Here is a 280,425-nt window from a genome sequence, read left to right as displayed (position 1 = left end):
ATAAACACAGCAGAATTAAAATAACTTTCAATGTAATGTGAGGTATTTGGAGCACAATTCACTTTACTTTATGCCACAAGTAGACTTTACATCATCCATTGCGGCCAATTAGAGGCTCCAGCGTTCCATGTATTAATGAATGTTATTCACATCTACATTAAAAAGGCCCCTATACTATAACAGTGCAGGCGTTTTAGTGCCATCATTCTAGCCTTTCTCTCCACAGCCAGTGTGATGTTCCTCAAAAGAAGCTACCGAGTGCCACATATATAATTAACCTGGAAAGATTAAGAAAATACCATGGAGTCCTTTTCTTTTCTTCTCTAGAAGTCTGAACTTTCAGTTTGAGTTTTATATATGTATATATTTTAAGAAGCTTTTACTATTTTAGGTTTCGATGCACTACTTTTAATGGCTCTTTGTTTTAGCTGTCCTACCCATACTCCCTCTTTGTTCCCTCCACCCTCCACCCTGCTTGATCCTCCCATTCCAGTACCCCTTCATCCATTCATAATTATCTGTTATATTTTCCCTTTCTAGGGAGATCTATCACCAACCCTAGCTCCTTACTCTATACCTAAACTCTGTGGTTCTACAGATTGTAGCTTGCTTATTACTGATGTAACAGGTAATATCAACATATATGCTGATACATACTATATTTGTCTTTCTGGGTCTAGGCTACCTCAATCAGGTTGATTTTTTTTTTGTTGTTGTTTTTTCGAGACAGGGTTTCTCTGTGGTTTTGGAGCCTGTCCTGGAGCTAGCTCTTGTAGACCAGGCTGGTCTCGAACTCACATAGATCCGCCTGCCTCTGCCTCCCAAGTGCTGGAATTAAAGGCGTGCGCCACCACCGCCTGGCTAATCAAGTTGACTTTTTTCTCTAGTTCTATCCACTTATTGAGAACTTTGTTTTTTTAATGGCTGAGTAATATTCTATTGTGTAAAGGTACCACAAAAACCACAAAAATTTTCTTTATCCAGTCATCTGTTAACAGACATCTAGTTTGTTTCCAGTTTCTGGCTGTTATAAACAGAGCAGTAATGAGCATGGTTGATGGAGTATTTCCAGTAGGATTGAGCATCCTTTGGGTAAATGCTGAGAGTGGTACAGCTGGATCTTGACAGAGATCGATTCCCAGCATTCTGAGGAACGGCTACAGTGATTTCCATGATGTCCGTGCAAGTTTGCGCTCCCACCAGCAATGCATGAGTGTTCCCCTTATCCACATCCTCTCCAGCATGAGCTGTCATTTGTTTCATTTGTCTTAGACATTCTGACAGGTGTAAGAGGAATCTCCAAGTAGTTTTGTTTTGCATTAACCTGCTTACTAGGGATGTTGAACATTTCTTTGGGTTCTTCTCAGCTATCTAGGGATGTTGAATGTTTCTCTGGTTCTTCTCAGCTATTTGAGTTACCTCTTATGAGAATTTTTGTTTAGATTTGTACCCCATTTTTTAAGTTTGGTCGTTTATTTTCTTGATATGTAGGATTTTAGTCCTCTACAGGGTGAGTAGTTGGTAAGAATCTGTTCCTGTCCTCTGTGCTACAACTTTGTTCATATGATGATGTCCTTGACATGCAGAAGCTTTTCAGTTTCATGAGGTCCAGTTTACTAATTGTTGATCTTCCTGCCTGTGCTATAAATGCAGTCAAGACTACACCTCACGTTTTCTATCAGATTCGGTGATCTGGGTTTTGTTTGTTTGTTTACGAGGTTTCTCTGTGTAATAGTCCTGGCTATCCTGGAACTTGCTTTGTAGACCAGGCTGGCCTAGAACTCACTGGGATTTGCCTGCCTCTGCCTCCCAAGTGCTGGAATTAAAGGTGTGCACCACCACCACCTAGCCTTAACGTTTTTTTGGAGTGATCTGGTTTTATGTTGAGGTCTTTGATCCACTTGGAATTGAGTTTTGTGCAGGGTGATAGGTATGGATCTATTTGGATTCTCCTACATGCAGCCGTCTGGTTTATCAGCACTATTTGCTGGAGATGCTGTTGTCTTTTCAGTGTCTATTTCTAGATTATTAAAAATTGGGTGTCCAAAGATGTGTGGATTTATGTCTGGGTCTTCAATTCGATTTCATTGATCAGCATGTCTGTTTTGATAATTTGGATCTTCTATTATTTGCCTTTTAGTTATTTCAGCTAAGTGTTTAACAATCTTATTTTCTTAAAGAACCAACTCTTTGTTGTAATGATTCTTTGTATTTTTATTTTTATTTTTTTGTTCTTGTTGTATTGACTTAAACCCTGAGTTTGATTATTTCTTACCATCTACTCCTTTGGGATGTTATTTTTTCTCTTTGCTCTAGAGGTTTCAGGTGTGCTGTTAAGTTACTAGTATGAGATCTCTCTCATTTTTTAATTTAGGCACTCAGTGCCATGAACTCTTAGAAGTACCTCATTGTGTCCCATAAATTTGGGTATGTTTTCATTCAACTGTAGAAAATCTTTAATTTCTTTCTTAATTTTTGTCTTGACACATTTTTCATTCAGTAGTGAGTTGTTCAGTTCCTATTAGTTTGTAATCTTTCTGATGTTGATATCCAGCTTTAATCTATGATGGTCAAATAGGATGAGATTGGAACTAAGTGGAGTGTGGAGTCTGAGGATTCTTGGAGACAGGACCTTGTCCTTTGGTCTGAAGATTTGGTAGTGGTAAAAGGTGTCTCTAGTGGCTTGCTACTTTGCTTTTCTGATCTTCAGCTTGAACCCCAATATCTGTCTCTGGGTTTTTATTATTCATGCTACAATAGGGATTCTTGGCAATAGCCTTAAACCAGATGACACATAGCTAAAGGCAATCTTCTTGCTTCTGCCATCTGAGTATTGGAATTAATTACATATGTGAACTATCAGTTCCAGCTGACAAATGTTTGGGGTTTTGTTTGAGACAAGGTCTCAGGCACTCTAGACTGTCCTCCATCTCACTGTGTAGCTGACAGTGACTTGGACTCTCAGTCCATCTGTTTCTACCTCTATTACAGTTGCTCTTCCAACAATATTTCTCTGTGACGAATTCCCATGACTTAATTTACAGTAGAACTTTAATTGTGTGAAGTCTTTACTGACATTTTTTCCTTTATGTCTTTGTACTTCTTTTCCATCCTTAAAGGTATTTATGCACATTCAAAGTTAAAATACTGCATTTCAGATGTGGGACTGAGCCAGGCAGTGATGCACATCTTTAATGCCAGCGCTCAGGAAGCAGAGGCAGCTGGATCTGAGTTCGAGGCCAGCCTGGTCACAGAGTTCCCTGACAGCCAAGGCTACACAGAGAAACCCTGTCTCAAAAAAAGAAACAAAACAAACAAAAGCCCCAACAAAACAAAACCCCAGGAGTTAAAGGTATAAACAGCAGTGGCTCTGCAGTGTTCACCTCTGTGGAGATGACTTCCACCTTTCTACTCTTCTTTTAGATTGCTGTGAAGACTGAAAATGTGAGCCTATTTCCATGTTGACCAAAAGTCATAGAGTTGGAACTTGGGTCTATGTCCTCCAAGGTTCTCAAGCTTCTACCTCAAAACAAAGGTCCCACCTAGTTGTTTTTGTTTGTTTGTTTATTTTTTTTGGTTTACCGAGACCCCACCTAGTTGTTGACCAGAGAGTTCTGCTCTCTCAAGGTTGTTGTCAACAGGTGTGGTTACTTGCCAGACCTTGTGCTCCATGAATAGAGAAGTAGATCTGTTCTTACCTCAAACAAAAGTCTAAGGATCCAACTAAGTTCCAGTTCCCTTTATAGAAATAACTTTATTCTCTCCCGATTCGATCCTATTTTTCTTCGTTTTATTATTTTCATTTGCATGTTCATATCCTTACTATATTTCTAATTCCCATGCTGCTGCCCTGGAGAAAGGTATTTTTGTAGAGGCTGGTCACCGACAGATGGCTACTTATATTTCTCCATCCCAAGCTCCCTTCTTCTCAGCTTCCCCTTTTCTCAATTAGCTATGCATGATGCTCTGATTTTGCTACAAATGCAATACAAAGATTAACCCTGTAAACTTTATTCTCAGATGTCTGATTTCTTCCCTTTATTATTCTCCTTTGTCTACATCATTAACTTGTTTTTGGAATAGCTTAATAACCATTCCATCTCACATGTCAATCCAGACTAATCTTTTTAAACATTATTTTTTATGGTAGTGGTAGCGCTCACACCTTTAATCCTAGCAAGGTCTTTTTCACACATTCCACATTACTTATATTACCACAGAATCTGTAGTAATGAACCCTTACTGGAATAACAGTGTAGCATGTGCTCTGTTGATCTACACCATAAAACTCTAAAAAGCATGTTATTATATATATATATATATATATATATATATATATATATATATACATATATATATATAAATTCCCAGAAACAAGATTTGCATGTGGCAACTCTGGAGATAATTTTTGCTAGATAGCCTTTTTAGACTGATAAACTAAGTCCCAAATAAATGTAGACAATATAATAAATCTTTTAAACAAACAGTAAACAATACTTCATAAAGGTGATACATCTGAACCAAGTTTCACTTATTTTAAAGAAAAAAATGTACTCTGTATATCAAAGATTAAGCTTAATAGCATTGATAATCAAGAATCTACACTTTCTAGCAAACATCTTGGAGAAAACGTTACTCAAGGCTGTTGTTCAAGCTCCGCGGTGGAACTAGGTCTAATAGAGTGGGTGGGAGAGAGCAGCTGACAGTGATGGTCTCCTGGAAACCAAATACATGAAGAGAATATTGCAAACATCCCACCTGCCAGTCTGTCAACAAAGAATACGATGAACTGAACTGCACACGTGCATTTAATGGCTTAGCCCTTTTAAAAATTACAACATTCCACTATTCACCAATGTGACAGTACGTGAGTTTTCTTTTTCGTTTTATGGTTTTCGGAGACAGGGTTTCTCTATATAACAGTTCTGGTTGTCCTGGAACTTTGTAGACCAGGTTGGCCTCGAACTCCCAGAGATCCGCCTGCCTCTACCTCCAGAGTGCTGGGATTAAAGGCGTGCGCCACTATGCCCGACTGTGAGTTTTATTATATATATTTTTAATAATGCAACTTCTGTAATGAACCTGGCACTAGTTAGTTATAACCACCCCGGGAGGCATATATCCGAGTTGCTTAAGATAGTCCAATATATTGGATCTGACTATTGGCTCCTCGTTACCGAGGAGAGCCACTTTTCTGAAAGTTTCCTTTCTTCCTCATAAACGAGAGCAGGGAGCTCTGATCTGAACGCTGTTAGTTATAAAAATCCCTCCTCCGGTCACACACACAGGGATCTGCTTCCCCGTGTCCCATTCGGAGCTCCTGTCACTCAGTGCCCTAATTCCGACAGCTGAGGAAAGAGGAAAACGAAGTTCCGTGGTAGCGACCAGAGCTCCTCCGCCACGTGGCCCTCGGCGGCTCTTCTGCCCACACAGCCTGCACAGGGCCAGCGAGCTCCCCTAGGGCCTGACCGCGGAAACGCCGGGCGGGAGCTGCGGGCTGAGAGCCCCGGGAGCATCGCCGTCCCGCCTCCCGCCGTTCCGCCTCCCGGGGGCCTCGTGGGGCAGGGCGGGGAGCACACCCGGAAATCCGTGGAGGAGGGAGGGTGGGACCTGGGGAGAGAGACTTCCGGTGGCGCAAAGCGTGCTGGGACCAGCTTGCGGCAAGCCTCCCTCCCGGCCTGCAGCGAGACCACCGTTAGCGCCGCTCGGCTTCCGCCCCTGCTCTCGCCTCGGCGGCGGCGGAGGCCGCGGCTCCGGCTGTGCTCGGCCCCGTTCGCCTTGCTTCCCCGGCGGCCTCGGCAGACATGTTGTGAGGCGGCCGCGCGGGTGCCCGAAGGATGGTTTGGCCGAGGCGGCGGCAACCGCTGCTGGTGGCGGCGGCCGCGGGGGCTCCGGCTCTGTAGAGCCGGGCTTGTGGGTGTCCGCCCGGGCCTGCGGCCGGCGGGGCTCCCGTGCCGTCCGGGTCCCCGGAGCCCTCGGCACCCCGACCTTCCCTTCAGACGCGCACTAGGAGTTCCCACACTGGGCGTTCTCGGCCCGCCAACCCACCTCTCCCTCCTCTCCGAGCTCCCCCGACCCCGACGCCCCTGCCCGGGGGCAGCCTGAAATCTTCGCGAAGTGGTGGACCAGAGTCGAGGAGTTTAAAAGTTGGGGCCTGAAAGGCAGGAAGGTACGATGGCTTCCTCGTCTGGCAACGATGATGACCTCACTATCCCCAGAGCTGCTATAAATAAGATGATCAAAGAGACTCTCCCTAACGTCCGGGTGGCCAACGACGCCCGAGAGCTGGTCGTGAACTGCTGCACTGAATTCATTCACCTTATATCTTCGGAAGCCAATGAGATTTGCAACAAGTCGGAAAAGAAGACGATTTCCCCAGAGCACGTCATACAAGGTATGGAACTTGTTGAAATGACGGTCCAGGGGAAAAGTCTTGCTGACAGATAGCATAACCGCTTCGTGTCACTAGTAAGTCCTGTAATGAAGAAGTCACAAAGGCCTAGAGACAGCTTGCATCTTAATAGCTATGTAGCATTCTTCGGACATTTTTCATCCAGCTAATGCAAATAAGAAGTGCAAACATTAGGGTCAGCAAACATCCTCAATACCTAACTAGTACAGTTTGCAGTCGGGTCTTAAAGCAACAAGAATTGACTGCCTGCAGTTTAACTTGGATAATAACAGGTGAGAAAGGAGCTTAAAGATTCTCTCAGGGAAAGTTAAATTTTAGACAGAACGTCAAGCATGCGTTGAGTCACAGAATACCTCTTCCTCACCTGACCCTTTTTACCAGTGTAGAGGAAAAGATTCATGTTGAACACACGAACAGAAAACACACTTGGACTGTGGATGTAGGTCAGTGTTGTATCGTGTGCCTGGCGTGCACGGGTCCTGGGTTTGATTACCAGTACGGAATTATTTATATATATAAAACTTGAGTGTTCAGTGTTGTAAAGTTTATTGCTTTCCAAAAAGGGAGCCTGTTTTTGCTTTAAAAATTGATAAAAAACAATCATCACCATGTTACCAAAGCTCTCTGTAAGAAAAAGGCAAATGACACATTTTTTTTTTCTTTTTGACTTCCTCCAACTTTTGATTGTTTTATTCTTAGAAAATGTTGAAAAGCTTGTACCGAAAGCTATGCAAAAAGTGACAAGGGCACCCACACCTCTTCCAGTACTGGGCCTTGAACTGGGTCTGACACGCTAGCAGGCTCTCTGTCCTTTCCTTGTGCTGTTACCATTGTGTGTGTGTGTTTAAGGTTTTATGGAAAGCATTTCTAAACATCTCAACAGTTTCTTCCTTATCTTGGAAAATATTTTTAGTAGGGATTTGGGAGACTGCGTTTTTGATGGTCGCAGGGAAGGGAGACAGCACGTTTGGGGGGAAATACTCTCTGTGGCTTTTCATGAACTTTTAGGAGAAAGTTGCATTCAGTCTGAAGGAATAACTTATATTTTTCCACTATCAGGATTGAAAAAAGATAAAGTGACTCCTTTGAGCCTTTACCCTGTGCTGAAGGTAGCTGTAAAGCACACCCTGCTGTGACGATATTGTGTGTGTGTAAATAAGTATATTACATACGCATGTACTCTGCCATTTCAGTTCACAGTAGATAACCCCTAAGGGAAAAAAAACACTTGCTGTAACCACCATTCCCTGCTGCTTATTTGATTTTTTTTTCCTTTTTTCAAGATGGGGTTTCTCTGTGTAACAGTTCTAGCTGTCAGGGAACTAGTTCTCTAGACCAGGCTGGCCTGGAACTCACAGAGACCTGCCTGCCTCTGCCTCCTGAGTGCTGGGATTAAAGGCGTGCGCCACCACTGCCGAGCATTTATTTGATGCGTGCGTGCGTGCGTGCGTGCGTGCGTGCGTGTGTGTGTGTGTGTGTGTGTGTGTGTGTGTGTGTTGAATTCAGGGCCTTACATGTGCTAGGCAAGCATTGTCCTACAGAGCTATTTTCCCAACCTACCTATTTGATTCTTGAAACTAGTTTTTTGGTTTTTTTTTTAAACTGCTGGTTTGATTTGCCGAGTGGTAAGAAAATGGAAGCCAAGTTGTCTGTGTTTTATTTTTATGTTATATGTGATTGTTTTCCTAAGTCTTTGAACAATTACCTGACAAATAACCAAAATTGTCTTTGACTCCTCTTAAAGCATCAGTTTTTTAATGAAAACTGCAGAGGATTTCAATAGGAGGTGCCTACACATTTGTTTGTACCAGGAAAATGAGATTGTTCTAAGAATCTAATAACGCAATCTGTCTTCTTGGGGAAAGGTTCATTTTTTTTTTTTTAGAATATATTTAGAATTCTGATTGACAAGATGATTGAATAAAAGTGCAGCCATAGCAAGCAGTATGCTAAATAGTTCAACTTTGGAATACGCTAACTTCGTTCGGTTTAATGCATGACTCAGAAAGTTACAGTGAAAAACTATTTTCTGTGATGATGGCAATCTACTGATGTTAAAAAAAACCTGTGAATCGACCTGTTGACACTCATAAATTTACCTTTTTTCTTGTAATGTTGCCAATAAGTATATAAGAGGGGCTGGAGAGATGGCTCGCGGTTAAGAGCACTGATTGCTTTTCCAGAGGACTTGGGTTCAACTCCCAGCACCTGCGCAGTGGCTCAACTGTCTGCAACTCCAGTTCTAAGGGACCCCTCACACAGACACGTATGCAGCTAAAACACCAATACAGCCAGGTGGTGGTGGTTTTCATCTTGAGGCAGGTGGATCTCTGTGTAGCCAGCCTGGTCTGCAAGAGCTAGTTCCAGGACAGCTAGGGCTGTTACACAGAGAAACCCTGTCTTGAAAAACCAAAAAAAAAAAAGTATGTGAGAATAGCTGTAGTCTTGCTCCAGTTAGTGTACTGTGATTGCCTTAAGGTTTTTGTTTGTTTGGTTGGTTTTTCAAGACTGGGCGGCCTTGAACTCAGAGATCAGCACGCCTCTGCCTCCTCTGCTGGGGTTAAAGGCGTGCACCAGCACTGCACATTGGAGAAATTTTTTTGTGTTCTAGGTGTTTGAAATGTATCCTTCCTGAGGAACTCTGGAAAGCTGGTAGAATTATGATAGATACAACCTTTTCAGATTGTTTTTCTGTGAGAGGCAAAAGCAAGTGAGTTCCAGGCCAGTCACAAAGTGAATGCTGTCAGCATTGATTATTTAGGAACAGAAGATACATACATACAATATACATTTTTTTCTCTCTCTTTCTCTCTTTCTCTCTCTCTGAAGATACATACGTATAATATACATTCTCTCTCTCTGTGTTTTATTTATTTTTATTTTATGTGTGTTGGTGTTTTGCCTACAGTTATGTCTGTGTGAGGGTGTCAGAGCCCCTGAAACTGGAGTTACAGACAGTTGTAAGCTGCCATGTGGGTGCTGGGAATTGAATCCCCGGTCCTCTGGAAGAGTAACCAGTATTCTTACCCACTGAGTCATCTCTCCAGCCCCTGTTTTGTTTTTTGTTTTTTTGGGTTTTTTTGGTTTTTCGAGACAAGGTTTCTCTGTGGTTTTGGAGCCTGTCCTGGAACTAGCTCTTGAAGACCAGGCTGATCTCGAACCCACAGAGATCCGCCTGCCTCTGCCTCCCAAGTGCTGGGATTAAAGGCGTGTGCCACCACCGCCTGTTTTTTGTTAATACACGTTTTAAAAAGACTTTCATGTTGAAGTTAGAGTTTTTATAATAGTTAATTAACTGTACCTTACTTCAGGCCATTTTACTCACTCAGTTGCTACCTGGGTTTATCTTATTAGAATAAATTAAACATTCTGATGCACTTTTGTAAAGTATAGTTAGGAACTGAAATAATTTTATCACCAAATAAATATATAAAATATCATAATTTAGTTAGCTTAACTATTTTCATCCTACTTTCTGTAACTTAATGAATATATGTTCCTAGCCTATTTTTTAATGGGACAAACTGTGTCATTAACCAGTAAATTCTAAATAATTTGCCTTTTTTTATATTCTTTAATAAACAGACAGACTTAATGATGCTTGACTATTATAAGTGACATAGGAAAGATATTTTTCTTACTCAAACCACATGTTTTTGTAAGAAATTTTAAAAGTTAAAGAGGGAAAAATAAAAACCTGTGCCTTGAAATGTTCCATTAGCTTTTAACCAGTCTCTAGCCAAATCTTAAGGAAGTAGGTAAATATGGGACTAGAGAGATAGCTCAAAGGTTAAGAGCACGGTGCTGTTCTTGCAGAGGACTTGGGTTTTCACACACTCATAAGATGCCCTTAACTCCAGCTCCTGGGGAGTACTGTGCCCTCACCTGGCCTCTATGGGCACTACACTCACGCGTACAAATCACACACACACAATTAAGAACAAAAAACTTGAAGGCTAATGGTTGATAAAAATATTTTGTCTTAGTTAACCAAACAGTTGCTAAATAACTGTCTCTCAACAGGAAACTAACACAAAAAGGTAAATGTTACATGAATGAGGGAAAGCTATATTTTTCACCTTTCATGCTTTTATTTCCGCAGCACTAGAAAGTTTGGGCTTCGGCTCTTACATCAGTGAAGTTAAAGAAGTCTTACAAGAGTGCAAGACGGTGGCGCTAAAAAGAAGAAAGGCCAGTTCTCGCTTGGAGAACCTCGGCATTCCTGAGGAAGAGCTGCTGAGACAGCAACAGGAATTGTTTGCAAAGGTAAGTCGTGTGCTTTACATTATTTTCATTGGAAATTTACCAAATTCAAGGGGTTTTTGAAAATCACTTCATAAATCAACGTATCTAGAGGATTCTTTCTCTAGCTCATTGCTTATTACTGAGACTGATGTTTAGAACTTGGCCAGTTTGACTCTAGTTCATGTAATAATTGCAACAACCGGTTTTCTTTCCTTTTTCTCTTTTTATCGTTGTTTTGTTTTTGTTTTTCCAGACAGGGTTTCTCTGTGTAGCCCTGACTGTGCTGGATCTCAATCTGTTAGACCAGGCTGCCCTCAAACTTAGAGATTCACCTGCCTCTGCCTCCCATATGCTGGGATTAAAGACCACTACCACCACTGCCTGACTGCTACTAGATTTTATTATGAGTGGATACAAGGAAAGTCTAACATTTTCTGTTAGCAAGGCATTGATCTGTCCCAAGCTGGTTTTAGAGTTCTCCTGACTCAGTCCCTCAAGTACTGAGGTAATAGAAATTGTACCATCAAACCTCACTGCTTTTGAGCCTTAAACTTTATCAGGCACAAGATACAAGTGTCGTTTATTAGAGTAGGCAAGAAAGAGTTTTGGTTAAGAATGCATACTATTCCAGAGGACCTGAGTTTGGATCCCAATACTCACATTGGGAGGCTCCAAGGAGATCCAACACCTTTGGCCTTTGAGAGTACCGATACTCATGTACATATCCCCTGCAGACACACACACATACATAATTAAAATAATAAATCTTAAAAAATAAACTACTAAGCCGGGCGGTGGTGGCACACCCCTTTAATCCCAGCAGAGGCAGGTGGATCTCTGTAAGTTCAAGGCCAATCTGGTCTATAAGAGCTAGTTCCAGGACAAGTGTACATTGCCTGCAGAGGCCAGAAGAGGATGTTGGATCCTTTAACAGATAGTTGTTATCTGCCATGTAGGTGCTAAGAAACCCAGATCCTCTGGAAGAGCAACCAGTGCTTTTAACTGTTGAGCCATCTCTCCAGTCCCTTTTCAATTTCTTCAGTTGAACTAAAAATATTAAGAGTTCTTGTTTTCTAGGTATGTCATAATTACATAGTACTTGGAAAATATCTATATACATTTGTTGAGTAAGTCTGTTAGTTACTTTAATTTACACTTAACCAAAATGTGTACACTTTTATGTTTTTAATTCTTAGGCTAGACAGCAACAAGCAGAATTAGCCCAACAGGAATGGCTTCAAATGCAGCAAGCCGCCCAACAAGCCCAGCTTGCTGCAGCCTCAGCCAGCGCATCCAATCAGGCAGGGTCTTCTCAAGATGAAGATGATGATGATGATATCTGAAATTCACCATCTCGGCTTCTGTGTCCTCTATAAAGAAAAACAGTGGAAGAAATGCTTATCTGTAATTGTGTATGCATCTTGGTGGACTTACCGTTGGTATTCTAGAGATGTCTGCTGTCAGATTTCAACTGCTGTGCTGTACATGTAAAACTGTCTCTTTCAACATTGAAAATTTAAGGTTCAATATAACATCAGCTTTGAATTTGTAATGGTGTTTCTGGAATCTATGAGCAGTGTGAACCCTTTATTTGGTCTATAAACAGTATTACAGAAAATGTCAGGTTTATAAAAATACAGTGAAATTTACACAGATGTCTTAATTTGTATTTGCATTTTCTCTGCCCTTTTAACCGAACTAAAATTGAGAGTTTTATATTGAGATGGGGCATGGTGTGATGCAGAATACGTTGAATCAGGTCGGCGGAAAAAATTCAGTTCTATATAGTATCTAAATTTTTTTTTTTTTGTCTTTTAAAGTGAGTATATATGCAGGCAACAATTATATATGCTCAGATAAATATACTTGCTAAGAGAAAAACTCAAATAAGACATTCAAAAACTAGAAAGGAAATGTATTCACTAATAGCTGTATAAATTTGGTGAGTTACGTTTTTGATTTTGTTATTGTTTTGTGTAACAGTAAAAACTAGTTTTATTATAGTATAATTTATCCTGAGCTACACTATGCCATTTCAGAAACTGGCTAATCTTGAAGATTGTTGTGATTCGCACTGTTTCACTCCAGTTTGGTAATTGTTCATAGTATTACTTGCTTAGTTCTTGTTTATATCATTTGCATATAGAGGTAAGACTTATGCAACTGTTGCTTGGGTTCCGTTGGTTTAACTGAGGCTCATGGATATTCAGACTTGCTAGGGGAAATAAATGAAAACTAATGAACATGTTTGCTATGAGAGAGGGCTTTAAAAATATTATTTAACATGTAGTTTACATATTGTTTGGTTTTAGCATAACATTTGCATTTTCTTGACTAGGTGACCTTAAGAGTCCAGTGCTAATTCTTGATATGACATCGTCCCCCTAATAATTGAGTGATGGCTTTAAAGTTTTGCGTTTGATTAAAAAGTGTCATAACTGACCAGCCCTATATGAAGTGTTAACTTGCTTGTTAAAGGAAGCAGCTTGAATTTGGTTTCAGTGACTAAAGTGTGATAGTGTTTGTGAGAGGGACCCAGTGTATTTGGAGAAGTGGTGTATTGCTTGTTTGGAAACAAAAAATAAAAATGCCATCTAAGGAAGTCATTAAGTTCCTATGTCTGTTGCCAAGTCATTTAAATTTCTGTATTCACCAAGCCCCAGAAGAGATTCTAGATGCCAGGATTTTAATTTTAATTGGAGAGCTAAGTAGAGTTTATAAGTATTAGATTTCTTAATATTCATATTTTGCAGTTTTAGAAAAAGGGAAATATTGTTATGCATTTATCAGATAGATATACTTCCCCAGTATAACAGAAAAGGTAGTAAAAGGATAGTAATTTTGCTGAATGCTTTATGCTGAAGTTATTTTAAGGTGTTTGATGGATATGCCTATGAAGTGTTTGGAAACTGTTCTCTCAAAAAGGTTAAGTACCAAAGGTAGGTAGTTTAGTCTACAACAATAAGTTAGTCACTGCTGCCTATTCTAATTTGTACTGTAACATTCTTTTACTTTGTTTTAAGTGTATGTTTCTCAAACAACTTAGATATTTTTCCATACTTTTTTTTCTGATGCAGTCTTCAGGTTAATTAATATTTTACTGCATCTGATAATGTATTATATGTTTGAGGCCTAGTGACTTTTCATTTTGATGTTCTTGTGATTTCATATGCTGTATTCTTCAAGCAATAAAATTCTGATGTGTTTTATAAATTGTTTTTGTAATTAATGATTATGGCAATTTCTGTTACGATTTTCAGCACTTTTGAGAATGACTAGTATGAAAGACATGGGTTATTTGGTATGTAGTGCCCCCTTTCCTCATTAGTTTACTGCTATTTCAGAAAACATAGTTTTTCTTCTTTTTGTAAATGTCCAGATACGGGCAGAGCAAAGCTCATTAAGCAGTACCTTGTTTTTAACATTTTTTTAATAATTTATTTTTATTATGTATATGGTGTTCTGCCTGTATGTATCACTGTAGGTCAGAAGAGGGCACCAAATCTCATTACAGATGATTGTGAGCCACTATGTGGTTGCTGGGAATTGAACTCAGGACCTTTGGAATAACAAGTAAAGCTCTTAGCCACTGAGCCATCTCTCCAGCCCTGTTTTTAACATTTAAAAGTCATAATTATTTGTTGCTATAGTCATTAGAATGATTTAGTCTAAACAAAATCTCTAGTTTTTGAGAAATATACTTAGCAAATATTTTCCCATCTGAATCTATATTTTTCCAGCAGATTGTAAGGTTGCTAAAGTGTAATTTTTTAAAAAAAGACAGTATCTTGCTCTGCAGGCTAATTTTTCTTTTTCCCTGTGCATGTATGTATGTATGTATGCATGCATGTACTAATGTATTGTGTGTTCAGGTAGGCGTGGGTGCATTTGTGTGTACACTTGCCTGTGGAAGCCCAATGTTGGTGCCAGGAATCTTTCTTGTTATTTTAGTTTGTTCATTCTCGGTCAAACCCAGAGGTCACCTATAAAGATAATCTTCTAAGTTAGCTCACTCCAGGGATTCCCTGTTTCTGCTGACTAAGGCTGGAAATTTTATTGGTGAGCTACCACACCCTTGTAGCAGGCTTTCTTGGACCGATAACCCCCAAGTCATGACACAGAGACTTACCAATTATGAACTTGCCTTAGGTTAGGCTTGTTTCTAACTAGCTTTTTTTTTTTTTTTTTTTTTTAACTTAACCCATTTCTATTCATCTGAGTGCTGCCCTGAGGTTTGTTTACCTCATCTCTTTTCTGTCCTCCCAGGTTTCCTGCTTCCTCCAAGTCTTGCTGCCTAGCTGTCTCCCCTTTTCTCTGCCTACCAGCCCTGCCTATCCCTCCTCTGCCTGGCTATTGGCCGTTCAGCTTTTTTTTTTTTTTTCCCCCGAGACAGGGTTTCTCTGTGGCTTTGGAGCCTGTCCTGGAACTAGCTCTGTAGACCAGGCTGGTCTCGAACTCTCAGCTTTTTATTAGATGCTGCGCACAACGCTTGTCTGCGCTCTATGCACTACCATACAGTTTGTGAGCTTCGGACAGGGGGCTAGAGGTTGAAACATACAAAGACACACAGACAGGGAAACAGAGACACGGACCTCTAGTCACTGGTAAGAAGCCCTTTATTCAATAGCACCATGGACGCTTATATACCCAACAGTCAAGTGGGCCAACAGGTGAAAACCTTTCCTCTGATCCTCAAGGCCAAGGCAGCACGTGCTCATGAAGCAGAGCTGGTAAACAACTTTGACATAGCTTTTAGTAACTCAAATCAAAAGGAAAGTAAAGATCTCTAGTAGGGAAGAGCATCTGGAGGCCAGGACTCCAAACGGTCCCAACAATTAGACAATCAGGTGTCTTAGGCAGGCAAGGTAAAACAGTAACACATCTTTACAAAAGTAACAAATCTTAACATAGTTAAAGTATTCCACAACATAGCCACCTAACATTTATGTGGATTCTGGTAATCTGAACCTCTGGTCCTCTTTCTTGCTTGGCAACTTTAACAATTCAGCCCTCTTCCCTCATGTTTCTTCCAGTAACCTTCTAATTATCTTTTCTATTAAGTAGTGGAGGATGACCTGGAGTTTCTGTTCCTTCTGCCTCCACTTCCTGAAGTGTTGCCTGGTTTATGTAGTACTGGGGAATGAGTCCAGGATTTTGTGTATACTAGGCAAACACTCATCTTCAGCCCACAAGACAATGGTACATCTCACAATTCTGAGCATTTTGTGAGACCAATTGAGTGAAATTCTTTTTTAAGAATTATTTTATTTTGTATGTACGTGTTTTATCTCCATGGATGTATGTGCACCATGTGTGTGCTTGGTGACTGGGAGTCCGAAGAGGACATTGGTTCCTCTGGAATAAAGTTAGAGATGGTTGTGAACCACTATTTGGTTGCTGGTAATTTTAACCCAGGTCTTCCGCAAGAGCAACAAGTGTTCTTAACTGAGCTCTCTCCAGCCCAATTGAATATACGTAAAATATTGTTTGGAAGGTGAAATATGTTCAGGATGACTCATTTGCATGTTTTAGTGGACATTTTCAGGTGAGTTCTTAGCTAGGGTAGTCAGTTGTAGCACCTTGATTTTCAATGTGGATGGACTTCCTATAGCATGGAAGGATATGTTTGTTTGGTTTTGGTTTTTCGAGAGGATTTTTCTGTGTAGCCTTGGCTGTCTTGGAACTTGCTCTGTAGATGAAGCTGGCCTTAGACTCACAGAAATCTTCCTCCAGAGTGCTACATTAAAGACATATGCCACTGCTTGCCTGACTTCAAAACCCATGGAGGGATTCCAAGAAAGCATCTCAAGAACATTCTCCACGAAAGGAAATGGAAATTGCCAGTCATCTGAAGTTTTGAGATAATAAGTCCCAGAAAGTCTTCTATCACATTCTATTGGTCAGAGCAATTATGGTGTCATCCTACATTCAAATGAACAGAATATAAGCATACATGAACAGCACACATCTTGGTAGACGTTTTAAAAGACTAGCTATCAATAAAACTGTCTTTGCATATGTTTCTTCCATGCACTGGAATGTTCTTTCTAAAAAAAAAAAATGTTCATTCTGCAAGAGCCAGGTTTTATTACAGTCCTTCTCTGATACTTCCAGTACACAGTAAATCTTTTCTCTGTATAAACTGTACATATATATATATATATATATCAGTCTTTTTGTGTATGTCATTCATTGAAATGCATTTGCATGCACATTGTATTGTCAGTGTCTAGGAACAGCTTGTTATCACTAGGGCTGTCATGGTAAAGCTTTTATGGTTCCATTTGGGTTTTTTTTTTAGATTTATTTATTTATTTATTATGAATACAATGTTGTGTCTGCGTGTATGTCTGCAGTCCAGAAGAGGGCACTAGATCTCATTACAGATGGTTGTGAGCCACCACGTGGTTGCTGGGAATTGAACTCAGGACCTCTGGAAGAACAGCCAGTGCTCTTAACCTCTGAGCCATCTCTCCAGCCCTATGGTTCCATTTGTATCTGCTTCTAGCCAGTACCAACTTTGTATGGGGTTTTAGAAAATGTTCCTAGAACTTCAACACCAGAGATACTAAGTGAATATTCGGTCATGATAATTAAAAGAAAATGATCCATTTCAAGGATTCTATTCAGGAAGAAAAATAACACATCTTAAACATTTAATATAAAATTTCAGGAAATCTGGTGTTTTGGTGTTGAAAAGTTTAAACTTACCTGAAAATCTGATTTTCCGTGCCTGCACATTCTCTGGTTCTATGAAGGTGAGATAATATTATAAGTTATCAAGAAAACGGAAGCCACCTGTGTTCATAATAGTCACAAATAACATAAAATATCTTGGAGTAACTCTAACCAAACAAGTGGGAGACCTGTATGCCAAGAACTTTACATCTTTGAAGAAAGAAATTGAAGAAGACACCAGAAAATGGAAAGATCTCTTAGGTAAATAGAATTAACATAGTAAAAATGGCAATCTTGCCAAAAGCAATTTACGGATTCAATACAATGCCCATCAAAACCCCAGCAAAATTTTTCACAGACCTCGAAAGAACGGTACTTAACTTTATATGGAAAAGCAAAAAAAAACCCAGGATAGCCATAACAATCCTCTACTATAAAAGAACTTCTGGAGGCATCACAATCCCTGACTTCAAACTCTACTACAAAGCTACAGTACTGAAAACAGCCTAATATTGACATAAAAACCAGATGGGAGGACCAATGGAACTGAGTCAAAGATCCAGATATTAATCCACACACCTTTGAACACCTGATTTTTGACAAAGAAGCAAAGATATAAAATGGAAAAAAAGGAAGCATATTTAACAAGTGGTGCTGGCATAACTGGATATCAACATGTAGAAAAATGAAAATAGATCCTTATCTATCAGCATGCACAAAACTCAAGTTCAAATGGATCAAAGACCTCAACATAGGGGCTGGAGAGATGGCTCAGCGGTTAAGAGCATTGCCTGCTCTTCAAAAGGTCCTGAGTTCAATTTCCAGCAACCACATGGTGGCTCACAACTATCTGTAATGAGGTCTGGTGCCCTCTTCTGGCCTGCAGGCATACATACTGACAGAATATTGTCATACATAATAAATAAATAAAAAAAAAAAAGACCTCAACATAAAGCCAGACACACTGAACCTCATAGAAGAGAAAGTGGGAAGTACACTTGATTACATTGGCACAGGGAACCACTTCCTAAATATAACCCCAGTAGCACAGACACTGAGAGAAACAATTAATAAATGGGACCTCCTGGAACTGAAAAGCTTCCATAAAGCAAAGGACACGGTCAACAAGACAAAACGGCAGCCTTCAGAATGGAAAAGATCTTCACCAACCCCACATCAGACAGAGGTCTGATCTCCTAAATATATAAACAACTCAAGAAATTGGTCATCAAATGAACAAATAATCCAATAAAAAATGGAGTACAGACTTAAACAGAGAACTCTCAACAGAGGAATCTAAAATGGCTTAAGGACACTTAAGGAAATGCTCAATATTTTAGCCATCAGAGAAATGCAAATCAAAACAACTCTGAGATTCCATCTTACACCTGTAAGAATGGCCAAGATCAAAAACACTGATGACAACGTATGCTGGAGAGGCTATGGGATAAAGGGAACACTCCTGCATTGCTTGCGGGAACGCAAGCTGGTACAACCCCTTTGAATGTCAGTGTGGCGATTTCTCAGAAAATTAGGAAACAACCTTCCTCAAGACCCAGTAATTTGCTTATATGTCCAAAGGATGCTCAATCGTACCACAAGGACATGTGTTCAACTATGTTCATAGCAGCATTATTTGTCAAAGCCAGAACCTGGAAACAACCTAAATGCCCCTCAACCAAAGAATGGATAAGGAAAATGTGGTATATTTACACAATGGAGTACTACACAGTGGAAAGAAATAATGACATCTTAAAATTTGCAGGCAAATAGATGGATCTAGAAAACATCATATTGAGTGAGGTAACACAGATCCAGAAAGACAAATATCATATGTACTCACAAGTGGCTTTTAGACGTAAAGCAAAGAAAAACCAGCCTACAAATCACAATCCCAGAGAACCTAGACAACAGAGAGGACCCTAAGAGAGATATACATGGATCTAATCCATATGGGAAGTTGAAAAAAAATCTCCTGGCCGGGCAATGGTGGTGCACGCCTTTAATCCCAGCACTCAGGAGGCAGAGGCAGGCGGAACTCTGTGAGTTCGAGGCCAGCCTGGTCTACAGAGCTAGTTCCAGGACAGGCTCCAAAGCCACAGAGAAACCCTGTCTCGGGAAAAAAAAAAAAAAAAGAATCTCCTGAGTAAATTGGGAGCATGGGGATCATGGAAGAGGGTAGAAGGGGAGGGGAGAGGAAGAGAGAGGGGCAGAGAAAAGTATATAGCTCAATAAAAACAATTTAAAAAGAATGTCCCCCCTAGGCGCATATATTTAAATGTTTGATTATTGGGGAGAGGGACTACTTGAGAGGATTAGGAGTGTAGCCTTATTGGAGCGGTACATTACTGAGGTCGGGATGTGAGGTTTCAAAAACCCAAGCCAGGTCAAGTGTCTCTTCCTGTTGCCTGATGATCCAGATGAAAAACTCTCAGCACCCTGTCCTTGTCCTTCTCCAGCACCATGCCTGCCTGCATGCCACCATGCCCCACATGACGACAAAGGGCTAGACCTCTGAAACTATAATCAAGTCTCAATTAAATGCTTTTTTTTTTTTTTTGGTAAGAGTTGCCATGGTCATAGTGTCTCTTTACAGCAACAGAACAGTGGCTAAGACATTCATCCTTACAGAAAAAAATTCATGAAAACAAAAGCTACAGTTTCACCACCATGGAACATTAGACACCAGAGTATCACAAGGCTAAGAAACAAGCAGAAAAATAAAGAGTGGGAGTAGTCAGGAATAGAAGTCAAAGAATTTAAGTGCCCAAATCTGTTATAAAACAAAACAAAACAATTGGATAACAACCAAACTGCACATCCATGGACCATCCTGAGCAACCAACAAAAACAGATCCTGCAAAGCGAAACAAATGGAGACTCCACTGCTGAACTCTACAAAGAGTAGTCTGGAAATGGAATAAACTGACTTAAAACACAATCTTCTAAGTACCTTTCCTGTGGCGTATGATTTGCAATGTCCAAGATGAAATCTTTCTAGATGTAAGGAACTGAACAATGTGTTTCCTAGGTTTGTGTTAGGGGAGGGGGTGGTTCTTAAACCAAATACTGCAAGGAACAGACAAGAAGTTAAGCAACCTAAACTGTCTTCAAGTACTTAAAGGTAGAAAAATGAAAGAGGAAGATCCATCAAATAGAAACCAGAAGAAAACATCTGCTTTACTGATGCGTGTTAGTGATTGGTAAAATTTAGAAAACATCTATTGTCCTACAAGTTCCATTTTTTTCCCCAAAGAGAAACAGGCTGTGAAACTGGTGGGGCGATTTGGAAACAATTTAATACACAATTTAATATATGGACCTGCAGAAGAAAAGAAAAAATAGAACACAAAACATGTTTAGAAACAATGATTAAAACCTTCCCAATTTTTGTGAAGGACAATTTTAAAATAGTTAATGACCTGTAATTAACATAGAAAGAAAGAACAGTACTCATGGCTATTTGAAAGAAAAACAGAAAAAAATAAATTGTGATGTCTGGTCACCTGTAATGGAATGATAAGCTATGATTAACAAGAGACGAGCAGGACTGACGTAGAGCCTTTGCTTTATTGTGCTTTAATGATACAATCAATGCTGGTTAGCTAGAGGTGAGAAATTAGTGCTGATTAAAAAGGGACGGGCAGTCAGGCAGTGGTGGCTTACGCCTTAGTCCCAGCACTTGGGAGGCAAAGGCAAGCAGATCTCTGTGAATTCAAGGCCAGTGTGGACTACAGAGCTACTTCCAGGACAGCCAGGGTTACACAGAGAAACTCTATCTCGAAAAACAAGAAAACAAAAACAACAATGATCAACAAAAAATGAGAGAGAGAGGGAGGGGGGAAGGGACCAGTATCATCGAGGCTGCCTCTCATGTTGGCAGCCAGACTTGACAATGTGTGCAACTCTATCAAATGGTGTCAGTCTTGAAGGCATGACGAAGTCATGAAGAGCCGCTGAGTTGTGTGGTTGTGTGGCAGGGATGAAGTCCCCGAGGAAAGACCATTGTTGAGGGCGCAACATCAGCTGCTGTGGGAGAGACACTAATCGGTGCCTTGAGACAACCACCTCAAACAGAAGCAGGTCTGGAGGAGAGCCAGCCTGAGTCTACAGGACATGCTGTGTGTGCTAGGAAAGGCAGAGCTGAAGAAATCGAGCTTTTAGAGCTCAGCAGACTGTGAATTCAAGATATCAGATATTGAGATACTTTTGGACTTGGGTTTTGCTTTGATTTTATTGGGACCTTTTATTGATTCTTTATTCTTGGAGTAAGAAAGTATATAACTTTATTTTGATTTTACAAAAGTTCACTGTTGAGAGACTTTGGATTCTTTTTAATCAGGGTCGCTTAACCTGCAGGCTTGCCCCAGAAATAGCCCTTGAGACCCTTCAGGAAACCGGGGCAGTAACACCGGGTGGAGGTGAGGTGCGCCTAATACACGTGAAAACCAGCAGCTAAAAACCTGCGTGGACGACGGCGGTGCCAGATGCGCTTGGCTCAAGGGTGGAAGGCGTGAAGCTTGCAATCCTGAGTGGCTGTGGCACTGGAAACCTGGCTTCAGAGAACTCTCAGGGCTTTTTGGGCTACAATCAGGCGAGCCGACACCGATTCTCCCGGTAGGATCGCTCCGAGGGCCGGTCGGTAGGAAGTCATCAGAGAGCGACCGCCGGCGCGTTGACGTATTTCCGGTGCGCTGGCGCGGAGAGGCGCGCCGGAAGGCGACTCTGACAGCCGGGGAGTTGCTGCTGCTTACCGGTCCCGCACTCCTTGAAGCTCCGGGGAGTTTCAGGCCACCTCGGCCTAGCGACTGCGCAGTATGCGGCTGGGCTCCGGGGCCTTCGCTGCCTGCTGCGTCGCGATCGAGGTGGTCGGGGTCGCGATATTTATTCGGGGATTCTTCCCTGCTCCGGTTCGTTCTTCTGCCAGACCAGAGCACGGTGTAGAAACCCCGGCGCCCGAGCCTGTAGCAGGTATGGATCCCCTTCCCGGTGGTCCTCGCTTTCATTCTGCCCCTCCCCGGAACAGTTTGCACTGTGTAGGTTGTTTCTGTGTCATACAACTTGAAGGTAATCGCAGCCGGCCTCTGTGATATCAGTGTAAGCCACGAGTGACTCCGGCTCGGCTTCTCGTTTGCAGCTATGCACTGATCCCTGTCTCTTTTCCTGATAATCCTCTCAATCACTCCCAATTTAGGTTTCCAGTTCTGAGCAATAGGTTTAAAGAGGTAATATTTCTTCAGACCCCTCCAATTTCCTGCTACTCTCCAGCACACCTCCCCATTCCATGGTTAAGAGTGCATTAGAACCCTGGACTGTCCTCCACAGAAACACACACCAGACGAAGACTGATGCTTGAAACAGGTCCACACAATCCAGACACTGGACGTGTAAGCCATTTCTAAACCCACCGGTTTACTACCTGGTAGGCTATGTTTTAGGCGTGGGCACAGATCCCAACTGTAGGTCTTTTTCGGAGAGGCATCCCTGCTCTAGACTCCTCCCAGTGCTAAGATCAATTCACCACGTATTACTGGGTACCTGCTGGTTGTTAACATAGCCTAGCCCAGAACACATCCTGCTCGGTAGTCTGACATCTGTGGGCTAGTGATAACCCTTGAAAGAGCCTTGTCTTTCAGGGTTGCCTTGTCTGGTCTCAGAAAATTAACACTGGCTACCAAAAATGGGCTTTCTTTCGGGTCGAACTAGATATGATATGTGTTAGAAGAACAAGCAAAAAGACATTAAAGGCAGTTGAGTACTAAATAAAATCTAAAGTTTATTTTTCCCATTTATTTATTTATTTATTTTTAATTTCCCCTTTTCTAAACACTTTTAGGAGCCAGTTCCAACTGGACCAAGCTGCCATCTCCTCTCTTCAGTAAAGTTGTTATTGTGCTGATAGATGCCTTAAGAGATGATTTTGTGTTTGGGTCCAAAGGCGTGAAGTACATGCCCTACACAACTTACCTGGTGGAAAAGGGAGCATCTCATAGTTTTGTGGCCGAGGCAAAGCCACCTACAGTTACCATGCCTCGAATCAAGGTAAATTTAGCATGATGTTTAATGAATTTTTTTTTTTTTTTTTTGGTTTTTTGAGACAGGGTTTCTCTGTGGTTTTGGAGCCTGTCCTGGAACTAGCTCTTGTAGACCAGGCTGGTCTCGAACTCACAGAGATCCGCCTGCCTCTGCCTCCCAAGTGCTGGGATTAAAGGCGTGCGCCACCACCGCCCGGCTGTTTTATGAATCTTGATTTGACTATTTTGAACGTTTAGAGAGATTATCTAATCTACTTGGAGACCCTGTTTTAATAAAATGGAAAATATTTTGATGCTGTCAGTTTTACTGGGGGAGTGGGATGCTGAAGGAACCCCATAATAAGAGCGAGCCATCTTTTTACCGCTTGTGAAGTAGCCAGAGTTCATACTTCATGGAAAGAAGGAAAGATTTAGAACCAGATTTTCCAGGCCACTGTAAACCAAGAGATCCCTTCCTCTTTGGTGGCCTGCTGTGTTCCAGAGTCATCAGGCTTGAGGGAACCTTTAGAGATATTCAGACTGTTTCATAACCTGTATATATAAGGAAACAAACTCAGTTAAATTAAATTGCTTGTTGAAATTATATTACACAAAATGATCAAACAAGTATGAACTGGCCTTAACAACTGTTACTTCTACATAATTAAGTGTTCACTTTGGTGAGGGTAGTTTTGAAGTGCATAGTGGTTTGCCCAAGAATCATGGCTAAATTTAAAAAAAAAAAAATGAAGCTTTTTTTGTAGATTGGCTTGAAGGCTACTTACTGAGCAAGTAGTAGGTATTGATAGTGTAATGGGTATACATTTAGGGGGAACAGTACCTCTACTTTCAAAGGCTATTAGTCTCTATGTTCATACGTAGCCATTAAACAAGTGAGCTTTCAAGTAAACATAATTATCTTGTGATGACTGCCTGATGGAAGAGACCCGCATGTAATACTGAGTTTGGAGGGATAGAGATGCAGTTGAGGTTACGGAGTCAGATGAACCCGTCTGAGGAAATCACACTAAATCCTATCAGGACGAGTAGGAAGAGTGCTGGTAGAAAGGGCAAGGGAGCTTGAAAATCTGGGCCTGTACTGCATTTTTTAAAAAATGATTTCATTGTATTTGTTTGAGCATTTTGTCTGCATGCATGTATGTGTACTACATATGTGCGTGGTGCCCGCAGAGGGCAGACGAGAGTGTTGTGTCCCCGGGACTGCAGTTACAGGTGATTGTGCGCTGTCCTATGCATGCTGGGCACTGATGCTGAGCACTGATGCTGGGCTGCCTGCAGGTGCCAAGTACTCTTAACCACTGAGCAACCTAACAAGACCCTAGATTATTTTAAGTTCTTGTTTTTAAACCACTCTTCCATTGTGCTTCACTGGTCCAGTGTGGTTTAGGGCCAGCCAGTTACTGCGAAGGTTGTGTTTGAGCTTATCCCATATCAAGACACCTACCTGAGGCTCATGTGTGCAGGGACACCTTACTGACCTTTCACTGTTTGAACAAGAACTCCTTCTCAGCCAGAAGAACTAGGAATTTTGGCTATTTCTAAGTTTCCAGATTCCAAAAATACGTGGATACTTTAAAACTTATCCGTAGTTGTCGTCTTTCCCAGAGCCCCCTTTCAGATTTTAAGTAGGTGTCTTGTTTGTCACAGCCAGTTGCAATGGAGCCATTATCAGATTAGGTGATAGGAAAACCACAGGTACAGTGTTTCCTTGGCTAATGCCTGCACAACTTACTGCATAATTTTGGTGACTATTTAAGTTTCAAAGTAATTGCTTTTGATAGTTTTGTTGGTTTTCCTTTGCTTTTGGGCAGGGGGTGGGGTGGAGGGATTTGCCAAGCTCCTCATTCTGTCGCTCTGGAGTCTGGTTGATTATATTTACTTACTTGGCTGGTGGTAAAACTCAGCAGTAGAGCACTTGTCTAGCATGTGTATAGCACTGAGTCCAAGACCTAGAGCCAAAAACTGAAGTTTGTGTTTATTTGCCATTGAAGAAATTTTGTTAGAATTCTGTAGTCATTACAAAGATTTCTGTTCCTTTTTATCACAAATCTATGGCTGTTGTATTAAATGGTAGTATAACTCCAAATCATGGAGATTTATTGTTATTTCTGTGGCCTGGTAGGGTCTGTGGTAAAAGTGGGTGGAGTATTGATTTCTCTGTATCAGAAAGACAGGATATTTCAAGGCCACCATCTGTTGCCTGGTGCAACACTGTGGGTGGGGTCTGATGTCCCACTAACAGTCCTGGCCCACTTCACTTTGAGAACTCTATATTGGCAGTTTTTTTTTAAAAAAAAAAAACAACTTAAGAGACAGATGTTCGATTTACTGGATTGTTAGGGCTTGTTTGTTAGAGTTAATGAGCTTGCTTGTCACATAGAGCGTGTTAAATCTTACTTGGAACCCTGACAAAGGGTCTGAATATATAGGTTCATGTTTTCAATGTATATACATATGTATTAGCATTAACTGTCATTAACCCAGAGCTTCTGTGATTGGCACTATGTCTAACTGTTATTGTCTCCTCCTCTCCTGTCTTACCCATGAAAGGATTGCCTGAACCATGTTCATTAAATAATCAAATCTTCATTATCTGTGTCCTGTCTCCCCACTGCACTGGCTATTGCTGTCCTAGCTTTCATGACCAGTATAGGGTCCACTGTAGGTGTGTAGCCGTCTGCCACCGAGGCTGCACTTTTGGATCTGTTGTTTAAGTCTCGAATGTTTCTTCCTGCAGGCGTTGATGACAGGGAGTATCCCTGGCTTTGTTGATGTCATCAGGAACCTCAATTCTCCTGTGCTCCTAGAAGATAATGTGATAAGACAGGCCAAAGCTGCTGGGAAAAGAATGATCTTTTACGGAGATGAAACATGGCTTAAATTATTCCCAAAGCATTTTGTGGAGTATGATGGGACAGCATCATTCTTTGTGTCAGATTATATAGAGGTCAGCTTCCTGCCCTCGCCCCTCCCCAATTACAAGGTCTCACGTAGCCTGGGTAGGCTGGAACTTGATATATATCAGTGGCCAACCTTGAACTTTTTGTATTTGTGCCTCCACCTCCAGAGTGCTGGGATTACAGCCGTGCACTCCCACACCCATTTCCGAGGTCGGATTGGGATTACAGCCATGCACTCCCACACCCATTTCCGAGGTCAGATTGGGATTACAGCCGTGCACTCCCACACCCATTTCCGAGGTCGGTTTCTTAAAAAGAGCAGCATATGCCTGAAGTCAAGTCGAGCCTGGTACTACCATTTTTCACTCAGGCGATGCTATTTCCTGTGTGGTATTTATTAATTAATGGAGTGGTGTGGCAAGATTATAAAAATCATTCATTTCCATCATCACTTGTAAGTAGAGGCATAAACCCTGTTAAAAGTGTGAACCAAGGTGTGTAGGCCCCCAAATAAAAACAGTTGTACAGATGTTATAGGCTTAGAAGATCAGGAAAGGTGCCACAGCCGAGGAGCTGCATCACTGAATGAGTGAGGACCCTGTCTGGGCATACGGGAGACAAGCAATGATCCCCTGGGGGAGGGGTGAATACCAGAATAGCCTTTCTCCTTTAAATTATCTGTGTATGTGTCTTGTTCACAAACTAGAGGCAGTATAAAGAACAGGCATAAGCTTAGTCTAATACTCATGTCCATTTACCTTTTTAAATGACTTCAAGGCTTTGGATGCACTATTTATACGTACTTCCTCTTTCCCCGCCCCTTGAAGGTGGATAATAATGTCACAAGACATCTGGATAAAGTATTGAAGAGAGGAGACTGGGATGTGTTGATCCTTCACTATCTAGGGCTGGATCACATTGGCCACATTTCTGGGCCCAACAGCCCCCTGATTGGTCACAAGCTCAGCGAAATGGACAGTATCCTGATGAAGATTCACACTTCACTGTTGTCAAAGGTGAGGCTTACTGTGGTCCATTGCATGGTGGTGGGATTTCATGTTGCTAATATTTTCTAGAATGAATAGAAATGACTGAGAGAGCATTGCCTATTGTCAGCCAACCAACCATGCTTCTGCCGTGGGCACCGACTACATCGCTGTTCCTTGAGTGCAGCTATTTAGAGAGTTCCACTCTGGCCAGGAAGGAAGCATGAGAAATAACAGTAAATAATATAAATGTGCCAAAAAGTAGTTGCTGTCTCAGGAAAACACAGGCAGCAGGAGCCAGCACCCCTGTACTAAGGAGAGGCTATAATTTCAAATAGTGTATTCAGGACACTCTTCTTGGAAGAGTGTTCTATGTGAAGAGACTTGGCAGGAGGAAGGGACAGATTCATACTATCTGTGTATTGTGTGTCAGGTAAAGAAGAAGCACTCAGTATCACTGGAACAGGTAAGGTCTAATGGCCGGAGCTCTGGGCGAGAAGCCCGTGACCTGCCCAGCGTCCCCTCTGGATGCTTCTGCAAAATAAGTGGTGGGAAACTGAGGCAAGAGGAGCCGGGTGCCCACAGCTTGGAAATGGCGGGCTCCCTGCTGCGGGCTCCCTGCTGCCGGAGGTCACAACCACAGCTTGGAAATGGCAGGCTCCCTGCTGCCGGAGGTCATAACCACAGCTTGGAAATGGCAGGCTCCCTGCTGTCGGATGCCCACAGCTTGGAAATGGCAGGCTCCCTGCTGCCGGAGGTCATAACCACAACCCTTGTATGCTCTGAGCTCCGCACGGTTCTCTCTTCACCTGTAGCATGATTGCCTCTGACCGTTTGATCTGACTCAAAGCTTATCGGAAGAGATTTAATGCACTAAGGAGAAGGTTCTGTTGATGAACTAAAGTGAAGTTATACAGTTGTTTCCTTTGCAAGACCATAAATGTTCTTGTCAGACAAGTACAGTTGACAGGCTCTCCTTTACCTTACAGGAGAGAGAGACTCCCTTACCCAGTTTGCTGGCTCTCTGTGGTGACCATGGGATGTCTGAGACGGGGAGCCATGGGGCCTCTTCCACAGAGGAAGTGAGCACACCTCTGATCTTAGTCAGCTCTGCATTTGAAAGGAAACCTGGTGAGAATTAGGAACAATTAACGTTTAAAACTGGTATAAGTTATCCTAAACAATGTGAAATAAAAATTAAAGGGGAGACGGGAAGTCAGGATTTATAATTTAAATTCTTTGCTCTGATTCTCAAAATATAAGTACTTTTTGTAAGAATTCAGTTTTAGAAATATTACTAGCTAGCTATGGAACACCTCAAAATTTGTCTTGGGCTAGTGAGATGTCTCAGTCGGCAGGGGCCCTGTGGTCGGGTACGGCTCTCACAGCTGCCCTCTGGTGGCAGCCGTGTGCCCACCATGCACACACACACAATAAATGAGGGAGTCCGCAAATAAAGACAATTCTCTGTGTGACCCTGGCTGTCCTGGAACTCATTCTGTAGACCAGGCTGACTTCGAACTCGAGATTCACCTAAGGTGTGAGCCACCACTGCCTGGGTCCAAATATCTTAAACTGAGAAAAATGCCAGCAGCTACTATTCAGACATCTTTAGAAGTGCTCGCTATTTCAGACATCTTTAGAAGTGCTCGCTATTTTAGACTGTCTGGTGACAGCAGGCACAGGGTCAGAGAGCACAGTGGACTAGCTGAGGCCCCGTTCCTAGGCCTGGCTTGTCTCTCTCCCCACCCCCCAGCTGCATGCCCTTCTGCCCCCACAAGACTAAAGCAAAGCTGACACCTGCAGCTACTCTCTGGTTCTGGTCCTGTAGCCTGATGCATTGGGATTGCATCTTGGTGAGTTTAAAGCCAAAGCAAGTGCAGCCAGGACTGAAAGAGTGGAGAAAGATGTGCCTGCAGCTGGCAAGACCATGAGAGTCATTTCCAAAACAATGTTTTCTTGGACAGAAACAGGGATTTTAGTTAGGGGACCTATTCGTATTCATTTAGAGAGGTTAGTCTCCTTCTAAACATCCTTAATTAAAAAGTACATTTCTGAGCGTGCTTAGTTTAATGTCACAATTTAACAAGAAAAAAACAGTAGACACGTTTTGGACTATGCTTAGTTTAAAGTCTTGAAATCGTAGAAAAGATTAAAGTGATGGGCAGAAATGCCTCTGGGCATGCTCAGCCATATCCATAAGGTTTGTAAAATCAAACTTTTAAATTAAAATTGCCTAATTCCTCCCCTCCCTTTCTTCCCTCCAGTCCCTTCCATGTACCCTCATTTGTTCCCCCTTAAAATAAATCATGGTTTCTTTTCATTGTTTTACACACAAAAAAAGAGAAAGAAAGAAGGAAAGAAAGAAACAAAGGAAAAATGTGGTTTCCTTAAATATACAAATACAGCCGGGCGGTGGTGGCGCACGCCTTTAATCCCAGCACTTGGGAGGCAGAGGCAGGCGGATCTCTGTGAGTTTGAGACCAGCCTGGTCTACAAGAGCTAGTTCCAGGACAGGCTCCAAAACCACAGAGAAACCCTGTCTTGAAAAACCAAAAATAAATAAATATATATATATATATATATATATATATATACACACACACACACAAATACAACCTGATTAGAAGAAGAAAGAAAGAACGAAAGAAAGCAAAGGAAAAGAAAGTGTTCTCGTATACTTTGTATTTCCCAGTGATATTTTTTGCATAAGAGAGACAAAATGTATTGTTTTTTCCCACACACCAGTTTCAAATCAATTAATGACTCATTATTATTATTCAAGTGTGGCCAATTAAACTTGCTCAGTTTTTAGTAATATTGGGTTTAAGCATATTGATTTGTTTCTATTCATTATAACTACTATTCTTTATTTTCCGATATCTTTGGTCAGTGGGAACATCTTCATATTAATTCCCAAGTCCTTTAGGCAAGACCTCAGTGGTCTCTGACCCCTCTCTTGCCCTCTGAGCAGTATTCCTAACTGCCACGCCTGTGTCTTTCTCAGGGCTCAGTTAGCTTCCCCAGGTGCCCTGTTCCTTCAAGTAGAACTGGTAGACTATACTGTGTCAGAGCTGGAAGTGTGAATTTATGCTGGGTCTTAAGAGGTTTCTAGACAGAACAAGGAAACCTTTGTTGTTGTGTTTTGTTTTTTGAGACAGGGTTTCTTTGTGTAGACCTTTCTGTCCTGGAACACACTCTGTAGACCAGGCTGGCCTCAAACTCTACCTCCCAAGTGCTGGGATTGAAAGTGTGTGCCACCACTGCCCGGTGGAAATCTTTTTTATATATACTTTTTGAAAAATGGTTTATTTAACTTTATTTTATGTGCATTGGTGTGAAGGTGTCAGATCCCCTGCAACTGGATCTTCAGACAGTTGTGAGCTGCCATGTGGGTGCTGGGAATTGAACCTGGGTCCTCTGGAAGAGCAGCCAGTGCTCTTAACCACTGAGCCATCACTCCAGCCCCCCCCCCCCGGTGGAAATCTTTTAAGATAAGGTAATCTTGAGTTTGAATTGATACTTTCAGTTCACATTCAGAACTATGAAATCACCTCTTTAGATCTGGCCTCTGTTTTCTCTGCCTGAGCCTAGAGTTCTAGTTATTAGTGTTTGGTAAAGTTAGAGCATCACATGGATACGCTTACGTCACCCCACAGTAGACGTGCATCGGCCTTAGAATAGTGTCTGATTAAATGAAGTGAATTTGTCACCCCACAGTAGACGTGCTTCGGCCTTAGAATAGTGTCTGATTAAATGAAGTGAATTTGTGTTGTTTTTGCTTTTGTTTCATGCTTTTTTTTTTTTTTTCGAGACAGGGTTTCTCTGTAGCTTTGGAGCCTGTCCTGGCACTAGCTCTTGTAGACCAGGCTGGCCTAGAACTCACAGTCATGCTTGTTTTTTTCAGCTCAAAACAATGTAAGAAAATAGTAGCAGAAATTACTGGAAGATAATAAGCAATAATATTAAAGTAGAAAGTTTGTCTAGAAAATAAATTTGACCAAGTGAAAAGTCTGTACAACAAAAAATTACTGCAATTAAAGTAAAATCTCCACACATTCCCACTTGTGTGTCTAAGCTCTGAGCAGGGCTGTCCAGGAAGACTTTCCTGGTGACTCAGCCAGCCCTGTAAACCTGTTCTGGTGCTTCTGGGGTGGAGGTAGGGTGGGGCTAGGGGTAACATTCTTTGCCGCTGAGAAGTCTCTGCTAGGGTACTTTTCATCCAAGGTTGTTTGGTCTACAGGGCCCTGAGCCTGACGTCTGAATCCACAGCCATTCTTCTCCTAAGGAGCTGGTTGTGCAGACCACTACTGCAAGCTTGAGAAGGTTATGTGGATAGGCAGAGTCTTACTTCTTACTTGTCCTCACTGTCCTAGTCAGTGGCCTGTGCCGCTGACTGAACCTATCCCTGCGTTCCTAGGAAAAGATCCCGTTACAGTTCGGGAACCACTGCTGATCCTAACTCATGTTGACTTGACATCACCCAAGTGGCCATTCCTTGGCCTCTGCTTGGCGACTTGTCACTTCCATGCCCAATGCTACAGTTACCATAACTGTATTTTTAAAATTAGACTTCATCCAGTATATTATAAGCTACTTAAGGGAAGTTAGCACTTGATAAATTTCTGTGTGATTGTGTAGTTGAGTGGTTTGAAGACATGGTGGCTTTGATTTATATTAACTGTAGTTGCTTAAATTCAAGAATAACTACCGTTTTCTGTCTTTTATAAACCTATTGTTTAAAATGTTTTCTTTTTTCCAGGGGATATCCGACACCCAAAGCATGTCCAGCAGACTGACTTGGCTGCCACCCTAGCGATTGGACTTGGTTTGCCAATTCCTAAAGACAGTGTAGGGAGCCTCTTATTTCCAGTCATAGAAGGAAAACCCATGCGAGAACAACTGAGATTCTTACACTTAAACACATTACAGCTTAGCAGACTATTGCAAGAAAATGTGCCATCGTATGAGAAAGGTAAGGTAATTGTAGTTCTAACTTCGGTAAGGTCGTCGTGATCCCATGGGCCTTACGTTTTCCAGATGTTTTCTGCTGTACAGTTTGTAGTGGAATACTTGGTAGTTGTCACTCTGTAATTATGAATACTACGTTCCTGTTTTCTTAGGCCCTTAACTGTCACTGTTAGTAACACCCACAAATATAGTTAAGCTATTTGAAATCTATACATTTATTAATTCAAGAAATATTTACCAAGTTTTTGTTTATGGACAAGGGACACCATGTTAGGAGTACTGGTGACACCAGATCTCTGTCCTCACAGAATCTTTCAGCATGAGGAAAACAAAAGTACTGTGAAGACGCCAGGTAGTTACCAGAACCCTAGGAAAAGATAGCTCATGGGAGCATAGGTGGGCTGGTCTCCATAGAGAAGCCTAATCTTAGAGTTAAGAGGGAGCTCTATGGACTGAGGGTCATAGGTTCAGGAGATGAGTTCAGCGATGTCATCAGAAGGCTGTGAGGCATTAGATGAGCTTTCGGTTTTGTCGAGGTGAAGGAGGATACGGCAGAGTTTTCTGCATTTGCAGAGGTTCTTCCGGGTCCCCTCTGGGAGTTCTGCCTTGTACTGTAGCAGAGCAAGCAAGGAACAGCTGTAGTGTTTTAGTGAGCCCTGCGTGGTGATGGAAATTAGAAGTGGTTACAAAATAGTATTTGCTGGTACAATGGGGTTGAATAAGGGGCAAGAAGACCCAAGGCCAAAGGAACAGCTCCAGTTTTTCAGCTGAACAGTGAAAGAATAGGTGAGCATGCAGTAAGGTGGTCAGGACCTACTTTGCAAGGCAGGTGTCTTTGTTAGTTTTCTGTTTCTGTGTTAAGACATCATGACCAAGGCAATGTACAGAAGAAAGTTCATTTGGGACTTAGAGTTCATGACCATCATGGCAGAGGACATGGCATCAGGCAGCCAGGATGCTAGAGCAGTAACTCAGAGCTTACATCATGATCTACAAGCTTGAGGAAGAGAAAGCTAACTGGGGATGGTGAGGACCCTTGAAACCTCACAGCCACCCCCAGTGACACCTCCTTCAACAAAGCCATATCTTCTCATAATTTTCAAACATTTCTACCAGCTGGGGACCAACTATTCAGAGAATTTCAGTAAGGAGAACGTAAGCCACTGTATTGATGCTGTAAAACAAAGGGGAATTGAGAGCTAACTATTGGTTCTGAGGATGTGGAGCCGTCAGTGATTGCTGGAGCAGCTCCTGTGTTGGGAGAGAGGCTGGTCGAATAGGTACAGGTAAGGGCAGTTGAGGATGAGAAAGGCAGACTGTGGTCCAAGCAGATCTTTGTCTTTTAGCTGGAGATACCAGGGGTGATTTCTGTGCCAATAGGAATGATCCCAGGAGAAGTGTAAGCCTCTATGAGGCCCTTTATAGATCATCCAAATACATTTCCAGTTGATTTACTCTGGTATGTCCAGCAGATCACAGACGAGCACATCTGTCCCTGGTGCCCCTTCTCAAGTCTAGAGGAGGCACTTGTGTTTGAGGCAAGTTTTCAGTTGTGGTGTACAGCCAGTACAGTGAGTACCATGAGTGTTACCTGTGGAAGACAGACCGTGTCTGACAGCTAGGAAATGACTGGGAGCCATGTACAAGGGGCAGGAAGACTTCCTGAACAAGTACTCAATCCAGTAGTCCAGGTGAGAGTTAGGGGTGAGGCGTGGCTTCGATGCACATAACTGTTATTCTTGCTTTTTTTCCCCACCTTAAATAACTGAAAGACTTGTAAGATTTTTTTGGTTGTTTTTTGTTTGTTTGTTTGTTTGAGGGGTAGAAAAGTGTTGGTGTTTGGTTTTTGTTTTTTTCTTGTTTTAGGTATGGTGATGTTTTATTGTTTTTATTTCGGTGTGTATATGTGGTAAAGGTTTTTTTTGGTGGTTTTGTTTGTTCATTTGATTGGCTTTGTTTTTTATTTATATTTTTTATTTTGGTGTGTATATGTGGTGAAGGTTTTTTTTTTTGGTGGTTTTGTTTGTTCATTTGGTTGGCTTTGGTTTTTATTTGTATTTTTGGTTGTGGTGGTAGTTGGTTTTACAGTACTGGGAATTGAACTCTAACCCTTGCACTTGATAGGCAAATACTTTAGCTCTAAACTACATCTCTGTCCTTGAATTCTGTAGCTTAGGTTGACCTTCAGTTTGTGATCTTCCTGACTCAGCCTCTTGAGTACCTGAGATTATTGGCATTAGCCACTAGGTTAGCCAGTTTTTTCATATTTTGTTGTTCTTAGAAAATTTCTAATCTAGTAAAAATTGCCAACAAAAAACAGCTACTAAGAATTATTTGCTTTTTCAGAAATGTTAGGATAAAAAAAATTAGGAATGGAAACAAGTCTACAGGGATTAGGAGACATTGGGGGGGGGCTTCACTCCTGCGAGGCCTACCTATGTCTACACCATCGTTACATTCTAAATCCCACAGCAAGGCCAACAGAATCTTCCACAACATCTAGCCAAATCTGATGCTTCTTGCCCCCTGTCTTTCACTCTTTCAGTTCTAGTGGGAACCACCTTTTTTTTTTTTTTTTTGCTTCAGGAATTTTGAACAATATGTTCATAGTGACTGGATGTTCCTTCCTAGTTCCTCATCTGGTTAATTCCTGGGCTTCCTTTACAGTCAGGTTATCAGACTATCCTTGCCCTGTATTCCACTTCCAATCTAAAATCAATTGTTCTCTGTTACCAGAAATCTCTCCTATTCCCTCTTTTCCTTTATAGCATACTTTGTGACTAAAAATAATTTCTTTTGTGTGTTTTGCCCTAATGTATGTCTATGTGTGTGTGCATGCATTTCAGAAGCCAGAAGAAAAGGATGTTGGGTCACCTGGAACTGGAGTTCTATATGGTTGTGAGCTGCCACCTGGGTCCTGGGACTCAAATCTGGATCCACTGAAAGAGCAGCCAGAGCTCTTAACCACTGAGCCATCTCTCCAGCTTCCATTCCTCACAAATTGTTACCACAGGTGTCGATACCTACAACATAGTGCTTTGTTTACATTTATTTGTGTTTGTGTGTTGTAAGGGAGAGGGCCCCTTGTTTGTCCTGGCCACCCGACTAGCTTACACCCGAAATAGCCACACAGAAACTGTATTAATTAAAACACTACTTGGCCATTAGCTCTAGCTTCTTATTGGCTAACTCTTCCATATTAATTTAACCCATTTCCATTAATCTGTGTATCGCCACGTGGCAGTGACTTACCAGAGATTCTAACCAGTGTCCATCTCAGATTGAGGATTCGTGGCTTCTCTCCACACATTCAGTTCTGTCTTCTCCGCTTAAGTTCTGCCCTATCAGGCCCAAATCAGTTTCTTTATTCATTAGCCAATGAAAGTAACACATGAACAGAAGAACCTTCCATACCATTTGTGCCTTCTGAATCAGAACGTAAGCAGACAGGAATTGTCTTGTTTATTCACCATTGTCTGTCTGTCTGTCTTTCTTTCTTTCTTTCTTTCTTTCTTTCTTTCTTTCTTTCTTTCTTTCTTTTAATTTGCAATCCATTGTGTTTCTTATTCAGGATGTGATAGCTAGGGACACAGTCCATGCTTAGGAAGTATTCATGTAGCTGCATTAACAAGAACCCCAGGTTTCTATAACTCATTTTATAGCGGCTATAAGATATAACACAAATACCCTGTGTCTCTGTGGTTCATTTGTAGAGATGTGTAAACCTGTTGCATATACACAGATAGATCATAGTATACATAGACAGGTCTTTGTGGCTTACTTATGGAGGCTGTGGGTTATAGACACAGGTGCCCTATGTCTTTATGAGTCTTATGGAGGTTATGGGGTATAGGTATAGGTACCACCAGTCTTCTATAGTTCACTTATAGATACTGTGGGGTATAGGCATAGGTGGCCAAGTCTCTGTGACTCCCTGGAAGAGAGACTGTATTATGAATAACAGGTCACTGTGGAGGCTTGGGGTATAAACATAGATACCCCTATTTTCCTGTGGCATGCCCGTGAGGGCACCAGCCGTGAACTTCCTATCAGAGTTTAGAATAAAGCTTTCTGTCACTTTGTGACCTGAGCAAATGCCTTAATTCTAGCTCCATTTCTCATCTGGAGAACAGGCACAGTTGTCTCATCCGTCCCTCGTGGGCCATTGCGGAAGTGCGCAAGCTGCTTAGGGTGATGCTGGCCAGTAACTTGTGACACCCAGCAGTAAGGAGAGGTGCCACCTGAAATGCTGAGGTTCACATTAAAATTGTGTCGTTGAACCCTTGTTCTCAGCAAGAGAATGCCTGCAGGGGTCCTTTTGCTGCTTTAAAGGTGAAGCATGAGTTGCATTCACAGATCACTGCGCAGCAAGCACTGTAGGGAACGACAGCATGTGTGGCCCTGCTGGTGTATGAGGTGCATTTTAAAGAACAGAACATCTCAGGAGGAAAAGTCTTGTTCTTTAGACTCATATAGTCACAAGCAAGCACAACATAGTAAAGAGTAATAACCAGATCTGGAAAGAGGATTGTCAGCTCCTTGCCTCCAGCAGCACGCCTTGAGCCTGGAGCACTGTAAGGAAGTGCGGCTAATGAAGGAAGCCAGTGTGAAGGCACAAGAATCAGCCTGTGCAGTATATGGGCAGGGTTCCTCACCGCACTGTCGAGATGAGAAGGGCTCTGTGAAGCCAGAGCTGTTGTGCGTACACTTCAGAATTGTTTTTATATTTCACAGAAAGAAAGAAGAGAGGAGAGGTAAGATCACATGAGCAATGTAGAAAAAGTGTCTGGACCAAGCAGTGGGTGCTTATTTCTGCCTATACTGTGTGTACTGAGTACCCAAGCCCTGGCTGTGTTGGCTTGGGTGTATTACATCATCAGCTGTCACAGTATTACCGAAGTGTTGCTGACTCTTCCTGCCTAGGAACAGATTGCCTTCCTTAGGTATCAGTTCTAAAGACTATGCCAGGAATAAACGAATGCACTAAAATTATAAGTGTGTATAATCCTTTTGTCTGATAGATCCTGGATTTGAGCAGTTTAAAATGGCAGAAAGGTTGCATGGAAATTGGGTCAAGCTACACTTGGAAGAAAACCATTCAGACGTCCTGCTTGGCCTGGGGACCAAAGTCCTCAGGCAGTACCTGGGTGCCCTGAAGACCCTGAGCCTGTCTCTGAGCACACAGGTGGCTCACTATGACATCTACTCCATGGCAGTCGGGACTGTCGTGGTTTTGGAGGTACAGACACTTGTATTGTCATGGTTTGTGTGTTAAATTGATTTCACAACTCAGCTAAAACACAATGGTTTTAAATGTATGTATCATTACTTCTAAGCATGGTAGTGTTATATCTTTAATCCTAGAATTCAGGCTACTAAGACAGAAGGGAAGTCATGCCAGCCTGGGCTACAAGACCCTGTGTCTAAAAAGAACATTGATATACCCATGGAAAATAGGAATGTTCTATGTTCTTCCAGAGATGAAACTATAAATCAAGCTATGTAGTTTTAGTAAAAAACTAAAATTAATTTTCCCTTGGGTCTTTTTGTTGTTGTTGTTATAAGCGGAACAGGATGGGCTTATTTGACGATGCCTGACCTTCCATAGATACCCTTGATCTTCTTCTGTTTCAGGTTCTCATCCTGTTCCTCCTTAGCACCCCACATGTGCTGTGCAGGAAGGATGAGCTGGATGTCCCCCTGTTGTCTCCTGTGTCTTCGCTGCTCTTTTATTTGTTATTTCTGGTTCTCTCGGCCATTCATGTCCTGGTGTGCACCTCGTCTGAGAGCTCGTGCTACCTCTGCAGCCTCCCGTGGCTGGCGGCAGGGGGTGTGATGGTGCTGGTGGCTGCACTGCTCTGTGTGATCCTGTCTGCTCTCATCAGGATGGTCGTCGACGGCACTCTGCTGAAGAAGGTAGGGCTGTGGTCCTTGTGGGTGGGCTTTTGTTGTGTTTTCCAGCTAATCTTTCATTAATAAGAAATTGGCTGAAAATCTTGTGTCTACTAGTCTTCCAGTGCTGGAGATGCCTTGGAAAGACCACACACCAAGTGAGCTGTAGGAGAAAGAGCTAAGCAGCCCTTCCCAGGCTTCTGAGCGCGTTGGCCCATGATACTCTCTCTGTTGGGTAGTCAGGTCACAGGCTTTTATTCTCAGCTGGAAAGAGCTGGACTGGAGCAGAGTTATAATGGGGTTTCTGGGTGTGGAAGAGAGGGAACACGTGTACTGTAGTCTTAGGAAAGGTTTATGGACGGTGAACAGTGGGACATGCAGGAGGCTTCTGAGGAAGCTTGGTCCCCTGTTGGTCTGTTCTGCCTCACAGAACTTTCTTTTCAAGTCTTATATTTTCCTGTGAAATTCTTGGGTTTTGGTATGACGCCTTTATTAGGTAGGTGATAGTAACAGAGCAGTGTGAAAGAGATACGTGGGCATGGTAGAGTCCACGGTATCCAGGCACGTGGGTGTGGTAGAGTCCACGGTATCCAGGCACGTGGGCGTGGTAGAGTCCACGGTATCCAGGCACGTGGGTGTGGTAGAGTCCACGGTATCCAGGCACGTGGGCGTGGTAGAGTCCACGGTACCCAGGCACGTGGGCGTGGTAGAGTCCACGGTATCCAGGCACGTGGGCGTGGTAGAGTCCACGGTATCCAGGTACGTGGGCATGGTAGAGTCCACGGTATCCAGGCACGTGGGCGTGGTAGAGTCCAGGGTACCCAGGTACGTGGGCGTGGTAGAGTCCACGGTACCCAGGCACGTGGGTGTGGTAGAGTTCACGGTATCCAGGCACGTGGGCGTGGTAGAGTCCAGAGTACCCAGGTACGTGGGCGTGGTAGAGTCCAGAGTACCCAGGTACGTGGGCGTGGTAGAGTCCACGGTACCCAGGCACGTGGGTGTGGTAGAGTCCACGGTACCCAGGCACCTGGGTGTGGTAGCGTCCACAGTACCCAGGCATCTGGGCGTGGTAGAGTCCACAGTATCCAGAGCCTGGAATTGAGAAGCTATGCAGTAACTCCAGCTCTCGTCCAGTATACTCTGTCCTCTCTTCTTCCCAGCACAGGGCTTTCAAGGGTCTCCTGCTGTGTATCTGGGTCTAGGCACAGTCTCCGTGTATGTTTGCATCTTTAGGGCCTGTTTGGATTCGTGGTGTTTCTCTGGGTGCCTTACTATACATAGTTATGAGCTATCAGAACGATAAGTAACAACAAGAACTTCATTGAACTGGGGTGTATGTGTGTGTGCGTGCGCGTGCACATACGCCACGGTGCACGTGTGGGGTCAGAGGACAGCTTGTGAGAGTCAGTTCTCTCCTCCCACATATGGGTCCTGAGGATAGGACTCAGGTCATTAGTCCTGGCGGCAAGTGCCTATACCTGCTGACCCTCATCAGCCCTCGACTGTTGTTAAGTTACTAATTTGTGTTGGTCAGTCTTTCATCACGGTGACAAGATATCTGAGATCAACAATTTAAGGGAGGAAAGATTTACAGCTCATTTCAACAGTGTCAGCCCGTATCTGGCTGGCTCCATTACTGTGGGCCTGTGTTGGGATGGAAACATCACACGGGAAAGGCTTGGCTGGAAAGAGCTGTTTACTCATGGCAGCTAAGAAGCGGAGAGAGGAAAGAAGGGAGAATGGAGTTAGTTCCTTCTCGTTCTAATCACCTTTGTGAACCCCCCTTTGGTGAGGGGAGTACTTCATATCTAAATCATAATGTAATTGAAGAGATAGTATTCTGTTGCCATTCCAGCCGAAGTAACCATTATAGTGGAAACTATGTAATCTTGGGAAATTGATGGCATGCAGGGAACATGACAGCTGGGCCAAGATCTTCTGGGCAATTCTTTGGACACAGTCACTGTGTTGAGGGCCTGCTTTCAGTCTCTGACACCGAGCTTGGGACTTAGAGTCCAGGACTGACATGGTATGTCCATGTCCTCGTGGACCTCCTCTGGGCTGCACTGCAGGAGAGGGCCTGGTGCTTCCCATGCAGGGGCTTCCTTCCAAAGTAGGCGGTCTGGGTTAGATGGGAAGACAGCAAGTGTTTGTCACGAGGCCTTTTCACTGTGGGCCAGGGACTGTGCAGGGTGATGGCTATAATTTCCAGATTATCCTTCAGAAACTGTATTTCCTTCTGACAGAGTGCATCTCATCCCAGCTCAGGATGGTCAGAGGTGGACCTCCTCCTTCTTCTGGGCACAGTGGGCCACGTCCTGAGCCTGGGAGCCAGCAGCTTTGTGGAGGAAGAACATCAGACCTGGTACTTCCTTGTTAACACTCTGTGCCTGGCTCTGAGTCAGGAAACCTGTAGGAGTTACTTTCTGGGAGATGACTGTGAACCTCAGCATCGCTTCCATGTTGAACAAGAGTGTGTGGACGTACTTGCTTGTACCCGGAAGGACAGCACAAGCTATAGTACCTCTGAGCCTGACAGAAAGGGTAAAGGGGTCTCCCTTTCTGAAACAAAAGGAAGCAGCAAATGGTGGGCAGTGCTGGCAAGTCCCTGGCTGGTGCTGATTTGCTGCCGGCTGCTGAGGTCCTTGAACCAGACAGGGGTGCAGGGAGCCCACCGGCCTGACTTCAGCCACTGGCTTACCAGGTGAGCATGACCGATGGACTGAAACTATCTGCAGCTGAATGGCCTTCCTTTCCTGCATTGTGTCCTTTTAAAGATAAAGACTAAGATAATACTTGAGATATAAAGAAATAGAAAATATACCTCATGAAGTTAAAAAGAGGCTCGCTTAATAGGTTTGATTTATTAATGTGGAATCAGAGTAATTGTTAATGATTGAGACCCTGTGAGTTTTGAAACGATCATTGTGCTAAAGATGTAATTCTGGGGTCAAGTCCATGGTGGTTCATTCTACACTGCTGCCCATGGACAAGAGGACAAGGTCAGTAGGCAGAAGGCTGTGGTCTCTGGAGCATCTTTGCCTTCTGTTCTCCCTTCTCATCAGTCATGCCTCTCTCTCTCCACCCTTAGAAGGAAAAGTATATAGCATAGCAGGTCTCTCAATATCTCCCGAGTCTTCTGCTGAGGCTGCAGAGCCAGGAAGAGATGTAGATGGGATAGATGGAGGGTCTCAAGAAGAGACTTGAAGTAAAAGGAAGGATCTGAGTCTGACAAAGTCAAGACCAGACTGTCTTGATTTTTAATTGTCTGGCAACAAAGATTCAAGCTGAAGTAAAAGAACAGCAAATGAGAATGTTCAAAGGAACAAGCAGTTTCAGGACTGCATAACATTGTAGTGTAGAGTGTCAGAGGTGCTCCTGCTAGTGCTTGGGAAGTCTCAGGTGGATACTATGGCGGGACTTTGTATCTGCATGGAGGAGAAACAGGCAAATGGTGTTCCCAAGACCTTACAAGTTCACATTCAACCTGGAATGAAAGAGCATCAAAGAACAGTGACTCAGAGAATTCCCCTTAGTATTAGCTAAGTTATCAGACTTTCATAATCTCACAGTTACAACTGGCATCTTTGTAGACTCAGCCATTTGCCTGCACAACAGCCCTGGAGAAACAGCACAGTGTGGTCCTCACTTTGCAGTTCAGGAAGGAAAGAGGGCACAGGACCTGGTAATAGGCTGATGGAGGAAGGTCATTGGTTAAAAAATAAAGAAACTGCTTGGCCCTCATAGGTTAGAACATAGGTGGGTGGAGTAAGCAGAACAGAATGCTGGGAGGAAGAGGAAGTGAGCTTAGATGCCATGCAGCTGTTCCCCAGGGCAGATGCGATGAAGCTCCCACCCAGGATGGACATAGGCTAGAATCTTCCCGGTAAGCGCACCTTGGGGTGCTACACACATTATTAGAAATGGGCTAGTCCAGGTGCGAGAGTTAGCCGAGAAGAGGCTAGATATAATGGGCCAAGCAGTGTTTAAAAGAATACAGTTTGTGTGTTGTTATTTCGGGGCATAAGCTAGCCAGGCTACCAGGAGCTGGGGCAGCAGGAACACAGCCCGCAGCTCCCCACAACAATAGGCCATATCTCCTCAGCCTGGGTATATGAAGTGGTTGATATGTTAAGGAGTTCCAGGTCTTAGAAGAACACAATGGACTCTGTTTTGTTTTTCTGGAAAATTGAAGCATTTGGTTCATGTGTGTCCTGCATGCCTTCTCAATTGTACTGCTTCCTGCACCCTGTTTTTTTTTTTTTTTCTTTCTTGAATTCCTGGGCCACAGAGAGACATTTTATAAAGCCCTATTAGCTGTCCACTCCAAAGCTGTTTTAATACCATTTTCTGTGGTGATGTACAGCCCTCTAGTGGGATATCTAGGGTGTTCAGTGTAGGGCACAGCAGAGACCTCCAGGGTGGGACCTCCTCCAGGGTGGGACCTCCTCCAGTGTGGGACCTCCTCCGGGGTGGGACCTCCTCCAGGGTGGGACCTCCTCCAGGGTGGGACCTCCTCCAGGGTGGGACCTCCTCCACGGTGGGACCTCCTCTGGGGTGAGGCCTCTGGTTTTAAATCGTCTCTCCCTGTCCTGACAGTCACAACTGTCTCATGTCATTTTCTGGTTTGTTTGTTTTTCTTTTTCTTTTTTCTTTCTTTTTTTGTTGTTATTGTTGTTCTCCCTTCCCCTCCCCCCGCCGTGCGTGTGTGTTTTGAAACAAAGTCTTGCCCTGTATCCCCAAGCCTGACCTCAGACTTGTGATCTCATTTGTCAAGACTACAGATGTAATCACCATGCCCAGTTTCATTCACATTTTCTAAAATCTTTTCTCATTTCTATGTATATCTTTCCAGAATATGTATTTAACAACTGTTAGCTATCGAAGCTTTATGAGCATAGCTGTAAATAACATAAGGGAGCCAGCCTTGCCAGAATTCTGTTACACGTAGCACCTGTGCACCTCCGCTCAGCGGGACAGCACCTGTCAGAAGCTAGGGCCGAGAGACTTGAGGTCATGAGAGAGCAGTAGAGCCAGGATGAGCACGAAGCAAGTCAAGGACTGGAGGACAGAGCTGTTTGTACCTAATGCCAGCATCTGACCATCTTGAGAGTAAGAAGTGAGTGAGATCTCAGCATGGTCGTCTTTGTGACATTTAAGAACTCGTTTTGTTTTCTGGCTTTCTAGAAAAATCATCTGATTGTAATTCTTTAAAAACCCTTCAATACCCACAATTCTCTTGGTGTAATTTGGACATCTTCTGTCTTATTTCAGCTCTGATCACAAAGCTCAACTCTCAGGCCTGGCTGCCCTTTCTCTGGTTGTGATCTTCATGTTGGTTCAAAAGGAATGCTCCCTTATATCCAAGGCAGCCTTAGCACTAGGGCTGCTGGGTGTCTTCTGCTACAGGGCAGCCACTGGGATTGTCCTGTTTCCATGGCAGCCAGACAACAAAAGCATTTCAAAGTAAGTGAACTAGAGACCAAAGTTTGCTTTTATATATTTCAGTGTTTTCTGTACTAAAAAAAATGCCATGCTAATCTTTACGATAGTGGGGTTTATTTTTTTAAGTAATTTATTATTTTATGTGCATTGGTGTTTCGCATGTAGTTATGTCCATGTGAGAAAGCCACATCCCCTAGAATGGAGTTACAGATAGTTGTGAGCTGCCTTGTGGGTGCTCTTAACCATAAGCCATCTCTCCAGACCCTGGAGTGTAGTTTTTATTAATAGTGATTTCATTTGCAACTATTGTATCCTGGCCAAGAAAACCGTAGTGAACCACTTTGTTAGCACTCTTGGGAGAAAAATAATTTAGAAGTAAGCTCATTGTACTTATTTTTAATTAATAAATAAATTAAGGCCTAGCACTGATGAATGAAGTTATAAATGACTTAACAGCAACCTTCATTTACTAGGATTTAGTCTTGCTAAGTTGAGCTGTGACTTACATAGCAAGGACAGTAATAGTGTGGCTACTCCCAGCATCTGGGAAAGGAGGCTAGCTTCCCTATGTTGCTCCTGTAAGGCCAAGGAACTCCTGTTGTGCAGATCAAGAGGGCTAACCATGAGTCTGGTGTCCGTGATAGAACTGCAGGTGACTGGACAGGGCTGCAGAGCATGGCTAGCCTTCTTGGTGTGTTTACATCTGTTCTCAAAAGTACCGAGAATACAGCAGAGGGGCCATCGGAAATAAGATACCCTCATGTTCTTTGAAGCATCATCTGCAGTTGAAGGAATAAATAATTTATCGTTGTCCAGCAGTAGTGGGACAACCCTCACAGACATGTTGAAGCCTGTGGTGGGATCTTGTAACCAAGTTTTCATAGAGCACAGAGGGGTGTGGTAAAGCAGTAGGCAAACTCTTACATGAGTCCAACTTACCAAACTTTTTTTGTATATGACTTAAGTTGATTAAATATTGTCATATTTAGGAGCCAAGATCATATATAGGTTGTGGCCTTCCTTTTTACTCACTTGAGTACCTCACAGAATCTAGGGTTAACAAAGCCAGAAGCTTAGGGGCGTACCAGGAAACATCTCGGTTTCTGCAGCAGGGGCCAGCAGGGCGGTGGCCTTCAGTGGGGCAGAAAGCCACGGGGAACATGAAGAAGATGGTGGTTGAGACTGGGAACATTTTGTAGAGACAAAGTCTGTTCTTGCTTTGGAGTCTGGAACTTTGGGCAAATGGTTGCATATTACATTTGGGGCTTTTGTTTAATCTCCAAGTGCAGTGTGTGAATGCATTTCTTGTTTTCGCCCATGTCCATCCTTGATTTCTGCATTATTCATCTCAAGACTATGATCCCCTTACTTTCTTCTCTGCTTATGAGCAGCTTGGCTTTTATAGACGATTAGAAGAAAGCCAGTGTCTTTCCTCTCAGCATGCTCTGTCTTTCTGTAAAATGCATCCATCCCTCACCCTGTCTATCTTGATTTTTAAAAATGCACTGGTTTCAGATCCACCTGGTTCCTAAACTGCTCAAATTCTAAATTCATCTTGGACCCTGACCTATCTGGTTCTGCATTTACTGTGAGTCAATATTCACCAAGTAGTCAAGACCCTTCCTCTTGACCCTTCCTTTCTTCCCTGTCTGAAGGCCAAGCATGTCTAGGATTGAAAGTCAAAGTTCTAGGAATGAGAAGCACTGACTGGTGAGGTCTGGGGACTCATTTTGATGCTCTTTCTGTTACTCTTTCCTCTCTAGTGGCCTGGGATTATCTGCTGGGAGAGGGCTTCTTCTGTGAAACACTCTGATGGCCATTTGTTTGCTGCATTCTGTCCTATAAAGAGACCTGTCGTTAGCCTTTATATCGGGACCATATACCCCTTTATATGGTCAGGGGTGTACTGGGTACTTGGCTTCAGCTCCTCAGCTAGGCCACACTGCCCCACATGTAACACACAGTGTCAATACTGCATTAAAATGATCATAATAAATGGGGATTTTTTATAGTACACTAAGTGTTGTATGACAGCGTGATACAGGAAATCCATTTTAAAAACAGATATACTGCTGTTGCTATTTTATTTAAAATTCATTGTCTGTGCATCATGTATGTGAAGAAGGCGTTGAATCCCCAAAACTGGAGTTACAGTTGTGAACCTCCATGTGGGTGCTGGGAAATCAAACCTGTTTTGTTTTGTTGTTTTGTTTGTTTTAAACAGGATCTCAATATGTAGCCTGGGCCTGGAACGCACTATGTAGATCAGGCTGGCCTCAAACTCACAGACTGTCTGTCTCTGTCTTTACCTCCTGACTGCTGCAATTAAAAGTATTCCACCATTAATCTTAAAGTATATAAATACACCATTTATAAAATATTTTGAAAATACCATGTATTAGGAATATATATTAAAGAAGATGAAATTATTAGACATAGTCTTATAAACTTAAATTAAGTGAAAGATACTTAGTTCATAACAGTATTTAATATTACTACTACTACTTAATATTACTAAGCATTACTGTGTGCCAAATCCTTCATGTCTATTTTTTTTACACATATATAATTCCTAGGATAACCTTGTGATGTGTAGGAACCACTTTCTGTTTCACACACAGTGAAGTTGTCAGAGCATTAATTGTTCAAACAGCAGAACTTGTGAGCCACAGAGACCACTGCATGCTGACATTGCCCATCTTATGCATGTCAACCTGCAAGTTCTTTTTAAATCCATTTATTTGCAATTGAACATGCTGAATTGCAGTTAGCATTTTGAACTTAGGAAATTTCCGATACTCAGGTCTTGGACTGCCACAGTGGTTTTTCATTTAACTGTGCAAAGTGGATTAGTGATTTTCTTGGCATGTTACAAGGGCATAGCTCTGGTCTTGCAGTTGGGTGATCCTTGGACCATATAAGCAAGTTTTCCCCAAAACTTCATCAGGACAGTGCATTCCAGCACATGCCTGTTGGCCTAACTGACTGTTCCTTAAAGACACACGGGTAGAACTCGATATGCCTTTTGTTTGTTTAAAGTAGTCACAGCTTGTCTAGCTGTACTGGCACATTCAGGCATTCTCTAATTAGCTACATGTTTTAAATGGAAAAATATGTACTTGAATTTTTTTAGATAGTACAAATGAATCTAACATGTTTTGCTTTTTTTTTTTTTTTTTTTTTTTAGGGGCATTATTGAAGCTCGTTTTGTTTATGTATTTGTCCTTGGCATTCTGTTCACGGGTACCAAAGATTTACTTAAAGCACAAGTCATTGCAACAGACTTCAAAACCAGGACTATAGGTTTGTGGGAGATACATAGTGGATTAGTTCTTCTGGCAGCTTTGCTCTTGAGACCACATAATCTTCCAGTGTTAGCGTTTAGCCTCTTGATTCAGACTATAATGACTAAGTTCATCTGGAAACACCTGAGACATGATGCAGCCAAGATCACTGTAATGCATTATTGGTTTGGTCAAGCATTCTTCTATTTTCAGGTAGGTTTTTGTTATTATCATGGATAGAGGGCTGGTAACTTTTTATGTCACGTATCTTTAGCTTTTCTTTCTGAAAATGTAAGATGGAAAGTTGTATCTGTTCACTGAAAGAACTGAAAATGTATGGAAAATATATTTAAATCTTATGTGGATTTTATTAGATAGAGTACAGTTTGTCATTTAAAAAAAGGCATGCTTGACCAGGTGTAGTGGTACATGCCTTTAATTCTAGCATTGGGGAGGCAGAGGCAGGGAGATCTGTGAGTTGGAGGCCAGCTAGAAGTACAGAGTGAGACCTGTCTCAAAAAAAAACCCGAAAAAGACATGCCCTATGTAGATGCATCTAGATATCTATAAGACAATGGGTTGTTGCTTTGCAGGGAGGATTAGGTAGGAATTGATTTATTACAAATGGTAAAGGAAATACATTAAGTCTTTTGTGTGTTCTGTTTGGGGAATGTGCAAAGGTACTTCCCGTACCTTTGTCCCTGGTCTCAAGGCTGACCACACTGGGAACCACTGAGTGTCTCCACAGTTAGTCCTCTAAGGCCTGGAGGATCACAGGACTTCTTCCTTGTATTTAAAAATCCATCATAAGAAACCCAAGCCTGTTTTGTTTTGTAGAAAGGTATTTGGGCAGATAGTGGGCCTTAGAAGGCAACCCCAGGGAGGTGTTTATCACCTTAGATTCCTTCACAGCTCTGCTTTACCTCCTCTGTGTACACTGACTGCTTTTCTTTATCTGTCTTGTCCTGATAGGTCCATCTCCTCCCTGTGTTCCATTTTGCTCTTGGCTTCATATGTCTCCAGCCTTACCCGTGAGTCAGGTCTAGGTTGTATGACTTGTCCTTTGTCCTCTTGTCACCAAAGGCCAAGAGTGTTTGGATTCAGTTACAGGAATCTATAATTCCTTAAGTACTATGACCAGCCCAAGACCAGTTCTGGGCTGTTTGCTGTGGTGATCTGGCCCTCCTGACTCTACTCTGGTCTCCCCCATGAACCAGCAGAACTCGCCTATAATAGACTCAATACCAGTGAATAGCTTGGGCACACGGATATAATTAGTAGGATATAGGGAGTCATCAGCCTGTATACTCTGTGGCATGGATCCCCATGTCTTATGTTGCATTTCAGCAGGATTGGGCTATAGCTAACCTTTTGGCTGCTGTAGAAAAGTGGGTATTCAGTGAGCAATTACCAGTATGGCAGTATCCAGGATGTGTCCTGTGGGCCTCTGAGGACCACATGCACCATCCTCAAGCAGAGGTCCTGAAGGAAAGGTCCATGCACTTGTCCTGAGAGCAGTTGATATGTCTGGAGGAAGGTGTGAGATTTCTGTGATCAGTCAAATTGAAGCATGCCAAATTCTTCAAAAGATTCATCTGTATAGGTTATTTTCTACCCCTTCTCGGGTCTGGAGAGCCAGCCTAGTGATGACTGGCTGTGATCAGTGCCCTTGCTCCTCTGGGCATGTATCCATGCTCACATGTGGAAAGAGCAACCTTGTTCTTCTGTGTTCCAGGGTAACTCAAACAACATTGCCACCATTGACATTTCAGCAGGCTTTGTGGGCTTAGACACTTACATGGAAATTCCAGCCACATTCCTCACGGTGTTTGGGACCTACGTGGGGCCTGTGCTCTGGGCCAGCCACCTCGTGCACTTCCTGAGCTCAGAAACAAACAAGTAAGGCACTTACTCTGTCTCTCAGAACAAATGTGATTGCAGATTGTCGGGTTTTAAGAATAATAACATTGTTTTATTTACAAGGCACTTGAACTCAAAAAGTTAGAGGATCTTTTTTATTGATTTTCTTTTCCTTAAATAAGAAATGTAGTTCATGGATCAAAGGCCTCAGTCAGGTCTGAAGGACTCTAATGATGGGGTCTCAGTTTTTCTCTTCAAACCACACAAGAAGAAAAATACCATAAAGAAAGCCATGTAGCAAGACCAGATGAGGAGCAAAGCCAGATACCACTGGCAAAGGCAAGAGATGTGCAGTCTGGAGATCACTGAGGTCAGCAGAAGGAGATGTCCCATGGCAAGAGACACTCTTGTAACCACAGCCAGGAAATGGGAATGGGACGGAGATTCCACACTCAGCTCTGAGCCCGTTCTGAGGGCAAGGAGACAAAAGACATGGACTCTCGTTCTCCAAAAAACCCTTTTGGCGATCCAGAAGGAATACGCTAGGCATAGTTGCTGGCTGTACAGGTTCTGAGTCAGTCAGTCACCATCTGCCTGAGCCAGTGTAGGCTCTTGTGCGCCCCAGCAGCTTGGAGGCCCTTCCCAGGATCCGGCTTGCTCAGGTTGGGGTATATATAGCTCTTCGGGCTTATGCAGCGTGCTCCAGCCTGCCCTGCCTGTTTTCTCTACGGTGTCCTCCTATCTTATCTCTGCTTCAGTTGTTGGTTTGTGTGTTGTTCCTCTCTGGAAAAAGGCTTCATCAGAGGCTTAGAGTTGTCTAGAGGTTCACAGCCACTGCTAGTAGCCGTACGTTCTTGGATCCAGCTGTGCATGTGTATTCTCAGTGTGCCTGAATCATAGAAAGCTAGCCTCTTTCTGTGACACTGGACCAGCCTCTCACACACTGAATGGGCGTGGTTCTACCAGCCAGAACCTCTTCTGTTTTACTGTGATTGGAGGTCCCAGTCTTTTCATGCCCCGTATCCCAGGCTTAGAGATGAAGTTGAGGCTTTCATATTTCCATTCCCTCTTCCCGGTTGTGATTAGAAGAATGGCTCTTGTGGTGACTGTAGGGGTGACTCCTCTTGGGGTGACTCCTCTCGGGGTATCTCCAGGCTCTTGTGGTGGCTGTCAGGGGTGACTCCTCTCGGGGTGTCTCCAGGCTCTTGTGGTGACTGTAGGGGTGACTCCTCTCGGGGTGTCTCCAGGCTCTTGTGGTGACTGTAGGGGTGACTCCTCTCGGGGTGTCTCCAGGCTCTTGTGGTGACTGTAGGGGTGACTCCTCTCGGGGTGTCTCCAGGCTCTTGTGGTGACTGTAGGGGTGACTCCTCTCGGGGTGTCTCCAGGCTTCCTTGCTTTACTCAGTGGCCTGTAGGCCCTGTTCCTGCTAGTGTTGTCTGCGGTTCTGCTTCTCCTCTGGCTTCATCCTTGGCTTCTTTCATGGGTTTGTCCTCAGTCCACCCTGTCTGCTTACTTCCTAGACTAGCTCTGAGATCTCCAAGTTCATGTCCGTAGCCCAGGCTCCCTTCTCGGCTCTTGACTCATATCTAACCTCCTATTGGCACCTCCATGGAGGGACCCAGATAGCACCGAACTCAGCAGGTTCAAACTAGAATGGCCCACTGGTTCACTGGTGCTGCATTTCCCTCAGGTAGAGGTGCTCAAGCCCTGGTTATTAGCTCAAATGTCATTACAGAAAGCTCTCAAAAGCTGGACAAGAAACTGTGGTGGTCTCGGCCAAAAGAGAAACATCCTCCTATGCAAACCACATTTGGGTTATGAAAAAAAAACAAAGCAAACTGATACTCTGCTTTTCAGGGGAGAAAACTGTAAATTCTCTGTGGATGTTCTATGTCTGCACTTGGATGCAGCCTATCGAAAGTTCATCTTAAATTATATAACCCACACATGAGGCTTGAGGTCAGAATCTGGTAGTGGTGGTTGCTGTAAACTGCCTGCTTGCAGTAATGCTGAAATCCTGATTGATATGGGAGCAATATGCATAATATTCTACATGGATAATTCTAAAAACTGCTCCACATGGCAGCGCCACGTGGACACCCACTGTACCGTGTGCTTACATGTCGGGTAAGGAAAACTCCATTGGTAGAGCATTGCCTCAGCACAGACACCCTGTTTACACTCCCTAGACAGGGCAGCCAGAGCCCTTTATCCACAAGGCTTATGCCGAGTCCTTACTTTTTGGTACACTGGTACACTGTTCATGAGGCATTTGCAGTCACTTGGGTTGTGACAAGTAGGAGCCAGCAGTTCAAGCCTGAGGAGTACAACAAAGTGCCAGGGATACCTATATGGAGGGGGTCAAGTCTGGTGTAACCATTGGGGAACTAAACAGGAGAAAATGTGCCACGACCGAGATGAGAAGCCAGTGAAAGCTAAGGTGGTGTTGAAGAGAGGTTAGCTCAAGCCATCCACTGGCAACACCGTTTGAGAAGGCAAGGGGTCCGGTGCTCAGAACCAGGTTTGTCTTTTGGCCATTGAGTAGCTGTTGGTGCCCAACACCGGATAATGAGCATGGAAACAAGTGTTTAGGAGGCTGTCCTAAAATGGCGTCTTGCAGATCAGCAGGACAGAACACGCCTTACAGAACACACCCAAGTGCACAAATGCACAGACAGCCATGTGCACAAACTTGCCACTCTGCCTCTAAATACCCCAGCAAGGCATGACTTGGCACTCATGGACTACATTCAGGAACATCATTCCCCAGTAGGAACCACTCCTTTTGCTTTTACACCATCAATACAAGCATTACATAACTATATTTTATTCTCATGAATCTGCGATAGCTCCAGATTTGTAAATCCCATGGTCCCAGCTTCCTCATCCCATCCATAGCCTCATTGTGGAAGGCCTTGTGTGCTTCCCAGACTTGACCACCAGCTCCAGCTTTGCTGCCTCACCTCACACCCAGTTCTGAGCTATAGCTTGTCTGCCTGTGACCTTCCTGACATGTTCACTTCACATCGCTGCCTAGTTTTTCTGTAGCATGGCCCCCACTGGTCACAAGGCAACTTGCAGTGTACACACACTCAAGTGATCCCCATAGAATACAAAGAGAGATGAGAACCTCTGACATAAGAGGCAATGGTTTTTAATAGTACAGTGTGGTAACTAACACACCTCCACAGGAAGGGGACTCCTGTGGTCTAGAAGTGTTTAGAAGAGCTCGAGGGGCAGATGTTGCCCTTCTCATTAAATTTGCTGTTTTGTTCTTTACAGAAATGCTTGTTTGCTGTATTTTATGTATTTATTAGGCTTTTACCTTTCCTTTTTAAAAGAAGGATTTCTCGTCTTCATTTTTATTACATTGACTTATTTGGGGTGTGTGTGTGTGTGTGTGTGTGCCCTCGCGCGCGTGTGTGTGTACATGTGTGTATGTGACACATATAGGTCAGAAGACAACTTGTAAGTCTTCTACCATACGGGTCCAGGATTGCACTCGGATTGTCAGACGTAGCAGCAAGGCCGCTTGCCCACCACCGCCTCTCACCAGTCTCGCTTTTCCTTATAGCACCTGGAGCACAGCTGTCGTTGTGTCCAGTGACCCGGCAGGTTCTCAGAAGAGAACTTACGGGTGCTCTAGTCCAGAAGCAAGATGGTTCGTTGTTATTTTCTAAGTAGAAACATGAAGTGCCCTGTGACGTGCTCTGACGTGTTTTTGTCTTGCCAACAGCGGTTCAGCACTGAGCCGGGCTTGCTTCTGCTATGCACTGATTGGCTCTGTTCCAGTTGCCGCGTACATCGTCCTGGTGACGTCTCTGCGCTATCACTTGTTCATATGGAGTGTGTTTTCCCCAAAGCTTCTCTATGAAGGGATGCACCTGCTCATCACGGCTGCCCTCTGTGCGGTATTCACCGCCACAAACCAGACTCGCCACACAAGGGCTTAGGTGGAGACAGACTCTTGGAGCCGATGTGCTTTTTAGTCACTGTTTATATCATGGATTTGAACATTGAAACTGCCTCCATTCAAGATTATTCTGAGGGGGAAAAATATGTGAAGCCGACATTAGTGAATAACTTAATTTTACTTGGATTGAAATTAAATAGCAGATTAATAAAAGATCACTTTAAATACTTAAGTATCAAATTTTCCCTATTTACAGTGACTCTGAGATTTTAATTTCCTTTGGGTGAGTTGTGACTATATATGTTTAAACTGATGGAAGCAAAGATTCTGACTTTATCAGTATGTGTGTTAATCTCAGAGAGCCTAGGGAAGAGGTGTGCCTGCTGCAGGGGCCGACAACAAAGATCTCACACTCCTAAGAGCTCTTAAATCAGAGGCCCCCAAGATGTTTCAGCTTATGTGGATTATATTTATCAATATTGATAGCATTTGAAATGAAGACTAAAACATTTAAAAATATTATTCATTTAAAAATAATCTGCTGGTGGACAAAGTGGAACATAGTTGCATAATACCAGTACTCAAGAAGGAAAAAATCAAGAATATTATGATTTTCAGACTGCTTGGGCTACACAGCATCCCTGTCTCAACTCCCACCCCCACCCCTAAAAGCTGCTGTATATTAATATAACAAAATAACTATATTTCCCAAAAAAATTTAATAAGAAAAATAGAATTGTTTTTATGTTTTTGCATTTTTGCAGATGTCTAAAATGACCCACTCAATTGAAAATAGTTGGAATCTACATTTGATCTATTGTAATTTATGTTTGAAAAATAGGAAAAGCAGGCTCACTCAGACCTGTGGTTGGAAATGTGTGAAGTATACTACCTCTTCTCTGTCAGCTTAAATATTGTGCTTTGATACCAAAACAAAAATTGGCAAGTGGTATATAGGCTTTTATTGTTGTTATTTGAGACAGGATCTCTGTAGCCTAAGTTGGTCTCAAATTTTTGACCCTGCCTCAGTCTCCCAAGTGTTAGGATTACTGTGCCTGGTTTCAGATGTTAGCTCTTCCAAGTTAGTAGGACTGAAATGGGGGAAGGAAGGTTGTCTGTGTATGCAGACTGAACTGATGATCTGGTTAGGGACACAAAACTGGCCTTCCAGGCCAGATGCCTCCAATAAGGAGAGGCGTGAATGTTGCGGTAGTAACCAACACTTTACGATTGGATTTGAAGCCTCTTCTGCATCATGCCAGAGGGGTCGTAAGCTCTAAGACAAAACTCACTACTGTTTTACACAGTGGACATGCTATCACTCTATCTTTTAAATATTTATGTTTGTATGCAGAGATTAGGGCTGCTCACAACCTTGGTCAGAGAAGCTTCAATTTTTGCAGTGGGCAGTGATTAATGCAGAGACTTATAACTGCTCAAAATGTGGAGGATAATTGATTATTGAATGTTCAGTCCTAAATGGACCATCTGTAGCACACACACACACACACACACACACACACACACACACCAATCAAGTGACGTTGTTGAAGAACAAAGAATGCAAGGGCTGAGAATAGGGAGGGGGTGTGAGACTCTTTCTTCTGGAGATCATGAACCATAGCAGTTGTGGTTACCTACCCAAGACCTGCACAAGACTGAGCTCCTTGACATTCTAATGTGGATGGGGAGGGGCACTTGAGGTACCAAGTGAGGAGCTGTTGTCGCTAATGGATGCTGGAGGAGTCGTTTTCTTCAGAGAGATAGCTATTAAGAAGTTGCCCATGATCTGATAAATAACCACATATATACATACATACATACATATACATATACATATATATATATGCAACACTAATTAAACTATATTACTAGCTGGGGAAAAAAGACATGAACAGAGGATGTGTTGGGAAAAAGAGTTCCAGAGAAAGTAGGGGAGTATGATAAAGGGGGGCAGGGGATAAAAATGATCAAAGTACGTTATATAGATGCATGAAATTATTAAAGACTAAATGCAGTATCTTAAAAGGGTACATTGGGGTAAGTCTGTTTATACTAAGGTATATATAATATAGCTTGTAAGTATAAAGGGGAAAAGAAAATCCACAGTATATTTGTTTTTATAAAAAAATTTATTATAGTTTCACTATTTTCTAGAGGAAACAAATGATAATGATTTTTGTTGTTGATTAGACATTAAAATGTCATAGATACTTCAATAAAGAGGCTGCATAACCCATGACATTCACTTTCGTCTCTTTTTCTTTTGGCAGTGTTAAGGGTCAAACTCTAGACCTTGCCCACACTAAGTTAGCAGCAAGCCCTGAAGCCAGGCCTTTATGGCCAAGACCTCCAAGAACAATGGGATAACTGGGAAATTGGAGAAGGCTTTGTCCAATTTGCCTCGGTCAAGCATAGCTCTTTTGACATGCTCAGTGTCTAAACCCACTTCTTAATTGTTAGGTCCTTCAAGGTCAGCCTTCCTAAAAGATCCATGTATTCAACTAACTTCTTTAAGTTTTCCTATACCCTGGTATTTTAGCAAGGATAGGGCATGGATATCTCCTTGTGGGCCCGATACAGTCCTCTCTTTCCAACCCAACCTCCTTCTTTTCCTGACATTTCTGCTCTTTTCATCACTTTACTAACCCATTGCTTTTGTGAATAGTAGCAGAGAAGTTCATTTTTAGGTAGAAGAGGTGAAAAAATACAAAGAGTTTTGTTTTTTTCTAATTCTTTCAGTGAAGTTGCCCACTCGTTTTCAATCTTGTGAACAGTGATACATAAAATAATTCTAAAGCTGGTGATGCATGTCTGTAATACCAGCGCTTGAGCCTTTGAGGTAGAGATTTTCTTTGCTTTTAAGATATTTTATTGTTTTTAAAATTATATGTAGCTGTGTGTCTGCTTTGGGTTTGTGCGTGAGAGGGCAGGTGCCTGGAGAGGCCAGATGGGGTTGAGTCCCTTGGAGCTGGGCTTACAGAAGGTTTTGAACCACCTGGTACGGGTGCTGGGAATTGAACTCAGGTCCTCTGAACCGTCTCTCCAGCCCTGATAAAAAATTTTCTTCTCTTTTTTGAGGCAAGGTCTCTCTATGTGGCCTTGGCTCACCTGGGACTTGCTATGTAGACTAGGCTGACCTCAAACTCCTAGAAATCCCGGTCAGAAGCTCCTCATTACTATTACAACTGAAGGAAACTAGATATTATTAACTGTTTGTGATAAGGGGTAGTGGTGGCATGGGGGGAGGTGCAGAATTAGACCCATTTGTCATGAAATTTGCTATAAACTAGGCCTTTTTCTAACTCGTGAATCCAAATAGATAAAATACAAAATTTAGAGAGAATTCAGTATTTAACCTTTAAACTTTACCTTCATAATACAGTTTATTTTTAATTACTTTCTAGCATAGAAGATAATGGTTCCCACTAGGACATTTCTATAGAGGGATAGCATTGTGCTCCCTCATATCCGTCCCTTCCCCTCTCTTGATGGTTCATTTCCTTATCCCAAAATAATCATTCTTCTCTGATGAACTAAAATAACTTAAAAGTACAGGCCTTAACAAATGGGGTCCCACTGACCTTTCCCAACGTAACAGGCTGTTGCCGTTGCTCTTGGTCATCCCTTAGACTTGACGGTAAGATCCCAGTGTGGATGACACCATGTACTTGAGTCACAAGCACTGGCCTGAAGGCTTCATCCCTGCTGACTGACTTTCGGCATGCATTTCCTCAGTCTCCCCAGCTGTGAACCCTGAAAGCTGCAATAATGACTACTGGGGGTAGATAGGCTCCCAGGTGGTAGACAGCCTGCTGAGGATGCCATCCAGGATTGATCTCTGACTTCTACTTCCTGAACACGTGTCTGTATGCACCCGGGCCACAGGAACACACGCGCACGCACACACATTGATAGGATTCCCAGGCTCTACTGAAGCTCACTTTGTAGACCATGCCAGCCTCAGATTCAGGGATTGGCTTGCCCCTGTCTCCCCAGTGCTGCGATCAAAGGGTGTGCCACCATGCTCAGCTCAATAACAACATCATGTTCAATTAACAACAATCATCATAAAATTCAGCAAGCTAAAGGCAGAAGAAACTTACTTAATTTGTTTTAAAGTGTCTACTGAGAATCCCAGCGAAACTATTGTGATCACTAACCTCAGAGGCCTTGGGCCTGCACCCCCTTACCTTCTCTGCTCTGGTGTGTGTGTAGATCCTAGCAAGAGCAGTGAGATCAGAAACACTGAGGGTTTGGAAGGCATGAAAACTGTCACTACTCATAAGTGATAGGGAAATAGATTAGTAAAAGGAAACTTAAATAAGGCTGCTTACAAAATCAGCACATCAGGTCATCAAAATTCTTCAAACCAGCACCAAAGAAATATAAAATGTAAACAGTGACCTTAGTAACTGCAGATGGACCCATGGAGAGATGGGAATTTGAATTGTCCAAAAGGCAGTCTGCCCACAGTACTTAAAACCCTTTCAGCTGCAGATGGACCCATGGAGAGATGGGAATTTGAATTGTCCAAAAGGCAGTCTGCCCACAGTACTTAAAACCCTTTCAGCTCCAGGCTGTTCAGGCTCTCGAGCACCATGAAGTATAAGACAGTCTCATCTACATAGAGATGTGCCAGGAGCAATGAGAACGTTTGAAAGTAGAATAATATTGGATTCCATCAGCAGAAAGTATGGCATGAACATGGAAAATGATGCCATGAACAACTTAGAAATCGTATTTTGTAATAAAGGTAGTAAGGTCACAAATGTCACAATTTTATCTATAGATGAAGATATGTGTTGTGGGATATTTTAAGGTATGTTACATTTGTTTATGCTGTGAAACATTTGTTTTAATGATGCAAAGATGTGTTACATTATTTTATGTTGCATTTATTTAACACTATGAAGCTCTGTTACTGTGCCTGCCTAAAATGCCTGATTGGTCTAATAAAGAGCTGAACGACCAATAGCAAGGCAGGAGAAAGGATAGGTGGAACTAGTAGGCAGAGACAGTAAATAAAAGGAGAAAATTGGGAAGCAAGAGAGGTCAAGTAGCAAGAAAAGAAAGGGCCAGCCACCCAGCCAGCCATGAAGTAAGTGTGAAAGTGAAGTAAGAAAAGGAAAAAGCCCAAAGGCAAAAGCTAAATGGGATAATTTATGTTAAGGAGAGGTGGCAAGAAACAAGCCAAGCTAAGGGTGCTCATTATAAATAATAACAAGCCTCCATGTATTTATTTGGGGGCTGGTTCGCAGGCTCCCACAAGAGCCAAAAGGGTAAAAATAACCAACAACACACGCATAGGTATATAATAGTGAAGGGTAAGATGAGAGGTGTGCTCACATTGTAAACAAAAATAAATTCCTAAGTGGATTGAAGCCCTAAAGACAAAAAAAGAGAGCCGGGCGGTGGTGGCGCACACCTTTAATCCAGCACTCGGGAGGCAGAGGCAGGCGGATCTCTGAGTTCGAGGCCAGCCTGGACTACAAGAGCTAGTTCCAGGACAGGCTCCAAAGCTACAGAGAAACCCTGTCTCGAAAAACCAAAAAAAAAAAAAAAAAGACAAAAAAAGAGGACAAAACAACAGCAAAAACTGAGTTTCACAAGAAAGGAAACTTCAAGATCAAGAGGATTTCTTAGGAACAAAACAGAAAGCACAGTTTTTAAAGAAAAGATTAACAATTGTGATTCGTTTTTGCCAAATAAAGACAGTTGAAACTGAGACAAAATCTCAGCAAACCCCAGGCTAATGCTGGGTGTCCGAGTGCAGACGTGTCGGAGGAGGAGTGCGTTGTTAAGAGGGGATGCAGTCATGAGACCTAATCTTATCCCTCAGCCTTCATTTCAGGAATGAGTTGTTGGGATCGATGATCACAGCATGGATTAGTTCTTTCAGATGGGCTAGTTATTGCAAGGGTGGGTAATTGTAAGACATGGTTTTTACTTACTATAGAATGTGAGTTAATTACGACGGGGCATGGGATATTACAGAATTAGTTTTAGGATAAGTGGTTGTTGTGGGGTAGGTTAGTTCTTGCAGGAATGAGTTGCTGATAACAGCAAACTGGCCTCTTGTTGGATTCCCTCTCTTCCTTCTATCCTATCATGGATGAAACAGCATGAAGACCTCTCCAGTACCTTGATATGGGATTTTCCAGGCTCCAGAACCATGGGTTAATTGATCTATAAAGTGCCCCACCCCAAGTATTCCATTACAGTTACAGGAAATAGACTGACAAGTGGTATCCAGAATGTGCAGTGAACCTGTGGTGGTTTGGATGATAAATGCCCCATGGGCTCACATATTTAAATACTTGGAAGTGTATGGAACCTTTAGAAGGTGGAGCCTTTCTGGAGGTAACATATCACTGAAGGCCAGCTTTGAGGATCTCCCCCTCCCTCCCCGCCTTCCCATCCCCCTCCTCTTCTCCCTCTCTCCTTCCTGTGTTCATATCCTATGTGATCAGCCAGCTATCTATCTCACCATCACACCATGCTTCCTTGCCAATATGGACTTTTGCCCCCTGGTACTGTAAGTCAAAAATAAACTCTTCCTTAAGCTGTTTTGGGTTGTGATTTTTTTTTTTTTTTAGTTGCAGCAACAAAAAAGATGTAACTAATACAGCAAGCAAACCCTGTAACTAATACAGAAGTCTTTTTTTTTTTTTCTTTTTTTTGGTTTTTTCGAGACAGGGTTTCTCTGTAGCTTTGGTGCCCGTCCTGGAACTAGCTCTTGTAGACCAGGCTGGCCTTGAACTTCTAGAGATCCGCCTGCCTCTGCCTCCCGAGTGCTGGGATTAAAGGCGTGCGCCACCACCGCCCGGCTTAATACAGAAGTCTTATTTGTCAAGTGGAAAGCTAGGAAAAGAGCATAAAATACACTGGATGCTTAGTAAAGACACTTCAATAATTACAGAATGAAAGTGAGAACAAAATACCACTTCACAGCATCCAAAAAATGACAAAATTGATGAGATCAGGAACACCAGCTGCTGAGAGAAGTAGGAAAAACCCTTCTCCACGTCTTTCTGTAGAAGCGTCACTGTGCAGTGGTGGAGCCGAAACCTACACACCCTGACCCTCAACCCAGACGTGACCCCAAAGAAAGCTTGATTATAAGCAAGACCATCAACAGGTATCTTGGTGCTCCCTGTTGCTATGGCAGAATACCTAAGACTGGCTATTTTATACAGGAAAATGGTTTATTTGCTCACAAGTTTGCAGACCCAAGAGCATGGTACTAACATCGTCTAGCCTCTGATAAGGACTTCATGACTGCATCATAATGTGTCAGATGGCATCACGGTGAGTGGACATGAGAAGAAGCGGTTCCATGGTAAAATAACATCTCTCTGTGGCAGACCAACATCCCTTCCAAGCGTAGGAAACCCCCTAATGATTGTGCACCAGCCTCCTTTCTTAAAAGTCATGCCACCTCAGCCTCACCACACGAAGGACCAGGCTTCTAACACAGAAAGCCCTGAAGGACACTCCAAACAATCCAAACCAGACTGATTATCTGCAGCTTCACTTTATCTTCTTACTGAGTTCCTTACGGTTATTTTGAATGCCTTTTGAGCAATTTAATAAATTTCTATGTATTGGGAGTTAGTCACCCAAAAATTAATGCATTGCTTTCATATGTCAGCCAATATTTTATTAAGAATTTTTACATTGGGGCTGGGAAGATGGCTCAGTGGCAGAATCTCTTGCCAAAAAGCAAGAGGACCAGAGTTCAGTTTCCATAACCCATGTAAATGCCAGGTGGGTATGGCAGTCTGCAGGCAATTCCATCCTTGTATGGAGACAGGAACTCTCTGAAACAAACTGTCTAGTAAGACCCTACCTCAAAGTACAGGGTAGAAGAGTGAGTGAAAAAAATTCCCAACATCAGCTTCAGGTTTCCACATGTGTATGTGCATACGTGTACCCACACAAGAAAATGTGCATGTATATGCACACATATGACTCACATACACATGTAAAAGAAGAGTTTTGTGTTCATGTTTATGAGTTATACAGGTGTGCAATCTTTCTTTCTTGTGACGTCTTTGTCATGCTCTGTTCTCCAGGTAGTTAGGTGGTGGTCCCCATTCTGAGATGCAGAAGAAAATCAAGCTTGGTTTCTCTCACAATACACAATGCTTCTGTGAACTCTAGATGTATGGAGAATTTTGCACACCCCAGAAAGCAATCGCAGAGTGTAGAACCTCAGTAGAGTGTGCTCTGATTCAGCTCAACTCTGACACTATCTACTTGGAGACCATCAGATCCCACAGGTCGAGGGCTCAGTCCCAAATATAATCCCACTTCCGCTACAAATGCGAAGCCCTAGTCTATTTTACCAGGGTTTCCAACAGACCAGCTGTAGACCAGCTGTATTAGTCTTTTTTTTTTTCTGCTATGATCAAATACCAGGACTCAAGAGATGACTCAGTAATTAAGAGCACTTAACAGCTCTTGTAAAGAACTTAGGTTCAATTCTCAACATCCATATTAGTTGGCTCACAACGGCCTACAACTCAGTTCAGGAAATCTGACACTCTCTTCTGGGGGCATGCAAGTAGTATATGCAGGCACACTCATATACACATACAATTTAAAAGACCTTTAAATTGTAGGCACTTTACAAAGAAAAATCATGGGAGTTCAAGGGCGTGGTGCCAGCTTCTGCTCCGCTTTCGTGAGGTCCTCCTAGCAGATGGCCTCACAATGCAGGAGTGCAGACAGGAGGCAGCAGAGAGGAACCACTTTTGCTCTTTAACGATAGCTCACTCTGTGGGAACTAATTCACTCTGCAAGACCAGCATTAATCCTTTCAAAGGGCAACATCTCAATGGCCTCTTTATCCTGCAATAAACATGCCTCTTAAAAGTTTCGCCACCACTTAGTGCTGCTATTTTGGGGACAAGGCCTCTAACACATGAACCTTCAGAGGATGCACTCAAGCTCCACCCAAACCACAGCAGCAAATAAATGAGCTTTTCCCGCACCGCTAACTACGATGGTAAGAGAGAAATGTGCACACTGCGGTAGAGGAACAGTCAATGGGCTGTCGCTCACCTACGATGAAATAAAGTGTCAGGAAAAGTGAGCCAGACTTAACGTGTCATCACAAAGTAATGTGTTGCACACAAACATGATGTGCACACACAAAAACATATTCATAAACACTTCAAGAAGATGATGGGCTTTGAAGAGGCTCCTCATGGAGTTTGTAGCCATTTGGGCAAGAAACTGCTCTTGCCTGGACTGCTTGACTGGACTTGGAGGACCCACAGAGAAATGGCTGCTGAGCTGCCTAAAGGTGAGACAGTCCTTCAGGGCTCCTGCTTCATGAAAGAGTCTGCCAGACATTCTGCAGGACACAGAAAAAGCAACTTATGAACTTTGCCAATACAATGCATAAGAGATCTTCAAATTTCCTGCCGGATACTATGGACCCATAGGCTGAAGATTACAGCCCCAATGTTACAAAAGAAATTTGAGTGACTGTCGAGGCAGCAAGATGTCTCTGTCATTTCTAGAGTTTTGAAAGTGGCTTATAATGCACTTTCTGTTTATTTAGGTAATACTATATCCTTCTGGAGTCTTTGATGGAGTTGAAGAATGGATAGTTATAGTTTTCCTTAGTTATGATAAATGATAAAGTAGATATAAATTGATTCTTACTTGATACATGTTTTGTTATATGTAATCTTACTATGTTAAAGTTAAAACCTTTTTATTTAAACAGAGAAGGGAAAATGGTGTGGAAAGTACTTCTGTATATGTGTTGCTTTTATTGGTTAATAAAGAAGCTGCTTTTGGCCAATGGCTTAACAGAATATAGCCAGTCTGGAAGAGATAATATATAGAGAGAGTAGGCGGAGTTAGTGAGAAGCCATGTAGCCACCTGCAGGAGACAGATGCACTGGAACCTTGCTGGTAAACCACAGCCATGTGGTGATACACAGATTAATAGAAATGGGTTAATTTAAGATATAAGAGCTTGCTAGAAATACACTTAAGCTATTGACCAAACAGTATTGCAATTAATACAGATTTCTGTATAATTATTTTGGGAGTCTGGGCAGCTGGGAAACAAACAAGGAATCTTGCTCAACAAATGGTGCCATCAGGGACAACTACATTCACATAAAACCTGAGTGAGCTTGGGAAGTAATTCTAGAAACAAAAGAACTGAGTTAAGCATGGCTTCTTGGTAGCAGCATTTTCTCAGGTGGGCTCTGTTTGCTAGAGGCAAGCATGGCTCATTTAAGAGAGGCTTCCTGACTCAACTTTAGCTGTAAAAACCTTGCAGCTCTTTTAAGAGGCCCCGCCACCAAACACTTAAATGGTGTTTATGAATAGCAGACCTCATGCTTCCTGGTGGTGGCAGGGAACTTGAAACTCCATAGGGTTGTGGCAATAAACATGGCTCCCACCAGTACCTCTGCTTTGAGGCTAGACTCTCAGAAAGCTAAGGAACAGGGTGGATCCAGCTGTCAAAGCCATGGCTTTAATCCTAGCCATATTGTTTATCATTATTTAGAGTGCTGGTTACAAATTGTTATGGATAATGGTCTGGAAAAAAAACTAAACAAAGGAGATTAAATTCAGAGCTCTTGTTTTGGAAAAAAAAAAAAAGGGAGGGAAGTGCTGTGGGACAATGGTCTTGTACCCTGTAAGATTTGTCTCTTGTACTGGTTTAATAAAATGCTGATTGGACAGTAGCCAGGCAGGAAGTAGAGGCAGGGCAACCAGAATAGGAGAATTCTGGGAAGAGGAAAGGCTCAGTCTACAATAGTCACCTAGACACAGAGGAAGCAAGATGAAAATGCCTCACTGATAAAAGGTACCAAGCCATGTGGCTAACACAGGCAAAAATTATGGGTTAATTTAAGATGTAAGAGTTAGTTAATAAGAAAGCCTGATCTCATAGGCCAACCAGTTAATAATTAATGTAGATCTCTGTGTGTTTCTTTGGAACTGAACAGCTGTGGGACCAGGTGGGAGAGAAACCTCTGTCAACAAAATGTAGTATGCTTATGTAAAAATTTTAAGTGTACAAAAGACGACAATATATTGTGTAAGGAGACACATACATATGCATTACCTAAAAACATGCTTAGGGGTTGTTTTAGTCACTGTTCTATTGCTGTGAAGCAGCACTATGACCAGGCAACCCTTATGAATGAAGCATTTAATTGGGGGCTTACTTACAGTTTAGAGGCTTAGTCCATTATTATTACAGCAGAAAGCATGGCAGCAGGCATGGTGGGCATGGTGCTGGAGTGTAGCTAAGAGTTGCATCCTGATCTGCAGGCAAAGCAAGAACCTGGACGTGGCATAGGCTTTTGTAACCTCAAAGCCCACTCCTACAAGTGATACACTTCCTCCTACAAGGCCACACCTCTTATTCCTCTCAAAGAGTTCCACTCCCTGGTAACTAATCATTTAAATATACGAGCCTACAGGAGCCGTTCTCATTCAAACCACCACAATGGTAGATTTACATGTTTGAATACTTGGTCACCAGTTGGTGGAACTGTTTGGGAAGGATTAAGAGGTGTGGCCTTGGAGGAGGTGTGTCACTAGAGATCTGCTTTGAGGTTTCAAAAGCCTTCACCATTCCTTGCTAGCCCTCTCTGCTTCATTTTTTTTTTTTTTTTTTTTTGGTTTTTCGAGACAGGGTTTCTCTGTGGTTTTGGAGCTTGTCCTGGAACTAGCTCTTGTAGACCAGGCTGGTCTCGAACTCACAGAGATCTGCCTGCCTCTGCCTCCCGAGTGCTGGGATTAAAGGCGTGCGCCACCACCGCCCGGCTCTGCTTCATTCTTGTAGATGAGACGTGAACTCTCAGCTACTGCTCCTGTGCCATGCATGCCTGCTCCCATGATGGTTATGGGCTTACCCTCTGAAGCTGTAAGCCCCCAGGAACATTCTTCTTTAAGTTGCCTTAGTGTTGTTGTATCTTCACAGCAATAGAAAGGTAACTAAGACAGAGATGACCCACCAGCTTCAGATAATTGACATCGTGGAGGATCAGAGGGAAAAATTAGGGGAAAGCTCTGGATATTCCTGTAATTTTATATAAGAATAAAATTAACAAATAGGTGCTGGAGAGATGGCTCAGAGGTTAAGAGCATTGCCTGCTCTACCAAAGGTCCTGAGTTCAATTCCCAGCAACCACATGGTGGCTCACAACCATCTGTAATGGGGTCTGGTGCCCTTTTCTGGCCAGCAGGCATACACACAGACAGAATATTGTATACATAATAAATAAATATTTTTTTAAAAAGAATAAAATTAACAAATAATAACCAATAGAATAAAGAAAAGTGTATTGACTAGGGGTAAGAAATTTAAAACTAAATTTAATTTTTCTTCTCCATTATTTTTAGTTTAAAAATCTCATGCCATAATTTTTATGGCAATGTAAATAGGTCTCAAATGGTAGATATATATGTGGTATTATATGCTCCAGTTCATTCTAATTCTCAGTATAAGAAGCAGGTAGAAAGAAATTGTTCTAAGCTAAGAGGCTGGATAGCTGACACTGCTCTACAGGCCCTGAGAGGTTGAAATGTGGTTTGTCTAGGCTGAGGTGTGTTTAAGATGCAAAACACAACCGGGTTCTTTGAAATCTCTTTATCCTACATTTCTCCCAAAGAGTGGAACACAGACTTGGATTAGGGTGCGGTAATTGCAGGGATAGATAGTATCCAGCAGGCACCCAAGACACACAGACTCGGATTAGGGTGCGGCAATTGCAGAGATAGCAACCAACAGGCACCCAAGACACCTAGCAGTGCTAGAGCTGGCTGACAATTGCTAGTGAAGAGAGAATGAGCTCAATCAGAAGTGTACTACAGGGGTGGCAGGCTCCCTGGGAGGGGTTTGAGGGCTGGGTGAGCTCCTCATTGGAAGAGAGGAGGTATGTAATTTGAGAGAAGGGCACATTTAGAACCTTGCGAGATCTTGAACAAGCGATGAGCAGACAACTGAGCATCTGTATTCAAGAACAGTCAAGGCTATCCCACTGTTGACCTGCAGTCTGGGCTGCGAAACTCCCACGCATGCCGTACGGAGACAAGCTTGAGTTCTACCTTGTCCCAAGCCCCAGGAAGACCACTGGCTCCCCATGCCTTCTGAAAAGAGCAGACAGCTCCGATCTGAATTTAGAAGTCTTCTAAGGCTCCTCTTCCCACCTGAAAGTGACTGTGTTCGAGATAAAGAGCTGTTCACACGCCCCCACGTATGCACTCAGGATCAATTAGCCCTGATTACCTAATGCAAGGCATCAGTTAGATCCTCAGCTTGATCAGAGAGTAACAAAGGGCCTGGCCACTTGGGCCTAGACATGCTCTGGCCTCCAGAGAACCCTGAGGTGGTTCCGGGGGGAACACTCTGAGTTTGCGACATCCCGCAGCAGTGTGAGTAGGAGGCTGCACAGTAGCAGCTGAGCTTCAGTGTGGGAGAGGCAAAGTCACGCATTTAAGGAAAAAATAACCTGAATTACACTTTAAAAAGCAGGAGGGGCTGTCATGGGTGGGCCCCCGCAGACCCTCCTCCAGGGCAGTTCCTGTTCCCTTGGAGGGGCGGGGTGGAGTGCAGTAGGGGAAATTGAGGATGTGGGAATTCAGAGACCTCTGTTGGGAAGGGACGTTGGGTAAGCAGGAGAGATAACCTCCCAAGGTCCTAAATGGAACAGTCTGGGAGGTGAGGTTCTGAAGGTCCTGGCAGAGCAAGAAGAGGGACATAAGAAATGTAGGTGCCACCTCTTCCATAGATTCTCTAGGGCCCCAGGCCACTGAGAACAAGTCTCTCATCCAGACTGGGAGCCCTTTGAAGGTCATGTAGGACAGTCCTTCTAGAAAGAAGGGTGATACACACCAGCCTGAGCTGTAAAAGTACTCAGATATTTGTGGCTGTCTTAAAAAAAAAACAAAAAACAAAAAAAACACTTGCAAATAAGACAAATGTAAGATATTAAATCCTTTCCCCCTTCTGCAGTTACTTTTACTGTTTTCTGTTTTTCTTCATCTGACATGTCTTCTCAGATATGTGAACACACATGGCCTACTGTGTGTGTGCTTGGCCTCACTGCCCAAGGATGGGACTCTTTCCTTCCTGTCTGTGCCTGACTGAGATGGTAGAGACTGGCTGGTTCTCCTACTGGAGGGAAAGAATGTTTTCCATGGAGACCCTTGGCCCAGAGCCACAGAGATGAAAGCAGACATCTATTTCCTGTGCTGACTTTGGTCATCTCTGCACTCCCATGCAAACACTGAATCTGCACACAGTAAGTACCCCCATGGATGCCTTCCACTAACGAATACAAGTGGATGCTGCCAGCAACAGAAGTCCCTAAGTCCACTAAACACTTGAGAGTATCACAAAATCCATTCCTTCTCAGTGTTTGTCCACTGGCCCCACCCATTCCTCCAGCCAACACCCACATCCTACTGTTCATCCTACTGTTGAGGAATATTTGTTTAACTATGCAAAGATGCATTGTATCTGTTTAACTATGTAAAAATGCATTGTATTTGTTTAACTCTGTAAAGATTTGTTGCTCTTTTACCTTGCCTACTTAAGGCACCTGACTGGTCTAATAAAAAGCTGAATGGCCAATAGCAAGGGAGACGATATAGGTTTTACTTCTGGACAGGGAGAGTAAGAAGAAGGAGCAATTTAGGCTTGGAGGAGAAGGGAGACACCAGGGGCCCAGCTGGTCAGACACAGAGTAAATAGGAAAGTGGGGCATACAGAATGAAAGAAAGGTTAAAAAAAAAAAAGCCCTGAGGCAAAATGTAGATGAATAGAAACAGGTTAAATTAACAGAGCTAGCAAGACAAACATAAGCTAAGGTTAAACATTCATAATTAATAGTAAGTCTCAGTGTCCTTATTTGGGAGCCTGGGGATGGGGAAGAGCTGATGAGGTTTTCAATGGGGAATCTAGTGACTTAATTCATGTGAGGATCTACAATGAGGTTCCAGGCAAATGAAAGACCTGTAGCGTGTGTGGGGGACGCCTGTGTGGAGGACGGACCTGTGTTCAGATATGGCTGAGCCCTGATGACATTTCGTGAGGGCCATTTTTATCTTTCTCTAAGAGGGGCCTATGTTAGGGAGGAGGGGAGACTACCTAGGCGAGCGTAAGGATGTAGACAGGAGGAAGGAAGGGCCTTGAGAAGGACGCTGTAACAATAGCGGGGAGGATAAACAGCAGAGGGAGACTCCATTGCTCTGGGTGTTTCATGACATTTGTATCACTTGCTCTCTTAAGACCCTGATACTGTTAACATCTGGTTTACAGACAGGAAGACAGAGGAACCTAAGGACTCCAGCACACTTGCCTCTCAGGAAGCAGAGATGAGGTCCCTATCAACTGTCTGCTTGTTACACCAGGACCACCGTGATCCCAGCTTGTTTGGCTTCCTTTCCTAAGTCTAGTTCCTAGAGCCTGTGTCAAGCCATCTATGTCCAGCCTCTTCTCTCCTGACCCTTGCTCAACTCAGAGTACCTTTTCATGTTCTACATCTGGGAAATATGAACATTTTGCTCAAATTCAGTCTGCATGCCTCTGGAGGAGCTAAGTACCCCAGCCTGTAGCCATCACAGCAATCACTCCCTCCTCTGTAGAAATGTCTGAGCCCCTCGCCTGCTGTTTGACCGGCCCTGAACTTGTGGGGTACGCTTGGCCTCCTCTGCTCTGTATGGGCAGAACTGGCAATGGAACCTGGATGTCAGGAAGAGAAGCAAAGGCCTAAAAAGCAGGAGGCCTGTCTGCCCTGCTCATTTCTGTGAGAGGGACCAGTGGAGGGCTAGAAGCACCTGTGCCTCTGCCTCCCTGTCTGCTGCTTCCCTCACCATAGTTGGCCACGAACAGAAAAGTGGCCAAAAAAAAAAAAAAAAATCATGGATTTTGTGGAGTATCCTGCGTTTTAAAGGAGGTTTTATTGATCTGACGGTGACAGTCCATTAAGGATCAATGGTTGATAAAGTGAAATATCACAAGGTCAGGGACTCTCTGAGAGAAACCCACAAGTATAAAATATAGAACCCAGAGACTAAGAATACGGGGTTGAACATATCCACAACATATCAAAACTGTCCATGACTATCCTCCTAGCCAAACAACTTCCATCTTTGGAAGCTTGGCTGCTTGCAAAAGATCACCCCAGCTGGGTTTGTTGACTCTAGCCGCCCCATTCTACCTGCCATATGTAATTCTGTCTTAATTGCACAGGGCCTCAGGGAGGGGCTTGAGTATATAGGCCAGGGAAGATCAGCAGGGAGGAGCTCCATCTATGTGACTGTGGGAAAACCATCATCCCTCCTGAATGAAGACTTTCCAACAGTGCCTTTTGGTAGGGAGCACCCATACCCCTCGCCTATGCTTCATAAGTAAATCCAACAAACTCATTGGTTCCCCCAGAGTGAACGCTGGTGGAATCATGCCTCAGTTTGTGTTTGAAACCTCAGGAGGAGGAGGCATTGGTTTACATATCTCCCTAGGAAGGAAGTTTAGCAACAGAATCACCAGGCTTCTCCTCTTATTCCAGGAGCTGCTCAGATTTCAATTTTGAGAACATAAGGATAACTGCTTGCTACTGCCCTAAATTAATTTCTTTCTCCCTTTTGGGATTTTTTTCCTGTTGATTAAGCAGTAAACTAAGCTGGGGCACTGGGTACTGGAAATTACACCTGTTGGCATGAGGTCACAGCAGTGCTCAGAGAAGGTAAAACAGGCGTGTAAGCTATTGGTGCTTAAGTATACGCCAGCTCATTTTTCTTAAGGTCTCTGTCATGTACTACTTCTCTCTGAGATCTTAATGAAAAGAAGTATTTTGGGGGTGATGATGACTTTGGGGGACAATGTAGGATCTTCACAAGGATGTGCCAAGTGGTTAACACTAGAGTTGCATATAGCAGCCTCTGAGTGACATGCACGGAGCCGGGAATTTAGCCTGACAGCCTGCCCTTTGCCCAGACCCTAGAGCACCTCACCACACACCCACTGGAATGCCTTGACGGGGACTCATCTTCTCTGTCTGCCTGTTAGATATTAGATATGGTCTCGGGGGCTCCTGTATATTCATCCTGACATAACACTGCAGCAGGAGGACAGCAGTGTACGTCAGGGCCCACGGCTAGACGACAAAGCCAAGAGTGGGTTCCACTTGTGTCTCGTGTGCCCAGACTTCATTATCTGGCCTGGCCCTCAAACATCACACGAGACCATGTGTGTGTTATTTCACATCACCCTGAACAGAGCATCCTTCTAAGGCAATACATGAAAACACAGCTGTTAGTGTCCATTGATTCTATAATAAAACATGCCTTGCTTGGCAGTTTCTCTGCCTAAATCCATGCCATGTCCTAGCCCCTTAAAATTAAGTTCCCAGGCCTAAGGACAGTGAGCTCCTCCTGCTGAACAAATAATGCCTTACAAATAGTATTTAGCATGTTAGAACACTAAGGTGTGCTTGTGCCTAATTTTGGAAGAAAGGCCAAGAAGTGACTTACTTTCCAAGTAACACAAAGAATCAGCTTGAACAACTGCTTAAAGCCTTGGAAAGGAAGAGTGGACACGGATGAAAGTTGCTGTGAGTTGGAGGGCACAGTGGGGTGTTGACAGCCTCAGTCCTCTCTCTATGCCAGGTCCCCTGGGCAGGGATCTTTATGGGAAACTACAATAGTGGGATTCTTCTTCTCCAGTCAGCTTTAAAAGTGAAACGTTGTTGCCCCACATCTCATACTCACCTCTGTAAGAGCAGAACTAACAATATTTGTGGACTTGGGAGTTAGGAACACCAATTTGAAGCATTAGTCTGATTCACTGGTCCTGTGGAAGAGGCTAATTTGTCCAGGTCTAGGGAAAAGTCCCCATCTTCCACGTCCCTCGTTCGTCCTGCTGCCCTGGCCAGGCAAGTGCACAAAATGTCATAATTCTCTGCCTTCCTGGCCTCTAGTCTTGCCCAACCCATTCCTCCCTGAAAAACTTCCATTCCAAGAAAAATATGAAATAAAAAGAGGCCACTGACCTTGAGAGACAATCTGAAAGACTCATGGTGCGTCTAATGGTTTGAGCTATGTGAAGTGTGCAAGGCCAAACACATCAGGGAAAACAACAAAGGTCCAGTGAGGACTGACTGGCCTGGGGCATCTGGGCAGCTGCTTGGGGTCATCTACAAGACTGCCGAGTGGACCCAGGACAGTGGCCTATACCCACCTGTGAGGTCTCTGCTCTCAGTTGGAAACACCTGGCAATATCGCTTGGTTGGGTTTGAATAGATAGAAGAAAGCATATTAAATCAGTTTATGCTGCCAATTGTAACATTTCTCCTTAAGCTGATAGCCTGTTGGTTACTAACGTGGCACAGGACAGCTGGGGTGAATAGACCCATGGCAGGACCAGTGAATTGGGCTTAGACTTTTTTTTTTCACCTCTGATATAGGTGAGAACCAAGAAAGCTAGCCATGAGTGCTGGCTTTTCCTTGGGTGGCTTCCATCGGGACTGATTCTTTGACCAGAGCCTCAAGCTTTAAAGATGTGTAAGCACAGGGAAGACCAGTTCTCATCACATAGACTGGTCTATGGCTGGTGATGGACCTCGCTGTTCTTCATGGAAATGGGATCGGGTACCTTCCTCCTCTAGTGCCCTTGTTTTTGAGGGCAGATAACTAGGTCCCAACTAGGGTAGAATGCCTACAGTCACCAAAGATACAGGAGAGCTCTGGGCAGGGCATTTGGGAGTTGAGGAAAGATGCCATTACACAGCCTGCACCTGGAGACTGTGCCTCCTCCTTAAACAGGAGGTTTCTTCACAGTTAGAAGTAGCCATTTTCACCCTGAAGACATACCCAGTATTCCACGACTCTCCTGGCCTCTGGTGATTGGTATAGGTATTTGCACATGCAGAGAGGCTGCTCCCCTCCTCCACGTGAAAGAAGCACACCTTTCGGGCCAGGGCTCTGCTCCCAGCTGCCTGTGCGTCACTACCTGCCTGGTCGTACTAGTCCAGTCACACGAAGGTCGGATCACCTTTTCCCACAACTTAGAGCCTGCTTGGCTTCCAGCCAGCCCACCAGAAGGATGGAGACACTCCGGTCATAGAGAACTCATTTCATTTGTGTGTAAATGGTTACACGCATATTAAACTCACTTAAAGGTATGTCCTCCACATTCATTAAGGCTATTAAAGTGGTGTACTTTAAATGAAATCCTATATAATCAAAATTACCAGATTATTGAGTTAACAGGAAATTCATCTTTGCAGAAAAACTAGGACTTTGATTTTTCAAAATAGGATTAAACTGTTCATATGTATTAACCAAAAATAAAACCTACTGCTTTGCAGTAGAAACCACACAGCCAGTTTCCAAAAACAGAAATGCAGGGGTCTGGCATCAATGTCTCCGCCAGCAGCAGTTAGCTCGGAGACAGGTCGCACCCAGTCAACCAGCCAGCAGAACACAGCTGTTCTAGCTTAGCCTTTGTCCCAATTCAGCCACTTGCCCCCATGCTGATTCGAGTGTAGACTCCTCTAATTCCAAGCTGAGGGACATTCTCCAATAACATAGCAATCATTTAATAAAGGAACTCACCAATGTCAAATTGCAATAAATTTACCAAACATTTTCACTGTTTATGGAGAGCTTTACAGTAAGAAAGTGTCGACAGAAGCAGGCACATCCGGGTACAAAGTGTTGCTGTTGGTTGGTCTTCACTTCTGTTCCTACAGTTCCAACTGCTTTGTACTCTCAGCTGAGGTCCTCCGCAAGAAATTCACCTTGGATAAGCTTTCTGTTCTTGCCCATTCGACCCAGAACCTCCCAGCTCAGTCCTGGGGGGTACGAACTTGTCTAAGAGAAGTGTGATTGGCAAGCCCACCCCAAACATTTATTGTAAACTTTAAATGGAGTCCGGATACGAATGACACAGAGGGGAGACACCTCCTCACACAGAAAGGAGAATACCGGAGTGTCCTAGGGTCTCGCAGATCTCACAGGGCCGGACCAGAAAAGTGTCAAACCACGCGCAGGCACGACGCCAAGCAATGCCCGATTGCTGCCCTTTCGGGTGTCCCAGGCCGCTTGGGCCTGGACTCAGCAGGCCCGACTAGGCTCCCAAGGGCGCGCCATCTCACAGGGAGGCCGACAGCAATAGGGGTAGGAGGCGTTGAGATCGGGGTCCGAGGGCGCGTACCCCGGCAGCTCCACCGACGGGTGCCCGCCACAGCACACCTCCACGCCCGCCTCGTCAAAGGCATGGAAGACGCCCACGTTGATGTAGGACACAGCGTGGTGCGCCGCGAAGCTCGCGCAGTCTCCTGGGGTGTTGAAGTCGGACTCCTCCGGGGACAGGATGGAGGCCTCGCTGGGTCGTGGCTGCAGCCGCCGCCCCCTTTTGCCCCGCCGGCCGCGCCGGGTCCGAGAGGCCAGCGACTGAGCGCGGAGCCCGGGTCCGCCCCGCGGCCGTGCCAAAGACCGGCTCGCCCTCCGCCGGCCGCGCCGGCCGCGCCGGGCCTGCGAAGACTTGTAGTTCTTGACCAGCAGAAGGCTGAGCAGGCCCAACAGGCACTCGAGCGAGTTGAATACAGTGGAGAGCACCAGGCCGCGCTGGTAGTCCTTCAGCTGGCGGCATTTGGCGGATGTGGCGCTGTCCAGGGTGCTGCGGGCGCGCGGCGTGCTGGAGCCTGGGGATGCAGGGCCAGGGGCCGAGCCGGGGACAGCGGCCGGCGAGCGCGGGGGCAGGCAATAGTGGGAGTACTTGCGTTCCACCAGGGACACTGTGTCGCCGTCGATCACTGCTCCCGCAAAGGCGCTGAGAACCCCGAGCATGAAGACCAGGACGCCTAGGAGCAGCAGGTTCTGGCTGTTCACCCTCCCCGAGGGCCCAGCAGCCGCCCGCGTCTCTCCAGGAGAGGGCTCCGGAGCGCCCGTTGGAGATGCGGGGACCCCGAGTCCGGGGCCCGACCCGGCCCCTGACCCGGCGAGGGGCGCCTCCCGGGGCCCGCAGCACAGCAGGGCGGCGCCGAGCAGCGAGAGGCCGGCGGCCAACAGCAGCCCGGAGTAAAAGGCACCGGCGGCCGCCCCTAGCCGGAAAGGCTCCCCGCGCAGCTCAGAGCCCAGAGAGAAGCACTTGAGGCCGACGGCGGCGGCGCTGAGCGCGCAGGCGAGCAGCAGGCTGGAGGAAAGCGCGGCGCAGGCCCCGCGGACGCTCCACTTCATCCTCCGCGCCGGAGCCGGCCCGCACCCGGCGCGCCCGCCGCCGCCCGCCGCCGCCCCCGCCGCCTGCGCCTCCTCCCGGCGCCGCGCGGCCGGACCGCCGGCCTCCTCTTCATCCTCCCGCGTCCTCCCGAGCTCGCGCCGCCGCCACTGGAGCCCGCATCCTCCGCCTCCCGCCGCCGCGACCCCGCACCGGGAACCGAGCCGGCGCGGAAAACCGCAAGGCGCGCGCGCCCCCTCCCCAAACCGCGGCGCCGATCCCCGGACGCGCGGCCCCCCCACCCGCGGCTCCGCGCACCTCGCCCTGACACCACCCTCCGCGGCCCCCTCCCGACCCTCGGGCCCCTAGGACTCCCCTCCGGTCCTCCCCTTGGGTAGGGCCCCTCGCCAAGTCTCCGCCTTCCTTGTCCTCCCCCTGTCAATGTCACTGTCCAGCGCCCGCCGCCTTAGGAACGCTACTCCACCTGGGCCTTCTTCTCCAGGGACCCCTGGGCCCCACCCCCAGGACCTCCCACCTCTGGAAGCCCTGCGTTTGCTTTCCCCCCATCCGCTTGGCGGCTAGTCTCCACGCCCACCTGACTGGACCCGGAAGCTCCAAGAAGTTAGCAGGGGATTTCAGCAATTAGGGGTGGGTATAAGGGAGAGCCTGGGCGAGGAAAAGGGGAAGGGGGAAATGTCCAGAGGGAATAGAGGAGGGTGCGCAGAGTATTCGAGGATGGAGGACGAAGGGAAGTGTTGGCATGTAGAGCTGTGTGTTGTGTGTGTGCATGTATGAGGAATATGCATAGGCCTTAGAGTATGGGGTATGGGAGAGTGGTGTGCGCGTATGTGTTGTGTGGTGTGGGGAGCGGTATGCATTCCGAGAGTGCAGTGTAGTGTGTGCGGTGTCCAGACTTGCGGTATGAGAAGTGTGGTGTGTGTGTTAAGTGGTGTATGTGCAGAAGGTGTGTTACCTTGAGATGCGTGAAGAGTATTGTAGGTGCTTAGGGGTTGTAAGTAGGGTGTGCGGGAGAACTAGCTGGAGATTTCTCTCCGAGGATCCAGCCACGGAGCAAGGCCCAGATGAAGTCTTGGGGGAGAACCTCAGGTGAGTTCAGCTTTGGGTCCAGTCCCGTCTCCAGATCTGGCAGAAAATTTCCTCACACGCAGGTGAACGAATTTGACCTGCGCTCAAGTGCGCTAGGGAGAGTGCTGTGGTCGCTCAAATCGGTACTTAGACCTCTTGAGGCCTCCGGCAGCCCCGCCCTGGCCCGCAGTCCCGGGTGTGGGTGATTCAGGCCGCCAGCGCAGCTTCCGAACCGCGGGTTGCAGAGGCTGTGCCTGAGGCTGGGGTGGAGAGATCGGGGTCCAGGCGTGGGGACTGGGGCGCGGTGGAGAGAACGCGCCTGCGCGTCGACCTTATGGAAGGTTCTGGTCGGTCAAAGGCCCAGGGGCTTTCCTATGCATTGTTAAAGACCTCCCCCCAAAACCAAGAACTGTATTGCCTGGGGAAGCTGAGCCCCTGTGTCCGAGGCAGCACCGGGGTTCTCGCCCACCCTCCTTGAAGCCACTTGCTGGTGGGTGTATGGAGGCCTTCCAAAGACTCCCGGACGTTTGCGTGGGTTTCAGTTCGGCCCAGAGCTTCAGAAAGAGCGAACCAGCCTCTCTGTATTTTTAGCAGGCGGAGCAGAATTTGAAACAGCATCCTACCGATCCTGCGCCTGGTAAATGATGACTCGCCAGAAAGCAAAGACGCAACCCTGCCTGGTGAGCTTGGCGCCTGGCCCAGGAGGCTCCGCGAGCCTGCGTGCGTAAGGATCGTGGCGCCCACGCTTGGGAGCAGAGCTCAGTGCAAACTTCCAATGGTTCTTCCAGTTTCCAGGGAAACGAGATTTGGAGCTGCTGCGTGTTGCAGAGCTCCCTCTGCTCCCCATGCGAGAGCCTTGCAAATGGCTGGGCTTGGAGAGGAAGGGATTGAGGATACCTTCTCTATGCAGGGTGAACTCTGACCTTAAGGTGGAAGAATTGAGCGGGGCTATGGGGATTTCTTCTACCATCAGAGGACTCATTGGAAGCAGTTCTCTTCTTGGTTGCTCCTCCTCTAGATGGGCGCTGCCACCCCTCTATCAATCTTCACATTTCCCAAACCCACCACAGGGCTCTTGTACACGATGTTCCCATCCTAGGGCATATTCACATTCTACGACGATCCTCACCTGACACTGCTCCTCATTTCTCAAAATTTATCGTCATATTTCTTAATTGACTCGGTTTTATCGGAAACCTGTCTGATCCAGTGTTGTATTGAAAGCTTTCGAGAACCTTCTTTTATTCACTCCACACAACCAGCAGTGTGGTAGGACCTCTGTTATCCCCAGACGGGCTTTCCATGAATGTATCAGTGACTGCTGGATGTGGCGGCGCAAATGAATGTAGACAGATTATATAGATATATACAGCTTTAATAAGGAAATAAACTTACAGGACCACAGGTTCCCGCGGTGTACCGGAAAAGCGGAGCAAAAGAAAAAGGGCTGCTGGGCTCACGCCCGGCAGATTTATCCGTAAACATTAGCCCGAGGCGAACATGTCCCCAATGGGTGGGGCTATGTCCCTACATCTCCCCCTTTTGTCTAAATAAGATAGAACCAAACCAAATACAACTATATACAATAATAACAAATAATAAATATAATAAACAATATTGAGAACAAAACTTTTGCTAAACATTTTATCTCAAGGAGTCTAAATAACATAGAGAGTAACTACAATTATATAATCTTTAACTCCGTCAAAGATCTGAGAAGGGAATAAATATTACTTAACAATCGAGAGATATCCAAAAATGTGTAACAATTGACAGAGACAACTGACTACCTGGGCAATCACCCAAAGTCTCGTTTGTAATGTTGAGTCAACCAACTTTGGCTAAGGCCTAACATAACTGGCATACCATTATTAAAGGCAAGGAACTTTTTTAGGACTATCCTACCCTGTCTTGGCAAGATAAGACAATCCTGTTTTATCCACTTAGGGATATTTTGTATCTTTGTCAGAAGTTGAGGTATGGGCTTTTTTTAACCCAAAGGCCAGTTTTGCCAAGAAGACAAGCTCCCAGTGGAGTGTCTTTGGTGCTCAACGTTCTCTCGGGAGTAGAGTGGTGTTGTCAGGAGTAATTGTGTCTCTTTGGCATAGAAATTTTAGGTTAGATTAAAGGCCATTTTTTACAGCTCTTCGAAGAGGCTGAAGATCATACTATCTATACTAAATATAATCTCTATGTAACTAAAAGACCTGATAAACTTAAAAATAAATATGACAAACATATAATTTTCAATACCTATCTAACTTTGAAGACTAAAAGAATAAACAACTGTGCAATATATGAAGACAATGATCTTCAACTGTAAACAATGTCATAGTATCAGAGGTAGAAATGTACAATGTAATATGGTAGATGTATCAATACAATATAGACAAAGTTATAAGCATACTCATACAAAAATAGAGGTAGGAACACTCACATTCAATATTTAACATATCAGTATACAAGAAACAGTACCAGTACAATTTTCTATAAACAGTAATTTACAAATACCAATCATCCCAAAAAACCAGAGCTCAGTTGAAACCAGTCAGAGGGCGTGGGTTTATTTGTGGTGGCCCAAGATCTTAGCATCTCTTTAACAAAAGAGGCATTCATTTTAAAAGTCATTACAGCCTGTTTAATTTTTTTGAGATCATTTATATGGACAGGTTTTCATGTATCTTCCTTGATGACCCTAGGGTTTTTGGAACCAATTACTTTCTCAGTTGTTACAACTGGAAAGGCAGGTAGAACTGTAGGTAGAGCTTTGTGGGAATTGTCCCGGAGGGATTTACCCACAGATTTAGTTAAAATATGTCTTTTTACCTCTTGTTCTTTTTTTTTAGAATTTAGAAATTTTTTAATTTTTTTAATTTTATTTACCATTGTCTTTTTTAATGTCTGAATCTCCTGTCTAGAATTATGTTTTAAAGCCTTTATTGAGGATTTTAAAGTATGAAGTTTGTCCATTAGAGATAACGTCTCATCTTTGGACATAAGTTTTATAGCATATACCGTGTCTTCTTGTATAGATAATCTTTTTGTCAATTTGTTATAAGCTTTAGACAAAATCCGATTGTCACATTTAGCAGTTTTGATTTTTTTAGTTAATGTTTCTGTTTCTACTGAAAGGGACTGAAGCTTACGATCCAAATCAGCTGTTTCTTTTTTTATAGTAATAAATTTTTCCTTAATATCAGCCGTTAATATTTTAGTTTCTACTGAAAGGGACTGAAGCTTACGATTTAAATCAGCTGTTTTCTCTTTCATAGTAATGAATTTCTCCTTAACATTAGCCTGTACCTTTTTTAAATTTTTTTTAGTTTGTCGAGTTGTGTTAAACAAAGATTTGTTTTCTGCCTGGAGAACTTTAAATTGATTTTTGAGAAGATTGTTGTCATTTTTAATTGTTTTTAAGCGTTTAACCTTGTCTTGTAAAGACTTTATCATATTTTTATTATCAAACCATACAGTACCAAGGAAAACTACGAATCCCAGAAAGATCCATATCTGTGGGCTGACAGACATTTTTTGTAAAATCTCCCACATGGTACAACTGAAAAGGCTGTTAAAGTCTTGAATGGTAATGTTTTTAGACATTTTTTTTATTTATAAAAGAAAATTATGTACCTGTAATGAAGTTTTCCTGCCAGTGGTGGCTAAAGAAATGCACCTGAGTTCACGTGGTCTAAGCCAGAGCCAGTCTGAAACAATTAACTCAAAACAAAAATTATTGTACTGCCTGTTAAGGGAAGGGGTTGGTGGCTTTTACTTCAAAACCGCGGGTGCTTCACTTAAATCAGGCAGTGAGGGTTTGGCAGAAGCAGGGAGCTATTAACTGCTCTGTGGGGGGTCGCTGCTCTGCGACTGTAGTGGCCTGGAGTGGGGGAAGGGAAAGCGAGCAGGGAGCGCGCTGTAAATCGCCTTCCTGAGCTCAGGCAACTAGCCGGGAAAGGTGGAGCTTGCGCCCCCCCTGTGCCGGGTCGGGGGCAAAATAGCCCCACGTTGGGCGCCAAATGTGGCGGCGCAAATGAATGTAGACAGATTATATAGATATATACAGCTTTAATAAGGAAATAAACTTACAGGACCACAGGTTCCCGCGGTGTACCGGAAAAGCGGAGCAAAAGAAAAAGGGCTGCTGGGCTCACGCCCGGCAGATTTATCCGTAAACATTAGCCCGAGGCGAACATGTCCCCAATGGGTGGGGCTATGTCCCTACAGCTGGAATTGGGACTGAAACCACCGGGCTCTGTGCATAGGCTATTGTTCTCCGGCTGCCTTCCGGACTCCAGCCCCTATAGAGGATCCCATAGCACAGGATTTCTCTGTAGTACAAATATGTGTTCCCTATCAAGGTGGGACTGGAAATATCAGGGTAAGGGCAGTTCAGTTCCATCTGCTTGGATGTTTGCATGTCTGTGATGGAGTAAACGTTGATCTGGTTCGGCCGGAAGCATTAGGTCCAGGAGCTGGGATACAGTTGTCTCTTCAGCATTGGGAATAAGGGAAGTCACTCCGAGAACCTAACAGGGCAGCTGCAGGGAGAGGGGAACTCCGCTGAGAAGAATAAGCTCAGCCAATTCAACTCTATACTGAGGGCAAGGGCACCACAAGATTGCAGGAGAGCATTCCGGTGTGTATTGAGGAGCTCTGCTGGAATCTGGAAGAACCAGAGGAACTCTCTCCCTACTTCAGCATACTGGTAGGACTAGTTACAATCACCCTGCAGTTTCTGCCCAGCATGGAGTCAGCAGAGAGTGGGAGGGACACTCTGCAGTCCCACGACATCTCAACTAAGAGTGACATTGAAACTTACCCGTGTAGGATTTTAGAGCAGACTGAGTTGCATTATGCCAGGATCCTTTCACCAAGGAAGAGCTCACCATGATCTACTATGATCCCTCTTCAATCTCTGCTTCCATAGTCCTCTTAATTTCCCATTTATGCCAAGGAGAAGACCAAGGGTAGCTGTAGTCTAGTCAAGAGACCTGGTCGACTCAGAAGCAGGAGGAGAGCAAAGAGAGAGAGAGAGAGAGAGAGAGAGAGAGAGAGAGAGAGAGAGAGAGAGAGAGAGAGAGAGAGAGAGACTGGAGCTGGGTGGGTCTGGCAGCCTCCTGGGGCAGTTATCACTGTCCCACACTGAAAAGCGTTAATCCCAGGAAACACTCATCAGAAATACAACAGCAATTACGTCTTAAGGACTATTTTCCTATCACCTTTGAGTCTTATTTTAATATTTACATGTTTGCTAGCATTGATTCAATTGCTTCAAATAATTGAAGATTGATTCAGTTATTTGAGCTCTTATTTTTTTCTACTCCACCACTTTTTAAAGTATTTTTGTTCTTTATTTTACAACTTATGTCTTAGGCCACCTTCTTTAACTCTAGTGGAATACCATACCGTCTACAAAGAATAAAGATTTATTTAGTTCACAGTTCCAGAGGTGCTTGCAGCTATGAAGTCCTTGGGCTGTACTATGCCATGGTGTGGGGCATCACATGGCAAGACAGAGCAACCAAAGAGCCTCTTCTGTGACAAAACCACTCAACTAATTACATCCCAAATGTCCCACCACACCCCATGAACATATATGACTTTAGGGGTTGTATTTCTAGCTTGTGAGTTCTGAGGACAAGCGTTCACACATCCTACTAACCAAATAACTGAAATTTTCATTGTTATCCACACCCCATTTTCCCGGGAATAGTCATGGTTAACCTGTCTCTTCAGATAGACAGTACAGGCATTTGTATGAAAAACACCCCATGAGCCTTCCAAAGAACTCAGTGAAACCATGGTCATGAGTTCTCAGAAGTGGATGTAGCCATGTTTATTATTTTAAAAGCTTGTGTTTTACAGAATATAATCACAGAAAATATTAAATAGTCATGTGATATCTTAATGACATTTAAATAAGCGTTTATCCTAGCTTCATCCAAGATACAAGACTGAAGAGCCTGAGGATGCATCCCAGAGCCTGTTAGCCCACCAGTCCTGTTTTCCTGCATTTGTTTAGATATTTATTAGGAGGGGCGCATTTCTAGCCATTGTAGTTGGCTTGGCCTGGTTTTGTTTTTGTTTAATTGTTTATTTAGCTTTTCTTGTACAGTGAATCTGTGTCTAGCTCCTTTTGTTCTCTATATGTTTGTCAAGTGTGTTCATAATGTTGTGCTCAGCTATAGCTCTCTCATAGCAGGTTATGAAGCCTGTAGCTTCTCCATTTCACGGCAATAAACATCACATTGCTGCTAGTTTGGAAATATTTGTGTGTTCTGAATCATTGAGACATGCAGTTGAGTAACCTGAGAGGGAATCGCTGGTTGAGAGTAATACCATCTTTACTTTTTCCCCCTTTAGGCGCTGAGGTTCAATTATGAACAATAAGAACCACTGATTTTAACTGTGCAGTCCCATGAGTTTGAACGATTGCATACATTTATACAAACAACCACTTCATGACTCAGTACTCTTCCAGCTTCAGCAAAAGTTAGCCGTCTCAGCTTCCCCCATTCCAGGTCCATGCATTATAGCTCTTTGTTTGTTTGTTTGTTTTTGAGACAGGGTTTCTTTGTGAAGCCCTGGCTGTCCTAGAACTTGCTTCAAACTCACAAAGATCTTCCTGCCTCTGCCTCCCAGTTGCTGGGATTAAAGGTGTGCACCACCACCATTCAGCAGTGCACAATAGTTTTGATTACAGCATTTCCTATGCATGGAATCATGCAGTGGGCAATATTTTTTGGTTTCAGTGCCTTTCAGATTTATTCATACTCTTGCATGAACCATGAATTATTTATTTTTTAAAAAGATTTATTTATTTATTTATTATGTATACACTGTTCTGTCCATATGCATGTCTGCTGACCAGACCAGAAGAGGGCACCGGATTTCATTATGGATGATTATGAACCACCATGTGGTTGCTGGGAATTGAACTCAGGACCTCTGGAAGAGCAGCCAGTGCTCTTAACCTCTGAGCCATCTCTTCAGCCCAGATTGTTTGCTCTTATCATTAAATACAATTCTACTAAAAAGTGTTGATCTATTCACAACATGATGGACATTCCAGCTTTTCCTACAGGGGTGACTGAGATACTAAGCAAAAGTGACATCATGCAGGTTGAAGTCAAAAATGACATCGTGCAGGTTGAAGTCCTTATGAGCCCATTCCCACCTCCTTAGTGTGTAATAGGAGTGGATGGCTGGGCTCCAGCACACATTTATCCTTATCTTTAAAGAAACCAAAAGATTGTTTACCAAAAATCTTTTCATTCCCCCATGCCATTCTACTAATCTGCATTCTTGGCAACCTAGGATAATGTCAACTTCCCGGGTATTTTGGCCAGTCTGGTATCCATAGATGGAATCTCTCTGTGGCTTTATTGCCCAGTTATGAATGCCATCAACCATTCACTTCTCTTCTTCAGTAAAGCTTTAAAAAAAAAAATCTTTTGTTAGGCCAGGCATGGTGGTGCACACCTTTAATCCCAGAACTTGGGAGGCAGAAGCAGGTGGATCTCTGTGAATTTGAGGCCAGACTTGTCTACAGAGCAAGTTCGAGGACATCCAAAGCTGTTACACAGAGAAACCCTGTCTTGAAAACAAAAACTAAAAACAAAAACAAAAAAGTTTCGTTAACTTTTTAAAATTCAGTAGTCTGTTCATATATATTTTGGTCCTTTGGATCCTCCTGTAGCAACCCAAGTACATTTTATACTTCAGTCTGAGCCCTTGAGAGCACCGTCAGCCATTCAACCTGTAAGTTCAGTGAGAGAACCGTGATTTTCCCAATGCAGGTCTGACTTTGTGCCACAGAAGGGCCTTGAGGTCTCATAATGTTCATGGCTCCAGAGGAGCTACTCACCCAAACCTACCAGTTCTACCACATGCAGCTGCCCTTCCTTCCTTCCTTCCTTCCTTCCTTCCTTCCTTCCTTCCTTCCTTCCTTCCTTCCTTCCTTCCTTCCTTCCTTCCCTCCCTCCCTCCCTCCCTCCCTCTCTCTCTCTCTCTCTCTCTCTCTCAAAAGTGCATACTGGGAAGTGTGCCTCTCATAAAGGTTTGCATTGTAGTGGGTTGGAACTCACCTTCTTGCTTGCCTGAAACAGGTAGGAAGTCTGAATCAGAAGAGTCACACCAAGAAACATCATCCTGAAGGGATCTTCAGAGGTTGAAGTCTTGATGAAGCTGTCCATGCCCAGGTGAAAATAAGTTATATAAACCTACGACTAAATAAATTGTATTAAAATATTGGTAACGTATACTTAAAGCAATCACTTTCTATTTTACCACACTTTTCCGTTCACTCTTTTTTTTAAAAAAATTATTTATGTATGTATTTTATGCATTAGTACTCTATCTGCATGTATGCTTGTAAGCCAAAAGAAAGCATCAGACCCCATTATAGATGGTTGTTAGCTGCCATGTGGTTGCTGGGAATTGAACTCAGGACCTCTGGGAAAGCAGAGTGCCCTAACTGCTGAGCCATCTCTCCAGCCCTTTACCACACTTTTCTATTACCTGTTTTCTGAAATTGCATCAAGCTAAGCAAAAATGTATATTCTGCTCTGTATCTCAACCCCTTGCTTAGTAGCTCCAGGTGACAGCTTATAATTTACCTTTTCAGGAGAATTTATATCACAGAAATGAGCAAATGATGCAAATCTGACCGGGGATGCTTATTTTACTTACCTACAAAGTAAAGGGAGATATGAGTGAAGCAGACTGGACTTAAAATGGATTGCAATCACCTGTGCAGTAATAGCATGCACATTGTATATCTCTAACAAAAGGCATTCCAACACGATTCCCCCTTGTCCTCCCTGGAATTCGTCAGCTTCTGTAGGAACAGCACCCAACATTCAGATCAGAGCAGCACCCTCTTGTCAGGGATGAGAGCAAGCATTCTGCTGAGTCAGATGCAATCAGGGTTTATTCATGTCCTAATTTTGCAATACTGTTGTCAGTGATAGAGTTACAAAAACAGTGGATTTTGCAAGAAATAGCAAGTCACATTGGAGTCATAAAATAAAAAGCAGATAAACGCTTTCATTTAAAATGTTATTTCCAAACTTATATAAGAAAATGCTTTTTTTTTAGTTTTTTAATTTTTAAAATTGCATTTATTTGTTCACTGTGCATGCACATTTGCATGTGGGAATGGGGATGTAGTGGAAACTTGTGGGGGTCAGAGGGCAACTGGCTGCATTTGGTTTTCTTCTTCCTCCTTGTGGGTTCAGGGGACCACACTCAGGTCTACAGGCTTGGTGGCAAGTACCTTTACCTGCTGAGCCACCTCACTGGCCCACGACATTACTAATAGAATTTTTGTGTTAGCTCAAGCAGTGGCACAAATTTTAGTAAGGTTATAAAACCATTTCTCATATTTTGATCCACCAAATGTCAATAAACAGTAATTTCTCACATTCTTTTCCATGTGAAACAAGCGGAAACAGATACAGGAAGGAATCTTGTGACCTTCAGTCCGGCAGCTGCTCATTTTCTAAAGATTTAGCTGACCACCAAGATGCTCTGAGTGTCCAGGAATAGTCACCAGGAAAGACATGGCTCCTGCTTGAGTCAGCTCTGGGAGAGGAAAAAAACCACCATTCAGATAGCTAAGGAAATGCCTTCCTGTAGGCTAAAGTCCAACACATCAAACATGGGTACATGGGAAGTGGTGTTGCATTAAGCGGGGGTCGAGGAGATGCCTACGTCGAGGAGATGCCTACAAGGCTCAGCCCTTGACAGTGCCTTCTCCGTCACACTCACTGCTCTGAGCTTTACCACCCAGCCTCATAGCTGTAAGAAACACCTAGCTACTGAGAACTCCAAACTCATGGTTCATTTCAAACTTCCTCCTGGAGCTCCAGGCTATGTTCCGACCTCCTGTCTTCATCTACTCTAACAAGGCCTCATTCTAGCACATGAAACATTGTATCTCATCTTTAAAGACAGACAAGACCCACCCCAGCCCCTGCACTCAGCTGAGAAAAACTCAATCAGAGTGAGCAAAAGCAATTCTATGTGGTTGCACCTTTATCTCCCTTACTCTCTGACTCGCTCTACCCAGTACCTATTCAGGGTGCCTGCAGGAAAGCCGTCCTCATTCAGACTGCCCTAAGCTCCCTGGCTTTTCTTAGATCTATCTCCTTATTGAAAAATGAGACAAGGTCTCTTAATGGCCTGGAATTCACCAAGTAGACTTGGTTATTTGACTGTTGAGTCCAGGAATCTGAAAACGGGGACCGTTTTTTTCACTTATTATTCTTGGTGTCAATAATAGCACCTAGCATATAGTACCTGTCTCTGAATATTTGTGTAGCTAATTTTAAAATTTTACAACAATTAAAATTTGAAGAATGTAAACCATGGATTGCTAGCCGTAATGGTCTACAGCCTCGCTTTTCAATCTGTGGGTTACAACCCCTTTGGGTGTCGCATATCAAATATTCTGCATATCTGATATCTACATTACAACTCATAACATTAGCAAAATTGCAGTTATGAAGTAGCAACAAGAATAATGTTATGGTTGGGAGTCATCACAACATGAGGAATTGCATTAAACGGTTTCAGTACTAGGCAGGTTGAGAACCACTGGTCTGTGGCTTGGAATGTTCTCAGGAGACTTTCTATACTTGAGTCTGGGCATACTGTACTAGACTTCACTCTCAAAGTGTGAGAGAACATTTGGATAAACTCCACCAGGAAATTATGTGACCAGATGTGTCACCTTTGAAAAACCTTCTGGTCATAAAGTCTGGCATGAAAAGCTACTCATGCTTAGGTTCTAAGGTCTCCAGGAGTTGCCACCACGAAAACTCCCTCGTGACCTGTTTTAATTACTGTTCTATGGCTTCGAAGAGACACCATGACACAGAAACTCTTATAAAGGAAAGCATTTAAGTGGGGGCTTAGAATTTCAGAGGATGGCTCATTATCATCATGGCAGGGAGCATGGTGCCATGCAGGTAGACGTAGCACTGGAGTAGTAGCTGAGAGTTCTACCTGGAGAGGGAGAGAGGGAGTCATTGAGCACATGAGCTTATCCTAGCACTGACTCCAAAGCCACAGTCAAATTCTATATATGAGTGCAACCAGGATAATAACCTTAAGGGGGAGGTCACTGCTTCACCAGCCCCAGGTGGAATTTGGGAAACAAAATAATATGTCCAGCCAGTGCTATTGCCAGTCCAGGGCCATGGAGGGCTAGATGCTGTCCTAGGCCCCAGACCCAGCAATAAATCACTAAAATGAGTCACACGCTTATGAGCCAACATGGAAGGGCAGATTGTCCTGAGAAACATGAGAATGAGGTCTTGGGTGGACCTCAAAGACAGTCACTGTTCACGTGTCTGTCATGGTCTCCTTTGGATTCTAGCTGAAGCACTTGATTGGAATCCCTCCTTGTCTCCTCTGACTTCTGTTTATGATAGCACAGAGCCCAGGTGAGCCGTGCCATGGGTGGACAGTGCTGCCAGCTGTCCGTGTTTTAGCAGTGGGATCCGGAATCGGTGGGGCCCATCTCTCAAGGAGAGTTGCCACTCTTCATCTCCATCATGAAGACACAGCTGGATCACCTCGGCAGGAGCCTACACTGATTCTGTTCTGTGAAGAACAGAGACCCTTCTCTGCTTTGGTTTCCTTTAGAAATGGACCTGGCTCTGTCTCCCACATATCCCAGCCTTCCACCACTCCAATTCCTTGCTTCTATCTGTGGAACTAAAGCAGGGTTCTTGTGTTTCCTGTGTTCACTTCCTCATTTGTAATCATGATTCTGCGACTAACTGCCACGCTGTCTCCTCATATTCCTGAACTACCAAAGCCAGGGCTGGACAGTCCTGGTGGAACCTCTCTTCCTTAGCACACGTAAGTAGACACAAACATCCTACAGACAAAACTTTCATGTAGGACAAACAAAAGCCCAGTGGCTGGACAAGTACCCCCAGATTTCCAAATAAATCCTCACAGAGATGCTCAGGGATGCTCCCTCTGGTGCAGTGAAAATAAGGACTCCTGTCAAAACAATAAGAACAAAGGTCTCCTTCCCCTTGAAATAACTCAAATGCTGCACAGAAGGCAGCAGGCATGGTTTTCAAATGCTAAGCATTAAACAAGGTAGGACAGTAACTGAGTATCAAGTAAGTGCTCCAATACATCATGTAGTAGCTTAAGAGCTGCCAGAAATGATGCCAGCTGAGGAGTCCAGGCAGAGGCAAAAGACCTTCCTGGGTTTAAGAGACAGGGCTGAGCTCAGGAGATCAAGCTAATGTGTGCTGGTTTGATTTTTGTCAATTATACTTTACTACAACTGTAAAAACGATGCTAAAAGCACATTGTGAAATGTTAAATGTCAGAAGTGACAAATATCTGATAATATCTAATAAATATCTCTAAGAGGATAAAGAAGCAATATGTCTTTTTTTTTAAATTTTTTTTATGGTTTATTTAGCTTTATTTTATGTACATTGGTGTAAAGGTGTCAGATCCCCTGGAACTGGATTTTCAGACAGTTGTGAGCTGCCATGTGGGTGCTGGGATTTGAACCCGGGTCCTCAGGAAGAGCAGTCAGTGCTCTTAACCGCTGAGCCATCTCTCCAGCCCCAGAAGCAATATGTCTTAATCACATATATATATATATGTGATTAACCATATATAAATGAATTGATGATAGATAGATTGATGGAGGAGTGGCTAGATGATAGATAGATAGATAGATAGATAGATAGATAGATAGATAGATAGATAGATAGATAGATAGATAGATGCCATGCACCACGGCCCCCGGCTGCGCTCTATGAGCTAGAACCCAGTTCGTGAGCTTCGGGCAAGGGGTTGGAGGTTGAGAATACACACGCAGAGACAGACCAACACACAGACCTTCAAACACTGGTACCAAAAAGCCCCTCTTTATTAGCACCATGGAGGCTTAAATACCCAGCAGTCAATGGCCAACAGGTGAAAATCCCATCCTCTGATCCGCTAAGCTAGGCACAGCTTCTAGTAACTTCAATTAGAAGACTCTAGACAGGGAAGAGCAGCTGAAGGCCAGGACTCGATTAGTCCTGATAGATAGATGATAGATAGATAGATAGATAGATAGATAGATAGATAGATAGATAGATAGATAGATGATACAAAATCAGATGTGAAAGGGGCCCAAGAACAAAGACAATGTTATCACAAGAACTAGAGATTGGAAGCTAACACTGGAGTTATTAGTTTACCCTGTGTAAAGGTTTAACCTCAGGTGAATTTGGTTTATAAAAACCTTGATTCTGTCTCCCTTTGGTTTTTCTCTACATTTTGTAGTCAGAGGATAGTTGCAATAAATCTTTTTCATTCTGAAACCACGGCTGTGGAAAGATTTCTTTTGTAGATGTGATTTCTGTGTGAACAAGGAGTGAGGATAATGGCCCCATGCCATGACAATCAGAAGAAGCTTTCTGGCTCTTCCATGAATCATTTCAGCAAGGCCACAGGTCAGTATCTTGTGGACAATCGCCAGGCAGAACTGACTTCTCACTGCGTTATTAGCCCTGCTTCAAACATCGCTTAGACAGAAGCATTCTATCCAACCCTAGAGTCTGAGGTCTCCTCAATCAGACCTTGAAATCCTGCTTTCAGAGAGCTCTTTCTGGTCCTCGTACTGTGGCGACTACATTTCTGTATCAGTGCTTAGTGTTACTCTGGGCGTCCTAATGCTTCTTCAGTGAGTGAGTGCGTTACTTAAATAGTTTCTTAAATAGGCTCTGCTCAGTTACAGCCCAAATGTTCTGCCCTCAAAGCCAGGGAGGCTCCCTAGCCCCCACATGGGACTCCGTGATGGGCAGGCAGCCTACACCTTAAAGACAGGACACTATCCCTCAGGTCAACACCTGCACCAGGCACTCTGGCTACAATGCTTTGGAAATAGGTTGTGTGTAGCCGAGGCTGCACTAATCTTGGAGCCACATTCTGCCTTCCTGCTGAACAAGCTATAGACAGGCATCCACTTCCAGATCCTCACAGTGACAGCCTGGCCCTGAGAAATATTTTCCCACCAACCGAGAGATGCCAGACTCATCTTCACCCTGAAAGGATATAAGCTGATAGCTTATCTTGTGGTGGATGATGAACCAGAATCTAGCCAACAGGGCACACATGACCCAGATGGCTCCTGCTTTGAGCATTGGAAACAACTTCCTGGTACTGACCAGGTTTCCTGGTGGTGTAAGGGGTGGCAGTAGGACCACAAAAACCCGTATCCCCAACACTCGAAGCCAACAACAAACTGAGCCATCCACTGGCTCATCTTGTGTGGTTAGAGATCATCTGGGGCACAGGCACAGGAATAAATGGCCACTTCTAACCAAAGAAAGGTGCCACCAACCTGGCCATACCATGCAGAGGTGAGTATGAAGACTTATCCTTCACAGTGAACCATTTGGTTTCAATTCTTAGCTTGATATAACCTAGGCGCACCTGAGAAGGGATTCTCAATTGAGGAATTGTCTAGATTGGCCTGAGAGCATGTCTTTGGAAGATTGTCTTGATTGTTACATAAGGCCTAGCCCACTGTGGGCAGCACCATTTCCTAGGCTGGGCCCTGAACTATATAAGAGTTAAGAAAACTAGCGTGCAGGCTGTAGATGTGTTTAGCTCTCTACTCTTAACTGTGGATGTGGTGTGACCAGCTTCTCCAGATTCTGCCTTGATTTCCCCCAAATCATGACGGACTGTAACTTGGAATTGTAAGCTAAAATAACCCATTTTTCCTAAGTTGTTATTTGTCGATATATTTTATCACAACGATAGAAATAGAACCAGGACAGTCAGCAGGATTCTTATTCCCGCTCAGGCAACTGGTAGAAGATGATCGTGGCTATCTGCAAAGGCCTCTGTGCTTCACGGCAATGCAACTGAAAAAGCCAGAGGACCCAGAAAGACCACTGCAACTTCCACCAAGAGCAGCTCTGACCAGTGGCAAATTAGCCCTGTTTTCATCTGACTGACTCAACCAGTCATCAGTGCCTTCCCCAAATGTGCCCAGTTTCCACCTCTGTCCTTTGTGGCTCATGCCTGGCTAAACTATTGGCCGCCCGAGGCCTTTATTGAGTTTATAGCCCCTTCCTTTAGGATCATTGACTAAGTTATTTTTCTATTGCTGTAACGGACAATATGACCAACTCATAAAAATTTATAAAGGCAACTTATAAAAGAAAGCATTTGCCAGGCAGTGGTGGCGGTGCATGCCTTTAATCCCAACACTCAGGAGGCAGAGGCAGACGGATCTCTGTGAGTTCAGGGCCTCCCTGGGCTACACAAAATTGAATCTATCTAAAAGAGAAACAGCTCACACGAAGGTGATCCCAGCACTGGGGAGGTGGAGACAGGAGCGATGTGGCTGGGCAGAGGGAGGAAGACGAGGCTGGAGACAGGAGCTCAGATGAGTCTGAGGATTCAGTCTGAGCTTGCATCTGAGATTTCGTAGAGAAAGGGGTCAGTCTGAGAATTTGTAGACATAGTATACCCCATTCAGTCTGAGGATTTCGTAGAGGTAAGAACTACTGACTGGCTAGTCTGCTTCTCTGATCCTTCAGCTTTCACCCCCTAATATCTGATTCTGAGTGTTTATTATTAGGAATAATTAGAAATTGTGCTACAACATACTTCCTTATCCTTCCCAAACAACTCCATCAACTGGTAACCAAACGTTCAAATACATGAGCTCATTCAAACCACCAGACTCGTTGATATAACAGATTACCCAGATGACCTTTCCCAAGTCAGTGTCTTGAGAGAGACATCCAGCTCCTGTATACATCAATTGCTCTCATTCCTCTCTCTCTCTCTCTCTCTCTCTCTCTCTCTCTCTCTCTCTCTCTCTCACACACACACACACACACACACACACATACAGCTTTGTGCAGACTCCTTGGCTCTGTGTTCTGTGCTGTCTCCGTGGTGTGCCTGCTGGACCAAAGACATTAAGCATGCACATTGTATAGTAATAATCCCCTGCCTTCTTTCTTTGTTTCATTATCTTTGAGCTCCCCATTTCAATATCGCTACTCACACACTATTGGGATTCCAGCACTATTCTTTTTGTTTGGTTTCTTTTGTTTTGAGACTCCAGCACTAATCTTTTAACTGCTGAGCCATTTCTCCAGCCCCAAGGATATCATGTTCCAGTACTAATCTTAAAACCTGACAGTTCTCCTAACTTAAAGTGATATAAACCTTTTAAAATAGATGAGGAAAAGTACTTCTCTTACATCTGCAGAAAAGCAATAAAATTTGGATCAATAAACAGTTCTTACAGGTCTTCAAGGGCACATCTGTACACCCAAGCTTGTATAGCAGTATTCCCAGCAGCCCAAATATCCGTGGAAGGATAGAAGGAGCAAAATGTGGAATATTATTCAGTCTTGAAACTGGATGAGATTCTGTCACCTACTGCAGCATGTATGTGAGGATTTTACACTGAGTGAGCCAGACACGGAAGGACAAATATTTTGGGGTGCTCCTAACATGAGGGCCCTTGAGTTATTGAGGTCATAGAAACAACTTCAAGGGCCAGGGAGAGGATGGGGAAAGAGTGTTTAATGGGAACTTAGTTTCAGTCTAGAAGATGAGATGGCACTGTAGGCAGATACTAACGACAGTAACATTTTTAACACCACCAAATCTCACACTTAAATATGATTAAAATTGTTGTTGTGTGTATTTTTGCCACAATAGTTTTTGTTTTAATTTCAAAAGGCAGTCCTTGGCCTCAAGGGTCAATTGGGTGTGCTAGAGAAGAGAGCCGAACCTTGCTGGAGGCCCCACAAGGGGGCTCCACTTCAAATGAATGAATTGCACTTTGTTCTCATTTGTGGGTTCACACTACAAAAGAAAACTGTATCAAAGATGCTTGAGTTGAGTCCTCTCAGATGCTCATTGACAGTCTTTGATATTTCAAATGGACTTATTGTTGACTTCAAGTTTACGTTTTCTTAAAAATCCCAAACAAAACAAAAGAACAACAACAACACAATCCCACTGTATTCAGAGTCTCTAAACATACAGTGATGGTTGTAACTGCAAAACCTCTTAATTGCAAACTGGAGCAAGTCCTTCTGCTGCTCTGGTCCAGGCGCCTTCTGGATGATGGTGCCACAAGGCCTCATTCCAACACAGAGGGTACTAAGAATTGTGTGTGAGCTTGAAGCCTCCAGTCTGTCCCTAGACCTTGGCTCCACCCTTTAGGGAAGGTGCACCCTTGGCCTCTGGCTCCAAGATGTGCCTGGTCCATCTGCACAGATTACAGTATCGAGGTCTCTTAGTTCCTGGGGCATCTGTTTCTTGGTCTGTGCTCATCCAAACTGAGGGCTTCGTTTTGACTTGCCTGTCTTCTCTGTTTACTGCTGCCAAAAATCACCTATCCATGTCATTGGAATCTTGCAAGTGCCCTTCCCAGTCCTTCTGTACTCTCAGGGTCTTTGCTGATCTCAGGGGCCTTTCTGTACCTTTAAGGTCTCCACTGCAGAACGTTCTACTCTATTTCCCAGGATGAGCTCTCTGTGCAAGCCTGAGGAGCCCTGATGACCGCACAGATCTCAGTCATGCTGTCAAGTCGTAGGAGAATTCAGAAGCCCCTAAGGTGTTTACAAAGACCCCCAAAACCTGAAGCCATTAGAAAATAAGAGACATAATTAACCTTCTTCAGGAACAGGGCATGGCCTAGCATGTTGGATGACCCCCAGCTCCACTGAGTGCTATCCTGTTGTGCTTGACAAGACTGAGACCAAACAGGTTTCTCTACAAAACCCTGGGTCAAAACCCAGGAAACCAGGAAGTCAGACAATCTTGAGGATGACCCATGGCCATGCAGGGTCATCACCATGTCCATCACCTACCTAGATGAGGATCAGCCCTACCAACCCACTGTCAGCCTCAGCTGATCAACCTCAGCATCCACACCTCCTCCCTACCTGGGTTCTATGCAGAAGAAGTCACAGGAGGGCCACCTGTCCCAGAGATGATGTTCCTCGCCCTCCTGAGACCTCTAGGACTTCTGCTGATCAGAACAGAACGAACCCTCATGGGCCACCACCAGGCATCTCTACTCTGCCTTAGCCATTGACTTAGTGGACAGTTTTGAACACATCTGTGGAATTCTATAATATGCATCTGTTGACCCATTGGCCCCATGAGACACAGGGACAATTTATGAATGTTAAGTTGGAAATTCCAAATTCGTGGCCCAGAACTTCAGATAAAACAAAACAAATGAATAAATAATAAATGAATAAAGGGTTTCCACTGGGGAAACATGGAGGAGGAAAAAAGTAGACATGGATGTGTGCAAACAAGCTTCCACGTGCTAAGGTGGGCTCACACTGCCAGATGCCAAGGACCCCAGGCTGGCTCCTAAGCTACCTGTCAGTACCTGGGTAGACAAAGGACACAGAACTAGCAGTAAACATGCATTATACCTCTTGCCCTGTGTGATGCCTCCTCACCCACAGGCACATCCTAGCCAAGCTCAGAAGGGAGATTCATCAGAGTGGCCTTCCTGGTGCCACCACCCTGTCGCGGTCCTCCTCGGCCAGCAAGAAGGACGCAACACTGGAGCTCTTCTTGCTAAGCAGTTTATTCAGGACCTTTTGACAATGCGTTCTCCCCCACCCCCTGCAAACCTCTCCCAGCCCTTAAGTAGACCTGGGCCGCCAACCCCAGATTGCCAGGTGGGCACTGCCCATAGGTCCACGCATATGCAAGCAGCTGACGATCATTGCGTGATAATAGCATAAGTCAGGCCTAGTTGATATTAGGAGTTGATTATCACAGAGAGCACTCGCTTTCGCGATCGCGGAGGGCAGAAGCCAGCACCATCAGGTGCGGCTCCACGCAGCTCTCTACACATTGCCATCAGGTGCAGCTCCATGCAGCTCTCTACACCACCCTGTCCTGAGCCCTGCAGCTATGGACTGGATATCAGCATCCAGGGCTGGCCTTCTGTGTCACTAGTAGAAGTATGAAGCTGATCACAGGTCCTCTCTTTGCAAGAGGCAGGACCATGGGTGGACACTGCACCTGGGCTGCTAACCAGCAATTTTCAGCTTCAGAATGTTGTTTCCAAAACAGCAGGCAGAGGTCCTGCTTTCTCCATTTGGCCTAACATTATCTTCTGCCCAAGCCTGGCTGTTAGTGAAATGCCTCCTGCAAGGTCATCCCAGACCCTCGATAACGTAAAGGGCTGTCTTGTGGATCTTTGATACTGATCCGTCTTCTTTGGGTGTACGGCTGGTGCCTGCTATGTACCACGTCATTCCTCACTCAAAGAATATCTATGAAAGGTTGTTTGTTGTGGCATGGAGTGTTTGTTTAACTGTATAAAATGTGTTGCATTTGTTTGTGTTGCAGGATAATTGTTTAACTATGTAAAGATGTGTTGTATTTGTTTATTCTGCATTTGTTTAATTTTGTAAAGGTGTGTTGCTGTTTTACCTTGTCTGCCTAAGGCACCTGATTGGTCTAATAAAGAGCGGAATGGCCAATAGCTAGGAAGAAGAGGGATGTGTGGGGTTGACAGAGAGAAAAGGGGAGCCAGTCAGCCAGCCAGGGACTAGCCAGCCAGAACCAGCCAGCAGGGTGGGGCTGGGGTAGCCTGCCAGCAAAGGGTGGTGGTGGGGGACAGCCAACCACACACACGGAGAAAGCAGGAAAGACAGCTGGGCAATATGTTGATGAGGTAAACAAGCCTTAGGGCAGCACATAAATGACCAAAAATGAATTGATTTAAGCTAAAAATTTTAAAAAGTTAGCTAGAAACAAGCCTAAGCTAAGGCTGAGCATTTATACTTAATAATAAGTCTCTGTGTCATGATTTGGGGACTGGTGGTCCAAGAAAACCTGCTACAGTCATTGTTAGCTGGGAAAATAAAATATGAAGTCTGGATTAAGCTGAACACGAAGGCTCATGCCTTTAATCCCAGCCCTTAGTAGACTGATAGAGATGGGTGTCTTGAGTTGGAGACCACCCTGGTCTACACAGCAAGACTATTGTCTCAAAGAGAAACCTAGCTGAGGGTCTGCCCATCTTGTTCCCACAGAAGGCCTAGGTGTTTGATCTGTCCCACATTTTCCTGCCTGTGGTCTTTCTTATGCTGCTCCCAGCATCTCATTCTGAGATGCATATATCTGTTCCTCTGCATGATAGGACTCTGGTAGTGAGCTCTAATTTCTCCCCACTTCTATCTCTTGCCATTTTTTTCCTGACTGGTTAATTTTAATTCCAGAACATACTGCTCCTTGTCTAATTGTATCCTTTCCACAATTTGGTACAAGAAGCCAGATTCTCTTCCCGTAACAGCTGGTGATGACACATTCCTGTTCTAAATGACTCCCAGGATGTGTGACTCATCTTTAAATTCCACTTTATGATGAGGCAAAATTAATAGGAGACCGGTAAATGGAACAATCCCACTTCTCCTTAACCATCCCCCAGTTGCTATAGAGACGTCACCTGGTGAGTCCAATGGCCCCTGAGCATGCTTGTCTCTCACAGGTGCGCTTGCAGGTGTACCTCATGGGGCGCTTCTCGCAGATCTGTCTCACAAGGGCATCTCACAGGAACTTCCTACCTGCTCCCTCTCAGTTATGCATCACAGAGGTGTGGTACAGATGTCTTCCAGATGTGCCCCACAGGTCTGTGTTTATGACTTTATTGAGTTCACCCCAATCAGAGACCCCAAGGCACCTCTAGTAGATGTTTAAGAATGTGAGTTGGGACTGGGACTATCAGTGCAGTGCATTGCCTTGAGACATTTATGCAGAGTTCTTATCAACATGAATTTTGGCTCCTCTGGGGATTGCTGAGTTCCGGACACCCCTAAGCCAGTATGCTTACAGGCTCCACGTTGGATGCATTAGGGTCAGAGTGAATGAGCTCTGAGCTAAACTTGTCCTGTGACCACTATCCCTCCTGTGGTTTCCCCTGTGGTTCGCACACCTGTATGACTTCCTCCTGATGTTGCAACAGGATGATGGGTCTCCAAGTGGAACAAGGTGACCTTGTGGACATTTCTGTCTCATCCAGCCACGATAACATGCCGTGCCTCTTCCAAGCCAAGCAGGTGGCCTGCTGCCCTGAGTCTAAACCTCAGCACTAAACAGCATTTGCCCATACACCTGTCCCTGTCCCAAAGTCCTTCCCCTGAGTCCCCAGTCAGAATGCACTATTTTTAGGGAAAGAGAGAGACCTACAAGCAGATTCCTGAAAGGAAACTGTACATGACTCAGCAGAGGCAAGAATTTGTGGGTTCAGGGCCCCGTTACACTCAGCTAAGCCCAGTGTATACACACAGCTGTGCAGTTAGTCAACCTCCCTTCCTGGGAAACTGCAGGTGCCAGCACAAAGCCAGAGTTTTATGCTGAGAAATCATTAAACATGTGTACACCAAACATACACCTTGTCAGATGATAAGAAAAGTCAAAATTACAAGCAAACCCTTTCCTGGTGGAAAGTTTAGTGATACATGGAAGAGGCAAAATGGAGGCACTCCCAAGTAGTCCCCAGAGTGTTATTTCTGGTCTCACCTGGAACAAGGTCCAGAAGTTCTTGCAATTAATGCATCCTGCGTTCTCATCTTTGATGTCAGGTTGGATGCTCTAGGCCAGCTCACACAATAGGCAGAGTCCTGCATCTTTGGGCATCCCTCTGCCCATCAGCATCACATGTTCTCATGCTCAGGCATGCACACCTGTGTAAGGCACCCACAGACTTTGAAATACCCTTAGTGCTTAGCGCATGAGGCTGGCCAACAGCAGAGCATCTGGACACCAGAACTGAATTTCTGAGTAATTCTTTTTTATCATCACCATGACTACACCAACACCAGGAGATCTACTGACAACTGAATGCTCTTACCCTCCCCTGATACACAGGTTTTCCGGTCCATAAAACAGTGCTTAGAATGTAGTGGTGGGTGGATACAGGGCAAGAATCTAGCAACACAGACAAATATGCCTGAAAACTAAGTTTCTAAATTCAGGAAAGTAGAAAACACTTTCACCCATCTAGCTCACAAAACACTCTGTGTAACTCTACTGTAACGCATAAACTTTATGAACCGAGCTCAGGGAGGAGCTAGTCCAAAATCAAGGCAGAGTTTCTGGAGAGGAAATGTGTGCCCAGGGGCCTGTTGACCGGTGACATCGAAAAGGAAAGTCCTGAATTTATAGACGGCCGCTGTTCAGCTTGAGTCCTCCTGCCTGTGGCAGCCACATGGATATTACTCCAAAGCTGTGTCCTCCATAGCAGGTACAGACCAAGGAAAGAAATGAGGAGCTGCTTCTAACAAAGGATTCTGGGGACAGCTGCCTAAAATCCATGTATCTATCTTTCTTCTAGGCATTGACCCCTCCTTGCCCTCTCTGCCTCAGAAGTCAACTGCAGCGCTGGAAAACCATTGCTCATCCCTCCCCCCAACCCCCCACGGCAGGGTACCTGAGCTTAGGAGGAGCAAGGACGTCCAGTTGGACCAACCCAAACCCTTCTGCAGCTCCTCAAGCAAAGAGGATCATATTCTGTGTTTGTGAAATTACCTAGTTTGGAACCTGTTTCCCCAGAAGTGAGTTGCCGTCCCTTTACTGCGCCTAATTCCTGCAACAGGCAGGAAGCCCCGCCCCTAGCTTTATCCCAAATCCCAATTTTAAATATCCAGTTTTTGCAGGGGAACTGTGACTGCTGAACCTCTGAGAAGAGTGAGGACAGGCCGCCGTATGAGTCAGCCGTCTCCCCTGGGCTCTCTAATCATCACTAAGAAAGACTTTGCTGACATCAGTGTTTGCAGATCCATGCGGACCTGAGAGTGGTGAAAGCCTGGCACAGCAGCAGGGCACCATGAGCCTCAGTGAGGACCAGGTACGCAGCTTCCTAGATGGGAACCCCGCTTTTGCCCACCAATACTTTGGGAAGAAGCTGAGCCCTGAAAATGTGGCAGCGGCCTGTAAAGATGGCTCGCTGGTGGACTGCAGCAGCCTGCGGGAGCTGTGCCAGGTGGAAGAGAGTGCAGCACTGTTTGAACTGGTGCAGGACATGCAAGAGAATGTCAATATGGAGCGTGTTGTCTTCAAGGTCCTGCGACGCCTCTGCACCATCCTGCATGCTGACCGCTGCAGCCTCTTTATGTACCGCCAGCGCAATGGCGTAGCTGAACTTGCCACACGGCTCTTCAGTGTGCAGCCAGATAGCCTCCTGGAGGACTGCCTGGTGCCCCCTGACTCTGAGATCGTATTCCCACTGGACATTGGGATTGTGGGCCATGTGGCTCAGACCAAGAAGATGGTGAACGTGCAGGATGTGGCAGAGGTGGGTGTTCTCCAGCCAGGGTGCAGACGTATGCTCTGCCTCAGCATCCAGAGATTTCACGAGGACTTCAGGTCCAGGGCCAAGGTTCTCGCAGCTTGGTCACAGTGCCTACCCTCCTGTCTTTCCCTTCCAGGACCTAGTCTTTCACATTTCCAGTTTAAAAAAAAAAAAAAAGGAACTCAAAGAGAGCTTTAAAAGGTTTCCCCTCCCCTTCTGGAACATTCACACAGCTACTAATTGACTCAGAAATACTATTTAAGAGACGTTCTTGTGGAGGCTTCTCAGATGCAGTCTCTGGCCTTCCAAGGCTTCTGTATCTGGGGGTCCAAGGTCAGGCCTCCTTTATGCATGGTGAGGACCTAGGGTAGCCTCATTGATCATCAGGGGTGAAGAGTCTTCCCTGGAGGACTACAGTTGTCTGCATGGGTCTCTGAATGGGTCAGGCTAGGGCTGGTATAGAAACTAACACCCAGTCATGGCAGAAGCAGCTTCACCCACACAGGGAGGGACCACAATGGTCCTGGAGGCAGAGAATCTGGAATCCAGGAGAGGGTAGGAATGAAGTGACAGGAGATTCCAGGGCTGGAATGAAAATAGTCTTATTGACAGGAGGCTGCTGGTTGTGGCAGGTATAACCAGGGCAGAGCTCCTATAGGTGGGTCTGGGATGCTGAGTGAGGTGCCCACTGGATATTGGCATGACAACCGCAGGGAGGGCTCAGAGAAGGGCCAAAAAGTAAATTCCAGGGATTAGGGAGCTTTACGGAAGGGTTGGGGGACAGATTCTCTCTCCCTGCCTGTTCCCCTCCTGGTTTTCTCCCTTTCTTCCTCAAGGGACCCAGGAAACCCCAGCACCTGCTGCACAGACCAACCACACCTAGTTTGGAATCCCAAAGCGAGCAGGGGAAGGTCCCCTCCAAGACCGATCCCCAGGGACAGGCACTACCCTTACTCCTGGCCACGTAGGAGGGCTGGGCAGGAAGGTGTTGCAATCCTCTTATGCTTATCTTTTATAAACAGGCAGCCACCAGCGACCTGAATCTGCGGGATTATCTTGGTCTTCACTTTGCTTTCTTTTAAAGAAATGGGTCATCCATGAACCAAATAGAGCATAAACTACCAACAAATCAAGAACTTTGGTGTATAGGGCTCGGATAGGATATTGATATTCTAGGGCTTATTATCTACCATCCCTCCTCACGCCTCACCTTCCCCTGCCTCTGTCTGCCTTCCCTCCTTCATTCTTGCATTCATCCGCACTCTCCCATGTCCTTCCTCTGTCCTCCCACTTCAGCACTGCTTCCATAGAGCCCTGAGTCCAGCATAGCTTCTTTCCTTCCTACTGCCCCCATCCACCTCAGAGGAATGGTGTTGCTCTGTGGGTCAGTTCAAGTTGCAGGGCTGTCCTAAATCCTATACCCACACCTACCCATGTCCTACAGCCCCTCCCCAGTGTTTCTAGTCACTTTTGTGGCCTAAAGATACGTCCTTGGTAGGATGGTGGCAGGGACACCATACCTTCTAGTATGATGCTTCTGTAAACTTCAGCTTGTGCTGATTTGTACTGATCCCAGACTGGAGGAGAAGAAATAATAATCAAAGTCAGCAAAATCCAGATTTCCATTAGCTGCATCAGGTCACTCTTCGTTGCTAAGGATGGGATTCAAGGTTCACATACTGGTTTTCAGCAAAAACACGGAGATAGCACGCAATCTCTGTAACAAATCCAATGGTGAACCACATGGTGGGCCTTTGTGGGTTATAGTGTTGCTCCATAGTGTGGAACACACAACACAGGACTGATACAACACATAGGTACTCATTACACCTGGACAAACTTGTCTCCAATCTTTGATGGTGAAATGATGTCTACTTCATCACATAGTTGAAACGGTTAAACCAGACTGCTACTAAACATAGACTCAACCATGAGCACAGCTGGTATACCATGAGTACAGAAAGATCTGGAGCACCCAAGGACCATGAGCAAAGGTATATGACCAGTTCATGACGGCCATGAGCACATGTGGACCATGAGCACAGGTGGACCACGAGCACAGGTGGACCACGAGCACAGGTGGACTATGAGCACAGGTGGACCATGAGCACAGGTGGACCACGAGCACAGGTGGACCATGAACACAGGTGGACCATGAGCACAGGTGGACCATGAGCACAGGTGGACCATGAGCACAGGTGTACTATAAATATAAATACTTGATTGGTACAGCTATACCATGAGCACAGGTAGACCATGTTCATAAAACAGAACACAGGTACACTCTGCTTAGAGCAAGGGTTAGCAAGTATGGGGAGCTGGATCCCTGAGCTCTGAGTGTCCATGTTCCTGGCATTGAGGGTGTCAGACTGCTAATAGTTCTGATGTGATGTCTATCTATCTCTGAAGCCTCATATTCCTGCCTACTTACTAGCAGCATGTCCTAGGATGAGGCTCTGTGGAGGAAGAAGTCTTCTTGAGGCTCTGTTCACATATCTAGCCAGTGGGGAACCTACCTCTGAGTAGAGAACCTGAATCCATGGCCCGAGACTATTTGCCCCAGTACCCTATAACTGCATATGATTGTCACAGGTTCCCCCAAGAACAGAGGCTAAAAAACTTGAATAGATATTCCATTAGGTCTCAGGGTCATCACAATATTTCTGGTAACCAACTTAGAACTGAATAAGGTCTCCAAAACCATACATCCAAGAGTCCATAAAGCTCAGAAGGTAGATGCTGGGTTCTCTGTCTTCTCCTCAACATGTCAGAATCCAACGAAACAGCATAATCAGCTGTGCTGCCTGTCTTCTGGAGAAGCCTGTTAGCAGGAAGGAGGCCAGGGTTTCATACATGATGTCAAACCAACATACAAATGGAGAGACATTCACCAAAGAGAAATGATATTTATTTGACAATAGCAAGTCATTGCGATGGGAAATCATATGTCTTAGAAAGCTATTAATATAGTCAAGGAAGTTAAGGTAAGGGGTAGATTTCAAAGACAAAAGAGAAAAAAATCATAAACTTCTCCATACAAAGTTCATTGGTGTTAGGGATCAAAGGCAAGAGTTGGCAGCAGCTCACTGGCAGAGGTACCCATGCTGGAGAGGTGTTTTGTTCAGAACGTCTCAAATGAATTTTTTCAGTCTTAGGGACTATTAGAGATACACTTCAGGTTGGTATGATGGTGCATGCCTTTAACCCCAGAACTGTGGAGGCAGAGGCAGGCAGATCTCTCTCTGTGAATTAGTAGCCAGTCTGATTTCAGGCTAGCCAGAGTTATATAGTAATACCTTGTCAAATAAAGAATAAACTTTGCTATAGAAATCTATATATACATTGGAAATGGAAGTCACGGCAGAAGAAATATCTCTGGGGTCTTTGGAAAGTATTTAATAAAGTGTTTGCCTCAGAGAAACAACCACAAGTGCCCCACCCCCATGTCCCTTCATCACCTTCTGAATCCAATTATTTATTTCTTGGATCTGACGAGAATTTTTTAATCCTTTAATTATTAATTTATATATTTCTCCCTTTGACCAAGAACATTCTTCAAAGTCATTGCTGATCAATTAACTTGCAACTAACATTGTATCAGTGCTGCTGAGAGGGCCCTGTACTGATCGGCTGGGTGTGTGAACGGGTTGCTTAGCTGTGGAGGTAAAGAGAAGGACAGCTGGAAATTAGTGTCAAGACAATTTCAGTCATATTTAGCCAACAGGTAGCCAGAAGGTAAAGCTCTCAGGACTGGTCCCTGCATTTTATCACTAAGCTTCATCTCATCAGGTGCTGGCTATCATTTCAAGGCACTGGAACAATTGTCATTTTGTTAGGAGTTGAACTCCTATCCACACTTGGCAAATTGCAGGTACAATTTTTAAAGAAGCAATACAAAGCATTGTTAACAATAATACAGCAATCTCAATGTGCATATTGTTTTATGGAGAAGAGTTTATCAATTTCCTCCCTCCCTCCTTCCCTCCCTCTCTCTCTCTCTCTCTCTCTCTCTCTCTCTCTCTCTCTCTTCCTCTCTTTCTTTCTCCTTTCTTTCTTCTTTCTTTCTTTCTTTCTTTCTTTCTTTCTTTCTTTCTTTCTTTCTTTCTTTCTTTCTTTCTTTCTTTCTTGTTTTTTGAGACAAGGTTTCTCTGTGTAGCCCTGGCTGTCCTGAACCTTGCACTCTAGACCAGGCTGGCCTTCAACTGCCTCTGCCTCCCAAGTCCTGGCATCAAAGGTGTACACCACCACTGCCTGGCAATTTTTTAGTAAAATAAAATATAATAAGATAAAGCTAATAGAAGTAGGACAAAACAATCAACAAGAAAAGGAGCCAAAGGGAAAAACACAAAAAATGCATATAGATGCAGAGACACACACATTTGCACACACAGGAATCCCATAAAAACACAAAACTGAAATCTATAATATATATGCAAAGGACCTACAAGATTAAAAAAAAAGGTCCTGACTTGACATTATGAAACAAAAATCCTCCAAAGATGCTGTCAAGTTTATTTTCTGTTAGCCAACTACTGCTGGGCATGGGGCCAACCCTGCAGAGTGGACCCGGACAGGCCCTGTGCACACTGATAATCTCTGTGAGTTCACAAGTGTGACAACCCTGCTCTGTCTAGAAGGCCTTGATTCCTTGCTGTTCTTGCTCCTTTCTGGCTCTTATACTTTCTTCACCTCCTCTTCCACAGAGTTTCCTCATCCAAACGACAGCTGGTCCAGAGCAAATTTAACATTTAACATCCCATAACTAAGGAGGCATCATTTAAAAAGTCCATTTGTGTAATTTTGAGTAAAAACTTGCCTTGGTGATGTTGCCAAAGTCACCCCCTGGATGGACAAAAGAGTTTCTTGGCTCAGATTCTGTCAGATTAGCCAAACTGACTATTGGTTATGTATTCCTAATATCACCATCGTTCTCACGAGCAAGGAAAGATTGAAGGATCAGAGTCTTATGATACAGTCTTATTCTGACTTGTTTTTCACCTTCTTTCTGCCATTTCTGCCTTTGTCTGTACTATGAGACCATTTTAAAGACTTTCTATATTTGAAATTTACATCAAGTTGTCCAGTTCATAGAGTTTTAGGAAAGAGAAATTATTGACCTTAATAATTGAAAGCTGTATCAAGACATAAGAGAAAACAAAAAGAATTTAGAATCTAGTCTAATCTATAGATTGACAAAAATAATTAGAAGGCAATAAACAGTTATTGTATGATCACAGACATTTAATTTTTAGTTGTAACTCTCTTAATTATACTCATAATTCTTTTCAAGAAGACTTGTTATGTGAGTTTTAACAAATTTGCCTCATCCAGCCTTAATACGAGGAATGTGCATGTTTGGTTGATATCCCTGAGAGGACTGCCCTTTTCTGAAGGGAAAAGAGGAAGAAAGGATCTGGGAGAGAGGGGAGGTGGCAGGGGTGGGGGATGGGAGGCTGGGAGGAGAGGGGGAGGAGAAACCGCACACAGAATGCGACGGATGAGAGAAGGGTGTATGTTTTAGAAACTGATTCAACACAAATACAACCAGAAAAGTGATTTCTCATATGATAATCTCAGACCTAGAACCCTTGAAGCAAGAAAGCCGAACAGAGGCAGAACTAATCCCCTGGTCCCCAGACTTTCTACTTTAACTTTTAATTGTAAAGGCAAGGTCCTCAAAGCCTGTGTACAACTTAAAATATGTCATTCAGTTTGAAGGCAACTTCTTTTGTGTGTGTGTGGAGGGGGGATTTATTTATTATATTTTTTATTTAAAATTTTTTCATTTTACATCCCAACCCCAGTTCTCCCTCCCTCTCGTTTCCCTCCCCCTCCCCCTCCACTTCCCACATCCAATCCAATCCTCAGAGTGGGTAAGGCCTTCCTTTGGGAGTCAACAAAGTCTGGCATACCGAGCTGAGGCAGGACCAAGGCCCTCCCCCCTATCAAGGCTGAGCAAGGAATCCCACCAAAGGGAATGGGCTCCAGTAGAAGTCCTGGTTCACTGCCAGGCCCCCCTCCCTGCCACGTGTCAAGCCACGCAGCGTCACCCACACTCGGAGGGCCTGGTTCGGTTCCGTGCAGGTTCCCCAGCCGTCAGTCCAGAGCTCCCACCAGCTTGGGTCAGTTGTCTCTGCGATTTCCCATCATGGTCTTGACCCCTCCCCACTTGTTCAGATGATCCCTGCTCCCTCTCTTCAGCTGAACTCCAGGAGCTCAGCCCAGTGCTTGACTCTGGGTCACTGCATCTGCTTCCATCAGTTACTGCATGTAGGTTCTAGGATGCCAGTTAGGGTAGCCACTACTCTGATTATAGGAGAAGGCCTGATCAGGCACCCTCTCCACTATTGCTAAATCTTTCTTGGGGTCATCCTTATGGACTGAATTTCCCTGCACCAGGTTTCTCCCTAACCCCATAACGGCTTCCTCTATCCAAATCTCTCTCACTGTTTGCCCGTCTGTCCCACCCCCAACTCATGTTCCCCTCATGTTCCCATCCACCACCCCTCCCTCCTCCCTCCCTCCCAGTTTACCCAGGAGATCTTAGCTGTTTCCCTTCCTGGGGCCCTCCATGTGTGTCCCTCTTACGGTCCTCCTTTTTACCTAACTTCTCTGGGGTTGTGGATTGTAGCCTGTTACCCTTTGCTTTGAGTCTGATATCCACTTATGAGTGAGTACATACTGTGTTTGTTTTTCTGGGTCTGGGTTACCTCACTCAGATTGGTTTTTTCTAGTTCTATCCATTTACCTGCAAATTTCAAGATTTCATCATTTTTTACTGCTGAGTAATACTTCATTGTGTAAATGTATCATGTTTTCTTTGTACATTCTTTGGTTGAGGGGCATCTAGGTTCTTTGCAGGCAACTTCCATGAGAACACATTTTACTGATCCTCTGCAAAACAACCACAGGGCCAGAAAAAACAGAAATAACTACAGATTTTAGAGAACCCAAGTAAGGAAAAAGGGAAATGCTTCCACCATTGCCTACAAAATTGTGTTTTGTCAAATTGTGATAAGCTCTAGAAAGCTCAAGCAAGTTTTCTTAAATCTAGAAAAATATCTAAGAGTTAACAATATTTCAAATAAAATATAAAATCTGCTGGACAGTGGGGGTGCACACCTTTAGTCCCAGCACTTGAGAGGAAGAGGCAGGAGGATCTCTGAGTTTGAGACCAGCCTGGTCTACAGAGCAAGTTCCAGGACAGTCGGGGTTACACAGAGAAACCCTGTCTCAAAACAACAACAACAAACCTTGTTAAAAAGCTGTTTTCTTGTGTAACAAAAAACTCAATGAAGGTACAACACATACACACACCAAATTGTCTTCACAAAATATAAGACTTCTGTTTCCTAGAGAAATTATGAAAAGGGAGAAAGCTCCTGTGAAGTGGTTACATCTTGAAAACAGCCTAGACGTGTGATGGGAAGGTGTGGGAACCAGTAGGTACTGGAGCAGTACATACAAACTACATTCGTTCAGCACGTGTGCACAACACGCTGTCGAGCATGCAAACCAAGATCAGTGCCTTGACCAGGGACGTGGATCTGGTTATTCCAAGTTCGTACATATTAGGGAAAGCCCCAAAGAAAAACTGTCATTCTGGACAAGCAAAACAAACATTTTTAGCATCCAGCTACACTAGCAGAGTCAGAATTGAGGCAGGAAGGGGCGTGGGGAATCATCAGAGCCAACTGAAAAGTTGAGGGTCAGTCTCCATGTTAGTTAAGAACTTAAACAGAGTCAGGTGGTAGCGGTGGTACATGTCCACGCCTTTAATCCCAGCACTGGGAGGCAGAGGCAGGCAGATCTCTGTGAGTTCAAGGCTAGCCTGGTCTACAAGAGATAGTTCCCGGACACTTAGGGCTGTTACACAGAGAAACCGTGTCTCAAAAAAACAAAAAAAGAAAGACAAGAAAGAAAGAAAGAAAGAAAGAAAGAAAGAAAGAAAGAAAGAAAAAGAAAAGAAAAAACAAACAACTTAAACAGAAACTTTAGGGCAGGAAAAGCTGCAGGTAGAAATGGTTGAAATTTTTGTTTTGTTTTTAGTTAAATCTATTAACATTTTATTTGTTAGAAATTATTTGTTAGAAATTTATTCATTTATTTTTTATTTTAATTAATATACTTATTTAACAGCCTGGTCAGTTTCCTCTTCTCCTTTCCTCCCAGCCTCTCCTCCCCTACCTGTTCCCACCCCCAATACATTCTTAAACAGAAATGGTCGAAATTTTAAGAAAACGATTCAGAACTGAAAATGAAGACTTCTTGAAAATTTGCACCAATTGGATCAGTACTTCCAGAAATGTTGTTTTTGTTTGTTTTTGCTTTAACATTGTAGATTAGACTCTGGTTTTGTTTGTCTATAGATACTGTGTTTTAGAGAAGGTATCAATGTTTTAATGACAGCTCACCTGATGACATATGAGATTTGTAAGAGTTATCCTTTGGAAGCTGTGGATTACTTTAGTCCTTAGTTCTGCTGTAGAGTTCTTTCCCACACAAAAGCCCTTTTCCTCCGGCAGCCTTTGCATACAGAACTACATGTACCCAAGATTTTCTTTCATTCACTCTTTCAGTAATTTCTACTGAACTAAAGAGCTAACCTATGAAATAAACTGTTTTAGCTGTCCGCCATGTACTCATTCTTTATGAGACTTTAAAAGACACTTCTTGTGTGTCTGCATCTGCATGCATGCATGTTCACACATGCAAAAGGTGAAGATCAGAGAACAGCTCGTGGGAATCAGTGTCATCGTGTGGGTAGTCAGGCTTGTCAGCAAGCCAGCCCAACTCACCAAGCCATCCACCAGCCAAGGAACTATCTTAGAATGCCCAGAAACACAGTTCCTTATACAGCAATGGATGGATTCATATTTTAAGTTACTCAAAAATGACTCAGACATTGCATGAGTATCAATTAATTCTGTATACCATAATGTAATTCTGGAATTACATTGAAAGTTCAAAACTAAGCATTCATTTACTTTCACCTAATTTATTTATTTTTGGCTATTAAGTCTAATTGCTTATGACAACTGAGATATGAGTCTAGAGTATTATTTTTGTCTTTTTGTTTTCAATACATCCAGCACAGCTTCCCCTTCTTTCATTCCTTCCAGTCTGTCCCCGCCATCTTCTCTCAGATCCACTCCTCCTCCATTTCTGAGGATCATTTGTTATCTCCCTGTCAAAGAAATACCCTAAGAATTTCTTATTTTGTTATGCTTTGGTATTCAAGAACAATGGACATACATGTGCATTGTATGTACTTATTCTTGGTCACAATTCCACACCTGTGTGATCTTAAACATGTAACAGAGAAAAAAATCAGAGCTGTATTGTACTTAATGTTGACAACAGAAGACATATTAACTTTAATTAAGCCAATGATATCATATCAACTTTGTTTATCAAAAAACTGTACAGACACCTTCATAGTTTAAGGCTTCCTTCTGTATCAAACCTACACAAAGTAACAAAACCAGTTGAACTCATACACTGACCACTCTGAAGACCTAATTTTTGTTTTACAAACAAATTTAAGTCAAGTTACTTATCAAAGATTTATTTAAATCATGTGAATGAAAAAGCTTTTGGATTAATGTATTTTTAGCAAGCTTAGGTGTACTCAACTTATGAGCTTTTATTTACCTCTAAGCCAATTAAAACTTCAGCTCTTATAAATCTAAGGAAGAAAAATATCAGGTTCACACACACACACACACACACACCATAATCACACAGAGAGAAATGAAATTCAAAGTCTTTCTTTAATTGGGAGCTGTGGAGGTTGCTGGGTGAGGTAACTTGTGTCCTTTGATCACGTTTCCCTGTAACTCTTGGTACTATCAGGTTATATACTTTTTTGATCTTGATTGGGTGGAGTTAAGTTAAAGCTGCAAGTGATCAAGAGAAAAATAGATCACAGGATCCATGAGGAATCCCCACTCATAAATGACAACCCCAAAAGTAGAGTCTGTGAACTGGAGCTGATAAAGGATTGCTAGTTGGTCCTGGGCATGGTGGCACACATCTTTAACCCCCACACATAGGAGGCAGAAGTGTGCAGATTTGTTTGTGTTGAAGGCTAGTCTGTTCTACATAGTGAGTTTCAGGTCAGTTTTTTTCTAGCACCAGTGTCCTTCACAGCAAACAAATAGATGAGTGTCTGGGAGGCTGGGTTAGTAAATGAACGCAGGTAAATGGGCGAGGGATGAGTGGGTAGACGGATGAACGACTGTACGGGTAAGCCAGGGGTGAGTGAGTGTGTGAGAGAGTGAGTGTGAAGGTAGAAGAGTGAGCGACTGTATGGGTAAGCAGTGAGGGGTGAGTGTGTGTGTGGGTAGAAGAGGGAGCGGGTGAGTGTGCCAGAGAGCTTCACTGGCGCCTGACTGGCCAGGGAGAAGCAGCAACATACCACTGTAGCCAGAACAGCAGAGCAGAAGGCTCCGAAAGGCTAAAGGCTAAAGGCTAAAGGCTGAGCCATGGCACAAAAAAGCTCAGGGCAGAAATCAGAGTGAGGGTTAGGGTCTCCAGGCATTTCTTCCCCCATCCTAACCAAAGAGATGAGAGCCCCTGATTCCATGCACATAGTCTCACCTCCTCTCCCACTTACTAGCCCCCTAAATGTCACAGAGTGTACCCTCAGGCTTGACCCAGGACATTATACACCCCTGTCCCTCCCCTGTAGTAGCTTCTCACTAGGAGTTCCGTTCAGTCATAGAGTCAGAGCAGGACTCAGTCCTGAGTCCAGGACATGTGAGGTTGAAATGGATCTGGACATGATGGGCCCAAGTCTGAAAAGATGAAAGAGTAAGGGGGTGGTATCATAGTCAGTGATCGAGCACTTGCAAAAAGTCGTGGGCTTTGTCCCCAGCACTGCAAGAGTGCAGAGAAGCTTAGAGTTCCTGGTAAGCACAGAGAGCATGGGCACCACCACTGAAGTGATCTGGAAGGCCTTCTCTGTAGCTGGCATCGTCTTTGAGCTGTTCCCAGCTCCCAAATAAAGACACAGAGACGTCATTATTAGTATTACTTGTGAATTCTCGGTCTTAGCTTGAGCTTGTCCCACTAGCTCTTTTAACTTAACTTAGCTCGTTCCTAGTCATCTATGTTTTGTCTCAGGACTTTTTACCTTTCTTTCATTCTGTGTATCCTGCTTTTCTATTTCCTCTGTGTCCATCTGGCTAGCCTCTGGCATCTCTTTTTCTTCCCACCTTCAGCCTAAATTCCTCACCTCCTACTTATTATCGCTGCCCAGAAGTCCCACCTAGACCTCCCCCCTCACTATTGGCCATTCAGCTTTTTATTAGACCAACCAGATGCCTTAGGTAGGCAAGGCAAAACAGCAACAAATCTTTAAAAAAAAATTAAACAAATGCATCACACCTTTACATAGTTTAACAAGTATTCCACAACAGTGCTCTGTGAGTGATGTTCTATGTATTTAACTGAAAAGATTCTACTGCCCAACGTCCAGCACATCCCTGAGACGATGTGGCTCAAGATCATGCTCCCTCATACAGCGAATATCCAGGGTGGATGGGAACGGCTTGGGGGTGGAGAATACAGCTTTATAATGGAGCGGTGATGAGCAAAGTTCATTTTAGGTCGCCCAGAGAAAGGCTGGAAAGTTCGACGGTTGCAACCTCTTTCTGTGTGTCCTTCTTTGGAGGATTTCATCTGAAATAGTCTGGAGGAGGGCAGCAGCCATTTAAGGGGACAGCAGTTTCCCTGTATGCAAATCTGATTCACCCTATAAATTTCTCCCAGCTACCAAAGGAAGCTAGGTTGAATTGGTCATGGCTTCAGGAGACCCAGAGATATTTGAGATAAAGGATGAATGCAGATGGTTGGAGGTCAGCAGAATAGGATGGGTCTCAGTCCACACAACAAGCATGGAGAAGTGAATCTTGGAGACATCTTGCTGGACAAGAAGAGTCCTAGAAGCCCACTCTGTGGTTCCTATGCATTTATAACTTGACAGTGAAGACTTAAACCCCGAGTCTCCAGGACCCTAAGTGCCTGCCACCTTTACATACTTTTGAGGCTATCAAAGATTCTGAGGAGATCGTGGGGAGCAGAGAAGTCTCGGGTGGACAATGAAATGGAAAGGAAGGCAAATAGAAGCCTCCAGAAACTCCTGGAGCCACAAAGAGGAAAAGGAGGGAGGCTGAAGGCTGCAGGGCTGCATGTCCATCTTCAATGCGGAATGTACATTCACATCACATGCATAGAAAAGATTAGCATCTGGGGTGAAGTCAAGAAGCTGAGGGGAGCCGGGCGGTGGTGGCACACGCCTTTAATACCAGCACTCAGGAGGCAGAGGCAGGCGGATCTCTGGGAGTTCGAGGCCAGCCTGGTCTACAAGAGCTAGTTCCGGGACGGGCACCAAAGCTACAGAGAAACCCTGTCTCGAAAAACCAAAAAAAAAAAAAAGAAGCTGAGGGGACACCATTTGCACAGTGGCGGGGGCTTGGGGGCTATCATTACAGGAGGTGTAGGGCCAGGACTGAAGGACTGATAGAGGCATTTGAAGGCCCAACCAAAGTCACCCCTTGTAGGCAGAGGCTGCTCATTCGTCCCGGCTGCCCACACCCAAAATAATCTCACAGAAACTATATTAATTACAACACTGCTTAGCCAATAACTTAGGTTCCTTATGAACTAACTCTTACATCTTAAATCAACCCATTTCTATTATTCTGTGTATCACCACAAGGCTGTGACTTGCCAAGTAAGTCTGTCTCCTTCGGCAGCTACATGGCATCTCTCCGACTCTGCCTACTCTCTATATATAGCTCTGTTCAGATTTCCCACCTGGCTATATTCTGCCCTGCCACAGGCCCAAAGGAGTTTCTTTATTAACCAGTGGTAATAAAACATAATCACAGCATACAGAGGGGAATCCCACATCAATCCCTGACAGACTGAAACACATGCATGTGATGGAAATCAAGGAAAGATAATTTTTTAATTTAATTTTTAAAAATTGTTTTAAAAAAGAAACAAACTATCTTTTTTCATTATACATACCAGTCCAAGTTCCCACTCCCTCCCGTACTTCCATTCCCTTCACTTACCCCCCACAACCCTCCCTCCATCCACTCCTCAGAGAGGGTAAGGCTCATTGCTTTGGGGAAGGTCCAAGGCCCTCCCTACTACATCTAGGCTGAACAAGGTATCCATCCAAAGAAAACAGGTTCCCAAAAAGCCAGTACAACCAGTAGGGATCAATCCTGGTGCCGCTGCCAGTGGCCCCTCAGTCTGCCCCAGCCATGCAACTGTCAACCACATTCCAAGGGGCTAGTTTGGTCCTGTGCTTGTTCAGGAAGGTAAAAATTTAGCTATGAGGTAGTCATATGCTTAAGGCTAGAAGGAGACTTGTCCTAGGGAGCTCTATATTCTTGTCTCACCTGTGGATTTACAGAAGGAAACTCAAAATAGAACACTAGCCAGACTTGGCATAGATATCCCCAGAGATCTATATCACCAACCTCACTCTAAACCAGCTTCTCAGAGACACATGAATATAACCAGATCTGCCATGAGGGACAAGCCCCAGTTCTGCCCAGTCTCTGGCCCTGGACCCTAGCACTTCCCTACCTTCTTAAGATTCTTGTCTTGTGAGGATCATGAGATATCCATAAAGATACCAAGATTCTGTGGACATAGGCTGTGGGGTAAAGACCCCAGAGCAGGGTCCTAAGCAGGAAAAGGTTTGGTATACCAGGGACAGGTAAGACTGGAGCAAGCTGCTTCCATACAGAGATAGCGGCTGTGCACCTGAAACCAACACAGGCACCTGATAAGGAGACTGGGAACCTGGTCCAGAGGCAGAAAATCCAGGTAGGCAGATGCCGCAGAGAAAAGGGCATGGCAGATTAAAGGGATTCATGAGCAATTTATTTATTTATTTGATAATTGTTCTTAATTATGTGATGAATGCACACAAATCATATGTGAAATTACCCAATTCAATATTTTATTTAAAACTGTCACATACAGGTAAGTAGGAGGTAAATTACTGTTATTAAATATTTAATTTTATCAATATTTAGTCAATATTTCTAAAGCTATTATATAGCACATCTTTTTAAACTATTTTCATATTTCATATTTTATCTTAGTAGTAATAAATATCCATTATTTTATATAACAAGTAAAATTTCCCAAACACATAAGCATATGTAACTATTAGTGTCCATCTCTTGGAATTTTTCTTCTTTTTTAAAATTAATTTATTTTTTAATTTCATTTACATTCCAACCACATTCTCCCTCCCTCTCTTTGGCTGGGTTCCCAGAACTTGGCCTGGTGCTTCGTTGTGGATCTCTGCATCTTGTTCCATCAGTTATTGGATGAAGGCTCTATGATGATATTGGTATAGTCATCAATCTGATTACAGGGAAGGCCAGATTGGGCTTCCTCTCCATATTGCTAGGAGTCTTAGCTGGGATCATCCTTGTGGATTCTTGGTAATTTCCTTAGGACCAGGTTTCTCCCTAACCCTATAGTGGCTCTCGCTATCAAGATCTCTCTTTCATTGCTCTCCACTCCATCCCTCCCCACTCTTGACCATCCCATTCCCTCATGTTCTCATCCCCCTTCCCCCCCTTTACCACCCCTTACCCCGCCCCAAGTTTACCCAGGAGATCTCATCTAATTCCCCTTCCCAGGGTGACCCATGTGACCCTCTTAGGGTCTTCCTCGTTGCCTAGTTTCTTTGGAGCTGTGGGTTTTAGTGTGAATATTCTTAGCTTTACATCTAATATCCACTTATGAGTGAGTACATACTGTGTTTGTTTTTCTGATTCTGAGTTACCTCACTCATGATGGCTTTTTCTAGTTCCATCCATTTGCCTGCAATTTTTATGATGTCATTATTACCAACAATTGAGTAATACTCCATTGTGTAAATGTACCACATTTTCTTTATCGATTCTTCAGTTTTTTTTTTTAAATATTTATTTATTTATTTATTTTTATTATGTATACAATATTCTTTCTATGTGTATGCCTGAAGGCCAGAAGAGGGCACCAGACCTCATTACAGATGGTTGTGAGCCACCATGTGGTTGCTGGGAATTGAACTCAGGACCTTTGGAAGAGCAGGCAATGCTCTTAACCGCTGAGCCATCTCTCCAGCCCGATTCTTCAGTTTTTTAAATGATTACACAATGGAGTATTACTCAGTGTTAAAAACGACGACATTATAAAATTTGTCGGCAAATGGATGGAACTAGAAAGATCATCCTGAAAGAGATAACTTGGATCCAGAAAGACAAACACGGTATGTACTAACTTGTAAGTGGATATTAGCTATAAAGTAAAAAATAACCATGCTATAATCAACAGACCCAGGAAGGCTAAGTAACAAGGAGAGCATTTTTTTTTTTTTTGGTTTTTCAAGACAGGGTTTCTCTGTGGTTTTTTGGAGCCTGTCCTGGAACTAGCTCTTGTAGACCAGGCTGGTCTCGAACTCACAGAGATCCGCCTGCCTCTGCCTCCCGAGTGCTGGGATTAAAGGCGTGCGCCACCACCGCCCGGCAAGGAGAGCATTTTAAAACCATAGCTTTGATAATATTTAATTTCCAGCAGGGGAAGAAAATGCAGAGAGAGAGAGACAGAGAGAGAGAGAGAGAGAGAGAGAGAGAGAGAGAGAGAGAGAGAGAGAGAGAGAGAGAGAGAGAGAGATAGGTGAGGTTCCTTGGTAGAGGCCAAGTGAAACACAGGAAGATCCCAAGCTACTCTATGGTTTTGTTTGCGAAATGAGGCTTATAGAATGTGCAGATAAAAGAGGTGCTAAAGTGAGGTCTCAAATGTGGCAGAAATAAAGCCAATAAGAAAAGCAAAACTAGACAACCACTGTCCTGGCCGGTTTTGTGTCAACTTGACACAAGCTGGAGCCATCAGAGAGGAAGGAGCCTCAGTTGAGGAAATGCCTCCTGAGATCCAGCAGTAAGGGATTTTCTCAATTAGTGATCAATGGAGGCGGGCTCAGCCCATGGTGGGCAGTGTCATCCCTGGGCTGTTGGTCCTGTATTCTATTAGGAAGCAGGCTGAGCAAGTCACAGGGAGCAACCCATCCATGGCTTCTGTATCAGCTCTAAGGTTCTGCCCTGTTTGAGTTCCTGTCCTGACTTTTTTCAACAGTGAGCAGCAATATAGAAGTGTAAGCCAAATCCACCCTCTCCTCCCCAAAATCCACCCTCTCCTCCCCAAAATCCACCCTGTCCTCCCCAAAATCCACCCTCTCCTCCCCAAAATCCACCCTCTCCTCCCCAAAATCCACCCTGTCCTCCCCAAAATCCACCCTCTCCTCCCCAACATCCACCCTCTCCTCCCCAACATCCACCCTCTCCTCCCCAACATCCACCCTGTCCTCCCCAAAATCCACCCTCTCCTCCCCAACATCCACCCTCTCCTCCCCAACATCCACCCTCTCCTCCTCAAAATCCACCCTCTCCTCCCCAACATCCACCCTTCCTCCCCAAAATCCACCCTCTCCTCCCCAACATCCACCCTCTCCTCCCCAAAATCCACCCTCTCCTCCCCAACATCCACCCTCTCCTCCCCAACATCCACCCTCTCCTCCTCAAAATCCACCCTCTCCTCCCCAACATCCACCCTTCCTCCCCAAAATCCACCCTCTCCTCCCCAACATCCACCCTTCCTCCCCAAAATCCACCCTCTCCTCCCCAACATCCACCCTTCCTCCCCAACACTTTTGGTCATGGTGTTCCATCATCGCAGCAACAGAAACCCCGAGACAACGACCTAGCATGTATGCCTGTGCCTCTGTGCCTCATTGGAGGATCAACTGTGCTTCATCCATGGCAGCGGCTCTCAACATTCCTGATTCTGTGGCCCTTTAATACTCATGTTGGGGCAACCCCAACCGTAAATTATTTTCATTGCTACTTCATAGCTAATTTTGCTACTATTATGAATAATAATGTAAACATCTGGTATGCAGGATTGCTGATATGCAGCCCTCGTGAAAGGGTTGTTCGACCCGAGAGGGTTTGTGACCCACAGGTTGAGAACCACTGATCTAAGAGTCAACTATGTGGACCTGTGTGAACCATCTGAGAATCAAGTGTGTCTGTGTGTCTGTGTGTATCTGTGTGCAACACATGAGGGTCAAGCGTGAAGGTCTGTGTATAACACCTGAAGGTAATTTCTTGCTCTATACAGAAACGCTTCGGTACGCCTTAGTATAGCGCTTCAAGACTACTCCAGAAGCAACCTGCAGGTCAGGATTAGCCTCTAGCTAATCGGGAAATAGGTATGTCCAAACCACCAGGTATACAATTGCTACAGTGACTAACCATGAGGAGCTACTCAGGATATTCCTTCTTTGGGAGCACACACCATTTCATTCCATATGACCAAGGCCACGTACTTATACTTCAGCCAGAAAAAGTTAGTCATCTTCTACGACAAGATGTTAGTGTCTAGCTCAGTTACATCACCTCTGTCAGGACTTGCTGCTCACCTTTCTTCTCTGCTATTATACATATGCTGGTTTACCTCCAGCTTGATGCCACATGGCAGCCAGGTGGCAGCTGCTTCTCCAAGAATCAGGAAAGGGGAAGAGTTGGCTCCACCTACATCCCAAGCTCCAGGATGCTAGCAGGCTCCTTCTAAACATCTTTAGCCAGCCTGCAACCAAGGAGATGGAATGCCAGCAGGGGACTTAACAAGTTGCTCACAGTGTTGAGCTAAGGAGAATTATGTCAAATCACAAGAGCTGTAAGATACTGTCTTAAGTACATCTAAGAAAATCTCTGTCAACAGTGGCACAATAGATGTCAAAGGTATTGATAGCTGTCCATCAGCTACTGGACAGGAATGGGGGGGACAAAAAGCTGCTCTAGTTCTCAAGGACAGACCCTAAAGAGAGGCTAAAGTCACAGACATTCATTCACCTCAGTCACTGTGCCAGGGAACTTTGGCCTCATGTAAATAAAGGAATAACAAGAAGGCAGAGAGTGAGGCAGAGACATGTCTGTTAGGAGTGCCTGGCTCTAATTTAGTACCCTGAGCCTAGTTCCAATGGCCCACTCCTTTCAGATATGGGACATAGGAGCATTCCTGAGCCCTCTTTGAATCTTCCCTGAGCCCAGAAATAGGTGAAACTCAGCATATCACAGAGTCTCATGGTGGACAGTGGTCTGTGGAGCAGAGTTTGAGTGCAGGGCTAGTGGACAGACCCCAAGATACAGAAAACTCAGCTCCAGCTCCTCAGCCGCATTTCTTAGTAATGACATCTGTAACAAGCCACGAGTCTCAACAGAGTCCATCCTTCATCCAGTCATAGTTACCTTTCCAGGAGGAATGTGCAGGAGGTTTGGAGGGGGCTGGGGGGAGGAGACAGTCACCTGGGCTATAAGTCTAGGGGTAGGCAGTGGGGCAGACATGAGTATCCAGGAGGCCAACTTTGCCCCAAAATAGAGAGCTGCTAGATAGAGGATCATATAGGGGCTCTTTGGGAGGAAACGTTGGGAGACTTCTTTGGAATCAGAGGTGAAGTGAACTAGGAGGAACCTTAGGGACTGGCTGAACTCTCTTTGGCCAAAGACTGTCCTGAGTTCAGAGGTGGGGCTACCTGACGTTGTAGCACTAGTCTAGACTGTGACCTCCTAGAGCTTGGCCCCAGTGTGAAGCTTAAGAGGGCCACACCGCAGACCCCAACAATAACCTCCCCCCCTCACTGCAGTGTCCTCACTTCAGCCCCTTTGCTGATGAGCTCACCGACTATGTGACCAAGAACGTTCTGTCCACACCAATCATGAATGGCAAAGACGTCGTGGCTGTGATTATGGCTGTGAACAAGCTGGATGGCCCATGCTTCACAAGTGAAGACGAAGATGTGAGTGTCCAGGACATGCTAGAGACCCATGTCTTCACGTGTGTTTGCTCTGTATGTGCTGCCTCCCAGCATGCCTTTGCTCATCTGCATGTCCCTGTCTCTTTTCACGTGGCTAAACATGTCCCTCGACAAGTCTTAGTCTGGTTTGTGTGCCTCTGCTAATCTCAGTATGGGAGCTGTGCTCCTCCAGATGTACAAACCGTGTCCTTCAGATCTGTGTATCTCTGTTATCTGGGTGTGTGCACTGTGTGCCAGCTGTTCTTCTTGATGCATGAGTCGTGTCCCTCTGCATATCTTTGTATGTGAGCCATGTCCCTGCCCCACAGGACTGATTTGTGTGTGTAAGTCCACCCCCATGAACAGTATGTTTGTATGTATGTGGCAATTCCTCCAGAACTTTTGACACATGTCTCTTTTCTATACATATATCCTTGAACATCTGGATTTCTGACTGAGGCTGTTATGATTGCTGTTTCAGGTTTTTGCAAAGTACCTGAATTTTGCTGCATTAAACCTGAAGATCTATCACCTAAGCTACCTCCACAACTGTGAGACACGCAGAGGCCAGGTACTTGTATGCCCTGGCTGGTTCTTTTCCAGCCTCCCATCCTGCTAAGTGGTTTTCTCTTCGTGAGTGACTGAGACACAGAGCTGTCCAATCAAAGCATGACTCTGGCCTAGCAGGTCCAGATGTTCCTACCTGTATCATTGCCTGTACAAAACTGAGCAGGGTCAGGGGTGCTGTGCTCACCTGGGCAGGCAGGTTGTAAGGCGGACACTGAAAACATCCTCTGCTCATTCCTACAACTGATCTAGTTGGCACAGCTTCATTCGGAGACAGACACCACTGCTGCAAACGTTTGGAGGAGCCGAAATGAATTGTAAATTAACTAAGCACAGAATCTCCTTATGGGATTGGGCCTGACAAAGAATCTGGAATGCTTTTGCTTTGCATGCAATAGAAACTTGAGTGTCCAACAGAGTAGTGTGCTGTGGTTTTGAAACACATATCAGTGTGCCATAGGCTACAGCACAAGAGTTCAGAAGAGGTCTCAAGGCAAAGTTCTCCTCAGACTCGATAGCTCTCCTCTCTGGGGCAGATGCGATGAAGCTCCAACCCAGGATGGACGTAGGCTAGAATCTTCCCGGTAAGCGCACCTTGGGGTGCTACACACATTATTAGAAATGGGCTAGTCCAGGTGCGAGAGTTAGCCGAGAAGAGGCTAGATATAATGGGCCAAGCAGTGTTTAAAAGAATACAGTTTGTGTGTTGTTATTTCGGGGCATAAGCTAGCCAGTCAACCAGGAGCTAGGGTGGCAGGAACACAGCCCGCAGCTCCTACTACATCGCTGTGTGATTCCCTGGCTTCTTTGATAAGCTTCCTGCCCCAGTCCTAGAACTCCAAGCCCAGATCGTATATTAGACAGCGCAGATAGAAGCTAAAATCTGAGTACTCAGTATATTTATTTTGTTGCTCCAAGGCCCCTCTCACCTGACAGAAAAAGATAATGTGTGCTAACCTGTATGTGCCTACACAATAGGTATACCACATACAACCATCATACGTGTATAAAATTAGACATAATTTCTGATTGATGCTTCCAGCCCTGATCTATTGCCACAGAGAGCTTTCTCTTCTTCTTGGTATGTACCCTCAACAGAGAGAGGCCTGGCTCCTCTAATCCACCATCCACCTCCAAAATGTAAGAATTTTTTTATCAAGAATGTTAATCTTCACTCCTATGAAAAGAGCAGAGCACAGAGATTATGCAACCCCTTTGCCTTCTATCCTAAAAATAAATTAGCACCTTCTCCCTGCCTCTGCATTAAACAGTACACTTGAATGCTTTTGGTCTACATTCTTTCTTGTTTAGTTTAAAATATATCCTTACATATACATATATCCACATACATACATACATACATACATACATACATACATACATACGGTGGGAGAGATGGCTCTATAGCTGAAAATGAGTACTACTCTTTCAGACAACCTGAGTTCAGTCCACAACTGCCTATAATTCCACTTCCAGGTGGTTCAATGTCTCTGGCTTCTGTAGACACTTACATTCACATACATCCACACTTATGTGCACACACCCACACAGAGATATAATGCATATGAGAGAGAGAGAGAGAGAGAGAGAGAGAGAGAGAGAGAGAGAGAGAGAAGAGCACAAGGTCTATAATCCCAACACCCATTCAGAAGGATCATCCTCAAGTTCCAGACCAGCCTTCTCTACACAGTGATCTTAGTGAGTTTTAGACTAGCCAGAGCTTTATAGAAATGCCATATCTCAAACAACAAAAGCAAAGAAGAATATATTCGTATAAATTTTAGATATAAATCCTTTACCAGAAGTATGTTTTCTCCCTTTTCATTTTCTTAATACTACCTGTGGCAAAACAGAAGTTTGGAATTTTAATAACTCCAATTATCATAGTCATCTTCATAGATTGTTATACCTAAAACTTCATCATTAAACCAAAGATTACTCAGGTTGTCTTTCAGGTAGGTCATCTTCTAGGAGTTTACATCTGGGAGTCTGAGTTTAGGCTTATTAGTTTGATGAACATTGTAAAGCCTGGGTCTGGGTTCACTTTTGCATATGGATAGCCAGGTTTTAATCATTTGCAGAAGACAACAGTTTCTCCATGAATCACTTTTCCTAACATTGTAAAGTCTGGGTCTGGGTTCACTTTTGCATATGGATAGCCAGGTTTTAATCATTTGCAGAAAGACAACAGTTTCTCCATGAATAGCTTTTCCTATTTGTCAAAGGATAGTTGAATACATTTGTGCAGCTCTATTTTTTGGATTCTCTAGTTTTCTTCCTCCCATTGATCATTGTTGTCTAGAGAAAATTTTGAGGTTAAGAATATCAGTCTCCCAATATTGTTTCTTTTCCAGGGTTGTGTTGCCTATTCTGGGTATTTTGTCTTTACACATAGACTTTAGAGTCAAGTTTTCAAGATTTATAAAATGGATTGCAGGTATAACTTGGATTTTTCTAAGTCTATACTAAGTTGGAAAAAATTACCATCTTAAAAATAGTGAGTCTGAGCCGGGCGGTGGTGGCGCACGCCTTTAATCCCAGCACTCGGGAGGCAGAGGCAGGTGGATCTCTGGAGTTCGAGGCCAGCCTGGTCTACAAGAGCTAGTTCCGGGACAGGCACCAAAGCTACAGAGAAACCCTTTCTCGAAAAACTAAAAAAAAAAAAAAAAAAAAATAGTGAGTCTGGGCCAAGTAGTGGTGGCCCATGCCTTTAATCCCAGTCCTCGAGAGGCAGGTGGATTTCTGTGACTTAGAAGTCAACTTGATCTACAGAGTGAGTTCTAGGACAGCCAGGGCTACACAGAGAAATCCTGCCTCAAAAAATCAAAAAAAAAAGAAAAAAAGAAAAAATGTGAGTCTTCTGGGCTTGGGATATGACTTTGTAAGAGCGCTTCCCTGCCATGTGAGTCTTCTGGGCTTGGGATAGGGATATGATTTCCTTGGTAAGAGCACTTCCCTGCCATGCCTGAAGACTGGGCTCAGTGCCCAGCACAACATAAAACCTGGCACATTTGCAATTCTAGCACTTGGGAGGCAGAGGCAGGCGGATCTCTGTGAGTTCGAGGCCAGCCTGGTCTACAAGAGCTAGTTCCAGGACAGGCTCCAAAACCACAGAGAAACCCTGTCTCGAAAAACCAAAAAAAAAAAAAAAAAAAAAAAAAAAAAGAATGATTTCACAGGGTTGCTCCATGGTGTAACGAATTCCATATTAGACTTTTAGAGCCTGAAGAACAATGTCATCTGTTGGAGTTTCATAGCATTTTTTTTTATCTAATTGAGGAAAATTACTGTATTTTTTGTTGCTAAGATGTTCTATTTTAACTGAATATTGGATGCTATAAAATAATTATTCAACGTCAATTGATAAGGTCATGGAGATTTTTTCATCTAGTTTGCTAATGTGTTAGATTATATGAGTTAATTTTGGGTTTGGGTTTGTGGTGTGTTTATTTTTGGACTGTGGTCTTACTGTATCATGCAGTCAGGTCTTGAACTGCTGGGCTTCAGTGATCCTGTCACATTAGTCTTGGGCTAACTGAAACTACAGATGCATACCCCAAATCTAGTTTATATTAACTGACTTTGAAATGCTGAGTTGGTCTTACATAATCTGGGTCATTGGGGTATAATTGTTTGGTAAGCAATTGGGGTATAAAATTTAATAACAATTACATTATTGTTACAGCATTAGACTGGTTTTGCCTATATTCTTTCTTTTCTGAGACAATGCCTTGCTTTGTAATCCAACTTGTTATGTAGTGTCTACCTCCCAACTGCTAGAATTGTAGGTATATACTACCACAAGTGGTTGTTTTTGCCAATGTTCAGCTAAGAATTTTTGTATATGTGTGTGCATGCGTGTGTATGCGTGTGCATGCGTGTGTGTATGCGCATGTGTATGTGTGTGCATGTGTGTATTGTGTGCATGTGCGTGTGTGTTTGTGTGCATGTGTGCGTGTGTATGTGTGCCCACACATTTTCTCTCTGGTACTCATGCTCATAGCGGTGTGTGTCACCCCTCCAGGTGCTTCTCTGGTCAGCCAATAAGGTATTTGAAGAGCTGACAGACATTGAAAGGCAGTTCCACAAGGCCTTCTACACTGTCCGGGCCTACCTAAACTGCGACCGGTACTCAGTGGGCCTCCTGGATATGACCAAGGATAAGGTGAGGTCTCACATTCTCAGGTGCCTCCTTCCTATGGTGGCACAGTTTGCAGACTGAGCATTCCTTTCTCTCTTCTCTGCCCAGGAATTCTTTGATGTCTGGCCAGTGCTGATGGGGGAAGCCCAGCCATACTCAGGCCCACGGACACCAGATGGTCGGGTAAGTCAGGATGATAGGTGGCAGGCACCCCACAATGGGGCTGCCCTGAAAAGGATAAGGAGATAGAGTAGCCTCAAATACCTACCTGCTCTCATTGCCTGCACTGCCCAATGAAAGTGGATTCTCTAGATCGGCTTTAGCTTGCCAGAGTTCCTATAAACATTGTGGCATACTTGCACGTGAATTTTAGTGTATGTGTGGGGTTAAATGTGATAAAGGAAAGATAGATGTGAACCTGGTGTGCAATGCACATCTATGAGTGTGAATGCCAGAGAGAATGTATGGGCACACACACACACACACATTACATGGGTGCTGTGCATGTGTCATCTGTAGATTTGTATCTTTGTGCACGGATGTGTCTGGGTAGGCACTGTTCTCTTTCCCCTTCAACAAAGACTCTACTGAGAAGCTGACCAGGAGTCCCTACACTGATGTGTTCTGTTTCTTAGGAAATTGTCTTCTACAAAGTCATTGATTATATCCTCCATGGCAAGGAAGACATCAAAGTCATTCCGTAAGTTCTGGGGTTTGACAAATGGTTCACTCCAGAATGGAACATCCCCCAAACCAACCTCTGGACTAGCCATCTCTAGGGTGTCTATGTAGAGCCAGCTCGGCCTTCCCAGGACAGTGAGGAGGAACACGCCTAAGGCACTTAGATATCTAGGGAGTCAGGTGCGCTGTCCGGATGGCCCCAGCAGCAGCAACTCAACCATCACAGCCCTGGCAGGTAAAGCCTCTACAAGGTGAGGCCATCATCACAGTTCAAAGGGAAGTCTGGTACAGAGCACATGCCTAGAGGGACAGTGGTCCTATGTTTACGTGACCAGTGACCTCATGAACCTATAAACCTGTCAACATCCCAAACAGGCTCCAAGAAGCAAGTAGACTTCAGGTATCAGGACTGCAGAACAGGTAGCTAACACTGACTCTCCAGAGGACAGCTGAAGTCAGGAGCCTCCAGGAAGGGAGGAAACCCTGCAAAATGAGGAGATCCAACATGGCAGAATGGAAGGAACCTCCCCCTGGCTTCCTCCAGTCCTCATCAGTTTTCTACCCCTCCCACCTGAGCTCAGAAAAGGGCATGAAGTGAACTCGTCCCTGGTTCATCTCACAACCTCAGCATCTGTTCCTCTGACCTCTGCTCTTTTCTCACAGCACACCCCCAGCCGATCACTGGGCCCTGGCCAGTGGCCTCCCAACCTATGTAGCAGAAAGTGGCTTTGTGAGTGCCCCTCTCCAGGCCCTGGCCTGTCCTTGCCGGTGCTGCAATGCCTGCTGGCCTGCTACCCCCTGCTAGCCCTTCCTGCTAGCCCTTCCTGCCATCCCTTCCTGCTAGCCCTTCCTGCTAGCCCTTCCTGCTAGCTGCTACTCACCTTGCCCAGTTAGAAGCTCCTTTCACAGGCAAGGCTAAGTAGACTAGTGCTTGTGTCTACGCGTTCAGTTGCTCAGAGTGGAATTGCTTCTGATCCTTCCCAGATATGTAACATCATGAATACTTCAGCCGATGAAATGTTCAACTTTCAGGTAATCTGCCTGCTTATTTTTAGAAACTGTGTTTTACTTGAAAAGAGGGTATTTTGTTTCAGTAATGGTGGATTGAATTAGGTTTTTCCATGTCAGGAACAACTTTATGGGGCTGGGGAGGTGGCTCAGTAGGTAAAGTATTTTCTACACAAGCATGAGGATCTGAGTTCCAATTCCCAGCACCCACATCAAACAAACAAACAAACAAAAAACAGGCATGGTAGCATGTACCTAAAATCCCAGTGCTAGGTTGCGGGGTGAGAAGCAGGCAAGACAAAATAATCCAGGGGGCTTGGCGACCAGTTAATCTAGCCAGTCAGTGAGCTCCAGTTTCAGTGAGAGGCCCTACCTCACGAAAACAAGTGGAAAGCAATAGAGGAAAACCTTCAACACGGACTTCTGGCCTCCACATGTATACACATGTGTATAATATACACATATAAAACAACTTCCCTCATATCTGTAATCTCATTACTCAGAAGGCTGAGGCAGAAGGATTGCAGCAAATTAACCCAAAGTCAACCTGGAATCAAAAAACAAAAGAAAAATAAAAGACCAAATTCATTCTCAGTGACTAAGAAACATACCAGAAATGTGTATTTGTGCTTCCAGGTCTACAACTGGGGTGATTTTATGTGGGTTCAGTTAGAATCTGTTGGTCTTGGCTAGACTCAGGTGATCTTGTCTTAGTCTCAGGTGACCTTATCTGATCTCAATTGATCTTGACTGGACTCAAGAAAGCTTATCTGGGCTAAGTGGATTCTGTCTGGTCTCATCTGGTCTAGTCTGGTCTTAGTTTATCTTCCCTGGGTTCATCTGGGCTCAGTTGTTCAGGAGAAGTCAGCTAATCTTTGGGCTCACTCAACCCTGGCAGGACTCAGCTGAATTTTCTTTTGTATCCACTTGATTGAACCTGGTCTGGAGAATTTCTCTGGCCTGGGACTAGGAAGGGTTTAGAGTTTCTCTGCTCTATCTGTTTTCAGCTGAGGTTTGGGTAAACATGCCCAGGGCCACATAGCACTTTCCTGAGGGAGGTCATGTTAGTAGGAACATGCTTGTCTCAACAGCCTCTTGAAGGAACAGGTCAAAAGGCATTATGCATATTTCATGTCGGAAGACATAATACACCAACTATATAATGTTCAAAGTCCAATGTAAAGTGGAAATGTGGGTTCATTTGTTGAGCAGTTAGTAAGAGCTTTAAGAGCAAGGCTTCTGAGAAGTACTTGTGGAGACTAGAACCCTCATGTGCCCTTGACATTTGCTACCGTGGGGAAATTGCTTCCTCCAGCCCATAAAACTACAACACAAAGCCTATGAAGATAAAGTTCACAGACAAGTAAGAGTGAAGAGACAGTATTCAAGCTCTGAGAGCAGAGAAACCGAGGTCTACCACCACCAAGCCTCACCAGACCACACCTGAAGCAGCCTTTCTCTCTGCTCCTGCAGCAGGGGCCCCTGGATGATTCTGGGTGGGTGATCAAGAACGTTCTCTCCATGCCCATCGTCAACAAGAAGGAGGAGATAGTGGGGGTAGCGACCTTCTACAACAGGAAAGACGGGAAACCATTTGACGATCAAGATGAAGTTCTCATGGAGGTAAATATCCAGCACCACGCATGGACAAAGGTGTCCATCTATGACGGTGTGGGGCATCAGTGAGGATTGCCCCTCTCCACACACATCTGGGCCCTGCTTAGCACTGAGTCAGAAAGAAGGGACAAGGATAGTTTCCCAAAGTTCTATCTCTGGAGACCTCATTCGGAGGCATCCACCGTACTGCAGTAGCGTGGGAAACTGGCCACTGAGTCACAGGTGTAGAAGACAGTAAGCAGTCACCAGGGTGACTTGCTAATGGGGGATACTGTTGTCTCGCTCCAGTCGCTGACACAGTTCCTGGGATGGTCAGTGCTGAATACCGACACCTACGACAAGATGAACAAGCTGGAGAACCGTAAGGACATCGCCCAGGACATGGTTCTGTATCATGTGCGGTGCGACAAAGATGAAATCCAGGCAATCTTGGTAATGTGCCTGGCATTCTACGGGGCCCCTCTGTCTGGGAAGGAAGGGAGATCATTGATAACAGCATATCTTTGGGACCCAGGCTACATCTAACTCTAATACTGCATACACACTGTACAACCCAGACACTCCCTGTGTCTCATCCTAAGCAGTGAGCAGGGGTGACCAGAGCCTTCCTAGCCCATCATTATTCCATCTGTCATCCGTGTGTGTCACTAAGGACAGCACAGGGAAAGGAAGGAAAGTTAGGGTTCCTGGACTGACCACTTATGCCTGGAATTGAGGGTCTGAGCATAAGGAGACTGCTGTCCTTCAGTGATCAGGAGCCGTGTGTTCAACATGTTCCATGATGGCACACCGTCATTCTGGTACATTTCCCGGGTGAAGGCGATGTTGCCACTGTCACATGGGTAAAGGCGACACTGCCGCTGACACACTTACGGATGGGTATGATACCGCCATCCTGTCACATGGTGCGAAGATTGACAGTCACTTTGTTATAGTCATAGGGTAAAGATGATACTATCGTCCTGGCCCTTGTGGGGGAATGGTGATGAGTTCACTCTGTAACATTTGTGGAATGAAGGGGTTCCTGTCACTCTGTCATTCCTGGGGTAAGGGTGATACTGTCAGCCTATCGCATGTCTGGGGTACGGGTGATACTGTCAGCCTATCGCATGTCTGGGGTAAGGGTGATGTTGTCAGCCTATCACATGGGGTAAGGGTGATACTGTCAGCCTATCACATGTCTGGGGTACAGGTATATTGTCAGCCTATCGCATGTCTGGGGTGAGGGTGATATTGTCAGCCTATCACATGGGGTATGGGTGATACTGTCAGCCAATCACATGTCTGGGGTGAGGGTGATACTGTCAGCCTATCACATGTCTGGGGTGAGGGTGATATTGTCAGCCTATCGCATGTCTGGGGTACAGGTGATATTGTCAGCCTATCACATGGAGTACGGGTGATATTGTCAGCCAATCACATGTCTGGGGTGAGGGTGATATTGTCAGCCTATCACATGTCTGGGGTGAGGGTGATATTGTCAGCCTATCACGTGAGGTACTGGTGATGCGGTCACTCTGGCATATAGGGTGAAGTGACACTATCACTCAATCCCACAACTCACCTGTCACTCTCTGTTAGCCAACAAGGGATCGCCTGGGGAAAGAGCCCGCTGACTGTGAGGAGGATGAGCTGGGGAAAATCTTGGTGAGAACCTGCTTCCAGTGGACACAAGCCGCTCTCAGGAGTGGCAGGAGGGAGCGCTGGCACACACAGCATCCTTTCATGACGTTAGTGTTACCTGTGTAGGAATGTCAACACTTCCCAACAGAGGTGACAGTATTGACTCTGAGTGTCCAGCTAGAGTCTCCTTGATACCTGCCCTGCTGAATGTCTCTGTCTGCCTTCCTGCCTCCTCTGTGTTTCCCAGAACCATGCATGTTTTACCTCGTGCAGGCACAATTTGGGCCAAGTGTCCATCTGTACTGCCTCCCTACAGGAGTAACATGGGCTACGTCCCCTAGTTTAGAGATAGCTGTGTTCATGTGTTTACATACTTCTGTGTGCACTTGTGTATTCACGCATGTGTGTGTATAGGCACATACAGACACATGTTTGTATGTCTCCCAGAGAACATCCCCACATGAACTTGACGGTTATGGGATACCTACCTTTTCCTGTCACCTGTGTGATTTACCTGTTTGTTCTACTGAATAGTTTTGGAGTTTATTGATGCATTCAACATGTTCTGAGTACCAATGGTTCTGTGTGCCGTGAGTGTGCACATATGTTCCCATGTGTCCAGATGGGTAGGTCTGAATCTATGTATGTGCCTCTATAACTTTTTGTGTACATATCTTTATGCTTGCTTTTCCAACGTCACTGCTACCAAATCAGGCAAGCGTCTCACAGCCCAGTCACCTGGCGGGTGGAAACAGCGCCATAGGATGGGTTGGGACAATATGAGTGGTCTGGTAACTGGAAGGCAGACATCAGCAGAGATACCTGAGTGTCTTCCTGGACAAAGGCTCAGAGAAAAAGAAAGGTTAAGAACCAGTGGGGGTGTGGTAGGCTTGCTTCCCTCAGCCCATAATCTCTCTTACAGAAAGAAGAACTCCCAGGGCCTACCCAGTTTGACATCTATGAGTTCCACTTCTCCGATCTGGAGTGTACTGAGCTGGAGCTAGTCAAATGTGGCATCCAGATGTACTATGAGCTGGGTGTAGTCCGCAAGTTCCAGATTCCCCAGGAGGTGGGAGATAAGAGGAGGTGGAGGGGTGGTTAGGGGTTACAGCTCCCTGAAGAGGTGAAAGGCATGGGGTGATGGAGGGGGGTGGTCCACATCATCGCAGAATCAGTGAAATATACACAGCAAATATACCTAGAATAAGTGAATGGATGGATGGATGGATGTGTGGATGGAGTGATGGATGGATGGAGTGATGGATGGATGGATGGATGGATGGATGGATGGATGGATGGAGTGATGGATGGAAGGAGTGATGGATGGATGGATGGATGGATGGAGTGATGGATGGAAGGAGTGATGGATGGAAGGAGTGATGGATGGATGGATGGATGGATGGAGTGATGGATGGAAGGAGTGATGGATGGATGGATGGATGGATGGATGGATGGATGGAGTGATGGATGGAAGGAGTGATGGATGGAAGGAGTGATGGATGGATGGAGTGATGGATGGAAGGAGTGATGGATGGATGGAGTGATGGATGGAAGGAGTGATGGATGGATAGATGGATGGATGGATGGATGTGTGGATGGAGTGATGGATGGATGGATGGATAGATGGATGGATGGATGGATGGAGTGATGGAAGGAGTGATGGATGGAAGGACTGATGGATGGATGGATGGAGTGATGGATGGATGGATGGATGGATGGATGGAGTGATGGATGGATGGATGGAGTGATGGATGGAGTGATGGATGGATGGAGTGATGGGTGGGTGGGTGGATGGATGGATGGAAAGTTTGTTTATTAGGTGTTCCAAACAACATTTTTATTGTGGCATCAGAGGGGAAACAGGGAATTTGTCATAGGATCCTGAGGGAATTGCAGCAACTGCTCGCTAGAATAGAACCGCACATAGTATCCTTTAGGTTTGCCCACAGGAGAGCCCTCAGGGATCACCGCTGGGAGGAAGGGAAGCTTATTCCAGCTCAGAGCCCTCCATTCTGCTCCCTCCCTGGGCTTCTCACTCTATCATCCATCCATCCTCCACACCTGCGTCCCCACAGCCCCACATGAAGAATAAATAATCTCTCATGCTCCCAAGAAAACAAGAGTGACAGGCTGGTGTTTCAGAAAGGATTTTTAATAAATTCTAAGGGAAAAAGAACAGAAAATTATTTTAAAAACAGTACCAGAATAAAAATATTTCCAAACAATTATTTGACCCTAACTATCATAATGGAAATATTAGTGTGCTCCCTTAGCCTACATTCTCTTTCTTGAAGAAAATGTACAGGTGATCCACCTTCCTGCTCATAGACCACACATCTGACCCATTCAAAAGATGTTTCTGTTTTGTTTGTTTCTCAAAGTATCCCATATCCCAAGGGTCCTCTTTCCATTGTGGGTCTGGGCCATGGAGACAGAGGCATCAAATTCCTAATGTCTGGAGCTATTCTTAGCTCTAATGCGTGAGAGCCCTCCCCAAACAGGAAGGGGCAAAGGAACAAGGAGCAAGGGCTGTGAGGCCGACAAGATAGAAGTAGGAGAATAGGTATGACCAGCTCCACTGCAAACAGCTTGAGAGGCTTGGGTGGATTCTCACGTGGTGTGACTTCCAGAGCCTACATGTCCTCTGTTCCCCCAGGTCCTGGTGCGGTTTCTGTTCTCTGTCAGCAAAGCCTACCGGAGAATCACCTACCATAACTGGCGCCATGGGTTCAATGTCGCCCAGACCATGTTTACATTACTCATGGTATGTATGTAAATGGGATGGGGTAAGATGACTCATGGGCTGAGGCAAAGACCACAGTTAACTACCTTCAGGTCCAAGGACACTCATTGTTCTCGCCCAGTCCTGGAAATGGGTGGAGGGGACCTGGGTGGGCAAAAGAATGGGCTTGGGCTAGGCCCACCTTCCCTTCTACCTCTGCTTTCTGGAGTCAAAGAGTTGGGTCAGTGGCAGGACCCAGAACTGGACTTCTCCCCACAGACAGGAAAACTGAAGAGCTACTACACAGACCTGGAGGCCTTTGCCATGGTTACTGCTGGCCTGTGCCACGACATTGACCATCGTGGCACCAACAACCTGTACCAGATGAAGTAGGCTATGGGGAGGGCAGGCTCGTGGTGGGCATGGTAAACCATAAACCAGGTTCCCTTAGGGTTAGTCTTTGCAGTCTGGCAATCAGTACTGAGAGGGGCCACCTTGAAGGTACAGTGCCAGGTGGGCCAGACCTCATCCTAGACTGCCTTCTAACATTGCTTTTGTTGTGTCCTTCTTTTTAAACAAAATACGAAACAGATCCCAGAATCCTCTAGCCAAGTTACATGGCTCCTCAATTCTAGAACGGCATCATCTGGAATTTGGGAAGTTTCTGTTGGCAGAGGAGGTTTGTTCCTGATTTGGTGATATGTCCTCCTTTGGGCTGTAGCAGACAGACAGGAGACCCTGGGAAGTATGGGTTTACCAGTGTGAGGTGCTATGGGACAGGCTCCTATCTAGAGATGTTCCCACAGGGGGTAGAGTTGCTTCAAGGGGCAGTTGCCAGGAATGTCCACTAGTAGGTATAACAGATCATGGAAATGGACAAAGATATCTGACCCAGGACACTCCCAGGAAGAGGACAGACACCAAAGGAGGACAAGGATGTCTATCCTTGCTTGGAGACTTAGCCATAAGATTGATCTGGGGTCAGTATTGATCTGGGATCATGTAAACAAAGGCCAGGTTAGAACCAGGGGAGTAGACAGACCAGACCCCGAGAGTCAAAACCAAGGGTACCACAGGCAACATCTGCCACAACCCAACACCACCTGGTGGTCCCCACAGAGCTTGAACATCTACCAGAACCTGAACCGGCGTCAGCACGAGCATGTGATCCACCTCATGGACATTGCCATCATTGCCACGGACCTGGCCCTCTACTTCAAGTAAGAACGCATCTGGGGCAGGAGTCTGGGTGGAGCCCTCAGTCGACACATACAGCAATGACCAATCCGTCACCCCCTCCTCCCCTCCTTCTGGGACCAGGAAAAGAACAATGTTCCAGAAGATTGTGGATGAGTCCAAGAACTATGAAGACAAGAAGAGTTGGGTTGAGTACTTATCCCTAGAGACAACACGAAAGGAGATAGTCATGTAAGTAACAGGTCTATTGTTGGCCAGTTAGCCCTGCAGACCTCCCTAACCCCAGGGATAGGAGACTCCAAAGCAAGAGTAGTTCTCTCTAAATTGAACAAAGGCACTGGCTCAATCTGTCCTGAGATTCATGGACATCAGCACAGAATTCAGACTGAGATAGCCTTCATTAGGACCCTTGATCATCTCTTGCTTTATCCTCAGAGTTCCCCTTCTTTGCCTACAAGGTGGTGACTCAGGCTCAGCACCTTCCCCAGGACTGTCTCAGAGATGCTGAGAAAATGTGTTCACTCTGTTCTCGGAAGGACATGTAGTCTGATCTGTCTGTCCACAGGGCCATGATGATGACTGCATGTGACCTGTCTGCTATCACCAAGCCCTGGGAAGTCCAGAGCAAGGTCAGGACTGATGACCATCTGGATTCAGAATAGCCTTCAGAGGCCATCCTGGGTCTTCACCTATGGAGCTACAGGGAAATAGTGTTGATTTTTGAAGTAATTTCTGGGTACAGCAGTGAGAGACACCATATAGACATTGCCTGCAGAGCTTCAAGGGGGAGGGCCTGCTGCTCCCGAACATAGAACCCCACTATAACCTTTGTGTGTGCTCAGGTCGCTCTTCTGGTGGCTGCTGAGTTCTGGGAACAAGGGGACTTGGAAAGGACGGTCTTGGATCAACAGCCCATTGTGAGTGTTGCTTCCAGAATCTTCCATCTTGACAGATGAATTCGAACACTTGGTAGTGCTCCAGACCCTAGGAGTTTAAGGTCCTGAAGTCTTAACTTTGATTTGAGGGGTCATTGAAACGAACAGGGGTAATTTGGCTTGTAGAATAGAAATCACAAAAAATTGGAATATCCAGGTTGCAGCCCACAAGCAAGAGTCTCCAGGGCCTATGCAGCTGCACAGTATGTACAGTAGGCAGGGGAGTCTAGGGATGGCAACTCCGAGAAGGGCAACCCTGAGAAAAGGGGAGGAGTAGAGGCAGTAGTCCATGGCAAGACAGACAATGAGGCCATTACAGTTAGGGGTAGGCCCACAGCTAACAGCAGGGATGGTATCTATCCACACATGAACTAGGAACTACATAGGTTTGCTTTCACCACTTGGGGATATGGCAGGCGAAGGCTTTATCTCCCAAGCCTGCTCTACTAATGTGAAACTGACTGGAGCAGGCTTTAGACAAGGTTCAGACTCAGCACGAAAGAGGCCTTTGCCAGCTAACAAAGTCTCATAGAGAGGAGCAGCATCCTTTTCATCTTCCTGTGTTTCCTCCACAAGCCCATGATGGACCGGAACAAAGCAGCTGAGCTCCCCAAGCTGCAAGTTGGCTTCATCGACTTTGTATGTACTTTCGTGTATAAGGTACGCAGCAGAGGTGTTCTATGTGGCCTGGGGTGGACTGGCCGAGAATGGGTAGGGAATGGGCTGGACCCAGCTGTGATCTTGCGGGGACATTTGTGTGGTCTCCACCTTTATCTGATAAGGTATGATGTACAGTACACTTGTCCTTCTACCCTATCACAACACCCATCTCAACCTGCCCAGGCAATGGTCTGTCTCAAAATTTGTGAATGTCCTTCAGAAGCACCTAGTGCACCCCTAGAAGGTCCTACTCACCCTGAGGTCTCACTTTAAGGATCCCTACCTCAAGGTGCCACTACTCACAATGGACACACTGTCTTCAGGAAAACAGCTGCAACTTGCCTACTAGGTTTGGGTGAAAACATGGAGGTGAGCCTGAGTCTGTCTCCGCTGGCACACCCCAATACAACCTGAAGAACACGACAGCAACTGTGTTCCCACTAGCTGATCAGGCACCAATGCATGCCAAGGTTTGAGTTCTGCTATTGATTGTAGGACATGAGGCAGGAACTTGGAGAGACTCGAAAGATAGGCCTGACTGCAGTGTCCTTGTGTGATGCACATGACACCCCAGCTCCACCTACTCTGGTTGTCCTCGGTGGTAACGGACCCCACATTGTAAGGCAGGCACTGTGTGATTCCAGGTGAAGCCAATCATAAGCAGCCAGGCAAGCAGAAAGAGGGGGTCCCTGGAGGCCCCACTGTCTTCCTCAGTCCATCCACATCACCTGAAAGCCATTGCAGGGCTTGTTGAAGCTTCCAGCCCTGCTGCAGCCGACATTCCCTGCTCTGTTCTTGGGATGCTCATCCTGCTAGACCTCTATGAGAAGTACTTACACCCAGCAGCTCCCCCCACACAAGCTCCTAGTCGTCCTCCTCCTTGGGGACTATCTGGAAAGGGAAGACTACAGTGGTTCTTCCCTATGCTGATCAACTCTATGTGACAGTGCCTAGGGTTCAGCCCCATGTGAAACAGCTGAGGGTGGGGAACCAAGCTCACGCTGAGCCTGTGGCAGCCACAGGTCATGTGACCTGGGGATCAGTAGTGGTCACCTCACAAGCATAGTGCCAGGGAGTGTGGGGCCTCACTTCACTGTCCTTATGACTTTTAAAATAAAATACGTCACAGATATGAGAGCATCCTCAGTCTGTTGAGTTTAGCGGCAGGGAAGCCCGAGACCTTTGAAGAGCTACTGAGCCCTCCAGGAGCAGGGGGACAGCACAGTGACTTCTCAGTTCCCTCTAGGAATTTTCTCGCTTTCATGAAGAGATCCTGCCCATGTATGACCGGCTGCAGAATAACAGGAAGGAGTGGAAAGCACTGGCTGATGAGTATGAGGCCAAAGTCAAGGCCCTAGAGGAAGAAAAGAAGAAGGAAGAAGACAGAACAGCAGCCAAGAAAGGTCTGGGCCCCACAGAGGACTGGGATGGGCTCAGAGTCAACACCTGAGTCAATGCTGTAACATGGCACAAAAAAAAAAAAAAAAAAAAAAAAAAAAAAAAAAAAAAAAAAAAATCACCAAGCAGCAGAAAGGGAGGCTAATTCATATAGCCCAACAGCTAAGGCTGAGGCCCTGGAGCCAAAGAATGCCCATCCATCTATCCTGTCCTTCAAGGGACATAGCTGCTCATGCCATGTAGATAACAGATCAGACTGAAATGTTCTCTCACTGAGACAGGAATGCTATATTCCTATACATAAGAAGTGAGCTCCCTGAACGTTTCAATAAGTAGTTGTTCCTTCCCAGGTGTGGTACCACGTGTCTGTAATCCCCCAGAAACCAAAGAGCAAACCTGAATTAGACGCAACACAAAGGCAAAAACGAAATCAGTGAGCTAAGCAAGAGTTAAATTGGCACAGTGCTAACCTGTATCCTGTGACTCAGTTAACAACCCACTGCACCCCAGATCAGAAACCCAGTGATATTATCTTCTCCAGGGTTTGTTTACCCTGGGCCTGGGGTTCTCCACGGCCATTGAGAGAGCACACTGAATAAGGCAGCTTCTGGGTCATAGGAGGTCAGGGCTGAAAGTAATCAGGGCACAGTGACCGGAGAGGCTCAGGCACTGAGGCTCAGCATAATCTGCTTGGGTTGTTCTCAGATCCTGTTTAACCCCTGCAGGGAGAACCTACTGGTGCTATTAGAGGGCACCTGGTGTAGAAGGCAGACCAAGCGACCACTCAGTCTATCTTTTCTTGCAGTGGGCACAGAAATTTGCAATGGTGGTCCAGCACCCAAGTCCTCGACCTGCTGTATCCTGTAAAATCTATCTAGTGGCTTCTGGGTCCTCCTGCCACTCACCCACTGGAGACGACTCTGCAGCTTGGTATAAGACATTAGGAAACAGAAGAAGAAAAAGATCAAATATAACTGAATATTTTTAAATTGTAAAGGTTTTTTTTTTTTTCAAATTAAAGCTAACTATGAATGTTAAATGGTGTAGTCCGTATTTATCTGGTTTGATGAAGTTCCCTCAAAGATCTTTACAAAGAATTTGTGAATTGTTTTAAGTCAGAGCGCTACTCTTGTACATACGTGTGCATATAGGTATTCAGTTCCACCTGCTAACATCACTTGACGGCACATCTTACTTGATCCATTGAGAGCTCTGCTGGGTCAAGGCTGTGAGCAGGGCTGAGATCCAATGGAAGTGGCCCGAATGGGGATAACCTGTACTGAAAGCCTGGGTGGGATCCTCCTGAAGGAAGCAGCCAGCTGCTCTGTCTGCTATAACACAGCGGCTGTTTGTTGTGAGTTCAGTGGGACTTAACAAGACTAGGCTTTAAACACGCACTATCTGGCAGAGAACAAACTCATGGGATTTGTCTTCCCAGTCCCAGGAAGAGGATACATCTAGCAGTTTCCCTTCAGCACGGGAAGAGGTGGCAAATGTGATCCTCAGAGTCCCAGACAGTGGGACACCATTTTGGGGGAGCGGAGGGGGGAAGCAGCTTTTCACTCAGCCTGCTTTTTTTATACCAAATACAGGGCTTTCAAGCACACATATGCTGCTTCTCTCAACTCACTTTAAAAAAAAATAAGGCTCTAAACCTACGAAACTTGTGCAAGGCATAAAGCGGAGGGAGCAGTAACACTTCTGCTTTGCTTTTGGTTGCTGTAATAACCATGACCAAGAGCAACTTGGGGGTTAAGGGTTTTTTTGGTTTACATATCTCCATCACAGTCCATCACGGAGGATGGACTATCAGGATGGGAACTCAAGCAGGAGCAGAGGCAGAAACCATGGAAGGATGCTGTTACTGGCTTGCACAGCTTGCTTTCTCACACAGCCCAAGACCATCTGCCCAGGAGTGGTACCACCCACAGTGGGCTGGACACTACCACATCAACCATCAGTTAAGAAAATACCCCACAGATATAACCATGAGCCAATTTGCTAGACAATTCCTCGATAGTGGTTCCCGTTTCCCAGATGACTAGTTTGTGTCAAGTTGAAAAGAACTAGTGGCCAGGATACAGGAGCCCAGGGGTTCGGATGGAGGGCCTTCTTCCAAGACCCAGGGGAAATTACGAATCGGGTGGCACAAGACCCATGTTATTGTGAAGGCATCAACCCCCACCAGCCTTGTACAGGTACAGAGCAGAGCGAGCTGCATCCAGGCGGCTAAGCCACTCTATTTCCTTGGCATCCTCAGAGCCCAGCTTGGCCTTACCTCTGCACCCTCCTGAGCTGCACTTTGTATCCATGTCACACAATGATCACGAATTCCACTGAAACCGCCCCTCCCCCATAAAAACCCAGGAAACAACTGCAGAGCCGGTCTAGAAGCAAACAACCAAGGCAGTAAAGAGGCAACCGGAGCATCGCACGACAAAGCTTTATTCATCCTCAGCGACTTAAGAAAGGCAAGCTCACTGGCGCTTCATTTGAGTATGCTGTCATCTTGAGCTGAAAATCGAGAAGAGACAGTGTCACACGTTATACACACTCGGGCCTCCTGCGAGGACTTCAGGATTGCATTTATAAAAGAATCTAATCCCAAGAGAACCTCACTTTTGACACTAAAACCATCCCTTGCATCCCAGGTGCCCAACGCCCACACCACCTCACTGGAATCTACAGGAAGTCAACAAAGAGGGGTCAGAGGGCCTGTTCATGGGCAGCCTCTCTGAAGGCAATGCTGCAGCACCGCCTGCACATTCCGCTAGTCTCCACGGAGGACAGCAGCTACTTCCAGAAAACCTGGGCGTGGGGGGTGGGGCTAAAAGCCATACCTTCTGCCCGTTCTCTTTCAATCCGTTTCAGCTCATCTAGTCTCTTCTTTTCCTCCGCTGCCACCCTCCTCTCCTCCTCTGCCCGGGGCTTTAGGTAACCTAGGGAGAGGAAGGAATTAACTTCTTCCCTAAAAATATTGCATGAAAACGCCGACCCCAGAATCTCCCGGCAGCTGTTCCCTCCCACCTGCTCCCCTGTGGGCCAAGCATCGTCTCCCTCCCCAGGAGCTGCAGGCCCAGCAATCCCACACACCCCGAACCCCGCACTCCCGGTCCCCGAACTCACTATAGCGCTTGGCGCCGTAGGCCATGCCGAGGACAAGGGCTGAGTATCGGCCGAGCTGCAGAAAAAAAAGACGTTAGAGCAGAAGGACGAGGGGATCGGAGATGGAGGAGTACGGGTAGCGGGGCACAGGGCAGGGGGTTGCAGGGGTCGCCAGGCCCGGGACTGCCTTGAGACCACAACCAGCAGTCTCGAGGGTGGGAGATGCTAAGTCGGGGTAGTGGTAAGGGGCATTCAAGGGCCCTGAGCACCGTGCGCGACTGTGAAGTGGGTTCACCTTGATGAGCGGAGAGACCTGAACTGGGGGCACCATCTTGTCCGTGACCTTCGCGCCGGAAGCTTAACTGAGGCGGAAGACACAGCAAAGAGCAAAGGCCTCCTCCTGCAGCCAGGAAAGCGCATGCGCCATAGCGAAGGCGCGCCCCCTGGTGGCCGGAGGGTAGCGGTGCATTCCCGATGAGTTGGTAACGAAGTCATTGCGACTGCGTGTGCTAGATGACTTCAGGAGGGCGGAGTCTTGGAGCCACGTTACTTGTTTCTGCACAGGCACGTAAAGAGCGACCGACTCTGGAATCCGTCGCCCACTTTCTCTGAACTGGAGCAAGCAAACAATTCGTTCCTCTCTTGGAACAGACGAGCACACCCAGCAGATCCGCCCTGGGCGGTCTTTGGGAGTGGGGGCGAGATTACAGACTTTGTTTTGGTCCTGCCTGCGAGATCTTCAACCTTCCAGGCCTTTTCTGCAACTGCTTGTTCTGGATGCAAACGCCTTGTGGCCAGGGCAACCGGGTTTTCACACTCAGAGCCAATTCAGGTTTTGAGATCTTACAGTTGAAGGTCATTCAAACCGGGCTGACCTCTGGGTCTCTCAGCCCACACTCTAGGGATCCCAAGCCCTGAGCCCTAATGACCCCTCTCTACCAGGCTTCATGGAGACGGACTATGAAGCACCCAAACTGGTTTTCCGCAGGCACTGTCCCCAGAGTGGGTGTCTCTCTAGCAACTGTGTCCACCTAGACCAACAGTTCTCAATCTGTGGGTCACGATCCCTTTGGCAAGCCTCTAGCTCCAAAAATATTTACATTATGATTCGTTTTGTTTGTTTGTTTATTTTTTCAAGACAGGGTTTCTCTGTAGCTTTGGAATCTATCCTGGAACTAGCTCTTGTAGACCAGGCTGACCTCAAACTCATAGAGATCAGCCTGCCTCTGCTTCCCAAGTGCTGGGATTAAAGGCGTGCTGGCTACATCTCGATTCATAACAGTAGCAACATCACAGTTATGAAGTAGCAATGAAAATAATTTTGTGGTTGGGGAGTTATTAAAGGGTCGCAGCATTAGAAAGGTTGAGAGCCACTGGCCTAGATTGAAGCTGTCCCGCCATGGGGCAAACATCAGACAAGCTCATTACCAGCTGTGTCCGACATTGGCAAGCAGTCTCTGTAGAAGTCAGGCATGGTGAGGTTGTAGCCATCCATTGGCTGGCTTTACCCCAATGCCCAGCAGTGACTTGACATCTCCCTAAGGCTGTCTTTGAGTCAGCCTCCTCAGTTTTACATTGCATCAGGGCTTGGAAGGGCACACAGTCCACAGGGATGGGATATCTTCTCCTGACTCCTCATTAAGTCTCTATTTGTAAAGAGAATGTAACTGTGAATATAAAGTCGATAAAATGTAGCAATGAGAAACCTCAGAGCCCATAATAGGCACTCAGCTATCCTGAAGGGAGGAATCCTGCAGAGAGTGGAGGGGCTATCCTGGGCAGTCAGAAGAGGAGCCTCTGCCCTAAGGCCTGGAACTGTGCCTGCATTTGGTCTGGAGTCCAAGTCCCTAAGCCTCCTCTGTTGGGATCCTAGAAAATTCCCTGAGCTGGGAACAGAAATATCCAGACCATATGCCACAGGAGCACCAAGTCTTTTCTTGCCCTTGATAAGCCTGATCTTTGGTTCCCCACTCCCATCCCTACCTGAGCCTGAGTGAGACAGGCAGACTCCTGCCTTCTGAAACATTGCTCCCTGAGGAAACTGCAAAGGCATGCTGACCTACAAGGCACCAAATAAACCTCCTCACCCCTCACAGCCATCTGCATACTCAGCCCCCTCCCTTTCCTGCTCTTAAACAACTGGTTAGATAACCTTAGGTGACCAAACAGGTTTCCCTCACTAGACCTAAACCCAGACTCCTCACCAGCTCAGGCTTCCAGATCTGAAGCTGTCTCTGGGGCCCACGGAGCGTGCACAGAAGCTGCCTGCTGGAGCAGAGGCAGAAGCACCTGACACCCACACTGGCACAGCATGCAGATGGCTCGCTTGGCATCAGCTTTGGCTCAGGATCATTTGTGTGGACAGCATAAGGGGTTAGGGTTCCGCACAGCTCAGGACACCACTGGGACAATTCTGCACCTGTTGAAGGCAGCTGTGTGCAGAATCTAAATATTCCCAACGTGCTATCTTTAGTGCTGTGCTCAGGTTGAGCCAAGATCCTCCCTGGGGTCTGGTGGCCCTCTCAAATTCAGAGTTTACCACTCCTGCAGCTGAGCTAAACCCAACTGAGGCCCTTCACTCTCAGCTACCATTCCCATTCCTGAACAAACTCCCACCCCTGGTAATTCCCCCTGGAGGTCTGAGATAGTTTCTGGGAAGGCAATTCTGTGACTGAGGCTATGACCCTGAGGGACAGGACAGGACTCTGACAATGCACAGTATGGAAGATGTCACAGCTTAGAAATGTACCAGGGTAGGATTGCCCAGCTATCAGATTCTTGGGCCAAAGCCTTTCAGCACCTCTGCTGATAGGTAGCACTCTATCCTCAGTACCTATAGTTTCTGCAGCATCCAGTTGCCTGCATTGACTCAGACCCCCAGCCTTTGGCCAATAATATGGCACAAGGCCATGAATAAAACCTCCTGGTGCCCGGGCCAAGAGAAGGGGTATCTGAGTAACCACCAGGCTACCTAGGCTTACTCTGCAGTTGTCCAGTTCCCTGTCCTTGTAGGAAGTGGTAATCAAAGTCTGCGCTATCCTAGTAGAGCAGGCTGGTCTCGAACTCACAGAGATCCACCTGCCTCTGCCTCCCGAGTGCTGGGATTAAAGGCGTGCGCCACCACCGCCCGGCTAGGCAGATAGCATCTTAGGACAAGCAAAAAGCTGGATCCTGGGCAGGAAAGACTCAGGCATGATGAGCAGGCAGCCAGGGAGGTGCAGAGCAGGGGCATCCAAGCGTGTATACACACACATTCACTTACACACGGGTGTCTTTATGTGTGTGCTCATGTGAACATACACAGTGGTGTGGGTGTAGAGGTACATGCCCCACGGTTGCCATGGTAACAAACTGGACAGAATGAGGGAGGGTATGAGCATGGGACGCATGAGTCCATCCTTGGAGTCCATTTACCTGGAGCCCTCTAGGACTGGACACAGTGGACTGACTGAACCCTCCAGTGCCACAGCTCCCCCACTGTGTGGTCCCCCAAACCATGGCTTGTCCCTGCTGTTCCCCCAGTTCCTTCAAAGCCCTCGTTCTTGGCACTCCTGCCTCTCACGCCAGCAGGAATACCAAGGAAAATGGCACTGCATACCCAGAGAGCACCCTCCAATGTCTTCTCTAACTCTGAGCAGACCCAAGTTCTGGAAGTTCTAGGACATAAGTCTGCCTTTGCTCCCTGGTATAGGGGACACATGTGACCTCAGAGTGTCTGTCCCTTTGGTGGAACAGAGCCAGGTGTGGGGTAAAGGTAGGAACTGGGGCAAAGCTGGGACACCAGCAGTGCAATAAGCCTGGCATCGGCTCCTAGGTCCTCATGCTCATGAATAAGAACAGCGAAAGCTTCATTGACAAAGAGGACCTATAGGATACTTACACTTCCTTGAGTAGGTGTGATTTCATCCTCAAGTATAGCAAGGACATTGTCCCTAAATGCTGATACACACTCATATTTTGGGGGTATTATGGCCACCTGTAGGTTTGTTTAGTTTCCTTTAGTTATACTAAAGGACTTTGCTCTCGGGGGTCTCAGAATAGCTCCTCAAGACTCTGGTTTGTTTAAAGCTGGCAGAGGGTGTTCAGGGTGGTTGGAAAACTGGAATGGATTTGAGGCAGGAACTGGAGAGGCAACCCAGTGCCCTATTGCACCCCCACCCCTCCACATTACCCCTAGGCTCACCCTGTGGGCTTGGAAGAGTGTGTATGGGTCAGCTTACGCATTATCTCAGAGCCAGATGCCAGCTCTTCCCCCACCTTCAAGTCACTTCAGCTGGCACTTAACCCTCTCTGTCTCAGTGGCCTGCCATGGACATTCCTGAGGCAGGGCGCAGGAGCCTTCTGTCCTACCTTAGAAGCTGGGAAAGGCAGTTATATTTTACCTGAAATGGGGGTTCCCTAGTGCCCATCTTCTCTATACTTGAGAACAGAAACAGTGCTTAACTTTCTCCTTCCTCCACAGAAGATGGTGTCCTTAGATTGACTCAAGACTGTATCCCCCACACTTGGGCCAAAATACACTTTTTATTATTATTATTATTATTATTATGCTCTACATTTTTCTCTGCTCCCCTCCCTGCCTCTCCCCTCCCCTTCAACCCTCTCCCAAGGTCCCCATGCTCCCAATTTACTCAGGAGATCTTGTCTTTTTCTACTTCCCATGTAGATTAGATCCATGTATGTCTCTCTTAGGTTCCTCATTGTTGTCTAGTTTCTCTGGGATTGTAATTTGTAGGCTGGATTTCTTTGCTTTATGTTTCAAAACCACTTATGGGTGAGTACACGTGATAATTGTCTTTCTGGGTCTGGGTTATCTCACTCAAAATGTTTTCTAGATCCATCCATTTGCCTGCAAAATTCAAGATGTCATTTTTTTCTGCTGTGTAGTACTCCATTGTGTAAATGTACCACATTTTCCTTATCCATTCTTCGGTCGAGGAGCATTTAGGTTGTTTCCAGGTTCTGGCTATGACAAATAAAGCTGCTATGAACATAGTTGAGCACATGTCCTTGTGGCACGATTGAGCATCCTTTGGATATATACCCAAAAGTGGTATTACTGGGTCTTGAGGAAGGTTGTTTCCTAATTTTCTGAGAAATTGCCACAGTGACATCCAAAGGGGCTGTACCAGCCTATCTAGCTCTCTGTAGACTCTCTCACCATCAGAGCCCTGGTTCCCAAATGGAAGCCAGAACGACCCATGTGGATGAACAGAGGTTCTTCGGGCCCAGGAATAGGAAAGACTCCTTAGATGGTACAGCAAGACTAAGCACTGGATGCTTCAGGACAAGATAGGACTCCAAAAGCCTTTTTGTGAGCAGGCACCAATACAGAGACCATCCTAAAGGTCTTCAAAATGCTCAACCTTGATGGCAGGGGCAGCATCCACAAGGAATAGTGAGTCTGGCTTAGGGGCTGGGGAATATCCACTCTGAAAAGAGACATGCCTGGGCCCAAGTCCACCTCACCAGGCCCTCTTGAACTCTTAGTTCCAGGGCCTCAAATAGCCACCTTGAGACCCGAAGAGCAGAGTCATTTGGAATAACTAAGAGAAGGATTATTCCTGCTATTTGGCCCTTTATTACCCAGGGAGGCATCGTCCATCTATTGCTGTCTTAAGCCCCTTTCATAGATGGCTTACTTAAATGTAGCACTAGGGAAAGGAAACATTCTGGTGTCCCAGGCATCTGCCCCTTACTTCGTCAGGTACCTGCTGTGAGTCACCATGGGCTCCAGGGACCATTAGGCACCTGGGTTTTGACAACAGGTTGGTAGGAGGTACACATCAGACTATCCCCAGGCCTCCCACAGAGGAGCCACAGTAGGAACTTTCCACTCTTCCTCAGAGCAGCTAACCCGTCTCTTTCCACTCTCAGCATCAAAGGTCTACTGATGTCCCAAGCCAACAAGATGACTGCAAATGAGGTTCGCCCAACCCCCACCCCTAAAGTATATCAGAGGGCAGCTAGGGGCAGCATTCCCCCAAAAGCATACACCACCAGTCTGCTACTAGCTAGCTCAGTAATAGAGGCAGCAGACTGGGAGTCAGGAATAAAGTGTAGGTCCTAGCTTGTCTATACCATGTATTCCTTGCCGTCACCAGGACATGACTCCTGGTAGCCCCTCCCCTTCCCCAACTCCTCTTTGTCTTACCCACTCTCTCCATCTCTCTTCTGACCCCACCTAGCATACATCCCTAGCCCCTCCCTTGGCTGGGTTCTTAGCCCTCTGTCTCTCTCCATCCCTGAACAGGTCAACCAAGAATCAGGAACCCACTGAATGGAGTCAAGTGCCTGAAATTTACTGTGTCTGGGCTGGAGCCCAGGAACCTGGTCTCTCCCTGCTCCTACCTCCACCAACTTGATGTCCCCGCCAATACCCTACCCATCTTGGGCTGACTCTTAGAGAATCAGATGCTAGAGTTTGCCTTCATTGATGTGGCTGGCAACCTAGACTACAAAATGCAGAGCTATTGGTCCTCCTACGTGCAAGAGGCAGCAAGAGCTTCTCCATCCTTCAGGCTGCAAGCTGTAGCCAGTTCAATAAAGTTGGACACATAAACTTGCCTGTGAGTGTTCATTAGAGGGGGTGTATCTACCAGAGACCCTTCTGCTCCCTACTCTTAGACAGCTCACCCCCCTCTGTGCTATCCTAGAATCAGGCTAAGTGTCTGGTCATACAGTTAAGACAAAAATCTTTCTGCACCTGTCTACCTCAGACTGGCCATGCCATGGTCCCCAGAACCCCCTCAGTTTCCTAGCAGGAATCTTCCACTCACTCCGGCCCCTGAACAGACACTCCCTGCAACAGCCACCACAAGTCTGGCTTGGCCAGGGTCTACCCTAACTGACCAGTATCCACACAACAGCAGTTATTTTCAATCTATCATTGTCTACCTAAGGACCAAAAGGCAATCCTGTCATGCCCTAGGTATGCTAAAGACTTTGTGTCCCTGTTAGAGTTTTTAGCGTGACAGGCACAGACAAAGAGACCCTAGCAGGTCTCTGCTTTACCAGATGTCTCTGCCCATTCTGAGTGTCCTTTAGGAAGAGAGGCAGGACAAGGAGCTTCCTGCAAGGCCCCAGCTGGAGGTGTTAATCCAGAAGTCTCAAGGGGTGGCACTTGGGTGGAGCTTATTGTTGGCTCCCTGCCACATATCCTGGGCGAAGGGGATCCTCCAGACTCAGCCTCCAGGCGCCGATATGGGGTGTTGAAGAAGAGCACCAAGACACAGGTGAAAACGGTACACAGGCCAGCCATCAGCAGCAGAGACACTAAACACACAAGCACAGGTCTGTCCCTCAACTGCCCAGGCAGTCAGGGTCCCCAACTTCCACCACAGGCAAGCCTTAGTAGACCTGACACAGCTGACCCTAGGGACAGTGACCACAGAGAGGTCTGCAGACAGTCTTGATCTCAGGCCTCAACAGCCCACAGGATGTTCCCAGACCCAGGCTCCAACAGCTGGGAATCACAGGTTATGGGGACACGGGTGTACTTCTGGTCTCTAACCACACGCATCCGAAAACCTCTATCTCTGTCTCTCTCAACCCTGTCCATCTCTGATCAACCTCCCCCCATCTGTCCAGGTCTCTATGCCCCTTTCTCTCTGTGTTCCTGCCTCTCTTTCTACGTAAATTTCTATTTCTATCTCCATCTTTATCTCTTTCCTCCTTTTCACTTCAAGATCTCCGCCCCCTTTCTAAGATCTGTCTCTATATTCCTGGATTTCGAAACATGTCACAAGGGGGCAGGGATACTGATGCTGGATTTCTGTCAGGGTCTCGGAACTACACCTACAAGCAGAGCCCAGGCATGTGGCCATATTGCTTCACACCCACACCAACTGGTGACTGCCCAGTAGGGTGTAAAGACCAACAAGACCCAATATCCTCAGCTGGGCCAGGCCTCCTAATACCCTATCTTCCTGGTGTGGTAATAGCTCTCTGGGGCCAAGGCCTGGGCTCAGACACTCACCTGTCCAGTCTAGAGGCTCCTCGCCCTGCCGGCAAGTAGAAAAGGATGGGCCCGTTCGCCGCATGGTCAGCGCCGTCAGTAGCAGCATGATGAGCACACCCTCGGCCTGCCTAGATACAGAGGGCCCTCAGTCTGGGCAGCAAAGCTCTCGGCCCACCACACCGAATGCCATCTTGGGAAGGGAAAAACACCTATAGCCACGGGTGCAGCACCTGTCACTCCTGAAGCAGTAGGCTGCCTTTGTCCACACTGGCCCTGCAGAGGCACAGACGTGCCCGCAGCAAGTACTCAGTACATGCTTATCCCGGTCAGAGCCAAGCAGTTCCTGGCTTCATGGATCGGGAGCCATGGTGCAAGATCCACAAAGAAAGAATCCATGCCCTGGGAGAAGTGACCAACACAGAAGGATACTCACCCCAGGACAAAAATCAAGCCAGCAGAGGCACCTTCACCCACAGGAAACGAGCATTCAACTGCCAACTCCATGACCACGGGTGCCACCGAGAAGCCAAACAGCCCCAGGAGGGAGCAGATGGCGGCCAACGCAAAGGTCTGTCCCTGCAGCTGGGACACCTGGCACCAACAAGGGGTAGAGAATGGAACAGGGATGGCGGTGAGTCATGCCACCTCCCCTGTGAGTTCCTAGACTGAGTGACAGAGTGTGGCGGTGAAGCCAGTCCTACCCAGGGTTACCCGACACTGAGGCGCCAGCTCTGGGGAAGCCACCGCTGTCCCTCACCTGCCCGGCTGCCATAGTCTCCCTCCATCTTTGCTCCTGATGAGTCTCACCAGAGCAAAGGCCACGAAGGTCATGGAAGTCAGACAGAGGCCTATCTTGGTGGCTTCTGTGAAGTGCTTGGTCCGATCCACATACAGGCCTAGAAGCAGTGCCCCCAAAATCCCAAACACGATGAAGAGAGCCCCACAGAGGCCTGAGAACTCCTGGAAGTGGGGAGGGCAAGCTTAGAACCATCTGGAGGCAGGGAGCCAACAGGGCTCCTGAGAGCATACATCATCACCAGGGAGGTTCCAGAGGGCCAGTCTAGGCAACCCTGTCAAGCTGTCTCCTAGCATAGATTTTCTACAATGTAAACCTCACAAAGGGAAAGGGGTATCACCACAGATACCCCATAGACCCTAGATACATGCCTATGGCCCATGAGAGACCTACACAGCCGCTGTGTCAGGAGGCAGAGGTCATGACCCAGAGATATATAAACAGCCATGGCTACCACCTCCATGAGAGGCTGTTGATCTCACCCCTATCAGGCAGGGGTGAATTGGGTGCTCAGGAGCAGTAGGTAACCCTCGCAGAGGCAGAGCCCACTCCAAAGGCAGGACTACAACTTACATTGGAGTAGCCATTGGTACAAAGGATCTGTTCCAGGAGGGCTGAGAAGCTGGAGAAGATACCAATGCCACCACCGAAGCATATGGCCAGGATGACATAGGCCTTATTCTGGATGAGCTAGAAAGAAAAACAGCCCTCAACTCAGGAGCCCAAGCAAGCTTCTGAACACAGCTTCCCCACCCCCAGAACCCACACAACCCACCAGTTTGAGGCCCTGGAGGAAACTCTCTGAAGTGGAACTGGCAGCCCCTGTAGATGGCGGGCTAGGAGGCACGCTCTCCCAGAGGCAGGCAGTGGCCAAGAGACAGGCAAGGGCAGCAGGGATAATGTAGATACCAAGCTGGGGAGAGATTCTGAGTGTCACAAAGAAGCCACACTAGTGATGCAGGCCTTTAGCCCCAGCCCTAGAGAAGCATATAAGACTGGAGGAGACAGCTCTTAGACACAGTCTCATCTGAGATTCCTGCAGGCAGGATTGTCATTTCGGACTGAGGTACAAGTAAGAGACAGTAGCTGGCTGTTTTGCTTTTCTGACCAATATCTGTCTCTGGGTTTTTATTAATCATGCTACACCACACTGACACATGTGCCCCCACATGTCTCAGTCTGTTCTGTCCACCTTACTAGCTGACACCTGGCGTTAATCTCCAGAATCAGCAAACCCCACTCCTTTGGGGGGCTGAATCCCTCTACCCTCATCTGTTCTTCATGGCTGTATGTAGAACCTAGCATTCAGAATAACATTCAAGGATGAAGCCCTTCTTGATAACACCAGCCCAACTTCCCAGCTCCAGACTTAGCCCTACATAAGAAGCAGATCATGTTAACATACCTAGGATGTCATAACAACAAGCATTTATATACACCAGGTATATGTGTGTGTGTATAGATCACATACCAGTAAAACTACCATATGTACTGTATATAAGTATACGTATATACTCAAGTTGACACAGCACACAGGCCACATGTAAGATCATCAAGAGCCCCTCACCATCATGGGGATGTCTTCTGCCTTCTTGACTAGCGCAGGAGATAGCACATTTGCCACAAGGATGCCCAGAGGATTTGCTGGGTAGAAAAACAGTTGTATAAGCTCAGTTGTGACAGGGCACACCCCAGCCCTTGTAGGAAATCCTGCCTGATTCAGGCACTTTAGCCTTGTCCCAGGCTGGAGAGCAGAGGACACACATCCAGCAGGGTCTGTGAGCTGAGCCCAAGTTGCAGAGGTCCCACCCCGGGACTCACACATAGTGCCGATCATGTTAGCTGTGGCTCTCTGGTGCTCTGGGAACCATAAGGCAGCCAGCTTGGCTGGAGAAGAGATGACCAGGGTCTGGGCCAAGGCACAGAGGCTCTGGCCACTCATGAAGAAGGCAAATGGATTGGGGATCCTGACATCCAAGCAGGGCACAGCACGTAGCAAACTTCCAGCAAAATTCAACCATGCACCCAGGATAGTCTGTAGAAATGGAGAGTCAAAAGACTGTATGCCTGTCAAGACCCTTCACACCTACATCTCCAGATGCCTATCCCTACCTTATAGGGATACTCCAATATCTACCTGCCCTCCCCAGCTGCTTTGCCTGGAGAGCCCAGCCAGAAGGACTGGTAGACTCTAATCTGTAGATGAGACCAAACTTCTGCACCCAAATTCAAAGGGTCCCTCCCTCCTCACACAGGCATGGGATAACTTACCGCTCCACGGAGCCCAACAGAGTCCAGAACCCAGATGGCTGCCATGCCAAATGGGATGGATACCACAAGGTAGACTAGTGACAGCCAGTTGATCTGCTCCATGGACAGGAAGAAGTGCTGTGCGATGGTGTCTGCTACAGGTGCAAAACTGAGCCATAGCTATGGGACACACATAATCAGCTATGGGTCACAGACATTACCTAGACCTATGATCCACATTTGACTAGCTCAGAGTAGGAGCAGGGGTGTGGGCATGCCTGTAAAGTCTATGAGGACAGAGCCTAACAGAAACTTTGGGTCACCCTGCTAGAGAATCACCCTTGTTCTGTTATAAACCATGAAAGCAGCCAGGTATGGCCCACAGCCTGAACAGCAGTGAACCATGAACCAGCCTGGAGGCAGATATGAGGCCAAAAACCTGGCCAGAGTCTGAAGGACCACTAACCTCATCAGGATTGGTCTGAATCTCTGAGGCTAAAGGCAATCAATGGAGATTGTGTCCACTGCTTGGGAGGTACTGTGTTGAAGGTGGTGGAAAGATGAAAGTGGGCAGCTGAGACTTGGCTGTGAGTAATGAGAGACAGAGAAGCCAGAATCTCAGTGGGTGGGATATCCTGCACACTGAGTGGGTCATAGCACTTAAGGACATAGTCCTGGCGCACACAGGGTAGGAGGGGGAGATATGGGCATGAGTGCAGATGGTAGCCATGGTTCCAAATTTCATGGTTGAGCAATGTGCTGAGACAAGATAGACAAGGAACACATTTTGGGGGAGACTATGAGGCCTGGTGTGTGGAGGAGACTCCATGCCAGACATCCAGACATGGCTAAACGATGCCTTGGGGGCTCAGAACATGCATGAGGACCAAAAAGGGGCCAAACAGAGCCAAGACAGAAGAGTTCAGAGCCCAGGATGGATGGAATTGATGACATCTCTCTCTGTACAACATCCTCCTGTCTTAGGCATTACAAAGCATAGGGACTCTGAAACCCAGAAGAGTGAAAAAAAAAATGTGGAGGAAGTTTTTCTGGGGGGGCTGAGTGGAGAGATGTCACCCAAGCTTAGAACAGTAAAGAGGATAGATATGTGGCCCAACAAGGGTGTGTCCCAAATCAAAGTTCCTGATGAACCCTACTCAGGATGTCAAAGGTCCAAGCCACACCCTCCACAGCTGAACAGAGAGTGTCAGGCTTCCCAACCACAAAGCCTCAGGAAACCCCAAGGTTGTGCAACAGCTGCATTTCCTTTTTTTCTCAGAGAAGGATACAAGAACAGATAGGTCTCCCAGACTTAGAAAGTGCCCCATGCAGGCCCAGTTGTCTCCTGCCTGACCTCATGGAGCAAACAGGGACCAGGTATGTTTTCAGAACCTGTGTACTGAGCAAGAAAAACAGAGCCCGCCGGGCGGCAGTGGTGCATGCCTTTAATCCCAGCACTCAGGAGGCAGAGGCAGGTGGATCCCCGTGAGTTCGAGGCCAGCCTGGTCTACAAGAGCTAGTTCCAGGACAGGCACCAAAAACAAACAAACAAAAAACACTGGAGCCCATCTAGCAAGTCTCTCACGTTTGTTCTTGTTCCTCCCAGAGCTGTGGCCCACATACAAGAGGGCAGAGATATCTCACACAGATGTGGGAAGAAAAAAAGTCCATCCATCTCACCTACCGGACAATACTTTGAACCAGCTCTCAGCCTTGCCCTAGCTCACCCCCTGGCCTCCTTCCCATGTAAATCACAGGGCCATCTTTTGGTCTCACAGCTATGTGCCCCTCAGGCTGCTCTCTCAGAATCCTGGAGCTCGTCACCAGCTACAAATGAGCAGGGACCCCAGGAAGCATGACTGAACATGTAGCCCACAGGTCACAATGAGGACCCAGGCAGGATCGTAACAATTTTTAGCATCAGGGTAACATTCTGTTTGCTCCATAAGGACAGCAGGACACTACCCAAGTGTCCCAGGATTTCCCGCATCTACAGAGGTGAGATTCAAGTAGATTGCTGCATGTATCCGCAGACATTCATCCCTAACCAATTATGTTTCCTAATTCTAGAAACTGGACCTGTGAGCCAAACCATAGCAGCAAGTCCCAACTAGTAAAGGCAGCTACCAGGAGAGAAGTTTCCGATACTGTCATAGTTAATAAACACAGCAAGTATCACCTGCATCCCTCTCTTTCACCCAAAGCTGTTTCTTCACAAGAGCAGGGAAAAAGATAGGGCCATCAGAACCAACCTACTGCTGGTTCAAACTGAGTGCCAGTGGGTAGCTGAACCCATGATACGCGGTTGTACACCATCTACACCGAGGGCTGTACTTCCTCATGGCCCCCAGGCTTGGCACGCTCTGAGCTATATTTGTTAAAATTCATAGCTGCATGGCCCAAATGCTAGCCATTCAGCTAAGTGGCCACAATGTGACCCAAAGTTTCTTCACACGTACTAGGGAGGGAGACCCAGAACCAGAGAGGTGCAGCGTTGGCTGTCTTTGAGCGGCAGACGGTAACAGCTCCACGCTAGGGAGGAAGGATCACCAGCAGTCTACCTGTGCCTGATGGGATGAAGAGGGACCCCCTGACATTAGCATTTGGGGGATAGGGAGGGTATGAGAAGAAACCAACAAGTTACAGGGTTGAGACCCTTGAGACTAACAGACCTGTCGCCTTGGCTGTTCCCTCCCAGGCAGAACAGGTATTTACCCCTTCTTTTACAACCTCTTGGGCTAAAAGAAAAGTCGGTTCCGTGAAGAAGCAAAAACAAACTGGCGCTGGGGCTGCTGGAAAGACCCCGCCCCGCCCGCCCCGCCGGTCCCAGCGCCCGGTACCATCGCGTTGGAGCAGCTCAGAAGGCTGACCGCCAGCAGGAAGACCCAGCGGCGCGCATAGACGCGGGGAACAGGCACCTCTTCTCCGGCGTTTGCAGATGTCCCCAACCTGTCCCAGGCTTCCAGCCTGTCCCCCATAGTCTCGGCCGCCTGCGTGCATTTCACAGCAAAGTGCTGCGCGTGGGTAGGATATCCTAGGACCAGGGCCGGGAGGAATGATCTGGTTAGTCCCCGCCCCAAAGGAGAAATTGGGTGGGAGAAGCAGGGTTACCGTCCGACAGAGGCCAAGATGGAAACCGGAGGGATAAAAATCCCCTTTAGAGCTAATTGTTTTTTACCACAGCCTGTGTGTTCTGCACCGGGAACTTCATCCGCGGTGGAAGGTGCCGGAAAGGGGTCTCTACTTGAGCAAAATCTGCATTTCTTGAAAGGTCGTGTCGTCCCCCCCCGCCCCCCCCCCGGTCAAATTCTTGAGGTCCTAAGTAGCAGCTCTTTAACGGCTCGAGACCAACCAGGAGGAGGAGAGTGGGTTCAGTTTTCCAAAAACCTCCAATCCAGGACAGTTACTAGACTCCTCCTAGAGGAGGAAGAGGCGGGGTGGAGGACCAGGAAAGGCTGTTCCTGGCTACACCACCCCTGCCTGCAGGTAGGCAGCTGCCAACTCCACTCAAGACTCTTTAATTTGCACCTGGAAAACAGCTGGGTTGAGTAGGCAGGGGCAGTTGCTTTCTGTGGTTAGAAAGGAGGCCTGGCAAAGAAGTTAGAAGTCACCTGACTCTGGGCTAACGCAGTTGATAGGAGTCACCCGACGACGCTTGCCACTGTTTGGCCTGACTGGTTCAGGAGAAGCCTGGTAGGCCAAAGTTCCTGTTCAGACTAGTGAGGAGTGAAGAGCTGTTAGGGCAGGAACGGGGAGGGCGACTGGCCAGGAAGGGTCAGAAAGTGAGTTTCTCACAGTGAGGAGGCTTTTTCTGCTTCAAACACATCCCTATGGTCTTGCCCTCAAGATTACTATTCCTTTTGTTTGTTTCTGGGGCTTAGGGATTTAGTTTTGAGCTGGAGTCTCACTTGTGTAGTCTAGGCTGTTTATCTTCAATATCGGATGGTACCACCTTAAGCCATACGGGCATGAGCAAGCCCGCTGTGTGGTTCCAGCCTTTGGTGTGTTCTTAGCGGGGCTGTGTGCATGTCAGATGGATTCCCCACTTTGGAGGTGAAGCCCTGTCCAGTAAGGAGAAAGTGAGCAAAGCCCTGGTGATACCCTGAAAAGGGCAGGATATTCTGAGACTCATGATGACGTCTGTGGTCCCTGCCCTCTTCTCTGTCGTTCCTGTCTCACCCTGCTTACCCTCAGGCCATAGTTTATGGTCACTTCCCTGAAGACCTGGTCCCCCATACCCTACCCCTGTGGCCTGGAGCTGCTCTTGGCTGGGGACTTTGACATCCTGATATTCTGTCTGGGAGACTGAGAGGGTAGTTCATGTGTCACTCTTCGCTGCTCAGGGCCCTAACTTAGAGGGAAACATGCCTGTCACCAGCGTCTGGTTTAGGTAGCCTATCTCCAAATGGGGCATTGACGTAGTTACTTCCTGTTCTGCCTGTATTGTTTAAGTAAACCTGCTGACCTGCCTCCATCCACTATCTTAGGGCTCTTGTGCTAAGCAAGTGAGTTCAAGGAGGTTATCAAGCGTGAGATCAGTACACAATCAACAGTTGTCTTCCTAAACACTCTACCAGTGTGCACAACATGGAAACCAAAATGAAAAACAATACATTCATGATCTCATCAAAGATAATACTGAGCTATAAGTTTAACAAAACAGGTATAGCACTTACATGCTAAAAACTGTACAACACTAATGAAAGAAACCAACAAAGACCTACAGAAATGGACAAGATACTTTACTCAGGCAGTGAAAAACTCAGCATGTTAGCTGATGTTAGTTTTCTCTGAATTTACCTATAGGGTTAATGTAGCTTCTATCAAGAAGCTTTCCTTTCTTTCTTTAAATATTGAACATGGATTTATTGTTTTAGATGTTTGAATATTGTAAGAAAAGAAGTAACATAAAATGAAACATAGAAATTTTAAAATAGATAAAAATCAAGGAATAAGTGACAACTGTGTGTGGTATGAGGCATCTGTTCATAGGCCTCATTTGTCTTGTTGAGAATGATTTGAAAAGCTTGACCTGGAAAAAAATATTGAGAATTACCTCATGCTCCAAAACTAATGGATAGGTTCCAGGTTTGATTAGAGAAGAAAGGGTCTCACTTTGTCTTCCTGGCTGGCCTAGAACTCACTGTGTAGACCAAGATGGTCTTATATGTACAGAGATCCTCCTGTCTCTGTCTCTGCTGAGATTAACGGTCTGTGCTATATTTGGCACATACATGCACGTTCAAGAGGATTTTCTACACACAGATCAGAAGAAAATATTTGCAAACCACATATCTAACAAAGGACTACTACATAGTGTTTTTCAAACCCAATTAGAACATGGGCAAAAGACTGAAGAGAATAAACAGATGCCAATTAAGGATTAATGACTAACTTTATTAGCCACCAATAAAATGTTAATTAAAACCATAATGAGCTAATACCATACTTCTTTTTAGAATCTTAAATAAAAATACTGACAACTTTAAATGTTGTCAAGGCTATAGAAAACAAGTTGGCAATTTCTCATAAAACTAAGAAGGTAGTTATCACATAAGCCAGCCATTTCAGTCATGAGTATTTATCCATGAGAGATTAAAAACCTGCAGCACCTTTATTTGTGATCATCAAAAAAATGTAAACACTCAGGTGTCCTTCAATCAGTGAATGGTCAAGTAAACTACAGCATAAGCTCTATGGAATATTACTTGGGAATGAAGAGCAAATACATATGGCTTCCTGGAAAAGTATGCAGAGTAAGAGTGTAAAAGCCAGCCCTACAGGTGATATATGTGTGTGTGTGTATGTATATGTATATATACATGCATATATATGTATATATATGTATATATATATATATATATATATATATAAAACAAATGGAATTGCACCATTTGCGATGGTTTGGTGTGGTCTGGGTGTGTGTCTCAAGTGTCCCTATGCCATAAGCTTTTCTCCTAAAGTGTTGATATTGAGATGGAAGAGGCTTTAAAAGATGGGGCCTTGCCAGGCGGTGGTGGTGCACACCTTTAATCCTAGCACTCAGGAGGCAGAGGCAAGTGGATCTCTGTGAATTTGAGGCCAGCCTGGTCTACAAGAGCTAATTCCAGGACAGGCACCAAAGTAACACAGAAACCCTGTCTTGAAAAAACGGGAGGGGGGGGGCTAGTGGGAATCTTGTTCTCCAATTTTCACAGGACCTTAACTTAGTTCTCCATATTATTATTTAAAAAGAGAAGCTTAGGTGCCAGGGACTTCGCTCAGTGATAGGATGATTGTTTAGAATGAGCAAGGTCCTGAGTTCAACCTCCATTGCTGGAAGAAAAGGGGGTAGGGAAGGGAAGAGAGGAAAAAGCTTACTTAGCCCATCCCGTCACTATGGCTTCCTGCCTGCCAATGTGATCACTCCTCTAAGCAATGTTCCCTCGTTATGACAGCATTCACCAGAGTTGAGGTGATGACTGTGCCAAACACTTGAATCTCATATACACACACACACACACACACATATATACCAAACATACCTCTTTTCTTGTAAGAGTTACCCAGGCTCATGCATTTCATCACAGTAACCAAAAATAAACTAACATAATATTTATATACAGCAGTTTTGTAAAGACAAAACTTTAGAACTGAAGAGTGGTATTGGATAGGGCTCGGAGGCTAGGGTGGGAGAGGATGGTTGTGAAGAAGCAACAGTAGGGTCTTTGTTAGGCAGATAGTAACCTTCATATGACCATGAAGAAGCCTGGCATCTTCCCTAGTGATCTTCAGGGGCTTGGTTAACATTCAACCCCCTAGGCCGGGTGGTGGTGGCGCACACCTTTAATCCCAGCACTCGGGAGGCAGAGACAGGCGGATCTCTGTGAGTTCGAGACCAGCCTGTTCTATAAGAGCTAGTTCCAGGACAGGCTCCAAAACCACAGAGAAACCCTGTCTCAAAAAAAAAAAAAAAAAAAAAAAAAAAAAAATTCAACCCCCTAGTCATGATGAAATCTATATTAAGTGTCTTTCCTTCTATTTTAAACCAAATTTATACTTCTTCCAGCAGCTCAAACCAACACTAAGAATGGCTTCTCAAGCCTGTTTGTTTTTCCCAAACAGTATCTTATCAGAAATCAAGCAATTGATACAAAGAGAACATGAAGCAAGGCCATTTTTTCTGGGAGACTACCAGGAATAATACTCTGAGATGAGATGGGGCCAGGAGTCCTGCCTGTTATTTATCTGTTGTTCACCTGCTTCTCCCAGAGAATGTTGGGGATGTTGAGGGCGAGGGTTCCCATCTGTCTGTCCCAATTATTTGTGTTACTATAGCTGCCTATATCTTGGGAAAACAAAGGTGGAGAAAAAGAAGCCCTTCAGATGTGGGCCACTCCTCTACACAGCTGTCAGGCACCCACATACAGCTGTGTAGAGCCTCCCAGACCTATCTGGTTCCAACAGCATGCCTCCTTCCTGTATCTGCCCAATGACTCACCTGTGCCCCACTAATCTAACCAGGGCCCAGCTGCAGGAAAACTACGCAAGGTACACACACCCAGCAGGGACCGTGTTAGCATATCAGTATCCAGACTCTCAGGTGCCTCAAGCTGATTGACCGTGACTTCATCCTCATGAACATGAAAGCATCCATTGCTAGAATGTGAGTCTTTTTGTTTTTTGGGGGGGAGTCTCTGATCACTGTCATCTGGACTCTAGTTTGTCCCTACAGAGAAGGCCCCCAGGTGTTTACTTCTTTTCTTCCCTTCCCCATCCAGCCCCAGAGCTCTCATAAGCCCCAAAATAGAAACCAGAAAGTGTCTATAGCTCAGCTTGTAGCCCCCACCCCAGGACTGCATGGCTCCAGAACTATTAATCTCTTAAAGAAGTGAAATCTTTGGTTTTCCTATTTGTATGTATAATATTAGATAGGAATTTTCTGATTAAGTATGGTGTGAAATAGTATTGGGTATCTCTCTCTCTCTCTCTCTCTCTCTCTCTCTCTCTCTCTCTCTCTCTGTGTGTGTGTGTGTGTGTGTGTGTGTGTGTGTGCTACTGAGGCTTGAATGCAGACCCTTGGACAGGCCAGGTCAATCACTCTATCATGCAGCCACACCTCCATCTCCTGTATCTTTCTGTGTAAAAATCTGATGTTTATACTGTGAATTTATCTGGACTGAAACTGTATTTAGTTTGTGTTAATGTTTTATGCCCTTGCATAATATTTAGGTTCTAGTGTGAGATGTGAGATGGGTCTTTCCTTCGTGTATATAGAAATGGTTATCTTCCTTTTTTGTTTAAGTGTGACCAGGGGCTGCTTCTAGTTTAAGAATATGCAGACGTGCCGGGCGGTGGTGGCGCACGCCTTTAATCCCAGCACTTGGGAGGCAGAGGTAGGCGGATCTCTGTGAGTTCGAGACCAGCCTGGTCTACAAGAGCTAGTTCCAGGACAGGCTCCAAAGCCACAGAGAAACCCTGTCTCGAAAAACCAAAAAAAAAAAAAAAAAAAAAAAAGAATATGCAGACGTAAGGAGTGTCTCTTTAGGGGCTAGAGAGACTGCTCAGCAGTTAAGAGCACGTGCTTCTCCTGCACAGGACTCTGGTTTGGTTTCCAGCACTTGCATGGTGGCCAACAAACATTTGTAATTTCAGTTCAGGGGATACAATGTTGATACTTCTGACTTACTGATACTAGGCTTACATATGGTGCACACACACACATACACACACACACACACACACACACACAGAGGCAAAACACTCATACACATTGTGGCGGTTTGAAAGAAAATGGCTCCCATAGTGAGTGGCCTTAGGAGATATGGTTTTGTTGGAGTAGATGTGGCCTTGTTGAGGAAGTGTGTCCCTGTGGGGACAGGCTTTAAGGTCTCATAGCTCAGGCTACATCTAGTGTGGTCTGTTCACTTTCTGTTGCAGACAAATTAAAATGTAGCTACCTTTCCAGCACCATGTCTGCCTGCATGCTGCTATGCTTCTCACCATGATAACAGATTAACCTCTGAATTGTAAGCCAGCCCTAATTAAATGTTTTCCTTCTTAAAAGTTCCTGTGGTCATGGTGTCTCTCTTTTTTTTTTTTTTAGAGATACAGGATTGTTTTTTATTTATTTATTTATTATGTATACAATATTCTATCTGTGTGTATGCCTGCAGGCCAGAAGAGGGCACCAGACCTTATTACAGATGGTCGTGAGCCACCATGTGGTTGCTGGGAATTGAACTCAGGACCTTTGGAAGAGTAGGCAATGCTCTTAACCCCTGAGCCATCTCTCCAGCCCCATCATGGTGTCTCTTCACAGCGATAGAAACCCTAAGACACACATAAAATAAAACAAGTATAAAAAATAAAGATTTTAATTACTTAAAGAGAGTGTATGTAGTGTAGAAGGAGCACATATAAAATCAGAAACTTGGAGGGGCTCGATTTTAATTGTTCGTAAGCACAGCTAACCTGCCAGAGTTTCACACATGCAAATTATAGGAAACAAAAGATTCCTAGGTACAGACAAAACATTTGATACCCAAGGCAAGTGCAGCTGACTGTAATGATTCCTTAGCTGATCTGGTAGTCCTTGTATACACATTGGGGTAAATATCAGGAAAATCCTGGTTAGAGCAAGTCTGCCCTCCAAACCCAGAACTTCAGGGACCTCCTTATCTCCTTTCCAGAGGGAAGCTTGGTTTATACTCTGGAATCTATGCCCCCCTGATGTGGGATATCCTTCTGTATATGTGTTGCTTTTATTGGTTGATGAATAGAGCTGTTTCAGGTGATGGCTTAGCGGAGTAAAGCCAGACAGGAAATCCAACAGAGATATATATAGAGAGTAGGCAGAGTCAGAGGAGACACCATGTAACTGCCAGAAACTTTCCAGTAAGCCACAGACTCATGGTGATACACAGAATAATAGAAATTGGTTGATTTAAGATGTAAGAGTTAGTTAATAAGAAACCTCAGCTAATAGGCCAAACAGTGTTGTAGCTAATATAGCTTCTGTGTAATTATTCGGTCTGAGTAGTTGGGAAACAAACAAGTGTTCTCAGCTTACACCCCTCTTGTTCTGGGAGGGAAAGGGCAATCTCCCCCTAGCTCTGGCAGCTCCTCAATCTCACTATCCCAAAGTCTACTAAACACACATTATTTTATTTTATTTTTTCCATGATATTTATTGAGCTCTAAATTTTTCTCTGCTCCCCTCCCTGCCTCTCCCCTTCCCCCTTCAATCCTCTCGCAAGGTCCCCATGCTCCCAATTTACTCAGGAGATCTTGTCTTTTTATACTTTATACTTCCCATGTAGATTATATCTATGTAAGTCTCTCTTACTGTCCATATTGTTGTTTGTTGTCTAAGTTCTCTGGGATTGTGGTTTGTAGGCTGACTTTCTTTGCTTTATGTTTAAAAACCACCTATGAGTGAGTACATGTGATAACTGTCTTTTTGTGTCTGGGTTACCTCACTCAAAATAATGTTTTCTTTCCATCCATTTTCCTGCAAAATTCAAGCTGTCGTTATTTTTTTTTTGCTGTGTAGTACTCCATTGTGTAAATATACCACATTTTTCTTATCCATTCTTCGATTGAGGGGCATTTAGGTTGTTTCCAGGTTCTGGCTATGACAAACCAAGCTGCTATGAACATAGCTGAGCACATGTCCTTGTGGCACAATTGAGCATCTTTTGGATATATATACCCAAAGTGGTATTATTGGATCTTGAGGAAGGTTGTTTCCTAATTTTCTGAGAAATCGCCACACTGACATCCAAAGGGGCTGTACCAGCTTGCATTCCCACCAGCAATGCAGACGTGTTCCCTTTACCCCACAACCTCTCCAGCATAAGTTGTCATCAGTGTTTTTGATCTTGGCCATTCTTACAGGTGTAAGATGGAATCTCAGAGTTGTTTTGATTTGTATTTCTCTGATGACTAAGGATGTTGAGCAATTCCTTAAGTGTCTTTCAGCCATTTTAGATTCCTCTGTTGAGAGTTCTCTGTTTAGGTCTGTACTCCATTTTTTTTTATTGGATTTTGTGATCTTTTGGTGTCCAATTTCTTGAGTTCTTTGTATATTTTGGAGATCAGACTTCTGTCTGATGTGGGGTTAGTGAGGATCTTTTCCCATTCTATAGGCTATCGTTTTGTCTTGTTGACCGTGTCCTTTGCTTTACAGAAGCTTTTCAGTTTCAGGAGGTCCCATTTATTAACTGTTTCTCTCATTGTCTGTGCTGCTGGGGTTCTATTTAGGAAGTGGTTTCCCGTGCCAATGCGTTCAGGTGTACTTCCCACTTTCTCTTCGATAAGGTTCAGTGTGGCTGGCTTTATGTTGAGGTCTTTGATCCATTTGGACTTGATAAACACACATTCTTTTTTATTTTTTTAAAGATTTATTTATTATGTGTACAGCATTCCTTCCATGTGTGCCCGCAGGCCAGAAGGGGGCGCCGGGTCTCATTATAGATGGCTGTGAGCCACCATGTGGTTGCTGGGAATTGAACTCAGGACCTCTGGAAGAGCAGTCAGTGCTCTTAACCACTAAGCCATTTCTCCAGCCCCCTAAACACACATTCTTAACCTGGCTAAAACTACACTGCTGTGAGGACAGATATTGTACAGAAGCATAAGGTGTTCATGGAGAGTGACGTCTCAATAGGATCTAATTTGAACTATGTATTGAATTCACTATATGAGCGTGGTTATGGCTTATACAGTAAACTGTGTGTATGGTGTGTGTGTGTGTGTGTGTGTTTTACCACCTGAATAAAGAATGATAAAATTAAAGAGAATAGGTTGGTTTGAGCATGGTACCAGCACCTGGAATGTGGAGGTGGGAGAAGCAGTAGTTCATAAGGTCATCCCAGCCACATAGAGAGTTGGAGGCCAGCCTGGGCTACATAAAACCCTACCTCAAAAAAGTTAAAAAATCAAAAACTAAGTACACAAGTTTTAGACTTTAATGCAGTTACCACCCAAATAGTTTTACAGTGTCACTTCAAAGAATGCTGGTACTCTCTTACACAGTTACTCTCAACAACCGCCTGTCTGTCTCTGTTTCCACGGATTTCCCCGTTCTGAACGTTGAATTTTAACAGAATCATGTGATGTGTGCCTTCTGTCACACTTGTGTGACTGACTTTTTTCACTCGACATAGTGCTTTTAGGTTTATCCACACTGTGGCAGGTACCAGTACTCCAGTTTATTGCCAAATAAGATTTTACTATCTGGGTTGCCACATTTTATTCACTCATTCACTTATTCATTCATTAACTGATTTTACTATATTTGGATATGCCACATTGTATTCATTCACTCACTCACTTATTCATTCATTAATTGATTGACACATGGGTTGTTACCACTTTAGGATCATTGGAATTGTTGCTACTCTGAGTACTTCTGTATAGGTTTTGTGTACACATTTGTCTTCATTTCCCTAGATCTATCTCTAAGAGAGGGATTGTCGAGTCTTATGTTTATCTTATCTCACATTTGAGAAGCTCCAGATGGTCTTTCAAAGCAACTAGGTCATTTTTGAACTCCCACTATGTATAAAGACTCTATTTTCTCTATATCCTCACCAAAAACTTGCCACTGCCTGTGTTTTTAGTTATAACCATGCTAGAAGGTATTGTGTGGTATCTTGTAGCTGAGGTTTATATTTCCTAGTGGCTAAAGATGTTGAGTTTATTTGTCTTTGTGTATTTACTTTAAGAAATCATCTCACTTGGGGCGGTGGTGGTGCACATTTTTAATCCCAGCACCCAGAAGGCAGAAGCAAGTGGATCTCTGAGTTTGAGGCCAGCCTGGTCTACAAAGCAGGTTCCAGGATAGCCTCTTGGTGGTTTTTCTTTTCTATTTATTTTATTTGGTATTGTGATGGCTATTATTTGTAGTGATATTTCATTTGTATTTTAATAAATAAAGCTTGTCTGATGTTCAGAGAGTAAAACATCCACCCTGGTCAGCCTTACAGACCAGGCAGTGGTGACACGCACCTTTAATCCCAGTAGCCACACTAGTTTGCCATAGAAATCAGATGGTAGTGTTGCAGGCCTTTAATGCCAGCACTAGAAAGGAATATAAGACTGGAGGAACAGCTCTCAGACACAGTATCATCTGAGGTTCCTGGAGGAAGGATCATCATTTCAGACTGAAGTAGAGGTAAGAGCCAGTGGCTGACTGTTTTGCTTTTCTGACCTTCAGGTTGAACACCAATTTCTGTCTCTGGGTTTTTATTAATCGTGCTGCAATCGTCTTTTTCTTTCCCACATGTCTTTTAGAACAAGCATCTTCAGAAGTTTTGGTTGGGATTCCATTGAAGCTATAGATAGGTTGAGAAGACCTGATGCCTTGACAATATTGAATCTATCTATAATTTATCTATTTTATCTGCCTATCTATATATCATCTATGTATCTGTATATATCATCTATCTATCATCTATCTATCTATCTATCTATCTATCTATCTATCTATCTATCATTTATCTACCTACTTACCTACCTATATCTGTGAACATGAATTATCTCCATTAAAGATTATTTTATGTGCATAGGTGTTTTGCCTACATGTGTGTTTATGTATCATTTGTGTGCCTAGTGGCTGAGGAATCCAGAATAGAGTATAGAATCCCATGGAACTATAGTAATAGATGATTGTAAATAGTCATGTAGGTGCTGGGAATCAAACATTCTGGAAGAGCAACCAATGCTCTTAATGAATAGGCCATCTCTCCAGCCCGTCTATATTTATTTTTACATCATCAGAGTTATGTCAATCCTACGTACTGATTCTATACACATTATCCTAAGGACGCCTCAGAGCTCATATTATTTTCCTCCATGGGATTTTAGTATTTACCTATAAACGATGAGGCCACCTGAAAAACAACCACAACATCATTATTATATCTTAAGATGGACTTTAAATCTCTGACATCACCAGATGCTAAAACAGGGTTTACTCATCTGACTGTTGCAACATGTGCTTCATCTGGCTTGGTTTCCTTGATTCAGCAGTAGGTACTAGAGCTACTCCCATAGGGAGGGACCTTAGCTGCTTTTCCCATCTCCATAACGAACCAGATATGGCTATGGCTCCATTCCTACTTCCCAGGTCCAGACAAAGTTTCAGTGGCAAATCTGGGAAAACTTCTTAAGATGGGTGTAGGTGGACTTTTCTGCCCTGCCAGCTGCTCCCCAAATAACCATACAAAGACTTAATAATTATAAATGCTCAGGTAATATCTTAAGCTTGTTTTTAGCTAGCTCTAATTTATATTAACCCATTTCTCCCTTCTTCTCTCCCTCCCTCCCTCCCTTCCTTTTTTTTCTTTTTTCATACAGGGTTTCTCTGTAGCTTTGGAGCCTGTCCTGGTACTACCTCTTATAGACCAGGCTGGCTTCAAACTCAGAGATCCACCTGTCTCTGCCTCCCGAGTGCTGGGATCAAAGATGTGCGCCACCACTGGCCAGCTATTTCTGTTAATCTGTGTGCTGCCCTGAGGCTCATTTACTTCATGTATGCACTTCCTATACTGCTCACTCTGCATCTCATGGCATCTCCACAAGACTCCTCAGGCTCTAACTTCTTCTTCCCAGCCCCCTCCTAGTCTGGCTCTCCTTTCTAATCTCTTCCTGGCCAGCTATAAACTAGTCAGATCTCTATTAACCAATGAGAGTAATACATATCTATAGTTATAGTGGTATATTATTTGTGTTTTAATAAAAAAAGCTTGCCTGAAGACCAGAGGGCAAAGCAGTCACACTAGTCAGCCATACAGAACAGGCAGTGGTGGTGCACACCTTTAATCCCAGGACTCAGGAGTTGGAGACAAACAAGTCTCTGTGAGTTCAAGGCTACCCTGGGCTACACAAGGTCAATCCAGAAACAGATTCAGGTGGTTGTGGTTCACACCTTTAATCCCAGTGTTTGGGAATCACACACCTTTAATTCCAGCAGTAGGGAGATAGAGATAGGTAGCACGGCTAAGTGGAGAGAGAAATATACAGGGGAAGAGACAGGAACTCACTGGAGTGTGGAGTCTGGGGATTTGTGCAGACAGGATCTTGCCCTTTTGGTCTGAAGATTTGGTAGAGGTAAAAGATCTCTCTAGTGGCTGCTGCTCTGCTTTTCTGATCTTCACCTTGAACCCCAGTATCTGTCTCTGAGTTTTTATTATTCATGCAACAACAGTGTACAAAGATTGTTCAACAACAGATGGGATCTGTTCTGGCTGGGTTTATGTCAGCTTGACACAGCTAAGGTCATTTGGGGAGAGGAAGAAAATGAGAAATTGAGAAAATGCCCCCACCAGAATGGCATTTTCTTAATTAGCAATTGATGTGGGAAGGTCCAGTCTATTGTGGGTGATACCAATCCAGGGCAGGTAGTCCTGGGGTATATAAGAAAGCAGGATGAGCAAGTCAGTAAGTAGCACTCCTCCATAGCCTCTGACATTAGTTCTTGGCTCCAGGTTTCTGCATTGAGTTCCTATCTTGACTTCCCTAGATGATGAACTGCAAGATGGAGTAAACTCTCTCCTCACCAACTTGCTTTGTGTAGACAGAATTTTCTGTCAAGCCTGGTCCTGCAGCTGTTCAGTTCCAAAGAAGCATATAGAGGCTTATATTAATTATAAACTGTTTAGCTTATTAGCTCAGGCTTATTAAAAACTAACTCTTAAAGCTTAAATTAACCCAGTCTTTTTTATTGTTTTTATTGAGCTATATTTTTTCTCCATTCTCCTCTCTCCCTTCCTCCTCCCTTTCTGCCCTCTCCTATGATCCACATGCTCCCAATTTACTCAGGAGATCTTGTCTTTTTCTACTTCCCATGTAGATTAGATTCATGTATGTCTCTCTTAGGATTATTTTGTTGTCTAGGTTCTCTGGGTTCTTAATTGTAGGCTTGTTTTTCTTTCCTTTGTGTCTAAAAGCCACTTATGAGTGACGACTATATATTATATTTGTCTTTCTGGGTTTGGGTTACCTCACTCAATATGTTTTCTAGATCCATCCATTTGCCTGCAAAATTCAAGATGTCATTATTTTTCTCTGCTGTGTAGTACTCCATTGTGTAAATGTACCACATTTTCCTTATCCATTCTTCGGTTGAGGGGCATTTAGGTTGTTTCCAGGTTCTGGCTATGATAAACAATGCTGCTATAAACATAGTTGAGCACATGTCCTTGTGGCACAATTGAGCATCTTTTGGATATATATACCCAAAGTGGTATTATTGGATCTTGAGGAAGGTTGTTTCCTAATTTTCTGAGAAATCGCCACACTGACATCCAAAGGGGTTGTACCAGCTTGCATTCCCACCAGCAATGCAGAAGTGTTCCCTTTACCCCACAACCTCTCCAGCATAAGTTGTCATCAGTGTTTTTGATCTTGGCCATTCTTACAGGTGTAAGATGGAATCTCAGAGTTGTTTTGATTTGTATTTCTCTGATGACTAAGGATGTTGAGCAATTCCTTAAGTGTCTTTCAGCCATTTTAGATTCCTCTGTTGAGAGTTCTCTGTTTAGGTCTGTACTCCATTTTTTTTATTGGATTATTTGTTCTTTTGATGACCAATTTCTTGAGTTATTTGTGTATTTTAGACATCAGCCCTCTGATGTGGGGTTGGTGAAGATCTTTTCCCATTCTGTAGGCTGCTGTTTTGTCTTGTTGACTGTATCCTTTGCTTTACAGAAGCTTCTCAATTTCAGGAGGTCCCATTTATGAATCGTTTCTATCACTGTTTATGCTGCTGGGGTTCTATTTAGGAAGTGGTTTCCTGTGCCAATTCATTCAAGTATAATTCCCACTTTCTCTTCTATGAGGAAATTAACCCATAATTCTTATCTATGTTTAGCCACATATCTTGGTACCATTTCTAAGCAAGGCATTCTCATCTTGCTTCTTCTGTCTCTGGCTGGTGACTGCATCTCTGCCTTTCCTTATCCCAAAATTCTCCTAGTCTGGTTTCCCTGCCTATACTTCCTGCCTGGGTACTGGCCACTCAGTGTTTTATTAAACTAATATGAGTGGCAAACCTTTACAGTGTACAAACGCATTATCCCACAGCAATGGTGTTTTATCATAGCAATGGAAACCTAACTAAGAGAAATTCAGACTGTGTTCTAGATTCAAGTGGGATTTCTGGCAAATCTTTACCTGGTGGTCCCTCTGTCCATCAGAGGCACAAAGTACCTACCTTTTGGTAATGCTACTGTCAATAATAGTTGTTATATAACATAGCTGTTTAAATTGTACAATTTCCCCCCAAGTGCTGAGGAGCAAACCCAGGGCTTTACACATGACAGATAGTGTTCAGTAACTGAGTAGCAACTTAGCTATTTCCGTAATTTTATTTTTGATTGATGTGGGATTACCCTCTGAATGCTGTGATTACCATTAATGAATAAAGACACTGCTTTGGACCTATAGCAGAGCAGAATTTAGGTAGGCAGGGAAAACTAAACTGAATGCTGGGAGAAAGAAGGGTGTAGTCAGAGAGAAGCCTTGTAGCTCTGCCGTAGACAGACATAGGAACTTTAGCCGGTAAGCCATAGCCACATAGCTATACACAGATTAGTAGAAATGGGTTAAATTAATATGTAAGAATTAGCTAATCAGAAGCTTGAGCTAATGGGCCAAACAGTGATTTAATTAATACAGTTTCTGTGGATTATTTTGGGGCTAAGTGACCAGGAACCGACAAGCGGCCTTCTTCCAATATTTGATTATTTTCTGGATTATTATAAGGAGGAGGCATGACCTTCTAGTATGTGGTTATCTTTAGGTATAGTTCATGTTGAAGGGAAGACAAATATCCAGTTGTCACCCACTATTTTAAAAATTCTTCAAGAATCCTGTGATGTGTATTATTGGGTTTTATGCATCCAATTTTTGAATATGCCAGATCTGCTTTGATTAACTGCTTCTGCTCTTCCTGATGATAGTCTGTGGCCATTCTTTTGGCAATAGATGTTGTTATATGGCCTCACAGTGTCTGTTTCCCTGCCCATCTTCTGGTTTTCCTCCCACCCTAGCATCAGGAACATAGGTCAGAAATTGCTTATGGGTACACTACTGAGCCCTCTAATGCTGTTTTTAGGTGTCCTTTGAGAGACTGATTTCTTCCCTAGGGTCAAACTCTCCTTTGTGTCTCTGGCCACCAGTGCCAACTAGATGTGAATGTCACACCCTTTCCCTGTGAGTTTTCACCATGTGCAACACTGTAGTAAATACGTCTGTGCCATTAGGTCATGGTGTTTTATCATAGCAATATCACAGACAAGGCCGAGTTACCAAGCTCTTCAGTCCCCTCCAGGCCTCCTGCCTTTATCAGGCTGGACAGAGCAGTCTTTTTAGATTACCCCACTGCTGAAAGCCATCTGAATGCCCCCAGACCACCAGGACTTCGTGACTAGTGGGAACACAGTGATGCCTGCTTGGTGGACTCCCAGGTTCCTCTCTCCTCTCTCCTTCCCCCATTTCTTCCTAGCTCTAGCAGTTCCGTGAAGGACTAGCAATGCTCAGTTGAGGGCTTTGAAGCACTGTGCAGACCCACAGCTCTTATCTGGGCATATTGGCTTCCCCAAGGCTCACCCAACTATTCCTTCTTTCTCTGGGCCCAAGATATGATTATCTGACATGTCTGTACATTGATGTTTGACTTAATTGCTTTGGTGGAAGGGTCACACAACCCTTTGCATGCTCATGCCCATTTTGCAGTCAGGGCTAGAGCTGTGCCTACATTTCACACGCTTTCAGTCACTGTAGGTGAAACAACCCCACTGGGGCCTTGAGGTGCAGGTGCCTAGTGACACCAAGGAGAGCCACAGAATTTGTGAGTGACAAGGACAGCGTCCAAGGGAGTAGGAACTAGCCAAAAAACGGGATCCAGGATCCAGTATCCAGGATGAGTTTTACTTTTCCTCTGTGCAATTTTCATGCCTAGCATACTCTACTCAGGTGCTATGGGATCCTCTCAGGATAGCTAGGGGCAAGAGATTGCTCCTGAAGGAGAATATAGCAAAGTCGAATACTGCAGGGGTCACGGAGGTGTTAACAGACCTTGGATTTATTCTCAAAATGTTCTGGAGCCCTGGGTCAAGCATTTGTTGGAAAGTAAGGCAAAGCCTGCCAGGGTTAAGAGAGAACTTGCATAAATGTATGGAGTCTTGGGGCTGGAGAGATGGCTCAGCAGTTAAAAGCACTAGCTGTTCTTCCAGAGGATCTGGATTCGATTTCCACATGGGAGCTAACAACTGTCTGTAACTCCAGTCTTAGGGGATCCAATACTCTATTTTGGTCTCCAGGGGAACTGCACACATGTGGTGCACAGACACACATGAAGGAAAACACCCATATACACAAAATAAAAAAATCTTTCAGAACATTTAAAAAAAAATAAGTATGGGCTCAGTTCGTTCTGCTCTCCCAGCAGCCTTACTGGGAGTTTGTAGGTGATGAGGAGACTATCAAAGAGGTTACTCGTCGCAGAGGATGGACCGAACACTCCAGAGAGGCTGGCGAAGACAGAAGTAAGCAGGGAAGTGTTCCCGCCTCTCATCACCAAACTGAGTGCCATAATTTCATGTTTTGTCATTTGCTTGGCTGAACCAGAACACATACAAGTACCTGTGAACTTAGTATAGTACTAAATAAGACAGTTACATGATTTTAGATCTCTTCAAGCCTTCAGGATACCCTAGCCCACTGGTTTATGCTCTGGGTAAAACCTCAGGAATGTTTTGAGCAGGGAACATGTCTCAATTAATGCTTTATAAAAGCCACTATTTTGTGCTGAAAATGGATCAGGGAGCAAGGACGGACACAAGGCGACTAGTTGGAAGCTATTCACTAACTTAGGGATACAGGGTGAGGAAGGTGGGGACCTAAAGTGAGCAACAACCTTCATGAAAGACCAGAGGGTATGTAAAGCTAGAGTTTCCTGAGACATCCCTGATGGCTAGACACAGAAACAAGGTCTGGACCTTGGACCTAGAGCAACATCTGGATATGGTCTTACTTAAGGCATGAAAAGTCCACTTGCAGACAGCCAGTTCTGTGGTCTGTCAAATTAGATGGATTCCTGGGACCTGCGCTCTAATCCCAGGGCTGTTTATGGGCTGCTCAACAGTACCTCGTTTGCTATTTCTAATACCAAGACCATATCCTCCGTTACTCTAGGACTATCTCTCAACTCTCTCCCTCATCAATAACCTCTCTGTGATTGCAAAGAGCAGTCAGGTTTCTGTAGAGCATAGCTGCCTTGTTCCCAGGGAGCCTTCCCCTCTGAGGGACCATCCACGCGACCCCAGTAGGACTCTTAAGTAGACCCTTTCGTCCTCACTGCACACATGCTCTTAGGGGATTCCTTTCAAGGCACGACCTCCCCTCCCCATACCGGCAGGTCCTCCCTGGAACTCCTTCCTTGTCCCATTGCTTGTTTAGCATACCGCTGCCACAACTGCTTTGTTCGCCAAGAACAACCTTCCAGTGGAGTGTGGTAGGTAGCCTTTAATCCCAGCACCCAGGAGGCAGAGGCAGGTGAATCTCTGAGTTCGAGGCCAGCCTAGTCTACAAAGTGAGTTCCAGGACAGCCAAGGCTACATAGATAAACCTTGACTTGAAAAACAAAACAAAACAAAAAACTTTCTTTTCTGTTCTCTCCCAGTTACAGTGACCACTGATCACTACGGACAGTGCACAAATGAATGAGTTGTAGGTTTCAACAGTCTGAAAGTCGAGCAGAAGGGTCTCTCTCTGTGTCCACAGTGTTCGGCGCACCTGGCTGATTCCTAGACAGGACAGGAATGTAAGAAGAAGGCTTGCACGGGATAAAACCTGTTGTCCGGGTGCTCTGGTTTAGTTTCCAACCCAGATAGTAGCCAGTCAGAAGCGTCCTGAAGTCCTGCAGACGGAGTTTCTTCAGGTTGTCGGCTCTGACCACGCCTTCTGACCCACCTCTTCCCCTGCGGCCACGCCCCCGAGCTCCACCCCGCCTGGCTTGTTGCACCAGCTTCCTGAGTCTAGCGCGGCCAGCACGCGCCTGCGCCCTCTGGCCCCGCCTGGACCCCACCCCTGTAGGCCCCGCCTTCCAGAGACCCCGCCCCCTCCGGCTCGCGAGGTGGGAGCTGAGCCGCAGACTGCGCATGCTCTAAGCGCGGCGCCCCCGACTCCTCACTCGGCTGGGTTCGGGCATTTCCGCCTCTTTGTTTTAAACTCCGCACGGCTTTTTTCTCCTCCTCTTGGGGGGGACCCAGAGGGAGCGGCGCCCCCTCCCCCTCCCGGCGAGCCCCCGCGTGCGCCCGCTCGCCCGCCGCCCGAGACGCAGGTCAGTGAGCCCGCCCCGCCCGGCCTGGCCCGCGCGCCCGCTCCTCAGGCCGCGGCCTCGGCCCATGGTCCGCAGAAGGCTGCGAGCCCAGCGCCCTCGGCAAACCCGGGAGGCGGGACCCTAAAAGCCTGCCAGAAGGCCAGGACTTGGGAGGTCTAGACCCTGGGAGGGCAGCACCATGGGCCATTCTGGATCCCTGAACAACCTGGACCCTGAGAGGACAGGAACCGGGACCAGGCAGAACCCTGGGAAGACAAGAGCCAGCACCAGGCTGGACCCTTCCTTGATCAGGCTGGACCAGGGGTGGGCAGAATCGTAGATCAGGGAGAACACCCAGCAAGGCTGGATTCTGAGCAGACTGGACCCCGAGAGAACAGGACCTAGGGAAGACAAGGATCCCTGACGGGCTGGAACAGGCACCAGGCAGGATTCCAGAGAGCAGGACCCCGGAAGAACATGAGTCTGGACCAGGCTGGATCCAGGGAGACCAGAACCTCAGACTAGACAGGACCCAGACCAGGCCAGAAATACTGGTACTGGGCAGATCCCTCATAGAGCTGGGACCTCTGAAGAGGTGGAGACCCGATCCTGGATTGCTCACTGGGGGTGAGGGGAAGAGGGTCAGTACTAGAGACCTGACAAGAGTCTAGGAAAGGTCATTGAGGAAGACTGGATCTCAGGACCCGACAGGACCTAGAAAATGCCAGAATCACTGAGATGGTCCAACTCAAGATAGATCACAGAGGAGGTTAAGACCCTGAGACCACCCCGCGGAGGGCCAGTACTCTAGGGCAAGGCTATAGGAAGGTCAGGACCCAGGGACAAATCAGTTGTAGAGAGCTGGGAAGCCAAGGCTGGCCCAGAAGAATCTGGACTCCTGTGAAGATCCTTTGAGTAGTTTGGGGCCCCGAGGGTAAACTGTGAGGAGGGTTCAGAATATAGACAGGCTTCAGAACAATTGGAACCAAAGGTAGGTCGCTTTAGGGCAAAAGCCTTGGGGCTGAAACGAGGAAGGTCATCAGGAAGTACTGGGATAATAGATGGAACTTCAAGGCAGGGAGCCCTGGGCCTCCAGGCATACAGACCCCAATATCTGCTGTAAAGATCACTAGGCATTGGGGGTCCAGGAGTTTCCCATATCTATCCAGCCCACACCGGACCCTTTCTGTGAAGTGCTTAAGTGTGGGATCCTGGTTATTGGAACCCAAGGATTCAAACCCTGCACTTCCCACAAGTCCCCGAGCGCCCTCAAGGGTGATGAGGGTCTTAGGATAGTTACAAGGCAAAGTTGGAGTTCTTCCTAGCTCCAAGGACTCAGGGTTATCATGACCTGTACTTGCTGCTCCATGTCGTCCTAGCCTCCAAGCTGCCTCCCCTACTCTCCTCAGCTACTACAGGATTGTGCCTTTCCCTAGTCTTGGCTCACTCCCCCTTCTCTTTCCCCAAAAGGTCATGAGGGTGTGTCCAGAGGCACTCCAGTAGATAGGAAGGTGAGGTGAATGGGCAGAGAATTGAGGGGGGCTCTTGCGTTGATGAGCACCCAGCATCCACACTCTGTTTCACCCCCAAAAAGGAAAGCATTAAGAGGGCCTTGGGAAGAGGTTTTGTTTCTCTGAAATCTTCCCAGTCTGCCATGGAGAACACAGTGCTTGTGGAAAAGTGAAATGTGTTTTTGCTGCTGTAAGAGACATTAAGAGGTCATAGTGTGCTGCTCTTGACTAGGGCAAGTACCGAGATGTGCACTGGGAACCTGGTGTGTTTGGGGATGAAATGGCTAGCAGGTTCTGGAGTCGCCTAACTCCCACACAGACCTGGGGTGGTTAACAACGGGTGTGTTCCCCATGGAAGCTCTTTGGTCAGGCAGCACTTTAAAGTGCTGGTTATAGGGTGTCTAAACTCTGGGCTATTTAGATTTCCAAGAAATGCTTGAGCTGGTTGATTCCATCTTTCTTTTTGAGCTGCTTTGCTTTTTGATTCATCAGGAAAAAAAAAAAACAAGTTTAGGTGCCTTAGTACTGGGTGCCAACTGAGTATGGTCCTGAATGACCCAGAGTGGAAAATGTGTTTGCCCAGTGTCCCTGCATTTGGGACCCTTGGACTCAGAGCTTGCTTCTGGTTTGTTCTTTTGTTGTGCCCTTTATAGTAATTGGCTGTATGAACTTTTAAAAAAGAATGATAATTTGTTTAGGTTCGATGATGCTCTTCATCTTCCCATGCTTGGACTTTTAAACATATGTTGCTGTATGATGTATTACCCCAGAATGTAGTGCCCTGAGCCAAAAATTGGTTCCAGCAGAAGGTGGAGAGCCCATGCTTCTGGTCAAGTTTTATAAGCCTGTAGTCAGGGTCCTCGGTCTCCTCTGGGCGTTCCACAGGGAGTATCCCAGTCCAGGCTCCCTCCTACAGTGCCAGCTGGAGACCCAGTTCTTCTCCTGGGGCATCTCAAAGGACAATAGAGAAGAGGCCAGTGACAGAGCAAGGCAGCCTCTAGAAGCTCCACACATGGTGACTCACACCTATAATCCCATCACTTGGGAGCCGAAACAGAAGGATTGCAGTGAGTTTGAGTTTAAGGCAAACCTGAGTTACAGTAGTTAATTCCAGGCCAGTTCAGGCTTATAGTAAGATGCTCTCTCAGAAACAGAAAGAGTTGTGTGTAGAGTGGTGTATTAGAATGAGGCCTCTAAATAACGTATGTCTTATATCACTGTAAAAGTTCAGATGATTTTGATACATATATGTATCCTATTTAAGAGGCGTCTGTTACAAACTGAAAACGTTACCCGTGGTTAACTTACCATTTGGAATGTTCTGGCAAACAGACCCCTGTGAACAGAGTGGGGTGTAGGGAAATAGTGTCTAACCTCTGGGTGAGTGATTTCCAGAATCTTGCCATGCTATTCTGAAATAAATTATAAACCAACCTTCTAGTTTTTCTTAACCATCTTAAACACAAGTGTCTTTCCTGGTACATTGGACCTCATGCACTTTGTTATAAGTGGTTTTTTTCAAACTAGCGTGGAAGATGTGACATTCTGAAAAGGTTGGGTTATTTGTCCCTTTCGGAAATATTATGCTCAGAGATGTCCTGTAGACTGGAGCTCCCTCTCTCCAGCCCAGGTCTTGTGAGTAGGCCTGGAAGGTGGCTCAGGGTACTTACCCAAAGTCACTCTAGATGCTCTTGCCCCTGATGGTCACCTCCCTGTCATTTCTGGACTTTGGGAGGTTCCAACTCTAGTCATGAGGTCATTAACTAGAATTATTGGGGGTTTATTTGTGCTTTAAAACAAGGTTTGTTTGGGTTTGTGTTGTTATTCTTTTTTTTTAATATTTATTTATTATGCATACAATATTCTGTCTGTGTGTATATCTCTTCTGGTGCCAGAAGAGGGCACCAGACCTCATTACAGATGGTTGTGAGCCACCATGCGATTGCCGGGAATTGAACTCAGGACCTTTGGAAGAGCAGGCAATGCTCTTAACCACTGAGCCATCTCTCCAGCCCCTGTGTTGTTATTCTTTAATGGCCAAATTTATTATTTGCTGCCTTGTTTGTTTGATATTCAGAATCGGATTTAAAGTTAAAGATGTAACTTTTCTTTATTTAGAAATACATTGAGGTTGAAGGCCAGCTTCCTGTTGTCTGTTGTTACCCTTACAATCACACCGTTCATATTGCAAGAATGCCGCACATCATGCTTTAAAAACTGAACTGTTGCTTAGTCCTGTCAGTTGATTATCGTTAAATTTAACTGGATATGGTAATATGTGTCTAATCCTTGCTACTCCTTGTGAGACTGAAACAAGAGGATCATTTGAGCTCCGAAGCTGGAGACAAGTCTGGCCAACATAGTGATCAGTCACAGAGATAGATGAGGCCTTTAAAAATAAGAAAACACTCTTCTCTGCCACATACCTCCTTACAGAATTAAATGTACAAAAGCCAAAAGGATAAGGGTGGCATAAGCTTAACCCCCTTGTTGTGGATGACCCACTGATTGAGCAGACTCCCCGAGAGGAGCAACACTTGTTGGAGATGCTGTCTCCCTCGGCCTGTTGTTGGCTGTGTGTTGTATTGAACAGACTCTGCAGTGTTAGTTGAACCTCAAGAATGGAGGTTAACTGGATCTCATTGGTCCTCATGGGGTCCCATGCCTACAGAAGCTTCATGGGTCCTGTGTGGGATTCCTGACGTTTGTGGTACTGTGGGTCTTACTAGAACCTGTGAGTCCTATGTGGCTGTTGTAAGGCCTAATGGAGGCCTCTGGGTCACATGAGGAGTTTGTAGTGACTTTCTCTGTCTCCTGGTTCCACAAACTGTATTAGGTGTTCAACAAACTCTAGCCTAAAGCACATCATAGCCAGTGGCTTTTGTGCTTTGTGCTGAGGGTATGTGTCAGCTTGGTTGCTAAAGTCCTCAGGATATGCTCTACAAACTAGCAATGGGGTCAAAGCATGCATACCATAACTACCCTTACTTCAAGGACTTTTACGTTTTTTTAAAATTTTATGATTATTGTGTGAGTTTATGTTTCTGAGTGCAGAAACCCTGAGCACGTATGCGTGTCAGAAGATAGCTTCTGGGTTCTGTTGTCTCCTGCCGTTTTTAAGTGGGTTCCAGGAATTGAACTTAGGTCCTTAAACTTGGTGGCAAGTACCTTTACTCCCGAGCCATCTCACCAGCCACCACTCGTTTTTGTTTTTTTTTTTTATTAATCTAAGTTCTTACCAGAGCAGACAATAACAAAACTCAAACAAACAAACTTGTGGAACAAAAATGCAAGGACTGTATGATCAGTGGCCGTCTACTGTGGCCCCAATGTTGTTTTCATTCCTCCCCCTTTTTTAGGTTGAAGTTGTAACTCAAAGATGACTGCAGGAGAAATGAACTTTGTGGGAAATTCTGTCCTCAAAGACAGAATACATGCCTTATCAAAAACCCTGAGAGCTCTTCCATCCTTTCTGCGTCAAAGGACTTGGCATGGTGATTGGATCTGAATAAGCCAGAGTCTGCTGTGACCCAGCTGCCAGTGCTGAGAAATAAACTTAGGATGCTCACAAGCCTTCCATTGTAGTATTTTTATATAATTTTTCTAGATTTATCTATTTATTATGTATACAGTATTCTGCCTGAATGTATGCCTGCAGGCCAGAAAAGGGCACCAGATCTCATTACAGATGGCTGTGAGCCACCATGTGGCTGCTGGGAATTGAACTCAGGACCTCTGGAAGAGCAGCCAGTGCTCTTAACCTCTGAGCCATCTCTCCAGCCCCCACTGTAGGGTGTTTTGTGAAGCAGCCTACAGTCCAGGATGGGACCCTCGTGCCCACCTGCAGGACACAGTTTTCTGTTTGATAATATCTTTATCTTTCATTAAACACCACTTTCCTGTTGTATTAAATGCAACTTCAGATGGTATGCCACCTCTTGGAGGAAATGAGCAGGAGGTCCGCTTAAAGCCAACCTGGCTCCCATCCCACAACCTCCTGCAGGGTAGGGGGCTTAGCACGTCCCACAAATAGTTACTTCCAGGATTTTACAGTTGGCCTTGTTGTCAGAGGATGATCTTCTGAACAGATCCCTGGGTTCTGCTGCTAGGTTGATTTCCATCCCAACAGCTCAGGGAAGTCTGGTGCTGTGTTGCTATGCACCATCCTGACACTCCAAGAGGTCTAGCATTAGATTGATGTTTTCTGTCCTCCTGACATCCTCAGAGTGGTAGACTTTGGAATAAGACAGTCCAGGTTGGAATATTTCTGCTTTGTGACACTTATCAGCCACCCATGACCACCTGACTTGTTCCCCTGTTGGCTGGTTTTGGAACACAGCCAAAGACAAGGCATTTTGGTGAGGTCATAGATCTGGACAGGCTTCTGTCTCAGCATCAGTCTTTGGTGACACATTGGAGATTGTGCTTACCCCCAAGGCCACTGGTTGTCCCTGGAGACTGATAGCATAAGCACTTTTGACCGGGTGGAGAACCAGATCATAGAAAGTCACAATTTCAGCACTAATTGAAGGGCACATAACTGTGGGTGCCTGGGAGGGTACAGTGTTCAAGCTCAGCACAAAACTGCTTATTCTGGGAAAGTTCTAATCTGTGTAGGAAACACCCACCTACCAATGGCTGGCAATACCCTATTGATAATGTTCCATTTGTTAACCATGGGAGGACCTCTGTAAGACTCCCACAGATGCCAGGAAATGCTGGAAGAGACTGGAGTGGCAAGGGAGGCAGGCAAGTGGTCTTAGATATGGGAGCTATACCAGTGATGACAGCCGACCGCCACAGAAGGAGTTAGCACAGAAGGAAAGAGATCTGTCAACACTGTTGTGGACAGGTCATAGAGCAGAAAGAGGTCATCTTTGGAATGAGATCGGGAAGACGCTTGTCAACAGCTGAAAGTTTGTAAGTGGCTTATTTGAAAAAGATCTGTTTTTGTTTCGTTTTTTTAATTGTTAAAAACTATTCTTTTAGTTTACTGTATTAGGCCTGGACTGTTTGGGGACCAACTTGAAATCTGATCAGATCCGTGGTGCCTAAGACATAGGTCTATTGGTGTCTCTATCTAGATCGTACCCACAGGAGAATGGGCTTGTGTTACTGATTTTAACGAGGACAACATCATTCTTTTCTCTCCTCTCCTTTCCTCTTTTTTCTTTTCTTTTCGTCAGGGTCTTATGTAACCCATACTGGCCTCAAACTCATATAGCTAAGGATGACTTTGAGCTTCTGATCTTCCTGCCAACATCTCCCAAGTGCTGGGATTACAGACATGTCTCACCATGCCTGACTCTGTATGGTGCTTGGGATTGAATCCAGGGTCTTGTTCATGCTAGGCAGGCAATCACCAACTGAACTACATTCCCAGGACAAGGATGGCATCTTGCCAACTTGATTTAATGGTTGTCCTATCTTCTAGAGCTATGTATGGAACACCTGGGTTGCATGACCAGTAGTTTCTATTACATTACCTAGAACCAGTATTAAGAGAAGTTTTATTTTCTAGTTTTAAAAACATTTTAAAGCTATATTTTTGTTTATTTACTTTGGGTGACCTTTGTGGCCTTGTGAAGACAACTTGTGGAAGTTGGTTCTTTCTTCCCACCATGTGGGTCCCAGGGATTGAACTCGGGTTGTCAGCTTGGCAGCAGGCACTTTTATGTGTAGAACATAATATCTTATGGGCCATATTTCCTGGCTCTAGTTATCATTCATATTTTTGCATATTACAGAACTGGAATAAACTAAGATTCTGTCTAGGTGTTGACTAAAGTTAGGGCATGTGAACCCCATCCTTGGGGAGGCTGCTGGGTGGACCCCAAAGTTAGGCAGTGTGCAGAAGGGGAAGAAGTGTCCTGGGCCCAGGCCTGCCATAACAGGGAATATAATACACAGCTCTTATCCTGCAGTAGATTAAGACAGTAACCAACCTGCTTGCCTGCCTGCATGGTAGTTTCTACCCCACTGCTGTTATAGCTTGCAGTGTTGACATGCATGTTGTTTTTGTGATCACGCAGGTGATGATGTACAGTGTAGCAAGAAACCAAAATAGGTGATTCTTAGAAGGTCTGGAGAGGATCCCAGGCTGGCCATCTGGCCACATGGTATGGTAGGGGTACTGATAAATACTGGTAAAAGTTTGGCATTGTGTGTGTTGCTTTTACCACAGAATGCCAGCCTTTTCCTCAGCGCTGTACACACATGGTACTTGGTACCATGGCCTGCTACTCGTTTTGTGAGTCCCAGTTTAATAATAAAGTTGATCAGCTGAAATCCACTTAATTTGAATTTTTTTGTTTTTTTGGTGAATCTCTTTCCATCATTTAGAGTAGAAGCGGACAGAGTTTCTCTCCAAACACCAAATAGTACTTTGGCGTGGCTGGCCCTTTGACGGTAAGAGCAGCAGCACCTCTCCATCCTGAGGACCTGAGTCTGCTAAGCCCTGGTCCCTGTTATAGTTCTAATATGTTATAGATACGTGTGTCTCAGTTCATAATAGAGCCACATATCGTAATCGTAATCTTGAATTGTAAAGGTAATAAATACCCCTGACCTCCTCCTCAGCATCTGAACATGGCACCACATACTGTGTTGAATGTTAGCATTTCCGTGAGGGTTTGTGGGTGAGTGTGATTTGGTTTCACCCCACCTCGAGGAGTATGTCCGTCATTGGTTTTAAATCGTAAGATACTCTTTTCTTCAGTTTATTGTGTAGAAGGGACTCAAGGCCTTTCTGAGACCCGTGGGCCACCCTTGCTGGCAGTGATGTGTTCTTTGTGGGCAGCTTTCTTCTACATGGAGCCCTGCATGGCTGGGAGCACCCTTTCCTGACTGCCGAGGAACAGCTGCTGTGTGGGGCCCTAGCTGGTGGGCATTCCAGCCACCTCCGACTAGACTTTGTGCGTGGAATTGTAGTTGTTCACATCTGAGTTGTTGAATAATCGTGTTAGTGTCTCCTTCAATGGGGTTAAAAGTATTTCCTTACCATCTTTTAGAATTTCTAAAAGTAATGAGTGGGTGCTTTATAAAATAATTTTTACGTGTCTGTCGGGAGGATCACATGTTAGTCTGCTGTTACTTTTGTCACAAGTGATGTTTCTCCTTGTATTGTTGCCTACCTATATTCCTGGGATACATCTAACTTGGTCCTGGACGACTCTACCCTTATAGAATGACAGATGAGGGTGGCCAGTGCTCTGCTTAGGGTAAGGTAGGTCTGTTAGTTTTCTTCCAAATCTCGCCTTGCTAGAGTTTGATGTGTGGCTAGTAGTTTAAGTGAATTAGTGGGGCTGGAGAAATAGCTTAGTAGTTAAGAGCACTCACTGTCTGCTCTTCCAGAGATTCTGGGTTCAATTTCCAGTACCTACATGGCAGCTCACAACTGTCTGTAGGAGATCCTGCACCCTCACACAGAAATGAATGCAGGCAAAACACCAATGCACATAAAGTTATTTTTAAAAATTAAAATGAGTTAGAGATCTCTTCTTTAACTGTGCATGGTACTGGAATCTGAACTCAGTCCTTGTACAAGATAGACAAATGCATGTTCTGGCCCCAGATACTTTTACGCCTGAAAGGATGATTTGCTCTCAGTAGAATCACAGACCCAGAGTTTTATTTTATTTTATCTATTTTTATCTTTTGGGTTTTTGAAACCAGGTTTCTCCGTGTAGACCTGATTGCCCTGGAACTCGCTTTATAGACCAGGTTGATCTTGAATTCAGAGATCCACCTGCCTTTGCCTCCCAAATGCTGGGATTAAAGGTGTGTTTCACCTCTGACCAGCGACCCACGAAAAGAATTTTGTGACTACTCATTCAGCTCTTAGAATAGAGACTATTTTGAGTTTCCTTCACTTCTCTCAATCCAGGTTTTTACTGCCACCACCTCCCCCTGCTGGGAATTTATCCATTTCACACAAATGCCTGCTGTGTGGTGGTGGTGCCCACCTTTAATCCCAGCACTGGGGGTGGGGGGCAGAGGCAGGCGGGTCTCTGGAGTTCAAGGTCAGCCTGGTCAGCAAGAGCTAGTTCCTGGACAGCCTCTAAAGCTACCGAGAAACCCTGTCTCAAAACAAACAAACAAAAACCACGTAAGCCAGGAGTGGTGGTACACACCTTTAATAATCCCAGCACTGGAGTTAAGTACAATTAGAAAGCTGTGTTTTAGTGGTTTATTCTTATAAGGCCAACACTTGAGAGACTGAAGCAAGAGAATCACTGTAACTTTGAGGGCAGCCTGGGGTCTGTAGGGAACTTTAGGCCCCCAAGGCTACACAGTGGAACCCTAATGCCACACCAGCCAAGGCTACACAGTGGAGCCCAATGCCACACCAGCCAAGGCTACACAGTGGAGCCCAATGCCACACCAGCCAAGGCTACACAGTGGAGCCCAATGCCACACCAGCCAAGGCTACACAGTGGAGCCCAATGCCACACCAGCCAAGGCTACACAGTGGAGCCCAATGCCACACCAGCCAAGGCTACACAGTGGAGCCCAATGCCACACCAGCCAAGGCTACACAGTGGAGCCCAATGCCACACCAGCCAAGGCTACACAGTGGAGCCCAATGCCACACCAGCCAAGGCTACACAGTGGAGCCCAATGCCACACCAGCCAAGGCTACACAGTGGAGCCCAATGCCACACCAGCCAAGGCTACACAGTGGACCCTAATGCCACACTCTGGGTCTTTTGTTACAGGAGCTGCCAAGTTTCAAGGGACAGCAATTTTATATGGTCAGTGACCTCCATACTAGGCAGGGGCTGGTTTAAGACAGGCCTGGCCTTGAGCTGGCTCCGCCTCTTCTCAGTGCTTCCTCCCTTGATTTACCTGACGGACACACTCGCTCTTATTCCTGAGGCTGGAGAGAAGGCCTAGTGGCTAAGAATGTATACTTGTTCTCCCTGAGGACCCATGTTCCCTGCTTAGTACACATAACAAGCAGTTCATAACAGCCTGTAAGTTCAGCTTCAGGGGATCCAATTCCCTCTTCTGGCCTCTGCAAGACACCCGTACACACATTACATACATTCCCGCAGGCAGACAGACTGACATAAACACACACAGAGAGACACACGCACACGCTTGCATGTACACATAAATAAAAGCTTTAAAAATGCAAAGTTCTGGAAAATTTTTAGAGGTGAAGTTATCTGAGTTGGGCTTAAGAGTAAGTTCGTTCCAGGACATGTTAGAGTACACCGTCTCCAGGTTCTATGTAATCAGTCCTTAAACTACCAATACCTGGAGCTCTGGGACTGTTCCAGTGAAGATTTCAGGCCCCTTTCCAAGCCCTTCACCAGCAATGTCTGTTCCTACATGGAAATTCACAGCCAGGCTCCCAGGAGCCTTCAAAGCACCTCAGTCACGAAGCAGACTGCCTGCAGATTCTTGGGAGGCCTCAGACTACCAGAATTTCTCTAGCTGCTCATCTCCTCATCCTGGTATGAATACCTGGCTCACTGGCCGCAGCCCACTGAACCTACCCATGGTACGATGCCCACATGGGCCCAGGGCACATTCAGTGAGTGGGTGACAATGACTTAGTCTGGGTGTGAGTATGTGAGAATCGCAGGCTTCAAGGGAAGTGAACAACAAAGTGCTGCTCATTGCCCTCCTGCAGTTTCTCAGGTCACCCCCGAAGTCCACTGTCACATGGAGCTTCCACAGATACCCTGCCTCTTGGGCCCCAAAGCAAGTAGTGTATATCTGCTCTGGATTGGGCACGGCTCAGGAACTCTGGGAGGTGACCCCTCACAGCAGAGCCACCTTCTTTACCATCATTCTCACTTAAAGCAAGTAGGTGAGCAGACATGTTTAAGGAAATGGTACTTGAGATTGCTAGAGGGTAGAGGGCGAGAGAAGATCCTCCCATGGTGACACCCGTCTCTGCTTCTCCACAGACTTCACGATGTAGCCCCGATTCCAGACTATCGTTCACAGGTAAGCACAGCTGAAGCTGATTTTCCTTTCTGACGGTCTATGGCTCAATATGGTGACCACCTCATATTTCCTTGAAGTTTGGTCTCTAGCAATGTCTCTAGAGTTGTTTGTGGTTCTTGATTGTCTCCCAGTATTTCCAGTGTGCCCTGTCCCATGGTTTAATATGTAGGGCGTAGCTGAGATGTAGTAGAGTTTAGTGTGGGATTGTGTGCAGGACTGGCATCAGTGTGCTTGGAATTAACAGTGCTGTTTTTGTGCTAGAAAATGGAAAAGGAACAAGGGACAGAAGGAAGGTGCAGAAGCCCGCCAGAACTCAGAGTAAGGAGGGATCACCACATCCACTTGGTGGCCTGAAGCCTCCATGCCACCGGGTGAGGAAGGACTCACAGACATCCAGAGGAGGTGAGGAGTGAGGAGTTTGGCTCTTCTTATACTCTGTGCATGCTGGCTCTCTGGAGTACCATTAGTTCAGGTGGGGTAGGTATGTAGTATTGGTCATTCAGCTGCCTAGGAGAGGAGCACAGCTAGAAATGATCCAGATGAACTGGGCTGAATGACCATGCTCAGCCCTGAGTCTAAAGGCATTGAGATGGTCGTACTATGCTAAGGGGCAGTTGGTGAGTCTGAAGCTCACCATGGTCTAAGTGATGACTTGGTATGAGAGTATTCCCTCTCATAAAAAGTACAAGGGTGAGGATAGCTAAATTCCTGGGGTGGGTTTGTACCTAGATACCAGCTGTGATGTTGAAAAGCCATATGGCAGATCCAGATCAAAGTGGGAGGTGATTAAGTTGGATCCATAGGACCTAATCTAACCTTTTTCTGTTTTGTTTTGTTTTTCAAGACAAGGTTTCTCTGTAGCTTTGGAGCCTGTCCTTGAATTAGCTTTGTAGACCAGGCTAACCTTGAACTCACAGAGAGCCGCCTGCCTCTGCCTCCCTAGTACTGGGATTAAAGGTGTGCTGGCACCACCACCTCCTGGTAGACTCTGTCTTTCTGCTAGACAGTATAGTGGCTAGTGGCAGTTCTTTGAGTTGAGGTTCAGATTCCACTTACCACCGAGGCCTAAGGTGGGTCATTATTCAATGGATCAGATGAGAAGAAATGTCCGAGAGAAAGGATGGGATGGGCTCCTGCACTTGCTGTGTGTGTGAATAGAGGAAAGGCAAGCTGGAATGGAAAGAGATACCTGGTGTAGTAGTCAGACAGACTGTGACTAGCTTCTCTTGACAATGGCTATCTTCCAGTAGAAAGTCCAGGAATTCAGTAGTTTTTCAGTCCATGATGTTGGGTATCTTAACTGGTCTTCAGTATGCACTAGAATCCCAAAGAAGTGGTCTCCAGTGCCAGTGAAGGGATGGACTTGCCAACAAGACCAGGCAAACAGAGAGAGCAAGTTTCCTTCTTCCATGTCCTTTTTTGGCCTAGATTAAAAGTGGATCTTCCCAACTCAAAAGAAAAATGGGTCTTCCTACTCTAATTAAGAAAAAAGTTCCTCACAGGTATATTCAGCTGCTTGAGTTTTAGTTAATTCCAGATGTAGTCAGGTTGAAACCTAGATTAGTCATCACAGTGTCTTTCTCTTGCAGAAGCCAAAGATGTTGACCAGGAAGATTAAACTCTGGGACATAAACGCCCACATCACTTGCCGCCTGTGCAGCGGCTACCTCATTGATGCAACTACAGTGACTGAGTGTTTGCACACATGTGAGTACAGCCAGTTCTTCTGATCTCCAGCACATTCCTTAGAACCTTAGCCTGGCATAGGGCACCAGGGCCAGGAAGAACAAAGATCTCGAGGGGTGGTTGGAAAACTTACCTTGAACTAGTAATGCTGTGGGTAACTCCCTGGAGGGAAGCTTCTGTCGGGAAAGCTGAACAAAGGAAAGCCGGCAGGTTGGCCACTGGTGACGTGACAGTCTCTTCTAGCAGGGAGGTGTCTGTGTTGTAATAGTTGAGCACCTGTGGAATTTCAAGGGTTAGGATGGTGCCTGTTACTCATTTTGCTTGTCAGGCCTGGTCGTGTGCAGAATAGGGTTTTTTTTTATTGTTGTTATTTTAATTATTTTTTAATTTTTATGTCTGAGTGTTTAGCCTGTGTGTTTGTATGTGAGCTACATGCTTGCAATGCCAGCAGAGAGAGAAGGCATTGGATCCTGTGGAACTTGAGTTGCAGACAGTTCAGCATGTGGATGCTAGAAACTGAACCTAGGTCTTCTGCAAGAGCACCAAGTGCTTCTAACCACTGAGCCGTTTCTCCAGCCTCCCTTAAGTTTTGTTTTAATTTTTTTGTCTCTCTGAAAGGTGGATATCCTTTGTGGATCACCTAGAGACATGACTGCTGCACGAAATAGTGACCAACACATATGACCTCCGTCTTGTACATTTTGTGTTTTGAAAATGTTTTCTACTTTTAAAGAATTTTAGGCTAAGATTAATTGTATTGTTAGAAATTGGTGGTACAATTTGTGTTAGGCAGTTTCACTGAATTTTACAGTTTTGCTATAAAAGACATGTTTGTCATCTTTTAGGCCAAACTGCAGATTTTTAAATATTATATTCTCATTATCTTGCCACATAGTGGCTTAGGCAACCATTCCCTGGTGTTTCTAGTTAGTTCCTAGGCCAGGAGCGTATAACAGGTGGTACCCGCGCAGTGCAGCATAAAGGCAGATTCTCTTCAGAAGTCAGGAGCTATGTAGAGGAGGTTACTTATGCAAGTACCTTCTCAGCCCCCTTGGAGTTGGCTGGGCGTGGCACCAGCTAGCGCCTCTATTCTGGGTCGCTGTCATCCTCTCCCTTTTGGATAGTTTGCAGGAGCTGCCTGGTGAAATATCTGGAGGAGAATAATACCTGCCCCACTTGCAGGATCGTGATACATCAGAGCCACCCGCTACAGTATATCGGGTGAGTAACAATGTGGGCTGGTGCTCCCTGGCCATGATGTCCATACATCTGTATGGTGGTGGCCACCTTGTTCTTGGCCCCCAGATACTACATTGCAGGTGACCAGAGCCATACCAGTATCTAGTAGCACCTGTCCTGGAGGGACCATGCGAACAATTGGAATCTTATAAGTTTTCTTACACTAACAGTTTGAAGTAGAAGAGACCCCAGACTTTAGAGTAGTAACTGGCCCCTGGGCTAGAACTTGTGCCAAGAAGCAAGGGCCTATAAGTAAAATTTCTGATTTCTGAAGTCACTCTGGAGGAAATAAGTCAACATACATTTGGCATGAGGGAATCAGGAGATGAACTGAAAGGCAGAGGTGAACAGCGTGTCACAGTCGTAGCTCACAGTCACATTACAGCTGGAGCAGGAGCAGTTGGGTTGTCTGACCTTGGAAGCCTCCAGACGTCCAGACAACACTACTGATGCCCCTGTTTCTATCCCACCCTGAGACGAGAGTTGTTTTCTGTGTACCTAACTTCAATGCCATATCATCTCTTCTTAGAATCTCTGGAGAAGACTTCCTGGTCTGTGTGTCCTATGTAGTGGGCGTATGGAAATGTCTAGCAGTTCTTGGTGTTAATTACTGTCTTGAGTCCTTTCCAGTGTCTCATGTGGAGTGGGTGGGGGACATCTGATTTAAGGAACTTCTGTCCAAATTCCCATTGACTCTTGAACCAAGTTCCCTGTATAGTGATAGGTTTTTGGTTTTGTCACTGCGGTGGCTCTAGGCACATCTCACTCACTGCCATAGTATCCCTCAGCTGGTGCCTTCCCATACGTCTACTCGCTGTTGGACTTCCTTGGGATGCCACCTGTCACAGGCTCTGTTCTGCTTTTGTTGTCCTCATGTGATGGTGCAGGCCGCGTCACCTGCTCTCTCTCTCCCTCTGGGGTGCAGTTCTGTAGCGCGCAGAGACAGGTTCCCCACTTGAACTACTGCTGACAGGAATGGAGGCTGGGGCACACTGCTGCCCTCTTTAGGGTTGCTGGAGTTTGCTGTGGGAGGCAGAACACTAAAGAGCTATCATGGGCAGGTCTCTCATGGAAGCTTAGATGTCATGCAAACATAAAAGAGATATGGGGCAGGAGCCCAGCAGTGGACCAGGTGTTGGATAAGTAAAAGAGCAGGGAGGTATCTAGGCTTGAGTATTGTGACTCACAGTATGAGCTAGGTAGCAGCTATTGCCTGCCATAAACCCTTGACCTCTAAAAGGTTCTCTCTCTCTCTCTCTCTGGCTTAATTGACAGGGTTTTATGTAGCCTTGAACTTCTGACCCTCCTGCTTCTACCTCCCAAGAACTGAGTTTATAAGTATATTCTACCACACTCCATTATGTAGTGCTAGGGATCAAACCCAGAGCTTTGTAAATGGAAGGTAAGCATTCTACCAGTTGAGCTGTATCCCCAGCTCTCTTGTGCCTCTCTCACTGGCAATGTCTGGGTTCCGTCTGAAACTGTCTAGGATGATACTTCTGCTGGTGCCATCCTCTGCCCATGATCTGGTTTCATCTACCCACACCTCTTGTCTGATTCTCTACTTACAGGGGAAGGAGAGGAAGCCTGTGGGCCCTATGGTGTTATGTCAAAGGGGTTTTCTTGGCTTCAGCATTTACATTTCAAGATTTAGGGTGGAAAGATGTGTAACCAGGAACAGCAGGGTAGAGACTTTTGCAGAGAGTGTTGAAAATGCCGCTGTGAACCTGGAGTGTGAGCATGCTCACTTTAAAGAAACAGCTCCATTTTGAGAACCTTCCATCCAAAAAGTAGTCTATGCTATGTTTCCAACTTGCCCCCTTGCTGGGCCTCCAAGGTAGACAAAGCCTGGCATCGTATCAGCTCTGACTTCTAGTTCCACTCAGCATGGTTGTGATCTGTGAGCTCTAGCAGAAGCTCCATGGTGTAGTAAAGATGTTAAGGGCATCAGATGCATGGAGGGCCCTGTCTTAGTTTGTGTCTCTGTTGCTGTGATAAAACACTAACCAAAGCCAACCCAGGAATTATTTAGCTTATTCTTGTAGGTAATGATTCGGTAACAATTCATCCTTGTTTCTGTGAGAATCAGGGCTTGCTGGCTTATTCTCCATGGCCTGCTCAACCTGCCTTCCCATACAGTCTTGGACCACCTGCTCAGGAGTGACATTCACACAGTAGGCTGGGCTTCCTATATCAATCACTAATTAAGACCCCCGCCCTGCCCACAGGCCCCGTCTGGTTGGGGGGAACTCCTCAATTGAGGTTCTCTCTTCCCAGGTGACTCCAGTTTGTGCCAAGTTGGCAAAACCCAATCTACAAAGTCTAAATTTGCACCTGAGTGCATGCATCCTGGTCTGGGTAGTGTAAAGGAGGTTTGGAGCTCTGTGTAACCTTTCATTATACAGTTGGGCCTCATAGCCAAGAGCTTTCAAAGCACAAGAAGTTGGTTCGTGCAGTGAGTGCTGGTCTACAGCATTGAGGTGGCTACAGTTGCACTAGAACTTGCCCATGAGTAGCCACTGAGCGGAGCCCAGATTGGCTAGATTCCTGTGCATTTGTTGGAGTGTAATCCTTGGCCAGTTACTGAATTCATATAGGCTTATACAATAAGGATTGGCGGTTAAAATGGCTTTGAAAATTAAGAAATTCTCTATCACTTTATTCAAGAAAAGAAATTACTTGACATCATTATATTTTATGCTTAAAAAAAGCAAACTACTGTAGATAAAGTAGCTCTGCACCTTCATGTTTGCCTGTGTCCAGAAAGTTGAGCTTAGCCCTTTGTCCAGCAGGGTGGAGGCACTGTCCCCAGGGTTACCTCATTCCAGGTAGCTGAAACCTAAAATAAATGATGCTCAATTCAAGTCCTAGGTAACTTTTAGAACATGTTTCTCATTGTAAACTGGAAGGAAAATCTAACTTCAAGTTGTTAAATAGAAGATGTAAATATTGATAGCAACCATGTAAATTACCCACCGCCTGTTCTCTTTTGCAGTCATGACAGAACCATGCAGGACATTGTTTACAAGCTGGTACCAGGCCTCCAGGAAGGTGAGTTCCTAGCTAGGACTTTGACTCTTGTACCCAGGACCCTTTCTCAGCGTCATCCCCATTTGCCACATGTCTGTTCTTAGTTCTAGATTCTCCACTGTCTTCCTGTGATCAGTAGCCTGTGTTAGTTTTGGGAAAGAGCAACACCTCGAGATAAAATGCTGAGATCTTTATAAGCATTTGCAATAGAATTTTATATGTAGTCAAGTACATGAAGATCTCTGTATGCTGTGATCACTGATTTTTGTTTGTTAATTGTATATCCTGCTACTTTGTTGAAAGTGTAGGAGTTTCCAGGAAGCATTTTTAAGGTCAGTTATGTATTCAGTGGTATCATATGCAGATAAAAATACTTTGACTTCTTCCTGTTTGTAACCCCTTAATCTCTTTCATTTGTTTTACTTTTCTAGCTAAGACTTCTGGTACTGTTTTGAATAGATATGGCGAGAGTGGATTACCTTGTTTTGTTCTGATTTTAGTTGGAAATGTTTTGAGTTTCAGTCTGTTTAGGTTGGTGTTGGCTGTGAACTCGTTGTAAATCGCCTCTATTGGGTTGAGGTATGTTCCTTGTATCCCTGATCTCCACAGGACTTTTACATGAAAGGGTGTTGGATTTTGTCTAAAGCCTTTTCTGCATCTGGTTTTGCACTGAACCATCCCTGCATCTTTGGGATGAGGCCTACTCGATCATGGTACATGATCCTTTTGATAAGTTCTCGAATTTGGGTTGCAAGTAGTTTATTTATAAATTTTACATGTTCTTAGGGGAAGTAGATTTGTTCCTTCTGTTACTATTTTATGGAGTAATTTGAGGAGTAGTGCATTAATTCTTCCTTGAAAGTCTGGTAGAATTCTGTGCTAAAACCATTTGGTCCTGGGTTGTTGTTGTTGTTGGGAGACTTAATGATTGCTTCTTTTTCACTAGGGGTTATAGGTCTGTTTAATTTGCTTATCTGATCTTGAGTTAACTTTAGTAGATGGTTTAATTGAGAAAATTATCCATTTCTTTTAAATTTTGTAATTTGGTTGAGTACAGATTTTTAAAGTATATCCTTATAATTCTCTGCATTTTCTTGGTGTCTTTTGTTTTGTTCCACTTTTCAGATCTAATTGTATTCATTTGGATCTTCTCTCTCTGCCTTTTAGTTAATTTGGGTTTGTAAATCTTATGATTTTTTTTTCAAGGAGCCAACTTTGTTTCATTAATTTTTTTTCTATTTTATTGATTTGAGCCCAGAGTTTGCTTATTTCTTTTCATTTGTTCCTTTTATGTATTATTCCTTGTTTTTGTTCTAGCGTTATGCCTGCATCATGTACCCCCAGAGACCACCAGAAGTCCAGGTTCATATGCAAAAGCAGAGAACCTTTATTGCAAGCCCAAGCTTGGGCTCACCATTCCTTCTGACACAGCGATTGGACCAGGCAGAGCATTGCGCTCAGCCATGGCAGGGTTTTTAAGGAGTAAAGGATGGGGGAGGGGAGGGAAATTCTAGATTGCGATTGGGCAGGAGTGAGGTAACAAGTTTTGTCAAGCAGTGATTGGTACTGGCTTTGCTGCAAGGAAATTGGCAGTCTATACACAGACTATGTGAGCTGTTCTCAGTGTTCTGGAGCAGCTGGTGCTTGTGGTCTCACTTCTGATTGGTCCCCCAGGTACAGTCTGGTTTTTCCTGGTTATTGCAAGGGTGAGGCCTAATCCCAGGATTGTTAGTCCACAGCCTATTGTGGCTGCACTAATGTTAAATTAAGCCTCTTAACTAGAACTTTCAAGTGTGCCGTTAAGTTAGTAATATGAGGACTTTCCAATTTTAGGGGGGGTTGTTTGAGTTTTTTTTTTTTTTTTTTTTTTGGTTTTTTGAGACAGGGTTTCTCTGTGGTTTTGGAGGAGTTTTTGTTTGTTTGATACAGGGTTTCTTTATGTAGCCCTGGTTATCCTGGAATTAGCTCAGTAGACCAAGCTGGCCTTGAACTCACAGAGATCCCCTTGCCTCTGCCTCCCGAGTGCTGGGACTAAAGGTGTGTGCCACCACTGCCTATCTCGGTTTTTTAATATAGTCACTAGTGTTATGAACTTATCTCTTAGAATAGCTTTTATTGTGTCCCATAAATTTGGTATGTTGTATTTTTTTTTTATTCAATTCTAAAATGTTTTTATTTCTGCTGGGTAGTGGTGGCGCACGCCTTTAATCCCAGCACTCAGGAGGCAGAGACTGGCGAATCTCTGTGAGTTAGAGGTCATCCTGGGCTACAAAGTGAGTTCCAAGACAGACTCCAAAATCACATAGAGTAGTTTTGGTCTCCAAAAACCAAAAAAAAACCAGTTTTTAATTTCTATCTTGTCTCATTTTTCCTTCAGTAGTGAGTTGTTCAGTTTCCATGACTTTATACACTTTCTATTGTTGATATCCAGCTTTAGTCTGTGGTGATCTGATAGGATGCAGAGTTTCAGTTTTCTTGTATCTGTATTTCTTGAGACTTGCTTGTGTCCAAGTGTATTTTCAATTTTAGAGCTACTGAGAAGCCATGTTCCTTTGTGTTTGGGTGAAATGTTCTGTAAATATCTGTTAGATCTATTTAGTTTATGAGACTAGTTAGCACCAGCACTTCTCTGTTTAATTTTTGTGTGGATGACCTGTCTGTTGGTGAGCGGGGTACTGAAGTCACTCACTCTCACTGTGTGAGGGCCAATATGTGATCTTAACTGGGACCAGCAGACACACCTCATTCAAGTCAACTCAGTGCCAGAGTGTTTTTATTGGGAATAGTTGTAGAGTCTCAGATGCCATTTTGCTTCTAAATTCCTAGAGAATCCTGTGCTTTGCTTTGCTTTGTTTGAGTATGTGGGCATTGCATGATTTACAGTCTGTCTTCTCCATAACTCCATCATGGTGCATCTCCTTGCATCTCCCTGCCACATGCACCGTTTGCAGTAGCTGCATAAGATTCCTTGGGGTAAGTGACCCTACTCTGGTCCCATGAGGCACCTGTTGGATTTTCTTTACCTGTTGATTCTTAACGGTGCTGAAATAGTCATAGCCTCTGTAGGGATGCTGTTGAGCAGAGGAGATAGCATGAACCTTAGAACAAATGTAACTGGCTCAGCTCCAGTGTTGCTCATGCGGCTCTTAAGTTGTGTGTGATTCTCCAGGGTTACAAATAAGACTTCCTTACAGGTTGACTTATTTACCTTTTGGATAGATTACTAACAGAATTTTTTGTGTTGTTGACTAAATTTTAATGTATTTTATATGTGTATATATATATATATGTATATATAGCTAGAAATTTCCAATTTCTGTATCTGTTTGCTGTTTGTTTTGGTGGGTTTTTGTATGTTTGTTTGTATGTAGGGTCTAACTAGCTCTAGCTGGCCTTGAACTCACTGGGATTAATGGGTTGTGTTTCTGTATCTGTACATACCTCACATTGGCCATATTACACTTTTTGTTTGTTTGTTTCTGTGACAAACACCCTAGAGTTTTGTCCTGCTGTTTTAGGGTTTTAAGTCTATAGTCATCTGGTTCTGTTAGTTGTGGGCCATGGTGAAGCAGAAGAATATAATGGTGAAAGGGAATGGCAGAACAAAGTTGCTTACCTTATGGTGGCTAGGAAACAGAGGAGCAAACAGATAATAACGACTAGGAGCAAGCTCCTCTTCAGAAGCCTGCCCAGGGGCCTACTTCCTACACCTCTCAGTAATGCAGTCGGATCACCCACTGGAGGAGTTAGTGCTCTCCTTATCCAGTCACCCCCCAAGAGCCCCAGAGTTGGCAACTTTAAAAAAAGACATTTCAGTGTCAAACCATACGGGGGGGGGGGAATTATTATTTTTATCCTTTTTTATTATGATAGGTGAAAAAAATAAGGAAATAGGCAGTAAACAGGGTGATAGATGCTGAGTTATTTCTGTCTTTGGTGACTTCCTTATCATTGATCTCTGGGCCTTTGGTATTAAGGTCACAACTCTTTGTGAGGCTACTTTGGGTGACTTCCCTTTGTCAAAACTGTTCCATGCTCTGTTTTCAGGGCTGCCTTTCATACAGTTGTAATGGGAACCCCTCTTCATTTGTTTATTTTATGTATAGACGTGTACATGTGGCGATGCATGTGTTCCCTGATGTATGTGCTATGGTTTGATGCAGAAGTTAGGGGACAGCTTGTAGCTGTTAGTTCTCTCTTCCACCATGTGGGTCACAATTCAGACTCAGATTGTCAGCCTTGGTGACAGGCGTCTTTAACCACTGAACCATCTCTTATCCTTCCCTCCACTCTAAAACAGCTCCTTTTCTGGCCAGGTACACAGTTTATACATCTTCATATGTGTACAGTCAGGTTTGGCAAAGCATCTGTTCAGGCTGGACATGTCCAGAACATGTTCTGGGCTCCCTAGGGGTTCCATGTCTACAGGGAAAGACAAATGTGCAGATGAAAAGTTTAATAAGGTCAGGCATGATACTGTAGTGATATTTGTATTTTTAATAAATAAAGCTTGCCTGAAGTTCAGAGAGTAAAATAGCTGCACTGATCAGCCTACAAACAACATGCTTTTAACCTCAGCGTTCAGGAGGCAAAAATAGGCTAATCTCTGTGACTTAGAGGCTAGCCTGGTTTACACAATGAGTTCCAGGCCAGCCAGTGCTACCTAATGAGACCCTGTCTTAAAAAATAAACAAGTAAAATTTTTTAAAGTTTATTTAAGAAAGCATTTCTTGCAGGGCGGTGGTGGCACACTCCTTTAATCCCAGCACTCGGGAGGCAGAGGCAGGTGGATCTCTGAGTTTGAGGCCAGCCTGGTCTACAAGAGCTAGTTCCAGGACAGGCTCCAAAGCCACAGAGAAATCCTGTCTCAGGAAAGAAAGCGTTTCTTGGCTGACTACATATGAAGTCTTTACTGAGTTACTTGTAGAGTTTTGGTTTGAACATATCATTTTAAGTTTCCTTTGTGTTCTGAGCAGTGGCCAGGATCTGCTGCATGTCATTTGAGTTTGAATTTTAGTATCATGGATGGAACTTTTGCTGAAAGGCAGAAGCAGATTTTGTCTCTTGTAATTGATAATTTCCTCTAGCTAATGGAGCTTGTATGCTGACCATATAAGGACAGACCATGCTGCTTTCTTGGATAGTAATCCTGAAAAACACAGTAATCTGAAACGCTAGACAGCTTCATGACTGGATGCTTGTCTTTAAGAATAAACTTTCTCTGTAAGATGGAGGTTTCTGCTTCCTTTTTTTTTTATATTTCTTTTGTGGCCACTGCTGCCTACAGCCAGTTGGGGGCAGTCTTCACCCAGTACAAGACAGACATGGCCACTGTTGTAATCTTTGATGTGACCAAGGAACCTTGGCACACAAACACAGTCTTCCAGGACAGGGTTGTTCTGGGTCTGTTCTTGTCTTCAGGTGCATCTACCACCCTTAGCCCGGTGAGAGCTCTTCTGCACTTGATGGCAGCCAGATGGTTGTAGATTGTAACCATCGTGGCTATAGGGACAGTGGGAGCACTCAGCAGCTTGTGCCAAAACGGCGTATAGTATATAAGAATGCACTAACAGCCACATTGTTAGTGGTGATGTATGAAGGGTCATCTGAGCCACTTCCTCTGGACCTGTCACAGTCTGGGGAGTCCCTCAAACTGCTTCCATAGGATCTGTCATGCTCCAGGTGACGAATAACCCCACACCATCCTAGAGGGCTGAGGAGGTTGTGTCGTAGTCCCGGAGCAGGATCCCTACATCTCCAGAGCCTGTCTTGCTGCCCCCGTTCTTCCTTCCTGTGTCCCGTCTCAGTGTTCTCAGATACCTGCAACATGGGCATTACGGTTCCCATTCCGACCTGTGCTTACTTTCTTACTAGTATCATCCTTCAGACTCATCATCTAATCTGCAAGTTTCTTTGTGTGACATTAGTGAGCAGTTTTACTATTTAAGTCCTTTCCTATTGAACATTAAAATTGTTTCCATTCTTAATAGCGGAAATGAGGAAACAGAGGGAATTCTATCACAAACTGGGCATGGAGGTACCAGGTGACATCAAGGGGGAGGCGTGCTCAGCAAAACAGCACTTAGATCCCCGCAATGGTGAGTAGCTGCATTAGGCCACAATGCAATTCAGAGGCTTTCTCTCACAGAGCACTTTTTGTCAAGGTCTGCCCATTTTCTGATTGTTGTTGAAAAGGATCTTCATCAACCCTGGTAGCTGGACATGTGGGTTAGACTACAAGAGATATAGAAAATACCTAGAGGTCATGTGGAAAAAACGGTAGAAAGTGGATATCCTTAAGATTCTAACTTTGCTTACTTTATGATAAAGAGGTCAAATGCCAGTTGGATTTGAGCATAAAATTAATTGGTGCTTTTAAAGTCTGTATTTAATAAATTATTCAAATCTTGAGTGCTGGCACTTTGCCGGCAGGACCACTCAAGACCACCCTGTATGTGCTGAATACCCAGATCCCTGTGGGAGCCAGACTAGGCGTGGGCGGGGGTAGGTTAGGGTGGATGGAAGTGGGAATCTGGTCCCAAGCATGTGTCCAGCAGCAAGGCTCCATGAGCTGGACTACTTAGAGGACCAAGGTTGCTGTGGTGAGTACTGAGTGATCCTGGAGGCTTGTCTCTGCTTTGCTCACCAATTCTGGTCACTTCTCCATCTTCTGAGTCCCTTAAGACATTAGTCCAAATCCACTGAGCCCCTCAAGACACACAATCCAAAACCTGCCTCACTCAGCTGCAGTCACAGGGTTTCCTACCACAGAGTTGCTTAGTTCCTTAGCTGACACGCAGAATAGTTTTAACTGCTATCACTGGGCTCTTTGTTTGCGTTGAGTGTCAGCATCATTTTTAATATACTGTGAACTTTTACAAGTATTATAACATTGGATTTCTTAATATGGGTTTTGCTCATCCAAAATGTTTGGAGCCAAAAGTGTTTCAGAATTTGATTTTTTTTTTATTTTGGAAAAGTTGCATATAATATTTTAATTCTGCCTTTTTCTACATACAGCCTGTCATATGGGGTTAAGTATAGAAGTTTACACTTACACCTCGAAAAGTTTTACATACTAGAACTTTTGAATTTTGGATTAGAGATATTTCAACCTGTACAACATTTTCTATTTGTGCTAAAAGGTGAAACCAAAGCAGACGACAGTTCCAATAAAGAGACAGCAGAAGAGAAGCAGGAGGAGGACAACGATTACCACAGGAGTGACGAGCAGGTGACAATGCCTCCTCTGTAAACCCTGGCATCAGCTCATTCCCTTGTGTCTCATGAAACTGTAACAGGATAAAACATCATAAAGTTTTCCTCCTGTTAATTCCTTAGCTTTTCTTTATATTCCTATTTATTTGTTTCAACAAAGCAGTACATGGTGACTGTAGAGCATTTCAGACATACAGAATTCACAATCAGATTGTTTTCTACATCCATGGAAACACTCACTATTAGTGGTGTGGTCCCTTCTCTGCTGTGCCCCCAAGGGAAGCGACCCCATCAGTACTCCCCATGTCTTATTTGCCACATTATCAGCTGAGAAAACCAGACCAAACAAACAAAAACCATATCAAGACAGAAGTGCCAAAGAAGGATCTGATAAAACTCCATATCCCTGTCTACAGAACTTCCTAGTTTGTGAGTTCTAACAGTTTTGATGCTTTTGATAAAATAGGATCATTGTCTTACTAAAACAGGAGTCAGGAAATGCCATGGCTGTCACTGTGTTTAGAGGCCCTCTCCCAGGGGCAGGGAAACACGTATGAGACAGTTAAGAGGAGCAGATGCTGTATTCCTAGGAAATCCTGTCTTACATAAAACCTGAGACAATCCACTGAAAACAGAACTTACTTCACTCCGTGGCTGATTGCGTCAGCATGTAATAATCAGTGCATGTTGGGAATAGGCAACAAACCAATGCACACCACCATCAAGGATTTTTATGTGATTTCCTGGGAAAGAGAGGTCCTTCCGCAGTCTGACTTTAGACATGATGCCAAAGTCCACAGGCTCCAAAGCTACAGAAAAATCTTGTCTCGAAAAACAAACAAACCAGCATTAGCGCCGGGCGGTGGTGGCGCACGCCTTTAATCCCAGCACTAGGGAGGCAGAGGCAGGCGGATCTCTGTGAGTTCGAGACCAGCCTGGTCTACAAAGGGAGTTCCAGGACAGGCTCCAAAGCTACAGAGAAACCCTGTCTCGAAAAAACCAAAAAAAAAAAAAAAAAAAAAAAAAAAAAAAAACCAGCATTAGCTATAACAAATCTACTCTTTGTCAACTTGACATATAAACATATCACTACTAAACCATAACCTTTCCTTTTTCATTTGTCCCAGGATTTTATGTTAATATGAGAATATAAAATGTAGTACAGCTTTAAAGTGATGAAACTTCTTAAACACTGTGGGACTTTAAAGTTCAGTGTCTTGGGGACTAAAGAGATGGCTCAGTGAGTCTCTTTAAAAAGTCAAAAGTCTTAATTCTAGGCCCCTGTAAAATCAAAGCCGAGTTAAATACATTCTTGTTTTAAAAGCAAAACCATCACAGTTGCTAGGTGTTGGTGGCATATGCCATTAATCCCAGGACTTGGGAGACAGAGGCAGACCAGTTGAGACTGGCTTGGTCTACAGAATGAGCTAGGGCTATGCAGAGAAACCCTGTCTGGAAAAAAAAGAAAAGGAAAGGGGAAAAAAAATATCAAAAAACAATCACAGTTAAGGAAAACCAAAGTCCAGCAGTGTAGCTCCAAAAATCGTGTGGCTCAGTGTCTGACATCTTGGTTCTTGTGGGTTCCAAAGGGCTTGGGCAGCTCCCCTCTTTGCCTCTGTCATGCCTAGAACGCACAGCTCGTCTCAGATTAGGTTCAGGCCAACTCCCTTCCACATTTGCCTCTGTCTGTGATGGTCTCCCCACTGCCCTAGTATCTGCAGCTCGTCAGTAGCTCTCCGGCCTCTCATCAGGGAGACTCCAGTCCCACGTGGCACTGAGTCTCAGGTTCCCCTCGTGACTCTTGCAGTCTCGGGTTTTCACTGCAGCTGAGGCTGCGCCTTCATTAACACGCCCCTCACATTGGTCCCCGCACTGGACCATAGCTTCTGTGTGTGACCCTGAGGGAACACTTGGACGATCTCACCTCCATGATGCTGGTCTCTTACTAAGCACAACTGATATTTTTAGCCCCAGCTAACCATCATCAACTGTCACTTCAGAGGTTCTGGTCTCCAGTTAATCACAGTTGTTCTCCAGCTCCAGCTCACCAGAAGTTACAAATTCTTAATGAAAAATATCATCTAACAGACATGGTAGCTCACACCTTTAATCCCGGCACTCAGGAGGCAGAGGCAGGTGGGTCTCTGAGTTTGTGGCTCACCTAATCTACCCTCTCCTGCCCTTTCTCCCTCCCTCCCTGATGGAGTCTGAGTTACTCTCACATTTCCCTCTGAAACTTCACTAGCCAGGCCTTCACTGTCTGTGTTTCTCTCCAGTTGTCTTGAACAATTAATTAACTCATGAAGCCCCGAGTACTCAATGAGTTTTCCAGCTCAAAGCTCCAAATTTTTTCCCTTCATCCTGTAAAACAGTCTAAGACATTAAAGCCAGGGTCAGGTCCATCACAGTATCAGTTACTGGTACCAGTTTCTCTCTTGGTTTACTCTCAGTTTCTGTGATAAAACACTGGCCAAAAGTAGTTTGAGAAGGCAAGAATATATTGACTTCCAGGTTACAAGTCCATCATGGAGGGCAGCCAAAGCAGGAGCTGAAGCCGAGACCTTAAAGGAGCATTGTGTGGTGCCTTCCTTTCCTTGGTTTGCTCACCTAGCCTTCTTACACAACACAGTACAGTTCAGAGGTTACCTCCCCTGGTAGACTGGGCCCGCCTCTATCAATTAAAGTACAGGAAATTCCCTGCAGATGTGCCCACGGAGCAGATGAAGGAGGCACTTTTTGAGTTGGGTATGTCAGGTTGACAGTCCAGTTGTGCAGAGAGCCCAGGGGAATGACTCTTTAGTACTGATGTGGCTGTCCTCACCTGCAGCCCCGTCTTCTCGCCTCCTAACCCTAACCTTAATCTGTAACACCTTCATAACTGTCACTCTGCCTATTCCTCAGTTTCCTTGCCTGTGAGATGGTTGGTGCTTATAATATCTTCCCAAGGCTTCTGTGCAGTACAGTTGAAGCGTGTGATACTCAATAAAGCACCAAACCAGCTAAGGAGAAATTGGTGTTGGCTTTACACTTATTGTCTCTTATTAGTGTGTTCTAGCAGGTGTTTGTCTTGGGGAGCACAGGCTGTGGCCCACATTCTTGGTGAGTGTGCTGTCTCCCAGTCGAGTTCTGTGCTGTGTTGTTTCTCTGCTTTGGTTTCTGACTTTTCAGGCTTTGGTGTTGCCACTTCCCTTGTTTTCTCTCTAGATGTTTCTGTGTCCTGATGCTTTAGGTATGCATGTAATGTAGAATTTTATGTTGCATTTTTAAATATATCTTGAAGATCCTGTTTTACAGTTATTTCCATTGGAGTAGCTATCTTTTTCCCTTTCCTATTGACCCATCCTCAGGTTGTTTCTTCTTTCTCACCCATAATCTAGAAAACATGGTACTCTTAAATATTTGAACATGCTTAAGTTTACATTTTTAAGTGATCTAATGCTTTGTTTCAGGAGATTTTTTTTTTATGAATCAGAGTTGGGCTTAATGAAGTTATTTTAATTTTAGGGTAAGAGAAAAAGAGATGCTCAGAAGAAAGTAAGACACACTGGGTGGTGTGGTGCACACCTTTAATCTCAGCACACTGTGAGTGTGAGACTTGCCTGGTCTACAAGTGCTAGTTCCAAAGCTACAGAGAAACCCTGTCACAAAAAAAAAAAAAAAGAAAGAAAGAAAGACAGACAGACACATCCAAAAGCATGAGCGTGGCCTTCTCAGAGGAGTCATGGTCACTGCCATTTGTAATTTTACTTCCCACCATAAATTGTTGCTCATTTTTACTAAACCTTTGGCATAACCAGGTGACTCAACACCTGTGATCCCAGCACTTCAGGTGCTGGGCTGAGAAGATTAGCACAATTTTGAGGACAATCTGAATGACACCTTGTCTCCATAAAATATAACTTTACGCACTGGAGAGATCTCAGGGGTTAAGACATTGACTGCTCTCCAGAGGTTCAGGATGGCAGTTTACAGACATATACATACACTGATGTACATATAGCCAAAACACCATACAAAATAAAAGTTTTTGTTTGGTTGGTTTTTTGTTTGGTTGGTTGGTTTTTAAGATTTATTTACTATATATACAATGTTCTGCCTGTGTATATGCCTGCACACTGGAAGAGGGCACCAGACTTCATTACAGGTGGATGAGCCACCATGTGGGTGCTGGGAACTGAACTCAGGACCTCTGGGAAAGCAGCCAGTGCTCTTAACCTCTGAGCCACCTCTGCAGCCCAAAGAATAAAGTTTCTTAAAAAAACAAAACTTAACCAAACCAAAATAAAGTTGGTGTGGTTTAGGGGAGATTGTGACAGGGTTTCACTAAACCATTCTTGCCTTGAGCTCACTATTTAACCAAGGATGATCTTGAACTTCTGATCTTCTCCTTAAATGCTAAGATTACTGTTGTGCACAGCCTGTGCCCAGTTACGGTACAGGGCTCAAACCTAGAGCTTTATCAAGCAAGCACATAACCAAGCTGCATCCTCAGAACTCTTCCCTACCAGTAAAATGTGGTTGCAAAACTAAAAGTTGTGTAGATTTAGTTAAGTGTTGTGCTTTTGTGGAGTTTGGTGTTAGTTTTGTTTGTGATGCTAGGGTAGGACTGAGCTTCATACATTCTAGGCAAGTGCTTGACTGCTGGGTTACATCTCCAGCTCTCTTTACTCTTTCTACTTTTCATTCTGTGACAGGGTCTCGTCAAGTTGCTCAGGATACTCTTACCTCAGCCTCCTGATTAGCTGAGATTAGAGGCTTGTGCCGTGTCCAGGTCTTTTGGTGTTCGTTTTATTTTCCCACAATATTGGACTTATCTTCAGTCTTTCTCTTTTGTGTGTTCTGTTTATATGCCATTTCGACCAGGTGTGTCGATAGTAAACATTCCGAGTTTTTGTGTGCTGGTGTATTTATTACTGTCACCTCTCATTTGAATAATTTAGTAAACTTAGAATTCTAAATTCAAGATAATTTTATCGCTTACCACCAGGCTGTCTTACATCTTTCAACTGGACTTTGTGCCTTAAGCATTACATATTAAGACAGAAAATGGATGAGGCATGGTGGCATATGCCTTTAATTGCAGCACTTGGTGGGCGGGAGCATAGGCAGGCAGACCTGTGAGTTCCTGATCAGCCTGGTTGTACATAGTTTCCAGACCTGTCAGAGCTACATAGTGAGACTATCTCAAGAAGGAAGAAAGGAGAGAGGAAATAAAAATGGAAAACTAGTAGAGCTAAGGAAATAGTTCATCGGTAGAACTCTTGCCTGGTATGCACAAGGCCCTAAGTTTGATGTCCTCTCCCCGACCCAGGACCAAAAAGGAAGGAACGACAACGAGAGAAACCAGTAAAAGGACAGGCTGCCCAGCCCTATGTGGTGTTCCTAGTCTCTCCCTTCTTGAGTTCCCTGCTAGCTTAGGCAGGGACATGTACTGGCGTTCGATGGCAGGAAGGTCTTGTCCTCTGCGGCCTCAGCTGGGTGACCACTCTGGCTCGACTCCAGCTCTTGCATTTGGTCAGTCAGGGAGTTGGATGGGGCCTGTTCACGGTGGCCTCTCTCTCTCTCTCTATAGAAACTGCCCCTGTTTGTCACCTGTCTTCACTGCTAAATAACCCCAGGAACAGGCTTGTGGACAGTGAATGATTTATATGACCTTTCTGGGGAGAGAGGTTTAGTGGAGGGTGAGAAGTACAAAAAGTGTAGATCAGTCCAGGAATGGGGGATCACATCTCTAATTCTCATGCTTAGGATGCAGACACAGGTGGATCTTTTGAATTCAATACCAGCCTTGTCTACCTACAGAGTTCCAGGCCATGCATAGCTTACACAGTGAGACACTGTCTCAAAACATAAAAAGTAGGTTAAGTTTCTATACTCAAAATCATGTTTTCTGAAGAATTGACAAGACTTTTATTTATTTTCCCATTTCCTGGGGCAAAGGGCTGAAGAGCTTCTGTCTGTGGGCACCCCATATATCTACAGTTGATCAGGCTCCCCACCCAAGTCAGTCTTACTCTGATTTGGGAGTTCCCGGCTCTCTGGGTATCTGCCTCTGCCTCATGGTGGTTATTGCTGCTCCACACAGGGAACCTCATTCTTTCTGCTCTTCATTTCCTCTTCCTCTCAGCTTTGCCCCAAGTTGAGTCTTTCCTAGGTCCCTTTTTTCTTTTGCCGTTGTTCACAGTGAAAAGGCCATCTGGGCAGAACCATCAGCTGTGTTGCAGTCTTTCTCTGTAGATAAGACATGTGTTGCTACAGGTCTCTTTTCCTAAGGCCTGATTACTTCTTTTGGGACAGCCTGAGTAGCAGGTGGTTGGTGAGTGGGCGGGTGGCTCCAGTCACCTCTGTGTGTGTGTGTGTGTGTGTCAGTGTCTGTCTGTCTCCCTCTCTCGCTTATTTCCTCAGGAGATGCCTTCTGCAAGAGATTCTCACACCCAGAAACCCCACAATGATCAGGGGGCACCTGCTAGCACAGGGGTAGGAATGTGAGTCTTATTTCCATAAAGGCCACTCCTTAGCTCCCTGTCTACTATGATGGGGCTTTGTTCTGTTGTTTTGAACAGCCATTCTGGGCTCTGGGGGTCCCCAACTGATTGATCCCTGCACAAACTGTCCTCCTCCTCATGGGGCTCGGGAAGATAGGCTGTCACCCCCCTGCAAGAACACCTAGGAGCATCAGGTCCTTTCTGTGCCCCCCACCCCCATGTATCAATCTCATCTACCTCAATTCAGTCTCTTCTCACTCTGAGTTCTTGAATTTCTACTTAGACCTTCCCAGAGGACAGCCATGGCATGCACTGCCCTTGGGGAAGCAGCTTTCTGCCTTTGAGTTTCTTACAGCTGATGTAAAATCCAGATCAGATGCTACTTGGCAAGAGGGGAAGGCGTCAGAGAATGTGGAACAAGTTCAGGGGGTAGTGGGGAGGCAGGAAGTAAAAGCCTGTGGCCTGGTTCTCTGAACAGTCTCTGATGCAGAAAGGGAATTCCTGTGCTACCTGCAACAGAGCATGCCCTTCACCCTAGGGTCTCAGCGTCCCCCACAAACACCTGAGGATTTCCTGACCACACCTGAGTCCTCTAGCCAGCGCTAAGCACGGGCCTACAGACCTCACAAGATGCAGACTCTGACAAGAACACACGATAGCCCACAGCTTGCAACCATTTTGCTAAGCGGGTGTCAAGTGGGGCCACTGTAGTCCGTTCACAAAGTTCACCAGGTGCTTCCTTTTTTAAAAAATTCCTCTCTTATATATTACATCCCAACTACAGTGTCCCCTTCCTCCTCTCCTGTGGTTGTTCGAAAGAAAACGACCCCAAAAGGAGTGCCTCCTCTTGTTGGAGGAAGTATGTCACGGTGGGTGCAGACTTTGAGGTCTCACATGCTCAAGCCATGTCCAGTGAGACAGACTGCTGCTGCTGTGAGTTAAGATGTAGGACTCTCAGCTCCGTCTCTAGCACCACGTCTGCCTGCACGCTGCTGCTGTCTGTCTTGGGTAGTGGACTAAACCTCTCAACTGTAACCGAGCCACCACAATTAAATGTTTTTCTTTAGAAGACTTGCCTTGGTCACGGTGTCTCTTCATGGGAATAGAAAACCTAAGACACCTCCCAGCTCCTCCCCCCATCTTTCCTCTCCCCCAGATCCACTTCTCCTCTGTTTCCCTTCAGAAAACAGCGGGCCTCCCAGGGATATCAACCAAACATGGCATCATATCAAGTTACAGTAAGATTAGGCACATTCTCTCATATTGTGAGGTATGATCATGTGAGATATGAGGTATGTGAGGCTGGATCCCCAGGAGGAGGAAAAGGGTCCCAAAAGCAGGCAAGAGTCAGAGACATCCCTGCTTCCACTGTTAGGAGTCCCACACCAAGCTACACAGCCATAACAACCATATGATCTAGAGGACCTAGATCATACCCATACAGGCTCCCTGATCGTTGGCTCAGTCTCTGAGCCCTTATGAGCCCCGATTAGTTGATTCTGTGGACTGTGTTTTGCTTTGTTTTGTTTTGTGGTGTCCTTGATGCTCATATGATTCCCCTTCACTTCTTTCACAGGACTCCTTGAGCTCCATCTGATGTTTGGCTGTGGGTCTCTGCATCTGCTCTAATCAGTTGGTGCATATAAATTTATAAACGTGGGGCTGGAGAGATGGCTCAGTGGTTAAGAGCACTGCTTGTTCTTCCGAAGGTCCTGAGTTAATTCCCAGCAACTACAGGGTGGCTCTCAGCCATCTGTAGTGAGATGTGGTGCCCTCTTCTGGCCTGCAGGCATACATGCAGACAGAATACTGAGAACACTGTGTAATAAACAAACAAACAAATAAATAAAAACATCCCTTAGGGAATGTTTTCTTAGGGACATTGTTTCTCTTAAAGTCTGCCTTTATTAATCTAAGATAGATTTCTTTTGGTTAATAATCTGGTATTTCAGTTTATTAAATATCTTCCTCTAATATCTAATATTGACTAGATTTTATTTAATCAAACCAGAATTTTTCTCTTTTTTATTTTTTTTTAATTTTTTTTTAATTTTTTTATTTTTTTATTTTTTTTGGTTTTTCGAGACAGGGTTTCTCTGTGGTTTTGGAACCTGTTCTGGAACTAGCTCTTGTAGACCAGGCTGGTCTCGAACTCCCAGAGATCCGCCTGCCTCTGCCTCCCGAGTGCTGGGATTAAAGGCGTGCGCCACCACCGCCCGGCTCTCTTTTTTTAAAGATTAATTTTATATATGTGTGTGTGTGTGTTGCTTAATATGGATGTTCATGCGCCATGCTTGTGCTTGGTGCCTGGAAAGTCCTTGGAACAAGTTACAAGACGGTTATAAACTGTCGTGTAAGTGTGAGGAGCCAAACCTGAGTCTTCTGCAAAAGCAGCAAGTGCTCTTAATCACTGAGCCATTTCTCCAGTCCCTAGAAAATTTAGATGACAAGTTAAGTCAGAGTTCCCTTGGCCACTGATACATCTGAGCTGATTTCTGCTTTAACTCACCTTATTTATTTATTTTTCTTGTTTCTTCCCTTTTTGGCACTAGGTAGGGTTGAGGGCAGAGAATTATGTTTTCTTTAATCTTTTTTTCATGTCTAAGTTAACAGTTCTGTCTTAAAAGCCAGGCGGTGGTGGTGCACGCCTTTAATCTCAGCACTCAGGAGACGGATCTCTGTGAGTTCGAGGCCAGCCTGGTTTACAAAGGCCAGCTCCAGACAGACCCCAAAGCTACAGAGAAACCCTTGGGGGGAGGGGGGGTTGGGTTACAAATTGCTTAAATGATTATGTACATTTTTAAAATCCATGGCTGGTATAAGTCAGCACCTTGGCCCTAAGATTCCTCTTGGTCTTCTTCCTGTATGTCTTCCTGAGCCAGTCTTTTTCACAGCTGTTTGAAAGGAGCTTCTTTTCATTCTTGCTCTATAGTGTGATTTAATAATAATCTGTTTTCTGATCACTTGACTCATGCCAACTTCCTCTCGTTTTGGTTTAGTTTTGTTTTGTCGTTGTTGTTGTTGCTGTCATTGTTTTTGTCGTTGTTTTGTTTTTTGATGGCTTCATACAGAGCGTGCTGGCCTGGGGGGGCTTTATACAGAGCATGCTGGCCTGGGGGGCAGAGCTTCATACAGAGCGTGCTGGCCTGGGGGGCTTTATACAGAGCGTACTGGTCGGGGTGGGGCTTCATATAGAGCGTGCTGGTCGGGGTGGGGCTTCATATAGAGCGTGCTGGGGGGGGGTGCTTCATACAGAGCATGCTGGCCTGAGGGGGCTTTATACAGAGCATGCTGGCCTGGGGGGCAGAGCTTCATACAGAGCGTGCTGGTCGGGGTGGGGCTTCATATAGAGCATGCTGGCGGGTGGGGGGGACTTCATATAGAGCGTGCTGGGGGGGACTTCATATAGAGCATGCTGGCGGGGGGTGGGGGGGCTTCATATAGACCATGCTGGGGAGTTGGGGGGTGGAGAGGGTCCTTCATATAGAGCGTGCTGACCTGTGGGGGGGAACTTAACCTTGAACTCCTGATCCACCTACCTCTTCCTCAAGTACTGGGATGAGCAGATATGTCTTAGCAATGCTGTACCTCAGTCTGTGGCATTTATTTTTATCTTTTAATAAGGTATTTCATGAAATTTGTTTTGATTTTTGAGACAGGTTTCTTTTTGTAGTCCTGACTGTCCTGGAACTCACTCTGTAGACCAGGCTAGCCTCGAGCTCACAGAGATCCTCCTGCCTCAGCCTCCCGAGTGCATGCGACACAACTGCCTGGCCTTCTTCTTTTTAATGTGTGTGTGTGTGTGTGTGTGTGTGTGTGTGTGTGTGTGTATGCTACACCTGTGCAGGTCCCCATGGAGGCCACAAGAAGTCATCGGGTACCCTGTAGCTCAAGTTATAGGTGGTTGTGAGCTGCCCAACATGTGTTCTGAGGTTCTGAGAACTGAACCCTTGGGTCTCCCAGAAGAGCATCACATAGTTTACCCAAAGGCCATCTTTCCAGCCCCTTTGGTTTTAACTGATAATTTGCTTTCCTGATCTGCAGGTTTATGATTTTTGTCTTCCAGGGAACTTAATTTTAAATTCTGGCTTCCCTTGTCCCTCCCTTTGTGCAAGTCTGGGATTCATCCATCCGTCTTCCTTGTTGGCTTCCTTAATTCTGATACTTTAGTTCGAATTCGCCTTTAAACTTAAATTCTTACTAATAATTTCCTCAAATGATCTTTGAGAAAGTTTTTTTGTCTTGAGCACTTAAGGTATCCAGTGATTTTAACTTCAGTGTGTTTACTATTTTTAGAAGTTACATTGTATTTTTATGCCTGTATAATGTTCTTTACCCAGTATCTTATGTTTTTAATTCTTCCTTTTCTTTTTTTTAATATTCATTATGTATACAGTATTCTGTCTGTGTGTATGCCTGCAGGCCAGAAGAGGGCACCAGACCCCATTACAGATGGTTGTGAGCCACCATGTGGTTGCTGGGGATTGAACTCAGGACCTCTAGGAAGAGAGGCAATGCTCTTAACCTCTGAGCCATCTCTCCAGCCCTAATTCTTCCTTTTCTATCTTATGATCTTATAATACATATTTAAGTTTTAATTCTTTTACCTGAATTTTCAGAAGTTTGAGTGAACCCATGTTGGAAGGGGATTCTCCACAGTCCTAGAATAAGGCTTTGTCTCCCTGCAGCAGATCCCGCATCACCTAGTACCCTTGACCTGTTAGGATCCAACAGCTGACCCACTTGTACCCTTGACCTGTTAGGACCCAACAGCTGACCCACTTGTACCCTTGACCTGTTAGGACCCAACAGCTGACCCACTTGTACCCTTGACCTGTTAGGACCCAACAGCTGACCCACTTGTACCCTTGACCTGTTAGGACCCAACAGCTGACCCACTTGTACCCTTGACCTGTTAGGACCCAACAGCTGACCCACTTGTACCCTTGACCTGTTAGGACCCAACAGCTGACCCACTTGTACCCTTGACCTGTTAGGATCCAACAGCTGACCCACTTGTACCCTTGACCTGTTAGGACCCAACAGCTGACCCACTTGTACCCTTGACCTGTTAGGACCCAACAGCTGACCCACTTGTACCCTTGACCTGTTAGGACCCAACAGCTGACCCACTTGTACCCTTGACCTGTTAGGACCCAACAGCTGACCCACTTGTACCCTTGACCTGTTAGGACCCAACAGCTGACCCACTTGTACCCTTGACCTGTTAGGACCCAACAGCTGACCCACTTGTACCCTTGACCTGTTAGGACCCAACAGCTGACCCACTTGTACCCTTGACCTGTTAGGATCCAACAGCTGACCCACTTGTACCCTTGACCTGTTAGGATCCAACAGCTGACCCACTTGTACCCTTGACCTGTTAGGATCCAACAGCTGACCCACTTGTACCCTTGACCTGTTAGGATCCAACAGCTGACCCACTTGTACCCTTGACCTGTTAGGATCCAACAGCTGATCCACTTGTACCCTTGACCTGTTAGGATCCAACAGCTGACCCACTTGTACCCTTGACCTGTTAGGACCCAACAGCTGACCCACTAGTACCCTTGACCTGTTAGGACCCAACAGCTGACCCACTTGTACCCTTGACCTGTTAGGATCCAACAGCTGACCCACTTGTACCCTTGACCTGTTAGGATCCAACAGCTGACCCACTTGTACCCTTGACCTGTTAGGATCCAACAGCTGACCCACTTGTACCCTTGACCTGTTAGGATCCAACAGCTGACCCACTTGTACCCTTGACCTGTTAGGACCCAACAGCTGACCCACTTGTACCCTTGACCTGTTAGGATCCAACAGCTGACCCACTTGTACCCTTGACCTGTTAGGACCCAACAGCTGACCCACTTGTACCCTTGACCTGTTAGGATCCAACAGCTGACCCACTTGTACCCTTGACCTGTTAGGATCCAACAGCTGATCCACTTGTACCCTTGACGTGTTAGGATCCAACAACTGATCCACTTTAGGTTTACACCCCACACCTGTACTCTGACCCTGGAAAACAGTGACACCCAGAGCACTCTTCTTAGAGTCAGGCCCAGGCTTTGTTCGTGGCTGTTCTATGTCAAGAGCACACTGGTTTCCTTCACAAACCTCGTCGGTACAGGGCTTGCCGGGGCAGCCACTTGAGAACATAAGGGACCCAGTGCCTTTGGCAAATACAGACACATAACTCTCGGGGTGACTGTAAGCTAAGAGAACTAAAGTTGACAGGCTAGAGTGTTTTTCAGCTTCACAAAGACTCTAAGGAGGTTTTAAAAGGAAGTATAAAGTGACAGGTAAAAATCCTCTACAGTGTTCTGATTTCAAAAGGCCAGGCCAGTACTCATAGGAACTGTGTGCGTCCATGAAGAATCTGACCTCGTATCCTTTCTCTTCCAGGTGAGCATCTGTCTGGAATGCAATAGCAGCAAACTGCGGGGCCTGAAGCGGAAGTGGATCCGATGCTCAGCCCAAGCAACAGTGCTGCACCTGAAGAAATTCATCGCCAAGAAGCTCAATCTCTCCTCCTTCAATGAGGTAGCCATCAGCCAGAGAGCTGGGATGATGGGTCCTTCTCGCCTGTCTTGTTTGCTAAAATAACAGCCAAAAACACATATATCCCTTCTTTTTAATAGCCTTATTTGGAGATTTTTTTAAAGAACTTTTTAATTAGGTTTATTGTGTGTGCGTGCGTGCGTGCGTGCGTGTGTGTGTGCATGTGCAGTGACACTTGGCACGGAGATCAGAGGACAGCTTACAAAAATCAGTTCTCTCCCTCCACTGTGGAAATCCTGGGGATTAAACTCAAAGGTTGTCAGACTTGGCAACAAAGTGCCATTACCCACTGAGCCATTTTGCTGACCCCTTGTATATAAATCAGTTTTTGTTCGTTTAATTTATTTATTTTATTCTATTTATTTATTTTTGGTTTTTTGAGACAGGGTTTCTCTGTGTAACTCGCTTTGTAGATCAAGCTGACCTAAGACTCACAGAGATCTGCCTGCCTCTGGCCCCCCTCCCTCCCTAGTGCTGGAATTAAAAGCATGTGCCACCATTGCCCAGCAGAAACTAGTTTTTCATAAAAGATTTATTTATTTATTTATTTATTTATTTATTTATTTATTTATTTGATGGTTCCCCTACATGCATATGTACAGTGTGCGTGCCAGTGCACGCAGAGGTCAAAAGAGGGCATCAGATCCCCTGGAACTGGAGTTACAGACATTTGTTGGCCACCATATGGGCAGAGTGCTCTTAATCACTGAGCTAGTCATTTTTCTAGCTCCTTCTTTGAAAATTTTAATAAAAAAAATAAAATCTTAATTTGTGTTTTCTATCCCGTCAGGTAGCGTGGAGAGAAATAACAGTGAAAAGCAGAGATTAGATTGTCTGAGCGTAAGTTACAGTTGCACATAAGAAAGAACTCTGGGCCGGGCGGTGGTGGCGCACACCTTTAATCCCAGCACTCGGGAGGCAGAGGCAGGTGGATCTCTGAGTTCGAGACCAGCCTGGTCTACAAGAGCTAGTTCCAGGACAGGCTCCAAAGCTACAGAGAAACCCTGTCTCGAAAAAAAGAAAGAACTCTGGGTTTTGTGTCTGTATGAGTGGGAGCAGAGGCCAGAGGAGGATGTTGTGTCCCCCTCTTTCACTCTCTGCCTCTCACAGAATCTGGAGCCTGGCTGGCAGCCCCACCTCATAATCCTTCTAGCTCTCTTCTTCCATAACCGTGGGGTCACAGACTCATGCATAATCATGCCCAGCTTTTTTTGTTGGTTTGTTTTTGTTTTGTTCTGTTTTTTGAGACAGGGTTTCTCTACAGCAGCTCTGATGTCCTAGAACTCTCTGTAGACTCACAGAGATCCGCCTACTTCTGCCTCCAGAGTTCTGGGATTAAAGGCGTGTACCAACACTGCCCGGCTCATGCCCAGATTTTTAATGTGGGTGCTAGGATCTGGACTCAGAGCCTTGTGTAGAGCAAGTACTCTTAACTACTGAGCCATCTCTGTAGTCCCAGAACTTTGTTTTTTAATTTAATGAATGGGTAGGTGGTACGTGGATATGACATGAAAACAAAGTAGATCCAGAGACCCAGAGCTTGTGGGGGCTCGTGACAGTTGTGCTCAGAAACAGATTTGAGGAGCAGTCAGGCAAGAACAGCAGGAGCTGGCCCTGCTGCGTTGAGGAAGGGTCAGTGATTCAGTGTTGCCCGAGAAGAACTCTGAGGCTGTGGAAAAGGACTTAGAAGGCACATAGACCCGGTCAAGACAGAAGGTCCAGCATGTTGCTGCAGGTACATGTGAGTGTGATTGAGAATAGTTTGGAGAGTCATATATAGAGCTGTGCTAGCCACTGAACCAGTATCCCAGCAGGAGCTGTGGGTTTCTCTGTAGCTTTGGTGCCTGTCCTGGAACTAGCTCTTGTAGACCAGGCTGGCCTCAAACTCCCAGAGATCCGCTTGTCTCTGCCTCCCAAGTGTTGGGATTAAAGGCGTGCGCCACCACCGCCCGGCCTGGAAGAAGGTCTTGATAGATGTAACATCTTAAGGATTTTGAAATGAAACATCTCAGATTATCTGCTAAGCCTAAACCCCGTGACAAGCGTCCTCATTAGTATGAAATAGAAGATTTTCGACACAGGTCAGGGGAAGCAGGATGAGATGACACAGTGACTGAAATGACCTAGCCACAAGGCCCTAGAAGCCATGGGGCAAGAGGGTCTTCGTCAACCCATGTGCTGGAAACTCCGTTTCGGCCCCATGGTGCTGGAGGCAGGGCATTTAAATCATGAGGTGTTTAAATCATGACCTGGTACCTGGGAAATCTTTTTTCTGCTTTATTACAGCCTGCAGTGACAGCAAGTGCCTACATTATGAGCAGAATTCCAGCCTCTAGCACATATTAACTGTTAACCAGTTATATTAACTGCTAACTGTGTTATATTAAAAATGTTAATATTTTGTTATCTTACTATTTTAACTGTTTATCAGTTGCCCAGTCTGCTATTTAATTATAGCCACACTGAACATTCCTGGCAGTTGTCACAGTGGTGTTTCAGAACTGTCCATCAAACCCAGGAACCCATCACTCAGCCCTGAGCCAACCATACAAGTGGTTGGGGAGAAGGTGGCAGACACAGAATGAGAACCTAACTTGACACTCACTACCAGGAGCCCACAAGAAAAAGCAAGTTTAGATTTGGTTTATTTGAGAAATAGGTAGAGGGGAGCCTTGGATCCTATGAAGGTAGATGTTCATCTTGACGTTAAGTGGCTTCTATGCGCTGTACAGAACCGGGGACATCAGGCAGTTCAAGGGGAGACTGCCTGTAATGTGCAAGAATATTTCTCCATGAAGACCATTAAGAAGTGAAGCATTTTCTTTGTAACCGGCTGTCAGCTCCTGAGTATCCCAAGTGGATCTCACACTGCTCTCAGAGCCCTGTAGTCCCCAGTGCTGTGTGAAGTATAGGGAGCACTATCCTAGACATTGGATAAGGAGGGGAGTCATAGGAACTGGATGAGGGCATCATGCCTTGCTGGGACAGTAGTTTATATACACCTTGTGAAATGTACATACCACTTAGTAAAGATGACAGCAGACAGGTGAGCTCTCATAGACGCGAAGCCTGGTTTTCCACTATCACTGTCTACAAGAAACACGCTCCTTATGGCCTGTGAGAACAGCCTCTCTCCCCTGCCTAGGGAGATAACAATACCATCTGGGTCATCGTTTCACACATGTAGGGAAATAAAAATTAAAAAGCAGACAGTGAGACGTCACCATGCCCCTCCTCAGGCACCATCTGCAGATAAGTAAGGGCCTGGAGCAGTGGGGGCCGGTGCTGTCAGGTACACCTCCTCGCAGACTGAAGGACAAGGTACATAACCCATGCCATAGTAATCTAGTCTAATGGGAACATGTATATAAGAAGAGGCAAGGGAGCCTGAAGCTGCTCTAAGTAGTAAAGTCTATTAAGTAAGAAAGAGTCCAAGCCGTGGTGAAAACTGTATGTGAAGAAGACCCTGTGTGTTCTGTGTACATAAGGTCCTATGTACTCCGTATGGACCAGGCCCTGTGTTCTGCCTTCCCACCTTGCTGTCTGGGTAACCTGGAGTTCCTGCTGTAGCTTACTGAACCATTGCTGGTGGCTGGGCCCTTCAAGGGTCAGTGGTGAACACAGGAATTTACATTTCACTACCAGTTAGGGAGAGGACAATGAATTGAGGTGCAATACGTGGGATCCAGCAATGGGTCCACCTGTGATGCTTCCAGGACTTCATTAGAGAAGCCCAGAACTGGGGTAGGGACAAGCCAGGATCATTGATGCTCAGAGCAACCAGGCTAAGCCTCTTGGGACCACTGCAACACAGCCATGAAGTACACCACTATATCTTTGACCCCTGAAGAAGTTTTGGTCTTAACAGAAATGTTCCTTTTCTGTCACAACTCGTGTTTGCAGCTGGCTTCTATATTGGATGATGCGGGTGAGTGAGTAAGCAGACAAGCCACCTTCCCACATGGCTGGGGAGGGGCTTGTTTAGGAACATGTGAGAGTATTGTTCATATTATCACTGTTGGCCTCACTCAAAAGGTAGGTTGAATATGTGCCTAACTGAAGCCCCTTCTCCCACCAGCTGGACATTTTATGCAACGAGGAGATCCTGGGCAAGGACCACACTCTCAAGTTCGTGGTTGTTACGCGGTGGAGATTCAAGGTGAGACCAGGTGGTTCTTCCAATGCCGGGTTTGAGACAGACTCTTGGTCCTTACTTGCTGTGCGTGTCTTCTAAAGCAGCCGTCTTTCTGGAACCATCTACCCAGCCAGGGTGTTTGCCCACCACCCCACTCAGTCCCCTGAGTCTCCAGTGGAGCAAACTCTCAAACTTTTGGGTACCTTTCTGAGTGAGGAACTGGTATTCCGGTCCCTGCCTAGGACCGGAATGCAGCTCTTCCACCTCAAGTCATGGTGCTGCCCAGGAAGAAGGGGATGCAGACAACTGGGCCAGCCAAAGACCAGGAGGACCAGTAGCTGACCAGGGCAAGGGTTGGGGAGTATAAGAAACTGCACAGAAAGACCAGAGCTAGTGTGGTAGGCAGGAGGAACAAGCTGCAGTTCTGGCTGCACAGGCCTTGCCGTGAGCCCCAGACACCACCCCGGTTACCACCTGAGGCCAATGACGATTACTCCTTGTCCCCAGAACTGGACCCAGCTGTGGTGTTGCTGGTGCAGTGTGTGCCTGTGGTTTGAGTGCCCAGTATGGGCCCCTCCTGCCTCCCTCAGCCACCTTTCTTTTGTCTTACAGAAGGCGCCCCTCCTGCTACACTACAGACCCAAGATGGACTTGCTGTAAGCCCAGCCAGACTCAGCCCACACCCGATGCTCCACACGGCAGAATGTGCTGTGGAATGTTGCCTCTGGGTGCCATGTGGACCAGATTTCTGAATAGAGAATATTTATAACTTTTGTATGAGAGAATCCACTCCCAACAAGACACTACCAGCACGTGTTTACAGAGGATGAAAACACTTCGCAGTTCGCTCCTCTCTGCTTCAGGTCCACAGGCCAGAGAACAAGTGAATCCGTGACCACACGCAACGCCTCTGCTTGCTTTCCAGGGCTTGAGAATCTGAGTTCCTTTGGCTTAATTTGTGGATTAGGTTTCATTATAAGCCTCAAAAACACTTGTGCTCTCATTAAGTCCTTCCTAAGTTATTGAAAGTCTTTTCATGGTATATATTTATGTTGCCTTTAGCTTCCTGAAGACTGAAGAGATATATAAAAATTTAATTTAAAGTATACCCAAAGAGGCTTGCAGTAATACTATTATTTAGCCATGGTATTTAATTTCCCACCTTCTAGAGTACAGCCTCAGTCCCCAGCATCTTGTGGCTGCAGTTCCGGCTCCTCCGTAAGGCAAGTCAGGGGTGAAACGGCTGGTGCAGCGCTGGCTTGCTGAAAAGTCCTCGCGGAAGTTCCTGCCTTTCGCTTTCTGTTTTCCTTCTGCTGGCAAGATGTGGTGGTGGCTGTTTGTCTTTCCAAACAGCACAAGCCCTCCTGTGGGGAGACCTTGTAAAGGCACTTGGGAGGTGACCTCTAACCTCCATGTACCTGGCAGTTGGTATTTCCAGGCTTGCCTTTCTGCTCATGGGGTTAACATCTATTTTTTTTTTTTTATCCCTTTTTCATGAAAAGTAATTGATCAACCTGTTCAGCAGACATTTTCCCGGTCACAGACAGGATACCGTTTGTGAACCTCCCACTTCACGTGTAATTTATTTGGTTTGGTTTGGTTAGAGAGTAAATGCCAGCATATCCAACTTTGTTCTCTCTTAAGGGGTATGAAGGCAAGAGCAAGGAGAAGGGATAATGGCCTGGGGTTCCCAGGGACTTCTCTCAGTCACTTCCTGCCCTCCCAGGCCCCGTGGGAATCGTAGAACCCTGTAATCCCAGGGTTACCTCTGCTCTTGGTGGGCAGAGGAGGATCTTAGTGTGTCCCTTGGGGCCAGGCTTTCTGAGTCTTCGCCTTAGCAACTGGAATTTTATTGCATTGCTTTGACAGTTGGGATTGGGTTTATCAGCACCCACTTACATAGTGTCAGAAGCAGCAACTCGTGAGACCTAATGTTACTAAGGATAGAACATCCAAATTAACGGAATCCTTAATTATGACCTTGTAAAACAAAAGCAAGCTCTTTGTTTGGAATTGATCAAAATTCACCTCTCTATTTGAGCCCAGGACTGTTTGGATTATCAGTTTCCTGAGTTTGCTATTCATCCAAATCATTTCTAGAATTACTACACAAGGGTTCATGCGTAAATATTACCTGTCTACCTCAGAACACAAGTGCTGCTGAAGCATCCGCAAGACCGTGCTCTCACCATGCAGTTACATTAGAATCTAGGTATTTCCCATGTGGTGAAACTAAAGAAGACTTAGACAGTTAGAGGCCTCCAAATTAAAATAAAGTTAATTTACAGTTCAGATCAAACTTAGTATGGCTGTATAATCTCATGATCTATATTTGTAACTTTGTAGCTACTTTTAGAATCACTGACTTTGCTATGGTGCTAAGTTGATAGCTCTAAGTATTCAGCGAGGCGGACATCGCAACTGATGTCCTAGCTGGGCGCCACCGCCCCAACAGCCCTGCTTCTGTCACCACGTTAACCTGATCAACCTCAGCAGCAAAAATACCTATTTTTCTAAGATTCCATCATGCGCCTGTCTGCTCTGCAGGCAGCTTCCCGATGCCCTTCCGCCCTCTGGTCTGACCTGTAGCCTTACCTCGCTCCTAGATGAAGCAGAGTGAGCTTGCGTCAGATGGAAGCTCTGGGCGCCGTTTCACTCCTGCCAAGCTCCATGTGACATCCAAGGCCGAATTTTATTTTTCCAGCATGAACACGAGGATCAGTTAGTGATTGGTCCTGTCCAGCTTTCTCAGCAGGCGGAGCTCCTGTGAAGTTGTTTTCATAGCTGCCGATGCTAGAACCCGATGCATCCAACCGGCAGCCCGGGACCAGCCTCCCAGCACGTGGTCTCGCTCAGTACCATTTTCACGAAAATAGAAATCTCAGATAGAATATATAATATTGAATTTAAGATTTGGGGGGTTAAAAAAAGAAAACTTAACTTTATAAAATTATTTATTCTATTTTAAGCCTTCTATCATATTTTCCCATCAGTTGTTTGGTTTCTGTGGTCCAGCTTTATTTACAGGCATATAAGATAAAATTGTGAGATGTTTTGCAAGCTTCTTTTACTTTTTGTAGCCTTTGGTTTATATGTTTTTTATAGGGATGAAGAGCATTTTTATGCTTTTGTGCAATAGGTTCCAACATGCATTTATTAGAGTGTGTTTAAATTGTGATCTAGCATCGATTCTACTAAATTGAAAGGGAATATAGGTGGAATTTCAGTATCTGTGCATTCAGCTATTTGATTCTTGCCTTTTTCACTGTTATAAGAATGCTGTTACTGAGAGTGAGTGAGTGTGTGTGTGTGTGTGTGTATTCCATCAATATTAAGAGATAAGCAGCCAGGCAGGAAGTGATGAGGTTGGCACCATGCTAGGCTTGTGTCTACTGTGGGCACACCCAGTCCTTGAGCTGAGTCTGTGACTGAGCCATCCTGGGGGTTGGGATTTCATGGTCTCCACCTATCAACCTGGCAGTGCTGACCTTTACGGCCTGCCCTGGCATCAGAATCTTTGGAGACTGGTGTGTTTTGTTTCTGAGGGCATACAGGGTGGTGAATCACAGTGCTCTGAAATGTATCGTTAGCTTAAATGTTCCAAGAATGAGCCAACTGACTTCTGCTTTGTATATGGATATTGAATATGCTTCTAAAACATTGAAAGTAAATTTAGTGCAGATAGCGAAATCTCTCTCTCTCTCTCTCTCTCTCTCTCACACACACACACACACACACACACACACCACCACACACACAATATGTCTGTTTCCTCAGGAAATCATTTAAACCCCAACACATCACATGTGACCTTAACATGAAAACAAAAGTTTTCTCTGCCTTGATATTAAATACACCAAGTAAATAAACTGGGATACATAGATTAGGAAAGGCACTTAATTGTACCACAGTCTGCATATCTTGCATTCCTCCAGGTAGGAATTGCTACCATTCAGGCTCCCACCAGAAACAGCTGTGTGGGACTGTGGTCCTCACACCTAGTGTTCACACCTGTTGTCACTTACTCCCACCCGACAGCACATTTGGAGAAAGAACTGAAGTGTGTGTCACTAGCATGTGTCAGTTCCGGTTCTCAACTTGTACCAGACACATTTTTCCCAAGTGAAAGTGACATCAGGTCACAGCAGCAGCACCATGTGCTCCCACCTTGGAATGCAGCCACAGCTAACAATTGTCATGGTGTATGAAATGATGCAGATTCAAATTTTTGACTGTTTAATTTGGAAGTTTACATTTCTTATGATTGTGTTAGTGTGTAATTTTTGTACCATCAAGTGGCTAGTTTTTGTCTGAAATCTTTTTTGGAATATTGCTTAATGTTTTGATTTCACGATAGTGAAGCTTGTATTCAGTGTTTTGCCAATTAATATTATATGCTTGTAATAAAAGCAGAAGAAAAACTTAACTAAAATCTCCTGGACTGGAAATGTTTCACCTGAAGTACTTGTGCGTGTGCACAACAGCTAATGTGTTACAGAGTATGATCAGCCTTCTCCATCTGTAGGCTCAGTCATCCAGGGAAATAGTCATAAAAACACACAGAATTTTTTTTTCCTGTTCTTATTCCCTTATTGATTGGAGTTGGTTTTGACTTTTGGGGTTTTTGAGACAGAGCCTTTCTATGTAGTCTATGCTGCACTTGGAATCCTCTATGTAGACTGAACTGGCCTCAACTCACAGAGGTCCACCTGCTTCTGCCTCCTGAGTGCTGGGATTAAAGGTGTGGGCCACCATGCCTGGCCACAGTGTATAATTTACACAAATCACCTAAATTGATTTCAAGAATTCAAGAGGGTGTGCTATTCAAAAAACAAAAAAACATTGGCTGGGGGCTGAAGAAATGGCTCAGAGGTTAAGAAACTGGCTGCTCTTACAGAGGACCAGGGTTTGATTCCCAGCACCCACATGGCAACTCATACCTGTTTGTATCTCTAGTTCTAGGGGATCTGACACAGACACATGTGCAGGCAAAACACCAATGCACACAAAATAAAAATAATTTTGTAAAAGAGAATTGAGCACCTTCAGATTCTGGTGTCCGCAGGGGGTCAGACCTCATGGGTGTCCAGGGGCTTCTGTGATGTTGAGAATTGCTGTAGATGTTCACCGTTGAGGCACGCCTCTCCTTTGCTGTAGATGTTCACCGTTGAGGCACGCCTCTCCTTTGCTGTAGATGTTCACCGTTGAGGCACGCCTCTCCTTTGCTCAGGAGCACATGCTCACTATCACAGTAGCACAAGAACACAAGTGTGCAGTCTGTGCTCCTGGGTTCACAACCCCTTCCTCTGTTCCATACCTCATTTCTAAAATGTTACTCTGGATTCAGAACTTCATTTGGATTGACCCTGCATGTAGTCCCAGAATTCGGCAAGCATATGAAATACCGTGATTTGTCGAAGAGGAGGGGTTTGGGGTCTGAAGCTGTGTATGACAATGATGGCTGGAAAGGAGCCTGCTGGTACCCATCAGTAGGCTGAAAAAATGATAGCTTCTTATCTTAAACAGTTCACCCACCCACCCAAAAGGGAAAAGGCACTGGTCAGACTTAGAGTTTATAAAAGTTAAGTCTTACAAACCTGAGAAAACTAAGTTAGTGACCAAAATTAGTTTCTGTGTGCTGTATATGTGCCAGGGGAAGATGTTAAATTTAAATGTCCTTCACCGTTTTCCACCTTACCCTTGAGATAAGTCTGTCACTGAATCTGGAGCTAGGCAGTGACCAACAAGCTCTTATGATCCTCCTGTCTTCCCCCTCTCTCCTTACTGGACTTACAGGCATGTATAATCACATCTGGCTTCTTTGTTTTGTTTTTGTTTGGTTTGGTTTATTTTTTATTTATTTTTAATTTGTTTTTTGAGAGGGTTTCTCTGTGTAACAGCCCTAGCTGTCCTGAAACTAGCTCTTATAGACCAGGCTGACCTTGAACTCACAGATATTCCCCTGCCTCTGCCTCCCGAGTACTGGGATTAAAGGCGCATGCTACCTCCGGCTGGCTTACATCTGGCCTCTTATATTGGTTCTGGAGATTTGAATTTAGGTCCTCAATGCTTGCACAAGTGTGCTAGTCCACTGAGCCACCTCCTTACTTCCTGATTTAAGTTTCCTTGTTTTTTGGCAAGTCATTACACATCTCAGAGATGTGAGGGTATAGTTACATTATAGGCAAATAGGGAGTAACTGTCTTAGTTTCTTTTCTGTTACCATGACAAAACACCATGACCAAGGCAGCATGGGTGTGGGGGGGAAGCATTTAATCTGGGCTTCATGGCTCCAGACGGTAGTAGAGTCCATGATTATCGTAATGTGGGCATGGCAAAAGGCAGGCATTGTGCTGAAGCAGTAACTGAGAGCTTATGTGATTAGGTAACAGCCAGGAGGCAGAGAGGGAACTAACTGGGAATGGTGTGGACTTTTGAAACCTGAGAGCCCACCCCTAGTGACAACTCATTTTTCCCAGACAGCACTACCAACTACAGAACAAGCATTCAAATATATGAGTCTATGGGAGTCGTTCTCATTCGAACCACCATAGTAGCAAACACATCTTCAGCTCCACGTTGGTGAGATCAGTGGAGCAGGATGTGGGATTCCTGTTATTTGAGACTAGAGCTTCGGCACAGACAGTTCCTGTAGGGAGATGGCGTCTGTCCCGTCAAAGGCCCTCAGTCGCTACATGGATGCAGGCTCAGGGTGTCTCTACCTTGGTTTCCCTAGTGCTTTCCTGTGTACTCTACCTGTCCGTGTGCGGCATCATGGAGTCAGATGTGGCTTTGTGAAGGTCAAATGTGACCACTGTAACGTGAAATAGGTGAAAACAGGTGGTATTTCGATGGAGTTGTCAAAGGCATTGCGCTTCAGAAGCACGCTTTTCCTGGGGAGACATTTACAAACATCTGCTCGCCCCAGATAGGGAACCAAGGATAGAACAAGTTACAGGTATCACCAAAGTCCAACGTGGTGAACCAGTGCATTTTACTGGGGTTACTTAGAAGAGCCAACACAGGTGACAGTTTATAACAGCTGGAAACCTGGAACACGTTAACAACCTACAGCAGCTCAACAGGTTGGGTGTGTTCCTAGTGGTTTTGTGGGGCTGAACTTTTCCCAGGCAGCTTAGCTGCTCTCATCTTTGCTTCTTCCTGGAAGCTAAACTGATCTGAGAGCAGTCTTTGCTGTTTAAATACTTTTGGGGGAGGAGGGTTCTAGCTAATTTGGTCAGTTTCAGAGACTTCCTGGAGCGATTTTGAGATGTTTTCTTCTGGTCTTAAAGGAGCGTCCCTCCGGATGGAGCGGTGCACCTCCCCTATAAGATCCTGCTGTCTAAAGTTTCCCAGTATGATGGAAGGCTTTAACCTTGGAGGAAACTTCTGAACAATAAATAGAAGCTCACATTTTCCATAGAGGCCCAGGAAGGTTACTGATCCCCAAGACTGAGGTCTTCATCTAATTCTGGTTCTTAAAGACTTTCCATATAACCTATTCAGCTTGGCCAGTATGAGGTTTGGGGAGGCCAATGCCAGCATGTCGCTGTAAATGTGAATAACAGAGTCTTGTGAACCATGAAGGAAGGAGGGAAGCCAGATGTGGTGGCTCACACCCATTGTTGGGTCCAGGGGGGTCACGCAAAGATGGGACAGACAACCAAAGTTTAATAAACCAGAAGCAAACTTTATTCCAAAATCCAGGAAAAAATAAAAAAAAAAAATCTCCATGGGGCACAAAAAGCTTATCAGCTAGCTGAGACCACAGCCAGAGATGGATTCTGTAAGGCTGTGGCAAAGGCCTGTTTCTGAACCCAGCTTTTTTACTAGGGGCACCAGGCATTAGGTCTGAACAAAGGAATTTTTACAGTCTCGAGGTAAAACTCAGATACAGCTTGCCTTACTTTACAATCTCCATTAACAGAGTTTTTTCAGTTAAACTAGTGCTTGTACTTAATCTGTTGCCTTCCTTGGTACTTCCAGGTGGTGTTTACTGAAGCCCTGTGCGCTCCCCTTTGATGGGGCCAGCTTCACATAGCAGGGATAATGCATAACCCAGAGGTCATGTATCTATCTCCTAAAAGTTGACTCAGCTCATGTCCGTAGGCTAGCTCTCAGTTTGCAGAGAGATGCTTTGGCCTCATGAATAGAGCTATGGGTTGTAAAGCGGAGTAGCCCACTGTTAACAGTTAATCCTCAAGCCGCTGAGAAAGCTGCTGAGAGTCTGTTCTCATTCTCCTATGCTTACAACTTTATATTTCTTTATTTCTACATTCCTATTTCTGAAATCTACATTTTTATATTCTTATTCCTGGACCCTTCACCAATCATCCCGGCACTCAGGAGGCCGGGGCCTAAAGACTGCAGCAAGTTTGAGGGAGCCTGGACTTTGTAGTGAGACCTTGTCTTTTAAAGGCGGGTGTAGGGGATTGGATGGATGGGACTGGGAAGATGGTTCAGTGGTTAAGATCACTTGCTGCTCTTGCTGCTGTGGTCCCAGTACCCACATAAGTGCCTACCATCCAATCACCTGTAACTTCAGATTCAGGGATCTCACTCCTGACCTCCATGAACACCAGGCATGCACATGGTTCACACACAGATATACATGCATGCAAAACACTCATGCACATAAAAATTCAAAAATAATAGCTATTTTAGGTGAGCCATATGTGGTGGTATACACCTATAATCCTAGCACTCAGGATACTAAAGACGGAGGATACTGAGTTTATGGATGATAGCCTGAGCTGAAAGTATTGGTGTTGGCTCAGAATTCCAAGACCAAGTTCTCAGCACAAAGATTTATTTGCCCCAGAGGGACAAAGGGTAGCGAATAAGAGACAAAGATAGGAGATAGAGGGGAAGGGGACAGGAACAAGGGAGAGGAAGCAGGAATATTTGTCTGAGAGGGGACAAAGGACTGCCTCCCACAGGAAAATGGCGGTGTATTAAAGGTAAAAGGGGAAACTCTGAATTAGGATGAGGTGTTTAATTTTAATTGGGCATATTAATTAGGTGAGCCAAAGGGGGCTGGACTTCAGTACTTTGATGCTGGGCCTCAGGAAGAAGTGGTCAAATAAGGGAATAGACCTTGGTGGCTGTCTTTGGAAATGCAGTCTGACTGGTTTTAGCAAGGCAGAGGGAGTGGAGAAGAAGGGCAAGGTCTGCCAGAGCCTTGTTGGCTGTGCTTGGGCTGGCAAGCGTCCGTTCCTTCATGGGCAACACAACAAGACCCAAAACTACATGTTTTTAAAGTGTATTAGCTTTTTGTTGGATTTTGATTGCCTCTGTCTAATGGGAGAAGCAAAATGCCTCTGGAGCACTCTGAGTTACTTCCTGCACATGGTGTAGGATAAAAGGTCTGAGTTCGTATCTGAATCTCCACTAATCCCTGAGTTTGAAAACCTGCCAGTGCCTGAGCTCAAAATCCCACCAATCCCCAGGCTTGCCCCAAACTCAGGACTTGAAATCCTAATCTCTACCCGGAAATCTCTATCCTGGAAAACTCCTCCCCCAAGAAACCCTATATAAGACCTGTCTCCTCCTCAGTTCCACACTGCTTCTCTCCTCAGGAGAGGCAGCCACCCTCTTGTCTTTCCCAGGAAATCTCTTGTGTGAGGTTTGTTGTGCATAGTGACTTTGTGGTAGTCCTTGGCTCCCAGCTAACTACCAGGGTACCTTTACCCTCAGAGCTGCAACACTTACTCATAGATCTGTCTAGACCATGATCACGTCACAGGGCAGGGCAGCCTGCTCTGTCTCATGTTCTGGCTGGTTTGTTTTTAATTTTGTTTGATATTTCAAAGGATCGTTTTACTATTATTTTTATAGCTTTAAATATATATCGGTATTCCATGAAAGCAATACTAATTCCTTGAGTATTTTTAGGCAGAACCTCTTGAAAAACTGAAAGCTCTGCCACATAAAGGCTTTTGATGGGGAAGATTGGACCACAGGGAGTGCGCGAGTCAGCCAGTCAAGTTCACGCAGTGAGTGGCCCAACTCGGTGGAGTCATTGGATTGTCCAGAAGGGGTTACCTGTTTCCTGCTGCCTCCATGTCTGAACCTAGTTGCTTCCCTCTCCCCTTACTTCAGAGTGACTGGGGACCACGGCATTATAGTCAGAGAGTTGACGATTACCATGTTATCTCCTGCTCTTCCGTTGATGGCCAGAGTTTGGGGATGTAGTGTTCTTGAGCAACCGCCGCTCTCTGGCTTCAGAGTTATCTTTTGTATCCTGGGTTGGTGCCAGTAAAGACTCCCGTTATCTTTTTCATTACATCGTGTATTATGTATGTCTGCATCTCAAACCAGGCTGCTGGGGCCATAGGGCCTCAGTGTGGGCCAGAATTGAAGGGTGATTCAGTCTAAATTTTAGTGTCTCCTAAAGGCCCATGTATTAAAACCTGCTCTGCAGAGTGGTGGGAGGTAATAGAGCTTTTAAGGAATGGGATCTAGTTAGAGGTCTCTGGGTCCCTGGCATGTGACATTGGGGGATTGCGGAATCTCTTCTGCTCTGGTTGTTCCTGGGTGAGCATCTTTGCTCAGCACATGCTCCCACCATTGTATGTGGTTTCGCCAGCCTTAAAATCAACCAAGATGATTGGCCATGGTCCGAAACCTTCAAATCTGAGTCAAATGATTCTTTCTTCTTGTAGCTGTTTAGTAGACTGGGAGGTGGGGTGTATCAATACCCGTCATTTAAATACAGAATGGTATTTCCCAGTGTGAACATAGCTGTTTTCTAATAACCCAATGTTATGTTTTCATTTCAGTTGTTTTAACTTTTTAGGTTTATCTTATGTGTATGTTTTGTTTGTGTGTATGTATGGATTTGACCAACTTGTGTGTGTGGTGCCCATAGAGGCTAGAAGGCAGCCCCGGGTCCTTAGAACTGGAGTTACAGACCATTGTGAACCACTGTGTGATTGCTGAGAATTGAACCTGTGTCCTCTGGAAGAGCAGCCAGAACTCTTAACCACTGCCCTTTCTCGGGTCTTTCCAGTCTCCAGAGTGTCTTTTTCATCCATTTATCATATGGCTACGTCTTTTGTGCAGTGTACACGTTCAAGTCCCTCCTACTTTTGAGTTGCTTGTTTTCTTACTATTGAATTTTAAGAAATCTTTGCATATTCTGAAGGCATTTCGGTAAGTGATTTGCTAATATTTTTTTCCTCATCTCCACTTGTCTGATTTTTTTCTACGCTTGACAGTTCTGATAGATCTTTCTCTAATAAAGTCATTTATTTTTAAGTACATATTTCTTGGATTCCTTTGTGGATTTTTTTTGTCATGTCTAAGATCTCTGCCAAATGCCAAGTCATAAAAGTATTTATCTGTTTTATCCCAAGTGTTTTATAGCTTTATGCTTGCTACTTATATATAATATATCTTGACTTAATGGTATAAGGTGTGAGGTTTAGGTTAAAGGTTTTGTTTTCTATCTGTGGATACCAGTTGTTGAGAAGACTGTCCTTTCTCTTTGTATTGCTGTGAAAGACCCAAAGGTTTTGTGTTTACAGGTCTGTTTCTGACCTCTGATCCCTGACCTGTCTTTTCCTTCCTGAATACCTCGCTGTGGCCTTGGTAGCTGTTACTCTAGAAGTACGAACTATGAAATAATGATTCTTCCAACACCATTAAGCCACATCCTCAGCCTCTTTTATAAAATTATCACCATCGTTGTTAACTGTTATATGTGAGATAGAGTACAGATTGTACATGCCACAGTGCACATGTAGGGATCAGAAGACGCTCGCAGGGGTCAGTTCTCTCTGTCATGTGGGTTCAGGGGATCCAATCCCAGTCATCGGGCTTGGTGGCAAGTGCCTTTATCTGCTGAGCTATCTTGCCAGAATCTATTTGCTTTGTTCTGAACTTAAGAAGAAAACATCCTCCTTAATTATTACAGAGTCCTACACGTGTAAAAGCTTATAGAACTGCACACTGAAAATCAGAAGCTGGAGAGATGGCTCAGTGTCTAAGAATACTTGCTGCTATTGCAGAGGACTGGAGTTCCACTGCCTGTAACTCTGGATCCAGGGGATCTAATATTCTGTCTGTACATAAATGTAGGGATAAGTCCCACCCCTTAGGGGGCGTGTTCACCTCGGGCTAATGTTTACCTATAAATCTGGCGAGCATGCTCGCAGCAGCGCGCTTGCTTCTGCTTTCCTGGTCTCCGTGGGAACAGTGGTTCTGTAAGTCTATTTCTCCATTAAAGCTGTATATATTTTTACAATCTGTCTGCATTCGTTTACGCTGTTACATTTTGGTGCCCAACGTGGGGCTCGAACCCACGACCCTGAGATTAAGAGTCTCATGCTCTACCGACTGAGCTAGCTGGGCGACCAGGAGCTGGGGTGGCAGGAACACAGCCTGCAGCTCCCACTACACATAAACACAAAGACAGAGAGACAGACACACAATATGTAAATAAAATATTTTTAAAAATCAGGTTTAGTATAATTTTTTAATTTAAAATATAACATCTACAGGTGAAGTGAACAATTGGAAATAATTTAAAGTGCAGTGTCAAGTCAGGTGAGATGGTTCGTCTTAGAGATGGTCACTCGCTGCCAACCCTGACCACCTGAATTTGTTCCCTGAACCCATAAGTGAAAGGAGAGCAATGACCCCCACGTGCCATCCTTTGCCCTCTGCGTGTACACTGCGGTACTTGCACCCCCACATTCATACATACACCATATATATAAAAATAAATGTCTTTTTTAAAAACCACAGTATCATTTATATTAGCAGTAAAGATTTGCATAGATGTAAATCTTGCAAAATATAAACAAGATCCACACAAGGAAAAATAAAAAACTGATGAAAGAAATGAAGGAACTTTGTACAGCTGTTCCATGTTGATGGATAGGAACACTCAATACCGTCGGAATGTCGGTTTTTTCCAACTTCTATAAAGCCAGCAAATCCTAAACAGAATCCCAGTAAGTGTGATGTGGATATTGTGATAGTGCTAATTTCCAGCTTCACAGGATCTGGAATGTGTGAGGTCTGAGGAAGTCCACATATCCAGAGATGAGCAGGACCTGAGCTCTAGAAGGATTTCCAGTGTTAAATAAAAGCCAGCACTCCTTGGGAACTTGTGGGACTCCTCAGAAGGAATCCCTCCTCCCAGATACTGTCGTCCTTATAATCTGCATGATTCTGGTTCTCTGCCTCCTCTCTGGTTTTCTCTCTGCGCTTTACCTCTTTCCGTCTCCCCATTCTCCCCTGCTCTCCCACTTCTTCATCCCTGGCCAGGACCAGTCTGCTTCCTTTTCTCTCTGCTCTGGATTCTCCCAGATGCCTCTCGATATTTTCTTTCTTTCCTACAATAAAACCTTTCCCCTAATGAAGTCAGCAGTTTCTTCTTTGTGCCCCACGCAGGTGGAGTCATCTCGGAGTCAACCCCCCAGGCACACCTATGGGGGTTTGTTGAGCCTCTGGCAATGCCTGTAGGGGATAGATTGGGATAATCGAGGTGGGAAAACTCATCTTTAATTTGGGCAGCACCATTCACTGGGCTGAACAAAAAGAAGAAAAAGAGCTGTCTGCTTCCTGATTGTGGATGTGATATGACCAGCTGCTTCAAGTTTCTGTCCCATTGACATCCCTGTCATGGTGGACTGTACCTATGAACTGTGAGCCAGGATAAACCCATTCTCCCTTAAGTTGCTTTTATCAGGGTATTTTCTCACAGCAACAAGAAAAGAAACTAAGACACGCCAAACTGTCTGGGATTCATAGTCAGAGCCAAAAGACACAGAATAAAATGCCCAAAACTGAAAGGGAAGAGTGAGCTTGACTCCCCTGATTTAGAGTCATCAAGACAGTGTGGTATTGATAAGAGAAAAAACCAAACAGATAAATGGAATGGAAGAGATTTGTATGCACACTGTTAGGAACATAACTTGAGAACAATTTTGTGTAACTCAAATGCCATTTTATGTGATTTGGAATAATATAATGCCTTAGCATGCTGCCAGGTAGCTTTGGTAAGAGGTAGGCTGGTGTGGGAGGTCCTTCTGTATATGTGTTGCTTTTATTGATTAACAAATAAAGCTGCTTTCGGCCAATAGCTTGACAGAATATAGCTAGGCTGGAAAAGATAGAGAGTAAAGGAGTCAGGGAGAAGCCATGTAGCCCTGCCAGAGACAGATGGATGGAACTTTACCTGGTAAGCCACAGCCATGTGGTGATACACACATTAATGGAAATGGGTTAGTTTAGGATATAAGAGTTAGCTAGCAATCCGTGTAAGTGATTGGCCAAGCAGTGATTCAAATAATATAGTTTCTGAGTGACTATTTCAAGTCAGGGTCGTAGGGAAATGAACTTCTGGCCTCCGACAACAGTGGCTCTCAAAAGCAAGCTCCAGGCAGGCCACCCAGAAGGTCAAATAGGAGATTAGCCCAGGACAGGCCTTGACATACTAGTGAAGTAAGCCCGAGGTGCTGTGGCTATGATAGTGAACCAGCTCGGGGCTGTGAGCAGCTGTCCAATGAAATGATAGAAAAATTGAACCTTTGGGAATGGTCTCTAGGACTGCACTGCTGTACTCCAAAGACACAGCGTCTCTATCCTCATTGGCGATACCCATCAGCAAGAAGACTTAAGACGCTGTGTGTGGTCCTGGCCTTAGTGTCCAGTAGACTCCAGCACTGTCCCTGAACCCACACAAGCCTGCCTAGGCTCTCAAAGACTTCCCGGGACCTTCATCAGTGCCATCCTCTCAGCCTGCCGCAGCCGAATCACATTGGAAGTGGGCTGAGCCTGCAGGGTTCTGAAGTGCCCCCCGCAGAACTCCGCAGCGGTTTTCCTGCCCGAACAACTGTCCCCTGCTTGGTGATATATCTGTTTAAATTTTATATTAGTGTTATATTATCATAAGGAATGTTTGTGTGGTAGATGGAGCATATACAAAAGACAGATCTTGTGTGAACATACTAGTTGCTGAACGCCTCGTAGCCCATACGTTCATTCTCTCCACAAAGACCCATAAAGGCAATGGCAATGAGGTTTGGAATGTAGACTTTTAAGAAGAACAGGATAACCACTTTTTAAAAAGTAAAATTCAACACCGATCTCACATCTCTAAAGTTAGATCAGATAGATCATCTTTAATCTGAAACACAAAACTATATAACCTCTAAAAGATAGCATGAGAGATTAAAAATCTAGGTCCTTGAGTTGCTTTCTGGCAACCATGAGGGGAGCAGCTTCTGCCTTATACTCTTCCTTACGTGTCCAACCAAATCTCAGTCTAAGAGTGATGGATCCAGACAGTCTTGGACTGAAATTTCTGGAACCAAAATAAATGCTCCCTCCTTTAATCTGTTTCTCACAGCAATGAGGATCTCAAATAAGACCCAAATTATTTGAAAACTTACATTCATGCAGGACACTGATTAAATACAGTGCTTTTCATAGTTACCATAACCTGGAAACAACAAAGATACTCAAGAGTGAGTGAATAAGAATACTGTAGTCTGAGCCTGGCGGTGGTGGCGCACGCCTTTAATCCCAGCACTCGGGAGGCAGAGGCAGGCGGATCTCTGTGAGTTCGAGGCCAGCCTGGTCTACAAGAGCTAGTTCCGGGACGGGCACCAAAGCTACAGAGAAACCCTGTCTCGAAAAACCAAAAAAAAAAAAAAAAAAAAAAAAAAAAACCCAAACAAACAAGAATACTGTAGTCTGATGCAGAGACCCACAACCAAACATCAGATGGAGCTCAGGGAAGGAAGGATTGTAGGAGCCAGATGGGTCAAGAGGGGACACCACAGAAAACCCACAGAATCAACTAACCTGAACTCATAGAAGCTCACAGAGACAGAACCAACAACCAGGGAGCCTGCATGAGACTTATGTAGGCTCTCTGCATGCATGTTACATTTGTGTAGCTTGTGGAACTCCTAACAGTGGGAATGGGCTATCTCTGACATTTTTTGTTGACATCCCTGGGAGGCCTGCCCTTTAATGAATAAAAACAGAGAGGAGTGAAGGGGGAGGGACCAAAGGGGAGGTGGGAGGAGCAAGAAGGAAAGGAAGGCGGGGAAACTGTGGTCAGGATGTTTTAAAAAACTAATAAAATCATTAAAAAATAACTAAACAATGAAAAAAGAATAAAGATTAATTATATTGAGATTAGTATTAGAAAAATAATCTGTAGCCCAACGGATAATTAAACACTATTCAACAGTAAAAAGGAATGAGGTAGTGCTGGAGGGATGGCTCATGCTTAAGAACACTGCTGTTCTTTCAGAGGATCCAAGTTCAGTTTCTAAAAACCCAGCTCCAGGGGATCCAAGGCTGTCTTCTGGCCTCCACAGGCACTCACATGCACACGGCATGTACACACACACGTACACAGAGAGAGGTAAAAATAAAAAAATACTGCAAATATGGCTCAGTGACAGCGTGTATGTTTAACATGCGCAAGAGCCCAAGTCCAGTCTAGTTTACCATAAAGGAGAAAGTAGGAGAAGGAAGGAAGATGAAGGAGTAACCAAGCCTCTCCTCTCAATTAGCTTAAATGCATATTACTAGCTAAAAGAAGTCAATCTGAAAGCATATATATGTTAGTCCAACTTACTGACATTCTGGAAATAGGTTGATGACTTAAAAAGATGGGGGTGTGTGAATGGTTGCCAGGGTCTTAGGAGGGGAGGGAAAGAAAATCCTAGGTAAATTAAGGACTCACTTTAGCCAGTGTTCTAACTGGCTCATTGTCGGGCTCGGAGGAAGCCCCGAGTGTATTGTTGACGTGGACACAGCCATGACAAGGACCAGAGCCTTGGATCCACGGGAAACTGACAAAGATATTCCCCATATTGGTCAGACTCAAAATTGGCAAAGCCTTCTCTTTTTTTGTCCAAGTAACCCTGCATGTTTACAAATTATTGATCAGTGTGTATCAAAACTAGCAGCTGCAGATTCCTCTTCCCAAATGTTTGCGTCTGAGATTGCTTGCCTACAGACTCCTACCAAGATTAGCTAAACTCTCCCCCTGTGCTGTACATAGTAAGCCTAGCAGGTTCTGGGTAGTGGTGGCAGCAGGTCCATCAGACCACACACAGCCTACCTGACCCCAGTTTTTCTGTACATGTCTGTTTCCCTGTCCTTTCTTCTTTTCTTCCAGAGTAAAATTTCTGGGAAAGATGTGGGTTTCTGCTTTTAGCTGCTGTTTTGTGATTTGTTTGTTGTTGGTTTTTTTTTTTTTTATTGATTTGAGACTGATTCCTATACAGATCAGTGTGGGCGTAAACTTAAAACAATTCTCCAGCCCTTGGCTCCCAAATGCTGGTATTGACAGCACATAACCAGCATGCTCAGCACTTGGGTGAGCTCTGAAGATCCATAAGGAGTCAGAATGGGAGCAGCGCTCCAATCTTGTCTATCCAAGTAACCCTTTGCCAACATTGTAGGCTCAACACTTCCTACTGTTCCATAATGACTAATCCATATGTAGAAACCCTGGCCACTTGAAATGCTTGTGCCCAGCCGTTTCACTTGGTGTCTAATAACTCAGGCCTCCATTCAAGTTGTGATTCTGTTGCTATCACACAGCTCCTGCCATCTCCATACAAACTTCTGCTGAAGCTCCTGCCATGGAACTCCCCTGCTTTGACCCTTACAGGTGCCTCTCACTTGCCAGTCTGTCACTGCTCGCTCTTCATGTGCCCTGCCAGTCAGACCACTTGCACAACTCTGAGCCCTGAGGTTACAGTTACAGGCACCAAGCTCTCCTCCAGCTCATAGATTCCCTTAGTCCTTCCCCAAGTCTTTGGCATGTCGGGGTATGCGTTCAACTCTAGCACCTTCCAAGCTATGTGAGTCTGAGTTTTGGACGAGGTTTCACCCCCTGACATTATCAAAGTGGCCTTGAGCTACCAGAACACACTTAAGCAAGTCCAATTCTAAATTCTGACCCAGTTTCTGCTCCCAAGTGGGTAAAATCTTTTTTATGTACGTGAGTGTTTACTTGCATATATATTTGTGGACCACATGTGTACCTGGTGCCTGTAGAGGTAAGAAAAAGGTATCAAATCCCTTGGAACTGGAGATGCAGATAGATGTGAGCCCCCAGGTGGGTGCTGGAACCAAACTTGGATCCTGTGCACGAGCAACAGGTGCGCTGAACCACCAAGTCATCTCTCCAGCACGCGCCATCACAGCCTTCTGCCAGCCTAGCAACGGACCAGAACTCTGAAAACTCCTTATAAATACCAGGTCTGTTCCATGGATTTCCCACACCAGAGTTCTGGACAGAGAACCCAACATGCCCATTTACCTTTGAACTTTCTAAAATTAGATTGCTTTTTCTCCCTCTGTCATTTCAGGGTGCCGGGGAAAGGAACCAACAGCAGAAGCGGTGTGTTAAATAAGATGGCTGTTGGAAGAGTCTTGGACAAATTAATGATAATAAAGCCCACCCTTCTTCTCTTTGCCCAGTTACAGCTGCTCTATCAGTATACCATTCTGGAAATTAACACCTACAACAACAGCTCCCTGTGAGTATGGTAAATCCTAAATTGGTGTTTAAATACATCACCAGGGAAGGAGTCTCTTGCCAGGAGAGCTAAACACTTGCCCTAAGCCCTCTGACAATGGGTAAGACTGGACTAGGACCCTGATGTGTCAGCCCCGGGAGAGTGGCAAAGCCTTCGTCTGGCTCCCGGAGTGTTCACAGTGTGTGCGTTGTTTACTGTAGCTCCCCACCCTCTCCTGCTGTACAGACTGCTCCCAACTGAGACTGGCTAAACCTGTTTCCTTGTTCAGCCACAGACAATGACACCTCCTGGTTCAACTGTGTGTGATAAACACGCCGAGCTTCTGAAGAGCTGCAGCTTCTCCATTCCAGAGCCTAGACCACCCAGTCCCAGCGTGTGTACCCATTTCCTGGTCTGTGACACAAGTCACACAAGGAGGCGATAGATTTCAAGAGAATTTTCTATCAGTCGTAGGATGTAAGTTACAAGAAGGGTGGACAAGAAATGGCTGTTCAGGGTCCTTGACGTGGCTGTGCCCGTGTCAACGATATACATTTACTCAGGAATTCCCTTACTTCCTACAGAAATCTATGAACTTAATAGAGCATCACCTTCCACCAATCCCCAAACCAAGAATGGAACCGCATGGCATCTGAGGCCCTTAGAAGAGCTGGTCCCACCTTGCTGAAACTGTCGCTCTTATGCACCCACCAATGTACTTTAAATTTGACCTGATTTATGACTTTGTTTTTAAAATTATGAAACTGCTTCCATGTTGGAACATGGAATTTGAGGTAACCTAAATCTGTCCCCAGGTCACGGTCACTTATATTTGACTCTTGAATAAACTTTTATTTTTCTCTAAGATTAAAGATTATATATATGCATTGATAGTAGCCCAGGCTCACTTTGAGATTGGGATTCTTCTGCCCTGTCATCTAGAGTACTGGGATTATTTTTACCATCCCTGGCCAGTTAGTGAATTTTTTTAAGGAAACCTTCAGTCCCAGCACTCAGGAGGTGAGGCAGGAGGATCTTTATGAATTCAAGACCAGCCTGGTCTATCTACATAGTGAGTTCCAGACCAAACAAGACTGCGTAGTGAGATCCTATCTCAAAGAAAAAAAAAAAAAAAGAAAGAAAGAAAAAGAAATTAAGAAAAATAAAGAAAAAAAAGAGAAAGTGAAAATTTAATTTCAAAACTAGGTGACCAAGCCCTGTATATAAAAGCAAAGAGCCTTTTTTTTATTCTTACACAGGTTCGCAAACTCGGACTCTCCATGTGTCTGATGTATTGGAGTGGTCGAAGAGCCATGAGCTCACTTGAGGTTGGGTTTTTATAGTAGCAAAGGTAGGGGTGAAGGGTCTCTAAGGTTCAGGACCCCCAATTGGCTGACATTTGTCTAGGGGTACCCTGGTGAAAAGTGATGGGTGCATGTGTTGGGAGGTGATCCTATCTACAATGTTGGAATGCCAGGGGCTTCCTCCTTGGTGAAAAGGCGATGGGTATGTGCTGGGCTAAGGTAGAACACGGGTGGTCTCAGTTTGTGGTCTTTCTTAGAACTAGGTAATGCCTTAGGGTAAACTGAGATTCAGGCCTACCTTGAGCTTGTCATAGTTGGGTCCTAGCAGTAGTGGGGAGAATACCTGGACTGGCCTTCCCTGTAATCGGATTGGTGGCTACCCTAACTGTTATCATAGAACCTTCATCCAGTAACTGATGGAAGCAGATGCAGAGATCTACAGCCAAGCACCAGACTGAGCTCGGTTCTGAACGATCTTAACAGTTTCCAGGAGAGTCGGACAGGAATTTTATAGAATGTTAAGTGAAATGGATTAATAAAAATGCTGCGGATCCCCAGTGGCAGGAAGGAGGACCTGCCTGCCTCAGTGGATGGGGGAGGGGGTGGGCGTGGCTTGTCTCTTAAAGAGACAGAACAGATCATTGCATTAAGCAACTAGGTTGGATTGCAAGGTTTTCCAAATGATTATACTGGGTATTCCTGAGGAAGAGCTTAGAAGTAACTAACATGCCCTTTGGGCTCAGAGGAACAGTTTTCCCAGTGCTGCTGAAAGACCAGAAGTGTCAGAGAAACTGGAAGGAAGAGCTGCTTCAGTGGCTGCATACACACTTAGGAGACTTTTGTGTGAGGGCCAAAGCTTAATTCTTCGTTTTCATTTTTCTCTCTGCTGGATTTTTTTTTTGTTTTTCCTTTATCTCTTTTATGCCACCTAAGACAAATATTTCTGTGCAAGAAAAGATTACCTTGTAGGACCCAGCCTTGAGAAGCTCATAGAGGCCTGAGTCTCAGAAGTTCACCCTGAGGCAGTACAGTACCTGGTTCTGGTAAAGGCCACACCCTGAGACCACCCAGGCACCACCAAGGAACAGACCATCCAAAGAAAAGGATCACCTGCCAGCACATACCCTGTCAATGTACCTTTTCTGGGTTTTGCCTTTAAATAATGCCCTCTAGAAGGGTGGGGCACTTCCTCTTGCCGCTACTGCACCAGTTGCTTCAATGAGGTCCCTGCCAGCTTGTATTGTACACACAATAAACCTTGCTTTTACATTTCAGTGAGTTGGTCTCCCTGGTGGTCTTTTGAGGTCCTCACGGACTGGGCATAACAACCTTACATATTTTCCAAAAACAAATTAAAATCTTTACATAAGAAAAAATAATAAGATCACAAGTTACATGTTTTTCTTAGAAGCTCACAAGTAGTTAAGCATTTTCCTTTGTATTAACTTTCCCACCATAACACCTTCACCTCAAAACAATGATTCTTTTATTACTGATTAACAAAGATTTAAGCAAGCCAAGTATATTTCAGCCAGTTCCTTTGTACTGGCAGGCAGCTGTTTGTGGTTTCAGTGTAGCGGGTTTCTTTCTTAATTCTACTCTGGAGAAACTTTAATCCTGTGGTCAGCTAGCCATTTATTTTTCTTTACACACAATAGGGTCATTTAATTTCCTTTTACAACTTTGTTTTTTCAAGGTGCACACCAGGCCTGTGATTAATTCTGTAAGCTGCATGACCAAGGATGTAGAGGCACAACTGTTTTTCTTTGATTATCAGCCTGTTTTTCCACAGGCAGAATTCATGCGTCTATAATTTCTGGCCTCTGCCAAAGCTCACAGCTAACAAAGGGGAAGGTAACTTTTAGCTATATTTTCCTTTTATGTATCTCTTATTGGAGCAATTGGCAGAATAACCTAAATCATGTTCCTAATCATCTTTACTAACTGTCAAAAAGTCCAATTAAGTCATAGGTCTAACTAACCAACTTTTCTTATAAAAATCGTCTTTGTTATGATCTGCATGTAAATTTCCCAGTGAGGAGTGGGATTTTCCCAAGAAGAGAGCAATCACACCTTACCAAATGCACAGCAAACAGAAAGAAGCACAGCAAAAGCCAGGGGTTTTCTGGAACACCCCCTCTCACCCCGGGGCTTTGCCTCTCCGGGAGGCAGCTAGAGTGGCTTTATTATCCTCTGGGACGTATTCCACAAACTCATGGCTCCCTGGAGTTCCTCTGACATGTCCACCGGCAGCCAGGAATCAGTCTGTGCTGGCCACAGGACACAGTACTAGTGACAGCCATCTTAACTACCTGGAATCATGGCGAAATCCTTTGTGCTTTACTCCTTAGACTCAAATCCTCCTGCAAAGGCTTCACTTTTAGAAGGGGAAGTTTGCTGTACTTTAACAGAAGAAGGCAGGGTAGACTGTGTGGCATCCTCTGCAATGGGGGACTCACTTACTCTCTTTATGCCTTTACTCAGTTTTTAGGGGTGTGTGTGTGTGTGTGTGTGTGTGTAGCTGTGCACATCTTCCCCTATCTGAGTTGTAATCCAGTTTGGCCTCTACCACCGGGTACACTCAGTCGTGACCACATAGCTATGATAGCACTTCACCGAGGGTTTTCTTTCTTTCTGCCCCAGCTCTAGGTGGTTTTTCCTGGTGGATGAACTTTGTTTATTTCTGTTTCTTATATTGGAATGGGGGTTCAGAAGGTTAGTCTGCCATTTTGCCTAAAGCCTCACTAAGCTGCCTCTGCTATCCCAGGATCTGCCTTCCAGTCAGATGGGGAGGATAGCCAAAGGGGCTCAGAAATGCTGTGGTTCCTGCACCTGAACCTGGTGGACATTATAGAACCCACACATTTGGGTGATGAATTCCAAGGACTCGTTAGAATCATTGGGTCTGGCCTGGGCCCCTTCTGTGGGAAGGTGTTAAAGATTATGTGTGGGCCCTGATGAAGGACAAACAAAGGAGAGGTCTACGCTTCTGCTGGCCATGGGCCTTCCCTGAGCTTCATCGCCCAGGAAGACCTAAGAGTGAAGCCCAGCCAAACAGCCTTCTTCATCTACCTACCACACCATCCCCAATACTGGGGTGCTTTAGGGACTTGTGCAGTGCCGGGCCTACAAGTTCCCTCCAAAAACATGGGCCTGCATCTTCATAGGGTATGGCAGCCCCCCAGAAAACACTTGGTCACACATATCAATATCCATACCCAGAGCTAGGACAGGTAGTGAGTTCCTGGCTTTCTCTTAGCCTCGTCTGACCCAGGTCAGAGGTGAGGCCAGCTCAGGGTTCGCCTGAAGGTTGAAAGGAGGATTCCTGGGGGCCAGAAAACCCTCATGTACACAGCCAGAACTAGACTTCTGAAATGTCCAGGTCTACTCGCTGCTCCAATCTGTTCTCTTGTATCTTATTTTGCCTGGTCCTTGATCAAAGTCATTGTGGGGATAAAGGAAGGGAACAGCCTCTGACAGCAGTGAGCTGTAATTTTGGGGGGCGGGCAGAAGAGCACAGTTACCCTATGGAAAACAATGTTGGTTGGTACAGGACCCTGTCCAGTGAACATCTCCATCGGCCCTTCTGCCTGACTCCCAACCCCACTACGGCCCCCATTTATAAGCAGGGAAGACTAGGATGGGTGGTCTGGAATCTGTTGTGACGCTAAAGGCCAAGACTTAATACCTGTGAAGGGTCAGAGTGAGCTACATTTAATTGCTTTAGAAAAGAGAGAGCCTTGCTCGAGACTTCTGGGGATTAGGGAGCTCTGTACCCAAGCTTAGCCCGTGCTAAGACCACTTAGCCCATGCTGTTGGGGAAGGGGAAGATAGGAACAGGGGACTAAAGGTTCGGAAAGGGCAATGCCATGCGAAGGCGGGGGTAGGGGTGGGGTGGGCTGTGGCGGGAACATGTGGCGAGGAGGCGGGACTGGGACACACACACATCACCACCACCACCCACCCCGCTTCAGGGTCCCACCCGGGGGAGGGTGGAGGAGGCCAGACGAGGGAGGAGCTCAGACGAGATTTTCTCTAGGCAACTGCGTCTTTCTAGTTTTGATTGGGCAGGATCTGCATGTGATCATCTTGGAACCAATCGTGGCGCCCCTCAGTGGAGCGCGGTGATTGGATCAAGCTTCTGTGATTCCCACACTGTATGCTGAGTCCCACCCTCTGCACCTTGCACCCTTCCACCAGTGGCCGGTTTGAACCGGGCTTGGTTATGGGTACCCCTCCTCCACACCTACAGGAGACCTGGCATGTTATCCCATTGCCCCTCTGCCCTGGCCCTCTTTCAGCACTGAAGTCCTGAGAGCAGCCAGTGTTCAAAACGTGTGGACAGGTGGCGCAGACCCAGGAGTCCTTGGCCCTGCTGGTTTCGCAAAACAGGATTTGTCTAGCTGTGGATTAGCAGAGAGAGACAAAATGGTCCTTAATTGCACGTCTTTTTAGTTTTCTGGAATGCCTTGATGGTCAGAAAGCTTGTGATTGAAAACAGCTCTACCTCTCGGTCTTAGAGAGTGGAGCACAAGTCAGAACAGATATATATCTGCTGGCTGCCGGGGCTAGCTGCCTACAGATGGACTTACCAGAGACTGGAGGTAAAATCAGCCAAAAGTGTTCAGGATAAGTCAACATCCAGAAGGTCCACCTCCAGTGTCTGGGGCTAGGCTGGCAGGTGGGGGTTTTGTAGGAACATCATGTTCTACAGCTTCAGGACAACTTTCTCTAGCCCTGGTGCCTGTCCCTTAACTTGGAATACACACACTTCATGCACACACAAGCACATGCATGGAGAGTGCCCACATGACTCCTGCCTCCCATCCTCTTGATCTCTCATATGTCACTCCTGACAATAACCACAACACTCATGAACAGCAGTTCCAGACCCTGTAACTCCATACCCATTTTCCTCCAAGCAGAAATCACTAATTACAGTGTCTATTTACCACTTCTCCCATCACATACACACATAACTACAAGAGAAGGGACCTGGGCTGGAGAGATGGCTCAGTGGTTAAGAGCATTGACTGTTCTTTCAGAGGTCCTGAGTTCAATTCCCAGCAACCACATGGTGGCTCACAACCATCTGTGATGAGATCTGGTGCCCTCTTCTGGGGTGCAGGTACACATGCAGGCAGAACACTGTATACATAATAAATAAATTAAAGAGAGAAAGAGAGAGAGAGAGAGAGAGAGAGAGAAGGGACCTCAGTTGTTCCAGGCCTAGAAGATAATATAGCATAATCCGCCAGGATCTAACCCATCACTCCTTGGGTGACCAACTGATCAAGTTCTCCATCAGCTAAAACATTCAGGTCATTGTTTAGGCCCAAGAGGAATCCAGACAACTGTGAGGTAGAGCACCAGATGACAGGTAGGTGACTAATAGGAAGAGTATCCATTCTGGGCGACAGCATTCTGCAGAGCTCCAGAGCCTAGCCTCAGAGATCAGGTCTTAGGTACACCTCCAGCAAAAGAAGTAGCTGCTGCCCCAGCAGGTGGGATGTGGCTGGAGGAGGTGGTAGGGCTTGGGGTGGGTCTCTTACTCCAGAGTCATGAGGGACGTGAGAGATACTTCTCCTGTACTTGAAGGAGAGCAGGAAAATCACCTAAATCATCCCCAATTCCCACTTTTCTCTTCACCTCCACCCACGCCTGCAAGCAGGAGTGAGATACGAGCAGCCTTTCTGCTCATACTAGCAGGTTTTGCTGGCTGGAATTTCCACCATTGCTGTCTCCTAGAAGAGGGATGCCCCAAAAGAGAGATGAACAAGGGCTCTTTTAGGACAGACATGGCCATGGCATCTTGGGTTGGGCTAAGCATGGGGCGAATTGGGATTGCAGACCCACTGAATGAGGCAGATGGACTACTCTCTGGACTAGAGTCTGATGAAATATGGCAGGATGGAGAGCTGGCAGGTGCTGTGAGCACTTCCAACCGTTCAGCAGAGTTGACAGTGATCTCAAAAGGTGTGCACAGGGTATAGGGACATCACCCTGCACTGGGCAGGGGAACAGAACTATGGAAATTCTAGTGGGTCCAGGCCTGGGAAGCAGTGTAGTCTGGATTTACCAGAGCCTGGCAGAACTGTGGGGAAGGAACGTTGTGTAAATTGGGAGCTCACCCTGGGCACTGGGGTTCTGAAGGGACAGCTTTGCCCTCTGGAGAATAAGCTGGAGCAGTAAATCTGAGTCAGGACCTAGGGGACACTCTGTATTTGTCCCCAGTGTGAGGGAAGCCTCCCTTCCCCCAGGGAGAATGGAAACCCAAGAAGGAATAGCCACACGGTGTGAAATCACTGTTTATTGGCTGTGATTCCCTCAGAGAGAACATGTGAGGCCTCTGACATGCAGGAGGTGCAGGTACAAGGACAGACAGACAGGTAACACATAGGCTATACTAAGCGCGGCGGCCTGGTGCTCCATGCGCTGAGAACAGGATGCAGGGTTAACTCAAGAGAAGGCCATCTGCTCAGAGCTGGCTTTTCAATGCATGAAAACCAGCCAGAGATGCAGAGAGTGGCCCAGGTGAGCAGGGTATTGTGGGCCGAGCATGCTTCATCTCTTTGGGCAGAGGGCATTCTGATTAGTATTGCAGTCTAGTTGTTATGGCTTCTCTAAAGAGCTATGTAAGGTCATGAAGGTCAATGCCAAGCCACACACCTGGCCCAAAACTCATGGACACTTAATGCAATTTTAATGTGAACAGGAAGGGTCAGGAAGACCAGGCTGGCCTTTCTGTCAAGATAGAACTTACCAAATACAGACCTCATTTACCTGAGATTCAACATATTATGATGTAAATTAAACGAATATGAAGAACAAAGGCTGCTGGCTGGGCAAAGGGGAGTAGCTGGGTCATATTGCCCTTGGGCCACACACAGAAGAGAACACCACAGCCTGAGCCCAGGAGTTTGCACATGCGGGCCACTGTCAGCCCTTCAAAGGAGGAATAGTGGAGAGGGTGGGACACCTGATCCCCTGGCCCTCTGTCTGTTCTGCACACGGATTCCCAGAGCCCTGGGCTCTTAGGAAGTGGGGCATTTTGAAGGTAGGTGTGTAGTGGTAAAGCCAGGAGTTCCCTAGGAGACTGCCTGCCCTCCCTGAAGAGAACAGGAGGCCACCAGGGAGAGATGGGATCAGGGAGAGATGGGACTCTGGAAAGTGTGCATTGCAGAAGATATCGAGGGACTCAAAGCATGTCTGAGACCCACCCACGTCCAATCTATTGCTTTGTTCCCCCTAGCTGTGGCATTCTTAAGAAGCCAAACCTTGCAGAGCGACAGAGAAAGAGACAGCTGGACAAAATGTGCGAGGGCCGCCGGTGAAGACTAGGGTGTTAGCGCACAGACAGGAAGACAGAGCTAATGGTCCAGCAGGTCCAACAAGTCCAGAAACTGGGGCCATGGGCTCAGGGAAGGGCTGGGGCCCCAGGCACCCACGGCTCATTCCCCAAGTCCCACCCCACTATGGCTGTGCTCCTGAGTTTAGGCCCTGACTGGTGGCCACCCACGGAGGGATGGCACCCCAGGGGTGGTCAGGGCTGGCCCTCGGGGCCTGACCTTGGGCAGGCTCAGTGGGAATGGTGAACTCAAGATTAGTAAGGAGGGGTCCAACCACCCAAAGGCAAGGATGCACAGCACAGGGGCCTGAGGGTCACACCCTTGCCTGGTGGGGTCAATGATGGCAGTGCGGGGAAGGGTGGCCAGAGGCTCCCGAGGCGCGAGGAGGACATGGGCGGGATAGATCTAGGACTATGGCTTATTTTTGCAGGGGGGGCTGCATCTGCTCCCAACATCCCTTGTGGGGGGGGCTCCGAGGGGGTCTGTACAGTGGGCGGGGCTCCTGGCGCTGAGGCAGGATCATTACTTCTTGAACATGTCCTGCAGTGGCCCAGGCAGGTACTTGATGACAGTGTCCAGGATGCTTTCGTCCTCCTCTTCCGGCTCGTCTCCACAGCCTGGTGGGATGGCCTTCTTCGGTCGAGTCAGACTGCCTTCTGAGTTGGCTTCCATGGCTGCCTGGGCCTCAGCCTCACGCTCCTCCTTCTTCTTGATGCCATACTGTGAAGGAAAGAGTAATCAAGCAGGGCTTGCATACTCCCTCCCCAGTACCCAGCCTGGGCGGCACTGACGCAATGCACAGAGAGGCCAGGTCCTTCCTGCACGGAAGAGACCAGCCAGGTGGTTCTCACAGCTGGGGAAGACTCCAGCTGAGTCCCAGGCCCGTCCTATTCACCAGGACTCCAGAACCGATCCCGCCCAGGTTTTGGAAAACCATACAGAAAATGGGACAACTAAGAGGTGCCTGGAGGACACATGGGATTGGAAAGAGAAAAAAGGTCTGGGGGTGGCTGGAGAGGGGAACCAGCAGTTATCAGACTTGCTGCTCTTTCAGACTGGGACTTGGGTTTTGGTTCCCAGCACCAGTGTCTGTAACTCCAGCTCTAAGGAACTTGAAACCTCTGCCCTTTCAGGTACCTGTACTCATGTGCACACACCTACAGTGTAGACACACGATCCTACACATAATTAAAAACAATAAAAACAAATATAAAAAATAAAAGAATTTGGGGATGCTACAAGGGAGGAACTGTAGCAGGAGGGTGGGGAAAATCACAAAACACACTTTGTTTATAATGGTATCTAATATATTATATAATGATTTAAAAACAAAAAAATAAAAGAGGTGCGAAAGATCACAGAGGTAAGAAGAGGCTGCTCGCTAGGGCTCCCTGCTGGAGTCTATCCTGGGACCCTGCCCACCCACCCACCGACATAGCACTCATCCTGGCTCCGTTTCCAGCACCTTTTATGGTGGACCACCTTTCCTGGAAGCCTGAAAGCATGCAAACTCTACAAACTCATAACTTTGTTTCTCCAGCTTGTAAGGGAACACAGACACTCCTGGCTTATTTCCTCAACAGCCCCTATCCAAAGAAACGGTGTAATCTGTTTCTAGATGGGATTTGCCTGGGCGCTCTTCCTCTACTAAAGGCACTTTTGTTCTCTCCTGGTGGAGACAAGTGTCCCTAAATAAAAAATAAACGGGGCTCATTTTTACTTCTTTGGTCATCCCTTAACAGAACTGAGAATAGTTTTGTTGACCAGGTGAAAAAGCACAGCAGAGAATGTCATTTTCCCTGGTGCCTTCCAGTACCAGACAGAGAAGTGATGGGTGTCAGCTGGCACGAAAGGCAAACACCAGGGGCCCACCCCCCATCTTCAACCTGGCACTGGTCCCACGGCAGGTCACCTTCTGGGAAAACCTTACCCATACAGGCAGAGCCCCTGTGGTACAGAAGAGGAACACGTGGCTCAGTGTTCTGTCGGGTAGTGTGTGTGTCAGCCGGGAGAGATGTCTCCAGAAACTAGGTCAGGCCAGAGCAGCTTCCAGCCAGGGGAAGAGCAGAAGGATAGGCCAGGTGGGGTCCATGGGCAATCTGAGAGTCTGAGCTGCCTATGGCTACATTTGGAGACAAGTGTGTGATAATTACCGTTTTGGTTACTTTCCCTGAAAGCGAGTCCTTCACTGAGATTCAAGGTCGTTCTGAAGCCACTTTGAGCTCTATCTCAGGGAAAGTCATGGTTATTCTGCTCGAGAATGCCATCCAGGCTGCATCCCAGAACCAGACTCCACCTGTGTGGCCTGTTCTGGTCTTCTGAACTCCATTGATAAAGGTCAGGCTAACCCCAGCCAGGTATTCATTACGTCAGGTGCCCAAGGACAGGACCACAGGAGGTGTCAGTCAGTCAGGTTTATTAGAAGGCACCTCCTGGGTAGCTTCCAGAGCCAGGTGAAGACTGGGGACTGGGTTAAGGGGTAACAGAAGACCTAAGAACATTGTTTAGAAGAAGCCTCTAGCGGCTGTCAGTGGTAAGAGCCAACGACTCTAGCTGGTATTCACCGCACACCCTTCCTCATCATACAGATGAGAGAGTCTGAGTACAGAAGCTTGGGGGCTAAAACATGCCAGCTCTACACCTGGGCCTTGTCTCTTTACCAGGAGGAAGGTTCTGGCTCGACAAACGGTTCACTGTGGGTGGCTGAAAGCAGGCACAAATCGGGTGGTACATATGCAAACCTGAAGGTGTGTGTGCAGATCTGGATGCTGTGGAAATAGAAGTTGGATGGTAGGTATGCAAATCAAGTACCTGCTTAGGTGACTTCCTAATAGACATGGATCCTTCTCTAGGAAACACCCCACATCTTGAGACATGGCCATGTCCAGTTTTCTAAATGGGTTGTTGGGGGCCTTACAACATATGGACATGAAAATTGTCCCCGTTCTCAGTCTCTTCCCCTCCCCCATCACTGCAAAGCCTTGCAACACCATTCAACCTATCAATCCCTGACCAGAGAGACACAGTCCAGGGAAGGTTGGGGATCCAGTTCTAGTGGGTAGCAGGGGCTGCCCAGTGAGGGCTGAAAAGTCATACCCAACAGGCAGAATTTACTCCAGTGGGAGCTGGGAAGGTGGAGCAGCAGCAGCAAAGGCCCAAGAGTCAGAACTATTAGGTAGCCAGACGGTGGTGGCGCACACCTTTAATTCCAGCATTCGGAGGCAGAGGCAGGTGGATCTCTGTGAGTTGGAGGCCAGCCTGGTCTACAAGAGCTAGTTCCAGGACAGGCCCCAAAGCTACAGAGAAACCCTGTCTCCAAAACAAAACAAAACAACAAGAAAAGAACTACTAGAGTCTGGGATGGCCAAGCAGTGGTCCAGCAGCAGGAGGGTGTCGGAAGCTCTGTACCACCCTGTCCAGTACAGGCTGAGGTCGGATGGGGCCCAGAGCATCTGGACATGCCTGGGGCTTTGACCCCTACAACTTTACCCTTCCCATGAGGTTCATTTGAATGTTCTCCATTTCTTCTTCATAATTAGTCTGGCACAGGCTGTTGAAACTTTCTGAAGTAGTGGTTCTCAGCCTTTCTAATGCTGCAACCCTTTCATACAGTCACTCACGTTGTGGTGACCCTGCGACCATAAAATTGTTTTCATTGCTACTTCATAAATAATCCTGCTACTGTTATGTATCACAATGTAAATATCTGTGTTTTCTGATGGTCTTAGGGGACCTCTGTGAAAGGGTCATTCTATCCCCAAAGGGTCAGGACTAACAGATTGAGAACTGCTGTTTTAAAGAATGAATTTCTCCACAATTTCCAGGAAAATGTATGAAAACAGAAAAGTGGAGAAGGTACCCTGTAGGGTCTTCATTGAGTCCTTTTTTAAAAAAATACTGAGAGGTCAAAGTCTTTGTGGGTGATGTGATATCTGGCAGGGACTTCCTCGGGGGACTGAGCCAGGCACAGGACTCCCCTGAAACAAAAACCCAGCACCCCACCCCCCTTGGACTTGCCAGAGCCTCTGCACACCTAGGCATCTAGCATAGCACCCTACCCCAACCTTGCTCTGTCCTGCCTGGATAGCTTCTCCCTCTAGGCTCCACCTAGGGAGGGACCTCTGTGACTCTCAGCTCTCTCTTGCTTCTCTGTCCCTCCCTCCAAACTGTTTCCCTCTCAGCGCTGTATCTGTCTAACTGTTTCTCATGCTCACCCTCATCCTTCCATATTACACTTAATTTAGGAGTCTGCCACCACGCCACTCACATAGTCAATAGCACATCTTGCTAACCACGGTAATAACTCACTGACTGTGGAAGGTAGGGTCAAAGCAAAATGAGCTGGCAGTTTCTACAGGGCTTGAGGAAACTGTCCAGTAACTGTGCTCCAGTGCAGGTGCACAGTTCAGACCCCATAAACAGCATTCTGCACCAAGTGTGGGGTAAGGGTTTGTTAGGATCTCAAGGGCAGAACACGGGTGGAGAGGAGAGGCCAGCCTCCCATTTGACCCTTTGGGAGATGAGGGATCCAATTTGCCCAGCCACCTAAAGACTATCTCCCTTTATCCACCTTAGGAGATACAGATTTTCTTTCCCATGAATCTCAAAGATCTACCCCAACCACTGACATATCAACAGAGAACTTGATGTGGATGCACAGGCAGGAAAGAGGTCTGGAACCTGGGCTGTCCACTCTCCAGCCTAGCATCTCATCAAGTCCAGAACTGGAGGATTATGTGGCCACTCCCTGCTTCTCACCCACCCAAGTCTGCTGAGCTACCCTACAAAGCCAGGAAGGATTTAGATGACGTGTTTATTCTCATGGCCTCTCTGCTGTGCGGACAATCACTGTCTCCACCGTGCTCCTGGCCTGTGAGCAGGGGTCACACGTGCCTACCATGCTCTGCCCTCCTCATGGCTCAGGACAAGAGCAGGGCTTTACTGCAGGATCCTCCCACCTAGCTGCTAGCATCGGTTGCACACTGATAAGCAGGCAACCACTTCTTTAGGATTCTGTCCAGCCTTCACTATCCTACTCGCTACAGTAAGGATTGGAGGAGGAGTGGGCACAGGCCATCCTCTTGAAAGATGTGGCTGTACGTGGGTCTCAATTCAGGATTCTATGGGGCCTCAGTTTTTCTACCATGAATAGGCACAGTGCTTTCTGGCTACCCCATCCACAGGAGACAGTCACTAGGGTGACTGAGAACAGGCAGGTTGCCACCCATCCACTATGTATGAGTCTAGGAAGCAAAGGTAAAGAGGACCCTCCGGCCCTGATTTTCGTGACCCGCCAAGACTTTATGATCAACTAATCTCTATTCTCTCAGAGCCTTCTTTCTGAGCAGGGATCAAAGCTCCAGGAAAGCAACGAGCCCTGGCATGAGGAGTAGAAAAGGCCAGCCCTCAGAGTGACCTCATCCAGACGTGAGAATGGGTAGCTCCACAGCGGCTCATTTCCCAAGGTTTTGACCCCCGAAGGAGGCTGCTGCTTCTGGTTGGGGTCACTACCTGCAGCTCTCCTCCCTGTGTGGAGCTACGGATCCCTGGTCTCTTGACTTTCTTAGACCCTTTGCCTGCTGGAGTGAACTGAGCAAAACGCCTGTGCTTGCAGCTGCTCTGAGCCTGATGAGCTTGCAGCTGAAAGATCCCGAGAGCTGGGCGTGGCTAACGATCCCTGTATAAGCTGCCCCTGAGCGCAATAAAGTTTGGCATTCTTGTATCCAGGATGACCCGTGCCCGTGTCTGTCTCTGTCTGTCTCCGTCTATGTGTTTTTAAGTCTCCAGCTTAGTTCCCGGCTAGCGTACTGTCTTGTAGTGGCACAGGCGCTTCAGGACCGTTCGGCTTTTTACGTCCCCGCACCTATCCGTTGCTCACCTTGTCTCGGATGCCCTGCCGCATGACCTCACGTTCCGCCTCCATCTTTGCGTACTTTGCCTTGCGCTCCTCCTCTGCCTGCCGCAGTGCCTCCTGCCGTTCCTCCTCCTTCTTGGCAGCATCAGGGTCCTTCTCCTCATCACCCCCAAGCATCTTCCCCATGTCCTTGGTGGCCCCTAGGAACAAAAGCAGAGGTCAGGCAGTAGCATTCAGCGTTCCCAATTCCTTCTGCCGGCCATGGGTCCAGTGGTGCCATCCCTTGTGGGAAGCAGTGGGTGTTCTGGCTGTGAGCATGCTTGCAGATATATGTGCAAGTAGTTGTGTTGTAGTTGCATGTTCATATGCTTATCTGTGTATCTTTTTATCGGTGAACATGTTACTGCATATGTGTGCTTAGATGCACTGACGTGTCTGATCATCCATGTGCTTCTGAGAGGCAGGTGTATGCCATCACCAAGGCTTGTGTCTGACCGAGGATTTGGCTCTGGAAGGTAGTGGAAGGAAAATCCAGATGTGCAGATACATGGTTGATGAACAGTCAGGAAACAGATGTCTGGTGGGCAATATTGGTCACTAAAGTAGGCAACAGGCAAGCACCCATGACCCAGGCTGCAGGCACTGCCTGTCTTTAGCACCAAGACCCTAATTGCCCCTTCGCTAGGCACCAATGTTCTCATGAGCTCCTGAGTCATAGGCCCTACAGAAACCACCCCAAATGCCCTTACAGTTTAGCTCAGAGGACAGAGGCTGTAATTACATACTAAAGCTTGACCCAATGAGCAATCCTAAGCCCACTGCACCCAGACACCATGTCACCCAGGATGGGGCACTGGCAAGCCCCACAAGATCTCAGCATGGGTGCTGGTTCCCTGGTTTTTGTGGCTCTGGAGTACCTGCAACCCTATTACCATGACAAGCAAGAGCAAAGCCAGATGTCCTCTCTCCTCTGCATGATGTCCTTGGATGTTTTGATTGCCTGAGACTCTACCACAGGGGATAGGGTGTGGGGATACTGAGGACGTATCGTTGCTGTCAGGGTGGAGACAGAGACCCAACTTGAAACAGACATTTGCTAACAGAACAGATCTTGAATCTTACTGAAAGTTATGAGCTTCTTGGTTAGTTCTCAGCTGCATCTAGAAACTTACAAAGGAGATGCTGGGTCAGTGACTCAAGGGAAGTTGTTGGGTCGTGAAGAAATCTTCCAGCGGTTTTCCAGTTAACTCACTGGATTCTCTCTGCCTCTAGCACTGCTGTCTCTGGCAGGTGTTGGGGCAGGCAAGGACAAACCTTGCAATCCTGACTGCCTTCATGTAAATTTTATTCCCTACTAGAACAAGCTAATTTACACTTAAGTGAGAGAAACCCATAATTATTTCTCCCTCTGAAAAGGTGCTGGCATTCTAAAGCAGAGATAACTGAATCCGGTGACTATGTCTATTCCTAGAGCAGTGATTCTCAACTTGTGGGTCACAACCCCTTTAAGGGCGGGTGGAATGACCCTCTCACAGGGTCACTAAGACCATCAGAAAACACTGATATTTATATTACAGTTCATAACACCAAAATTACTATTATGAAGTAGTAATGAAGATTTTATGGTTGGGGATCAGCATGACATGGGAAGTGTTAGGTACTGAAGGATCAGAGCTATAGGAAGGCTGAGAACCACTGTCCTAGAGAAGATGAACAGTGGCTGGAGTGTGACCGTGGGGGCAGTGTGGCTTGTGGCTGCCTATTTAAGGCCTGTCCTGCATCCCACCCTTCACATAGACTGCAATCTCCATTTTACTGAACGCCATCTATGTGCTACTACGGATCTGTGTGCCTGTTGGGTCTTCCCTGAGCCTTCCTATATGACAGGGATTTCTGCTTGGGCTGCCTCTGGGCACTGAAGGAAGATCTACTTCTGTTACAGGATTTCTGAGCCTTCAGACTGTGGAGGCAGCTCTGGAAGGCAGGGTGACCCCAGGCTGTGGTGCATGCACACAGTGACATTCGCAAACCTGTATTGACAAATGAATGTGTGCACACACATACATGGATGAAAAACGTCTTAGCACATCTTTTACCAAGAAACTTATATATGTGGCAAATGTGTAGAAATGTATGATTGACTGTTAGAAATAATGCTTGGTCAAAGGAATTCCAGATTAAGTCGCCAACAATTAGAGATTGGCTATACAAGTGCTGGATAGGATGTGCAAACAGCAACACATACTGGTGGGATACAGATGATACAGGAATTGGGGGGCCGTGAGTCGATGTGAGCTTGTTCTTTCTCTGCCTTTCTCCCCTAGTGCTTGGAATTGAACTTAGGGCCTCACGTGCTAGACTATGTGAGCTATTAGGGGAACTCTGCCGTGGAACTATTAGGGGTTTTGTTTCGTTTTGTTTTTCGAGACAAGGTTTCTCTGTGGTTTTGGAGCCTGTCCTGGAACTAGTTCTTGTAGACCAGGCTGGCCTCAAACTCCCAGAGATCTGCCTGCCTCTGCCTCCCAAGTGCTGGGATTAAAGGCGTCCTCCACCACTGCCTGGCTTAGTTTCTTACAGTGTTAAACACACCTATAATGTGATTCAAAAAGTATAGTCCCAAGGATTTATCCAACAAAGATAAAACTTAAGTTCACATGAATTCTGGGACAAAAGTTATAGCAGTTTTGTTTATAATAGTAAAACATAATAACTTCTCTGGCCATCAGCAGGCAAATGGGCAAGTGAACCACGGAACGTGCAGGTTGGGGATAAAGTACTGCTCAGCAATGAAAAGAAGTAGGCCATTGGTTGACGCACCCAATAGCTTGAAAGAAGCTCACACTCTTTGGTGCTGAGTGTAAAGCCAGAAAAGAATTATATGATTTTGATTTAAGTAAATATAAGTGTTGACTGATCTACAATGAGAAGGCAGCTTTGGGATTCTCTGGGGATGGCAACAGCCTTAGACCTATGGAAGCTGGTTGACCAATTCCTGTAGGAGTAGTATTTGTACTTTCTAAACACCAGAGACACCACAACTCTAATGAGTATTCAGTCTCAAAAGACTAAAACTAGAGGTGGTAGAGACCATGTTTCTTTGTCCTGATCTAATCAAACTACAAGTTCTAAACAGAAAACCAAACCGCAGAGGTTATAGCCCCCGAGGTTCAAATATTAGTTTGCCTTTCAACTGAAGCGGACATTAAACTGAAGGCATAAAAAGCTCGAAAACAGTGGAAAGCAGACACCCTGCAGCTGTTCTCTGACTTTTAGGGAGTCACAAGACCATGCACGCACCTGGTCGTGTTTGCACAGGGCATCAGCTCATCCCCCAGAAGCTGCAGAGAAAGTCTGGACAGTTTCAGTGTAGACAAAGGGATCTTTATTTCCCCAAATCTTCACCCCATGATTTGATTAACCTAATCTAACAGACTATATGTCTAAAAATAAAGTCTATGACTAAAGCTGTTCTGGATGAATAATTGTAACCTTTAATCACAAAGAAGGAAAATCAAAGTGGAGGGGCTTCATAATCATTCTAAGAAATAAAAAGAATTAATCCTACCCAGGTAATGCTGGCACACACCTTTAATCCCAGCACTCAGTAGGCAGAGACAGGTGGATCTCTGAGTTTGGGGCTAGCCTGGTCTACAGAGTGAGTTCCAGAACAGCCATGGCTACACAGAGAAACCCTGACTTGAAAAGTTAAAAAAAAAAAGATCCAATGTAATATTGGTAGAGAGGATCTATAAAGAGAATCAGAACTGCAATGAAAGAGAACATACTTCTATTACAATAAAGTGTGACAGTTGCATTGTTGTTCACTAACACAGCTTTGGAGGCCCAGTTTCATGAGAAAAGTAAATAATAGTGAGTATGGCGTCTTAAGACACAGCACTCCCTGTCTCTCCACTTCTCTTGCTATTGGTACCATCTTCTGTCTGAAACACTCAGGATGTTCTAGAAAAAACTGACCAGAACTAACTATATAGAAGGATAGCAGGGGATGACATTTTACCTAAAGTCAATATAGCTTTGCCCCCAAACTATCCATGCCAGTTGAACACACGTAAGGGAGAACTTGCATTTACAACTATGGAAACACTGCATTTTACAAAGAAATCTATAGAATCTTAAGGGTTTTTTTAAATTTATTTTTATTGCATGTGCATCCATGTTTTTCCTGCATGTATGTCTGTGAAGGTGTCGGATTCCCCTGAAACTGGAGTTATAGACAGTTGTGAGCTGCCAGGTGAGTGCTAGGAATTGAACCTGGGTCCTCTGGAAGAGCAGCAGTGCTCTTAACTGCTGAGCCATCTCTCCAGCCCCATGCTTAAAATTTTTTAAAGACATACCAGCTCCCTGCTGGACAAGCTTACTGTGAAGATGGTGACACCATTGTGGTATGCAACTGTATGCTGCCTGGATTGAATTTCTGGTTTAAACTTTGGGGTATCTTAAAATTCTTGATAAATTTAAGGTTCTTATGACAGAATGAATGTCTGAAAAATGAAAATACAAAGCCTGAAACAGTGGAGCAAACCCGAAACCTTAGAACTTGAGAGGTGTGGCAGGAGTTTCATGAATTCAAGGCCAATCTTAACTAAATAACAAGTTTGAAGCCAACCTGAGCTATATGAGACCTTGGACCAAAGCAAAGCAAAACAAAACAAGAAGGAGGCCAATAGAGTAACAGACAGTTTGAAGGTGGTCATGTTGTAGATGTTTTAAATGTCATCATGTCCACTCCTGGGGATGGTGCACAGTTAGTTCTTAGAGAAAGAGGGTTAGTGGCAGAAGCTTGGGAAAGTGGTCAGACATTGTTATGCACATCCCCCTACCTAGCCCTCTCACTCCCATCATCTGTCATAAATGGTCCTTTGTTGGGACATGGGCCTACAGATAGCCACTATCCCAACACAAGGCTAGAGATAAGGGATGTCTTGGGCATATGGCCATATAACTAGGGAACATCTGGGGCTACAGTGCACTTGGAGATGTGGAAGACCCAGGAGAGGACCATCATGGCTGCCTCAACCTCTTCTATATTATTTTACTGCCTATTATGCAGTATAATGGTCCACTATGTGAACAAAGATGCATCACAGATTCAGTTTTTGGAAAGCCAAGAAAAAACCTGATGGGTAGCCAGGCATAGAGGTGTATGTCTTTAACCCCAGCATTTAGGAAGCAGAGACAGGAGAATATCTGTGAGTTTGAGGCCAGCCTGGTCTACAAAGTGAGTTCCAGGACAGCCAAAGCTACACAGAGAAACCCTGTCTTGAAAAACATTACACACACACACCCCAAAACCAAAAACCTGATGGGCAAAGATACCCATGATCTCACAGTTCTTTGAGGATCAAAAATTACCAGAGGCTGCATGTCATCCTCCTGTTAATCCTCAACCCTGGGAAGCTCTTGTGATGTTCACTAAGATCCACCAAATGCCAGTCTCCACTATACTGAGATACTTTACACCATACATTAGGACAGGTATTACAAAAGACAGAAAAGAGGAAGTATTGGTAAAGATGCGAGGAAAGTGGAACCTTGTGCTGGGAATGTTTAGTGGTTTGGCCTGTGGAAGACAGTTTGGTCGGTCCTCAAAGGGCCAAGCACTGGACCTGAAGAGATAGCTTAATACTTGGGAGCACTAGTTACTCTTGCAGAGGACCTGGGTTCCCGACACTCACATGGCGGCTCACAACTGCCTGTAACTCCAGTTCCATAGTATCCAGTGCTCTCTTCTGGTCTCCAAGGACTTTGAACACACACACACATACACATGCACACACGCGCGCGCGCGCACACACACACACAATCTATCTTTTTTTTTTATTTTAATTTTTTTGGTTTTTCGAGACAGGGTTTCTCTGTGGTTTTGGAGCCTGTCCTGGAACTAGCTCTTGTAGACCAGGCTGGTCTCGAACTCACAGAGATCCACCTGCCTCTGCCTCCCAAGTGCTGGGATTAAAGGCGTGCGCCACCACCGCCCGGCTTATCTATTAATCTATCTATCTATCTATCTATCTATCTATCTATCTATCTATCTATCTATCTATCATCTATCATCTATCTATCTGTCTGTCTATCTGTCTGTCTCTATCTGTCTATCTATCTATCTACATATACTACACACACACACATCTATCTATCTATCTCTCATCTACATATACCACACATATACATACACGTACACACATGTAATAGATATACATTTGCAGGCAAAACACTTACATATGTAATAGAAAGATCAAATACATAATTACCATATGATCCAGTAATTCTGAGTACATACATAAACATGCTTAAAACACGAATTCAAACAGATATTTGTCCACTTTTAGTATGAGCAACATCATTCATAAAAGTTAGGAGGCAAAGCAGCAAGAATCAGTCCACAGGTGAATGGAGAAAGGAATAAATGTGTCTGCCCCCACCTTACATATTGCTCAGTCTTAAAAGGGAAGGAAGTTTTGACACAAGCAGTATAATCTGCAAACATTATACTGAGGGAAATGCACCAGTCACAAAGGATGGTTGCTGTGAAGCCCTCAGAGGACTCAGGTCCATGGAGCAGAAAATAGAAAGTAGTTTGTGGGCTGGGAGACATAGATAAGAAGCTAAGTGTTTTCCTGGGACAATTTCAGTTTGGAAAGATGAGACCATTCCAGAAGTAGACGTGATGGCTGAACAATAGTGTCATGTGTTTAACACCACTGCTTTGTGCGCCTGAAACTGATTAAAACAGTGAAACTCATATGTATTATCACAATAGAAAGAGAACTATAATTTTAAATTACTTATAATTCCATCTCCCTGGTAGGTTTCCCAAAGCATACATGAGGCTTGGACCAATCTGGTCAAAGCATGACTGGTATTGACATCACCTGTGCAGTGAGGCTTACAAATATGACCTCCCTAGCAGCATATGGGTTGTGATATTAGAATATATCACTGCCAACATGGAAGCTAGAGGTAATGGGGTCATGCTATAGTCCCTAGAAAGCAGCTGGTTTGCAAACTCCGAGCCTCTACCTCAGTCCTCCACAGTAAAGAGAACAATCAAGCAGAAACAGAAAGGAAATTAAAATGACCACACAGGCCCTGGAGAAGTGGCTCAATGCACAAGAGTACTTGCTGTGCAGGTGTAGTGTGAAGACCTGAGTTCAGATCCTAGCACCAATGTAAAGCATGAGAGAGGTGAAGACAACAGGAGGATTGTCCGGGCTGCTGGAGGTCAGCCCCGCTCCAGATATAGTGAGAGCTGCTGCTTTAAAGGGATAAAGTGGCGATCATATCGCTGAACACTCCGCATCCTTCTTTGGTCTCGTCACACATATATACTGGCACACTTGATGGAGGAGTTAATTTCATTGGTTAAATAAAGAAACTGCCTTAGCCCTTTAATAGGACAGAAAATTAGGTAGGTGGAGTAGACAAAACAGGATGCTGGGAGAAAGAAGCTGAGTCAAGGGGTCGCCATGATTCTCCCAGTCCAGACAGACGCAGGTTAAGATCTTCCCTGGTAAGCCAACTCATTGTGCTACACAGAATATTAGAAATGGGTTAGATCAATATGTAAGAGCTAGCCAATAAGAGACTAAAACTAATGGGCCAGACAGTGATTAAAAAAATACAGTTTCTGTGTAATTATTTCAGGTCATAAGCTAAGCCATGCGGGCGGCCGGGTGCCGGGGACGCAGCCCCGCCGCTCCTATTACAACACACACTCACACACAGTAATAAACAAATAATACCAATACATTGTATTTTCTATCCTCATACATGGGAAATCTTAAATGAAATTCACACCTCAAAGTATACTTATTATAAAAAGCTGAGAATAACGTCTAGGAATTCACAGATGGAATCTTTCAAACATTCAAGAAACAGGTAATTCCCATGATATTTAGAATGTTCCTGGAAAAAAAAAAACAAGGAAATCCTCTGTGTTATTTTTATTAAATTACCATAAAAGCAATGCCAGACGTCACGTTGAAGGTAAGGGATGAAGGGAAGAATAGAGAGAGGGGGACAGAAGGGAGGGAGGGAGGGAGGGAAAGAGGGAGGGAGAGAGAGAGAGACAGAGAGAGACACACAGAGAGAGAGACGGGGAGGGGGGAGAGAGAGCACTACAGCTTCCAAACGACTAGGAACCAGCACATGGACCAGAGTAGTATCAGCCAAAGGGAAACTGGCATCTGCCATGTTCTAAGGAAACCTATAGAAAAGCACAGCTTCAGTTCAGTGGAGTTCATTTGCAGAAGGTAAAGATGCCCTGGCACCAAAGCATCAGCCGTGACTCAGATGTCACCAGAGTCACCTGCATTAAGGTGCTGTTCTGAGTATTTGTGTATCCCAGAACATTTCTGTTTCTTTCCCCCACAACAAGTCAGTTCCTGTGTCCCTGGGGTAGCTATAGCTTTCACCGCCTTTAGAGAGGGTCCAGAATAATAGGAACTTGCTCCATGTCTGACTACTGGCTGCCTCCTTCATCTTGCTTTGCACGCATGGCGAAGGTAGAGTCTACGCATGTAGCTGCTACATGACCATGGCAAAACAAACAAAAAACAAACAAAAAAAAAAACGGCAAATGTGTCCTGCTACATTGAACCCACTGCTAAGGTACAATGAAGGCTTATCAGAACATATAAATATGCCAGGCGGTGGTGGTGCACGCCTTTAATCCCAGCACTTGGGAGGCAGAGGCAGGCAGATTTCTGTGAGTTCGAGGCCAGCCTGGTCTACAAGATCTAGTTCCAGGACAGGCACCAAAGCTACACAGAGAAGCCTTGTCTCGAAAAAATAAATCTATCTATCTATGAAGCCAAAGACAGGCTTCTGGTAGCCTAGTGCCCACCCAAGCACCCAGATGACCTCATCATCTTTCCCACAGAAGTTGTTTTGTGTTCTCTGGAATTTTAGATCAGTAGAGCCCAACGGTATATAATAGGAGGCTGTCCTGGCTGCTAAGTACCATGTTTCTATGTGGATAGTTTACTGTAGGGTCTCACTGTGGGGAGTAGCTTGTCCATGCATGGCCTGCCGGTTCATACCGAGAACTGCTCTGGGCCTTAGAGACAAGCCTGCGTACTGGTCACTTACATTCTGACAGTGATTGACAAACTGTTCAGAAATTTTGATTCCACTTGGAAGAAATGGTCAGATCCTGCTAAGGTAGTTCCATCCTTTACACTTGCGAACTTATATAGTTCAATACTGGCTTGGTGGCCCTTTTGACTGTAGCCAACCCTGTGGGTAACAGGCAGTACCTTACTGCAGCTTCTACTTCTATTTCACTTGTGATTAATGACTTCAAGCATTATGCATATACTTGTTGGCCATTCCTGTGTTTGCTTTGGGTGACTATCAATCCAAAGTCTTCCTTCTTCTCTTCCTCCTTCCTTCCTCTCCTTGTTTGTTTGTTTTTTGAGACAGGGTCTTGCTCTGTACTTTGGACTAACCTGGAATTCCTCTGTAGACAAGACTGGCCTCAAACTCACAATTCTCTTGCCTCCACCTTCCAAATGCTGAGATTACAGTTGTGCCCCAGGATACTTGGTCAAAGGTCTATTTTTAGGGTCAGTGAGACAACTCATCTGGTCAAGGCATTTGCAGCTACACCTGATGACCAACTCTAATCCTGGTACCCACATGGTAGAAGGAGAGAATTGATTCCTGTAACGTGTCCTCTGACTACCTACACACCATGACGCATGCTCACACACACACAATAAATAAATGTAATAAAAAAAATTAAGAGTGTGTGTTTTTAAAAACAAATCTTTTAAACCGGCAGTGGTGGCACACACCTTTAATCCCAGCACTTGGGATACAGAGACAGACAGATCTCTGGTGAGTTCGAGGCCAACCTGGTCTACAAGACCCTAGTTCTAGGACAGGCTCCAAAGCTATAGAGAAACCCTGCCTCGAAAAACCAATAAATAAATAAATAAATAAATAAAACCCTTTACTCTGGACTGGCAGCTGGGGAGCCAGCATGGGACTGAACTAGGCCCTCTGCGTGTGGGTGACAGTTGTGTGGCTTGGTCTGTTTGGGGAGCCCCCAGCAGTAGGACCAGGATCTGTCCCTGGTGCATGAGCTGGCTTTTTGGAACCCATTCCCTATACTGGGATGCCTTGATCAACCTTGATGCGGGGGGGAAGGACCTGGTCCTACCTCAACTTGCTGTGCCAGGCTTTGTTGACTCCCCACAGGAGGCCTTACCTTTTGGGAGGAGTGGATGGAGGGCTGGGAGAGAGGAGGGAAGCAGGAGGAGGAGAGGGAAGGTGAACTTAAAAACAAACCTTTTAAGATGAGCGATAGTGACACACACCTTTGATCTCAGCACTTGGGAGGCAAGTGGATCTCTGAGTTCCAGGCCAGCCTCGTCTAAAGAGTGAGTTTCAGGACAGCCAGGGATACACAGAGGAATCTGGTTTCAAAAAACCACCACTACCACCACCATCCAATCAATCAATCAATCAATCAATCAGTCAGTCAGTCAGTCAGTCAGTCAATCATAAAACTTATTAGCAGTGCTCAGAATTGAACCTAGAGTCTCACACAATGCTAGGCAGACTTTTTGTTACTGAGTTAATACCAAAGCCCAAATGTTTTGAGAACAATTTAAATTTACAGAAGAGCCAGGCAGTTGGTGGTGGCCCATGCCTTTAATCCCAGCAGAAGAGAGAGGCAGGTGGATCTCTCTGAGTTTGAGGCCAGACTGGTCTACAGGAAAGTCAGGACTACACAGAGAAACCATGTCTTGAAAAACAAAAACAACAAAATAAGGAAATAAATAAATTTACAGAAGAATCACATAGGAAAGCAGATCGGAGTTCCTTCATGGAAGCTGCACCCAATCTCTGGGTAACCAATGTGTTCTAGCTGTCAGACATACAGCCAAGAGTGAGCAAATACAGGAATACTAAAGCTTATCTTCTGCTCAGATTTCCTAGCTGTGTGTGTGTGTGTGTGTGTGTGTGTGTGGTTTGTCTGAAGAAAGGTCTCTGTGTAGCTGTGACTAGTCTGGAACTTGCTAGATAAAGTCTTGAACTCATCTTCTTGGACAAGACAGTGTCTCGACTTGTGTTGGTCCTGATCATCTTGACTTGACCTTCTGAGAATTTTGCACCCTCCATTGGGATTCTTGGATGTTTTTCCCCATGCTTAGGTGAAACTATGGGTTTGAGGTAAGAGACATTTTTGTTCTACCACAGTGAGTATTCCCGTGCTACACATTCTGCAATGCTGCGGCTAACCTTGGTCCCTTGGTTGAGGCTGCTTTCTCTCTCCTAGGCTGTATTCTGCACGAGCTCACTGTGCAGTGCAGACCTAAGGGTTACACTGACTTGGATTTCTATTCTTGCTTTTGCCTTTTTATTCTTTATTATTATTATTATTATTATTATTATTATTATTATTATTATTATTTTGGTTTTTCGAGACAGGGTTTCTATGTCGCTACGGAGCCTGTCCTGGAACTAGCTCTTGTAGACCAGGCTGGACTTGAACTCACAAAGATCCACCTGTCTCTGCCTCCCGAGTATTATTTTAGTTTAGAATTTTCCTTTTTTTCTTTTTCTTTCCTTCTCCTCTTCCTCCCCTCCATCTCTTCCTCTTGAGACAGGGCCTCACTATGTAGTTAGGCTGGCTTGGAACATTTAGTCCTCCTCTCTGGTTTTTATGTGTGTACGATCACATCCAGCTATATTCTGAGTCTCTGTACACATTATTTAGAATCCTGTATGTAGTGTTTTTAAATCGGATTGGTAATTTTATTATTATTGAATAGTAATATTTCTTTATATTCTGCGTACAAATTCTTTTTTAAAAATTTTTTTGATGTTGCCCCTTTTTTTAAAGATTTTATTTATAGGGGGAGGGGAGTGGGGGGAGGGGGCAATATGTGGGAGGAGGGGGAGGGAAATGGGAAACGGGGAGCAGTTGGAAATTTTAATTAAAAAAGAATAAAAAAAATGGGAACAACCAAAAAAAAAATATATTTTATTTATTAAGTATACAGTGTTCTGCCAGAAGAGGGCACCAGATCCCATGATAGATGGTTGTGAACCACCATGTGGTTGCTGGGGATTGAACTCAGGACCTCTGGAAGAACAGCCAGTGCTCTTAACCTCTGAGCCATCTCTCCAGCCCCCTGTGCACAAATTCTTTATCTGAAATATATTTTTTTGTTTTTGGTTATTTATTTTGTTTATTATTTTATTTTATTTTTAAGACAAGGTCTCCTATAGCCCAAGATGGCCTTAAACTACTAATCTTCTTGCCTCAGCCTCTTGAGTGCTAGGATTACAAGCATGTACCACCACACTCAGCCAGTCTTACTAATATTCCATCCACTCTACAGCATAACTTTATAACCTCTAATGTAGTTTTTTTTTTAATAAATGTGTTCTTTCATCTAAGTTGACAATAATAATAATATCTATTGTTTTTGTACTATCTATATATCTGTAGAGATGCACACATCCCCATTTCTGGTATTTGTCATTTGACTCTTCTTTCCTTTTCTCATCAATGTTAAAGAACTAACTTTGGGTTTTTTTTCCATTTTATTCATTGCCCTATTTTATTCACAGCATATACTTTTAACTCCTTGAACTACCTCTCTAGATTCTTATGCTAAAAGCTAAAGTGAACTATTTACAGCCTATCTTCTAGTAGAGCTTCATGACAGAAATTTCTTTCTAAACACTGCTTTAGTCGGGTTTGGTGGTATTCTCAGGAGAATGAGGCAGAATGACTGAGAATTCTAGACTAGCTTGGGCTATACAGGGACACCATCTCAAAATACCAAAGGATGATTAATTTTCCCAGTTTCTTATATGCTCTCTACATATTTACTTCCTTCAAAAGTATAGTTGGCAAGAATTTTCTCCTATTTTGTCTTTTTACCCTGCTGATAATTTCCTTTGCTGTGCAGAGGCATTTTGTTTTTATTTTTTTTAGAGTGATTTGCACAAAGTCTATTCAGATGTTAGGATGAGAATACGCAAATAAAATTCATTAAAATATTTTATTTTATTTTTCCCTGTCCTCCTCCTTTCCTCTCCTCTTCCCCTCTCCCCTCCCCTATTGTCCCCATGCTCCCAGTTTACTCAGGAGATCTTGCCTTTTTCTACTTCCTATGTAGATTAGATCCATGTAAGTCTCTCTTAGGGTTCTCGTTGTTGTCTAGGTTCTCTGGGATTGTGATTTGTTGGCTGGTTTTCTTTGCTTTATGTCTAAAAGCCACTTATGAGTGGGTACATATGATAGTTGTCTTTCTGGGTCTGAGTTACCTCACTCAATATAATGTTTTCTAGATCCATCTGTTTTCCTGCAAATCTCACGATGTCATTATTTTTTTCTGTTGTGTAGTACTCCATTGTGTAAATGTACCACATTTTCTTTATCCATTTTTTGGTTGAGGGGCATTTAGGTTGTTTCCAGGTTCTGGCTATGACAAACAATGCTGTTGTAAACATAGCTGAGCACATCCTTGTGGCACGATTGAGCATCCTTTGGATATATACCCAAAAGTGGTATTACTGGGTCATGAAGAAGATTGTTTCCTAATTTTCAGAGAAATCACCACACTGACATCCAAAATGGCTATACCAGTTTGCACTCCCACCAGCAATGCAAGAGTGTTCCCTTTACCCCACAACCTCTCCAGCATCAGTTGTCATCAGTGTTTCTGATCTTGGCCATTCTTACAGGTATAAGATGGAATCTCGAAGTTTTTTGATTTGCATTTCTCTGATGGCTAAGGATGTTGAGCATTTCCTTAAATGTCTTTCAGCCATTTTAGATTCCACTGTTGAGAGTTCAGCAGAGGCATTTTAATTTCATATGATGATATCATTTGTTCATCTGTCAATTATATTTGTTGTTGTTCTTTGTTTGTTTTTTGAGACAGGGTTTCTCTGTGCAGCCCTGGCTGCCCTGGAACTCACTCTGTAGACCAGGCTGGCCTCAAACTCAGAGATCTACCTGCCTCTGCCTCCCGAGTGCTGGGATGAAAGGTGTGCGCCACAACTGACCAGCTTCTTTTGCTGTTCTATAAGGATACTTAATTCACTTCACTACAACAGGTTAATGGGCTGGAAAATAAAAAATAGAAGCTAGAATGCTACCTGTCCTATCTGCCAATTCTTAGGATGACTTCTTGTGCTATTGGAGTCTTCCAGAAAATTCATGCCTAAGCTTTTGATACCCCTCAAAAAATGAACGGACAAAGACAACACTAGAATTCCATTCAGTCAGTCATAAAGAAAAAAGTCATTAGTGAAATAATCCAGACTCAGGGAAATAATATTGAATGTTCTCTCTCCTATTCCAATCCTAGATTTTACTTTTCATATATTTCTGTCTATGTACATGTATGTGTGTAGGTCATAAAACTATAAAGTGGACCATGAGAGAGAAAAAAGAGTCTGAAGATGGAGAAAGAGTAAGAGAATATATTTGATGTGAAAGCAGAAAGGTTATTGCATGGAAGAAAGCCACTGTGGGTGGGGATAGATGGGTGGAAGACATAATGAGGAAGGATGACCAACAAAAGCAAAGAATGAAGGAAAATGCTATAATGAAATTTTGGATGTTAAACAAAGAAAACAAAACAAATGCGAAAGCAGTCCAGGGCGCCGGGGAGACAGCGTGCAGGTGCAGCTACAGACACAGCTGCGGGAATGTTTCTGTCCTTGTGGTGCTGTGACTGAATGGCCCCCATAGGATCAAATATTGAAAATTTGGTCCCCAGCTTGTGTAACTGTTTGGAATACATTAGGTTTGGCTGTGTTGGGGGAGGTGTGCCATTGGGGGTGGGATTTGATGTTTCAAAAGCCCATGGCATTTCGAGTTATTTCTCCCTCTGCCTCCTACTTGAAGATAAGGATATAAGCTCACAACTACTGCTCTAGCGCTCTGCCTGCTCCCTTGGTCACGGTATCTCTTTAGAGCAATAGATGAGTAACTAACATAGTCCTGAAAGAAGAGCCCTCACTCACTTCAGAACCATTACCCAGCCCCTTTAATCCCAGCACTCAAGAAGCAGAAGCAAGCAGAGCTCCGTGAGTTCAAAGACAGCCTTGTCTACATAGTGAGTTCCAGGTCAGCCAAGGCTACATAGTGAGATCTTGTCTCAAAAACAAACAGGGGCTGGAGAGATGACTCAGAGGTTAAGAGCACTGGCTACTCTTCCAGAGCTCCTGAGTTCAGTTCCCAGCAACCTGTGGTGGTTCACAGTCATCTATAATGAGATCTGGTGCCTTCTTCTGGCGTGTAGGTATAACACTGTATATGTAATAAATAAATCTTTTAAAAAAAAACCCAGCAACAACAAAAACCAAAACGAAACTAAATAAGTTTAAAGTAATAAATTTATAAGTATCACAAAATCAGATGTGAACACCAAAATGCTTTTGTGTACAAAGAAAACAGAATGTTAGCTCAACCTTCTACACTAACTCAAAAGACCCAAAACCAGAAGATAAGAAAGAATGAAAATGCACAAGGAAGTCCTGCACCTCGGAAGTGGAGGCACAAGAATCCTGAGCTGAGCCAGTCTGGGCTACTACATCATAGTGAGACCTTGTCTTTGTGGGGAGGGGTCAGGGATGTAAGTGGGGAAGATTTTGAACATGATGAAACCATTATACATTATGTACATGTGTGAAAACATGGCAGTGTACCTGTAAATATGCAAAATTACCAAAATATATTTTTAAAAGTACATGGAACCTCTGTAGTTACCTTGGCAAGGACTTGATCATTTCTGACTCAAGCAGTTGGGACTAAATAATATTATTTATTTCTTGAAACAGTATCTCACTATGTTGTCTTTGCTAGCCTAGAATTTGGTACGTAGATCAGACAGGCCTCAAACTCATAGAGATCCATTGGCTTCTACCTCTCACTAGGTCTCAGATATTGGGATTAAAGATGTGCTGCCACAGCCAGCTTTTTGCTTTGTTTTTATACATTTATTTGTTTATTTATCCTGTATGTACGTGTGCACACACACGTGTGTGTGTGTGTATGCGCATGTGTATGTGTATGTGTCTACACATGAGAATGTGCCATATTGTGGGTGTGGAGATCAGTGGATAACTTTTGAGAATCAGTTTTCTTCCCCTATGCAGTAATCCAGGGATTGAACCCAGGTCATCAGTCTCAGGAGTAAGCAAGTCTTCCCCCTGGGCCACCTCATTGACCCTGACGTAGGCCCCAGAGCTTTGCAGAAGACTTTTGCTTCTCTGTGCTTGTTTTAGAGACAGGGTCTCTCTCTGTATCCCTGAGTGGACTGGAACTTGCTATGTAGACTAGGATCGCCTGTAGCAAACTTCCTTTTCTGCCTCCCAGGCATGTAGCAGATTTTTAAAAAATATTCAGTCTCCATTTTAAAACGAAATAATGACCTAAAGAAAGCACCTCTGAAAGTTAGGGTGAGAAAGATCAGGTCCAGCACACTGCTGTGGTGGGTGCTGGCACCACCAAGAAAACAGGCCCTGGCTGAACCGCAGCAAAGCTGGCTCCACTGTCTTTGTTTTTAACTCATATGGTTATTGGTTTTGTTGTCTTTTATTATTTCCTTTAGTTTTGAGATTATAATATAATTACATCATTTCTCCCTTCCCTCCCTCCGTCCATACCCTCCCATATACCTCTTCCTGCTCTCTTCAAATTCAAGATCTCTTTTCTCATCAGTTGCTGTCACACACACTTATGTAAATACATATGTATTCCTAAAGATAATCTGCTCGGTCTGTATAATGTTATGTGTACGTATGTTTTCAGGGCTGACCATTTGGTATTGGATAACCAACTGGTGTGTTCCTCCCTGGAGAAGATTATTTCTCCCACTCGCAGACCCTTAGCTGCCTGTAAGGTTGAAGCCTGGTGCTCTTCCCCACCACTCTGGCGTGTCTGTTGCTGTCCTTGGATGGAGTTTCACTAAAGCCACAGGAATGCCAGCCCAGCTAGACAACGGCATCCAGTAAATACAAGGAAAAAAATCAAAATAGAATTCTAGGCAAAAACTAGAGGATGATTGACATGATTTTATATTATCTATTAGGTTTTTAAAGACGAAACACATTGTGCTCGTTTCAGTTTTTGTCAACTTGTCATGAATCAGTTATCTGGGAAGAGAGAACTTCAACTGAGGAACTGCTTCCACACTTGCTGAAGGAAGTCTATGTAGGCATTTTCCTGATTAAGATTGCCGTGCAAGGATCAAAGCTACTGTAAGTTGTGCCAACCCTGGGCAGATAGATGGTCCTGGGTTTTATAAGAAAACACGCTGAGCAATCCACGGAGAGCAAGCTAGTAAACAGCACTCCTCAGATAAACTGTAAGCTGAATGAATCCTTTCCTCTGTAAGTTGTTTTTAGTCATGGTGTTTATCATAGCGACAGAAACCAAACCATGACGATCGTTTCTCCCCATGCAGTAACCACCTGGAGCTAGGGATGTTGTACAACGTGGTCCCTCTGTCTCCAGCCACTGAAATTCCTGATGAGCCCCAATCTACAATGGGCCTTCCCCTTCCCTCTTGGCTTCTTTCTGGGAGTGCCCGTTCATCACCACCCTACCCTCACTTCTATAGTACATAGGAGAGGGGGTAGCACATTCAGAACCTGGTAAGCTAGAACTTTTTATCCTTTCTGGTCAATGAATAAACTTCTTTCTAGAGGCAAGACTCTAAGGTTCTGGTCTAAGATGCTTGCTGGACCTGTGTCTCCAAGTCCTACCGCTTAGCTTACTGGGGATGAGTAGTGCTTTGATGTCACAGTAAGTTAGTTTTCTGCTCTTATTCCTGCTTCTGTATATCCATCCCATGTCTCTCTTGGGTATTAGAAATCTGGTCTGAAGTCCCAGATTCCACCAAGCAATGTCTTCAAGTCAGAAAGCAAAAAGGTCCTGGGAAGGTATCTGTGAGCTGGACTTTGCCCTGACCTGGTCACCTACTTAAGCACAATATTTAGGCCTTCGGTCTCATTGGTTCCTTATGGCTTTGCCTTGGGGAGTAGATTCAAGGTCCTCACAGGGCCGGTTTTCATCCCAGACCAGTTACAAGCCTTGTGTTGTGGAAGCCAGCATCTGCGCCCCATGTCATGAGCTAAACAGAATGAACACACTGTCTCGGTTTCTGCAGGGCTTCCCTTGATTTTGGACCTGAGACATCAAAGACTGCTCCTGGGCACAACCCCTTCTGTGGTTCCATAAGCTGACTAGAGCACACACGATTGCCCTCCTGGCTAGATCCTTTGGGGAGGCAGGAAAGGCCTGCTGTAGGTACCGCCATCGGTTCCTATGGAGCAAAGTGTCAAGCAGACAACACTGTCTGATCTTGGCTTTTGGGAAAGGATAAAACACAGAGGAAACAGAGATTAGATAAAGTCACCAATTAGTAAATTCAAAGAGTCGGGCTCTGTGACAGATGGCCCAGCCACCAGTCTTGAACGTGATTGTAATTCTGGCCCTCTGCTCAGTCATTCTGCCAGTCACTCGGAACTGATCCAGTCCACTGACTCTGCCATGTGCTCTCCCCAAACAACCTCAAATGACCAGAGGTGACAGTGCTGCTGTTCTCTGTTGAGGGAGATAAGGGTCAGGGATAGTGAGGTAGGACCCAAGGCAGGGGCCTAGGAGCACCTCCATCCAGCTGAGCAGTCAGAGTCTGACATTTCCATTGGGTGCGGCCGCTCATAAATGTCAGTCTGAGACAAAGGCCAGGAGCAGCAGCTGCAGACAGCAGGGCACCAGCCTCCCTTGGAGCCTGTGCTCCAGCAGCTGCCTGACTGACTAGATTAGTCCTCCATGTCTGGACCACAGTCTGTACCTAGCACTGGACACCAACTCCCAGTAGCAGTGCTCAGCACAAGTACCCAACACTCAACAGTAGCTAAATACCCTTGGCTGCAGAGTCCACCTCTCTTCCCATAGAACCATAGGCTGTCCTTCTTATCCTGCTGAGCTGCTGGTCCTACAGAAATGCAGCAAGAGACCCTGGGACCTTAGGGGCAGAAAGCGGTGGTGTTCACCCTAATCCAGGAGATAAATGAGGATAACACCGGAAAACTAAACTACATGGGCAAAAGCAGGTGAGGATGGCTCTAGAGAGATGGTGAGACCAACTGGGTGCTTTCCTGTCCCCCAGCCAGAAGCTCCTTCCTCCAGGGATCCTTTAGGCACACAGGCTTCTCCAAGAAGTCCCTGGCTAATAGTGGGTAACCTCAGACTCTGGGTTTCTGCAGAGCGGGGTGTTTAGCCCCCTCTACCCACACTATGGTGGTAGGCAGGAAGGAGCCAAAGAAGAGGGTAACTCATGGGAAGGTGCCAGGGAAGAGCTTGCAATGCTGCCTCTCCTTTCTTGATTCCCTTTCCAGCTTGGGTTGGGCTTTGCTAGGCTAGTCCGCAGCGGGCAGCGTGAATTTGCCCGTCACTCTGAAGCTCCTATTCCAGTAACCTCCAGCAGTAGACGGCTGTCACGGCTAGTTCTGCAGTTTGCGGCATTGGCACACTAGTGTCCATTAGGGCTGGGAAATGTACCTTGAGTCCCAGCCAAGATTTCTTGCCAACCAACGGCTCAGAACATGAATGACAATCAGTGAAGTACTCAGCATCCTCTTCAACCCCAGTCAGGACTAAGGCATTTTCAGTTGATCCACAGTCTAATCGACTAGGAGTATCCTCTCCTAAGGAAAGAGCTGCCTTTCAAGGTTTAGGGAGAGAAGCTGTTTCCCTGAAGTGTCCTTCTAGCCACTGAGAGCCATGGGGCGCTAGTTGGATCTGCTGCAGTGCACTGCACTAGTGTCTTCTGAGTGCACAGGAGTGTGGGTATTTTGTCCTCAAGTGTTTGCTAGCTGCCTGCTCTACTGGGTAAGATAGGAAACAGGGAATCCTATCTATGAAGGGCTCATGGTTAGCAGGCCTGGCATCAAGCACAAGGCCCAGTCAAGCAAGCCCGGCCCTGGTCTGGAGTTCATGCGTCTACACCGGCCCTCATCTTTGTAGCTGCTTCAATCAGTGGTGCCTAGTGGAAAGCTTCCACAGGATTCCACAGACACATCTGTCAATCAGATAAAGGGCTGTTGCTTAGTTTCTACCCAGGGTAGAGCAGTGATACCAGAATAGCAACAGCCACTTTAAAACTGAGGGGTAGGATAAGTGTGGATGGGCACAAAGGGTAACACCAGGTCCTGATGGCATTGCTGAGCCACCCAATCCTCTGCCACCCTGACTCCAGCTGCTTTCCTCTGGGTCTCTGGTACTTCATCGTGAGACACTCTTCAAGAGCTTCACCTGCAGCCTAGCTCAGTGGCAACCCCATTATCCTCTCTGTACGGGAAGCTCTGAGTGTCTACCTGTGTCCCATACCACTAAAACCAGCAGTAGTCTGGGGAACTCGATGCAGAAGGGTGGGAGAAATGACAGAGAAAGCTGTACCGGTGAGACAAGATGTTGGGTATTTGCAGCAGACAAAACAGCAAATGAAAGATGGAAAGGACACCTGACTCTTCACATCATGCCACGCTCCTCCTCACTGACACCCTCCAGGCTTGCTCAGCTCCTCACAAATCACATTCTGGACACTTGTCCACCTGTCCCAAGCCAAGGTGCCAGACTTTCATCTGAAATCTTCCTTTTCTCATGCAGTAGGGGCTCCAAGGGTTGTGTCCTGTTCCCAAATCACATCATGGTCTCCAGAGAGGATGCAACAGGTGGCACTAGAATGGAGAACCTCTGGCAAGCAGCAGAACTTGACTGAGCCCAAATAGGCCACTGGAACTGCACACACAACAGAGTCCAGGCATCCACATAGCATCTACAGGAAACACCTGAAACTATCTAGAACTTTGCAACTCAAGGTGAATTTGTCTCTGAACCGAAAGCCTGTGAATTTCAGGACATCACTCACTGTTCCGTGGTATTCGTACACAAGTCTTGGTTTCTCTGAGCCTCATCTCTAGGATGCACTATTGCCCAGGCCTGCCTCTGAGGAGGCATTAGGAACACGCCAAAGGGGACACGAGGCTTCAAAGTGGGGGCTACCGCTCCTGACAGGCATGGGTCTAGAATGGCCAGGCAATGACGAAGGTGTGTACCACATCCTCATCTAGCCAGATCCCAGACCTACCCCTCTTTGGTCTAGGGTCGTGTGAAGCAACAGAAAATTCCTGGACCTGCAACCCTAAGAAGACGCGACCCAGTGAAAGATATCTGCGATATTGTTTTCTTTCCTGTCACCTCTCTCTGGGGACTCCCTGACCCTTTGGTCTGTCAGTTTCTCTACATCTGGGGCTTGATCTGTGTTCTGGGGTCTCTGTCGCATTCTGACCCTTATCTGGAACTCATTCCTCTCCTCTAACTGTCTATGTCTGGCTCCATTTTGCTCACAAACATCCTAAGACACCAAAGGTGACATACACTAGAGAGAGAGGAGCTTGGGGCCCATGACAAGACTGAGAGTGAGCTGGTGAAGCTATTACCAGCTCCACCAAACATTGTGGGAACTACGTTCTCACAGAATGAATGCAAAACAGATATGGCGTGGTTTTGATGATGTTCAGCCTAGTATGTGGCTGCTACCCTGTAGCCCTCTGTCTGCTCGTTATCTCCCACACTGGCAGCTTCCACAGCACCCCAAGAAACACATCCCATCACTGGTGCAGGAGAAACTTTGGGCTGGCATAGAACAAAGAGGGAATCCAGGCTGGCAATTACCCAGCTAATTTCAGCTATGTAGACAGCCAAATCAGATATTTCAGTTTCTTTAAAAGCCCACCTCAGGGCCTGAATTAGCCATCTAATTAATTATCTGTAGCAGCCTGGGATTCTCTGGGTATAACACAGGTCGCTACTGATGCAGAATGCTGGCTTGTCCCTGAATCCTTTCCTGGTGATGTAATCATTATAATTAGATCCAACCTGAGTCTACCTCTGCCATGAACTCTCCGCAAGCACACGGGTCTACTTTTCATCGCGTATGAGTGAAGTCAAAGACACCCTCTGGGTGGGCCTCTCTGTTTGCTAGCCCTGAGGCCCCAACCAGCTTCCCCTCTGTAAGGCCCCCTCCTTTCCCCATATCAGCAAAGGATGCCTAGCGCGTTCTAGCTGCGACTCACGTCAGTCAAGAGGTCCTCCTGCAGCCTACAAGGACTCTCCAATAGTAGAACTGGTAAAGTCTTGGCATTGACTCCACACAAGGTTGCTGGGACACCCACAGCAGGCAGCTCTGATCAAACGTGAGGCCCGTCTAGGGTGATCTCAAAGTCTACAGGCCTGAGCTGACCAAACTGCCCTGCTGAAGCTCATTCAGGTCAAATGGGAAGCAAACCTTCAGTTCACTGTTTTAGCGCCTCCCGGCCAAGAACTCGGCCCACTGTTCTCTACCAGCGTCTAGTCCTATTGCTGCTGCTTACAAAGATGGCTTTGGACCACATGGGGACAGGACTACCTCCAAACAGTGGCTGCCCTTACTCAACAATATAAAGGGGCTATATTTTCTCTACAGAAGGGGATTTGGTTACATTTGGCTACACAGTTATCTTTTCTTGTCCTTTCGAACAATATCATCTCTTACCTGGGTGAAGCCCATAGGTGCCAATGCCACAGTTAAGATCACCCCAATCCTGTTTCCTAGCCCAATGCTGGTGCACCTTTTGTTCCCAGGACTGCCACACTGAGGGCTGCTCACAAGCCTCCTTGGAGTATCTGCCTTGATTTATGCGGCTCAGCTCTTGATTTGCCTCAGGATGACCAGTGGGCTTTACTGGACCATGGGATGGGAGCACATTGCCATCTTACACAGCACATACTCCCCACATCTTGTCTTCAATCCCAAGCCTTGAGTTTCCAGGGGATTCAAAAGTATTGGGCTAGGGCACTGCCCTGGTTTTGTTCAGTTGGTAAGCAAGCATCTGTAGAGGCTGTGTGTGAGGTCAGAGTGGTCATGCAGCAATGTGTTTAAGTGCCACTGCAGTGGTGGAGACATGTCTGTGTATCCATAGTGGCCCAACCAGGCCCCCTTCCCTGCCCACTTCCTACCTCCCAGGGCTTGTTTCATCACGAACTCCATGATGATGGCTTGGTTCCTCAGGAGCCACTCCGGGGTCAGATTTCACATTCAAGTGTGGTCGGAGTCCTCTTCCTAGAGAGAGCAGGTGGTCACAGGTACCCTGACCAGGCTTTCCTCAGACCCTCATCTACTCATTCCGCCCTTCTCCAGTACCCTGTGGGGGAGGCTTTGCCCCATAACCAGACCAGGATGGCAGAGTCCAGAGCCTAGTCAAATCAACAGTTATCTTGCTGCTTCTGGGATTTCTGAAGGAAGCTTTTAGCTGCCACTGCAGCTCACAACTTGGGGACACCAGTTACAGGAGTCTAGCACCAGCCTCCTCAAGGGGGGGTGGAGCCCAGGGGGCGTTTGAAGGTCAATGCTCCACTGTGATGTCTAGGTTCTGGCTGCTCAGCTTCCTTGATAGTTCTGGAGCAGTGGGGCAGGGGTCCCTCTGGAGAAAGACTGGAGTGATAAGTCCCTAAATGCTGCCCCCCAGGAAAGGTCCTTAGGGCTTCTTACTAGTATCAACTATATCTGTCTCTAGGGAGACTCTGGAGGCCCCCAATGGGCCCAGAGCAGAACTGGCCCTGGATGGGAGAGAGAGATGGCAGAGTCCCAGTCTTCCAGTGGGAATGGGGGCATATGGCCCCCATCTGCCTCTGCATGGAGTAGGGTGACCCAAGTCAGAATGTACAGCCCGGGCTGAAGTGCCAGCAGCGCTTGGGAAGGTGTTTCTGTAATGCCAACAGCTGCAGAGACAACCCTCTTTGTAGGGTCTTTCCTGCCAGGGAACCTAGTCCCTGAGGATCCAGTGTTTCACAGGCTTCCCTCTGCGGAATGAGACCCCAACGAACTGTAGAGGAATGCCAGGCAAGGATAGTGTCCCAGAAGCTAGGGGTTCAGGGATGCTTTTGCCGCAAGGCCAATTGTCTTCTAAACTTCTGTTTCCAAGGAGTCGGGGGATGGGGGCTCCGCAGGGCCAGCCGCAGAGAGGTTAGGACGCTGCGGAGATTCCGCAAAGACCGAGGCGTCCAGTTCTTTTGCGGCCGCCGCACCCTTTGCTTTGCGGACGGGCGAAGTGCCCGGCCCGAGCGCGGCCTCAGGCCAGAGCGCACCTCTCAAAGGAGAAAAAGACGCCGATGGGAGAGGGAACCGAGGGCCGTTTCAGCACCTCGCGCTGGACAGCACCCTCAAGACTGAGCAACCTTGAGGAAAATCCCGGTGCTGAGTGGAACCAAGAAAGAGCCAGGGAACCCAGGAGCTGGGGAGGAGACCCAGGACTAGAAAGCGGGGAGCCGGGAGGGGAAGCCCAGGAGTCGGGAGGAAGACTGGGCTGGGAAATGGAGAGGAGGGAACCGGTTAAGGCCGGACCTGCATCAAGGGCGCCGTTTACCTTCCAGGGTGGACGATCAGCAGCAACGCGCTCTGGGGCCGGCGGGGTCCATGTGGCGCTCTGTGCTGCTGCGGCGGCTGAAGGGCACCGCGAGGAGGGCGCGTCACTCTGAGGCGCCCCCGCCCGCGTCCCGCATGACGAGGAGGGCGGGGCGCGGCGGAAGGGGGGGCAGCCGCGCCCCCGGTCCACAGATCCTGGCCTGGAGCGCGCGACGGCTGCATAGGGGCCCCTCCTTGGTGCCGGCCACTCTTTCCACACCAGCTTGGAGACCCTCGAGAAGTCCTCGCTTGCGAGAACAAGGAGAACGCAGGGTTGGGGTCAGCACCCCTAATCTACCCATCGCGTTTTGCGCCTGACCCGGTTGCCTTCGTCTCTACTCCTTTGCTGGCAGGGCAGGAGGAAGCGAGCAGAGTCCGAGACCCAGTCCCCCCCTTCCCCCTTCCATAGCGCTGGATAGGCCCATACACCCAAGCTTGTCCAAGTGTGCAGATCCAAATGTGGCTTTGAATGGACAGAAACTTCAGCCAGTAAGGGACGCGTGAAGGTCACTGCGGACCCGGATGGGCGGGGGCTCCTCTGGGACAGCCATAGCCCCGCCTCTAGGCCGCCCCTTCCCTGGCGCCAGGATTTCAACCCTGCTGAGCCTGCACGATAGAAGAGCCTGGTTGCCACAATGTTGGTCTGGCATCCCTGCATGCATCCTGGGGGCTTCTGTGAGGCAATCAGCTCCGCAGAAGCCTGATTATCTGGGGATGCCTAAGCTGTTCTGGCTCTGGCTAGCCAAGGGTGACTATCAGCCTACAGGGGCTAGTGCTGATGGTCATTGCGTTAACTGTTACTGTTCCTCCTGGCTGAGTCATTCCTCAGGATTAGGTAGCTCTTGACCTCCATCCAATTCAGGAAGATTTCTGTCCTAATGAGTATTCCTCCCTCACCAACTTCCCAAAGTTGCTTCAAGGTGCTTGGCAGCTTGAGCTCACAGGGGTGGAGTCCATCACTGACTTCCTTTCATCAGATCCTGTTCCTTTGACCTGGCAGACAAAGTAGAAGAGATCAGAAAGGGAGCTGAGGTGAAGAGAGGAAGAGAGAGTGTCAAGCCCTACGCTTTCAAGCCCCCACTTCAGTCTGGGGAGCTTAGAGTTTGGGAACTCAGGGAGCCCCTCGATAAGGTCTGTTCCCAATGGTGGAGTGAACTGCACCTAGGCTTATGCCAACGAAGAGGAGACCATTTAGGAAGCTGGACCAGCAAAACTCACACTGAACACAGAGGAGTTTAGTCTCCTAGTGCCCCTCCAACTGGCGCTGTCCATCTCAGTTCACCCTCCTGGTAAGGTTGGTTGATATCCCAGGTCTCGTGTAGGCCCAGGACTGGCGCCCTGTGGAACAGCGTCACAGATGTGCCCAGTCTGGCTCCGTCTGTGTTTTCAGTCTAGGGTAGCTAACAAAATCAAGGACCGGAGTAAGACAGACCCATCATTTCTCACTGGCTTTTCCTCTCTCCAGCACTCCACTAGATGGACCTGACCCTCTGGAAGCAATCCTGTAAAAGATCCCAGGTTGATCTCCTGAGCCAGAGCAGGCCAAGCTCATCCATTTACTACCCATAGCCCCAAGACTGACTGACTGACTAACAACTAACTAAAGGACCCTAGGACTTTCAAACTTCTACTTCATCTGTGTTTCTCTCTGGCTGTCTCTCTCTATCTCAATATATCATCTTTATATCTGTAGCTCTTGCTTTATGTCTCTGTGTATCTCTTTGTCTCTCTGTCCTAGCTTTTCCTTTTGTGACCGTATGGGTACTTTGTCTGCCTGTCTGTGCACCACATGTGCATCTTGTGCCCACAGGGGCCAGAAGAGCGTGCTGGGACTGGAGTTACAAATTGCGGTGAATACCATGTGGGCACTGGGAATCGAACCTGGGTCCTCTGAAAGTACTGTTAGTGCCCTCAACTATTAACTTATCTCTCTAGCTCTCTAGTTTAATTTTGTATATGTGGGGCTTTTTTTGTTGGTTTTTGAGACTGGCTTTGAACTTGATATCTAGTCAATGGACGCCACCACCTCTGAAGTTCTGAGAGTATAGTACACTGCCATACCCAGACTCTGGGAGAAATAATGATAGTCTAGGTTTGAGTGACAGAACCTTGGGAGGTGGCAGCTGCTTGGACCTGAGAAACCTTTCAGGGCAGTGTTGCCTTAGGGAAGAAGGCTCCTTAACTGCCTACCCATCTGGGGTGTATCATAGCTAAGGCTGGCTACTATAAGCTACCTAGACTTCTGAACCTGATAGAAAGAGGTAACACAGCAAAAGTTCTGCACCTAACTAGCCATCCATCTAATCACACCCGGGGCAGACATGGTTTGAAAGCAAAGAGGCCAGTCTGGCCTCAAACTCACAAAGATCCCCCATTTCTACCTCCCAGCTGCTGGGAATTAAGGGTATAGATCACCACTCCTAGCTGTTTCGTTTCTATTTTAACATTCTTGTGTGAGATATTTCTACATAAAAGGAATGTTAGAGCTGTGGAGATGGCTCAGCGGATAAGAGAGATTGCTGCTCTTGTAGACGACATGGGTTCAGTCTACAGACCTCTAGCTGTACAGAGGATTCCAGGAACCTAGTGAGGCAGACTGGTCTGTTGAAGATTTAGGAAGTGAGAGTTCCAAGGGGCTAGAGGACTTGTCTACTGGGACACGCAGGAGGCAATGATAGGAAAAGGGAGATTGTCATCATGGAGAGGTCACAGCTATGGGGAACAGGTTTCCATCAAGAGGCCCACCATGAACACCATATGCATTTGTTCACAGATAAATGCTGGCTAAGAGACCTGGGACATAGGAGGGGCACCTTGCTCACTTGTCCCTTTCCGGGGTTTCAGAGGCTCCATCCTCCAGAGAGCACAAAGTATGAGATCTGAAATGGCCTCCTAAGATTGGCAGGAAAATTCTCTGAAGGACTGTCTAAAAGTCCTGAGCATTGTAAACATGTGCTGTCGGGTCTTACCCTTACTTCTTCCCTCTCCCTTGTTAAACCATAACATTCCTAAAGCTAGCCCTCAAGGTCTAGTCCCTTATTTGGCCATTTCATATGACTGACTAAAACTCCAAGGTCTACCTATCTAAACATCAAGGCTTAGCAATCCAAATTCACACACACACACACTTTATATGTTTATATATATATGTGTGTGTGTGTGTGCGTGTGTGTGTGTATAATTGTTTTGGTTTTCTGAGAAAGTGTTTCTCTGTAGCTTTGGAGCCTGTCCTGAAACTAGCTCTTGTAGACTAGGCTGGCCTCGAACTCACAGAGATCCACCTGCCTCTGCTTCACGAGTGCTGGGATTAAAGGCGTGTGCCAGCACCGTCCAGCCCAAATTCATATTTTGGCTACACAGGCTGACAGGTCCAATCAGGACTATCAACTCACCTTAACAGACTTCCCCCCTTTCCCCTTAAAAACTCACTCTTACAGAAACATCTGCTGTCTTTGTTTGATCTAGAGATGCTCCCCCTACATCCCTCCAGGGTAATAAATCTCCTTTGTGTTGAGAACTTGGCATCTGGCTGTGTTCTGTGTCAACCCTGAGGAGCCCCCTTATCCCCTCCACTTAGGTGGGTCCTGGGATCGTTCAAAAGAGCAACACATGAGAAGCAAGATGGAGAATTGCAGCTTTTCATGTGATCTGGGAAGCAGCCAGGGTATGAGTGGAGGGGACTTTAGGTAGAGAGGACTCTGCTGCCTCAGGGATCTCCATGGGTCTCTGCTGCTGCCAGTGGCTGGTTAACAGAGTTCAGCCTAGATAGCTAGATGTCAAGGCCTGGGAATTCGTCCTCTGAGATCCTTGGATCAGAAGTAGGGGTGCTGCCCTCATTGGTGGCCTCTTGCCAAAGATCCTACTCTGTTTTTGCTATTCCCAAATTGTAGGCAGATACTGCTTGTTCACATCCTGGCTGCCCAGACCCAAAATAATCACACAGAAACTATATTAATTAAAACACCGCTTGGCCAATAACTTAGGCTTCTTGTTAACTAACTTTTACATCTTAACGCATTTCTATTAATCTGTCAATTACCACGAGGCTCATGGTTTACCAGTAAGGTTCTGGCTGGCAGCTGGCGGCTTTCTCTTTCAGCAGCTACATGGCATCTCTTTGACTCCACCTTCTTTCTGTCAGCATTCAGTTTAGTTTTCCCACCTAGCTCTGTTCTGCCCTGCCACAGGCCAAAGTAGCTTCTTTATTAACCAATGACAAGAAAACATATCATAGCATACAGAGGGGAATCTCACATCATCTTTCCTTTTCTGTCTAAATAAAAAGGAAGGTTTTAACTTCAGCATAATAAAATTTCATAAAACAGGTATCAGGCAAGAATTACACTTACAATAATTAGTGCTGTGGGACAATGGCTTGTATCCTGTCAGTTGTATTGTAATAAAACGCTGATACCTGTCTAGCCGGTAGCTAGACAGGAAGTATAGGAGGGACATCCAGGCAGGAAGTAGAGGCGGGGTGATGAAAACAGGAGAATTCTGGGAATAGGAAAGTACAGTCTGCAGTTGTGACCCAGCGACAGAAGAAGCAAGATGTGATTGCCTCACTGAATAAGGTACCAAGCCATGTGGCAAACATAAACAAGAATAATGGGCTAATATAAGTTATAAGAGTTAATAAGAAGTCTGAACTACTAAGCCAATCAGTTTATAGTTAATGTAGACCTCTGTGTTATTTCTTTAAGACTTAATGACTGCAGGGGCCGGGTGGGACAGAAAACCTCAGTCAACAATTTAGTCATTTACATTTGGCAAATTAAGGAAAACACACTATCATCTATCCTAATTTTGTGAGTCTAAAGTTATATATCTAATCTATCTTTCATAATTTTAACTATCTTTCTTCAACTCCATCAAAGACTCCAGAAGGATATAATATTACTTTAATAAACAGGAAGTGCATTATAAGCAACTTCCAAAGTTCTAGAAATGACAGAGACAGCTTACTGCCTGGAGAGTCACCCTAAGTTCCTCTGTAATGTTGGAGCATCCATCTTCAGCCTACAGGCCCATAGTATCTGGCAGATTTTTCCATGAAGTAGGAAATTTCAAAGACAGTTCCACCTATATTGGCAATTTGTGAGTCACTTTCTTCTATTTTCTGCAGAATGTCTGGTAGACTCTTTCATGAAGCAGGAACCCTGAAGGACTGTCCTACCTTCTTTAGGCAAGTTCAGCAGTCATTTTTCTGTGGGTCCTACACGTCCATTTACATAGCATAATACCAAGTAGTCCAGGCAAGAATAGTTTCTTGCCCAAATGACTAACCAACTCCAAAAGGAGCCTCTTTGATGCCCATCTTCCTCTTGAAGTAGATTGGTGCTGCCAGGAGCAGATGTGTCTCACTGTCACGAAAAGTCCTAAGTTCTTAAACTATTTTAAATGCCATATCCTGTTAGTTTTTGAAAGGTTCAAAGAATATCTAGCCATTTGAAATATATCTCTGTACATCTAGAAATCCTAACATGACTACAAGCTTGACTATTATAGATGACTTTCTATTAACCTGTATTTGTTAACTATATATTAAATTTTTAAATGAGTTACACAAACACAATACTTTAATCAAGATCAGAAAACAAACATTTATAAACAATATAAACAGAAGGGGCATCTAGCTGGGTGGTGTCCTGATGATGTGGGATTTCCCTATGTATGCAGTGACTACCATTTGTTAATAAAGAGACTGGCTTGGTCTGATAGGGTAGAACAGAGCTAGGTGGAAAAAACTAAACTGAATGCTGGGAGAAAGAAGGGCAGGGTCAGTGAGAAGCCATGTAGCCCCGCTGGAGACAGATGACAGAATTTTACCCGGTAAGCCAAGTTATGTGGCAATATACAGATTAATAGAGATGGCTTAAATTAATATGTAAGAGTTAGCTAATAAGAAGCTAGAGCTAATGGGCCAAACAGTGATTTAATTAATACAGTTTCTGTGTGGTTATTTTGAGAGTCTGGGTGGCTGGGAAGCAAACAAGCAATTCTCCTTATAACAAATTGGCACTCCAGCATGGTTGACTAAATCCATGTAAAACCTGAGAAAGCTTAAAAAAGAATCCTAGACACAAAAGAACAGAGTTAAGCATGATTTGGTTGTGGCATTTTCTTGGGTGGGCTCTGTTTGCTTCTTGTGGCATTTTCTTGGGTGGGCTCTGTTTGCTAGAAGCAAACAGAGGCATGGCTCCTTTAAGAGAGGTTTTTCTGATTCAGCAGTAGCAGAAAAAAAGCCATGCTGTTTTGAAACTGCAACTTCCTGGGCCATGCTACCAGCATGAACTCTGATGAGGTCTGGCTAAGGAATATATAAATAGGTTTTGTGAGCAGAGTGCTACAATTTGCTTAATGGCAACACAGATCTGCTGTGTGCCTGAAAATGGGGCTGTGAGCGTGGCTCATGCTAAACAGACCTCTGCCCTGCCATTTTGGACTGGATGGAGTCAAAAGGCAAAGCAGCTTTAAAAGTGCTTAGCATTTTAAGAAATGCTTCTGGACAAAAAAGAATTACAGACACACAATAGGATGGTCTAAACGAGTCACAGTGTTGGATAAATATATGTAAGCTTGGGAGAGAGAAAAAAGAGTATAGAGAGTTATAAAAGGAAGTAAGTAGTTTATTAAAAATAAAACAGTCTTTACAGAGACAGAGTACAGACAGTCATAGGTTAAAGGAGAAAAGATAATAAAATAAATATTAAAAAGCAATAGAGTAAAAAAAATAAGCCACATAAAGATGGAAAATACACAGAGACTCTGGATTATGTGTATTGTGTTTTCTTTGAATTTTTTAATTGTGAAGAAGCTAAGTAACCAATGCATATACTTTAAAGATATCTTTTGTTTGGTTGTTTGGTTTTTTTGAGACAGGGTTTCTCTGTAGCCTTGGAGCCTGTCCTGGAACTAGCTCTTGTAGACCAGATTGACCTCGAACTCACAGAGATCCCCCTGCCTCTGCCTCCCGAGTGCTGGATTAAAGGTGTGCACCACCACTGCCTGGCACTTTAAAGGTATCTTGCCTTCAAACTTTGGGTCTAAGGATATGTTGCTTTGGAAAAGAGGTTCTTCTTTTATTTCCACAGAGGATGAGAACCTGTGGAATTCTTCTAGACTAATGTGGTTTTATGGACCAAGACCCCTTGAAAGGTTGCCTTGAACACCCCTCAAAAATTACTTTGCCCAATAGACAGCAGAAAGCAGTTTGGAGAGAACTATGCACAAATCTCCCAAATAGTGTTTATAAATATTTGTTTACATTTAAAGGAGGATATGCTATAGAGATTTGCTTTGGTATGGATCTTGGTCTATTGATGCAAAATTAAGGCCAATCTTGCTATATGTATTTCTGATCTTTATTAAGGTATTGTGTTTGTCCAGCTCATTTAAAAATGTAATGTGTAAGTAAGAAATATAGGTTGATAGCCATCCATAATAGTCAAGCTTGTAGTCATGTTAGTTAGGTCTTCTAGATATATAAAGATATATTTCAGTTAGGTATTTTTCAAATATTTCAGAGACCTTCAGAATATAGCATTTAAAATGTTTAAAAAACTTTGGGCTTCTCATGGGCTTCACATCTGCTCCTGGCAGCACCAATCTACTTCAAGAGCAAGATGGGCATCAAAGAGGCTCTTCATGGAGTTTTTTAGCCATTTGGGCAAGAAATTGCTCTTGCCTGGACTGCTTGATGGTATGTGGTATGAACTGGACATGCAGGACCCAGGACCCAGAAAAAAATGACTGCTGAAGTTAAAGAAGGTGAGACAGTCCTTCAGGGTTCCTACTTCATAAAAGAGCTGCTAGACATTCTGCAAGTGACTGACAAACTGCCAATATAGGCAGATCTGTCTTTAAAATTTCCTGCTACATGGAAAAGTCTGCCAGCTACTATGAGCCTGTAGGCTATAGATGAATGCCCCAACAGTACAGAAGAACTCTGGATGACTGCCCAGGCAGTGGGAAGCCTCTGTCAGTTCTAGAAGTCTGGAAGTTGTTTACAATGCACTTCCTGTTTACTTATGTAATATTATATCCTTCTGGAGTCTTTGATGGAGTTGAAGTTATAATTATAGTTTTCCTTAGTTATGATAAAAGATAATGTAGATATAAATATAGTAACTGTAATTCTTACTTGATAACTGTTTTGTTATATATAATTTTACTACATTAAAGTTAAAACCTTTTTTTTTTTTTTTTTTGGTTTTTCGAGACAGGGTTTCTCTGTGGTTTTGGAGCCTGTCCTGGAACTAGCTCTTGTAGACCAGGCTGGTCTCAAACTCACAGAGATCTGCCTGCCTCTGCCTCCCAAGTGCTGGGATTAAAGGCGTGCGCCACCACCGCCCGGCCCGTTAAAACCTTTTTTATTTAAACAGAAAAGGGGAGGTGATGTGGGATTCCCCTCTGTAATGCTGTGACTACCATTGGTTAATAAAGAAACTGGCTTGGCCTGATAGGGTAGAACAGAGCTAGGTGGAGAAAACTAAACTGAATGCTGGGAGAAAGAAGGGTGGAGTCAGTGAAAAACCGTGTAGCCCCACCAGAGACACATTAAGCCACAGCTTTAAGGCAATACACAGATTAATGGAAATGGGTTAAATTAATATATGAGTTAGTTAATAAGAAGCTAGAGCTAATGGGCCAAGCAGTGTGGTTATTTTGGGGCTGAGAAGCCAGGAACTAATTAATGGCCTCCTAGAACATCCTGTAGCTTTTCAAGTCTTTCCCCAGGTGTGTGGTCTCAGTACCCTGGCACTTAACACCAATGGTTACTTCTTCCAATCTCCTGAGAAGCTTTAAGCTGCATACTAGGGGCTTCCAAGGAAATGGTTCCAAAGGCCTCCTTACACCTTCTAAGAAGTGTGACCTTCCTTTCCTCCACCCTGAACTACCTTGTCAGCTCAGCCTGCGTGCTTATGGAAGAGCCACTTCTGTCCCTAGAGAATTCAGACTCACAGAAATAGCTGAGTGGTTGCCTGAGGATGTCAGTGTGGGGAACTAAGGTTGAATGAATCCAAGCAGCTCCTACCTTTCTGATGCCATGGAAGCCTGGAACAGCCATCATGTTTTAACTTCCCTTCTGTTCCCTGAGACCTGAACCTCACTCCCAGGAAGATCCTAAGGTAAGGCAGGATTAAGAGTGAGATGTGGACACATGCTGGTGGGGCAGGGAAGCCTGCAGGGCCTAAGGCATGCTAAGGTTCCCTGTTCCTGGCTGAGGTCTCATCCATTATAACTAGGACACTTCAGGTCATGCCCCATGTCTGTCACTCTTCTAATATTTGGAATTTCCAGTACTCCATTTCCTCCAGGCTCAGGGCTGACTCAAGTTCAGCAGCTTGCCTAGGCAGTAAGGCAGAGCCCTTGGCTTCTTAACACTTGTCTGGGAGTGTAAGTCAAGTAGCCTCCTTCAATGCAGTGATTGAGCTGGCTCTTGAAGAGCGGGCTTCAGGGAGACTCTCTTCAGATAGGATGTGGGTTGGTCTGACTGTTGAGCCTGGAGAGGAGTCTGCCTGATGGTGACTGTAGTGGATGATGAAAACCTCTTATAAAGATGCAGAAGAGTGGCAGGGTAGGAGAGGTGAGCTAAGACTTTTTGGAAGGCATATACTTCTTTCTGCTTCTTCTCAGGTAACACACAGATTGAGGCCATGTCACATGCAAGTATTTCTGGACTGTCACATAGCAGAGAGGCAGAGCGGGAAGTCATTTTGGCTCTGCTGCAGCAAAGACTGCTGCACTCAGATACTGAAGCTCTGGCTCAGGTCTGGCTTCACATTGGTGCACACAGGAGGAGATCTCCTGACCATTGGGGCTCAGTCCATGGCATCAGTTTTTGGATCCAAGTCTTGTCATATTGTATTTGTGGTGTGGCCAAGTCAAAGCAGGGATGAATGGAAGGTATAGAAAAGCAGCTGATGCTGCACAGGGTGCCTTCCCTAATGAAGGGAGGGCATCCACTGTTGAACCTCAGCAACTCAGTAACTTTAAATCAGTCAGGTGGGAGATCTACAGCATCATCCTGGCCTTTTTCTTTACCCTCATCCCATAAAGCCAGTTGGTGACTGTCTCAGCATACCACTGACACCCAGAAAAGAATATGAAGCCAAGTTGTAGGAATATTTTTCAGTATTGGATATTAACTTCTGTGAAGTAATCACTCTACAAACTGTATCCCCAACCTATGGAACTGGTTAAGAAGTGTTAACATAAAATAACTTTCTGGTAACTAGGGTTAATAGAAAGACAGGTGCTGAGGGAAAGAATATATATCCAAGTGTGTGTGTGGACTTCTTAAAAGAAAGGCATATTTAAGTTTCTATAATAACTATATAGATGGATGATTTTGATGACTTCTTGAAGTTATCTTTAGGGATGGCCAAGGAATCTTTCCCTTTTCATAAATGAGATCATATGGTGGTCCCTGCGGGATACTGGATATGATATGGCTGGTAGCTGGTAAAGTAAAAGCATAAGTGACATGCTTAAGCAGATTGTTTTTATTTTAAATAAAGTTTACGGTCTTGTTTGGAAGATTCCTAAAATCCTGCAGGTTTGTAACTTGGAAATACTACACACTATATGCTTAGGCTTTAAGCATGGATATTGTGTTTTATTTTATTTTATTATTACAATTTATGTGTATGTATATGTGCCTGCTTATCTGTATGTACATCCTGGAGGCCAGAGGAGGGAATGAGATCCCCTGAAACTGCAGTTACAGTTGGTTGTGAGATGCCTGATATAAGTGCTGGGAATTGAACTCAGATCTTCAGCAAGAGTGCTATTAACCACTGAGCCATCTTAAACAGCCACAGCCCTTTCATTATCTTTTTAACAAGACAGGATGTCCTTATGTAGCAGGCTGGCCTAGAACTTTCCAAGTAGACCAGACTGTCCTCAAACACAGACATCCTTTTGCTTCCACCCCACACCACACATACAAGTGCTAGGAATTAAGGGTATATACCACCACTCCTGGCTGCTTCATTATTATTTTAATATTCTTGTTTTAGATATCTTTATATAAAAAGAATATTGATGCTAGAGAGATGGCTCAGCAGGTAAGAGAGATTGATGCTCTTGCAGATGATCTAGATTTAGTTACCCACATAGCAGCTAACAACTATGTGCATCTCCAGTTCCAATGGATCTGATGCCCTGCATGTGTACATGCAAGCAAAACATGCATACAAATATTTTTTTTTAAAAAAAATTAAAAACAAATAAAATGAACATTTTTTTTTTAATGTAGGCAAACTTCACAGCAAATCTCATTAATTTTCCTGGAATTCTTGACTCTCAGCTCACAAGGATTTCAACCAGGCTCTGGGGTAAGGGGTTTTTTTCTCCTTCTGTGTATCTTAGTTAGGGTTACTGTTGCTGCAAAGAGACACCATGGCCACAGCAACTCTTTAAAAGAAAAAAGCTTTAATTGGAGAGGCTTACAGTTTCAGAGGTTTAGTCCATTATCATCATGGTGGGCCATGTCAGCATGCAGCAAGCACACATGGTGCTGGAGAAGGAACTGAGAGTTCTACATCTTGATTAGCAGACAACAGGAAGTGAACTGTGTCACTGGGCATAGCCTGAACATAGGTGACCTCAAAGCCCACCCCACAGTGACACACTTCTTCCAACAAGGCCATACCTACTCCAACAAAGCTAGACCTCCTAATAGTGCCACTTCCTATGAGCTTATGGGGACCATTTTCTTTCATACCACTACATTCCACTCCCTGCCCCCCAAAAGCTTATAACAATATCATAATGTAAAATGTGTTTAGTTAGTCCAACTTCAAAAGTCCCCAAAGTCTATCACAGTCTCAACAATTTAAAATCCAAAGTTCAAAGTCTCTTCTGAGATTCATGTATTCTCTTAACTGTAATCCCATATAAAATAAAAATAAAAACCAGATCACATACTTCTAATGTATAATGATATACACTACTGTTCCAAAACA

At 45.3% G+C, this 280,425-nt stretch overlaps 8 protein-coding genes, 1 long non-coding RNA gene and 1 other non-coding gene across 18 annotated transcripts; 5 read left to right on the top strand and 5 right to left on the bottom strand.

Moving 5' to 3' along the window:
• The first annotated feature begins 5,619 nt into the window (after positions 1-5,619).
• Positions 5,620-13,864, top strand: Dr1 (down-regulator of transcription 1). The gene is made up of 3 exons (XM_057773231.1): positions 5,620-6,394; positions 10,515-10,678; positions 11,854-13,864. The coding sequence occupies exons 1-3, from the start codon at positions 6,175-6,177 to the stop codon at positions 11,998-12,000; spliced, it is 531 nt and encodes a 176-aa protein (XP_057629214.1). The 5' UTR covers positions 5,620-6,174; the 3' UTR covers positions 12,001-13,864.
• Positions 13,865-22,059: 8,195 nt separating this feature from the next.
• On the top strand, positions 22,060-54,856 carry Pigg (phosphatidylinositol glycan anchor biosynthesis class G). 3 transcript variants are annotated; one of them, XM_057771776.1, is made up of 13 exons: positions 22,060-22,306; positions 23,172-23,377; positions 26,108-26,317; positions 27,098-27,286; positions 28,246-28,387; positions 32,019-32,231; positions 37,249-37,466; positions 37,862-38,143; positions 40,366-40,823; positions 43,394-43,585; positions 46,752-47,061; positions 48,584-48,747; positions 52,445-54,856. In XM_057771776.1, exons 1-13 carry the CDS (start codon positions 22,153-22,155, stop codon positions 52,659-52,661), a joined length of 2,955 nt encoding a protein of 984 aa, XP_057627759.1. In that variant the 5' UTR covers positions 22,060-22,152; the 3' UTR covers positions 52,662-54,856. The 3 variants fall into 3 exon arrangements, with proteins under 3 accessions (XP_057627759.1, XP_057627760.1, XP_057627761.1); XM_057771777.1 differs by lacking the exon at positions 48,584-48,747; XM_057771778.1 differs by lacking the exons at positions 46,752-47,061; positions 48,584-48,747.
• A 17,375-nt stretch (positions 54,857-72,231) lies between these two features.
• On the bottom strand, positions 72,232-74,472 carry Tmem271 (transmembrane protein 271). The gene has a single exon (XM_057772851.1). It carries the CDS (start codon positions 73,850-73,852, stop codon positions 72,728-72,730), a length of 1,125 nt encoding a protein of 374 aa, XP_057628834.1. The 5' UTR covers positions 73,853-74,472; the 3' UTR covers positions 72,232-72,727.
• A 44-nt stretch (positions 74,473-74,516) lies between these two features.
• Positions 74,517-87,300, top strand: LOC130876313 (uncharacterized). Its single transcript, XR_009057280.1, has 3 exons — positions 74,517-75,595; positions 83,024-83,116; positions 86,354-87,300. It is a non-coding gene; the product is annotated as an uncharacterized LOC130876313 (long non-coding RNA).
• Positions 87,301-97,791: 10,491 nt separating this feature from the next.
• Positions 97,792-134,549, top strand: Pde6b (phosphodiesterase 6B). Its single transcript, XM_057772177.1, has 22 exons — positions 97,792-98,259; positions 116,984-117,136; positions 117,615-117,704; positions 121,725-121,865; positions 121,950-122,024; positions 122,477-122,541; positions 123,186-123,252; positions 123,507-123,554; positions 125,004-125,153; positions 125,436-125,579; positions 126,729-126,794; positions 127,693-127,839; positions 129,427-129,534; positions 129,772-129,881; positions 130,084-130,171; positions 130,612-130,712; positions 130,813-130,920; positions 131,255-131,318; positions 131,532-131,606; positions 132,201-132,284; positions 133,531-133,687; positions 134,488-134,549. The coding sequence occupies exons 1-22, from the start codon at positions 97,792-97,794 to the stop codon at positions 134,547-134,549; spliced, it is 2,571 nt and encodes an 856-aa protein (XP_057628160.1).
• A 1,556-nt stretch (positions 134,550-136,105) lies between these two features.
• On the bottom strand, positions 136,106-137,241 carry Atp5me (ATP synthase membrane subunit e). Its single transcript, XM_057772558.1, has 4 exons — positions 137,083-137,241; positions 136,809-136,863; positions 136,523-136,621; positions 136,106-136,196 (listed from the first exon to the last, which is right to left on the bottom strand). Exons 1-4 carry the CDS (start codon positions 137,116-137,118, stop codon positions 136,171-136,173), a joined length of 216 nt encoding a protein of 71 aa, XP_057628541.1. The 5' UTR covers positions 137,119-137,241; the 3' UTR covers positions 136,106-136,170.
• Positions 137,242-141,392: 4,151 nt separating this feature from the next.
• Slc49a3 (solute carrier family 49 member 3) lies at positions 141,393-151,064 on the bottom strand. Of its 5 annotated transcripts, XM_057772553.1 has the most exons (11): positions 150,972-151,064; positions 150,634-150,827; positions 147,815-147,973; positions 147,365-147,578; positions 147,111-147,187; positions 146,319-146,456; positions 146,117-146,233; positions 145,555-145,707; positions 145,181-145,338; positions 144,766-144,875; positions 141,393-144,062 (listed from the first exon to the last, which is right to left on the bottom strand). In XM_057772553.1, exons 2-11 carry the CDS (start codon positions 150,769-150,771, stop codon positions 143,782-143,784), a joined length of 1,545 nt encoding a protein of 514 aa, XP_057628536.1. In that variant the 5' UTR covers positions 150,772-150,827; positions 150,972-151,064; the 3' UTR covers positions 141,393-143,781. The 5 variants fall into 5 exon arrangements, with proteins under 5 accessions (XP_057628536.1, XP_057628538.1, XP_057628539.1 ...); XM_057772555.1 differs by lacking the exon at positions 146,319-146,456; XM_057772556.1 differs by lacking the exon at positions 147,815-147,973.
• A 17,896-nt stretch (positions 151,065-168,960) lies between these two features.
• On the top strand, positions 168,961-215,350 carry Pcgf3 (polycomb group ring finger 3). 3 transcript variants are annotated; one of them, XM_057772377.1, is made up of 11 exons: positions 168,961-169,124; positions 180,535-180,574; positions 180,836-180,976; positions 182,164-182,281; positions 183,385-183,481; positions 186,495-186,550; positions 192,520-192,627; positions 193,675-193,763; positions 206,644-206,781; positions 210,878-210,958; positions 211,547-215,350. In XM_057772377.1, the coding sequence occupies exons 4-11, from the start codon at positions 182,173-182,175 to the stop codon at positions 211,592-211,594; spliced, it is 726 nt and encodes a 241-aa protein (XP_057628360.1). In that variant the 5' UTR covers positions 168,961-169,124; positions 180,535-180,574; positions 180,836-180,976; positions 182,164-182,172; the 3' UTR covers positions 211,595-215,350. The 3 variants fall into 3 exon arrangements, with proteins under 3 accessions (XP_057628360.1, XP_057628362.1, XP_057628361.1); XM_057772379.1 differs by lacking the exon at positions 168,961-169,124 and adding an exon at positions 177,005-177,022; XM_057772378.1 differs by lacking the exon at positions 168,961-169,124 and adding an exon at positions 177,819-177,839.
• Positions 215,351-223,215: 7,865 nt separating this feature from the next.
• Positions 223,216-223,288, bottom strand: Trnak-cuu (transfer RNA lysine (anticodon CUU)). The gene has a single exon. It is a non-coding gene; the product is annotated as a tRNA-Lys (tRNA).
• Positions 223,289-237,033: 13,745 nt separating this feature from the next.
• Positions 237,034-268,776, bottom strand: Cplx1 (complexin 1). The gene is made up of 4 exons (XM_057772169.1): positions 268,416-268,776; positions 267,010-267,112; positions 243,969-244,144; positions 237,034-238,810 (listed from the first exon to the last, which is right to left on the bottom strand). The coding sequence occupies exons 2-4, from the start codon at positions 267,038-267,040 to the stop codon at positions 238,613-238,615; spliced, it is 405 nt and encodes a 134-aa protein (XP_057628152.1). The 5' UTR covers positions 267,041-267,112; positions 268,416-268,776; the 3' UTR covers positions 237,034-238,612.
• Between the last annotated feature and the right edge of the window lie 11,649 nt (positions 268,777-280,425).

Source organism: Chionomys nivalis, chromosome 6 (assembly GCF_950005125.1).
Source record: "Chionomys nivalis chromosome 6, mChiNiv1.1, whole genome shotgun sequence".
Taxonomy (NCBI): Eukaryota; Metazoa; Chordata; class Mammalia; order Rodentia; family Cricetidae; genus Chionomys; species Chionomys nivalis.
Note: the sequence above shows the minus strand (reverse complement) of the source record. Positions and strands in the feature narration are given on the sequence as shown.

Bases quoted from the DNA above. Each gene is read 5' to 3' on its own strand.
- Dr1 (XM_057773231.1), top strand. From the start codon at position 6,175: ATGGCTTCCTCGTCTGGCAACGATGATGACCTCACTATCCCCAGAGCT. The intron at 6,395-10,514 runs GTATGGAACTTG...TTATTTCCGCAG, and splicing joins CCCAGAGCACGTCATACAAG to CACTAGAAAGTTTGGGCTTC. The intron at 10,679-11,853 runs GTAAGTCGTGTG...TTTAATTCTTAG, and splicing joins AACAGGAATTGTTTGCAAAG to GCTAGACAGCAACAAGCAGA.
- Pcgf3 (XM_057772377.1), top strand. From the start codon at position 182,173: ATGTTGACCAGGAAGATTAAACTCTGGGACATAAACGCCCACATCACT. The intron at 186,551-192,519 runs GTGAGTTCCTAG...CATTCTTAATAG, and splicing joins GGTACCAGGCCTCCAGGAAG to CGGAAATGAGGAAACAGAGG. The intron at 192,628-193,674 runs GTGAGTAGCTGC...TTGTGCTAAAAG, and splicing joins GCACTTAGATCCCCGCAATG to GTGAAACCAAAGCAGACGAC.
- Atp5me (XM_057772558.1), bottom strand. From the start codon at position 137,118: ATGGTGCCCCCAGTTCAGGTCTCTCCGCTCATCAAG. The intron at 136,864-137,082 runs GTGAACCCACTT...TTTTTTCTGCAG, and splicing joins AGGTCTCTCCGCTCATCAAG to CTCGGCCGATACTCAGCCCT. The intron at 136,622-136,808 runs GTGAGTTCGGGG...TCCTCTCCCTAG, and splicing joins CTACGGCGCCAAGCGCTATA to GTTACCTAAAGCCCCGGGCA.
- Tmem271 (XM_057772851.1), bottom strand. From the start codon at position 73,852: ATGAAGTGGAGCGTCCGCGGGGCCTGCGCCGCGCTTTCCTCCAGCCTG.
- Pde6b (XM_057772177.1), top strand. From the start codon at position 97,792: ATGAGCCTCAGTGAGGACCAGGTACGCAGCTTCCTAGATGGGAACCCC. The intron at 123,555-125,003 runs GTAATCTGCCTG...CTGCTCCTGCAG, and splicing joins ATGAAATGTTCAACTTTCAG to CAGGGGCCCCTGGATGATTC. The intron at 130,172-130,611 runs GTTTGTTCCTGA...TGGTCCCCACAG, and splicing joins AGTTTCTGTTGGCAGAGGAG to AGCTTGAACATCTACCAGAA.
- Slc49a3 (XM_057772553.1), bottom strand. From the start codon at position 150,771: ATGGGGGACAGGCTGGAAGCCTGGGACAGGTTGGGGACATCTGCAAAC. The intron at 147,974-150,633 runs GTACCGGGCGCT...TGTGTCCCATAG, and splicing joins TGAGCTGCTCCAACGCGATG to CTATGGCTCAGTTTTGCACC. The intron at 145,708-146,116 runs GTAAGTTGTAGT...CCCCACTTCCAG, and splicing joins GTACCAATGGCTACTCCAAT to GAGTTCTCAGGCCTCTGTGG.
- Cplx1 (XM_057772169.1), bottom strand. From the start codon at position 267,040: ATGGAGTTCGTGATGAAACAAGCCCTGGGAG. The intron at 244,145-267,009 runs GTAGGAAGTGGG...TTTTGTTCCTAG, and splicing joins GATGAAACAAGCCCTGGGAG to GGGCCACCAAGGACATGGGG. The intron at 238,811-243,968 runs GTGAGCAACGGA...TTTCCTTCACAG, and splicing joins GGCAGGGCATCCGAGACAAG to TATGGCATCAAGAAGAAGGA.
- Pigg (XM_057771776.1), top strand. From the start codon at position 22,153: ATGCGGCTGGGCTCCGGGGCCTTCGCTGCCTGCTGCGTCGCGATCGAG. The intron at 26,318-27,097 runs GTCAGCTTCCTG...CGCCCCTTGAAG, and splicing joins TTGTGTCAGATTATATAGAG to GTGGATAATAATGTCACAAG. The intron at 28,388-32,018 runs GTGAGAATTAGG...TCTTTTTTCCAG, and splicing joins TGCATTTGAAAGGAAACCTG to GGGATATCCGACACCCAAAG.